At 34.4% G+C, this 263,905-nt stretch overlaps 27 protein-coding genes, 2 long non-coding RNA genes and 1 pseudogene across 40 annotated transcripts; 17 read left to right on the top strand and 13 right to left on the bottom strand.

Moving 5' to 3' along the window:
* Window positions 1-14,029: 14,029 nt before the first annotated feature.
* On the bottom strand, window positions 14,030-18,063 carry LOC18613267 (ATPase E1-E2 type family protein / haloacid dehalogenase-like hydrolase family protein). The gene is given in 2 exon segments (XM_007050405.3): window positions 14,030-14,844; window positions 14,846-18,063. Coding segments are annotated over 2 exon segments (3,195 nt in total). The 5' UTR covers window positions 17,963-18,063; the 3' UTR covers window positions 14,030-14,766.
* Window positions 18,064-26,611: 8,548 nt separating this feature from the next.
* LOC18613265 (uncharacterized) lies at window positions 26,612-28,725 on the bottom strand. Its single transcript, XM_018114036.2, has 2 exons — window positions 27,936-28,725; window positions 26,612-26,858 (listed from the first exon to the last, which is right to left on the bottom strand). The coding sequence occupies exon 1, from the start codon at window positions 28,627-28,629 to the stop codon at window positions 28,024-28,026; it is 606 nt and encodes a 201-aa protein (XP_017969525.2). The 5' UTR covers window positions 28,630-28,725; the 3' UTR covers window positions 26,612-26,858; window positions 27,936-28,023.
* A 7,734-nt stretch (window positions 28,726-36,459) lies between these two features.
* Window positions 36,460-38,297, bottom strand: LOC18613263 (calmodulin-like). 2 transcript variants are annotated; one of them, XM_018115229.2, is made up of 4 exons: window positions 37,958-38,297; window positions 37,708-37,886; window positions 37,522-37,599; window positions 36,460-36,842 (listed from the first exon to the last, which is right to left on the bottom strand). In XM_018115229.2, the coding sequence occupies exons 2-4, from the start codon at window positions 37,852-37,854 to the stop codon at window positions 36,708-36,710; spliced, it is 360 nt and encodes a 119-aa protein (XP_017970718.1). In that variant the 5' UTR covers window positions 37,855-37,886; window positions 37,958-38,297; the 3' UTR covers window positions 36,460-36,707. The 2 variants fall into 2 exon arrangements, with proteins under 2 accessions (XP_017970718.1, XP_017970717.1); XM_018115228.2 differs by having other exon boundaries at window positions 37,708-37,865; window positions 37,958-38,288.
* Window positions 38,298-79,597: 41,300 nt separating this feature from the next.
* Window positions 79,598-86,101, top strand: LOC18613262 (Cyclophilin-like peptidyl-prolyl cis-trans isomerase family protein). 2 transcript variants are annotated; one of them, XM_018113838.2, is made up of 14 exons: window positions 79,598-79,808; window positions 80,493-80,581; window positions 80,725-80,779; window positions 81,169-81,257; window positions 81,928-81,952; window positions 82,076-82,114; window positions 82,200-82,317; window positions 82,425-82,585; window positions 82,681-83,020; window positions 83,111-83,256; window positions 83,607-83,811; window positions 83,944-84,270; window positions 84,353-84,433; window positions 85,398-86,101. In XM_018113838.2, exons 2-14 carry the CDS (start codon window positions 80,504-80,506, stop codon window positions 85,759-85,761), a joined length of 2,028 nt encoding a protein of 675 aa, XP_017969327.2. In that variant the 5' UTR covers window positions 79,598-79,808; window positions 80,493-80,503; the 3' UTR covers window positions 85,762-86,101. The 2 variants fall into 2 exon arrangements, with proteins under 2 accessions (XP_017969327.2, XP_017969326.2); XM_018113837.2 differs by having other exon boundaries at window positions 79,600-79,808; window positions 83,941-84,270.
* A 508-nt stretch (window positions 86,102-86,609) lies between these two features.
* APG1 (S-adenosyl-L-methionine-dependent methyltransferases superfamily protein) lies at window positions 86,610-91,221 on the bottom strand. The gene is made up of 3 exons (XM_007050397.3): window positions 90,472-91,221; window positions 89,644-89,950; window positions 86,610-87,007 (listed from the first exon to the last, which is right to left on the bottom strand). The coding sequence occupies exons 1-3, from the start codon at window positions 91,032-91,034 to the stop codon at window positions 86,852-86,854; spliced, it is 1,026 nt and encodes a 341-aa protein (XP_007050459.1). The 5' UTR covers window positions 91,035-91,221; the 3' UTR covers window positions 86,610-86,851.
* Window positions 91,222-95,006: 3,785 nt separating this feature from the next.
* Window positions 95,007-97,203, top strand: LOC108660946 (ammonium transporter 2 member 4-like). The gene is made up of 3 exons (XM_018115712.2): window positions 95,007-95,693; window positions 95,806-96,091; window positions 96,334-97,203. Exons 1-3 carry the CDS (start codon window positions 95,007-95,009, stop codon window positions 96,873-96,875), a joined length of 1,515 nt encoding a protein of 504 aa, XP_017971201.2. The 3' UTR covers window positions 96,876-97,203.
* A 911-nt stretch (window positions 97,204-98,114) lies between these two features.
* Window positions 98,115-100,929, top strand: GG1 (Ggamma-subunit 1). Its single transcript, XM_018127613.2, has 4 exons — window positions 98,115-98,606; window positions 100,104-100,156; window positions 100,487-100,531; window positions 100,619-100,929. The coding sequence occupies exons 1-4, from the start codon at window positions 98,481-98,483 to the stop codon at window positions 100,701-100,703; spliced, it is 309 nt and encodes a 102-aa protein (XP_017983102.1). The 5' UTR covers window positions 98,115-98,480; the 3' UTR covers window positions 100,704-100,929.
* Window positions 100,930-101,315: 386 nt separating this feature from the next.
* Window positions 101,316-103,927, bottom strand: LOC18613259 (uncharacterized; annotated as a pseudogene). Its single transcript, XR_016028488.1, has 3 exons — window positions 103,923-103,927; window positions 103,409-103,787; window positions 101,316-102,329 (listed from the first exon to the last, which is right to left on the bottom strand). The product of XR_016028488.1 is annotated as an uncharacterized LOC18613259 (transcript).
* A 7,599-nt stretch (window positions 103,928-111,526) lies between these two features.
* On the top strand, window positions 111,527-115,713 carry TRM5 (zinc finger CCCH domain protein). The gene is made up of 4 exons (XM_007050391.3): window positions 111,527-111,961; window positions 112,072-113,523; window positions 113,638-113,827; window positions 114,816-115,713. Exons 1-4 carry the CDS (start codon window positions 111,824-111,826, stop codon window positions 115,394-115,396), a joined length of 2,361 nt encoding a protein of 786 aa, XP_007050453.3. The 5' UTR covers window positions 111,527-111,823; the 3' UTR covers window positions 115,397-115,713.
* Window positions 115,714-119,017: 3,304 nt separating this feature from the next.
* LOC18613255 (uncharacterized) lies at window positions 119,018-123,779 on the top strand. Its single transcript, XR_001927742.2, has 4 exons — window positions 119,018-119,077; window positions 122,666-122,814; window positions 122,906-122,979; window positions 123,185-123,779. It is a non-coding gene; the product is annotated as an uncharacterized LOC18613255 (long non-coding RNA).
* On the bottom strand, window positions 121,980-125,434 carry D27 (beta-carotene isomerase D27-like protein). The gene is made up of 7 exons (XM_018120515.2): window positions 125,123-125,434; window positions 124,869-125,008; window positions 124,239-124,331; window positions 123,517-123,578; window positions 123,167-123,273; window positions 122,393-122,485; window positions 121,980-122,160 (listed from the first exon to the last, which is right to left on the bottom strand). The coding sequence occupies exons 1-7, from the start codon at window positions 125,376-125,378 to the stop codon at window positions 122,120-122,122; spliced, it is 792 nt and encodes a 263-aa protein (XP_017976004.2). The 5' UTR covers window positions 125,379-125,434; the 3' UTR covers window positions 121,980-122,119.
* Window positions 125,435-126,205: 771 nt separating this feature from the next.
* On the bottom strand, window positions 126,206-128,609 carry LOC18613253 (histone H2A variant 1). Of its 2 annotated transcripts, none has more exons than XM_007050387.3 (3): window positions 128,453-128,609; window positions 128,167-128,296; window positions 126,206-126,750 (listed from the first exon to the last, which is right to left on the bottom strand). In XM_007050387.3, exons 2-3 carry the CDS (start codon window positions 128,284-128,286, stop codon window positions 126,454-126,456), a joined length of 417 nt encoding a protein of 138 aa, XP_007050449.1. In that variant the 5' UTR covers window positions 128,287-128,296; window positions 128,453-128,609; the 3' UTR covers window positions 126,206-126,453. The 2 variants fall into 2 exon arrangements, with proteins under 2 accessions (XP_007050449.1, XP_017984873.1); XM_018129384.2 differs by having other exon boundaries at window positions 128,167-128,328; window positions 128,453-128,568.
* Window positions 128,610-128,920: 311 nt separating this feature from the next.
* On the top strand, window positions 128,921-133,364 carry LOC18613252 (pyruvate kinase isozyme A, chloroplastic-like). 4 transcript variants are annotated; one of them, XM_088804979.1, is made up of 7 exons: window positions 128,921-129,699; window positions 129,823-129,916; window positions 130,399-130,592; window positions 130,833-130,954; window positions 131,255-131,733; window positions 132,318-132,644; window positions 133,196-133,364. In XM_088804979.1, exons 1-6 carry the CDS (start codon window positions 129,160-129,162, stop codon window positions 132,617-132,619), a joined length of 1,731 nt encoding a protein of 576 aa, XP_088661105.1. In that variant the 5' UTR covers window positions 128,921-129,159; the 3' UTR covers window positions 132,620-132,644; window positions 133,196-133,364. The 4 variants fall into 4 exon arrangements, with proteins under 4 accessions (XP_088661105.1, XP_088661104.1, XP_088661102.1 ...); XM_088804978.1 differs by having other exon boundaries at window positions 133,187-133,364; XM_088804976.1 differs by lacking the exon at window positions 133,196-133,364 and adding an exon at window positions 132,800-133,159.
* A 2,669-nt stretch (window positions 133,365-136,033) lies between these two features.
* LOC148764758 (uncharacterized) lies at window positions 136,034-136,489 on the top strand. Its single transcript, XR_016024196.1, has 2 exons — window positions 136,034-136,209; window positions 136,319-136,489. It is a non-coding gene; the product is annotated as an uncharacterized LOC148764758 (long non-coding RNA).
* Window positions 136,490-142,631: 6,142 nt separating this feature from the next.
* Window positions 142,632-143,986, top strand: LOC18613250 (Ubiquitin-conjugating enzyme/RWD-like protein). Its single transcript, XM_007050383.3, has one exon. It carries the CDS (start codon window positions 142,842-142,844, stop codon window positions 143,844-143,846), a length of 1,005 nt encoding a protein of 334 aa, XP_007050445.3. The 5' UTR covers window positions 142,632-142,841; the 3' UTR covers window positions 143,847-143,986.
* Window positions 143,987-158,615: 14,629 nt separating this feature from the next.
* On the top strand, window positions 158,616-166,363 carry LOC18613248 (Guanylate-binding family protein). The gene is made up of 17 exons (XM_018114139.2): window positions 158,616-159,028; window positions 160,502-160,604; window positions 161,155-161,224; window positions 161,351-161,389; window positions 161,461-161,578; window positions 161,661-161,718; window positions 162,249-162,313; window positions 162,463-162,469; window positions 162,564-162,624; window positions 163,126-163,185; window positions 163,293-163,312; window positions 163,401-163,466; window positions 163,823-163,990; window positions 164,148-164,405; window positions 164,902-165,114; window positions 165,556-165,827; window positions 165,946-166,363. Exons 1-17 carry the CDS (start codon window positions 158,940-158,942, stop codon window positions 166,085-166,087), a joined length of 1,809 nt encoding a protein of 602 aa, XP_017969628.2. The 5' UTR covers window positions 158,616-158,939; the 3' UTR covers window positions 166,088-166,363.
* Window positions 166,364-169,041: 2,678 nt separating this feature from the next.
* On the top strand, window positions 169,042-170,938 carry LOC18613247 (DJ-1 protein homolog E-like). The gene is made up of 4 exons (XM_007050377.3): window positions 169,042-169,375; window positions 169,492-169,953; window positions 170,174-170,536; window positions 170,682-170,938. Exons 1-4 carry the CDS (start codon window positions 169,187-169,189, stop codon window positions 170,862-170,864), a joined length of 1,197 nt encoding a protein of 398 aa, XP_007050439.3. The 5' UTR covers window positions 169,042-169,186; the 3' UTR covers window positions 170,865-170,938.
* Window positions 170,939-187,949: 17,011 nt separating this feature from the next.
* LOC18613246 (uncharacterized) lies at window positions 187,950-190,149 on the top strand. Its single transcript, XM_007050376.3, has 5 exons — window positions 187,950-187,986; window positions 188,897-189,051; window positions 189,157-189,270; window positions 189,445-189,551; window positions 189,957-190,149. The coding sequence occupies exons 1-5, from the start codon at window positions 187,950-187,952 to the stop codon at window positions 190,147-190,149; spliced, it is 606 nt and encodes a 201-aa protein (XP_007050438.3).
* Window positions 190,150-191,944: 1,795 nt separating this feature from the next.
* On the top strand, window positions 191,945-198,704 carry HAG1 (histone acetyltransferase of the GNAT family 1). The gene is made up of 13 exons (XM_007050375.3): window positions 191,945-192,700; window positions 192,823-192,887; window positions 193,096-193,176; window positions 193,480-193,551; window positions 193,946-194,114; window positions 194,571-194,614; window positions 194,773-194,872; window positions 195,495-195,563; window positions 196,111-196,165; window positions 196,562-196,680; window positions 197,119-197,212; window positions 197,977-198,118; window positions 198,301-198,704. Exons 1-13 carry the CDS (start codon window positions 192,086-192,088, stop codon window positions 198,362-198,364), a joined length of 1,689 nt encoding a protein of 562 aa, XP_007050437.3. The 5' UTR covers window positions 191,945-192,085; the 3' UTR covers window positions 198,365-198,704.
* A 416-nt stretch (window positions 198,705-199,120) lies between these two features.
* Window positions 199,121-203,476, bottom strand: LOC18613244 (light-inducible protein CPRF2). Of its 2 annotated transcripts, XM_088802725.1 has the most exons (7): window positions 203,033-203,476; window positions 202,852-202,927; window positions 201,390-201,594; window positions 200,713-200,788; window positions 200,498-200,623; window positions 199,433-199,844; window positions 199,121-199,396 (listed from the first exon to the last, which is right to left on the bottom strand). In XM_088802725.1, exons 1-7 carry the CDS (start codon window positions 203,420-203,422, stop codon window positions 199,353-199,355), a joined length of 1,329 nt encoding a protein of 442 aa, XP_088658851.1. In that variant the 5' UTR covers window positions 203,423-203,476; the 3' UTR covers window positions 199,121-199,352. The 2 variants fall into 2 exon arrangements, with proteins under 2 accessions (XP_088658851.1, XP_007050435.1); XM_007050373.3 differs by having other exon boundaries at window positions 199,121-199,844; window positions 203,033-203,475.
* A 3,985-nt stretch (window positions 203,477-207,461) lies between these two features.
* LOC18613243 (vacuolar ATPase subunit F family protein) lies at window positions 207,462-210,788 on the top strand. The gene is made up of 5 exons (XM_007050372.3): window positions 207,462-207,610; window positions 207,718-207,797; window positions 208,481-208,562; window positions 209,425-209,507; window positions 210,425-210,788. Exons 2-5 carry the CDS (start codon window positions 207,735-207,737, stop codon window positions 210,587-210,589), a joined length of 393 nt encoding a protein of 130 aa, XP_007050434.2. The 5' UTR covers window positions 207,462-207,610; window positions 207,718-207,734; the 3' UTR covers window positions 210,590-210,788.
* A 762-nt stretch (window positions 210,789-211,550) lies between these two features.
* On the top strand, window positions 211,551-213,110 carry U2AF35B (Zinc finger C-x8-C-x5-C-x3-H type family protein). The gene has a single exon (XM_018125408.2). It carries the CDS (start codon window positions 211,955-211,957, stop codon window positions 212,792-212,794), a length of 840 nt encoding a protein of 279 aa, XP_017980897.1. The 5' UTR covers window positions 211,551-211,954; the 3' UTR covers window positions 212,795-213,110.
* Window positions 213,111-214,960: 1,850 nt separating this feature from the next.
* Window positions 214,961-219,620, bottom strand: LOC18613241 (tryptophan synthase alpha chain-like). Of its 3 annotated transcripts, XR_001928914.2 has the most exons (10): window positions 219,199-219,620; window positions 218,350-218,496; window positions 218,210-218,275; window positions 217,548-217,656; window positions 216,639-216,715; window positions 216,014-216,091; window positions 215,761-215,838; window positions 215,522-215,569; window positions 215,325-215,384; window positions 215,063-215,230 (listed from the first exon to the last, which is right to left on the bottom strand). XR_001928914.2 is itself a non-coding variant. In XM_007050368.3 (9 exons), the coding sequence occupies exons 1-9, from the start codon at window positions 219,385-219,387 to the stop codon at window positions 215,096-215,098; spliced, it is 939 nt and encodes a 312-aa protein (XP_007050430.3). In that variant the 5' UTR covers window positions 219,388-219,611; the 3' UTR covers window positions 214,961-215,095. The 3 variants fall into 3 exon arrangements, 2 of the variants coding, with proteins under 2 accessions (XP_007050430.3, XP_088659252.1); XM_007050368.3 differs by lacking the exon at window positions 215,522-215,569 and having other exon boundaries at window positions 214,961-215,230; window positions 219,199-219,611; XM_088803126.1 differs by lacking the exons at window positions 215,063-215,230; window positions 215,325-215,384 and adding an exon at window positions 215,419-215,433.
* A 3,379-nt stretch (window positions 219,621-222,999) lies between these two features.
* On the top strand, window positions 223,000-228,086 carry UNE12 (basic helix-loop-helix (bHLH) DNA-binding superfamily protein). The gene is made up of 6 exons (XM_018128099.2): window positions 223,000-224,024; window positions 224,962-225,081; window positions 225,695-225,760; window positions 226,447-226,512; window positions 227,073-227,150; window positions 227,246-228,086. The coding sequence occupies exons 1-6, from the start codon at window positions 223,674-223,676 to the stop codon at window positions 227,474-227,476; spliced, it is 912 nt and encodes a 303-aa protein (XP_017983588.2). The 5' UTR covers window positions 223,000-223,673; the 3' UTR covers window positions 227,477-228,086.
* Window positions 228,087-228,392: 306 nt separating this feature from the next.
* Window positions 228,393-232,753, bottom strand: LOC18613239 (NADH-ubiquinone oxidoreductase 24 kDa subunit). Its single transcript, XM_007050366.3, has 10 exons — window positions 232,583-232,753; window positions 232,458-232,490; window positions 232,242-232,307; window positions 231,664-231,780; window positions 229,864-229,941; window positions 229,655-229,760; window positions 229,492-229,538; window positions 229,013-229,090; window positions 228,838-228,903; window positions 228,393-228,749 (listed from the first exon to the last, which is right to left on the bottom strand). The coding sequence occupies exons 1-10, from the start codon at window positions 232,646-232,648 to the stop codon at window positions 228,642-228,644; spliced, it is 765 nt and encodes a 254-aa protein (XP_007050428.3). The 5' UTR covers window positions 232,649-232,753; the 3' UTR covers window positions 228,393-228,641.
* Window positions 232,754-233,488: 735 nt separating this feature from the next.
* Window positions 233,489-235,483, top strand: LOC18613238 (protein OSB1, mitochondrial-like). Its single transcript, XM_007050363.3, has 5 exons — window positions 233,489-233,999; window positions 234,111-234,249; window positions 234,348-234,429; window positions 234,534-234,640; window positions 235,006-235,483. Exons 1-5 carry the CDS (start codon window positions 233,644-233,646, stop codon window positions 235,189-235,191), a joined length of 870 nt encoding a protein of 289 aa, XP_007050425.3. The 5' UTR covers window positions 233,489-233,643; the 3' UTR covers window positions 235,192-235,483.
* Window positions 235,484-237,471: 1,988 nt separating this feature from the next.
* LOC18613237 (auxin-induced protein 22D-like) lies at window positions 237,472-239,057 on the bottom strand. Its single transcript, XM_018118109.2, has 4 exons — window positions 238,634-239,057; window positions 238,280-238,482; window positions 238,082-238,181; window positions 237,472-237,984 (listed from the first exon to the last, which is right to left on the bottom strand). The coding sequence occupies exons 1-4, from the start codon at window positions 238,852-238,854 to the stop codon at window positions 237,912-237,914; spliced, it is 597 nt and encodes a 198-aa protein (XP_017973598.2). The 5' UTR covers window positions 238,855-239,057; the 3' UTR covers window positions 237,472-237,911.
* Window positions 239,058-246,210: 7,153 nt separating this feature from the next.
* On the top strand, window positions 246,211-248,906 carry LOC18613235 (auxin-induced protein AUX28-like). The gene is made up of 5 exons (XM_018114231.2): window positions 246,211-246,647; window positions 247,656-247,882; window positions 248,006-248,141; window positions 248,328-248,389; window positions 248,523-248,906. Exons 1-5 carry the CDS (start codon window positions 246,382-246,384, stop codon window positions 248,558-248,560), a joined length of 729 nt encoding a protein of 242 aa, XP_017969720.1. The 5' UTR covers window positions 246,211-246,381; the 3' UTR covers window positions 248,561-248,906.
* Window positions 248,907-250,739: 1,833 nt separating this feature from the next.
* On the bottom strand, window positions 250,740-255,956 carry LOC18613234 (P-loop containing nucleoside triphosphate hydrolases superfamily protein). 2 transcript variants are annotated; one of them, XM_018119253.2, is made up of 12 exons: window positions 255,718-255,946; window positions 255,431-255,564; window positions 255,285-255,328; window positions 253,738-253,815; window positions 253,064-253,256; window positions 252,944-252,974; window positions 252,763-252,821; window positions 252,491-252,564; window positions 251,914-252,000; window positions 251,255-251,316; window positions 251,140-251,168; window positions 250,740-251,042 (listed from the first exon to the last, which is right to left on the bottom strand). In XM_018119253.2, the coding sequence occupies exons 1-12, from the start codon at window positions 255,770-255,772 to the stop codon at window positions 250,956-250,958; spliced, it is 933 nt and encodes a 310-aa protein (XP_017974742.2). In that variant the 5' UTR covers window positions 255,773-255,946; the 3' UTR covers window positions 250,740-250,955. The 2 variants fall into 2 exon arrangements, with proteins under 2 accessions (XP_017974742.2, XP_017974775.2); XM_018119286.2 differs by lacking the exon at window positions 251,255-251,316 and having other exon boundaries at window positions 255,718-255,956.
* A 2,027-nt stretch (window positions 255,957-257,983) lies between these two features.
* FBL17 (RNI-like superfamily protein) lies at window positions 257,984-262,441 on the bottom strand. Its single transcript, XM_007050357.3, has 11 exons — window positions 261,650-262,441; window positions 261,052-261,153; window positions 260,291-260,435; window positions 260,016-260,200; window positions 259,708-259,812; window positions 259,491-259,588; window positions 259,171-259,391; window positions 259,016-259,082; window positions 258,842-258,927; window positions 258,602-258,700; window positions 257,984-258,270 (listed from the first exon to the last, which is right to left on the bottom strand). The coding sequence occupies exons 1-11, from the start codon at window positions 262,279-262,281 to the stop codon at window positions 258,202-258,204; spliced, it is 1,809 nt and encodes a 602-aa protein (XP_007050419.1). The 5' UTR covers window positions 262,282-262,441; the 3' UTR covers window positions 257,984-258,201.
* Between the last annotated feature and the right edge of the window lie 1,464 nt (window positions 262,442-263,905).

The following is a 263,905-nucleotide window of genomic DNA, read 5'->3' as shown; positions in this document are numbered from 1 at the left end:
ATCTTCAAGATTTATATACCAATAACTTTTTTGCACACTACAAGTGAAGGCGAATAAAACCTTAAAGACAGTGGCATTGATACACACCTTGAAGCCATTCCAGTATTTTCCAATTCAGTGTTCTAACATTTTTTGAGCTCTTTCTCTTGACAATTGGGCTATAGCTAGAGTAATTAACAATATTAATGAGGACTAAGTATCAACTACCTAACCAAAATGATTAATTTAAATTAATTTAGGATTATATCAAAATAGACCAATATTATTTTTCTTTTCACTATGTATCAAATGTAAATAAATCATTAATGTTATATGTTGTATTTTTCTAAAATTAATTATCATCTTACAAAAATTCAATAAATTTAGAGTTTTAACAACATTTCTTAAACCTATGTTGCTAAAAGAATTTGATCATGGCAGTAGTATGTTATTCCTTGAGCAATATTTTTATGCAGTAGGCTGCATATATAATAGTTCTTAGTGTGTAGATATGTAGTACATTACTACTTGAACAACATTTTCAGGACAAGTATTACACTATTAATGTAGATTAGGGTTTGCCCAAACATGCTGATACTGATTGATATACAAATGCTACTAATTAAATTTTGGAAAAATGGCATTTTTAATTTTTCTGAAATTATACTTATAATGGCATGACTAGTTGGTGGATTTAATAAAAAATTGCTTTTCAGAAAAAAAAAATGAAATTATAAATATATGATGTTAGTATATGTACTCTGAAAAAGAAAAATTATTAATATATGATGTTAGTATATGTTTGTAAACCTATGTTTACATTAGTGTAATTTACTATTTATTTATGAACAAACAATTCATGGGTTCTTATTAATTAATATATAAGGATAATGAAGAGTACATTAATAATGATTTGGTTTTAGGTTTCGCATTGGATGGAATCTATGAAGTGGTTGATTTGCCTTTCCTAGCAATAGTTGCGCTGGCCCGTTGGGACTATCAGGCCTGGCCGAACATGCAGGCCAACCAATTTTCTTATACAATAGGCCCATTGCCTTAGACTTTGGAGCAAAAATTAGGATAGTAAATTCGTAAAAGCCTAGTCCTACGAAGCATATGGTAAATTCTTTTGCAGCATACAATTACGTAATGCATATAAATTAACAAAAAAGTTCAAAATAAATAAAATTCAATAATTCTATAATTTTTTACCTCCAAATTGTAAAAAGTATCTTGCCAACAAATTCTAAGTTGTACCTATAGTGCATATAAATAATATTCTTTTATTAGTCTAAATTGATTTTTTGAAGAAAAGAACCAATAATCAAATTAGACAACTTTTTTTTTTAAAGCAAATTAGGCAACTTGTAATCAGCTTCTTTATCACTAGGTCGATTTTTGTACTGATAAATTATTATTATTATTATTATTTTCATTATTTTAAATTAAATATCCACTTTATAAATAACATAAAATTTAAAAAATGATATATTTTGTTTTTTACTTTATAATTTTGTCTTAAAATGGTATAAAAGTTAGCAATATTTCACTTACAATTAATATTTTCAATGAAAGTTATTTTGAAACTATTTTAAGAAAGTAGATATTGTTTTGAAGTGAAATATTAAGCAGACTAAAAAGATATTTATGGGAAGAACATTGTACTTAATGTACCCTTTTTTAACATATATATATTGTTACAAAATATAAACTGAAAAAATAATTACAAAAAAAAATAATAATAAAGAAAATATTTAGAAGGAATAATAAGATCTTCTTAAAATGTGTATATTTTACAAATGAAGTAAGAGACCTATTTATAGTTAGGGAAACAACCCTTAAATCATAATCCTAATATAATTTAATCTAAGAATTCAAATCAAATTACACTTTGTGTATCTAGTCTATTAGATTGTTTGACTTGGTTTGAACTTCTTAAGTCGTAACATAATGGATATTTATATATCTATTCATAACACTCCCCTTAAATATTCATCGTATTAAGAATATGCCTCGTTAAAACCTTACTGGGAAAAAACTTCATGAAAAAAATCTGAGTGAAGGAAAAGAGTACATAATTCTTTTCAAGAATACGTTTTTGAAATACTACCTCATTAAAAATCTTATAAAAAAAAACCTAATGGGAAAAACTTGATAAAGGAAAAGAATACAATGCATATTTTACTTTCCTTAATGAATGTATAATTTAAGATCTTTAAAATGATGCATTCCAATCTTTTGTACCAACTTTTCAAATGTTGTAGTAAGAAGGGCTTTGATGAATAAATCTGCTAGATTGTCACTTGATCGAATTTGTTGAACACTAATATCACATTTTCTTGGAGATCATGAGCAAAGAAGAATTTTGGCGAAATATATTTTGTTCAGTCACCTTTAATGTATTATTCCTTTAACTATGCTTTGCAAGTGATATTATCATCAAATAATGTTGTTGGAATTTCCTTCTTGGTTAACAGGCCACACATTTTTCGAATATGTTAAGTTCCAGATCTTAGCTAGATATATTCACAACTTACCTCATGATTTACTAAAATTTTTACATAGTTAAAAGAAGTAGCACCTATAGTTTGTTCTATAAAACGTCATGAAATAGTCGTACCTCCATATGTGAATAAATAACTTGTCTAAGATCAAGCTTTGTGTGGATCAAGTAAATATCTTTCATCGCATAATTGATTAAATTTGATTTTGATACATTTAAGTAATATAAGCCCATGTCTATTGTTTCTCAGAGATATCAAAGTATATGTTTAATTCCATTCGAATGCCTTCAAGTTGGAGAAGAACTATATCTTACTAATAAATTTACAACAAATGATACATCGAGTCGTGTATTATTAGCAAGATACATTAGCGTTTCAATTGCACTAAGATATGGTACTTTAGGACTAAGAAGTTCTTTAACATTTTTACAAGGTTGGAAAAAGCCTTTTTTCACATTTCTGAGGTTGGAAAGGGTCCTATTTCACATTTAATGACCTTACAATCATTGGTGAACTCAATAGATGTGCTTTGTTCATATAAAATCGTTTTAGCAATTTTATTATATAATTTGAATGATGGAAAAAAATTTCATTTATTAAGTGTTCACTTTTTTCAAGGGCTTTAATCTCAAATTCTTTCTTTAAGTAATCCACGACTTTTGATAGTCACAAGAAGACATGAAATCAGTTTAAAGTATTTCTTAAAGCCTTTTCACAATATTGCTGCCCGCAGGAGCACATTTGAGGCATGAGATGTAAAGAATGTTTTTTTTAACATATCGGTATCTGTCATATTTTCTCCACATAATTTTAGTTTAGAATTGATTTTTAATAATGTTGAGTTATACTCACTTATAATTTTAAAATCTTGCAATCGTAGATGCATCCAATTATAACGAGCTTTTGGTAAAATTACTGTTTTTTGGTAGTCATATTTTTCCTTTAGACTTTTTCAAAGATTGACTAGATCGTTTATTATGAGATACTTAATTTTGAATCCTTTATAGAGATGATGGCGAAGGAAAATCATGCTTTTGCCTTATCGTGATTGGATACTTTATTTGCTTATTTGATGATGTCTACCCATAGCATCTAAATGAATTTCAACATCTAGAATCCAAGATAGATAGTTTTTGCTAGTAATATCAAGGGCCACAAATTCAAGCTTTGTAAATTTTGACAGATGATAGCTTAGAAGAAAAATATAGTTGTTAGCATTACACAAAATATCATTATTGGCAAGCAAAAGCATAAATTGGCTAATGAAAAATAATTAATTTAGAAATTTTACTCATTATAGATTGGTAAAATATAGGTAAAACAATAAAGTAACAATAGATAATAATTGAATTAAAAGAAATTACCTGAAGAAAAATTGAACTTTGACTTTAGGATAATGATAAAAAGCTAAACGATACCAAAGCTTGAGAAATTAGAGAATCGTGCTAATAACGTGTTATAAAATATAAACTGAATGAACAACTATAAAAGAAAGAGAATAACAATAAAAAAAATATTTAGAGAGAGTAAAAATATCTTAATGAACTGTATATTTTATAAATGAAGTGAGGGGCCTATTTCTAGGCTAACAATCCCTTTAATTATAATCCTAATATAATTCAATCTAATAGTTCAAATCAGATTACATTTCTTGTATCTGGTCTGTTGGATTGTTTGACTTAGTCTAAACTTTCTGGGTCATAACATAACGGACATTCACATGCATATTCATAATATATATGTATTTATCTCATTTTTTGCTTGATGTCTACAAGATTGGTAAAGTTCCTCATGTTCCTTTAGTGTAGTGCATCAATTTGGCAACTTTTCTTCTTGTGTGTCTTGAGTTCTCCTCAAAAGGCTCCACATATACTTGATAAAGTTTAAGAGTTACCCTATCTCGACTTTTGATAAAGCTAATATTCACATTTTTGGGTGCTAGTATTACTTCTAGTATTTGTGTAACACATATGTAATAAAATAATTCAAAAAGTTGACTTGTGATTGCTAATATTCTTTGGCCAAGTCTTTCTCAAAAATATTTGAACTGATATTATATTGTATGGATGATGTTGTCAAAACTCAGATTGAAGTTAAGAGAGATTGTAGCAAAGATTTTTTTACTGAAGAATTGTGAAAAAGAAGTTTCAAGATGATTAGCTTTGTTGCAAAGCTTCAGTTAATTTACTCCTTTATTAGCTTTATAGACTTGCTGAGTAATGCTATTCGTGCAAATATTATACATTGTTCACACTTCATGTAGAATTTTATTCAACTTGATGTGAAGGAGATTAGTTCAACCCTTTAAATAAGTAAACATAAAAGTTGCCAACAATAAGAAATGAGTGATAAAGCTTTGACCAATAAGAAAATATCAAGTTATAGTCAAAGTTTAAATGATAAAATTACGTTAAATTATGAGTGATGAACTATGATAAAAAAAATGAATGATAAAGCTTGCAACCAATAGCAAGCCAATATTATAATATCATTGCAATAAAAAATATGAGCGATAAAACTTATAATTGAAATATGAATTTCTTTTTCTTTCAAATGTCAAATTTCAATACATGAAGTAATAAAAGTCAAAGCCACCCAAATATCATACATGACTGAGAAACGAGATATTTTAGATTTTGTTGTTCTCATGGGATTGAAAATAATGGAGGGCAATCAATCACTTCATTTTGTCTTCTTCTTAAGTTATCTCATCTAAAAAGCAAATTAAGTTAAGGGCCTTTATTTTCTCTACCTCCTTCTCTACCTCCTTCTTAAATTGCATTTATTGTAAGTATTCCTTTTATCAAACGACTAACTCTTCATATTATTATTGTTTTTTGGTGCAAGTTTAACCAAGATAACAAAGTTGGAATAGGTAAGTTCTTCAAGTGTAACCTATACTTGTCGAACATCTTTTGGATACAAACTTTCACCAATTCTTTCTCATCAAGATTATATTCGACACCCTTTCTTTGAAGTGTTGGATATATTACTTGAGATCTTTTTTATACTTTTGATGCTTTTCGCCTAAATCAACAAGCATAACCTTTTCTTGAGTAAAATAAAACTTCTTGCAAATTCAACTCCATAACTTAACAACAAGGGGTGAGATTGACATACCATGTATAAGCCTTATTTGTAAGAGACTTGGAAATCTCCTTCAACTTCAAGTCATCATTCAATCTTCTTACTCTTAGGGTTTTCATGAACTTCATAACATGATTTTATGCATCCCAATCTTACCATTAAATTGATTGAACTTGGGACTAGTGTAGTTCTTCGGATAAGGCTTAAAAGCTACATTAGCTGGGTGAGGCAACTTAAGATAAAATTTCTAAAAAGTTCATGCTCTTCTTTTGATCACGTACCCTTTGAAGCTTTTCTTTTGTCATAAATCCTTGCATAGTGATTAGTATGATCATTGCAGTAGAGGTAGTAATTGGTGTAACTGTTACAGGGGATTTGTCAATATTGGGATTTTCATTGACTACCACATCAACAATGTTTTCTTCATTCTTTTGTCCTCATTTGTGTTTACAACCAAGGTAGTGATTCTATGAAGTGTATTCTCATTACCATTAAAGTGCACAGGTTGAACCTAAGCAATGGCGACAATAGAGGATTAAAGTTGAAATATGGTCTCCACCATCCGTGTATTGTTGTCCTCCAATGTTTGCATCTTTATTGAGAAGCTTGGATCATTCTTATTAGTTGTAGATGAAAAGAGGTGTATTTCGGTTACTAATGAAATTGTCTATCTCTTCTAGTAACACAAGTTTTTTCTAGTGAAATTTTACTTAGTGTAAGCATTCTTCGCTAATGGAGTTACCAAAATATAGAAAAGATTCTTGTGATAAGAAAATGCAGTGTTGCAAATAAGTAAAATTGATGTGTTGGAGGCAAGATGAATAGCTATTATGTAGTTTGATTCATGAGAATGAAATAAAACAAGAATTACTATTATGAATTATTTCAATGTTTGGTTGGCAGGAAAGGTTTTAAGAATAGTTAATGCATAAGTGATAAATGGTAAAAATACCATTTATTATAATATTTAATTTTTAATTTAAAATATTTATTATTTAAATAATTTATTAAAATATTAATAAATTATTTTAAAATTTTAATATGATTATTTATTTTAATTTTTAGAATATTGATAATTCATATTTCATTTAAAGATTAATAATATATAATTAAAATATTAATATCATTATTTTATTTTATTCTTTATTCTTAAAATATTAAAATATTAATTGAAATATTAATTTAATTTTTAAATTTAAAGTATTAATTTTTTATAATTTATAATTAAAACTTAAAGTTTTTTTATTTTAAATTCATTTTAATTTTTTCCTTTTAATTTTTTTCTTTCTTCTAGTCAGTCCGGTATTGGAGATGTACTTGATGTAAGAGAACGCCAATCTGGTGCTCCCTATGGTCGATCATAAAGTGTCAAATTCAACCATGGAAAATCTAGCACGAAAGCGCTAGATCGGCATTTCCCACGGTGGGATTTGGCATTTTTGTGATCAAATTTAGTTGAGGAGTGTCAGATTTGATGCTTCTGCTGCCAAATGTGACTGTGGATGCACCAATTTCGCTCGTCACAACCGTCAACCATTGTCACTGTCGTCACCTGTTGTCTTCCCTGGTAGGGATGTCAATGGGTAGGGTACCCGTTAATTTCAAGGTACCCGAACCTTAACTCTATTAAAAATCAAATACCCTAACCCTATTAACTACGTAAATAATTTAAAAATTACTACCCTAAAGCTAACCCTAATACATTCTCACTACCTTATAATTACCCTAACCTGTTTAAATACCCGATTAAATAAGAAAAACAATGAGAGTTTTTAATCTTTGTGTGTAAGAGCAATGCCGAGGAATGGAATGCCAAGCAGTTGGAGGGAGAACTTGAAGGTTCTACTGCTTCTACTTACGAGCTTTAGAGGAAACTTGTTCAGTGTGCCATTGCCATTGACTACTCTAACGACGTTACCTCTTCTTTCTCTCTCATCACTCCTAACTCTGCTATTTTCCAAGTGATTATTGGAGGTGGCGGAGACGGAGGTTTCTTAGGAAAAAGAGTTGCAGCTCTTGCTGGAGGCACTACCCCAACGGTAGAAACACCAGCAGCTGAGGAGAAAAAAAAAGAAGAGAAAGTGGAGGAGAGTGACGATGAAGATATGGGATTCTCACTCTTCGATTAAGTGTCTTTCTGTCTATTACTTAGCAAGTTATTGTTTACATTTATATGTTTCTTGTCTTGGTTCATGCTACCCCAACTGGCATTGGGTTTTTTGAGTTAGGAATTTGACAATTTTATAAGTATGTGGTTTATCTTGAGCTTCTATTTTCAAATTCTTGTTTTGTTTCATATTTCTTTTTCCTCTTATGTCATTGATTTTATGGTCGATTAGCTATTGCTTTGGTATGAAAGAGAATTGAAAGAACAAATTAAGTTGAGAAAAAAACCTACTTCTACCAAAAAAATAAATAAATAAACAAAATATTTATAAATAATAATCGAGGTTCGGGTAACAGATACCCAAGGGATAGTACCCGAACTCGATTCGAGTAGTGAAATCCCTACCTGAACCCATTTATTGAGTGCCTTAATCTAGTATAACCGGGTAAGGTACCTGCGAGTACTTTATAATAGGGTACCCATTGACATCCTTATTCCCTGGTAGTGAAAATTTAGTGAAAGAATGAAAGTGGTAATTGGGTAGAGAGAGAAAGAAATTGTAAAAAATGAAGAAATTACATTTTATATAATATGGTAATTTTCAAAATTATTTCATCCATTGATAATTTTACTCTATTCTTTGCCTCCTATAATAGCCATTATAGAAGGGTGGTTGGCCATTCCTTCCAACCAAATAAGGTATTAAAGAAGGATTAGGAAACCCTAACCAAACATGTTGTACGTGTTGTGCCAAGTAGTAATAGACAAAGTGTAGAGAATAGGTAAGTGATAAAGTAAGATTGAAAATAGGGTAGAGAAAGGCTAAGTAGAAGAGATTTTAAAAAGGATATTTAGAACCTATTTGGCCTTTTTTTTTTTTAGCTTAAAAACTATTATAAAGTTCTTATAAAAAATAATAACTTTTATTATGAAAAATAATAACTTTTAAAATTAAGCTAAATCTGTTTGATAAATTTACCTTTATAAGCTTTTTTTTATAGATAAGTTGTTTGACAAAATAATTTATATAAGTCTTTTCAAAAAAAAATAATTTATATAAGTTTTAATTTTGGTTAAAATTACCATAAAGGGTATTTAATAAATAACTTTTTATTAGTCACAAATTCCTTTGTTCACAATGGAAAAAAGTTAACTTTATTTTTTTATTTATTTAAAATAAACTTTTAGAAATATAAAAAGTATTTTTATATAACATAAAATTTATAAGTAATAATAAATCATACAAAAATAGAAACAGATAATGTTGAAATTATTTTTAATAGATAAAGACATTTTTAAAACAAAAAGAAAAATTTTTCAAAAAAAGAGACATGTTTTTTTCTAAAAAAAAAAAAAGAAAGCTCTTCTCTGTAGCTTTGCTTAGAGCACTTTTTTTTAATTTTATTTTTTAAAAAAAAGTTACTTTTTTGAAGAGCTTCTCAAATTCTTATTTGGCCTAATTTCTGCTTTTAAGAATTAGATAAGTTGAAAAAAAACCAAGTCAAACAAGCACTTAGAGAGAGGGTTAAGGGTGAAAGTGTATTTACCTTTGCTTCTCGAAAGCTTATTCCTCCAAAATGAATTGCAAAGACCATACATAGAGTAAGGAGAAGGTATTAAAGAACAAATATTAATGCACATAATGAGTAATAATATTGAAAAGAAATTTATTGTACATAATGAGTAATAGTTACTTGAACCCATTATATGGTCATTGTACTAATTATTTTTGAGTAAAATACTTTGATCCCCGTAAGTTTTAACTATAATTTCACACAAGTTCATTAGTATTCTAAAAAAATAGTTTGTTCTAAATGTATTAACAGTGTTAACGGATGAATGTGAAATGTCTAAAATGCTCTTATTCTTTCTCTTCTTTTTTTTTTTCACTATTTTCCTTCCTCTTAAGTCAGTCAACAACACTCCCTTATGCTGGCCAGCTACCCCGTGATTGAATCTAGGGTAGAGAGAATTTTTTTTTTTTGAATAGGAGAGAAAAAAATTTTGAAAATGAAAAATTATAGTTTATATAATGCGATCTGGTATTCTTGCGGTAGGATCTGGCTAAAGAATGTCCAATTTGGTGTTCTTGCAGTCTGATCAGATTGGGGAACGACTAATCAAAGCTTGTCATGTCGACTGCTGCTGTCCGCCAGGGGTAGAGGTGGTATTGTTATGGGGGGAATATTTTTTGAAAATTTTTCATTATTATATATATTTTTAATAATCTTGGAGAATAGTATATTTATGGAGGCTGTGGCTCCCTCAAAAATTTTAAAATATTTTATTTATTATATATTTTTAATGCTTCTCAAAATAATTTTTTATTTAATAATTAATATAAATAATAAATAATAAAATAACTCTACAAGCCTTAATTAATGTTACTCTAATTTAAGTTTATTAACTCTTCTTTCTCCCTCTCTTTCTTTTTCTCTTCTTTTCTCTTTTTGTTCTTTTATTTTACTTTACTCTCTCTTATGTAATCAATTACTGAAACACATTTTATTCTTTAAAAGAAAGATTTATGATATTGAGAACTTGGATAAGGTAAAGTTTTTTTTTATCTTTTTTTTTCTATTTGTATTATTTAACTGTTGTGTGAAATTTTATATATCGTATTTAACTATTTATATTTTATGCATTAAATTTTATGAATATAGAAAACATTGTCGAGCACAATTTTTTTGTAAGTTTTTCTTTTTAATTCCTTTTGATTTATATGTTATATGTTATATAAAATTATTTTCTATTATGAATTTTTTACTTGTTGTTTAAATGCAATGTATTAATTTTAAAAAATTTTAACCTTTATTCCTTTTTGTCTTTGACACCCTTAACCAAAATTGACAAACTTCGCCCCTGCAGTCAGCTGTTACCGTCCACGATGGAGAAAATTTAGGTAACATTTGGTGTGAGGGTAGTGGGAACATTCTCTACAATATATCCAATTAAATTACATTGTAGTATTTGTTTTGCAATAGACTACTGCAATGTAAGATTGTAATGCAATCACATTACATCTCTTGGCTGTAATGTGATTGCAATCCAAAATCAATGTAATCAAATTACATTGCACTCTGCAATATTATTAAAAATATTTTTTACCTTTCAACTTTATTTCTTTAATAAAGACATTTTGTAATGTTAAAATTAAAATAAAAAATATTAAAATAATATATATAATATAAGAATTAGAAATTAAAATAAAATAAAATATAAGAAATGAAAATTTATATAATATAGGTAAAAGAAATTAAAATAAAATATTTAATATAAAAAATTATATTAAAGAAATGAAAATAAAATATATGACATTAAAAATATATTAAAGAGATGATATTATATAAAAATTAACAATAAAAAATACAAGTATATTAAACTTACATTTTAATAAATATGGATAATTTTAAAAATTAATATTACATTCTCAACAAAGTACTTGTAAACCAAATACTACAATGTTATCTTTCTTACATTTTAATCATTATTTTGTTTGAATAACAAATACTGTAATGTTATTTTTTCTATAATCATATTGCTTGCAATCACATTATTTATAATCACATTACATAATGAAGTTTCATGCGCCACTTTAGTGATAGAAGGAGAGAGGATGTTGGAGCAGAGAAAGAAAAGATTGTAAAAATGAAAGAAATTGTATTTTATGCAATAGTAATTTTTAAAATTAATGAAAGGTAAATTTGTTTTAAAAATATTACCACGTTATCAAATTAACAAAAACACAGTTAACAAATGGTAGTCTTGATGTATTTAGCGAAATATATTTTTTTAAGACCAACAGTTCATTTTAAATACTAATGGATCGATATGAAATTATGATCAAAATTTAGAGAGTCTGGATATTTTATTCAATAATTAAAAAGGAAAAAAAATTGTATTTCAAAAAAGGTTAATAGGTATTTTCATATTTGAGTTAATAACTAACAAGACAATTCTCTAAAATATTTTAAGATGAAACTAATCCGTAAATCTTATTACTTATTTTGTATTACTTTTATTATTATTAGTATGACTTTACTATTTTGCTCGTTTTAATTTTTTCATAACATTATGTCTAATATAAAACAAGGCTTAAACAAACTAATAAGATAATAATCAAAATTAGTAAGGAAAATTACAAATACGAGGAAGCTTCGCGGCTCCAACGGTAAATCCATTACTCCTACTTTCTATCGTTACCCCAGTGTTCTCCCCCTTCCTGTTGGCTCTTGCTCTTCTTTTTGTCTGTTTAGATATAACGACAATTGCTGCTTAAGCTTTCAATAGATGTCTCTGCGTCGAAAGTAGGCAATCCACGGTTACTGGTGGAAGTATAATTTCTCTCCTTCATTCATATTTACTTTGCTTGATAGTTACAATGCCAAGTTAAAGCTAGGTATGAAGCTTTCTTTATCTTTCTTTCTTTTTTTCCTTTTGTACTTTTAGTTTTCATTTCTTTCTTACAAGAACCATGAGCAATGGATTTGGTGCTTCGATTTAAAATGTTGCATGCTTGCTTACCATACTGTCAAATGCCAGCGTTTGATGTTGCTGATAAGGATTTGTATGTTTTATGGTTTTTTTTTGTATGTTTCCCTAATTAATAACCGTACGTTTGTTCAAAACAACAGCATGTAAAGATTGCTGAAAGCAGGGGAAATGTTCAATTCTCTCCTGTTAACATTGTTTTGTCAAATGGATGAGAGTTTATTTGATTGTCAATCCTCAGCAATCTTGAAGAAAGTAAATGGGAGTGTTTGTTTTGTCGAGTTGATTGAATTACGTTCCTTTTATTGGTTGGTTTTATTTTCTTTCTTGTTGCTGGGTTTTCTTTGAATATTAATCTTACATTCACTTGCTTCATTTCATTGTTACTTTTTCTATTTGCTTATTGATTTTCGAAGCTATAAGCAAAATGTGCATTTTGATACAACAATAATAAGCAATATATTTGAATTAAAATAATTTAATGGTTAGCAGTTAACAATTGCATGAATTTACTTCTACATGGAACAATTATGTTTTGTTTGATGTTATTTTAACTATTTGCTCTTTTTTCATAAAATACCTTGATTTTGCTTTTGGGTATTTACTCTTTCCTTTTGCTTTATATAGCAATTTTTTAGGAAGCAAATTAGAAAGAGTACGATGGCATTTTGTTTGCAACATTCTCACATTTATGAATTCAATAGTCGAGTTGTAATAGTTTTCTCTTCTCCAGTATAAATGAGGTTTGTCTCTCCAGGAACAGGTTGCAGGCTTTTGTATTCTTTCCAGAAATGAATAAACATTCACTTACTCAATAAAGCATTAAATTAAATTCTCAAATCTTGATCTGGATTTTACAATTATGTCATGTCAGGTTGTATAGATCTACTGCTTTTGCCTGGGGATCAATTTCAGGAGTTTGTGCTGTGATTGTATCTGAATTCAATCTACAACTTACTCACAATGAAAACAATGAAAGTGTGAGTCTGCACCTTCATGTCCAATTTTCCTGGTAAAACAATATTCTGTTGCTCATGACCCTCAACCGCCTAACATGTAAGTTTTTCACTTCCAATCCTGCTGAATATGCCAACTCTTAGAAGGATTTAATTGAAAAATAAGCTCAATTCAGGTCAGTCTTTTTGTTTATATGGATTTGTGCAATCTAACTGAACATCCTTTTAAATACATTCACCTTCTGCAAACAGGCAAAGCTCTATTTTGCCCAAGTCTGTAGTTGGGAAAGGCGTAGGTTTTTGTTGTTGTTTTGGTATAAGCACTCTTCCCCTCAAGCACCATGACCTTCTGCGCATGAACTTGTTGCTAGGGTGCTGGAATACCTTATTAGCCTTCTTCTTCCGCTGACCATAAACATTTGTATATGAAATTTCCAATGGAGATTGGAGAATGCTCTATAGGATGGTGATTTGCTCACATGCATTTATTTGGAGGAGTTTAAACTGTACCCATTGCTCTGCTTAATCCTTTTTTCTTTCTTTTTTTGCCTAATATTTGGAATGCTATGTGTTGGTGTTTGCAATTCCAATTTGATTTTTTCCCCATTGAAGTACAGAGTCTTGGAATAGGAAGAAGCTTTCCCTTAGTGCTAAGAGAAATTTAGTATAGATCTCAATATTCCGGAATAGAACTACCATCTCTTTTAAAAAACATAACAATCAAACAGGTGAGCACCAAATTTGTCCCTTAATAAGAAAAACTACTAAGTTTAAGAATGGTACTATTACAAACTTTTTCATCTTTATATGACGAAAATTGGGCAACGGTTTTTTTCCCATTTGGCTTTGTTACGAGAATACAAATTTCAAATGCTTGACAAGTTGAATGCTTGAAGACACTCTAGTTAGAGATATATAGGAAACCTTTTTTCCTTTTTATGAGAATACAAGTACAATAGATATCACAAGTCATCCTGTTTCAAAACTCTTACAAAGGAATAAACCAAACAAATCCTTACAAAAGAATAAACCAACAACTATCATGCAGCTAGAGAACTCAAAAGTAAAGTTAGAGCAAACCCACACAAGGTGAGACTGAATCGGGGACCTAATGGTTCCAGGGCCCTGCCTTATCATTCAGACAATGCATACATAAGAAGTTCGTAGGTCGCAAAGTGAGTGAACCCTCTTGTTTCAAGTGTTGAAACAGGAAGAGCCCATTCTTTCTTCCCTTCTTCCGGCGTTGTCTTGGCAACAGAGAGAGTGACAACACAGAACTAAATGGTAGACCATTCAAGTTATGTGGAGCTTTATTACAATGACGCAATCTTTTTGTTCCAAAGTTGCTCAGCCAATCGTGGAATGCTTGGTTCCAACACGGAGTGATCTTAAGCCATATAGGCATTCTGGAGCATAGAAGGGCCATCAAGAGAGTGCTCTTTTATTTTTCCATTTTTGATCCTTTCTTTCTCTTGATATTTTATTATTCACAAAATTGATGGTGCAGACAAGAAAATGGGTCAGGAAAAAGCAAAGATCAAAAACAGCTAAAATTTAGAGTTATGATCTCATTCTGTTGGCCTTCTTTGTTGGCACTTCAGTGGTGTGATTCTCACGGTTTATATCCGTACAGCGCCTTACATTATTCCGCATCCACTTCCAAGCCTGCAAGATGAAGGTTTCCTGTGGTAGATAGCTTGCTTAACACTTGTGAATATAATTCTTGACCTCTTGAGGTAACTGAAGAATGGTTTGTCTGAAACCGGTATGAGCTTCACAAACCAAGCAATTGGCCATGAAAAAGCAGCAAGTAGGATACAAACTCCCCACTGCCATAGTTTCAACTTCTCTGTATCTGCAAACTTCTTTAAAAATTCCACCATAACCACCTGAAGAATGATAGTTATCCCAACAATTCCCAGAAATAATCTGTTTGTAAGAATTCCTTTGAAAACATTTTGCTTCTCCAACTTCCTTGCATTGAACTCGTTAAAAACTTGGCAGAGAACGAATGTATTGAAAATCAGTGTGTCCTTGACCTCCTCAGTCACATTGAATAGAGATTCACCCTTAAATTGTAAGATCAAGAGAACAGCTATCTGGTATAGGGCTTGGGCTAAAAGATTCCTCCACATAACATTAGTAATCAGCGGCTCAGTTCGACCGACAGGTGGCTTCTGCATTAGCTCCTTAGTGGGGCGATCTGTTGCAAGGGCCAGTGCACCCAATGTGTCCATGATGAGGTTTACCCACAGCAATTGAACTGCGGTCAAGGGAACCTCACCGGCAGAAACTGCTGCAATGAAGTTAATTACAAGAGCGGCAACATTAACGGTAAGTTGAAATTGAATGAACTTTTGTATGTTGTTATAAACACTTCTTCCCCATCTTAAAACTGTGGCAACTGAGCTAAAATTATCATCCAAGATGACAATGTCTGAGCTCTCCTTGGCCACCTCAGTGCCTTGAATGCCCATTGAAAGTCCAATATCAGCTTCTTTTAGAGCAGGAGCATCGTTAGTGCCATCCCCGGTGACAGCAACCACATGACCTTTCTGTTTCAAGCACTGCACCATCAAAAGCTTGTCAAATGGAGAGGACCTTGCCATCACCCGGATCTTATCTACCTTCTCCATTCTCTCATCGGGTGTATAATTTCGAAATTCGTTACCTTCGACAACTTCTCCACTATCTTCCTGGTAATCTGGTCTTAGAATCCCACATTCCGTAGCTATAGCTTTTGCGGTGAAAACATTGTCTCCGGTAATCATTTTGATGCCGACCCCTGCGGATTGGCAAGCTTCCACTGCTTTCTTGACCCCTGGGCGACATGGATCCTTCAAACCAACTATCCCTAGCAAGGTTAAACCACCCTCTTTTATTCTTTGATGGGTCTTTCTTCTATCATCATCATACTCCATTTCTTCCGCTGAAACTTGCTTATGAGCAAAAGCAATACATCGTAGGCTACTAGCTGCCATGCCTTGGATTATCGTTTCTATTCTGCTCCTTCCGCCTTCATTCATGGGCCTTATGATCCCATTACTCTCATAATATTGTGAGCACATGGCTACAATCATCTCTGCAGCTCCTTTCCAGTGTACGTGAATAGTTTCGTCAGCCTTTTTCCTTACTGAAACCCCACTTCGCTTTTTCTCTGAGTTGAAGGTTTCAACGTGGAGAATGCTATATCTTTGCTTCAAGTTTTCCATATCCATACCCAAACCTAAGACAGCCCAAGAGAGAATCGCCTTTTCGGTTGGACTGCCAGAAAACTCAGGTAGGGATCCAGAGACAGGTTTGCAAACACTACCAGTTGTGTTCAAGCCAACTCCTTGGTAGAATAATTCAAGAACACTTGGGGCAATTATGTTGGCAAGATCTTCCTCAATGGCCTCTTCCCCGAGCCAAAACTGGGTCACTTTCATCTGATTCAATGTCAAGGTGCCAGTTTTGTCAGTACAAATAATTGTAGCTGAGCCCATTGTTTCACAAGCAGAAAGTTTTCTGACCATTGCCTGATCAGCCATCATTCTTTTCATTGAGTAGGCTAGTGTAAGAGTGACAGCCAATGGTAGACCTTCTGGGATTGCCACAACCACAATAGTTACTGCAGCAGCAACAATTCGAACAACCGCATTTAAGATATCGTCTACATCGGTCTTGCTACCGATATACTCCTTTTTCCCATTGTCATCTTCTGTATTCCCAGTAAAATAACGAATTAATAAGACTACAAGAACCAGAAAGGCAACGGCAAGACCTACCTTTCCAATAGAAGAGGTTAGTTTGTCCAGTCGAGTTTGTAGTGGTGTTCTTTCATTTTTATCACTGGTTATTGAGCTCATCATTTCACCCCATGCAGTGTCCATTCCCACGGATGCTACGAGCATTTGAGCATATCCATCTACCACCTTTGAACCAGAAAAAAGGAATGGGTTCCTGGTGGTATCTACTTCCACGTGGTCACTCTCGCCTGTCATGCTTGATTCATCCACTTGCAGCGAATATCCATCCAAAAACAGCCCATCTGCCGGAATTTGATCGCCTATCTTCAGGAAGACAACATCTCCAACAACCAGATCAAATATAGATATTTGCTGACGACGACCGCCTCTAACAACTTCAACTGTGATATTGTTACTTATTTTTGATAACTTGTCAAATTGAGTCTCCTGTCTGAAGTTGCTGAGTGCAGAGACCACAACCACCAGAAATACGGCAACAAAAATACTTCCGCCTTCATACCAACCCTCTTCAGCACCATGTTCTTTGATGCCAAAACCAAGAGAAAGAGCAGCACATACCAGGAGGATAAGAATTGTGGTGTCCTTGAAAGCATCCAGGACAAAGTATAATAACCCTTTTGGAGGTGGCTTGTGGTAGGTATTTGTACCAAACATCTCTTGCCTTTTCTTAACCTCTTGATCATCGTCTCCGATTCCATTTTCTGGATTTGTACCAAGAGCAGCAGCAACACCTTCAACTCCACCGACCTGGCTAAGGGAAACCAAGTCTTTTCCTTTTACCGTCTCTAATAGTCTTTTTTGATCAATTTTGGGAGCAGAGGAGGAAGACAAAAAATTTTCACCCCAAAGCTGAGAGCTTGATGGTTCAATATTGAGGGCAACGTCAGGATGTAAGTGCGAGAACACAGAGGAGTGTTGGCTGCGTCTTTTGGATATTATATCCTTAGCAAGAGATAGCATTACGCGGAAAGAATATATTGCCGCATAGGCAATACGCCAACGCCTCTGAGCTTTGGTGAGGCTGGAGGTGGTGACATTGAGGAGTAACGTGCTATAATCAGAGAGTCTAAACTCATCAAGACTAGACATGGTTTTTGGAGGGTTCTACTAGTTAGAAGAAGGCCTAAACCAGAGAGTAGGAAGAGAATTAGTATTGTTCTTTCTCTTGGATCAGAGAATGAACTTCTTTCAACTAAAACTAAGCAATGCCTAATATATAAATTTGGTGTTGGAATGCCTGGTCAATTTCTATGCTATTTTATCTGACGTAACCCACAGAAATTTCCCAGCCGTCCGGGCCGTTTGTTTTGCAGCAAAATATTTAAAAAAAAAAGATTTTAAAATTTATGTTTATTTGATAAATAAAAAATTAATTTTAAATATAAAATATTTTACGAGTTAACAAGGTTAATTAAAAAAAAATACCTTACGTTTTTTAAAGGCCTAAGATATTTTTTAAAAAAATAATAAAAATATTTTTATATTAAGTTTATGAGTATAAGTTTAATAAATATTAATATTTTATTTAAAATATTAATATTTAATTTTAAAATAATTAATTTAAAATATTAATATTTAAATTATGCAACTTTATTAAAATTATAAAAAATATTAGTTTAATGAAAGCATTCAATACAATTAAATTTTTTATTTATAAATGGAGCAAATCTTATTAATAATTATAATAAAAAATATTTCAATGATCATCGTTCGATGAATACATATTTTTAATAAGTTTAAATCTTACAAATAATTATAATAAAAAATATTTCAATGATCGTCATTAATGAGTGCATATTTATAAATATAGATTTTGAATATATTTACACAATTGATGAATATTTATATTTTTATAGTTATGATAAAAAAGTGATAAGATGAAATATTTTTTGAAAATTAGAGTTTATTTTCATTACAGATATGTGGTTAAATGGTTTAAGAAATATCATTATTAATTTTATCTATTTTAATTTTTATTCTTAATTTTGATCTCAAATTATTGAAAATCAAATATCAATATTGTTTTGCAATCAATTCTTATTTATTATTTTAACATATAAATAACTCTACTATGACAAAAAATATTTTTTATAAAATAATTCAAACAATAAAAAATATTTTTAATAATTTATTCAAATAATTAAAAATATTAAATTTTTTTATAAAATATTTTACCTAAAAAAAATTTCTTCACTAAGTCATTTTTCAATTATCAGATGAATCTTTAATATATTAATCTTTTTCTTTCAAGCCTCGTTGTCGCGGGCCACACACCATAGCTTAAGCTCAGATTGAAGAAAATACACTAGATTTTCCGCTAGTACTAGTAAAAATTTGTGGTTTGAATTTATCAAGGCAAAATAAAAACTCATCTGAAAAGTCTCTTTGCTGAATTAAAGCCGTACAATTTATATCCCTTTCTCAGCGAGATTTTTCTGGCTGTAGTTAGATGATTGACGACACCTTTTATTTGTCGGTCCGCAACCAAAAACAAAAGGAAAAAGGAAAGTGGTATGCACTTTCGTACCGCTATATATAATAACTTGTTCCAAGCTGATGGGAAACGCGGTATTAGGCTGACTCCTAAAATGCCTTACGTGGGGGAAACAACCGTCCTACCCCACCCACCGATTAAACTTGTATATATTAATGATAGCTGGACCTTGGCGTATGGTCCTAGGTTTATTTGCTTTACAAGCAGCTCGTTTCAAGCAATTCTCAGTTAATGCCTGGAATTTTGCTTTTTGCTATTATTTCCCAATGGCTTCACTATTTCCTCATGATTGTAAATTCCGTGCATTGAGTCATTTTACGGAGCCGCCATTGTTGAAAATCTGCCAAATGCCAATGTATTTAGAGTTTTTTTATAAATGAGTCTTATGCACGTTACGTTTTTGAAATAAATTTTTTATAATTTTAATTATTTTTAATAAAAAAATTAAAATTTAAATAAAATTATTTTTAATAAAATTAAGTTATTTATTTAACTTCGCATTTTAATTCAAAAATTATTAACGTATTAAGTATGTTTAAGTTCGCACTTCAAATTAATTTATATTTTTTGAGTTTTTCTCGTCTCATCATTTATTTTTGGAATATATCTTATTAGAAAAAAAATGTTTAAACATTTTAAGTATTTTGCAATAATTTTTGATATACGAAGAAAAACCTTTGAGTGTTTAGAGTATTTTTAAATATTTTAAAGTGATTTTTGATATATAAAGAAACACCTTTAAGCATTTTGAGCATTCTTTGTCAGATAGACATATTCGTTAATTTTGTTGTCAAATAGAATATGGTGTATCATTTGAAGTTATTAATCTTGTTAAATAGAATTTAGTAATTTTAGTGATTTTTAGGCATTGTGTAATTGATTTTTGAGTATTGTGTGACTAATTTTTAAACATTACTTTACTAATTTTTAAACATTACATGACTGACTTTAGACATTTTGTGACTAGTTTTTAAGCATTACGTGATTAATTTTTAAGTAATGCGTGACAAGTTGATATGGCATTACGTGAGGCACTGTGTGACTAGTTAGTAAAGCATTGTACGACTTAGGCATTGCTTAAAAATCAATCACATAATATTTAAAATCAATCACGTAATGCTTAAAAATCAGTCACGTAATGCCTAAAAATTAGTCTCGTAATACTTAAAAATCAGTGACACAATACCTAAAAATCAATAATGTAATATCTAATAACTAATTGATTTACCTTTTCGTAATTAGATTTAAGTTGTCAAAGTCATACAATGTTCTAATGTACAAATATGTCTAATCAATTTTAACTTATCAACTTTGGAGTTTTATGAATAAATCAATAAACCTAAGAACCTAAAACACATTTTTTTTTTGCTAAGTCATGAAATTGTGCATTTCATAAAAAAGAGGTTACAAAACTCCATAATCCTTCAAAGCAAAACAAAATATATCCCATTATCGAGAGGGCCTTGCTCATTCCCTTTACGCAAAAACAAATATACTCCATTTACAAAATATTTCCTAAATAATTCCAACTCAAAATCCCATAAAAAGAAATAAAATTTTCAGCAAATATGCTTAACAATCATCCCAATCCCAAACACAACAAAACGGTAAACCACCATAAAATCTATCAAACATGCCTTAGTTGTTCTTTCTCCTTGAGCCCATCATCTTAACCAATCTGATCTAACTCATCAATACAAGCATTTCCATCGTAGCATACATTTCAAAGCAAGTCATCACCATAAAGCATCCAGTTATCACATTCATCATGCTGATTGCAATCATCATAGAAAAACAAAACCGTTGTTTATTGTCCTTGAGAACCCCAAGATCTACCATCCAAAAAAATAAAACAAAATAAGAAACAGTTTGATGTTATCTCTACTTTTTGGGATGACGAGAAAGAATTGGATGGTGAGATAGATAGTATTTAGCCAGAGAAAGAAATAGAGATTTAATTTTAAAATTTTTGTTTTGATGGCAAAATAAAGAAAATTGAAATTATTTTAATTTGTTTAAAATTGATTAATGGGTATTATTGTTAAATTATATAAAAAATTGACTTAAAATAATTAAAATTATGATGAATGATATTTTTGAATTTAAGCATATGAGGAAGATTATCAATCATAATTTTCTCATGTACTTATATCTGTGACTTCGAGACTCCAAAATGACTACTCAGTAAATCGTGAATACTCTTCCACGTGCATGAACAGCAGTCGCAGCTTGCGGGACAAGGAGACTAAGAAACTTTTCTTTTTAATTTAGTAACATGGACTGGGTAACAAGCGCCGCTTAGGCGGTTTGCCTTCAGCTATGGGTTCTGAAAGTACAAGCCATCCACTGCTTGAAATTTCTTGTGAGAAAAATGTGATATGACTTGTTTGCATTTGGTGCATGGTTCACCTAGTCACCTCGCAGTTGGTTTCTACTTGAATTTGTAACCTCTGACTGGTAGGAACTTGTGGACTACTAAAATGACCATTCGTGGCATGTAAGACAACTTAAGTCACAAGCAAGAAAATCAACAGTTTTTCTCCCCCTTTTTTTTTTATTTTCTTTTAATAAATTGAAAGGCTCTATGACTTTTTGTTATTTCTTTATATGTACTATTAATTAATATGTTAAGACTCGAAACTGATCGGGGAGTTGTAAGTCAGGGACGTGTAAAAATCCCATCCCACCGGCCACACCAATACATGTCAACGCTCCAAGCTGACTGGCAAGGTAGACAGTAACTGCATTCCAAGGACTTATATGCTCAGACGTTTTGATCCACCTCCAACCTTCAGGACTTGCTGCCACGATCCCTATTCTTCAAAGGGTGAGGAACTGTTTTGAGTCATTCCACAGCTCATTTTTCCCCCAACCCCAAAAGAAAAGAAATGGGGAAGGAAAACTAGCATCTACCTACCACTAGGGGAGAGAAATTGGGATGTGATAATTAATGGAGGTAAACCAACTTTGGTTCATATTAGGACATATATCACAAGTGAAATTTGATGCGTGCATGAGAAACTAAAATCTAAGTTTGTTTCAACTTCATCGCCTAACCGTCTAATTTTTTTGCCTTTTGAAAAGTGCCCAACCCTTTAATTGACTATAGGGTCTTGGAGAGGTCAAGATTTAATATCAAATTGATATGCAATTGTATCCGGAAAGGAAATTTTATTCATCTTCCATCGCACCCCAATTTATTTTTCAGATTGTGAAAGAAATATTAATTATTACTTAATTAAAGTAAATATGATATTAATTTATCTCAGCAGTAAAATGTCATATCATCAAAATTAAAAATATTCTTAAATTATAAAAATTAAATTTAAGATTAATAAACTAGAAACTATCAAGGAAACAATTCAATATTTTCTGGTGTAAATTTTTCTTTTCGGCGACTCCTTTTTGCTGTGTTCCCATGGAGGGAGGCGCAGGCGCTGAAGTCCAAAAGCATAAAAGCAAGGGCTGACAAAGATCTTTCACATAAAGAAAGAAACTCTATTTGGTCGACTTTCCACCCAAGAATTAACGATGTTGGATTGCATGCCAAATTGCAGTCTTAACCACCCAGTATCCCATTTGTCTGAAATCTTGTTTTGCTGCAAAGTGCGAGCTGGCCTACCTCCAACCTCCCATGTTCCAGTTCCAATTAACAAGTACTAGCATCCAACTTTGTTTTTCCAAAAGGAGGAAATCCTTAGAATCGAAGGCGCCAGTCACGTCCAAATTCGATTCGGCGTTGTCGACTTTGCTTTGCCTTTAACGCGGTGGAAAGGAGAATAGTTTGACTCAGACGGCACAACTGTTTAGTGCAATGATGACGCTAAAGCAGTTGAAGTTGGAACTTAAAGCGAAGTTTCCTCGTAATTTCTTGTCTACAGAAGTCTCCGGTCATGACCACCCCAAGTTGATAATAATAATACCAAGTAATCGCCATCCTCCGCAACTTCCTTGCATTTTCCACTTCTATATTAGAACCACAACATTGATGTATCGGATCAGCCGACCAAACTCGTCGGATTGCGCCGTGCATCTGACGCGGTGTTTTCTTTCCTCACAACATTAAAAAACTGATTTTTTTTTTTAGTATTTCATCAAAGCTACTTTATAGTTTTTTATTAATTCAATTAAATTTAAAAAATAACTTTTTACTAAATTTTTATTTTTTTATTATATTTAAATAAAATTTTATATTTTTATGTTATATTAAATAAATTTTTATAATAAATAATTAATTAATTATTATTATCAACATACTATTTATTATTTATGTCATGTGACATATTAACAATATGATGATGATATAATATGATGATATAATTACTTAAACTGTGATAATTTCATCTTTTATTTTAATATCATGTAATAAAAAAATAAATAACATTTTAATTAATAACACTTAATCAAATATATTCACCTCAAAATAAAAAGTCATTTCTTGAAGAATTACTTGCATAAAAGAAACAAAAAATAAAAGGAACCTCCTTATGGATGTTGTCGGTACTAAACCAAAACAGAATGGAACGAGAAACACTTAAACCCTTCCAAATATTTGCAGCTTAGTCGACATCCGTCGATCAAGTTGCAAGAGTAGATCCATGAAAACGTTGGCACTGTCCTGATACCATACGTCAGGACAAATGGAAATTTCACTTTGGCTTTAGGTAAACATCTCGACAGCGATACATGCATCTCATATGCCTGTCAGATACTTTTCTGATTCATGCCTATATAATCTAGATTGTGTGAATCACGGGAGAAAGAAAACGCCCATACGAATGTTTTGGTTTAAAATGTTATAGATTCATGGAAGAAAAAACTAGCAAAGCTGGTACCCTGACTCTTTCACACATTGAAGTAATATTTCTTTTGATATTATTTATCATAAACTCATATTTTTAATTTTAAAAATATAATTATTAAATAAAAAAAATCTTTATTACTAACCTCAATATTTATCTTATCTCTTAATATGAAAACCGTAACATTATTATTCATTCAATTGTATAATATTCTCATTACATTAACTCTTTCACTTACAAAAAAAAAAAAATTCACCTTAATCCAAACTTCAATTTTAATATTTTTTGTAAAAAATCTCATGTTAATAAAAAGTTAGATAGTCTTTGATACTATTTATTGCTAACTCACATTTTTCTAAAAATTTTACAAATTCCACAAATTGAAGTATTCATTTTGTAGCGTTCAACCACTTCTGAGCTCATTCTGTCTTTTTTCTTGCAAAGTTTACTTTTTCTCCCCTTAATTAAATGAAATTTGTGGCAGATATACCTAAGCAAGCTATCACGTCAAACTGAAACGAACTATTCAATTGAATTCAGAGAAATTGTGCCATTCAGATTCACTCCTACAATTCCAAGAACTTGGTCAAAATTTGGGGGCAGTTGGCACAAGTTTCCAATGTTAAAACTGGATAATAACGTTAATTGATTAGATAATGTTTTGACCCTAAGAAGAAGTGAACTTGACGTGACAATCACAAGGCCCAATAAAATGTGCCAACGCCCGCCAAGTCTCCATCTAGAAATGTCAGAATCGCAGGCTTTCAATAACCATAGGCAACAGCAAAGCCCGCGACCACGGCGTTACAATATTTCGACTTTTCTTGGCGGCCAAAAACCGGGAACATATTTTCTAGTTACTGGCTTTGCTTTAGTCTGCCACCGCTTCATATAGAAATGAAAGCATAGCCGGCTCTAAGAGTATGCTATCCAGTAAGGACACTGTTCTGCCACAACTCTCCCTCTCCCAGACCTCCTAAAAGCAAGATCAATTGAAAATCCCAATTAATTAGACGACCAATTCAAATTCATGCCAAGGTTCACCTTTCATCAAAGAAATTAGATACCATTCACAACAAGGTTGCCCTGATAAACGTTCAACCCGTTCAAACTAAAGTGTGTCTTGGTATCTCAAAAAAATATTTGTTGGTTTAAAGCAAAGCCCACTTGATTTGCAATGCATACTGAATCAAGGAACCCGAAATACATCCCAGTAGGCTTAAACAATGCCCGAAGCAGACCCAAAAGAGATTACGTGCCCAAGTTTGTTCTTCCGTGGATGAGACTTGGGGGAGAGGAGAGAAACAAACTTAAGAAATCTAATTCTGAGTATAGTGGGGTGTCAATACGTTGGAATATCGATGTTTCTATCAAAGCCAAAAACTGATTTTTAATTTTTGATCATAATTACAAGTGGATTCATTAATATTTAAAATGAACAATCCACTCCAAACATGTAAAAACATTAATGTTTCAAATACTCTTCTTTTTTCTCCTCTCTTTTCCTTTCTCTCAGATAGACCTACGGCACTCCTTACACCGACCAACCACTTCACAGCCGAATTTACCCGTGAAATGCCAGATTTGGCCAAATCTTCCCAAGAGGGCACAAGATCTGGACACTCACCCCAGATCTCGCGCTCCCTTAGGGGCACTACATTGTGCTCCCTTGAGGAGGGGAAGGGAGCACCAGATCAGTGCTACCTTGGGAAGCGCAATATGTACTCACCCAATCTAGTCAGATCCCGACTAGATGCGACTGCGAGGTGGCCAGTCAGGAGAGAATTTTTTTTAATAAAAAAAAAAAAATTAAATGTAGAATTATAATTTATATAATGATAATTTTTAAAATTAATAAAAAATAAAATTCTCTTAAAAATATTACCACGTCATCAAATTAATAAAAATATTAACGATTAACTAACGACAGGACTAATGTGTCCAGCGAAAGATAATTTTTGAAACGGATTGTCGATTTTGAATATTAATAGATTCGTGTATAATTATGATCAAAAGTTAAGAGATTAGTGCCTTTTACCCTATAATAATTATTTCAAGGAGTTGAGCAAATCTGAACCTACCCTGATTCTGACATAATATGAGAATGTTCCATCTTATGAGATATGATGCCACAAAGAAAATAGAAAAAGGAAAAAATTTGTTGAAACTAACACAATTTCTCAAACTAGTTAGTATTTTCCAACTAAATTCCCAGGAGAGTCCTATAAAGGTACAGATGTGTCACTGCCAATACTTTTAATGATCATAATAATGCTCATATACGTAGGAGTAATACTAATCTAGTGACTCTTTGCCCGTGCATATACAGATGTTGCAAATTTTTTAAAAATAATCATTATTTGAAGAAAAAATAAAGAAGACGAAACTACAAAAAAGAAGATAAGGGGAGTATTGCAGAAAATTGGAAGAGAACACAGAAAATGGCAAAAACGGAATTACCTTCACTTTGAATCTAGATTACATAAGGGATTATAGCATTTAATACTTGGACACCACCAAGTCAAAGAATCAAGATGGTGTCATAAGTCATAACTTAATCAAACTACTGGCTTCATATTATGGTACCATAGTATAGGAGATAATGGAATTACCATAAAGTGCATTGTAGGATAGCCAACCTCGTTTCCTCCCGGCCCCCAAAAATTTCTTTATTCCACCCAATGATTACCTATGAAAGAAAGGGAACAGATGAGACTTGGGAGAAAAACAAGAGCTACCTGTATTGGAGCTTAACTCATTGACCATTTATAAACATATGACCAAGTGTCAAGTGATCCCACAGAAAAGGGAAAATTAAATCATATAAATGCAAGATGGTCATGCCATGATATTTGATGAAGGATTTTTTTTTTTTTAAAGATGATGTGATTAACTAAGTGCAAAATGAAATTATATAAATGTTGCAGCGATTGATAATATGAAATAGCAATGCAGCAATAACATTGAAAGTGGTTTGAAAGGTGGATGCAGTATTAACAGTGCTACTGTGCTGATAAGAAGAGCTGATACAGTGATGGTGGTAAAAAGGAAACAGTTATGAACTTAGTATCATTTGCTATGAAATACAAAACCCATAATGTCATGAATGTCAAGAATTCCTGATAACTGACCAAATATTCATATTCTCCTCAACTACCATTATGCATTACAGATTCAAACCATTTACAGAAATTATTAAGACAGTCTTGAGTTAGTCTCCACACCAATGTACATTCTTTTGCACTTCCTGTGCTTGTCGAGAAATTTTACTAGCATATGCTGCTGTAACCTTTTTCACTCCCTTTTCTACCCCCATGGACTGGTGGGAAAAGCTATGCTGTATATTTGTTGATGGTAATTGCATCAACAGAAATAAAAACCCGATCATACAAGTATAAAGAGTATATAAAAAGGATCGATCAGGTGAGGCCAGACGTAAGTGTGTATATATCCCACTGCCTGCAAGCTAGATCAAACTTATAATCACAAAAACCCCCACACAGACAACAACAAATTGAACCTTCAAAAATGTATAGAAGGAACATTAGTCTGCAAAAGCATTTCCAATGACAAACGCACATAAATTTAAGAAAATAACATTCTATAACGGTTTTTCATCAGAGTTTAAAGCATTTGAAAATTAAATGTATCTGTCAAAATCCCAAACCAACCGTCAAAAACAGATAAAACCTCATAGAATTGTCAGTTTAAAGTTCAAATTGAACATTTTGAACCAAAAAGAAAAAAGTTTAAACTTTGAACATACCTTAGCTTAGAGTTGCCTATTCGCAACAGCACCAATTGTCAGTTTAAGGTTGCAACTGCCTCAAAATTCGACAAAAAATCTACAACTTTCACGTCTGTAATCGGGCACTAGATCTCAGAAAGTGACTCGCTCTATAATTGGTCACCGTAAACTCACATTCTCCCAACTTAACCCACCCAATCAAATCGTGCCACGTACTTTCCTCCGGCATCGACGCCACAAGTACCATCCTCCCGACCACTATGTTCCTTACCTCCCTCTCCCCCACCGCGATTCTCGCGTCCAAAAACGGCATAGTACATTTCTCCTTAGCGAAGCCGACGCACTTTTCCTTTGCCGCGACCAAACACCCTTCCATTTCACGATCTTCGCAGCGCTCTCTCTCCTTTAAGTCCACTGATTTCCAGCCAACCAGAGATTGCCACCAGGGACGTTTACACTTGTTGGACGCGGTGACGGCGCACCCGATTCTGGCGCCTTCCTCACATTGAGATATGATTTTGGACTGGCAGGATTTGTATGCGGCGGCCCAGGAAGGAAGGTCTTTGAAGGCGAGGAGGTATGAACCGGATGAAGGGTCGTCGGAGGAGCCGGCTGGGATGGGGCCCCGGAGTAAAGGGATGGGGCGGTCGAATTTTATAATTGTTGAGGAAGCGGAGTAGTCCGTCAGGTTTTGGGGTAAGGAAGGGTCCATCCCTCACCGACCGATGGATGAAGAAGCTCAACTGAAATTTCAGGGTACCATTTCAGCAAATACAAAAAACTCTTTCAAGTTAAATATTTTTTTTTCATAAAAATTGGTATAATGTTTAAATAATTCTCCAAACTATTTAAATAAATTTTTATTTTTTTATTATACTCAATCAAGTCTTTGTAAATTAAATAAAATTTTATAATTAATAATTGAAATAAATTTTTTTAATTTAAAAACTATTATAAAGTGATTTGGTAAATTCATAAACTCTTTTTTATACATAAGATGTTTGGCAAAACAATTCATAAAAGTTTTAATTTTGACTAAAATTACCATAAAAGGTATTTGCTCGGTCTTTTTTTTTTATTATTTTAATACCCTTTGCATATAGAGGTAGAAGAGAAAGAAATTGCGATTTGTGTTGAAAAGTGGTGATTTGCAGAGGAAAGGAAAGGTCAGGGAGATCGATTGAGAGAGAAAAATTGAGGTATTTTTTAACAGGAGAATGTTAAGATTATCTCTTTTTTTAAAAACACGTCAGCTTTTCAAGAAATACTTCTCTCTCAATCAATTTCGCTCTCTTCTCATTCTTTTTGCAAATCACCATTCTTCAACACAAATCCAATTTTTCTTTCTTCTACCCTTGTCATTTTATATCTCTATGATCATGTTATCATATTAAATTAACATGTTACATCATTATCAATTACAATATATTAGCATACGACATCAACACCATACGGCATAAAATGACAAATTATATTTTGACTAAATCATTAGTCATGAGAGCTTATTTTACTCAAAATAAAAGTATAAGTGTTTATTTAGCTCAAAATAAAAGTAAAAGAACTCGATTAAACTTAATAAAAAAATTAAGACTTATTTGAATTTTTAAAAAAATTTAAGAGTTTTTTTAGATATTTTGTTTAAAAAAGTTGATACTTAATTAGACGAAAGACACTAAGAGTTTGTTTAAACGCACAAAAATATTTTTCAAAAAATATTTTTTATGTTATAAAATAAAACTTAAAATAACAATTATATGATAAATAAAAAAAAGTATTTAAAAAGAGTAAGAAGATCTTATTCAAGTGTTTATTTACAAAGGAAGTGAGGGGCCTGTTTATAGGCTAATAACCCCTTATATAGATAGAATTTACAAGATGAAGATAGTAATACTAAGATATTAGATGGATGGATTAAATTCTAATATTAATCCAATCTAATCTACACCCAAATCTAGGTATATATAATATGAATGGATATTAACAAAAATATTCATAACACTTCCCCTTAAATATCCATTGTATTAAGAATATGCCTCATTAAAACCTTACTAGAGAAAAATCTTATGGGAAAAAATCCAAGTGAAGGAAAGAAAGTACATAATTCTTTTCAAGAATATACTTTTGAAATACTACCTCATTAAAAACTTTATCAAAAAAAAATCCAGTAGGAAAAACCTTGATGAAAGAAAAAAATAAAATTCGTATTTTACTCCTCCTAATGACTACATTAATTAAGATCTTTAAAACGATTTTTAATCATTTGTACCAACTTTTCAAACGTTGCAATAGGAAGGGCTTTGGTGAATGCTAGATTGTCACTTAAACAGGGTTGTTGAACACTAATATCACTTTTTTCTTGAAAATCATGAGTGAAGATGAACTTTGGCAAAATATATTTTGTCCTATCATCTTTATTGTATCCTTCCTTTATCTAGGGTATGCAAGCAATATTATCCTCATATAATATTATTGGAATTTTCTTTTTGGTTGACAAGTCACACGATTCTCAAATATGTTAAGTTACAGATCTTGACTAAACACATTCACGCCTTATCTCATGAATTGCTAAAATTTCTGTATGGTTGAAAGAAGTAGCAACTATAGTTTGTTTTACAAAATGCCATGAAATAGCCATACCTCCATATGTAAATAAGTAATCTGTCTGGGATCAATCTTTATGTGGATCAGATAAATATTCTGCATTTGTATAACCAATTAAATATGATTTTAATGCATTTGAATAATATAAGCCTATAACTATTGTTCCTCATAGATACTGGAGTATATGTTTAATTTCATTCCAATATCTTCGAGTTGGAAAAAAACTATATTTTGTTAATATTTACAAAAAATAATATATCAGATTGTGTATTGCTAGCAAGATACATTGTGCTTCGATTACAATAAAAATATGGTACTTCAAGATCAAGAAGTTTTTCATCATCTTCACGAGGTCAGAAATGGTATTTTTCACTTTTAATGACCTTACAACCATTGGTAAACTCAATAAATGTGCTTTGTCCATATAAAATTGTTTTAGCACTTTTGCTATATAATTAGATTGATGGACAAAATTTTTATTTGTCAAATGCCCAATCAGAAGACTCAAACATAAATTTGTCTTTCCAAGGTTTTTCATCTCAAATTTTTTCTTTAGGTTATTCACGGTTTCTGATAACTCTTTAAGAGTTTCAATAATATTCAAGTTATCAACATATACAGACCTGAATCTTTTTATAAAACACATGGGTATATAGGATCATCTTTATAACCTTCTTTTAACAAATATTAACTAAAGCGATTACACCACATGTGTTCAGATTGCTTTAATCTATATATATTTATTTAATTTAATCGAATAAATTTTTTAAGAATTCAAATTTTGTGCTTTAGGCAACTTAAATTCTTCAAGGATATTCTTATAAATATCGATATTAAGTGAGCCATATAAATAGGTTGTAGCTACATTCATTAGACGCATTTCAGTCTTCTCACTTATTTCCAGACTAGTTAATATTGTAATTGCATCCATCATAGAGAATATATCATTTCATACTCAATACTAGGTCTTGGGATAAAACCTTGTGTGACAAGTCGTGTTTCATATCTTATAATCTCATTTTTCTCATTTTGTTTTTATACAAATACCTATTTATATTCCACTGGTTTTACACCATTTGGCGTACGGACTACAAGTAAAAAATTTCATGTTTTGCAAGTGAATTCCACATTGATTACATATTTACACATTGGTCAATCATTTTTATGTCTACATTCTTCAATATATTTAAGTTCATGATCTTTATTTTCTTTCATAATATTGAGCACTACATTAAATACAAAAATATCGTCGATGTTTATTTAACTCCAGTTTCATTTTTTCCCATCATGACTTAATTTATTGAGATTTTTTTATTTTTAGTGATTTCAAGTATGTTAATTTCTTCTGAAATTATGTCAGGGATCTCTTCTAGAGTTTATATTTTCTTTTTTTGACCTTTTTGAATATTTGTTCCTTTTTTTTGAGAATTTTATCTATAGAACCAATTGGTTTCCCATGCTATTGGCATGTCTTGTTCTATAAGGATATTAATTTATAGGAGCTTTTGCAAGTGGTATATGAAATTTAGTTATTCTCAGTAGGTCAGTAAATATATTTGGCAATTGATTTGCTATGTTTTGCAAATGAATTATAGTTTGAACTTCAAGTTTACAATGATTTGTGTGAGGATTAAAACTAAATAATAATAATAATATATTCCAAGATATTTCGTTTTCCAACTATTTATTTTCTCCTCTTAATGTTGGAAAAATTATTTCATTAAAATGACAATTGACAAACCTTGCCTTAAATAAATTCCCTGTCAATGGTTTTAGATATTTAATTATAGTGAAGATTCACATCCAACATATATTCTTAATCTCCTTTGAGAACTCATCTTTGTGCATTGTGATAGAGTAATTGAAACATATGCCACACGTCTAAAAATTATTAGATAAAAAATATTTGATTTATGACCGTAAACTAATTATATAAGGAAGAATTTATAATAACTCGTTGACCTGATATGTACAAGTGCTGCTGCATCCAAAATGGCATGCTCTCCAAATAAAAATTGAGAGTTTAGATTTCATAAGTACTAGCCTTACAATCAATTGAAAGTGTTTAATAAACAATTCTATTGGATCATTTTCTGTATGAGTATGAGCAACAAGTTATTCAACAATTATTTCACTAATATGCAATATTCATTAAAGACTTATGACGTAAATTCACCAATATTATAAAAATGAATAGTCTTGATTATATAATCAAGAAAATGTGCTTGCAAATGAATGATTGCAAATGCTAAATTGCAAGCTGATAATAAATACACATGTGACTATCTAGTCGATGCATCTATTAAAACCATAAGATATCTAAATGGTCTATATGATGAATGTATAAATCCATATATATCACCCTAAATATGTTTAAAAAATATAAAAGATTCAGTCCTATCTTTAGCTAGTAATGACTGTATAATTAAATTATCTTCAAAGTAAGCAACACATGAGAATTCATTAGATAAAAAAAAATTTTAGTTTTTCAATAGATGACTACATTTGTTGTCAATAATTTTTTGCATCATTATTGATCCAAGATGACCTAACAGGTCATGCTAAAAATTAAAATCATTAGTAAACTTCTGGTTTACTATAGCATGAGTTTCAATCATTTTAATATTTGTATAGTACAATCTAGAGAATAAAATGAGTAATTTTTTTTATTATTATACACTTATTACCCGAGAAAATAAATGTAATATAGATGTATTAATTGTCTCTTTCATTTATTGTCTCAATATAATATACATTCAGACGAATATCTTTAAAACTTAACAAATATCTTTGTGATGTTGAAAATAATATATCTTCTATTATGAATTTTGTTTCTCAAGGTAGTAAAATATTGACTCTTTTGGAGTCTTCAATTAATCTTATACTACTAGATATTGTATTGATAGCAGTTTCTTCCATTGTCAAGTGGAAAAAATGTTTCTTGTCTATAATGTGTGTTATAACAATGTCTGCTAGACATATATTTACATCATGAATCTTAGATCCAACAAGATGAATATTTATATTTTTTTAATAAAAAAGATATATACAATAAGAAACTTACAAGTTAATATAAAAGAACATTAAATATAGAATTAAATTACATAATAAAAACATATCATTTAAATATAATGAGAACATATAAAAGTATCTTCATAATAGAGTTGTGCTTCTAAAATATACTAACAAACTATTAAAAAATTTCATTTTTGGATATTTTCATTACCAATCAGATGATCAATTCCTCTTTTATGATGGATAAGAAAATCTACAACATCTTGATGTGTTATATCAACTTGGCCATAAGTAAAATCATCTTGAACAAAATTTGCTTTGATAAATTTTTTTCTTTTTGCATCTAGTTATACTTGATATAATTCATCATTTTTTTTCTTTTTAGCACTCAGTGATACTTGATAAAGTTTTTAGCATTCAGTGATGCTTAGTGATGCTTGATAAAGTTCAACAATATATTTCGCCGTATAACAGGAATGTGACTAATGGCCTTTCATGCCACATTAATGACAATATATTTTTTATATTTTTTTATTCTATACATTTTTATCTTTTTTTTTATATGTCTTTACTATTCACCCACTCCTAGTGGGTTAAAAGTATTCATTCACTCTTAATGGGTATAACTAAAGTTATACATCTACTATTGGTGGGTAAAGGTATTCACCCACTTCTGATGGGTAAAGTTATTCTTAGAATTATAATTAGAATAGTGATTGGTAAAGTTATTTCTAGAATTATAATTAGAATAGTGATTAATATAAATTATTATGACATCTTCTTTCATGTCCATGACTATAATAGTTAAATGATATCACATTCACTTCAAGAAATAAAAGGATTTATTATTTTTCGTTAGTAGCTATATGATAACAAATTCACTTTCCAATCAAGGTATAAAATATAATATATAATACATGATAGTAAAATTCATTTTAAGGTTGATTTTTAGAGAATAAAAATAATAAAGAGATATCAAGTCACTTACATGATTTTCTAAAATAAAAAATCAAAAACCAACTATTAAAAGCCTTTTGAGGCGAAAGGATGAAAATAAAATAATATCAATACTTACCTGATTTGCTAAAACCAGAAATCAAAACTCAATCATTGAAATCATTTTGAAGCTTGAAGATGATGAGAACAAAACAATACCAAAATTTGAGTGTTAGAGAATTGTATTGATAACGTATTATGAATTATAACTTGAAATAACAACTATAAGAGAAAGTATTTAGATAGAGAAAAAGTATTTAGAATGAGTAAAAAGATCTTATTCAAGTGTGTATTTACAAATAAAGTGAGAAGTCTATTTATAAGCTAATAACCTCTATCTAGATAGAATTTACAAGATAAAGACAATACTAGGTGATTAGATGGATCAATTAAATTTTAATTTTAATTCAATCTAATCTACAATCAAATTTAGATAAACATAATATGAAAGGATATTCATAAAAATATTCATAATATTTTAAAAAATATTTTCAATAATTTTGAGTGTTTGAAATGAAGGAAAAATTTTTACAAATAAAAAAATAAATTGTAAATTATTTTATATTTGATTTTCGATAAATTATTTTCAATTAGCAAAAAGAGCCTAAATAAAAAATCTTGATACCATCCGCGTAAAAGCAAATGACGTTATGGGATTTCCCGTAGTTAAGAATATATAAATTATTTTTTGTATTTTACTTAAAAAAATATTTTTAATAAATTGATTAGCATTTCGTAAAAGAAATATTTTAATAATCCACTTTTCAATGTTGTTAAAGTTTGCACCTGCAATCACGGCCTCTCATTGAGTCTTCTGCTATGACCAGTTGTGGAAAAGCAAGAATCAGATTGATCTGGTGTGTAGTCGTTACCGTGAAACAGGCCGTACAGAGGAGAAGCCTTATAGGCTCATAGAATTTCTTGCTGAGTTTAAATTCACAAAAGGCAAGAACAATCTTAAAAGAGGCCTCTTTCATCAGTGAACAGCGTTGTTCTTAGTGCACAATCAGAACAGAATAAGGATACTATCAACACCATGTCTCAACTATCACTCACTAAGAATCAGGTGCAGATTCTCGTGGCATTCATCAATGAACATGGAACAAGCTTTGATGATCATCCACCCGCTTCAAACATCCATAAGCAGAAAGCTTTACCGGTCAATTCAACAATAGCTGGTATGATTCCCATTCTACACGTTTAAATGCACAAAACACAATGTTTGACAAGCTTATGAAAACAATTGTATATGCTGTTAATCATCACTCCTGGACCATTGATGCTGGTGCCTCAGACCATATATGTTGTTCCTTGAAATTCTTCACATATGCAAAACCAGTTCACAACATGTTGGTGCAAAAGCCTACTGGTACTAAGGCCTTAGCCACACACGTAGGAAAGGTTAGGCTAACAGCTTCTTTAACCTTGCAAAATGTGCTTTGTGTTCCATCATTCAAGTTCAATTTGATTTCTGTTAGTAAGCTCACTGAAACCAAACAACATTGCATTGTAGTTACTGATTTACATTGCATAATTCCGGAAACAACTCATGGACTGTGATTGATCTTGCTAAGGTGAAAACTGGCCTATTCTTACAAAGAAAGCAGGCCTATACTAAAAGTTGACTTTAATTTGTATGTCCTGTTCTTTTACTTCCCTGGTGTTATATGGATGTGCTTCTTTAAACTTTGTCAATGTTCAAGTTGGGATTAGTAAGCTGCAAAAGTTGAAAACAATGGCTAATGGTAAATGGTAATGGAAGCTGTTATTTTCTTTTATTAATATAGTTACAATATTTCTGGTAGCTGAAATTTTGAATTGATCAGCATCAGCTTTTCCTAAACAAATTGTGCACAAACTGATTAAAAAACAGAACACGTTTTCAATTTAACACACTCTTTTTCATTTCCCATACTTTGCTTCATCTATGTAGACCTGAAAATTGTCTAATCATTCATCATTATATTGTACTAAGTACGCTTACAATTATTTGCGGTACAACAGTTCTATTAGGTATAGTAGTAGTAGTAGTAGTAGGAGTAATTAACAACAATAGCACAAGCTGCCCACCAAGGGACAGAAATATGTCCAACGAAGAAAAGAAAGAAAGAAAGAACGAAAGAAAGAAAAAAGGCGCAAATTTACAATTCCAAAGCCAGTTTCAGGTTTCCATCCATTTCAGAAGGCCATTATCATCCTGGCAAACTCCTCATAGCTGACAAGTCCATCGCCATCCAAGTCTGCTTCTTTGATCATTTGTTCTGCTTCTTCCACGGTCAGTCTTTCTCCCAAATTCATCATTACTTGTCTCAACTGCACACCAATTACATATGGGATTTGGTTAGTGGATGGATCGAGACTGATTTTCTCATATTTAAGTGAAGAATTTGTAGTCAGACATTCCTTGGTGGGAGGGAAAAGGAGCAAGAAAATAAACACAGCTCTGGCTAATTTAGAAAGTACCTACACATACTTTTAAATCAAGACTTAAAAGTAGGTATCTCATATGAGAAGGGTGGTAGGTCTATGCTGCAAATCATTGAGATCATCTGCTGAGACAATGGTGTGCCTGACATCACAAACCATTTGGAATGTGAAAAAGACACTGCCATATGTGGGAGAAAACCAGAGAAGCCTTATTAAATCGACGTGGAACAGAGCTAAAATCTGGTGTGCTGTCAAGTTCATGTGAATATTCAGTAGAATATTAGTATTAGACTTTTTAGACTCATTCAAACTTCAAGTATCCTGGGGAGTTAAAAGACTGAGGAACTATTTGGTAAAAGCAATAAAAGAGAAACTGTGTTGAGAATTGATCATGAGATGACAAATAACAGAACCCAAGCCTTGAATGCTTGATCTAATTGGCAGTCTATTACTTATATTAATAGCTGCCAACCAAATATTCACAGATACAGATTTAATGTTGTTAATTTTGAATTATGTTCAATCCAAATGTTGCAAGTAGAAAGGTTATAGCAGGCATGTTTACCTCATTTGCTGATATAAATCCATCTTGATCCCTGTCGAATACTTTGAAAGCTTCTTTCAGTTCATCGGCCACGTTTTCCTGTGAGATTCATGTTTGCATTATTATCAGTTTCCAGAAAACGATGAGAACAGCAAGCATCCAAAATAAACTGAAGGAAAATTTGACAAGTCTTTCTAAACGGATTACCTTCATTTTTGTTGCCATAATATTTAAGAAATCTTCAAAATCAATGGTCCTATTTCCTTCAACATCAACCTCACTAATCATGTCTTGAACTTCTTCTTTTGTAGGGTTTCCATCTAACGTTTGGATCACTGTTGCCAATTCTTCCATGGTAACGAAGCCTGCACATTAGAGGGCAACACCTATGTTCAAAAGAAGAGGGGGAAAATTAATGCTTAGGATCTATGTGGGAACTTAAAACAGTGATATATACCATCTGAATCTTTGTCAATCAGGCAAAAGGCTTCACGAAACTCGGCAATTTGATCTTCCGTTAATGTATCTGGCATGATGATTTCAGCTTTCTGGCTTTTACTCTCTAGCAAAACTAAAGAAACTCTTGTGTTGTTGAAGGATGAATGAAATGGAAACAAGGAAAGAAAGCTAGTGCATGTTGCTGCTGCCCTTCTCTACAAGATGGCATATAAAGAGGGGGTTGGTAAGAAATCAATGAGCCTGAGTGATAGGAGATAGTCAAACACGCTTGAGTCTAAATTCCATTCAAAGCCAGAAACTTTCTAGATAATTAAGGAGGCCTTGAATCAACGCCCAAAAATGGGGGTTTAGATTTTCAATGAAACTCTTTGGCCTGGACTGGGCATTCTTCTAATTCTGGAGTCAGCTAGACCATGACTTTATTTTAATTACTACGTATTATTTTGATTAAAGTCCTTAAGCATGACAAAAGGAACAGTGTTTGATCCAACTAATTATGGTCAAAGAGATTATAGTTTGAACATTTTTTTCTAGCATGTGATTGGGATGTCAGCAAATCCCCTTGCTCAAATAAACCTTACTAATTTCCTTTTTCTTTACCCATGATGATGGAAATAATGGCCATTTGACAAAAAAAGTGGCAGCCAACATTGAATAAATGTTCAAGTCGATTTCATATTAATTGAGCATCCAGCGGTAGTTTCCCATAGCAGATTTTGCAAAATGCCTTTAATTGGAACCCAAGTTATTATTATAAGACCATAAAATCCAGCAAAGAATATTCATGCAAATCAAATATAATAAAATCTTATTTCCAAGTGATTTGGCAGAATTGAATTTCATTGACCATCGTTAGGGTTGGTCAAAACTAAATCCATTAATTGTAAGCTTGTTCTATTTTTTATGGTTCAAGTTCAAGTTTTTGCCCTTGTTTTACTTCCTACGCGTTTCAAACAAGATTGCCCCTTCTAGACTTGGCTATACTTATACCTTTCTATTGTTGAATGATCCTCTTTGCCTATAGTGAGATTATTCATTTTTAAATTCAGACTATTTATTTCTATTTTGTCAAAAGTGAATGTCGAAAACTTTTGATTAAAAATAACAAAAAAAGCAACTAAAATGATAAACAAATTCAAATATAATTACTTCATATAAAATTATAATCAAAAGTTTTATTTATCACAAAATTTAAAAATTTAATTATTCAAAGGTTTTTTGTTTTATATCCTCAAATAAAAATAATAATAAAAGTAATATTACATACCTATGCAATTTCATGGAGCCATTAATTTTGTTAATTAAATATATAGATTATTGTTCTGAAAAAAGAGTTAAGAGGGTTTGAGCCTTATAGGTCTTTAGTCTTCCCACCGAAACAAATAGCGGTTCATGGAAGGGAAGGCCATCCAGGCCCACACCCAGGTCGACTATAAGTGGGCTTGGACCAATTTTAACTTTGAAAGTTGAAGTTGCAGTTAAGAGCAATTCAATTCGGTCCAAATGATTAGTACTCTTTATTTTGTACGTAAACAATATAAAGTTATAATTTATTAATCATATATATATAATTAAAATTAGTAAAAGAGTCTTAGACAAATTCAAGATTGATTTCCTAAAAGAAAAGAAATTCAAGATTCAAACTGTATTAAAACTATTTTTTACCATAAAGGTTTAAGACTAATTTATTTATACCCAAACTTGATTAGTGAATATTTGTTTTTATAAAATTATTATTTTTTAATAGTTATATGCTCATTTTAGGATCCCATATTTGTTAATTTTTCACTTGAAGATTAATTTAGTATTGATATAATATTTAAGAAAAATTTTGAACTATTCAAAAAATTTTAAATCAATTCTTTTTTTTTTATTGTATTTAATCAAATTTTGAACAAAAAAAGTACTTAGAATTAACAATTGATTAATTGTTCTTAATCAAAATATTACTTGTCATTATATGTTGTTGAAAAATAATGTATTTCATAAGATTTAAACATCCCACATAGCTAAAGTACAAAAGAGGTGAGTGCATTATATATGAAAACCCATTACGAACTTACTGCAAGTAAGGAAAAACGAGTGAGCTTGCATGCACACAAAATTGGGCTAAACCTTGAGGAAATGCAAATTTCTCCCTTGCACGTGGGCTAGGCCCAAGTGAACGTTTTGTACCTTGGCTTAATATTTTTATTCTCATACTTTTTCTCTGTTTTCCTTTCATTTCTTGTTAGGTTTTCTTTTTCCTGTAAAATCTTTCTGCTACTTTTGCTATCCTTTACTAGTTTATACAAAATATAAGGAAGGGTCTGTTGAATCTTGAAGAATAACCGTTATAGTCCTTTTGCACTGAGTCTTGTACTCCAAAAAGACAAAAATTATCCATAAGGATAATGATACCACGCCTCAAACTTTTTACTATTTTATTTGTTTTATTAAATTTTCAATTCTTTCTCAGTTTATTTTTAATATTCTTAAGGATAATGGATTCTCACATTGATACAAAATATAAGGAAGGGTCTGTTGAATCCTTGAAGATAACCGCTATAGTCTTTTTGCACCGAGTCTTATACTCTAAAATGGCAAAAATTATCCATAAAGATAGTGATACAATACCTCAAACTTTTTACTATTTTATTTGTTTTATTAAATTTTCAATTCTATCTCAATTTATTTTTAATATTCTTAAGGATAATGGATTCCCACATTGATAATATTGCTACCATTGTTCTTATCGCTGCCTCTGTCCCTACTGCCACCACTATTGTCAATGGTTCCACCATGGTTGCCACTCCATGGATTGTTCCTCCTATGCCTTTAGTGTCATATGCCAAACCATTTTCAAATATTTTCAAAATTGAGGTTTTTAATGGCAGAAACTTCAAAAGATGGCAAGAAAGGATTTTTTCAATCCCCGATGTTCATGGGGTGGCTTTTGCGCTAATTGATTCCAAGTTAGATGATGTCAAGATGTTGGAACCATGGATGTACACAAATAAAGTATGTAGGCAAACGATCATTAACACACTATTTAATGAGCTATTTGATGTATACAGTCCCTACAAAGAAGCAAAGCAAATATGAAAGTTAATGATTGCCAAATACACTACTAAAGATGTTGGGAAACAGAAGTTCGTGATTGGCAACTTCTATCGCTGAAAAATGATAGATGACAAGAACATCAAGAGTCAGATCAATGAATACCACAAGTTGATGGATGATTTGAAGGTTGAAAAAATCAACTTGTAAGAAGAGTTTATTACTGGGTTGCTAATTGAGAAACTGCTAGAATCCTAGAATGGATACAAGCAACAACTGTGTAGACACTTAAATTTTGACAAATAATAAATCAAAATTAAATATTAATTAAAAATTAATTAATTGAATAATTAGAATATAAAAAAAAGAGTACTGACAGAGCGCGAACGCCCCTGCCAATACCACCACTATAGTGCCAGACTCGAAAAACTCGCGTCTGGCAGAGTAGTGGAGCGTGCCCCCTCTAGAAGCCATAAACGAGTATAAAGGGAGAGAGCACTGTAGCAACCAGGAGGGAAGAGCCAAAAAATAAAAAAAACCAGTATTCAAAAACCCTATAAAAAATCCCTAGGCAGCCAAGAAACCACAATCGGTAAACCAGAAATCCTAAGCTTCCTAGCAACCACAACAATCCATAAAAATCAAAGAAATATACCAAAAAATTCAAAAATACACACAGTGAGAGAGAGAGAATTTTTTTTGGGTGAATTTTTGGTTCATTTTTTTATGAGGGGTTTTGTTGCTGTTGGCTAGAGAGAAAGACGTTGGGATGGTATCGCCGGTTAGAATGGAGAAGCTTCGGGGTAGGTCACCGGCGAGAGGAAGGAGTTGAGAGAGAGAGAGAGCTGCGGGTCGCCTATCGCCGGATAGAAGAGGGCAGTTTAGGGGAGATCTGAACGATCGCCGATTTTATAAAGAGAGAGAGAGAGAGAGAGAGAGCCAACCTGCGGTTAGGAGAAATTTGGAGCTTTGGGTGGTCGACGACAGAAAATAGAGGAGGAGAGAAAGGAGAAAAGATCGAGCGGCGTTAAGGGAGAAAGAGAGAAAGACGATCGGCGGTTTAGAGGGATCTGGAGCTTTGGGTGGTCAGCGGTAGGAAAGAGAGGGGTAGTGAGAAAGAGTTGACCGGCACCGGGAAAGGGAAAGCCTTTGGGTGACCGACGAAAGGAAAGAAGGGAGAGAAGAGAGAGGAGAGAAATTGGTGGGCTGGTGGGAGAGCAGAAAAATGAAATTTTTTTTAGAGAGAGAGTAAGATAGACGGCAGAAAAAAGGAAGAAAGAGGAAGAAGAAAAGGTAAAAAATATCAAGATCAACTTCTGGAGGGCCCCTAAACGGCATCGTTCTAAGGAATGAGAAGTTGTTTTTTTCTTGAAGCAGATCAGTGGGTTTTACTGGTCCAATCAGTCAAGGTAAATTCTTAGCTTTTCTTTTGATCTGATTTTGTGGTGGTGATTAGTCCAATGTTTAGGGAGGAGGACAAGTTAATTTTAATAAATGATTAAAAGATAAAGTATACATGAGAACAATTAGATGTTAAAAGAAAAAATAAGAAAAAATAAACAAAATGAAATAGGTGAAAGTAAAAATAGAGTGATTTATAATATATAGAAATGGAAGTAGATGAAAATATAGGAATAAATATATTTAAATATATGATAAGTAATAATAAAATTATGTAGAAATAATTATTTAGTTATATAAGTAGATCAAAACAAAATATATGGAGAAATGAAAAAAATACACTTAATTGTTAAAAATAAATATATGAAACATATACGTAATTAAAATGTAATGAATAAAATTAGTAAATGACAAGCTAATCGAGAGAGATGGTTTTATGTAAAATATAGAGATAATGAAAATGGGATAAGATAATTAATTATTTAATATAGATAAAATAATCGTTTAGTTTCATACCGATGATGGGATGATCGGTCGGGACGCGAGAAGTCACAATCTCGGGCCCATATTCTCTAGGTTTGGAATCTGAATCAAGGCTCCACCAGTACGATGGGAGGGCCTCGATTTCAAGATCCCGAAATTTTTAATAAATAAAGAATTTGACTATACAAAAATTACTCAATAAAAATAATAAATAAATAAATAATAATAGATAAAAAAATGATGATAAAAATAATAATAATAATTCGAATATATAGTAAATAATTAATTTTTGGAAATGCAATATACATGACATTAAATAAATAGAAAAATAAAAAAAAATAAAAATCTAAGACAACAACTAATTTAAAATTAAGCATTAAATGGAATCATAAACAATTTATCTAATTATAAAAGGAAAATATAAGAGTAACCTCGAATAAAAAATGTAAAATATAAAAAATAATAATTAGAAATAAAATAGAAAATATGATAATAAAAAATAAAATAAAATAAAAATAATAATTAAATAATAAAAAATGACAAAAAAATAAAAAATAAAATAAAATGAAAATAATAATTAAATAATAAAAAATGACAAAAAAAATAGATAATTGCATTAGCATAGCATATATATATGTTGCATCATGAATATCATTGCATATAAATATTTTTGTTTCTGAGTTTAAGCCCTGATGATGGGATCTTCCGAGGATCTTGCGAAGGCGGGTATTTCTCGAAATGTTTTTTAGGTAAAAAGGTATCCCCGGGTCCCACCAGTATGATGGGAGGGCTCGAGAAACATCTTTAATAAAAGGCTTTCGCTCGTATTAGGTTCATTATTCACGAAAACATTATTTTTTAAAGAAAAACGTACGATAACCCCGATGATGGGATTTATTCGTCGAATTTATGAAGGTGAATTTCTCGGATAATTCCTTAGGTGAGAGAACGCCTCGGATCCCACCAGTATGATGGGTGGATCCGAGAGAACGTCCTCGATAAAATGTTATTCGTCCGACATTTTTCATCTCATACCATGCATTTCATCTTGCCTCACATTTGCATTCAATTTGAGGTTGAATAGGAGATAAAATAAGAGAATAATAACTAAGAAAATACAGTGAATTTAAAAAATTAAAACCTAATAGAATAATCTAAAAATGGTACCATTCATGGAATAGGCAACCCGAGGGTGCTAATCCTTCCCCGAGCATAACCGTACTCCCGAACTTAGATCTAGAAAAATGTAGACCAGTTTAAGATTCTTTTCGGTGAGCTTAAAATTAATTTAAGGCTTCATCGATTAGAATCGAGTCAATAGGTGGCCAATCACCCCTAGTAAAAAAGATTGGTGGTGACTCCTAGTTTTTAGAGTTTTCATCACGTCAGGCGGTCGGGTTCCCGGACCTGCACGTTATAACAGCTGGCGACTCCACTGGGGATTGTCGAGAGTCGAACCATTAAATAATAATAGGTTATCCAAGGCTCTAAATAATTCGATGTTTCCTTAGTGTTAATGATTTGTTCTGCATATTCTGTTTGGTGCATTCATTTATTTTGCATTTATTACTTTATTGCTTTTAATAATTGTGGGGGATTTAGGATAGAGGGATGTGAGATTGTTACTCCGAACTCGATGTTTTTCTTCACACACACAGCACATTTTGCATTCATGCATAAACCCCCCACCCGAGTTATGTCATTTTTAAGAGGGAGTTTAGTAGCTACGCTCTCATGAGGTGATAACCTCTGCACGGGCTAATGAAGACTCACACTCAAATCGAACCTAGTTCGTTTGAAGCCTGTAATGGGTGAGGACTGGGGTGTCTTACTAGTCTGCGTGGACGATAGTGAGGAACGATTTGGGATCTTTAGCTTTATTTATAAACCCCGCTTAGCATATAGAATACCGAGAGCAGTTTAACCCTAGGTATGGCCATACCCGTGAGAGTATGCCCTATAAATAGGTACACATGAAGGAGTTTTTTTCACTCCCTCTATTTTAAATTTTGCCACGAGATAATAAAGTATCGTGGAGTAGACAGTAATACCCATGATATTGCTTATTATTCTCTCATTATTTTTAACACTCCATTCTTTCTTTTTACCATACTAACTTAAGTTTATTTTGCTTGTCATGTGCATTTTACATGTTCATTCACATACATAGTAATTGCATATAGGAGAAATATTGGCTACATAACATCCAACTTAAGAGATCCCGGTTACATCCATGGCATCGTCATTAGCAAGTCCACTCAACATATATAGAAATGACTATGAGATAGAGTTACGGATGAGGCAAATTCAACAAGAAAAAGGAGACTGTTTAACCCAAGGACATATCTCAACTTTACCCGAGAGAGTTCACTTGGACCTTCAGCATAATGACTTCACATAGATGATAGGAATTTGGGAACAATGGAGACGTGCTCACCGAGATAAATTTCAGAGCAAGTATGGACACATTGCATGGCTCCTATATGTACTTGTTGATGACCAGATGCTCCGATCCATCGTCCAATTTTGAGATCCTTCATACCGTTGCTTTGTCTTTAACAAGGTGGACATGACCCCTGCCATAAAAGAGTACTTCTCTCTACTCCGGATAGATCACATGCAGCCTGACAAGATCTATTAGAGGGCCCAGAAGACGGGACACCGGTGAAAGTTGGCCAAGTTGCTAGGAATGACTACGGTAGAAGTGGATCAGCACCTGAAGAAGAAAGGACACATAATGCCTTCTGTGGAGTTTCTTGAACGGATATATTAAAAAACACATGGAGGATGAACAAGGTCTCATAGCTTTCACGATGACAATCTATCGCTTAGTGGTTTTCTCAAAGGTTCTAGGTCATGTAGAGGTATCAGTCATAGACTTCTTCGATCAGGTGACAAAAAGCATAAACCCGGCCTCATCCATCTTAGCTGAAACCTTCAGATCCTTGAATTTCTATCTGCGTAAAGGTGAGGGACGATTCATCGGATGGGCCTAACTCTTAACCATATGGATCAAAAGCCATTTCGAATGCAAAGAGAGCAAATTTTAGAAGCCTTATCTGTCTGCGACTTGCCCTATCCTTGAGTTTTGTGAAAGTGAATGACCCGACTGTAAGAGGAAAAAAGAGTGGGTCGCGAGACTCTGGAGGTTAATGAGCGTTGAAGTGACTTGGAGAGCTCCATGGATGTCGCGAATGCAAGTAATGTATAAATGCGGGGACAAGCCATGGGTGTCGCTGATGGGACCATGGGGAGCCATTAATTATGCACCGATAATGGTACGGAGACAGTTCAGATCTGAGCAATTTGTGCCCATGACTCACCAGTTCAACCAGTTAGAGTTTACATATGGAGAGCCGAAAACGCTAAAGAAAATTGAGAAAATTGCACAAGATTGGAAGAAAACGTGCCGAGTGGATCAATGGAGGTTTATCGATGAAGTCACCACAAGATATGATACTTGGCACGACCAAAGGGTGAAAAATATCGTATGCCCCCTGGAAAATCCATCAAAACATCCCATAAACTCAAAACCTCAAGATGTCATACTAGAGAGTGAGTTGACAAGAAAGAGATTTGAAAAGGAAATGATGAATATGAAGCGGAGACATGAGGATGAGTTAGAAGAAGTGAAAAAAGAGATGGCAAGAAAGGTATGGATGGCTTTGGAAGAGCGGGATGAGTGGCGAAGCAAGTTTGAGGAAGTGAACGTGGCAAATTTTTCTCTGATAGCCAAAATGCAAGAACTCTAAAGTGTCAACGATGCTTTGTAACACGAGGTACGAAGACAAGAACAAACTATCCAAGAGTTGAAAAATGACTGTGGCTTGATGAAAACTACCATGGAGGGCTACAAGGCACAGTATGAAGTAGTAAGGCTAGAGTATTTCCAAATGAGGGAAAGAAATGATTCGTACACAAAAAGCCTTCAAAGGAAAGAAGCTAAAATGCGATGGATATTGAGATAGATGAGAGAAGTGGCATTTAGAGCGTGAGTAATGGCAGACAAGACCGAAGAACTCAAGCGAAAGATTCTTTCGAGGGATGAATTGAGTGAGCGGTTGATCGATCACCTTAGGATGGTTAGGGACCAATATGACAAAGTTGGTTTTTCCTTTTGGTAGTTATGTAATGGTTTTAGACAATGATGTAATCGGATATTTCAGTTCTATGGATATGGATTTTCTTATGGTCAATGTTGGATGGCCAATATTTTTCGTATTTTTCTTTTCTTTTCAAACACATTTCACTTGCATCATAGTTGCAAGATTCATATAAATAATAACAAATGACAATGCATTCATCAACATAAAATTCTAACTTATCCATTTGGCCCGTAAAGAACAAAATTCTAGAGAAACGAACCCTACACAGATACAACACAAGAGCTCGCTCTAAGATCATGGGGGACGAACACTCAGAGAGAATGGACAAGATCGAGAAGAAGCAAGAAGAGATTATGGGTCAGTTGTCAAAGATTTTGGAGTTGATGTCGATAGATAAAGGGAAGAGAGTGACGAGGAGTTCTGGTGCACCAGAAGATGTTCAATAGAGAAAAGCCAATACAGACCCTGTATATCCACCAGGATTTACACCACCACCAGCAAGGAATGCGTCTATCCCCATGCCATCGATAGGACAATATCCGTTCTTTGAGATGCTAGTGCCTACAAGACCACCACCGACTTATGCCCAACAAAGGCCAATTGGAGGGTAAGTCCTTCAGACCCCATCTCTGTACCTGATCTGGATGATCCAAAAGAACAAGAAAAGCTCAAGTGTGGATCCGTTGAATCGAAGGACATTCCCGATACCCACCAGAAATTTGACCTTTTGGAAGAGAGACTACGCATGATAGAAGGAATAGGAATGCATTGCTCAATGGATGCAATCGAACTCTGTCTCGTTCCAGAGGTGGTTATACCCCCAAAATTCAAAGTTTCTGACTTTGAAAAGTATGATGGAACCAAGTGCCCGGTCACACACATCACCATGTATTGCAGAAAGATGGCTGCATATGCCCATAATGACAAGCTCTTGATACATTGCTTCCAAGATAGCCTCATTAGTGCTGCAGCAAAGTGGTACGTCTAACTAGACCGCAATCGAATCCACACATGGAAGGACCGTGCTCGGGCATTTGTAGCTCAATATAAGCATGTTATAGATATGGCTCCAGATCGCATTTCTTTACAAAACATGGAGAAGAAACCCACTGAAAGCTTCAAAAAATATGCTCAAAGATGGAGGAATATGGCTTCTCAAGTTCAGCCACCATTGACTGAGAAAGAGACCAATGTGATGTTCGTTAACACCTTGTGAGCCCCTTACTATGAATGATTGGTCGGTAGTGCCACAAAGAACTTCGTTGATATGGTGATTTTAGGAGATATGATAGAGACTGCCATTAAGAAAGGGAATATAGAAGGAGGTGATGTGATACACACGAAAAAAGGGGAAACTTTTAAGAAAAAGGAAGGAGAAGCCCAAGCCATCACTTCGGGACAACCCTAATGAGGAAGCTACAACCCTTACCAGCCATATCCACCATACCCCTATTACCCAATTGTGAATAACGCTTCACAAAGCCCATACCTATATCCACCCATGCCAAATGTCTTTTCTAACTTGTACCCATATGTTCTTATCCAACGGACACCTTACCCCACAAATATCCACCCACCTACTTCCACACCCATTACAGCTTCAACCACACAACAAACAATACCTTCAAACAACCATACTGCTAGTGAATTAAGAGGATGGCGAAATAAGCAAGAGAAAGTGCAGTTTAACCTAATCCCAACCCCATATGCTGAACTCTTCACTCAGTTAGTTACAAATCATATAGTGGCACCTTTATATATAAAGCCATTAAAACCACCATTCTCGAGATGGTATGAACCTTCCGCCCACTGTGATTACCGTTATGGAATTGAAAGTCACTCGATCGAGAATTGTACATCATTCAAATACAAGGTGCAAGGGCTGATCAAGGCAGGAATCCTGAACTTTGAAAAAAAGCCGGAACAGAACGTTAACAACAACCCATTGCCAAATCATGCTAAGGTAGGGGTAAATGCGATTGAAGGGGAGGTGTATGTTACAATGAGCATTTGGGATGCGGAAACCCCCATGGAGAAAGTGTTTGAAGCCTTGGTATAGACTAACATGCTCGAGGTTTGGCCAGAATGTCCTGACATGAATGATTTGGGAAATCTCCAAGGACCATATTGCTTATACCACAAAGGATGTGCGGGACATTTAATTTAGGATTGTAGTCCCTTCCGGAAAGAAGTGCAAAGTATGATGGACGAATCAATGATTGAATTCTATGTGGAAGCTTCAGAATCAGTAGTAAATATGATAGCCAAAGATTCAGCCCAAAATTCAAACTCACCCAATAAAGATAAATAAATAAATAAATAAAAAGAAAAAAAGGGGGATTTTAATTTTGAGTAGATCTTCCACTTCTCACTTTAATGATTTTTAATAAAATGATTTTTATTGTACTCGCATTGCATGTACAACATTTAAATTTTCTTACATTGTGGGGGTACTCCATATTATATCACTTCATCCATTCATCAAAGCATCATTGCATTTCATGCATTCATTCACATGACATATTTGCATGCATATCCATATATTCATATTTTCTTTATTTCTAGCTATATTTATTCCCATAATAAAGAACCACATAATTTTATTAGGTTTGAAGAGAATAAAACAAATCCTCATTTATGGAAAACATCTAGAAAGGTTTTAGTCAAATTTCAAAATTCTTTTCTAATTTATTTGATTTAAGTTAGAGGGGTTGAAGGATATGGAACATTAATTGGAAGCAAGGATTAGCGCACTAGAGTGCAATCAAGAAGAGTTCGGACATTATCTTCGAGAAATGAAAGGACAGATTGTTAAATTGATGGAAATGGTTGAATGTCTCAACAGAACCAATGGGATTCACCCTCAAGAATTTTAATCGCTTCAAACTGAACCATGCCTCAAGCGACCATTGAAGGAAAGCCAATTTGTCTTTGATAGGACCAACATTTCACTTAGTGTCCCAAGTAAAGATCAGGGTTTAGATAAAGTTATGAAAGGGATAGACGAGTTGAATATGCAGATGATTGAGAATGCAATTAAGAAGGGTAAAATTGAAGAGAATAGTGTCAGTGACATGGAAAATTGTAATGCCTCAAAGAAAAGGAAAGGGGAGGCACGAGTTATCACATGTGAAGTGCAACCATGGGGCATCAATCCATACGATCTTCATCTTGTACACAAACCTTCCTACCCCACTCAAAATCATATTTCCCATAGCCTGTATCCCTATCAACCAATTTCGCAACCAATTTTTCATCTAAGAGCACCCACACCTCCACTTATGCCTCAATTATTGCCAAAACCCAACCTTCGCCTATTGCTTATGCCAATTTCAAAACTTTTGCCTATACTAATTGAGAATCAATACCTCAGTCTAGTGCCAATGAAGATAGTTCCAAACCCATCTGCAAGGAATTATGACCCTAATGCTAAATGTGACTATCACATGGGAGCAATTGGACACTCAACAGAGAAGTGTAGGCAATTGAAAGAGAAAATTGAAAATCTCATCAAGGATGGCAATTTGACTCTTGAGCTTATGAAACGTTGGAAATCGGTTATGCCGTAGAGTGGGCTCTTGTTCGAAAGTTGAAAGCCACATGTCTTAAGCAAATTACTTGTAGGAAAAATAGATGATTCAGAGTTTTTATTTTGTAGTTAGATGCATGGCATGAGTAGGATTTTGTTAAGAGTTGTAATTGAAGTGTCAATGTTTTTGTTGAATGAAAATTTTTAAAGTTTTATGATGTGATACAGTTGATTCAATAAAGGTTTTATAACATATTTTCAAGATCATAAAAACAAAAAAAAATTATTTCAAAAACAAAAAATAAAAAAAATAAAAAAAAGGAAGAAAGAAATAAAGAAGGGTCATAAAGGAAAAAAAGGTTTTTGGCAATAAAATGCGCACATGATCTCGAAAGAATTGATGGTTACTGTTTGGAACAAACTTATCCTTGTAAACATTTTCTAACCATTTCTTCAAACACTTTAGAGCCCAAGACCATTCAAATAAGGATATTCAAGAACTTGAGTCCAAAAAGAAGCAAAGTTTTGAGGTTTATTAACCTTATCATGTGGTACCAAAGACAATGATCTTTGTCTAGGCGATGACCAATGTTATAATTGATTGTTTTGCAAGATTTTTTTTTTTAAAAAAAAAATCAAGCAAATCAGGCACTCTTGTAAAGACTCTGAATGTGGTAGGTTAATAAATGTCAAGACTATGTTGAAGTCTCAAATATGCCAAAACCTCTCATATTCTTTCAACTGTATACCAAGTGTGAACCTTTCGAAACCATCCTTTACTTTTGTTGTAACGTTTGGGTCCGTGAACCCGACGGCCAAATGCGGACGAAAATTAAGTGGTTAGGAGTTGCCACCAATCTTTTTATCTAGGTGTGATTGGTCACCTATTAACCCGATTCTAATCGACGAAGTTTTAAATTAATTTTAAGTTCGTCGACAGAACGAGAACCGATCCATGTTTTTCAGAGATAGGTTCGGGAGTGCGGTTACGCACGGAGAAGGGTTAGCACCTTCGTGACGCCCGTTTCGCGAACGGTACCATTTAAACTTAAGTTATCTTATTGTAGCCTACTTTTGATTTAATCCCTGCTTATTAACTAATTTTTATTAAATTGGCTGATTGAGTTTTTTTTTATTTGGTTTTACGTATGCACATGATGTAAGCGTAAAATGATGTCATGACTTGTTTATTTTAAATAATGGGATCAGCAATCTTTTATTGAAAAATCATTCAAAGACCATCCCAACGTTTTGGTGAAGTCTCAAATTTTTCTCACCTAGAGATATCTCCAGAAGAACTCGTCTCCCGGTAATGGGGTTCTGGCACCAAAGAGTTGGTAGCCATAGCCCCCATTACTCATTGTGGTTGGGGGAAGGGATGGTTGGGCATACGCCCAGCCATTCCTCTATTCTTTTCTTTTTTTAATTTTTTAATTATTTTATTATTATTTTTTATTTTAGAGGTGTCTAAGTTGCCCCTCTTTGTACATTCTTGAGAATCAAGAATAGTGCAAAGACGTAGACACCACATTTAACTTATCTCGAAGCTAGTTGATTTAATCAATTCGATCTAGGCTCGACTTATCTCAAAATAAGTTTGATTTAAACAAAATTAAAATTTCTAGACTTGATCTAGGCTTGACCCATATTAGAACAAATTCGATTAAAATTTCTAGACTTTATCTAGGCTCGACCTATCTCACAACAGGTTCGATTTAAAATTGAAATTTCTAAACTTAATCTAGGCTCGACTTATCTCACAATAGGTTCAATTTAAACAAAATTAAAATTTTTAAACTTAATTTAGGCTCGACCTATTTCACAACAGGTTCAATTTAAAATTGAAATTCCTAAACTTAATCTAGGCTCGACCTATCTCACAACAGGTTCGATTTAAACAAAATTGAAATTTCTAAACTTAATCTAGGCTCGACCTATCTCACAACAGGTTCGATTTAAACAAAATTGAAATTCTTAAACTTAATTTAGGCTTGACTTATCTCAGAACAAAACAAGCTCGATTTTAAAAAAAATTAAAATTCCTAGACTTGACTTAGGCTCGACCCATCTCACAAACAGGTTCGATTTAAAAAATTAAAATTCTTAGACTTGATCTAGGCTCGACCTATCTCACAATAAGTTCGATTTAAAAAATAAAATTTCTAGACTTAATCTAGGTTCGACCTATCTCACAACGGGTTCGATTTAAACAAAATTGAAATTTCTAAACTTAATTTAGGTTAGACCTATCTCAAAACAGGTTCGATTTAATTCATAAATGCCAACTTAATTGGATTAACTTCATAATGAAAAACTCAAATCTTTTTATCAAAGTTCTACAACCTCAACATTTTAGGTCAGGTGGATTCTTACTTTCGAAGCTTGGGACATGAATTAATTTGGATTCTTGTTTTGAAAATGACCGTGTGTATGGCTAGGCATGTATGCATGATTGAAATGATGAAATGTTTTCATGTTTATGATTCATTAAGGTTCCAAGATCATTCTCTTGCTTCATCCGATTTTTCACTGCAACTTTTGATCATCTTTGCTTGTTTTCTTTCCTTCTGGAGACTTCAGGTAACTCCAGATTTTCCCTAAGTACCTTCTCTTTTGACATTTGACTTTGTCTTAGGTTCAAGGCTCTGCCACTCCTTTTCATCATCATTAAGTCTTTTGCTGAACAATGAGTATAATTTCTTGCTTAATTAGTTTATTTCTTTTACCAGTCATCATTCATTTCTATGACAATCACTATGTGAATCATGGAATGAAAGGGTTAAAATAAAGAGGCGAACGAAGGAGAATTTCATATATGAGAAATCAAATAATTCAAGGCAAAGAGAATTTACAGAGTAAACATTAGATCTTTAAGTGATGAACACTCAGACCATTAAGAGAAAACAATCTGATATTCGATTTCAAGAATTGTCCTTGATTGATGCTTTGAGCAAATTTGTAGATTGCAGACTCCCTAACTTTCCCTGTTTTACAAAATTATGGAGCTCCATTCATAGTGTATTTCTACCTCAATCTTGTGTTCCATTTGGGCTGACATCTTTAAATTTCATTCTAATTTCTTGCTTTTCGGCTTCAAGGCTCCCTTTTCAGATTTTCAGCATGAGCCTCCTCATTTAGATACGAGCCGCCCTTTTCGAGTTTTCAGCACGAACCCTTTCTCATTTTTTTTTAAGTATAGTACTTCTTCACCGCATCCGTATTTATCGGGTTAGGCAAACCCTCCCCATCCATGTCAGCCAAAATCAAAGCTCCTGAAAAAGCCTTCTTTACCACATATGGTCCTTCTCAATTTGGCATCCACTTTCTTCGAAAATCGATCTGATTAGGGAGGATTCTCTTGAGAACCAACTCTCCTTCTCGGAACTGCCTGAGATGAACTTTTTTCTCGTATGCTCGCATCATCCTTCGTTGGTACATCTGGCCATGACAAAGAGCCGCAAGCCTTTTCTCCTCAATCAGATTCAATTGCTCGTAGCGGGAGCAGACCCACTCAGCATCTTTCAATTTTGTTTCCATCAACACCCTCAATGATGGGATTTATACTTCAACAGGTAGAACTGCTTCTATACCATATACTAATGAGTATGGAGTTGCCCCGGTGGAGGTACGCACAGAAGTTTGATATGCATGCAAGGCAAAAGGAAGTTTTTCATGCCAGTCTTTATAAACTTCAGTCATCTTTTTAATAATCGTTTTGATATTTTTGTTGGCTGCCTCTACCGCTCCGTTCATTTTCGGACGGTAAGTTGTCGAGTTATGATGCTTGATCTTGAATTTAACGCAAACTTCCTTCACCATCGCACCATTCAAATTTCTTGCGTTATCAGTAATGATCCTTTCTAGAAGCCCATACCGACATATGATCTCCCTTTGGATGAACCTGCACACCACCTTTTGTGTCACATTGGCATAGGAAGCTGCTTTTACCCATTTCGTGAAATAATCAATGGCCACCAATATGAATCGATGTCCATTAGAGGCTTTTGGGGTAATAAGCCCAATCACATCCATTCCCCACATTGAAAATGGCTAAGGTGCTGTGAAAACGTGCAATGGGGCTGGTGGAGTATGGATTCTATCTGCATAAACTTGACACTTGTGGCATTTTCGAGCAAAGTTTATGCAGTCTGATTCCAATGTCAACTAATAATAACCAGCTCTCATAATTTATCTAGCCAACATATGTCCATTAGCATGAGCTCCACAAGTTCCTTCGTGGACTTCTTTCATTATTTTGTTAGCTTCCGTAACATTCACACATCTCAAAAGTACTTGATCTTGACTCCTTTTGTAGAGCACTTCTCCGCTAAGGAAGAAACCCATTGCTAATCTTCTAAGAGTTCACTTGTCATTGTCCGTGACATTCTCAAGATATGCCTAGTGTTTGATGTATTGCATGATATCATGATACCACGGCTTACCATCAACCTCTTCCTCAACATTCAAGCAGTGCGCAGAGACTTCATGAACTTATAAATCAAAAGGGCGTACATCAGCCTCTTTTTTTATTTTGAACATTGCTGCGATAGTGGCCAAAGCATCAGCAATCTGATTTTCTTCTCAAGGAAAATGGTTGAAGCTGATTTCCTTGAACTGTTTGCTTAATTCTGTAACCAGCTTTTTATATGGAACTAGTTTAAAATCTCTAGTTTCCCATTCGCCTCTCATTTGACATATCACCAAAGCCGAATCTCCGTAAACCTCTATCGCGCTGACTTTCATCTCGATTGCTGCTTGTAATCCCATTACCAACGCCTCATACTCCGCTATATTATTAGTACAATTGAAATTCAATCTCACCGTGGCTGGATAGTACTTTCCATTTGGAGAAATCAACACTGCCCCAATTTCATGCCCCAGAGCATTGGATGCTCCATCAAAATACATCTTCCATGGATTAAGTTCATTGGGACTATCTTTTTCTATGTGCAAGACGACCATCAAATCTTCATCTGGAAAATCGAAACTTACAGATTCAAAATCCTCATTAGCTCGATTTGCGAGGAAATTAGCGATGGCGCTCCCTTTGATTGATTTTTGGGACACATACACAATATCATACTTAGACAATAGCACTTTCCATCGAGCTATTCTTCCAAACAGGAAGGGGTTTTCAAAAATATACTTGATGTGATCTAATTTCACCACAAACCATGTTGTGTGATACAACATATATTGTCAGAACCTCTGGGCGGTCCATGCTAGTGCACAATACATCTTTTCGAGCGTAGAGTATTTGGACTCATACTCCGTGAATTTCTTGCTTAAGTAATATATGGCCTGTTCTTTCTTCCCAGTTCCATCATGTTGTCCCAGTACACATCCCATAGAATTCTTGTTCACAGTCAAATACAAAATAAGAGATTTTTCACTCGTCAGTGGCACCAACACCGGTGGATTTGTGAGATATTCTTTGATTTTATCAAAGGCTATTTGACATTCTTCATTCCACTCTCTTGGGTCTCGTTTTCAAAGCAGCTTGAAGATTGGATCACATTTGCAGGTGAGTTGGGATATAAATCGAGCAATGTAATTCAACCTCCCTAAAAATCCTTTCACTTCTTTTTATGTTTTGGGAGGTGGCAGCTCTTGAATAGCTCGTATCTTATCCAGGTCCACTTCAATTCCTTTTTCACTTACTATGAACCCCAACAATTTCCCAAAAGTCACACCAAAAGTGCATTTTGCATGATTCAACTTGAGTTGAAACTTTCGCAATCTCTCGAACAGCTTCTTGAGATTGATAGTATGATCTACCATTGCCCTTTGGTAGGTGGCACCTGCATTCTTCAATCCAAATGGCATTACTTTGTAACAAAACGTTCCCCACATGGTTACGAATGTTGTTTTTTCCATATTTATGGGTGCCATCTTGATCTGATTGTAACCAGAAAAACCATCAATAAATGAGAACAAAGCATGTTTTGCTGTGTTATCCACAAGAGTATCAATATGTGGCAAAGGGAAGCTATCCTTCGGACTCGCTCTATTTAAATCCCTGTAATCGACGCACATTCAAACTTTTCCATCCTTCTTAGGAATTGGAACTATATTAGCCACCCATTCAAGATACTTAGCCACCTCTAAGAATCCAGCATCAAATTGCTTCTTTACTTCTTCTTTAATCTTCAGCAACATTTATGGCTTAATCCTTCTCAATTTCTGTTTAATAGGCTTGCAATCCGATCTCAAAGGTAACTTGTGGACAACAATGTCAGTATTAAGACCTGGCATGTCCTGATATGATCAAGCAAACACATCCACATATTCGCGGAGTAGTTTTTCTAGCTTCTGCCATTCATTAGATGACAGTGATGTGCCAATCTTAACATCTTTCTTTTCTTCCCCATTTTCGAGGTTAATCATTTTTGTGAGTTCCTGATGAGATAAAATCTCCCTTTCCTCCTGTTCCAACATTTTCGACAAATCAGGGGGTAAGCCACAGTCATCCACCTCCTCTTCATTTTTCAATTCATCAACGTTCGAAATCATCTCAAAATCAATATTCAAATCGTTGTCTAGATTATCTTCGTGTTCATCATTTAAAGACCTGCAAACAGGTAAAATTGGACATTTGTATGGGCAAGTATTTATTGGCTAAAAGAATAGATGAAAGGAAATATACAAAAAGGTTGATGAATTATGAAACATATTATGCATTGTCATTTATTTAAATGATGAAGGTAACAAAAAGCCCTACTTAAACAAGAAATTACTCTTAACACCCTTGGTCATATGCATTTAGATAAAATTGTTCATTACATTTCCAAAGACTTAAAAATGATGGGCAATTCCATGGCTATCTAATTGGTTAACTCCTCTCCTGGTAGTATTTAATACACCACAAGGACCTTCTCGTTAGATTCTTCGTCTTTGATCATATGGACTGACAACTCATCAAACATTTTCAGAACTTGATTGACCTTTGTTGGTATTTTGGGATGAATGAAACCTGCAGAGCGAAAAGTCTCATATAAGTATGGAATTGTCTGTTTCCCAAATTCCTTTTCCTTTCCCTCAAGCTAAGCCATCCTTTTAATCTTCTTTTGAGCTGCTAATTTCCTTTTCTCTTCTTTGGTAGGCTTGTACCCTAAACCAAACCTTTCTTCATTCTTTATTGGAATCAAAGGACGGTTAATTCCTTATAAATTCTTTCCTAACCCCAAACCTGCACGGCATCATTTTTCCACTATCTGCTTTACCCCCATATCAGTTGCTACTGACAAACAAGGAGTTGGTATAATTTATCCTTCCCCCACATAGGTAGCATTAATAAATTCAAAAGATCTAAAAGAGCACTTTGGGATTTCTTCTGTTGCCTCTACATAGGGGGCAGATGAGGGTTGAATGGCCAGTATGTCTTCCTTTGCAGATACACTTATCAGTTGGCCCTCAACTATGAATTTAACCTTTTGATGAAGGGAAGAGGGTATGGCTCCGGCCATATGAATCCATGGACACCCTAGTAAGTAATTGTAGGACGGGGAGATGTCCATGACTTGAAATTGGATCTCAAAATACAAAGGCCAATTTTTATCGGTAGTTCGATGTCTTCTACCACCTCCTTTATGGTTCCGTCAAAAGCCCTTACAACCATGTGGCTGGTTCTCATATAGGACAAGTCTACAGGCAACTTGGTTAAGGTAGAGCGAGGCATGACATTTAAAGCTGAGCCATTGTCGATCAAGACCTTAGGTACGGCGTGGTCCTTGCATTGGATGGTAATGTGTAGAGCTTTATTACTTCCTCGGCCACCCGATGGAATTTCCTCATCATTAAAGGCAATGAAGTTCCCCACTGTAATGTTTCCCACGATATGATCCAACTTTTCCACCGATATATCATGAGCCACATAAGCTTGATTCAGGACCTTAAGTAGCGCATTCCTGTGTGCTTTCAAATTCAGAAGCAAAGATAACAGCGAGATACGAGCAGGCATTCTCGTTAATTGCTCCACCACACTATACTCATGTGTTTGATAAATTTGAGAAATTTATCTGCTTCTTTTTCTGTAACAAGCCTTTTAATCTCGTTGTTCGGAGCAACTGAAGGTTCGGTGGTTTAGTCTTTGAGAAAGGTACTTGCTTCTTTCAAATCTTCTCCTTGTTTGGATTTTCCTTTTTCAACCCTTTCTGCTATCTCAGGAGAATAACATCGTCCACTTTGCGTTATTCCTCCCACACCAGTCAGATCTGTAGAAGATACTTGTGAAGTAAGGGAGGCCATACCTAAGATATTACATTCGTAATTCCAGGGAATAGCCTTCTCACTCTTGTACTGGAACGGGCTAGGAATTTTAATAGTGATGCCACTTTCGATAACAATAGGGGTGTATCATTTGTCGGACTCCTGTTTTCTTCATAAAAGATGGTTAGAGATTTAGGTTTATTCACCTCAGATGAACTTGATGCTACTTCAACTAGGGTGTCTTCATTTATGGTTTCGACTAAATCCTATTCGCCTTCTTCAAAAAATTCAATTACAGACAAATCCATCAATTCTTGCAACTTACAACGAAAGCTATCACAATTCTGAATGGAATGCCCAATTACCCCCATATGAAATTTGCAAGAATGAGTGAAATCATGCCCCCATTCCTTTATGTCTATGGGTTCTGGAGTGATGGCATTTATTTTGAACAGTGTCTCAAACACTTTATCCATCAGCATTTGAATTTCATCGAAATTTCTTTTCACTCGTTGAATTTTCTTTTCATGTATGGCGTTCACTGTCGAACTTCCATGGTTAGGCAAGGGATTCCCATCAACATTTGAATTGTCTTTTTTAGCAAAATTCAAAAGTCTTGCCTTGATGAGCGCTTGGACTTTATGTTTTAATGCAGTACAATTCTCTGTGGAGTGTCCTTGAATTCCAAAATGGTAATCACAATGTGCATTCGAGTCATACCATTTCGAAAAAAGAGGTCGACGTGGTTCTAAAGGGGTTCGAGCAAGGAGTCGATTTTTTATGAGTTGTGGCAATAATCTAGTGTAAAGAATTAGGATAGGATCAAACTTAGGTTTTTCTGGGATAGTTTTATGTCCTCTTTGACCATTGCCAGAATTATTGGTTGAAGCTACCGGTCTTGGTGGTGGAGCTTGTGGGAGAATAGTGGTTTGAAACGTTGGTTGTGGGGCAGGTTGGTACACATATGGGTTTTGTGCGATGTTGCCTATATTTAGATAGAAGGGTTGGTATGGGGGGTACGGGTAATATGGGTTAAAGTTGTGGGTCTGTTGTCTGTCATGGGCCACTACTTATACATCTCATTCTTTTCTTTTGGGCATACTCACTTTCTTTGAGCTAGCAACCTCCTGCCCTTCAATTTTTTCACTTTTGATAACTCTTTCTATTATTTCTCCAACTAAGACCAAATCCGTAAAGTTTTTCGTGGTGTTGCCGATCAAGAGTTCGTAAAATAAAGCTCGATGTGTGTTTATGAACAACACAGTCATTTCCTTATCAGTGAGAGGTGGCTGAACTTACGCTGCTAAATCCCTTCACCTTTGGGCATATTCCTTGAAGCTCACTTTGCTTCTTTTTCATAGTCTGCAATGATAACCGATCAGGGGCTAATTCAGCCACATGCTTGTATTGGGCTATGAAAGCTCTTGCTAGATCTTTTCAAGACTTAATACGATTTCGATCTAGCTGTACGTACCACCGAGTAGCTGACCCAGTCAAGTTGTCTTAGAAAAAATGGATTAGTAGTTTGTCATCATGAGATTGTGCAGCCATCTTTCTACAATACATAGTAATATGTGCCATGGGACACTTTGTTCTGTCATATTTTTCAAATTCTGGAACTTTGAACTTGGTCGAGATCAGTACATCAGGCACTAAGCATAGTTCAGTTGCATCCATGGTACCGAACCTATCAATTCCTTCGATAGCACGAAGACGCTCTTCCAACAAATCGTACTTTTTTTTTATCTTTTTCAATTTTTTCTTGTTTGTGATGAGTCCTTTCTTAGTTTCTCTTGCTCTTTTGGATCGTCTAAATCTGGGACGTGTATTAGTTCAGCAGGATTTATCCCAGAATACGGCTCAAATTGCCCATGAGTCTATTGATGGCCCATCGGGGGTGGTGCATTGTAATAAACGGATGGCATCACTTGAGGGTGGACCCTTTGAGAGATTTGGGCATGTGGTGGAGTGAACCCTAGGGGATAAGGTGGATCATCCCTTTGGTTTCCTGTGTCTTAAGCTGGTGGGTTTTTTGACGGAGCTGACTCTTCCGCAACTCTTTTTTCTTTATTTAAGCTTGTCATCAATTCCATCATCTTTGCTAACTGTTCTCTCATTTCTTCTTGAGCTCTTTCCATTCTATCTATTCGCTCTCTTTGTTCTTCTTCCATGATCCTTGCTCGCTGACGCGTATTATGGACATGTTGGTCACTTGGCTTAGGTGGTTGAGTTATTTTTGGAACCTTATTGTAATCATAAACATGAATTAGATGCATATTCGATGCATGAATAAAACAAAGAACTGAACCCATTATCTTTATTTTTAGGTGAAACTACTTATTGTCATGAAATGATGATTTATGCATGTATGAATGATTATGTAATAAAAGTATTCGTCACATGACACCCAACAACAAAGTCATCCATTGCATAAGATAGTCTCTTTGATTACAACTCAAGGGTCATCTATAAATATTCACCAATTTTATTATAATGGCTATACACCTCATCTAAATACTTAATCAACTGTTGCTCTTGTTTTCCAACTGGAAATACCTGGCTCCTTAATATGTCTGTCTTCCAAGCCATGCTTCTCGCCTTGTAAGCCACCTCCCTCATTTGCCAAACCAAGTAATCCATCTGGTCGTGTTTCTCTGTATAAGCTTGTCTGTAGGATTCACCCCACTCTTGAATTCTGGTGCTCTGTTGCTTGAGGCGTTCATATTCTTGTTGATAAGTCGTCATGACCCCTTCGAGCTCTTCATACTCCTATCTTAGTAATTGGATGGACTTTTGTTGGTATCGCACTTGATTTCTTAGGCCATCATTGTACGCTTGAAGTTCATTGCCTCGATTTTCTCTCACTTGTATTTCCCTTTGAAGTTCACTGGTTGTGGCAGAAAACTTATTATTCAGACTCTTATACTTCCCTTCTCAATTACTATCTATTTTTCGAAACTTCTTTCTTTGTTTAATTACTTCTTTCTTCATCTTCTCACACTCTTTTTAGAGGTCTTCATACCGTTGCTTCCAATTGACATTTTTAGCTTCGGACTTCTTTCGAGCCAACTCACTTTCAAGCAAAGCATCTCGTGGTTCCGAATCAACTGGGCCACGCAGTGCATCTTCCTTCGGATATACCACATCCTTAACTCGTTGCTCGTGCCATATCTGATATTCGGTAGTTACTTTATCAGTGTATCTCCCTTAGTCGACTCGACTGATTTTCTTCCAAGCTCGCGCAATCTCTTTAATCTTTTTCAGAAAACCCGACTCTCCATAAGCAAACTCCAAAGTATTAAATCGGTGTGTCATCAACACAAACTGCTTTGACCCAAATTATCTTTTCACCATGATTGGGGCGTAGCTGATTGCTCCCCATGGCCCCATTAACGGCACCCAAGGTTCATTTTCTTATTTGTACAAGATCGAGTGATATGGCATCCACGGAGCTCTCCACGTTGCTTCCACACTCATGAGTTTCCGAAGTCTAGAGATCCATTACTCTTTAGTCCTATTTTCTGGCCATTCACTCTCACAAATTCTTTGATAGGGGCGGTTCGCAAATGGCTTCTTGAACTTCTCGACCTTGTATTCAAAATGACTTACTATCCATATGGAAAGAACATGTGTGCATCCCACAAATCGTCCTTCCCCCTTTCTCTAACAATAATTTAGTGATCTAAGAGTTTTTGCTAGAATAAAGGGTGAAGGATTGGCCTTGTTGATGACTTGCTCAAAGAAGTCTATAATTTCGACCTCTATATGTCCCAAGACTTTGGGAAAGATCACTAGCCCATAAATTCCCAAGGTCATCACAAGTTGTCCTTGCTCGGTGTCCCGATGCTTCATGATATAGCTAAGTAGAAAACTCCATGGGATACATTCATTGTCCTTTTTTTTCCTTAGGTTTTGATCAACTTCTGTCGGGATAATACCCATCATCTTGGCTAACTTTCGCCTGTGTCCGGTCTTTTGTCCTCTCCAATATATCTTGTTCGGATTATCAAGATCGATTTGTAAGAGAGCTGAGTACTCTTCAATTGTGGGGACCACATCCACTTCATTAAACACGAAGCACCTATACGACGGATCCCAAAATTGTATAATGGCCTTCAACAACTGTTCATCAATCTGGACCTTAAAGAGCCGGGCTATGTGGCCATATTTCTTATCGAAACTTGCTCGAGTGGTGGCCCTCCATCTATCCCATATGTCAAGTAAATCGGTGAAGTTATTCTGTTAAAAATCAATATGGACCCTATCAGGTAGTGATGAGAAGTGATCTTTTGACAAGCAATCTCCCTCATTTTGTTGGGCACTCGCCATGTGCTGAGTCACTTCGTATATTCCATCATAACTTGAGGATGGCCACGATGACTCCATGTATGCAATTGGATCTACTTTGTCAACGGTTGTCAGGTGACAAATACTTTTCCTATATGCAAAATTATGATGCAAATATGCATATGACAAAAAGTTTAAGTCAATACCGTAAACAAGAATTCCAAAAGATAAATAATTAATAACATGATACCTTTATTACTTCGCGGAGAAGAATTTAGAGCAAGGAGATTATGAAAATTCCTTCATGTGTACCTAGTCAAAAGGTATATTCTCACGGGTGAAGCTCTACCTAAGCAAAGGCGACTCTCGGTATTTTACATGCTGAGTTTGGGTTGAAAATAGAGCTAAAGGTTCCCAAATCGCTCCTCACTGTCGTCCACACGGACTAGTAAAGCACCCCAGTCCTCACCCATTACAGGCTTCAAACAGACTAGGTTCGATCTGAGTGGGAGTCTTCACTAGCCCATGCGAAGGTTATCACCTCATGAGAACGTAGCTACTTAACTCCCTCCTAATTAAGGACAAAGCCTGGGTGAAAGGCTTATGTATGAATGCAAGATGTGTAGTGTGTGAGAAGGAATATACTGACCTTGGACCAATAATTTCACACTCCCCTTATCCTAAATTTCCCACAATTATTAAAAATAATGAAATAATAATAATAGCAAAATAAATTAATGCATTAAACAAAAATATGCAAAATTGATGCTAAGGAAGACAACAAATTATTTAAGGCTTAAGATAACTTATGATTAATTAATGGCTTGACTCTCGATGTCCCCAGCGAAGTCGCCATCTATCGTAACGTGCGGGTCCGTGAACCCGACCGCCAGACGCCGACGAAAATTAAGTGGTTAGAAGTCTCCACCAATCTTTTTTATATAGGTGTGATTGGTCACCTATTAACCCGATTCTAATCGACGAAGTTCTAAATTAATTTTAAGTTTGTCGACAGAACGAGAACTGATCCACGTTTTTCAGAGATAGGTTCAGGAGTGCGGTTACGCACGGAGAAGGGTTAGCACCTCCGTGTCGTCCGTTCCGCGAACGATACCATTTAATCTTAAGTTATCTTATTGTAGCCTACTTTTGATTTAATCCCTGCTTATTAACTAATTTTTATTAAATTGGCTGATTGAGTTTTTTTATTTTATTTAGTTTTACGTATGCACATGATGCAAGCGTAAAATGATGTCATGACTTGTTTATTTTAAATAATGGAGTCGATAATTTTTAATTGGAAAATCATTCGAAGACCATCCCAACGCTTTGATGAAGTCTCAAAATTTTTCTCACCTAGAGATATCTCCGGAAGAACTCGTCTCTACAAGCTCCTCGGGAAAATCCCATCATCGGGATTCTCACCCCATTAACAAGAAGAATGTGGCATGTTATCACAGTATAAGATGATGATGCTTATATGATCGCGTTTATTGATTTAGTTAGTTAAAATTCATGTGATAATGTGTTTAATAGTTCAAGGTGATTTATTGCCTTGTTTACGTGTTTATTATTAAAAAATTTTCTTTAATGCATGTTATTTGCTATTTTATTATTTTTTTTATCTTTTTTTAATTTATTTATTATTTATTATTTTTATTTATTATTTCATTTTATATTTTTTAAATAATTATTTGAATTAATGAGTATTAGAGTATAGAGTTCGGATTTATCCCAATGCTTCGGTGAAAATCCGTTTTGATCTCCAAATTTAAGTGACCTACCTAAAAGTGGCAACTCTTTACCCTTTTTAAGTGAAATTACTCAAAAAATGTATATTTTATTATTTATTTATTATTTCTATTTCATGTTATTATTATGTTTTTTCTTTTTTATTTCTTTATTCTTCTTCATAGTTTATTTTTACTTTTTATAATTTTTATATTTGTACTATGATTTTTTAATATTATCATTTATTTATTTATTATTATTATTATTACTTTTATTTTTATCTTCTAACACTAAAATCAACATAAAAAAAATTTTAAAAATTTTTATAACTTTTCCTAAAATAATTAACATTAAATCAATAATACATTTTATTTACACAAGATGGACTAGATCTAAAACCTACTAAAATGGTCCACAAATAAAAGGAAAGAGTTTTACCTTACTAGGCTAGATTGGCCCAGTTTCCACAAACCCGCAGAGGACCCAAGCTTGCCACACCAGTCCTGTTTTGCAAGCCCACCGGACCCTTGACCTAAATCCTTTTCCTTCTTTTTTTCTTTTTTCTTTTCTTTCTTTCTTTTCCTTTTGCTTTCTTCTTCTCTCCTAGCCACTCCCCTTTTTTTTTCTCTCTTTCTTTCTTTCTCCTTCTCCTTCTTCCCCTCTTTCCCCTTCTTTCTTTCTCTTTTTCTTCTTTTCTCTTTCTTCTTTTCTTTCTCCTTCTCCCTCTCTCTCCCAGCCATAGCACTCCCCACCGTCGGCGCCTCTCTTTCCTTCCTCTCTCTTCTCCGTCGATCCTCTCTCTTTCTCCCTCACCCTTTTTGTTTCTTCTGTATTTATTTTTTGATTTTTTTGTTGTTTGATTGTGGCTTTTTGGTTGCTATTTTGTGGCTTTTTGGGTTAATTGTTATTGTTTTTTTCTCGTTTGAGTTTTTTTTTTTTTGTGGAGGGATTTTTTTTGCAGGAGATGAATCGGTTTTTTTAAAATTTTTCTTGACTTTTTTGGCTATGTTTTTTTTTTTTGCTTTCCTGAAAAATCCTCTCCCTTCTTCTTTAAAAATGGGGTTGTCCAAAAATTTGGACAACCTGGTAATGGGGTTCTGGCACCAAAGAGTTGGTAGCCAGAGCCCCAATTACTCATGGTGGTTAGGGGAAGGGATGGCTGGGCATACGCCCAGCCATACCTCTATTCTTTTCTTTTTTAAAAAATTTTATTATTATTTTATTTTATATTTTATTATTATTTTTTATTTTAGAGGTGTCTACAACCTTATTCTGGGGCATGATGATCAAAAGAACAAGGTTACCCAATACCTCCGAGATACCTTGTCTTCAAAAATAGCTCTTTTCCCCCTCTCATTTAGTAAAAGTATTTCTGGAAAGAGTTGATCATGAGAAGGTGTTTTGATATTAGATCTTTGAAGGCTTTTATGGAACCTTTATTGTCGAGAGTTGTCTCTTGAGCCTTCATTTGAGTGGTTGATTGAGAAAGAAAACATTCTTGATGAATCCTTTCAATTTGGAAAAGTTTATTCAATCTTCAGTAGTGAAAAAAAAAACAAAAAAGAAAAGAAAAAAAAAGGTGAGAGAATGGTGAGGAAAGTTGATAGTGACATTATGCACTTGAAATACCCAAATAGTGTCAAAAAAGAAAGACCTGAAGAAAAATCAACCTTTGATCTTAAAAATATTCTTTTCTAGGGATTTGCTCTTCAATATAAGTGAACATAGTTGAGAGGATAAATGGTCGTGTTTCATTTTCCCTTCACAAATAAGAAATTATCCACTTGCTACCCCTTTGAGCCTATTAAACTGTCTTTAAAGTGCACCTCAACCAAGGATCACTTCCCACATTGGGGGGCAATATTGAAGAAATTTTTTGTTAAAAGCATGGATGATAGAAGATTCATTTTGAGGGAAAAACGAACATCTGTTATATTATGGGGAACAGATGCGAAGTTGAGTTCTTGAAAGTTTCGAACTCAATCCATCAACAGGAAGATTGAAAAAATGAATGAAGAAGAAAAAATGAAAATGAAAATTGAAAAAAAAAAAAGAAAGGAAGAAAAAAGCATATAAGAGAAATGGTGGAAAAAACATGCTTTGAGAAAGGACAAATGTCTTAAAAAGAGTCCTTAGAGTAGTAATGAATGATCCTTGGTTTAATCACCTTTAAATACATATTTTGGGCCTGTGTATCCATTTCTTTCAAAACCTTTAACCATAGCCTACATTACGTGCTTGAAGAAGTCCATTTTGATCAAGTGTGGATACTTAAATTGAAGAGCTAACTTAGAGAAAGAGACCATCACATGAAAGATGAAACTTTGACTTCTTTTCTTTGCTAAAATTACATTCTTGAATCCTTTTAGTCATTTTGGACTAAGTTTGAGTTTTTCAAGTGCATGATGGAACAATCAATCAAAAAAAAAGAAAAAGGAAAAAGCAAGTGAGAAATATGAAGCTCTAGGGTGAAAACCCGAAAGGGCAGTCTATAGCGAAGATAAAGATGAAAAAAATAAAAAAAGTGAGTGAAAAAGATGAAGCTCTAGGGTGAAAACCTAAAAGGGCAGTCTAGAGCAAAGATGGGAATTCATGAAGCCACTCATGATTCCAACTAAGGTGATAACAAGAAGCACTAAAGACAGACCATTTCAAGGCAGTTTAATGCATTGGACACCTTCCTAAGGGTTTAAGACTCTCAAGCACCCTTAAAGATTCAAGATCATTTGAAAAAGATCCATACTGAATTTTGAGCCTATCTCTGTTAAAATAGCCTTCTACAATTTTAAGCCTGCAATAGCTGGTCTTGACATTTATCATCTTGCCACACATCATGAGGCTTAAATAGTGTCAAATTTGATTGTGATTTGAAAGGAATCTTTTTGTAAAAAAAAAAAAATCAATATACCTTTGTGAGCCCAGACAAAGAAACTTCAACTTTTCTTCTTTTCCTCATGAAATGGTGAAAATCTTTATTGTTTACCAAGACCTTGATGTGTTAAACCATCCAATCCATATGAAAGACCAGATTGTCATTTGACTCATCCAAAATCATTTCAAACAGTAATCGTCAATTTTCAAGAGATTCAAGTATCACATGTTGGAAAAATGTCAAAATGACTCAGTTTTGTTCCTAACTTGAAGTACCTTTAGTCATAAAAAAATTGGTTTTGTGGGGCAATTTTATCAAAGTGCAAGATGCTTTGAAAGTAATGGAGAGTTCTTCATTTTTGTAAAGTAACTTATGCTGTTGTAGTATGAAGATCAAAAGTTTTAAATGATGAGACAAGCATTTTTGTGAATCTTTTCTCAAGGATCAAGAGGTATGGAACCTTTGAAATCAAGTTTAAATTGATATATGATCTCATGGGGATATCCATCTTCGGGAAATAACTTCAAGAATAGAGAATGATGTGACAAGACTAGCAAGAAAGTTCTTTTATGATAAAGTGATTTGGCAATTGCACAAAAAGATTATAGAAAAGTGTGCAAAGATAGAAAGAATGGCTTTCAATAGAGGAAGACACTGAAATGAAATGATGAGATCAAGGTAATTTTTCCTCTTGTCATGTCATCATGCATGCATGCACATGACCATGCAACAGTGAGGTTGGAAATTTTCTATGTAATAGTCAACATTCACAAATATTTCTATGCATTGGGAAAGGTAAAAATCCATGCAACACAAAAACCATGCAAAGACATCAAGCCTTGGTTAATTTGAGAACCACTTTGCAAAATTTCAGATAATTAGTTTCAAGATTTTTAAAGTTATGTTGCCTCAGCTTTGAGGAGCCACATTTTTAAAGTCAAGTTGCCTCAGCTTTGAGGAGCCACATTTTTAAAGTCACGTTGCCTCAACTTTGAGAAGTACATTTTTAAAATCACATTGCCTCAGCTTTGAGAAGTTCATTTTTAAAGGTCTCGTTGCCTAAGCTTTGAGGAGTTCATTTTAGAAGTTTCGTTGTCTCAGCTTTGAAGAGTTCATTTTTAGAAGTCCCGTTGCCTCGGTTTTGAGGAGTTCATTTTTAAAAGTATCATTGCCTCAGCTTTGAAGAGTTCATCTTTAGAAGTTTCGTTGCCTCAGCTTTGAGGAGTTCATTTTAAAAGTTCGTTGCCTCAGCTTTGAGGAATTCATTTTTAGAAGTTTCGTTGCCTCGGCTTTGGAAAGTTTCGTAGTCTCAATTTTGAGGAGTTCATTTTTAAAGTTTTGTCGCCTCAGCTTTGAGGAGTCTCATTTAAAAAAAAAACAAACAAAAAAAAACAACAAAAAACAAAAAAATAAAAAAAAACAAAACAAACAAAAAACAAACAAAACAAAACAAAACAAAACAAAAAAAAAACAAAAAACAACAAAAAAAAAAGCTTTGGTAAGACAATTAAGAAATTTTAAGTCAAGTACAGTGTCTACGTCTTTGCATTATTTCAGATTATCGAAAAGAGCAAAGAGGGGCAGCTGTAGACACTTAAATTTTGACAAATAATAAATCAAAATTAAATATTAATTAAAAATTAATTGACTGAATAATTAGAATATATATATAAAAAAAAAGATTACTGGCAGAGCGCGGACGCCCCTGCCAGTACCACCACTACAGTGCCAGATACGAAAAACTCGCGTCTGGCAGAGTAGTGGAGTTTGCCCCCTCCAGAAGCCACAAACGAGTATAAAATGAGGGAGCACTGTAGCAACCAGGAGGGAGGAGCCAAAAAAAAAAAAACCAGTATTCAAAAACCCTAGAAAAAATCCTTAGGCAGCCAAGAAACCACAATCGGTAGACCAAAAATCCTAAGTTTCCTAGCAACCACAACAATCCACAAAAATCAAAGAAATATACCAAAAAATTCGAAAATACACATAGTGAGAGAGAGAATTTTTTTGGGTGAATTTTTGGTTCATTTTTTTAAGGGGGGTTTTGTTGCTGTTGGTTAGAGAGGAAGACGTTGGGATGGGATCGCCGGTTAGGATGGAGAAGCTTTGGGGTAGGTCACCGGTGGGAAGAAGGAGCTGAGAGAGAGAGTTGCGGGTCGCCTATCGCCGGATAGAATAGGGCAATTTAGGGGAGATCTAAACGGTAGTCGATTTTAGAAAGAGAGAAAGAGAGAGCCAATCGGCAGTTAGGAGAGATCTGGAGCTTTGGGTGGTCGACGGCAAGAAATAGAGAGGGAGAGAAAGGAGAAAGGACCGAGCGGCGTTAAAAGAGAAAGAGAGAGAGACGATCGGCGGTTTGGAGGGATCTGGAGCTTTGGGTGGTCGGCGGTAGGAAAAAGAGGGGTAGTGAGAAAGAGTTGACCGGCCTCTGGAAAGGGAAAGCCTTTGGGTGACCGATGAAAGGAAAGAAGGGAGAGAAAAGAGAGGAGAGAAATTGGTGGGCTAGTGGGAGAGCAAAAAAATGGAATTTTTTTTAGAGAGAGAGTAAGATAAATGGCAGAAAAAAGGAAGAAAGAGGAAGAAGAAAAAGTAAAAAATATCAAGATCAACTTCTAGAGGGCCCCTAAACGGCATCGTTCTAAGGAAGGAGAAGCTGTTTTTTTCTTGAAGCAGATCAGTGGGTCTTGCTGGTCCAATCAGTCAAGGTAAATTCTTAGCTTTTCTTTTGATCTGATTTTGTGGTGGTGATTAGTCCAATGTATAGGGAGGAGGACAAGTTAATTTTAATAAATGATTTAGAGATAAAGTATACATGAGAACAATTAGATGTTAAAAGAAAAAATAAGAAAAAATAAACAAAATGAAATAGGTGAAAGTAAAAATAGAGTGATTTATAATATATAGAAATGGAAGTAGATGAAAATATAGGAATAAATATATTTAAATATATGATAAGTAATAATAAAATTAGGTAGAAATAATTATTTAGTCATATAAGTAAATCAAAACAAAATATATGGAGAAATGAAAAAAATACACTTAATTGTTAAAAATAAATATATGAAACATATAAATAAATAAAATGTAATGAATAAAATTAGTAAATGACAAGCTAATCGAGAAAGATGGTTTTATGTAAAATATAAAGATAATGAAAATGGGATAAGATAATTAATTATTTAATATAGATAAAATAATCGTTTAGTTTGATACCGATGATGGGATGATTAGTCGGGACACGAGAAGTCGCAATCCCATGCCCATTTTCTCTAGGTTCGAAATCAGAATTAAGGCTCCACCAATACAATGGGAGGGCCTCGATTTTAAGATCCCAAAATTTTTAATAAATAAAGAATTTGACTATACAAAAATTACTCAATAAAAATAATAAATAAATAAATAATAATAGATAAAAAATTGATGATAAAAATAATAATAATAATTTGAATATATAGTAAATAATTAATTTGTGAAAATGTAATATACATGACATTAAATAAATAGAAAAATAAAAAATAATAATAAAATCTAAGACAACAACTAATTTAAAATTAAGCATTAAATGGAATCATAAACAATTTATCTAATTATAAAAGGAAAATATAAGAGTAACCTCGAACAAAAAGCGTAAAGTATAAAAAATAATAATTAGAAATAAAATAGAAAATATGATAATAAAAAATAAAATAAAATGGCAATAATAATTAAATAATAAAAAAATGATAAAAAAATAGATAATTGCATTAGCATAGCATATACATATGTTGCATAATGCATATCATTGCATATAAATATTTTTTTTTTCGAGTTTAAGCCCCGATGATGGGATCTTGCCAAGACGGGTATTCTTCGAAAAGTTTTCTAAGTTAAAAGGTGTCCTTGGGTCCCACCAATATGATGAGAGGGCTCAAGAAACATCTTTAATAAAAGGTTTTCGCTCGTATTAGCTCATTATTCACAAAAATATTATTTTTTAAAGAAAAACGTACGATAACCCCGATGATGGGATTTATTCGTCGAATTTACGAAGGTGAATTTCTCGGATAATTCCTTAGATGAGAGAACGCCCCGGATCCCACCAGTATGATGGGCGAATCCGAGAGAACGTCCTCGATAAAAGGTTATTCGTCCGATATTTTTCATCTCATACCATGCATTTCGTCTTGCCTCACATTTGCATTCTATTTTAGGTTGAATAGGAGATAAAATAAGGGAATCAAAACTAAGAAAATATAGTGAACTTAAAAAATTAAAGTCTAATAGAATAATCTAAAAATGGTACCGTTCATGGAACGGGCATCTTGGGGGTGCTAATCCTTTTTCGAGTGTAACCGTACTCCCGAACTTAGATCTAGAAAAACGTAGATCAGTTTAAGGTTCTTTTCGGTGGGCTTAAAATTAATTTAAGGCTTCATTGATTAGAATCGAGTCAATAGGTGGCCAATCGCACCTAGTAAAAAATATTGGTGACGACTCCTAGTTTTTAGAGTTTTCATCACGTCTGGCTGTCGGATTTCCAGACTCGCACGTTATGATAAACTGAAGTACAAGAAAAAGCAGTTGTCACTTATAGACTTGATTATGCACATCATCATTGAAGACATAACTAGAAGGGAGATTAAGGCCTCAAAAGCTAAGGAAGTTGTAACTAAAGCCAATCTGATACAAGGTAGAACCCAGCATCAACAAAGGTACCTTTAAAAACCTGATCATAAACCCAAAAGTCCTCATCCCACATTAAAAAAGAAGGGTAGTTGTTTTGTTTGTGGAAAGCTAAGGCATTATGCAGCACAATGTAGGAAAAAAGTAAAGAAAAATGACAAACTTGCTAATCTAAAAGTCAACTTGGTCCAAGCGAATGAATCCGATGATGTAATTGTTGCGGTCATTTCACAAGCAAATATGGTGGCTAGTGTGAAGGAATGGGTGGTAGACTCAGGTGCTACCAGACATATTTGTGCAAACAAAAATACCTTTACCTTTTATACTCTAATAGGGGAAGGAGAAGAGATAATATACCTTGGTGATTCTCAAACTGTTTAAGTTCTCGGCAAAGGGAAAGTCTTTGTCAAGCTCACATCTAGTAAGACCTTAGCTCTGAATGATGTTCTTCATGTTCCCAATATAAGGGTAAACTTGGTGTCTGTGGCCTTATTGGGTAAGGTTGGGGTGAAAGTGTCATTCGAATCTGGCAAGATCGTAATGACAAAAAATAATGTGTTTGTGGGTAAGGGTTAATACAATCAGGGACTCTTTGTACTTAACATTTCCAATGTTTTGAATGAAAATGCCAATTCTTCTGCTTATATGATTGACTCTATTGATTTATGGCATGGTAGACTAAGACATGTTAGCATTTCCTATATTAAGAAAATGCATTACTAGATTTAATTTCTAGTATGAAAAATGGATGCATTAATAAGTACGAGATATGTGATGAAACAAAATCAACTAAGAAAACTTGTATTTCAATAAATAGAGAATTTGAATTATTAAGTTTAATTCATACTAACTTAAGAGATCTAAAACAAACTATGACTAGAGATGGTAAACAATACTATATTACATTTATTGACGATTATTTTATATTTACTAAAGTTTATTTACTTAGTCATAAATATGAAGCTTTTGACATGTTTATTAAATATAAAGCTGAGGTAGAAAATCAACTGAATAAAAAGATAAAAAAAACTTAGATCAGATAGAGAGGATGAATATATACCGATTAATGATATTTGTGAAAAAGAAGGAATAATTCATGAAATTACTCCTCCATATTCTCTTGAATCAAATGGTGTAGCTGAAAGGAAAAATAAAACATTAAAAGAAACGATGAACTCTATGCTTGTTAGTTCTAATGCACATGAAAATTTGTGGGATGAAACTTTATTATCTACATGTCATATTCAAAATAGAATTTCTTATAAGAAAACTAGTAAGACACTTTATGAATTATGGAAAGGCTATTCTCCTAACTTAAAATATTTAAAAGTGTGGGGGTGTCTTGCTAAGGTAATGCTTCCTGACTTTAAAAGGAGAAAAATTGGTTCTAAGACATCTAATTGCATGTTTATTGGTTATGTTGAATATAGTGTTGCATATAGATTTCTTGTATTAAAAAGTGATGTTCTTAATCATAATACAATTGTTGAAACAAAAAATGCTGAATTTTTTGAGCATATTTTTCCATTGAGAACTGATACAATTTCTCATGCACCTTTTAATAAAAATGATTTTGAAATACAAAATGATTATTTAAAAAGGAGTAAAAGACCAAGGAAAAAAATTTCTTTTGGTAATGATTTTTATATTTATCTTGTAGATATGACCCTTTAACTTATGCTGATTCAATTTCTTCTAAAAAAAGTCTATTTTGGAAAGAAGCTATACAAAATGAGATTGATTTGATTCTACAAAATCAAACTTGAAAATTAGTTGATTTGCCACCTAGAGCCAAACCAATTGGTTGCAAATGAATTTTTAAAAGAAAATTTAATATTGATGGTTCTATTGATAAATACAAAACTAGATTAGTTGCAAAAGGTTTTACTCAAAAATAAAATATTGACTATTTTGATATTTTTGCTTTAGTAACAATAATTTCATCTATTCGTGCTTTATTTGCCTTAACTTTAATTTACAAACTTGTTGTTTATCAAATGGATGTTAAAACCGCTTAAATGGTGATTTAGAAGAAAAAATTTATATGACACAAATCGAGGAATATGTTTTTCCTGGTCAAGAAAACAAAGTTTGTAAATTGACTAAATTATTATATGGCTTGAAACAAGCACCAAAACAATGGCATGAGAAATTTGATCAAGTTCTTATTAGTAATGGATTTTTGACTATTATAGGTAATAAATATGTTTATACAAAAACTATTGGTAGTGAATGGATGATTATTAGCTTATATGTTGATGGTATGCTTATTTTTAGTACATGCATTGATGTGGTTAATAAAACAAAATGTTTCTTGGCTTCTAAGTTTGATATGAAAGTTTTAGAAAAAGCCAATGTTATTTTGGGTATTAAAATCATAAGATGTGATAGCGACTTAATGGTAACACAAGAGCATCATGTTGAGAGGCTACTTAAAAAGTTTGGACATTTGATGTCACACCTCTAAATACTCCTTATGATAGTAATATCCAATTAAAGAAAAATAGAATTGATAATGTAGCTCAGTCTCAATATGCACAGATTATTGGGAGTCTGATGCATTTGATGAATTATACTCAATTGGATATAACTTATGCAGTGTGTAGACTGAGCAGATATATGTAAAATCCCAATTGAGATCATTGAACTGCCTTGAGCAGAGTGATGAAATATTTGAAAGGTGCCATAAACTATGGTATTTTATATAATAGATTTTTCACTGTATTAAAATTATACAGTGATGCGAACTGGATCTCAAATTCAAATGAGACAAATTTAACAAGTGGTTATGTATTCACTTTTGGTGGGAGTGCTATAACTTAGAAATCAGCCAAACAAACAATAATTGCTAACTCTACAATAGAGTCAAAATTAGTAGCTTTAGAGTTGGCCAAAAATGAGGCTGAGTGGTTAAGAAACTTCTTAGCAGACATTCTGTTGGGAATGAAACCAACACCTTCTGTATTTTATGCATTGTGATTGCTAAGCGACAATAGTTATTGCAAAGAATAAAACTTTCAATGGTAAAAATAGATACATTCATTTGAGACATGATGTAGTAAAGCAACTGCTTAGAGATGAAATTATATCCATTAATTATGTGAAGTCAAAGTTGAATTTGGTTGATCCTCTAATTAAACCCTTAGGAAGAAAATTGATTAATGATACATCGAAATGAATGAGACTTAAGCTAATTGAAGAAATCAACAAATAATGGTAACCCAACCTATGCGATTCAAAATCCCATAAATTAGGTTCATATGGGTAATAACAAATTATTTGTTGATAAATTAATACACTATTAAAATTATTGTCTCTCATATGATGTATGAATAGTGCAAAACTACAATGTAAGAGAGGTTAAGTTAAACTCTTAATGAATTTCATGTCTCTTATGGGTAGTATATTAAACTGCAGTATACATTTGATGGAATCACCTATATAAGTGTAGAGTGGGGTCGCTCTTATGAAAATTATAACAAATTCTCTAGAGCACTTATGAATAACCAGGCACGGGACCCTATTCACTCAAAATCGCATTGAACAGTAGAAATTATAGGGGTGTAATGTGATTGATGAAAATTATATTTCACATAAAGAATTTTTGGCTCATATAAGTTATAAACTTCATCAATATTATGTGATTTATGTTTCATTCTCTTTAGGGTTGGTTCATAGTTTAAAAAGCACCAGTCACGATACATTAGACTCAAATGAAATTTGACCCAACAAAAACTTCCTGTAAAACCTTATGAAATATGTGAGGGATTGTTGGAAAATAGTATATTTCATAAAGTTCAAACAACCCATATAGTCAAGGTACAAAATAGGTGAGTGCTTTATATATGAAAGCCCATTATGGACTTATTGCAAGTAAGGAAAAAAGAGTGGGCTTGTGTGCACACGAGATTAGGCCAAGCTTTGAGAAAATGCAAATTTCCCTTTACATGTGGGCTAGGCCCAAGTGAACTTTTTGTACCTTGGTTTAATTTTTTTCTTCTCAGCCTATAGTAGTTGAAATAATCCTAATGACTGAGTCTTTTAAGCTTATCCGATTTAGTCTTATTCTTAAACGTTAGAATATTTAAGCTTATTAGAATATTTCCTTAGATATTTCTTAAACGTTATTTAATTAAGTCTGTTTTTAAACATTATTTGACTCAAAAATTTGTTAAATGTTATTTGACTCAGCAACTTAATTTTCTCTGATTTTACATTGACTTTATGTTGATTTTATATAATGTTTAACTTTCTGCTCTACTGATAAATAAAGCCTACCTACCTCAGTCACAAACACACCAATCCTCTCATCTCCTTTGAAGATTCCTCTAAGCTTATTTGAATACTCTTTCTCTGTTTTCCTTTCTTTTCCTACTAGGTTTTATTTTTCCTGTAAAATCTTTCTACTATTCCTGCCACCTTTACTAGTTTGTGCAAACTATAAGGAAGGGTTTATTGAATCTTGAAAGATAACTGCTACAGTCCTTTTACTCTAAGTCTTGTACTCTAAAAGGGTGAAAATTATCCTTAAGGACAGTGATATCATGCCTCAGACTTTTTACTATTTTACTTGCTTTATTAAATTTTCAATTCTTTCTCAGTTTAATATTGATATAATATTTAAGAAAATTTTTGAACTATTCAAGAAAATTTAAATAAATTCTTATGTTTTATTGTGTTTAATCAAAATTTGAACAAAAAAATTACTTATAATTAACAATTGATTAACTGTTCTTAATCAAAATACTACTTGTCATTATATGTCATGTGACGCTGATATGATATACCGACATGTTATAATTAATGATGATATGACATGTTGATGTGACATAATTATATGATCACTTGACATTTTCACTCTCCACATTAGTGTTTTATGAATGTAAAATGACAAATGATCTTTTGACTAATAATAAGTAACCAATAACTAAATTTAAAATAAAAGTACAAAGATTTAATTGAAACAAATAAAAGCATATGAATTTATTTGAATTTTCTTAAACAACTCAAGAGTTTTTTTAAAAATTGTGTTTTTATTATTTTAGTCAAAATAGGATGTAACTTAAATTTTTTAATTAAAACAATTGATAATAAAACTATAAATTATCATTAATAAAACTAATGAACTCAAATTAAAGATTATCTTTATGTAAAAATCATTACTCTTATTAATTGTATTTATTAATTTTAATCATTGATTTTTAAAATTAAATAAAATTCAAAAAAATGAATTTTATTTGAATAAAATAATAAACAAATTTTAAAATAAAAAAATTTAATGACTTTCACAACGTGTTTAGTTGGGGGAATAGAATAATCATTCCACTCTTTTTCTAAGCCTTTTCTAATAACTTGTTTGCTTCATATGAATGGTCATTCATCGAAATAGTTAGGAATGTCAATGGGTAAGTACCCGTTAATTTCGAAGGACCCAAACCCTAGCCTTATTAAATATCAAATACCTTAACCCTATTAACTACCTAAATAATTTTAAAAATTACTACTCTATCCCTAACCCTAATACATTTCCAATACCCTATAATTACCTTAACATGTTTAAATACCCGATTAGATAAAAAAATTATTAAAATCTTCTTCATGGGTACCCAATTATTCAATTAACTATTATAATATCATAACTTCCTTTTAGATTTATATGTTATAAGTTTATATAAATAAAGGTATATATATATTGTAATTAATAATTTTATGAGTTATAATTTTTGTAATGTTAACATAAAATAGAAATTAAATATCTTTATATTTAAAGCATATATATATATACACACACACATATATAAAAAATATTTTAATATATATAAAATAGTAATTATATTCTTTATAAATGAATCTAATATATATATATATATATAATATATAAAGTATATATATATATATTAAAAGACATTACAAGTTAATTAATAATAATAGTTTCATGAATTAATTTAATTAATTATAAGGATTTGTTCTTAATTCATGAAATTAAAAAAAAAAAAAACATTTAGGTTCCAAAACTATCATGATCTCAAAAGTTTTTTTTAAGTATATATATTATAAGATTATATAAACAATGGTGTATATATATTATAATTAATAATTTTATAAGTCATAATTTTTTAATGTTAACACAAAATAGAAAGTAAATATATTTATATTAAAAGTATATATATAATAGTAATTATATTCTTTTATAATATGATATAATATTTAGATTATTTAAACATAATTAACAATCTAATTTTTTTTAATTTAAATATATTAATGTCATCATATTAATAATTAGAGTAACCATACTTTTCATATATTTGTTGGTTTTTAACAAAAAAAATTACTTGTAAAGTTGGTAAAAATTGTAAATTTCTAATTTAATTATTAAAATAATAATAAAATATTTATAAATAGTAATCGAGATTCGAGTAATAGGTACCCAATAAGTGGTACCCGAACCCGATACGAATAGTAAAATGACTATTTGAATCCCTCTCAAACTCAGTTATAAGGTACCTTAATTATATAATTGGGTCAAGTATTCGTGAGTGCCCTATTAGTAGGTACCCATTATCATCCCTAGAAATAGTCCTTCCTAAAGAAACTTGAATAACTATTACCAAAAGAGACTTCGATAATAGCTATTTCAAAAGTAGGGGAATAGGTCAAAAACTTTATTAGGTAAAATTACTTTTAAATAAATTTAAAAATTACCATCATATATAACATAGACTTTTTTTTCATTTTTCATATTTTCTTTCTCTCTTTACCTATCTTTTACCTCTCTTATTCTCTCTTTAAAGTCCCTCAACGAAAGGCGACGAGTTCGACGATTACGGGAAGCATTGATTGACGTTTCCCCCTCATATTCAGCCACGAGGAGCACCAAATTGGAGCTCCATTACATCAGTCGCATTTTTAGTAGTCGATTAATTAAAAAAATATATAAAAATAAACATACTAAAATAAAAAAAGTGAAAAATTAATATTTTTACTTCAAAATTAAATTATTATAAAAATTCATATTTAAAATTTTAATTATATATTTTTAATATATTAAAAATAAAAATAATAATATATTTAATAAAAATATTTTTATAATTTATTTCTTATTTTTTTATTATTAAAACTATTCTAATCAATCAAACATTAAAATAAATTATAATAACAATTCTTATCTTATTCTATTTTTATAAATCAAATTATATAATAACTATTTATTTTATATTATATTTTTATAAAATAATTATTTTATTTCATAAAGCAAAACTTTTGGATGAACTTAGAACCGAACGGTAAAGAGACAAGACAAGACCAAACTCAAATCTAAGATGTTTACGAAACTGACGTCACCAAAAAAGGAAAATGAAAAACCAAATGAAGTGCTAGACTGCTAGCGCTAGCCGCTAGGTAAAATTTCTCAACAAAGAAGCTAAGCATAAGCAAGCAGCCAGCCAAGTCGAACGCTCTCTTCGTGAACCAGTAATTATCGCCACCTTTTTGAGTTTCGAGTTCACCCAGCTCGAGTTGCGGCTCTCCCCAGGTAATCTCAAGTCGCTGCCTTTGTTCAATGCTCTGTAACTTCTTCTTCTAGGGCTTGTTCAGTATCTACTATGATATCCATTTTTGTTTTCTCGATAGTAGAATATCTATGTTATATGTTACAAGCATTTCAGATAAATTAAGCGTCTTTTCTCCTAGAACAAAAATGAAAGATTTGGATGTGAAATTAGGGTTTAGGGTTTTTGAAGTTTCCGTACTTTTGTTGTGATGCGTTAAGTAAATTCTTAAGACATACATTATTTAGTGGTATTTTGGACAGTTTTTGTGATAATGGTAGAGAGTGTATATCGTTTTTTTTTTTTTGTAGATTTTTACGCAGGGCTTGCAGTATTGGTTTGTTTTCAGGAGATAGATCGTGTGTAGCTTGTGAGGGTGTTTGTTGAGTGAATCTGCGTTTCTTTGTTCGCAGAGTAATTAACTAATTGAAAATCATTTTTGTTGTTGGTATGAAAGGGGTGAATGGAGTTTCAAATGCTTTGAATTTTAAGGCTTGTTTAAAGTATATGGGCAACGGGAAGCATTGCCCTTGAAGCTTGTGAATGTTTGATATATGAGAATGAAGTAGGATTTGATGTGCCCTCCCGTCACAAAATGGAGCCTCTTTTCTGTTCTGCATTAGAGTATTTATGTACTAACTTTGAGGTGCTATTTTGGCATTTTGTAGTTTGAGGAGAGATGAGTAAGAAAAAGAACCCTTTGGTATTCTTAGATGTGTCAGTTGATGGAGATCCAGTGGAAAGAATTATTATTGAGGTAAGCCAAAAGCCAACTGATGGATTTTTACTTGTTTGTTGTTTTCTATTCTTTCTGGGAAGGAATTTGGAACTCACCCAAGACTAACACTTCACAGTAAGGATAAAGATAAAGGTTTTTTTTTTTTCCCTCCAAATGAACAGCTTTTTGCAGATGTTGTTCCTAAGACAGCTGAGAATTTCCGGGCACTCTGTACAGGTATCCCTGAAAATTTATAATGTTCATTATAATTACAGTTAACTGGTGAGCCTGCTATAGTTCAGTTGAATTTTGTGCTTACACTGATTGTCGTCTTTTTATTACAGTGCGTCAGTTTTGATGAACCAATTATCAATCGTTTGTTTGAGGTCTTTATAGGTTCCTTTAATGTCTCCAGTAGTGTAGTCCAATGATAAAAGATTTAATAATCTCATAAGTCTTTAATTTGACTAGGGCAAATCACATAAAGCCTTGCTTGAGAGTTTCCTATCTAATAAACTATTTGCCTTCATTTGCTACGAGAAGATTCAACTTCACATTTTTATTCTTTAATTTTTTGCAAACAAGTGTGTTATGCTTCGATTTTTCTGAACTGTGTCAAACTGTAGGTGAAAAGGGCGTTGGCAAATCTACTGGGAAGCCATTGCACTATAAAGGATCATTTCTTCATCGAATAATCAAAGGATTCATGGCCCAAGTATGTTACTTGTCCTTTCTATAAACCATTTTTTAAATCTGAGGAATGTTTGCTATGAGGATTGTTCTTTCATTTTTTTTGTAGTATATTTTAAAAGTTCCTACTTTTTGTAGCGATGTCATACCAGTGATGCAATATTCTACTTTTAAGGAGCTATAGGTTTAGTTGGCTTCCAATTTTACTATTTCTGTCCTAATTTCTTCATTCTGCCAATGGGATGCTGATTTCTCATCTCTGCAGTGTGCTAAACATGTATCTGCTTGGTCTAATGTTATATAAGCATTTTAAAACAACCTCTGTCCTGAAAGAGTAAGGTTAGGACTTAAATATCTTACCTGTCAATTAATCATTAGAAAATGTTTCAGAGATCTCTGAATTTGGTAATTTCTTTGCTGAATATCAATTGATAGATCTTAGTGCTATAACCTGATTATTTGAGCGTTGTGTTCAACACCTTGGTGCTTGATGTTGCTAGAGATTAAACTGGTTAGTTGTCATGGGTGTCCGCAGAGTGACTAATATTAGAGAAAAACTTGTTTTTTGTCTTCCTTTTTGCTTTGTAGGAGGTGAGGAGCAGAGCTAGTATCTACTAATTTTACCTGTATAAGTATTTACCTGGCAGCTCTAATGTTGTCCATTTTTTTTTTTCTGTTTTATGATGTTTCTACAGGGTGGTGACTTTTCAAAGGGAAATGGTATGCTTGCACATTCCAATGCATGGAAATTTTGTTTTATTTGTTTGAGTGAACACAGAGTCTTTGCTTGACATCTAAATGTATGCCCAGACTTGTAAGGAAAGACCTTTAATTGGTTTGCAGGCACTGGTGGAGAAAGTATATATGGAGGGAAGCTTGTAGGTAGGCCTTTGCATGTGAGTACTTTAGTGTCTTATGACAGATTCAGTTAAAAAATTTAATCATCAAAGTTTATGTTTCCTTACAGATGAGAATTTTAAACTGGCTCATGATGGACCTGGTGTTCTCTCTATGGCGAACAGTGGTCCAAACACAAATGGATCTCAATTCTTTATAACATTCAAGCGCCAACCACATCTTGATGGGTATTTGACTTTTGCTTATCACTTATGTACCTGTTACAGCCCCAAGAAAGATGAAACTTTTCTATATTGCCTAGCAATGGATTTCTCATTTGCTGACTGCTTGGCAGGAAGCACGTTGTTTTTGGAAAGGTAATCAAGGGAATGGATGTTTTGAAGAAAATTGAGCAAGTAGGAACAGGTGATGGGAAGCCTGCAAAACCTGTAAAAATATCAGACTGTGGTGAAACCTCCGAAAGTAAAATTCAGGATGCTGTTGGGAAAGCAAAAGGTACTGCTGTGTGGACTTAAGCACTAATGCAGTGATGTCTGGATCAGTTGCCAATTTTTCATTATGTTATTTTCACCATGGTTATTCTTTTTCAGGAAAAGGGAAGAAATCAGGAAAAGTTCCTTCTTCAGATAGTTCTGATGGGCAAGCTAGAGGAAGAGGCAAAAACTCTCTGAAGGATAGAAGGAAAAAAAGAAAGAGGAGATATTCTTCATCTGATTCATACAGCTCTGACTCTTATTCTGATTCCTATTCTTCAGATTCAGATACTGATGTCTCTGCATCTGAGTCAAGTTCCTCTAGTGATGGAAGAAGGCACAGGAGAAGGAGGTCAGCAAAAAGAAATAAGCAGCAACGTGGGAATAAGAGGAAGGATGGGCGAAGAGAGAGGAAAAGAGGTCGGCAAGAAAAACGATCAAAGCGCAAATCCAAATGGTCTGGTTAAAACCTGCTTTCAATGACAATCCTCCAAAATCCCTCCTGCTTCTTACTTTGTTATGTTTATTGATGATGGTTTTATTTCAGGAGTTCAGGTAGTTCAAGTGACACTGAGAGTGAGAGTACAAGCACTAGCAGTGGCAGTGATGATGAAAAGGCTGGCAGTTTTCGTGTTTCTACTCATGCTAATCGTATTCCCAAAGATGCTGAAAATGAATCACCACAGAACCTTGGTATTCCATCCTTTTTTGTTTTAGCCTCTACTGTTTTATTACATCATTCTTTACTCTAGCTTTCTGCAAACTCTCATGCATGAGTCTAATGGCACTTGAGTTGGGCATTTTAAAGCTTTTAAGCAACATCAACCTTCTTTAAATGCAATGTTGCACTTTTACTCAAATCGTTACTCTTTTCCACCACCCATGTAAGGGTACATTTAGCAACTCATCTACTGGCATTATTTGTTAGTATAGGTGACATGTAACACAAAATATGCTTATTGAGAATGGGATTGTGAATAAAGTATGCAGGCATCTTAATATTAAACTGTGGGTTCAACTAACGACAGATTGTGATGTTACAGATGTGGAGAAGAATCAGCCAAGCCGACTTTTTGGGAAAGATGCTAATGCAGGACAAGGAAGGAAAAATGAGTCGAAGGTGATTGAGGACGACACATCCCATGAAGAAGGTGAATTGTCACCGAAAGGTGTGGATGTTCCGAACAATGGTCATGGCAATAAGGCTGCTAATCAACGTAACTATCTAGATGGCTCAGACAGATCAAGGTTTCTGTTTTTATCTAACTCCACTTGTGTATTTTTTTGGGTTGTTTTCGTCATTTTGACTTTCATGTCTTTACTGAAATCTACTTTGTAATTTTTTTGACAATGTTTCTTTTACCATATGCCTCAAAGAAGTGTAAGTCCAACCCTTAAGCGGAGGCCAAACAACCATAGAAGCAGCCAAAGCATGAGTCCTCCCAGGAAATCTGTTCTGCAGAACCGGGAAAGGACTTCACGTAGTCCACTGGGTAGTCCTGCAAGGAAAGCCTCTGCATCTAAGCAAGGACATATTTCCTCAAGAAGTCCATCTCCAGGTGGCGCGTCAAAGCGCATAAGAAAAGGTCGTGGCTTTACTGACCGCTATTCCTTTGCACGTCGATACCGTACACCTTCTCCCGAGAGTTCGCCTCGAAGATCCTACCGTTATGGTGGAAGAAATTTTCAAAAAAGAAACCATGATAGGTAATCCCAACGTATAATTTGACTAGAAGGATGCTGCTGTTCCCCTTTTTTAAATCTTAATCTTGTTTTCTTTTTGGTGAAGATATTCAAGCTATAGAAATCATTCTGATCGCTCCCCCAGCAGACGTTATAGAAGCCCACCAAGAGGCCGTAGTCCCCACAGGTTTTCTCTCTCTCTCCCAGTCGTGTGTATTTATGAATACCTTGTCAAAATTGTCTCGCATAGCCATAAAATTTTTCTACTTTCATTACATTACATGTAGATTCATTCTGGATGATATTCACCATCCGCAAGCAGCCACTGCTCTAGTCATTGTGTACTTGTTTTCTTAATTGTTCATCATGAGGGCTCAAATCTGTTTTGCATCAATTGATCATTGCTTCCCTTGCGTACCTGACTACCTGTTTCAGCAAATAATATTCATAAAATTTTGAATGTAAGCTTTAGTTACAGAAAAATACTTTCAAATCTAAAATATCTAATTTTGACAAATTAGTTTAATGTATGATTTTGCCATCAAAACTTTCCCACTATATGTTTGAGCCATTCTAACTTCTATATTTATCTAAAGAAGGAAAAAATCATTACAGAATAACCTTTATCTCATTAATTTCCATGCCAATTGGCTAGTCGGTGTGATGTGGGAACAAATGCTACAGTTAAGAGCAGACTTTTATAATACACAATGTAAAAGATAAAGGATGAATATTATTTTATAAACTCAAAAAAGAAAAAAAGAAAAACAAATAGAAGAATTCCAAAAATAAAATAAAATAAAATAAATTGTTAGTCATTTTTATCTTTAATATTTATCCCTAAAAAAACTGAAAATTGCTTATAAAGCTATAATTGAAAAGAATAATATGGAAACAAGAAAAAGAAAAGGAAAAACACTCAAATGCATTCCCATACCATTTCATGAAATATGAGCTGATTCAATGCCATTGGTTGAAGCGAGTTGAAAAGTTGGACCATCCATTTGCTTCTTATCATTAATCTAAGTTTGCAATTGATATTGTTGTTTTTCCTCTATAGATTGTTTAATTTTCTAGTGAGTGGATCTGTTGTATTTGATCGGGAAACAATTTCTGTTGTTTAATTTATATACTTTTCTGTTCATTTACAGATATGAACGCAGAAGTAGAAGTAGGAGTGTTTCTCGCAGCCCAGTTGGTTATCGGGGGCAATATAGAGATCATAGTCATAGCCATAGCCAGAGTCCTATTCGAAGTCCTACTCCTAGAGATAAACGACCTGCCATAAGTGAGGGGTTAAAATCTCGTCTTGGTCCTCGAATGGATGATCAACACTCCCCATACAAAGACAAATCAAATTCCAGGTCCTCTAGGTCAAGGAGTCGTGGTTCCTCTCGTTCTAGATCTCCAACTATCTCAACACCAAGACGTCGGAACAGAAAATCATCTTCTCCTAGCATGTCAAAATCTAGCTCACCTTCTGGACAGAGAGGATTGGTGTCTTACGGAGACTAAGTCTAATTGATCAGGCTAAGAAGCCTAGTTGTCTTAATTGCATTCGGTTTGCAACACCAGTTGAAGAGTGTGGGAGGGCATGCCATTTTATATGCAGTTATCAGTTTTCAGATATAATCAGATTGTCGTCGATTTAGAGTTGCAAAATAGTTTTATTTATCTTTGAACATGGAAATAGACTTCAAGAGCTTTTGCCTGAAACAGCAAGAGATGCATACTTGGCGATGCATATGCTAAGTAGGTTTGAAACTTTAATGTTGCATTTCAGAACTGCAATTGTTTTCTATCGTGATTTCCAGTGGCAGTGGCCATCAAATAATTAAACTTTGTTTCTGTGGTATTTTCTTATTTTACATCTATTTAATTTCAATGAGTAGTAAGGAAAGATGTCTAAATCTCAAGTTGATAAATAAGGATGTATCTGACACTTGAAGCATCAGCTATAAATACTTAGAACCGTAGTACCTCCTCTGTTATGAATTGATGTTTTTGTTTTCCTGGGTGACTGATCTTCTAAAAATAGTAGAGACGTTCACTAATTTTACCAACCACCAGCCTTAAAAATTGTACATTTTTCTTCTAGAGAATATACAATTCCAAGTTATTAAGCAGATCAATCTAGTATTCCAAGCATTTCTTTTACCATAAGTATGATCCTATTTCAACTCTTAAGACTGTTGTTAGTGACAGTCGAATCTGTCATATGTTTCTGTCCTTTCTCCTTTTTTGACACTTTTCCATGCTCATACGCCTTTTAACAAGATCAAAAGAACCTCCACTGCAAACAAATTAGAGGAAGTATTCCAGGCAAGGGAAAGTACAATAAATTCTAATCTCCATGCACAATATTAAAACCCCAGATTGGGAGTCACAAGCATTTGCCAATTACCCTTTAGTTTGTTACAGAAAGCCGATGTGCTACATGACAACAAGCTTGGAGAGCAGAGTAAGAAGAGGGTAAACTAGTTGATAAAGGTAGGTTTATTTGAGTTAACGCAAAACGCCCATGTAGCTAGCACTTGTCTAACATATTTACATATAACCAAAGAAAATATACGCAACTTAGAAATACAGCAGCTCCAATCTCTCTTTAGATTGGTTGACCTTCTGGTACAATTTGATCTTTGACCCACATGTAGATAGGAACCAGTACGTAATACGTTGCTGCCATAGCACCCAAGATGAAGCGCAGGAGAAATACAAATGGATTTACCGGTTTGGATACATCCTCTGCCTTAGGGCCAAGCTGCGCAAGAAAAACACCAGCCATTAGAAAAGAATGATAAATCAAAATGCAAACAAGTTAGGATTATACAACACAATAGAGCTCATGTCCACATGAAATGCAAATTAATTAAATACAAGAAAGATTTACATGAAGACTGTTTTGTGTCAGTTGCATGGGAATTCATTTTCACCAGTTGGTGCCAAATGCAAATAAATACAACATAAATAGGGAGTGAAAAGATTTATTTTAAATAAAATGCAAGCTTTATTTTTTAATTTGCTCGAGCCATGACTCAGTGTTGACATCATTATAAATATATGACAGTGGTTACATTGAAGGCAGTCACGAAGTTTTTTCTGAATGGCAGCAGTCATGAAGTTAACAGCAATTGGAAAATGGAGCGGACCTGAAATGAAACCAAGATTGTGTATGTATCTACACTAGAATTGACAGACTCTATAATCCAATATCATGTAAAAACGGATACTTCTCTTTATTGTTGCATTCAAAACAATATGCACATAAAGTGAAACCAAGGACGGCTCAATAAATTCAAAAGCCTAAAACGAAATATTCTATAAGATCTTCTTTTATTGAAATTAAAAAAATTATTAAAATTTTATTTTTCTAATATTTTGAGATGCAAAATTTTTATATATTTTAAATGACTAATACAAAATCAACAATCAAAATTTTTAATTTAAATAAATCAACTATCACATAAAATAAAAACAATATAACAATATAATATAAATTCTAAATTAAAGTAAAAAAATCTGTAAATATTAGAACAATAGTACCTAATTGTTGAATGCTTATTGCAAACCGTAAATGAGACTCACAACTTTATGAAGATAATAACATAACAAATTTCTTGTGTATTCTTTAGAAGAAAATTAAAGTTAAAAGGAAGAAGGAAGAAAGAGCAAATAAGAAAAAAAAAATTCAAAAGCATATATTATACATTGAAAAAAAAATTAGTTTTATATATAAGAAAAAAAAGTTGTTAAAAATCATTAAATATGTTGATTGAAAATAAAAAAAATAAGTAAAAAAAAATAATTGTTGAAGATAATTAAATACATATAACCATTAGTTGATTAGAAATAATATAACATTCTAAAAATTAGAAAGTGATAAAAATTTGAAATTTATTATGCACATAATTAAGAAAATAAGAAAATAGATGATTTTATTAATTATTTTTTATTTTTATATATTTTTAATATAATTAATTATATTATAAAATTATAAAACCTCCCCAAATTGGAGGCCTAAAGCCCTTGCTTGGGTGGCTTCACCCAAGGGCAGGCCCTGAGTGGAACTGTTAATAAGTATTAAAATTTCTATAATTCTTGTAACTCAGGAGGTACGGTTTTATGCCCCTTCTGTTATGTACGTCGACTCTCATTATTAATAAAACTTTAACAAAGTAGCTGGGTCCTGCGAGAACTTCTAGCATAAAACAAAAAAATCTGTACAGTTGGTTATGGACCACCGAGATCAGTTCCATGCTTATAGCTCTGAAGAATAACAATGCATTCTTTCCATTCCTGAATCAAGCATCAGTTAAAAATGTATCCTCCCACCTAAAAGACTAAAAGATCAGGTAATCTTATGGACCAATGAAATCAGTTCCATATTCTACAGCTCATAAGAATAACATTGCATTCTTTCTATTCCCAAATAAAGCATCAGTTAAAAATGTATCCTCCCACCTAAAAGACTAAAAGATCAGGTAATCTTATGGACCAATGAAATCAGTTCCATATTCTACAGCTCTGAAGAATAACATTGCATTCTTTCTTTTCCCTGAATCAAGCAACAGTTAAAATTTCTTTGAGTACCATAAAGATACATGGATTTATTTTGAAAGTTAGATATCTAAGAACTGCATTAATAAGTCTTCCTCATGCTATTATCATTATTCAGGAACATGAATCCCAAAATGGCAGCAAGTATAATTTTTGTCAACAAATACTATTTCTACATATAATGTCAGAATCACTTTTCAGCAATTGCTAAAATGATTACTATCATTGTTTTTCTTCTCAAGTGAACTTGTAAGTTTAATATTTATTGTAGAAAAAAGAATAAGCAACCTGCAATATTAAAGGTTATATTTAACAAAACATCAAAAGAACAACTACATGCTTTTCACTAACATGGATGCTAGCGTGCATGCACACAGACACACAAATAGAGACAAAGAATATCATAAAAGAGAGAAGGAGGGGGGAGGGGGGAGGGGGAGTGAGTGATGGTTATAAGTTACCATTAGAAAAAGTATATTCATTATGTGACAGAGTAAAATTTTATTTATTTATTTACTGGCGGGTAACTAAGAGTTTATTCTAAGCAAAGGCAGATTAGAATTTCAACATCTGGGAGAAAAGAAAATTGAGGCTTTACATTCTCTGATAAGTAATTGTAGCTTATGAGTCCTTAAACTGAAGGCTAACATAGTTGTTTAACCAAATTTTAGGGGAACTGTGTACAGTAGCACAACTACAGATTTCGAGTCTTTGGCTCATAGTTTTGGATGTATACAATAAATGCAGACATGTGCTCATGGCGCACAAACAGAGCTTATAACTCCATTTCTATATGAAAAGCACCTCAATAGGGAACAAATTAACTAAATGATTGAATACCTCCAAAGGAGAGTCCCCAGATGCAGGTTTAACACCGGTCACGGAGCACCCCATGATCAACCCATGTCGGCGAACTCCACGATACCATTTAGGGCCAATCCTTTTGAGTTGGACATCCTTAAATCCAGCCTTTTGAAACCACTCGATGTACTCTTCCTCCTTTGGGAAAAGCATCCAAACATCTGCAAAGAATTGAGACAACCAAAATGTAGGGTACACAGGACCAATCAAGCAGGCTTTTCCTCCTAGTTTCAACACCCTGTATGCTTCCTTGATGCCTCGTTGTGGATCTGGCCAGTACTCTATGCTGAAAGAGAAAAAAGCATAATCCTGGTAAGAAACTTTATCAAGTTACTATCTCCTCCATTCTCCCCTCTCTCCAGTTCAAGACGAATTATTCATGCAAACCAACTAGCAAATCAAACGTACTTTTATTTGTATAGACTGTATCTGAGATGCCCCATTTGACAATAATATCTTTTACACCATTTAGTAGGAAATTTGTAGAATTATATGACTACTCACAAGGGAGGACAAAACGGACAAGCACCAATAAAGAAAAAAAAGAAAAAAGCACTTATGCACTTACACGTACATATTTGCTTTGATACCAGTAGCATGTCAATTACCAACAATCAATATATCAAAGAGGAAAGGAAAATAAGAGTAATCTATAATTGCAAGACCAATTAAGCTATCATGCATAAAAAAGAGCACCAATCAACCACAAACCAACCACAATTTTACATCTTATTAAGAAAATATGTAGTCATCGCATTTCAAGTAAATAAATAATCCCACAACACCAAAAGGATTGCAAAAATGTACCTCCCAGCGGACACATATCTATCCGCGTAATCAGTAGGAAAGGGGAGATCTTCTGCATCACCTTCAATTATCTTGCACTCCTTCAGCGGCTCCTTCTGCTTAGCCTTGGCAAGCTGATGTGGAGATTGGTCAAGAATTGTAACATTCTTAGCATCCACATGCTTAACAATACCCAAAGTAGTGAAACCAGTTCCACCACCAACATCTACAACTATCATGTTCCTGTCATTTAGATCAGCTGGCTCAAGTGCATCATCTCTCATGTCTTCAGTCCAATGACCAGGGTTTATCACATGGTCATAAACAATTGAGAGGAATCTGTAAAACCAAAAAGCTTCCTTTTTGTGTTGTATAAATCTTGGCTGTGAAGCTGGCCTTGATGCTGATATGCTGCCCTTTGGGGTCATTGCTGTTCCTAGCCTGGATATTCTTCCACTAGACACTAAACCCACACTGGAAAAGTGTTTCCCATGAAAATATGACCCCCAAAAACCATTCTTGTTAGGGGTTACCCCTCTGATGAGAGTGAAGTTTCCAGCTCCATTGAGCATGGAAGAAGCCATGGATTAGGCAAAGAAGAAGTACCCACAAATTAAAAAGTTGCAAGATTTGAACAAATACCTACTATCAAGAACCACCAAGCAAATCTGGCGGTTGCCTCGGTTATGGGCGGGGGTTAGCTTATCAGTCAGGTGAAGACAGAAGAGAAGAAAAAGCTAGAATAAGGGTGGGTAAACAACTAACAGGGCCTGGTTTGACCTTTTTTTCAAGTTAAAAGTTGTTATAAAGTTGTTATAAAAAATAATAATTTTTAAAATTAAATTAAAATTATTTGATAAATTTTTTTTATAAATTTTTTTATATGTTATAATTTTAATTAAAATTATCATAAAAAATATTTTTTAAGAGAATAATATTATAATTATTTTTAATAAATAAAAATGAAAATTATTTTATATTTAAAAAAAAGAAAAAGTTTTTTATAAAAACTTTTTTTAAATTTTATTTTTTAAAAAAATTATTTTTTTATAAATTTTTTTAAAAATTTATGTTTAGTATAATTTTTATTTTTAAAAAATAAATAAATTAAAAAAAAGACAGATGAAACAAGCACTAATAGCACGTTTGGTTCGCAAAATAGATAGAAATAGAATAGAATAATTATTACGTGGGAATAGAATGAGGTGAGAATAGAATAGAATAAGTATTATGTAATTTGGTATGATGAATGGAATAGAGTAAGAATAATTATTATGACTTATTACAGTATTTAGTTGGTAACAATAGATTTAGAATAGGAAAGGAATAGAAAATAAAAAGATAAAAATATCTTTTATTATATTTAATTATTTTTTATTTTATTTTTAAATATTAATAATTTATAATTAATTAAAATATTAATAATTAATAATTTAAATATCAATATTTTAATATAATTTAATTACTAATATTTTAATTAATTAATATTTTATATATAATTTAATATTATTATGATTAAAATATTAATAATTTTTATTTTTTATATTCATTAAAAATTTAATATATTAATAATTTAATAAATAAAACATTATAGTTTAAAATATTAATATTTAATATTTTAATTATATTAATATTAATAATATTTTTAATTATATTAATATTAATAATATTTAAATTATATATAAAATATTAATATTTTAAATTTTATAAATAATTTATTTTTTTTATTTTTTTTTTTAAGATCGATCGTCTGAAAAACGATTATGTAACAAAACGACTGAATCTTATCACAACGGCTTCAGATCAATGCTTTTTCATAACTGAATCTGATTGTAAAGAATCAAATCTAACAGTGAGATTTAATCGAGAAACATCAAATTCGGTGCTTTTCGTTACCGAATGAGTGCCATACCAAACGAAAGTAAGCTATTTCCTTGAAAATAAACAGGGAATACCAAATTTGCAGTAAATGGTAAATTAAAGAGATTGGACCTTTACATAATAATATCTGGCCTAGGCGCCTAGCCACTAGCTATGCAGCTAGCCAGCTTTTACTAGTTTCTGCAACTTCGGCTTAGACTTGAGAATTGAGACGTGAGAGAGTGGGTTAACGGCCACCACAGGATTTGGACTGGACCCTGGCGGATTCAGTCCAAAGAATTGAAACTTTTGTTTTGTTTTCTTCTTTTTTTTTTCCCTGACTATGACAAAACAAGAAGTTGGGCAATGAAAACCAAATGTTAAGGAAAAAAAAAAAAAAAGGCCAAGCAACTGATAGCGATATGTCTTTTGTCAATCGTGGACTCTTTCTCTCCTCTCTTAGCCACGCATTAAATTTTGTTAACATCCTATCAGTATTAACTAGTATTACACGTTTCCTTTTCATGTTTCCAATATCTTTATCTTCTTTTTTTTTTTTTATCAAAACATTTTCCTTCCCTATGATAAGAAGAAAATATAACAGAATTTTATGAATTTTCAATTTTCAAGCGAGGAGCTGGAATAAAGAGGAGAAAAAACACTGAAAAGAAAATAGAAGGTCAGCTGAAGAAAAAAAATTGAAAATGAATTTGCCAACGTAAGAAAATGGAGAGCAATTAAATGCCACTTTTTAATAATAACATGATAATGGGTCTCTTTAATAATTCATATTAAAAAGTTCTTTAAAAAAAACTTTTTAACCAAGTAGTTAATAACTTAATATTTCTGACAAACTATTTTAGCTTTTGGAAATTAATTTTTTTAAAAAAAAAGAGTTCTGGAAATTAAATTAATTTAAAGCATATTATCCGAAAAAGCTCGTCAATTATGAAAAAAAAATTAAATAAGTTTTATTTTTTTAATCACTTTTAATTAAGTTATTATACTTTTATTTTTTTATAAAAAAAGTTTTTATGATTAATAGTCAACTAATTATCATTAATTAAAATATCACTTGTCATTTAATAACTTGTAAAGTTAATATAATGATAATGTGAAAAATGAAAAAAGTTATATGATTATATTATTATATCACATGATTCACATTAATATACCAGATGACATAAACTGATAAGAGCTTTTAAAATGTTAGCATGTAACATATCATTTAGTTTTTAAAATGATAAGTGACATTTTAACTTAGTCAACTATTAATTATAAAATTTATTTGGTTTAAAATTAAAATATAAAAGCTTATTTGAAGTTTTTTAAATAGTTTAAGAATTTATTTAGATATTTCATCTTAATTTAATTATGAAAATTTTTGTTTATTCCTCAAGTGAAAAATTGTATTTGTTTCATTATTGATAAAAAGTTATAGTTATTTACCAAAAAATTATATAAAGAATTTTAACATGATATATTAGAATGATAAGTGATATTTTTATTAATTTTTTTATAATTAATAATTAATTAATTATATTAATTAAAATACTACGTAGTACTTACATAGAGAATCAAAGGCAACAGGTGTGCATTGTTTTTGTGTGCACGCAAGAATCAAAAGCAGCCAGTCTAGGCACTTCACCTTTGGAGAATCTGGCGAAGTTCGTGAAGGTAGAGAATAATAGTAAATAATATTTTTTAACCCCCTCCCCACCTAAATACAGAGTACAATTCTTTTTTGTGGCCAACAATTAAGACATACTCTAAATTCCTAATTTAGGGCAGAATGTACAAGTATTTAAGTCACAACCAAGGTCATAAAATTTATCTAATGGTGACAATTATGCAATGGGAAATATGTGTTTTAACTATGCTTTGCTTTTTTGGGTGTGTAAGGTGAAGGTGACAAATTTTCAAAGAAAAAATATGCTCTAACTCTCTTCTTTGTTGGAGTTACATTCTACTACATTTAAGACAACGTACAAAAAGAGTTATAGCACAATCAAGCATGCTTCCAAATCCAAGGCCTAATTTCATTGTCAGCTTTCTCCTATGGATTATCGAAACCCTAAGAATGGGCAAAATCAATGGCTTTTGCAGCTGAACACTGTTCATTACAATTTGCCGAAGTCTTCAGTCTTTTCTCTTCCATTTTATTGTCATCTACAGTGTCTCAACTTCCTGAGCAGTTTATTGCAGGGAAAAAAGGAGGGGGGAAGGCGTGGGATTTCGATCAAAGATTTGTCAGTGTGTCTAGATAATCCAAACTTCATTGAGAGCGGCAAATATAATATTATAAACACAAACAATGTCCAAGCAATTGTTTCTCATATTAGTAAACTCCTTTGAAAGTATCATACAAGGCCAAATAAGCTCCAACCAATATTTTTCGGGAATTCCATTGCCCAGACTTACAGTTATTGAATTCCCCGTCGAATCATGAAAAACTAGAAAAAAAAATTAACTTCTTTTGTTACGACTTTTATGAATCTCATTCTCTACGTCACTCTTCCAAATGACACATTTAGCCCTTGCAACAACAAAATGCACTTACCCTATGACTAAAATACCAGGGTTGTATAATGTATTTTCACTACCACGCCGGCTTTTAGACAACAAATTTACAAAGAAAAGGACATTATCCAGGCATGTTACAACAAGTTTAGAAGCCTCTCTCTCTGCCTACAACCATGCTCTATATATATGCACTTTCTAGCTGCTCCTCTTACCTTCAAGCCTGGTTGTGCTTTGCATCTGGATATTCACTGTCAAATCGGACTCCGATCCAAATGTCTCTACCAGAGAACCTCCAGCCTGATCCGGCAAGCCCATACTGGTTGAACAAAGGTGACAATGCTTGGCAGCTGACCGCAGCTACCCTGGTGGGCCTCCAAAGCGTTCCAGGACTAGTAATCCTCTATGGGAGCATAGTGAAAAAGAAATGGGCTGTCAACTCGGCCTTCATGGCCCTTTATGCCTTTGCAGCCGTCCTTGTTTGTTGGGTCGGATGGGGCTACCGCATGGCTTTCGGTGACAAGTTCATTCATTTCCTAGGAATGCCCAACGTTTCCTTGGACGCTCATTATCTCCTAGAGCGGGCCTTTCTTGGCTACTTACCAAATGCAACCATGATCTATTTCCAATCCGTGTTTGCAGCAATCACGTTGATTCTGGTAGCTGGCGCATTGCTTGGAAGGATGAATTTTCTTGCATGGATGTTGTTTGTGCCACTCTGGTTGACATTTTCCTACACTATTACTGCCTACAGCATATGGTGCCCTGATGGGTGGCTGGCTAAGCATGGTATTATTGATTATTCAGGAGGGTTTGTTATTCATTTATCTTCTGGTGTAGCTGGTTTCACTGCAGCCTACTGGGTAATTACCACAATATAATTACTCGATAATTAAAAAAAAAAAAAGTAGTAGCTAGCAGCATTTGATTACTTGGGTGAAAAATTGATTTTAGTTAATTGTTCTATTGGTGAAGGTTGGACCAAGGGCCACCAGGGACAGGGAGAGGTTCCCACCTAACAACATCCTTCTGATGCTGGCAGGGGCTGGACTACTTTGGATGGGATGGACTGGATTCAACGGTGGTGATCCGTACACTGTCAGCACCGATGCATCTTTAGCCGTCCTTAACACCCACGTCTGCACTGCTACAAGCTTATTGACATGGCTCATGCTTGACATTATTTTCTTTGGAAAACCCTCCGTAATTGGAGCCACGCAGGGCATGATCACTGGTTTAGTTTGTATCACCCCTGCAGCAGGTACAACCATAAACTATATAAATATATTCACGATACTTTCAATAATAGATGCATCAATATATTGAAAATATATCTATGTACTAAATATATATATCCTTTGTCTGCTGCAACAAAGTGCCACTCAGTAATTACCCAGGAAAAGTTGTTTGATCAAGCAAATTAAAACTTTATAATAATGTAAAATGGCAAATGAGAATCTGCTTAGTGCTTACAGTCCTACGCAACTCCTTTCTCTTGATTAGGAGTGGTGCAAGGTTGGGCAGCAATATTGATGGGAATGATGTCCGGTAGCATCCCATGGTACACAATGATGGTCCTGCACAAGAAGATATGGCTCCTCAAGCAAGTTGATGACACCATGGCGGTGTTCCATACTCACGCTGTAGCAGGCAGCCTTGGAGGCATCCTTACCGGCCTGTTTGCGGTGCCTAAGCTAAACCGCCTTTTCTACTTAGTAGAAGATTGGCAGCACTACATTGGTCTCTTCTACGGTATCCATAACAGCCACACCACAGCGGGGTTCAAGCAGTTGGGTATTCAATTGCTAGGAATCTTATTTGTAGTGTGCTTCAACATATTCATCACTAGCGCGATATGTTTGTTGATCAGGCTGGTGGTTCCACTGAGATTAGCTGAGGATGAATTGCAAACTGGGGATGATGCAATCCACGGAGAGGAAGCCTATGCACTGTGGGGAGATGGGGAGAAATATGAATCCAAGCTGAATTCTGTTTATGAAGAGTTCCCACCAGCCACAAAAAGTGGTGAGGTTCAAATGGCTTGATTTAATGGTGCTTATTAATGACATTGTGGGGAATTGGCTATGTGGTAGACGGTCTAACATGGCGCCCAAAAGCTTTGTCTGAATGTTTGTTTCCACTTTCTTACTGTTTTGTTCTTTATTGTTTTTCTTTTCAATGATTAGACTAGCACAATTTGGGAGGAGCCAGAAAAAGGACCCTTCCTTCCCATAAACAAGAAGGGAGGAATTATATCTTGAGACTGATTTGAAGATGAATTTGATGTAATCATCTATTGAAATAAGAACCTGATTACCAATCTTCACTCTTGTGCTTCTTATTGAATACAATCATTTTGGTCATATATTTCAACTTTGAATTGTTTCTCGGCTTTCGCCTTTGATTTTGCTTGTCACTTCGCTTTCCTATTAAACACTGTTTCCTCAGCTTTTTTTTCTTTTTTTCCAGCTATAGTCTAAAAACGTCTATATCTTGACATTGTGTTTGACGCCAAATTGGTTCATTCTTCTATCGACGAACAAAGAAGAAAGAAAAGAGGAGCCTATACGGAACTCCAACCTTTAGCCCCCGGAAAGGGTATGTGCTTTCTATCCCTTTCTATATTTATTGTTTTGAACTCCCACCGAAACCTGGTTCAAAACCAGGAGACTTAGCCAAATAGGCATGTTAATAAGATGAATTCGCTAAACATGTTACAGCTTTAGTAACAAAAAAACTTTACAACGATGCTACAGGAATAATAAGATGTTGGGGAAAGAGAGAGAGAGAGAGAAAAAAAAGAGACCCAAAAGGAATGACAAAGTGTCTAAATGCAGGTGATGTATATGAGTGGGATTATAGAAAAAGACATCAGTGAAAGGCACTTTGCCAAAGTGGGATGCACCAATCAACTACAACAACCAAAGCAAAGGAAAACCCCCCCATTTTCATGTCTTGCTTTCGCTGTATGTTTGAAAATACAGCATCTTTATGCTGGCGGCCTACCCCAATCTTCTTAACGTTTCCTTTTCATACCAATAATTCTATGTAGTATTAATTAATATACGCATTTTGGTATATGCTAACAATGACTTGCGTTTAACCAAACCAAGTAAGAAAAGGAGGAGAGGAGGCAAAATGAGTGAAATTGACGTAAAAAACCCCATTAAGAAATTGAAACGTGACATGAAATGAGGTTACCATGGTCTTTCCAAGTTCGTTACTATTACTAAGAAAAAGGCAAAATTCTCCCTTTTACTAATATTTTTATTATTTAATTATTATATTTTTTGTTTACTTCGGGGCAGAGGAATCCAAATCAGAAAAAGAAGGACAGCTTTCGAAGAAAACAGTAAACAAGAAAAGCCGTTTACTCGTTTCCGTTTTCAGACTGTTTAGAGAGGAAGGGGGAAAAAAAAGGAAAATAAAAACAAAAAACAAAAAAATCAAAGCATTGTACGGACAGCTTTCAGATCTGCAGGTTTAAAAGAGTTGTTTTTTGCTTTAATGAAGTGAAACATTGAAATCCCAAAGCAAGAAAAAATAAATAGTAAACGGGAGGAAAAATGATCCGCGTCGTTTTGGGATGAGCAAGTGGCATTGAATTTTGACCCTTTCCAGAAGGCAGGCAGGCAGGCAGACGAGTAGCAATGGAGTCAGAAACGGCGTCGTCGGCAGATGAACAGCAAGGGGCTGGTTCAGCATCTGATACCAGAGGCAAGCATCGGATTCTTGCTGAACTCAAGCGTGTCGAGCAAGAATCCAAGTTCCTCGAGGTTAGCTTTTCTTCATGTTTCTTGGTTTTCTTTTGCTCTTCTGTCTAGATTGTGGTCTGCTTGTTTTCAATTATGTCTTGCTCTGCAGTTCGTTTGGAAATGCAGTTAAAAGATTTTGACTTTGGTTGTCTTTTGATAAATTTAAGAATTGAAAAAAGAAAAAAAGAAAAACAGAGCTTGAATCTACCTTAAAAGAAGTCTTAGAATATACCAGGATAAGAAAGGCCAGACTTTTGCTTTCTTTTTATAAACTTTTCATAAGATTTTGTTTTAATTCTTTTTGTTTTTAATTCCCGTGTCCAAAATGGAAGTAGAATTTCGGGTTCTTGTAAAGCTTTAGCTTTTATGTCAAGTGAGATTATTTGGATAATCCATATAGTGGTGAGTTGGCTTAGAGGCAATGGAAGAGGAAGCTAAGATCTTTGTGCTTCAGGATTTAATGGGGGAAAAACGATTCAAGGCAGATCTTAAAATTGCGTGGTTAATAGCTTTCTTACCGCTTACATGGCATCCCGACTATGTAGGCTTTTGATCATTTTAATGAGAATTGTAATTTGTCTAATAAGCTAAGTGAAATTTTTGGATGTTATTCTGGAATACTGTAATTCTTTTGCCAATTGTAATACTTGGACTTGCAAAATCCGCCAGGGATGTTGCAGATATGCTCCGTTCATCAGGTTATACTAATGTTTAGGAAGTCTATATTCGAGGCAGGAAGATGTACCAGATCACTCATGTTCTGGCCGCTCTAATATGGGATGTGCTAAACTTCTTTCTTTGTTTGTTTTTCTCTATCTTTTTTTGTTTTCTTAATTTTCACTGATGAAATCGTCAGAGTTAGTTTTTTGGCACCATAAGCAATCTTGATTGCTTGCCATATGTCACTGTGAAGAAGTAAGGCAATATTCAGTGCTTAAAGTGCTGATGTAATCTATATGTGATGGGAAAGAGGTTTGCGGATAAACAGTTTGACTTGCTGATCTTGATAAGCTTAAGTATCTTTGGTCATGCTTACACACAAGTTAAATAAAGAAGCTTTTAGCAATGATGTGCACTTGCGCTACACAGAAATAGAGGTGAATATATAATCTATGAGTATCACTTTATGCATTTACTTTGGACAAAATTTTATTGTGCTTCTTTGTTTCTAAGTTTTTTGGTGTTTAACATGATATGTTTTACAACTAGGCAGACCTAGAACTTCCTAAGCATTAACTAGCCAGCATGTCTGCAGATTTGGAAATTCGTGACCACCCAATTGGTATGGAGTTGTAGGTCATAGTCTCATAGACTTAGGTACTGTCCCCACCTATTTTTGCCTTGCTTTACTGCTTCACAGGCAGATGATGATTTCTGTATTTATGTTTATATCAATGATATTTGTTTTTCTTTGAGCAATGCCATTCTTAGTGATGGAAAAAGTTTCTGTTCTGCAGAAAGGTACCATATTACAGTCTAGTATGTCTTATTCTTTCTCTCTTCATGTAATTTTTCCAGGATGAGATGGAAGAGCTTGAGGGAACAGATAATGTATCAACATTGTGTGAGGAGTAAGTATAAGAAATTAGTTTTTCTTTCCCATAAAGTTGGGGAGGGGAGAGGAGGGGTGGGCTTGGTTTGGAATCTAGAGGATTATCATTTACCAATATATTTGCAAAATCCATGGAGAGGAAATCTGAAAATTTTTCTTCTGCCAGCAATCTTTTGAGATAGTGGTGTTGACCAAGATTACTTGATCTAATGACTAGCTCATTCAATCAGTATGCTTCTCACAGTGTTGTCTCTCACATATTAGTTTGTTGGGCATGATGCTTATCGCACCTAAGTTGTATGGTAAACAGTTTGATTGGGATTAATATCCGCCTTTTCCTTTCCCTCAGGTTGCTGCTTAGCATGGAGACCAGACCTGATCCCCTACTCCCACTGTAATTACAAACTTGTATTATTCTCATACCCTTTGTTTTAGATCAAGTTGCTTTTACCTCTAATGCTTGGGTTTATTCTGATTACAGAACAAATGGTCCTATAAACCCATCATGGGATAGATGGTTTGAAGGGCCCCAAGACTCACAAGGTTGCAGATGCCAGATTCTCTGATTTGAGGCGATATAACATTGGTTGCCAAGATATGTTACATAACAGACATGTTAACATGTTACAGCTCAATTGTTATCTTAACAAATATTCAATTGACTCTTTCCACAGTGTGCAATACCAAATTTTTTTGGATGGCTCGAATTGAATGTACAATTTACTTTTTATGTTGGGATTAAATTTTTATATCAAATACATCTACTGCAGATATGAACTTCCAAACAGATCATGCTTGTGTTTGTTTTCCTCCTCCTGTTTCCTTTTTCATGTAGTCCCTCCTGTATTTAACCAAATTATAGTTTCAATTAACTTGTTTCAGGACAGCAACACATCTATTTCATTTCTTTACGGGGTGGTGTTTTTACAGCATCATGCAGGAGTGAAGAGGATGTAAATGAATGCATTATTCTTCTGTCATTCTGAAATCTATTCGTTAAATGAAATTCCGTCGTATTTACTTCCAAATATCAACTCAGTTATTTCCATTGGAGCTGCTCTCAGTTTTCAAAGAAGTTATGAAAACGAAAGGGCGAAAGCATTCTAACTCTATTCTGTAATGGGTAAGACATGCCAAGATTACTTCTATTTGCATCAGGAAAATGGGCATCAGTGAGCTGCGAGTGAATTCACAAATAGTCAGAATGAGGGGAAGTCATTTCTACATAGGTTCGATATTACAAAGACAATGAAATTCAGAAACATCGATTCCTGTTACTGGCTCTAAGCTTCAACAACTAAAACTCAATCCCTCAAAAGTATTTACACGTTACATACACTCCGAAGGTTAAGGTGCCGCCTGCAATAGCTCACATATCTCAACAGTGTCATTGGGTGAGCCTGAACCAATTACATACAGACGCTTGGCAAGATGCAGAGATATAAACCAGATCAGGGAACTTGAGGAGACAAAAGATGTCTTAGGTGGAGTAGATATTCCTCGTCTGAAATGTTAAGGGAGAGGCGGAGATTTGTCAACAGGGACTCTTGCTCCCAAGTTAGAGGCCCTGAAGCATACAATGCCTCCACTGTTGACTTGTAAGCACGGAGCTCTAGTTCATGGACATCAACTGCTTCGTCTAGGGGGGACAAGGGTAAGTTTTTTTTGCCACACAGAGAAGGGAATGATGATTCAGCATCAGAATTATCAGGTGTGTTTTCCGATGATTTATGGGAAACTTGGCCAGCATAGTCAGCAACACCATTAAAACTACAGCTAGCAACTGAGCATCGGTCACTATCTTCAGTAGACCAAAGAGGCCTAGAAGAATCATGTAAAGGGTGAGGAGCTGTATTTTCCATTCTGTAATTCCTGTTAGTAGACTGCTTAATGAATTTTTCATCAACCCCTACATGTTGGCAAGAAATATCATCTACCTGGTTAAAGAACGGAAGTTTTCTCTTAAGAGATTCATCACACCCTCTAGGACACAGAGGTGATTTCCTTTTCTTGTGGATTCCTCCAAAAAGCGGCTCCATATTCTTCAAGATTGATGGGCATAGCCTTTATACATGGCTCTCATGGACAGACACATGGTGACATTATCAGCCACACCCTTATGTTGCAAGCCACAACCACGGTATGGACTTTTTTGGCGTAAATTTGTAGGCAAAGTCTTTACCCTGAGCAACCTGCAATCACATGTAGTCTGGTTTAGATATACTGGTTGGTGCAGCACATCAGCCATGACTTATCATATGAAGTTTGTTCTTAGGCTCTCTCATAATATCAAACCGTAAACACCACTATGATAATGAATAAAAATAGCAGTGACAATAAACTTTTTACTGGCCAGTTTGTGAAATAAGTCAACTATGTGGCCATCATTGACAAGAGTTGGATATTTATGGCACAGCTCATTGAGCAAGAAATGATGTATTCAGAAGAGCATGTCACAGACATATTATCCTAACAATAATGCCAGGAAATTCCATGAATGAAATTTATGAATGACTTCTACAATCAGGTATGCAGAAATTAACCATTGACTTCTAAGACATTCAGATGAAATTATCAACACATTCACTTCCCTTGCTGTTGAAAGTACAGAGCCGCCAAATGGAGAACTTATTTGTCTCTTGACATCATCACTTGTTTATGTATTTGCAACTCCATCATCAACCAGAAAATTCCTTAGACTTCCCAAGCATCCAATCACTAGCAACCCATAAATGATGACAAGGAAATGCCTCCCACAAATTTAGAAAAAAAAAAAACAATTGCAACATTATTCTGAGTTTTCTCACAAGTGAAGTAGTACTAAACTTTTCCCATTTTAATAGCTATTTTTTTAATTTTGTTAGACTTTTGTAATATAACCATTAGTAAAAGTATCATTTTGACTTCAAAACTAGTGAAAGCAGCTCTTCAATGCAAAAACTACATACCAAGCATTGCATATGCATGCAAGCAAGAATGAAGGTCATATTATGAATAGGGAAAGGAAATCACATTAGATACATAGTTGAAAGGAATATTTTCGATCGATAGACAGACTTTTAATGTGAACAACAGAAAAAGAACAATATTGAAGGCAACAAGAAGAGATTTTCTCGAATCTTTTCAAAAGGATTTATCATGAGTTATGCCTGCTAGAAAGTGAACTCTACTAAATTTAAAGAAAAATAGGACCCTTTGATACAAAACTCCAAAGATAAACATTTAGAGAAGAGAATTGAGGGGCAAAAGCATGATGAATATAAGCCATTACCTTTCCAATCACCGCCCACTTGTTGTCGTGCCAAACCTGCCTAATCCTTAAACTTGATGCACGTAATTACTTAAGCTAGATGGTCCCAAAGAATTAATGACAAATCGATTATTGTTCTTTAACACCTTTGCGACCTTTCCTACGATCCAATAGTGGATATCAAACACCTCAGCTATATCGCCAACTGTCCAACTATTCCCATTTAGACTTGTAGAGGCAGGTGTCTAAGCAGTTTGTACCTAACAATATAGTTGTCACCGCTGAAAGTATATTACCAGTCAACCAGGAGCCACATGGATCGTATTCTCTTCTTAACACCTCTACCAAATTCCCTTTTCTGAACTTTCTTTTTTTTTTAAGAACTCTACTATGCTTAATCCTGGATAAGAAGAGCCAAAAAGAATACAAAATTAATACTAACTTCCAAAAAAAAAAGATTTGGAAACTATGATATCTGAAGGTGTTAAAACAAGGATGAAGATAGATGCTTGAAAATCTATGGTAGTCTTCCTACCCCATCATTTAAATGGCATGGCAGATCCAGGTGCGACTCATTTAAGGTGCTAAAAAGATGTAAATTTTGAAACTTCTCGACTCAGTTCTGCTCTAAGAAACGGAATCTTCATTTTTAAAAGATGAAATCATTTTTTATGTTCAAGAACTCCTTGTATCAGGGACACGAAACTGAAACTAGCCAACAGAAACATAAACAGAGATGTAATCAAATATATGTAAATCCATTAGAATCAAATATCCGACCCTTGAATTTATATTTCATTCTGGGCACTTAAAAAAGAAGCTTGATGTATCCAAAACTATTGACAAACAGGGACATTCTTCATCAAACTCAGATGGACTCATGAAAACCAGTGTTGGTCAATCAGCAAACCGCTCCGAAACTACTCAAAACATCAATCCACCCATGTTCTAGCACTTCTGAGAAACACCCAGAAACCAAATTCACTTTCGTTTCGTTTATCTTTTCAAAATAAGACAGTTACCCAGAATTAAATATGTTACAATTTCATATTCTAAAACAAACTTAAAGTGACCCATACAGAATTTACAACTAACACAGAATTCAATTCAATTCAATTCAATTCAAAACTTTTAATTATTTGAATGAGACTAACCTGAGAGTGAGAGAAGAGATGAAAACGAACAGGACGCAGCTTGGTTGCGGTCATGACCACATCTTTACGCAAAAATGGCTTATTTGAGCTCTCTCTTGGCTATTGGTTGAAGTAATACAAAAATAAAAAATTAATTAGGATTACCACGGTTTTTGATACTAACTTAAATCCGTTTCCCAAAAACTCGGTATTTATCACGTAGCCGGTCACCTTTGGGGTCTTGCCTAATTGCAATTATGGGGACCATTAATAATTTTTCGTATCTACCATAACCGTATTCCATTTACGAATCTTCCTCCTCCAATCTTCCATCCCACGGCGAAAGGTCCCTTTGCAATGTGTCCTCACATCGGTTTGGACAAAATCTTTGCCATGTCCGACCTTAGACTTCGTCACAACCTCACAATGCATGTGACTTTACGTTAAAAATGTCTTTCCAAGTCCTAACCTTGTATATAATAAACAATCAAGAATACTAACATTTGTTTTGTCAAATTTCTTTCTTTTTTGTTTCTTATTAATTCCTGCCTTCTAACAAAAGGGAAGGGCCACTTCTTCTCTGTAGGGTTGATTGCTTTGCTTGAGCTTAATTAAGTTGGTTGAAAATTGAAGGCATGGAAAAGAGCCAAAGGCCCTTCCTTGCCCATGACTAGTTTCATCAGAGGCGCACTTAGTCCCAAATAAAGGGCTTTTGGGACTTTCCAGCTTCAGAAATAAGCTGTAAGCTAAAACAGCAAGGTTAAAGTTAGATTCGAATCTGAGTGAAATTCGGTGATGACTTCTCCTGTTCTCTTGCTATCGTAATAATATATACACGCAACAATGTCTTTAGACTAAAAGCTACTGACATAATGGACGAAAGGAAAGGAAATAATCAATGCGATTGTTTATGTATATATTAATGCGATGGATTTACGAAAGTGGAAGGATGATTATTGGCGGGGGGGGGAAGCAATGAGAATGACGGTTTGTCTTTGTGTTTGTGAGTTGTGATCCTAACCTTATCTTAACACTATCTGCAAGTTTTATGGCTTTGCTATGGCAACATGTCATTTGTCACCGTCTCGACCTTTTTTCCTTGGCCTTGGACTCGTTCCACTTATGCCTCCGTCACTAATTTCATGGATAAGAGAAGGCAAACAAATACTGTTCATTGCAAAATTTCAGCTTCTATGTTCATCTGTTAGCAGAAAATGCACTAAGATTTATTTTTCCCCCAAAAAGTCAAAGATTATGTTTATGGAAGTAGGAAAATTAAAAAAGGGATAAAGTGTCACGATCAATGAAATCATTTTGCCAATAAATAACATGTTATATTAAGCAAAAACAAAAAAGAAAATCCAAACTGGAGAGGAATGAGACTTATTCCAGTTATCCAAAGAGGCCATTGAGTATTGACTGAGCAGGCAGATGAGAAAGTTAGTCTGAGTCTTGGGACATGAGAAAAGCCCCTCTCGGCTTTCAGTCCATCTAAAAGGGGTCAGACTCACTGGCTCAGTGGGCTATTCCCATTATATTATATATGTTTATCTGATTAAAAGAAATGCCTATCTCCAGGCTGAGGTTGGGCTGTCTTCAAGCAACCAGCCTTACCAAAGAAAGCATTTGACCCAACAAGAGAACATATATCCTGATTCCTAACCTCTTAACATACCCAGCCTTTGATCCAAAACTAAATAAACAAGGAAAAAGAGGCGGGAAAAGCATTGCATTACTAGGAAAAGAAAACAGGGGAGGGAAGGGACAGTATATTTATTTTAATTTAGGGCGTTAGACTGCACATGGATGACCAATTTAGAAGAAATGCTGATGGAGGGGGATTGGGTTGGTCCCAAATTTATCCCATCCGTACTTAATAACAAAAAATAATACTTAAACACAGATATAATTAATGACTGAGGAAGTTGAATATAGGCTGGCAAAAACCCGTTCAATATATGCTCAGCCTATGGCTATAAATTCGCCTATTTATTCCACCGGAGACAAGCGGATTATGAGATCTAAACCCTACCCAATTTTTAATAATCCTATCAGCAAGATGTCCCCACCTTAATTGACATAAATTCAATTCCCCAAAACTAAACCATTGCGTCATCCCTGTGAATTTGCAGCAGAAGTATAATAAAAATGGGGGGAGAGTTGCATATAATTTTCCTAGGAAGTCTAAATATTGCTAAATGCTAATTAAATAATCCATAGTACATGATTACATCAGGGATTATGTTCAGCAAAGTATAGGTATTAGGTGTTATTCTTATGTTGTTTGCTTCCTTCAATGAAGCCACTTCCGCCAGCAGTTTTGAGAGCCATGTGAAAGTGGCCGCATCCATCGAATGAAACCCTGTTTTGGCAGCTGGGCTACGCTTCCCGAGCAAAGTGGCCAAGGAAAACTAATAATTAACCTTATTTTCACAAGACCTGAAAAAAAAAAAAAAGTTAACCTAAAAGACCGTTAAGCATCTCTTATTACCCATCACTTTCGCTTTGTCTTGACATGAGTTTAATAAATTAACAATCGGAGTCTACCGTCTAAGGAGAATGAACCCATCGTTAATTATGGAGAAGGCCAGTTGCTTATACTATTTCTTTTCTTTTCGTTTTTTGTGGCTGCAACAGAAGAAAGAACTTCATTATAGGTGACTGACACTTGCTCTTTTGTGGTGACCTTAAAATCAATGCCACGCATGCAAAACTATTATCATGCTAAAATGTGTAGTCCTCAGGACACACTTTGCTGATACATTCATTAGCTGTCCAAAGAGTCCAGTGCATTTAACACGTTTTAATTCTTGTTTGGTGGAAACAGAAAACTAGCATATAAATGGACCTGAATTTGTTTAGATTTAGCCCCTTTGGATAATTAGGTGTGCATAATGATTGCTCTAATTGGTTGCAATTTACTTAATTTTTTATGTTCATTTACGATATGCATGAGAAATTTAGGCAAGATCTAGCACAAAAACATGCTAATGCGATGTAGATGTTAAGGTCATGTGCAATGCTTTGGAAACTTAATCTCCCTTCCATTTCAGTACCCACTTTGCTTTTCTTTTCTTTTTTGTTTTAAAGATAAAGATGTCATGTGCATGTTAGGAGAAATGTGCTATCAGATTTAGATAATTGTGAAATTTTGACTAATGTTGGGGATGACTCTTATTCAACATACTTGAACTGGCATAAAAAAGTTGGGGAATGATGTTAGAATGCAATTACACAAGGTGGAGGACGGATTAACCTCCCCTGCTAAATGACAGAGCTGCCAACTCTTCATATGCTCTGTTACTTATCAGTTTCTCTTAAAATTCAAGACTACATTTCAAAAGTTCCAATTGTCATGATAAGAGTTTTGAACCCAAGAATTCTATTCTACAGAGGGAGAAAGATTATTTGAAGTAGGAGGCGAAAGAGTTTGAATATAAAGGAGTATACCACAACCAAACCTTATCTATTGTATGTTCAAAGGACCAAAAGTTTTTCACTTCGAAGAAACAGAAGAGAACCTTTTCTATCTTATTATTTGTGTTGAACCTTATTAGGAAAATGTTCCAGTAGTACATTACAGAAAGTGATTACACAGAGTTTTGACGCATGGAGCTGACTCACACTGAAATCTCAACATGTAGGACACCAAGGAAAATACAGGGGGTGAAAAATGAAGCGGCAAACTTTAGTTGTATAGAAAAATAATGGAGCTATTATAAAATTAATGTCCATGTGGGATGGGCACAGCATTTTGCAGTCTTCAAAGTTAAAAAGTGGTCCAACTACTAAACCCCAGAGAGGAATCAGAATCCCCATCTCTTCATGATTGATTCAGCATTCCCCAAATCCATTTAGCCCAATCAACAAATTTTTTGCATAAAAAAAACATAGCTACGCCTTCTCTGAGCATATGGGAGGCATTTCTCAGAAAAAAAAATAAAATTATAGGGGCACATTTTCCCCTGACAAGTTTTGAATATTCCTCCAATCTATTTTATATTTTTATACTGGGGGCGCCCCAAATACCTTGATGTAATTTTTTTTGCCTCAGAGAATTCATGTTTGCCATAGTGTACTTCATTTACCAAGTGAGATTTGTAGAGATAAAAATATTCAGAGGATATGAAGAAGATGCCCTCTTAGCAAATACAGCTTAATATAGAGTGTAACCTGGATGCTAATATTTCCTGCATTCCATGAGAATAAGCAGTGATGTAGAGGAAGGGCAGAACTCCACTCAGGATAAAATACAGGCCAGTACGAACCACTGACCCTATGGAATTTTATAGCGTAAGAAACAATAGGGGAATGTGAAATGTAGTTTTAACACAATAGAAAATCAAGGAATGTGTGCAGAAGAGGAGGGGTCGGTGAGAGAACATGGGAGTTTTCAGATTGGAAACTGTGCTATTTCACCACATACATCTAACGAGGACATGGCCATGAGGGGCCTGAAGAAAACAGGGGCCCACAAAACCCCAAATCCCAGTAAGTTTCACTTATTAATCAACTTTACTGGTCCTTTTTAATCTTTCTTCTTTTTTTCTTGCCTTTTGCAGTTTAGTGGTCAGATCAGAATGGGTGAGATTGTAATTATGAAAAGCTAAAGATTAAAGGGTTCTGCAGATCTGAAATGCATGTGGGTTAAATGAAAAGAAGGTTAGATGAAAGGGTAAAGAGAGAGAGTTTCTGCACGCTGTATCTGTGTATGATATATACATAATTATTAGTATCAGATTCAGATCAAAGACAAGACACATGAAAGAGATGTTAGGTGCATAATATATGCGAATAGTAGATACGGCTTAGAGGCATGTACAATGAGATATAGGCTCACATGGTGTAACACAGAAGGTTTCGCCATTTCACTTCAGAGACATTTCACATGGGATATGGCAGATTCACTCGTTAGAAGTTTAGAACCCCACTTATCACAAGGCCAGATGCTGCTTTCAGAAAATGAAACTACAAGTATGTCCCGCCCTATCCCGCCCTATCACGGGCAATAAGGCCATGCCAATTGCCATACGATACGAGAAAATGTGCTGTGATAAAAATGGTTCTGTTTGGCTGGTAGGAAACTTAGGTTTCAGTCAAGAATGTGTTTTTCCCTATTATAGTCAGATAATGGATTCATTCACAACCGTTTCATTATAGCAAGGGGCAAAAACACTCCTAACACAATTAAGTTTGACCACATGCTGCTTTAAATAAAAGGAACCTCCCCCAGAAATATGTTACAGCCAGAACCTGGATTTGATCAGTCGGACATAGGATCCTCAAAATGGGAAGCTTAGCATTTCGAACTTAGGGATATATCTACATACCACATGGCTGGAGTTCAATTTACTCTTCAGGTTGGATTCGCTCAATGTTCAACACTAGCAAGTTACAGTTTGCAGCTTTTCACGCCAACAATGAGGCTATATAAAAAGGTAAGGATTAGAAATAAACAAGGTTTCTTACCAAATTCAGATATTGATTTCATCGAGATTACTGTCAATACCAAGACACACAAAAATCATTGACTAATACACTAGCATGCATGTAGTATTTTATTTTATGTATACAGATAAGCTTGCTAAAACTTAAAACCACAAGCAAAGGGAAACGTTGAGAGTCGATTCATTTCAGCTCCTTTCTTAGAGAAGTAAGTTTCTGTTAATGGGAATAATTTATTCAAATTGAAAAGCTAGGGAACCCATTTAACAGATATGTTGTCTAAGGACAGAGCTTTGCCCTAAATTAATGTGACGTATACTTACTATATATGTATTACGTAAAAGGCAAAGTATTGAATTGTACGAGCCTTGTGTTAGCAACAAATTTTATTAAGGCTATGATGAGGTAAGTGAAAATGAGAACATCTCTATTGGCTTTAGTTTATTTTCTCAAAATAATATATATATATATATATATATATTTCCAGTGCGTTTAGGTGGGCATAAAATAAACGGTGCGAGGCAACAGCAGCGTACCGAGCTAACTGATACCTTAACGCCCTTCATTCTTACTTGGCAGATGTGAGCTGGCCCCCTTTGGTCCCCTTTCCAAACTGTAGTTGCTGTACCCATGCCACCTGTATGCACATAGTTAAACCACCTGTGAAGCTACAAAAGTTGATGGCATAAGGACCAGGCTCTTCGACGTCCAGTAGTGCAGCCCCTTATAATGGAAGTTGGAACTTCTCAGGCACCCGTTTTGGGAAGCCGGTGGCTGGACCGGGTGTTTTTTTGTTTTTGTCCACTCAAGGCTGTCTGAGTCTTTCAACTTTTGAGGACTGGAAAACGATGGGTTTATTTATTCTTTTTTTCCCATTACTCACGGGCTGCACCTTACTATATACATATATTTATATCCTCTTTCGTTTGCATTGGTAAAGCCATTTTTCTTTTACTCGCTCCGACTGCTATATCTTCAGCTCTGTCCTCGTGATGCACGTTAATGTGCACCGTTCTCTTATCCATCTCTCCATTTTGACGGCTTTTGATTGATTCATATGTTGCCCTCCAGCCTACCCATCATCAATGATTAATGAGCCAAAGAGATGAATTAGTAATTAATACCAAACCAACAAGTACTTGGGAGCTTAAAATGGCAAAAAAAACATGAGACCACATTTCTAGAGGAATTAAGACGGGTATAACCACCAACTCTTGAGGGCATAGGTCTACTCCAAATCTTAATAGATGCAGATTAGTGGAGGATAGTAAAAATGAAAGGTACAAGGGTGGGTCGGTCGTCGTTCAAAGGCACGAAAATTAAGGGAGCAGATGAAAGCATTGCCCACCGAAGCTTACCTGCTGCCTGCAGGTCTGCGCCACTTCAAATGCAACAAAGTCCTCAAACGTGAGAAAATTACAATCCAGGAGTGAAATAAAAAAAACATGGCTTTTCCTCAATGTCCCAATTGCCATTTCCTTTTAGGTCCCTAAACTACTTTTATTTAGTTATGTAGTATTTTACTACTTTGTCATTTCATTCAAAGGTAAGGGCAATTTGCGTCCATTTCCACCTGCCCCACTCCGCTGCTCTTTTCCTTAACTTCGCCCACCCTTTTAAAGACCAGAAAAGCGGGAGTTACAGGTAGAGGCTGCAGTCACAACCCCACTCAGCCAGGCAGGGAAAGAAGAACCCAAAAAAAAAAAAAAAAAACCGAGAGAAAGGGAGAGAAAACCAGTAAAACACGGAGAGAAATGTGAATATGGAAGCATAAGAAAAGTTAAGGTGAGAGAAAGAAGAGGATTATTGAGTTAAAACTGGAAGTGAGAAGTTTTCCTTTGCCGAGAGAAAAACAAAAATGACGACGGGATTAGTGCAAGACCAAAATCTAGAGAAGCAAATGGGTTGCATGGCTGGTTTCCTTCAGATCTTTGATCGTCACCAGCTTCTTACTGGCAAACGCCTTTACTCCACCAAGCGCCTCCCTCCCACACCGGTTGGTTTCTTTCTTCTCTGCTGCTTTCTTTTTTTTTTTTAAATGTGGATGTGGACTTCTACTGAACTGTATTTCTATGTTGGTTTTATATTATTGGATTTTTTGTTCAGGCCAGTGAAACGACACCGGAGGACGAGAAGACAGTTGAGTCACCAGCAATATCGAGAGAATTAGAGAAGCAGCCACAAGGTCGATCAGCTCCATCACCGGACCGTTCAAAGCAATCTCCGGTTATATCGGAGCTCCGATCTCCTGCGCCGGAACCTTCCACTCCGACGGGAAACCAGAACAAGACACCTCTTCCTTTTCCCATGTTCGAATTCAAAGAAGGTAGCGCGAGGTCACCGTGGAAGTTCTCCAAAGAAGCTCCAAGGCTCTCTCTTGATAGTAGAGCCGTCGTTGATGCTAAAGGAAGCCTTAAGCCCCGAGAGATCCGTACCAATGCCACCATTTTATCTGCGAACCAATGCGAAAACATCGGCGAAGAAGACGGAATGGATGATAACGACAAGCAACGACGGTCACCTAGCGTAATCGCGAGGCTCATGGGACTCGAACCGTTGCAGGATTCTGATCCCGAACCAAATAGAAAAGCAGAGCTCCGAAGATCCGCGTCGGAAGCAAGAGGCAGAGATCTATTTCAATACCGTTTTATAGACGGAGTTAATTTCCATTTAAAACAGAGTCAGCAACCAAATTTCCAAAATGGAGGTGCTTCGAGCAATGTGGTAAGAGAAAAAGGAGCCAAACAAGATCAAGTGATAAGTAACAGATCAGAAGGTTTAAGAAATGCGAGAGCTGAACCGGTTAAAGCTCCGGTTCGCGGAATGGGCCAAAGGAAATGTTTCTACGATTCGGCCGATTTCTTTCCCGAACCAAAACAGACCGTTTCTATCTACGGTGAGATTGAGAAACGGCTTAAGCTCAGAGGAATCGACGAGCCATCCAAAGATCTCGAGACTCTTAAGCAAATTCTCGAAGCTTTGCAACTCAAAGGCCTTTTACACACTAGGAAACCTCCAAACCAAACGAATAACAGGAACTTTGTCTATGAACGTGAAGAATCTCCAATTGTCGTTATTAAACCGGGCAGATCACCGTCTTCCCCGGTCAGAAGGATTGGCAACGATTCGCCTCCTTCGAGCTATAGATCAAGACCTGGAGCTCGCCGGAACATGAATCTCGAGTCGCCGCCGACGATGAGTCCGAGACGTGATAGACCAGAGGGTGAACGGAATGTACGGAACCAAAGCAGAGGTAGGGGTGCCATTTCTCCGACGAGGAGTGAGTGTGGCGTCAAGAGTCCTAACAGAAGGCAGTTGAGTGTTGAAAATCAGAGAAGGAATGGGAATGTGGAGCAGAGAAGAGTGTCTCCGGTTCAGTCTCCTAGGGTTAATGTGAGAAGAACCGGATTAGATCAGACGACGAGTAGATCGCCGAGAAATAGGAAATCAACGGCTGAGATTTATCAAAAAGAAGAGAAGGTATTTTTTCCAGCGGAGGATGAAGCATCCACTGTTTCGGAGAGTAGCATTGGCACATGTTCTCAAACTGATACGGAGGTAAATTTACTAAATTACTGAATTACACTGAATGTTTGATTAATTAATTTTGCTTAATTACCGTAATTCATTTAAGTAATGTAATTTTTTGTTATGGCATATTGCCTTTTACAGAGATCGAAGGTGGAGGAATACAAGGAAGGGAAAAGCCTTTTGGAAAGGTGTGATAAGCTGCTTCACAGCATAGCAGAGATGACCGCTACGAATGAGTTGCAGCCGAGTCCGGTCTCGGTCCTTGACTCGTCGTTTTACAAGGAGGAGTCTTCTCCTTCCCCTGTTATGAAACGGAGCATCGATTTCAAAGGTAAGATAGAAAATTCTACTAGTATTTTTTTTTTGATGAGAAAGTCTACGAACTGATTTTTGATTTGCTAGATTTTGCATTTGACTAAGGTGACGCATGCACTATTTGGTAGACCTGATTATAGTTGACCCGTAGGCCTGTCATGACTGACGAGTCAAATAATCTCATTGAAAACTCAAAGCTTTTTGCATGATGTCTATTCTTGGAATTGTATTTGTTTATTAATCCATGATTAGTCAAAACGGTTTTAGGATGATTTCCGTGGCTTTCCACCTTGGGGGATATAGGAGAGAATTCTTTTGGTTTTTTCTTGGGGAGGGGCTCATGAGTCATGCCGGACAAAGTTTTCTAGGAGGAGGTGAAGAGAATCTAAATTGGGTTGGCGTTACGATCACGTGGGATTGTTCAGTTTCATCTTAGATTGTGATCGTAGGGAAATGGATATCGCTTAAGGACGACGCCGTTTTATTGGTCAAAACTGAAACAATAAAGTGAAGAATTGCGACTTTAATCAAAGAACGGACATATATAGAGAAGTCACTGAAACCTCTGCCCTTTACTGCAAAACAAAAATTACCTGATGTGAGATAAAAAAAAAGTGTAAAATCCCGTACTCTCCCTAAGCCAAAGAGAAAAGAATATCCTCCCGCTGGACTTGCCTGACAGGTGGCCATTGGAGGCCGTAACATTTTAGAGCATCCCACGCTCCCATCCTGTATTTGGTATGTGTAGGCAATGGCCCCACCCCTCTTAATTGTTAAACCAATGGCATATGGGAAAGAGAGTGAAAGCGACGATGAATTTGGTTTTTTCTCGATGCATCATCTCCTCCTGTCAGTACTGATATTGACTGTGTATCTCCTTAAATTAATGTTGGATGGATGCGTTAAAAACTATTTTGTGATTGGGTAAATTTTCAATCCGCCTCAACATGAGATTTTAACCCTTTGTTTTTTTCTCTTCTTCTCATCTTTGGTGAAACTATCAGATCAACTTGTTGAATCAGAAGATGATATGTGGAGTCCCGCAATCTCGTCCGCTGAATCAAAGTTTGAAGATAAAACAGATGATTGTGATTTTATCTACATTTCTGATATCCTCAGAGCGTCCAATTACTTTCCTGAAGATTCTGATGTCTTTTTGTTGCTGGAGAAGCAGCAGTATCTCAAGGGGAAGGACACCTCGAAAGTGTCCAGACTCCAAAGGAAGCTTATATTTGACACCATCAATGAAATTCTCAATCGAAAGAGACAATTACCACCATGGAAGCTTATCTCGTGTACAAATTCGTGGGCCGGACAGACATCATTGCAACAAATTTGGTCCGAATTCCAAAAGATTCGGGAGAGGGACTCATCGGATGACTTGTTTGAGGTCATTTGCGGTGTTCTAAGAAAGGACCTTGCAGGGGACGGTTGGGGAGATTGCCCCATTGAGATGTCCGAAGCAGTCCTCGATCTTGAACGGCTAATATTTAAAGACCTGATCGGCGAAACCATCCGAGATCTCGCTGCTATTTTTGGGAAAAGCAATAAAATCCCGGCACCTCGTAGGAAGTTGGTGTTCTGAAAGTGAGAGATGAGAAAGAGATAGGCCTTTAAATCATTCTTCGGGCGCTTTCTTTTACCTCCTTGCTTTTTCTAATTTTATATATTTTGACCCCCTTTTTTCTTTTTTTTGGTGTTCAAGAAATATGGGTGTTTAATCTTCATTTACCTGAAATCCAGGCATATCTAACGATCGCTTTTGCAAGCTGTAAAAAAAGGGTGGGATAATGTTTGTGACAACAATTAAAAAGGCATTGTGAAGCGCATGTGCGAGCTATCGTGCATAATCACGTTGGCCATTTAATATAATCATAGAAAAGTGAAAGTGACTCTGAAAAATGGACCTTTGCTTTCAGCATTGAAGCAAAGCGAGTTTTGCCCGTCTGACGGATCAATCATGCCACGACTCTTCTGCTTTCCATAATCTTGGCTTACCGGTGGTTGCTGCTTTCCATCAAGGCCTCCGAAAGGTCAATTTAGTCGGGCTGTCTTGTTGACCCCATGCATTGATTTCAAAGCCATCTAGGATTGAAACATGAGATGAGAAATTGCGTTCCTTTTTAATCGCAACTCTTGATCTAAGAATGTTCTTTAACTGTGTAGTTTTAGATTCGATCCGAAGATGAAATCTTTCTCTGTTACAAGAAATTATATACTAATATCGAAACTCTTTTGGATAACATTTACAGAAGTTGTAAGTATATTTCACTCACCAAGAGTGTTCTAAGTGAGTACTGGTTCTCTAGAGGTTGTGTCACTTGTCAATATGGTACGTACCTTCTCATTATAACAAATGGAGCCCAAGGCTCATAATGTCCCGGTGATCTTAGTTTCAATAATAGTCACAAACTGTCCACACTGTTCTTTTTGTTTCTTGGCATTCAATTTGTTGTAGTTGTACTTTTTTTCCCCTTTCTTAAATGCCTTGGTAGCAAAAATGCAGGCCGGCAGTTGTGCCAGACCTCTAGTAGAAACCGCCCTTTATAAAGGCGTGTAGTACTGTTTATTATGGGCAAGGCGGTGGCCGTTGGGGTGAGGAGCGATGACCTTTGACTGTAGCTTTCTGCCTTCATGGATCCTCTCTGGTGGTGTCAGGGTGAACACCATGGGCTCTCTGGGCTGACGAAAATGGCGAGTACACTGTCCTCGGGTTTGAATTCGATGGCACAGCTTTGAAAGTTTTTTCTTCTTTTCATATCTTTTGCTTAGATATTCGGCTTCCGTTCAGTTCCTGTCTTTTAAACTGATGCTTTATATGATTGTTTCGCTTCGTTTCAGACATTAAAAACCATAGCGATATTACAAATTTGTAATGCACTGAAAAGGATGCAAGCTACCAGGATCATCGTCCTTCCTTTGTTGATATTGTTTTTGGTTTTGTTTTATCCGGTTTAAAGGATTTTGTCAGCAAAACACAGTGGTGGTTTTTTACTAGTCAAAACAAAAAGCCTTCTACCATCGAGTATGCCAAAGAAAAATCCTTCAATAATGTAACCCGGTTTCTTGCCTACTAAACCCCCAACACTCTTTTAAAACCCTAGCGCATCGAGTCGGTTGCCTGACGCAATCTTTCTTCACATGAATTGACAATTTCTTTGTGAGGCCCAGAAAGGACAGCGTTTTACTTGGCAGTGCCTCGAAAATTATTTAATGAAATAGTGTTAAACAGAAGCAGGGCCCCTCTCAATTAAGTTCCTGAAAGAGTTGGGGAGAGACTTGATGTTAACGTTACTATTTGAGGGGCCATCGCCTAACGCTTTTTCCTGCACGGGGACTACAGCCAACTGTAAAAAACCATCGAGTAAATTACCAACTCTGGTGGCCCCTTGAGTGATGGAAGGAGGAAGAAGAAGAAGAAGAAGATCCAAGTGAAAATTTCAGTGGTGTTTTTTCCCCTTACCTCCAAGTCCAAGGTGCTTTGAGTAATGACAATTATAGCAGGCGTGCCATGTTTGAAATCTATTGTCCTGACTCCAGCCAAAAAACGAAAAAGGCCTTGACTTATGTTCTGCAGAGGGCGCACTAGTCATTGGGCCGCAGGGTTAGGCCCTAATAGATTTATACGTATTACTACTGTAGTCATTTTTTATTTGACTCAATAATTTTATAGATGCCGAAATTTATAACGGAGTGTACAATTTGATAAGGATAAAGTGAAACTCTTAGGTCTGCTGAGGAATATCCAAACTCTGCTACCAAAACCAGTGCCTCATTATTTCTCCCATAACTATAGTGACAAAGCTGCTTGTTTGTTTTTTGCTATTAAAAAGAGTCTGGACCAGTAACAATATTGGTCAAGCACTTTTACCTATTTGGTTTAATCCTCATCTAACCAAACTCGACTTCAATGCATGTTTGTTGTAACCAGTGTCCTGAAAAATGAACACAAAAAGGAAAATTGAATCTCCACATGAGTTTCCATTTTCTTCCTCAATCATGAGGAAATGGTACCAGTCAGTTTGGGCTTACATCAATCTATGCACTACCATTTTTGTCACTGTTTTGTTTTGTCGTGCAATGTATGTATAATCATAATTCAGTGGGGTTTATATGTAACAGATAAGAGCCAAACCAATCTTTTTCCTAGGTCTAGTTCCCCTTCCAATCTTTCATTCCACATTTTCGAATCACAGGCCTTATGGCTCATCTTCTCACATGGCTGGGCACTATTTATCACTAGGCCTAGCCATTTTCCCCCTCACTCTTGCAACTGTCGATGTGTATAGACCCAGAGAAATAATACTGGGGGGGTTGCCTAAAAAGTAATTCAATGCTCCCTTCCCAAGTATAAATCTTTTTAAAAACAAAAGAAGCTCAATCAAGAATATTTTTCAAAAAAAGGAATGATGGGGTCACAACATAAGCTTATCTATTTCTATTTCGTGCATTTAAGAGTAGAGGCAGAGGAGCGGGAGTGGCGGGTAGTGATGGCCACCACTCTTTAATTTTTAATTTTTTTTATTATTATAAATATAAAACTTAATATATATAATATGATTAATCTTATAATTACTTTTTAATCACTCTTTATTCAAAATTCTGAATTCGCTATTGATTAGGAGATTTGGATGGTTCAATCTTGGCATAGGCGGGCACATGCCACTGCTGCATATAACTTTTCTCACATTTGAGTGGTTCAGTTTTTCAAGAATATGTCAACTTCTTGCCTCCTTGGCCAAACCCTTTTTTTCTTTTCCCTTCTCTTCCTCTACTCCAATTGTTTGTTTTTAAAATAATGAACAAAAAAAAGAATGAAAGAAGCCTTTGATCCTGTCCAGTCCTTGTTGTGGTAAGTTGACATTGTCATCCTCTTCGGTGGCTGAATCTATCTCCTTCAATTGGTATTTAGCTGGATGATTGAACTAGGCAATGAAAATGCATCCATCATTGACCATAGCTTGGAGGTTTAGAAAGTTAGAGAAAGGACATGCAGAAAACCTTGCTCCCAACGCATTATGTATCCAAAACTGTATTTTGGAAGAAATTTGGACCTTGGGCCTTTTACTTAAAAGCCTACGGTTTGGGTTACTTGCTGGCACCTGGATCGGACAAAATTGGACCCAAATTGGGCCGATCTGTTGAGTTCTCGTTTTTGTATGGAGGCGAATATATATATATATATATATATATATCACCTAGTTTTTCAGAGTCGTGAATTGTTAGAAATGGTGGAACGTGAAACGCGCCCTCTTTCCTTTCTCAGGTACTTCTCAACTTTCTTCTTCAAATATTGTATTAAACTTATGAAACTTATGATGATCGTGAGAGTTTGGCCAAAAGGCTGATTTCTTTGACCGTTGCTTGTTCTTTCTTTTCCTCTTTCCCTTCTGTCCAGACATAGTGGAAGGGAAAATCATAGTATTTCTGTTTTATTTTTTAATCCGAAATCATAGTAGTTTTGTTTGTAATTTAAAATATGAAGTTTTGAAGACATGTGATTATATTATATAACAATAAGCTTTGGTCATGGTGACATAATCTTTGCTTTCTAAATTCATATGATTGTAAGTTCTGCATTCAGTCAAACTGATGTCATTTTGAACCAAAAATGACCTCATTTTTTAGTGTATTTAAAGCAAATAAGGAACTCTTAATCACTGCTTAGCATTTGGAAATCAAAACAAACATGTGATATTGTTTCCATTAGGCATGCTGTTTGGTGCAATTACTGGCTTTTACTAACTCTGGGGCATCCTTAATTGGTGGATGTGGGATTTTGAATTTTTCATTAGGCTTTAGTAAACAACAGGTTTGAACTTGTGTGTGAGAATAAGGATGTCAGAGCATTGAAATTGGGATGCTTGATAATGTTTAGGTTAGGAAGCCATCCTTTTTGTAGTAAATTTCTTGGCAAAAGAGACGATTTTAACTGCCCTTTGCTACATGCTCCTTGTAAGGTCATCCTACTTCTTTCTTTTTTGGTCCGTCTAAGAATCAAATCCCCTGGATGGTTGATCTTACTGTTTCCATGCAAGAAAATCACTTTCCAACAAGGGAACAACTCCGCAATCTAACCCCCGTCCCCCTCTACCCCCTTTAAAAAGAAAAGCCCACCCTGATTTTTGTTGGTGTCACATAAAGTAATCATCATCTCAGAATCAGAGCTGGTGTTATTTATGCTGTAAAACTATTGGTATGTCGGTACTTGTATTAACTATCTGGTTTCTGTTTCATGAAGCTTCTCTTTTCCAAAGTGAAAACACACATCTGATAGGTCACATATTGGGTAATGTGGAGGCGTCAATAATGTTAAAGCCTTAATCGTGAATTTAAGAAGGAAAATCAAAATATAGGCCATCAAGTAGAGTTCATTAAGTTTTAAAATATTTTAGCAGCCCTTGGTATTGGGTATTAGAGATGATACAAAAGGGCAAAGCAGATGACCTTCAGCAAAATCCTAGCAATCTCTTAGTATATTCTTCAACAACGAAGCTTTAAATGTGTGTTTTAATTATTTTTAAATATTTAGATCTACTTGGCATGTTGATGATACCCTTATTAGTTCTTGTTCACATTCTGTGCTATTGTAATCAAAACATTGTCATCTTAGAATGATACAAATTTCTTTGTAGTCTCCAATATGTCTTGTCCACCCACTTATTCATGCTGTCTCATATTTGAACGCCAAATTGCTTCACAACATTATTATGAAAGGAATCAACTTTCGGCTGAATTTCAAGGTGAAGGTGGGTCTAATCACTCACTCTCTCACTTGAACAGAAAAGACAGCAGAAGAATCTTAGCTTTGCTCACTTGGCAGCACCAAAGGTGGGAGACACCACTGGTCCACCGTTGCTGACCTTAAAGCCTACAATGAATTTTCAGTCAAAACACTTCTCCTGATAGGAAAGATAGTTGGCTTTGCCATTAGCATTAATTAAAAAGTAGAAGTGTATCATCATGGTCAAACACTCATCAAAAGATCTAAAGAAACCTCTAGAGTATCCTTTTCTCTGCTTATAGAATTCGCTAAGTAATTTCCAGTTTTAAGAAGAAAAAATTTACTCATTTTTAAGATCTGCTTAATCTTAACTATGATCATGCTTACCCATTTTTTTGTGGGTTGGGCGGTGGGGGGTTCGTGGTTAATCTGTGTAGCATGGTGAGTGTATTCTCTGAACAAGCAAAAAACTGTGTATATATTGGAAATGCTTAGTTTGTTGTTTTTTACACCTTGAGGGTTGATATGGTTGTTGATGGTAGAAGCATAGCAATACTAGTCATGACATAATATATAAGCAATTCATTGATAATTTCTATTGTCCACAGAACAATTGAGTTCCTTCCCTTTCAGACTTGAGATTTAACTGAGGCCTAAGATAGGCATTGTTGTTTGAGTATGTGAAAGAAATTCTTCCTGCAAAATTCCTAATGCTTCTGAATCCTTACTAAACACTGAGTATGAATTTTGTAAGAGGAAGTTGTCTTAAATAAGAACTTAAAGAGCTTCCTGATTTGTGAAATACCAATAGCACCATATCGTTTATGGTAGCCACCTTGATTTATCTGTATTAATTATGGTGTACAAGCTCCCCTTTTTTGCTTGTTTAGCCATTATCTTGGCATGTATACTAGTCCTTAGTTTTGGAATGCTAAAAAGACTTGTATATGCTTTTTTTTTCCTTTCAAAAATAATAGTATTATCTATGACGTAAGTTTCAAACTCTCTAGGAGGCTTAATGTACTGAGGTTGGATAACACACCTTAAATCACAGATCAGATGTATGAACATCTCAATTTAAGTTCTCTGCACATTTTTAACACTCTTTTGGTGCCTTTATTATTGTTTATTGTACTGCCTGAAAAGCAGCATGCTAATATTTTTACTACTCTTTTTCGATGGTAATTTATGTTTTATTTGCCTGCACAATGCTCTTATTGGATTTTGTATTTGTTGCATTCTCATGTCTGAATAATGACAAATGACATTAATTTTGTATCATACTATCACGCTGATCAAAATGTGCAAAGAGCTTACCAAAATTCTCAGCATGTTGAGCATGCCATTCCCTTACTCTCATTGGTTATGATTATAGGGACTGTGACTGCATAAAATTTCTTGACAAGAAAAGGCTTTAAGCTGGTTGCATTGAAGTAATTTATAATTCTAGAATGGAATGTTACTGACTTTCCAAAGGAAGAGTTTACAAGGCTTTGCATTGAACAGTATGGAAAAGATTTTCAGATCATCTGTTGTCAGTGTTGAAAGACCTTATTAAAAATTAGCCTCCTTTATCCTTCTGCATCAACTGGAGCACTTCACAGCGTGCTTTTGGTTTGCCCTACCTGCATGAAATATTTAGAAAAGGATAATTTCAGTCAGAAATACAATATGTTTTCTACTGTCATATTGGCACTCGTGGAAGCTCATTCGTGCCAGGAGCAGCCTTGAGTTGGCCAAGTTGGAGGACCTAATTTCAGGTTGTGCTATGCACCACAATGATATAGTGAGAATCTTGCGTAAATAAGTATAAAAGATGGAGGTATAGGTGAAGGGGCAGTTTAATTAAATTATTACATAATTTGTAGCATGGCTGCTTGAGTGCTGGATCATCATTTGATGCTGGAGGATCCTGACCAAAAATCATCTCGCAGCTCATATCATCAAAATCTGCAGTTTAAAATGCATCGCAGTTTTTATTAACTGTTCTGATATGTGCTTTGTTCTGCTTCATCATGGTAACTCTTAAACCAATATGGAGTGTGAATAGTAGTGGTCTTGTGCTTCTCAAAAGTGATTGGCACGTGGAAGTGTGACTAATATTCAACTTTGATGGTTTTAATGATACAGTTTATAATCACATTGTGATTTTATATGGGTTGGTTGTGGAATAATGATTGGCTTCATGGGAACTAGAAGAGTTCAGTCTCTTTCATTACGAGTTGATACATGGAATTAATCATAAGATCGTTATACCCAATTTACGGCCTAGAATGCAGGTATTAACATCACAATTTCATTTATTCATTTCATTGTATGTTATTTTACATGCTAGTATTCTCAGTTGAGGTTGGATGGGTCCACTGGCAGTTTTGCACCCTAAGTGGTTATGCATGCGGGCCCTTCATTGACATAATGACCATGAGCTCCACATTCTAGTGCAGGTGCTGTTATTCTTAGAATTATTATTCTTTTTCCTTTTTACTGTTCTATACTTCATTTTTTTTCATTACTTTAATAGCAAATAAGATTTTTATTTTTTCTAATGGCAACTTTCCCTGTATAATTAAAAAATTATTGAAGTCGGCCTTGTATTTGAATGATATAGGTTCTAAATGACAATATACTTACTAGGCACCATGTTGACAGGCATTCCCAGGGAATCCTTAATAAAGGCTTGAGATGGCATCTTGCATAGATTGATGCACATCCCCACGCAGTTGCTCTGCTCTAGAAACCTACAAAAAAGTTTTTTGCAATATTAGAGAATTACCTGGATGATCTAAGGGTGATGAAATCTTTAATGATGATTTTGATATTGACGATGATTATGATGATGATGACCATCATGATAGCAATGGAGAAGAAGAGTCCAACACACAATCATTGGAGCAGGTTATTCACGGCATGAAAGTGTCTTAAGTTGGTGGGGTGGGTTAAACTGTAGAGCTAATTAGATTCGAGGGAGATGTTAAAGTTACCTGCATTTCCTTACATGGACTACGTTCTTTTCTCTTCTTCCATTGAGCTCCGATGCCCTGACCTTGTGGTGTTAAACAAAGAATGTTAGATTTTATTCACAAAGTTGATAAGAAAAATCATATGCCTGCTTTCATGTTTATGCAAATCATGACACAAGTTGTATGGCTTGCTGTTGCATTCTTAAGGTTGTGCTACCCCCCATCCTATCATTGGCTTTCTGTACATTTATTGAAGGATTTGAATGAAACTTCATTGTGAGTAACCAGGAGCCGCACGTGCTTTGTGCACCTGATGTTTACTAAAGGGGGACTACGGCTTAAAACATTAGAGCACGGATCTTTCTTCTTTATTTTTATTGTGGGGGAGCATAGCTTTTAGGCAAGGCATGGCCGGATTTATGCCAAGACATTAGCCACACTTGCTTGGCTACTTCTCTCTCTTCTCTTTTTTTTTTTTTTTTATATTTTTATATTTTTTTGTGTTTTAAAGACGAAAATTAAAAGCCCACCAGGCACCACCAGCCTTGACAGGAACAAATCCTAGGTTGAGAGAGTAATAGATTAAAGTAATAACGTAATTGTGGTCACACTTTATCCACAACATAAATAAGAAAAAAGAATCAAGGTTAACTTAAAGGAAGGGCAGAGCCGTTTTGAGATGAGCAAATGGTCAAAAGGATATATTTAATAATTAAAAACAGGAGTGTATCCTTTGGCCTTACCTCAGAGGGTCCGATGAGCCAAGCGAAAAACACCGTGGTGAAGGCGGCGAAGTATTCCCTTGTGAATTGGGATTGAGGCAACAATGTTTTTATCTGTCATTGATCACAACGACATCAAATGATATTAATATTAATTTAATAAACCATTTACCTGACAATTCAATAAATAAATAAAGAAAGAAAGAAAAGACTGGGAAAGATGAGGTTGTGTATGTTTCTGAATTAAAATATGGAGCATTCCCTGAAGATGAGTGTGACGTGCAGACATGCCATTTCTAGGTTTGTCTCCAACTTCTCATGGTTTTGGTTTGGGGCAAATGCAGCAAAAGCCTTTGATGGATTAAAATATGGTGGTTTTGCTTTTCATTTTCCATACACACACACGAGAAAAAACAAAAAAAGGGAAAAAGTTTGCAGCCGTGTATCGTTTGGATTGGACCCAAAGCATAATACGTTTTTTGAGCAAGGTTGAACTAGGATATTCGTTTTGTCATTGCCATCATTATTTGGTATAGGAGCTCTGGTGAGTTCCATCCATGCATTGGTCTCCAGGGATGCCATTTTCCCGACCCCTTCCTTCCTGGCAAGTTAAAAGAAATCAATATGCAACCAACACTGCAATATACTTGCCATGTTTAGAATTATCCTGGGGATGGCACTGTTAAGAGCTTGAATGACTAGCTCCTGCTGCCTGCTAGGATTGAATTTCTTTGACATCATTGCTGCTGCCTCCACCAGGCTCTCGTAGCCACTCTTCCTGATCTTCAGCCCTGCATACATTTGCATATTTTTTTGAACATTTTGATTCCTGTTTTTCTTCCACCTAAAGCAACTAAAATCTGGATTATGATAAAAGAATGGATCATCGAGGCAAGGGAATGAACCTGTTGCGGCTTGGAGACTCTGGGATAGATGGCTAATGGCCATTAGTTCAAACCAGTTATCACAGCGGACACTGGTTTTCTGTACTACCTCACTTTTGCTCTCTGCCGGTTTTAATATCAACTTCTCTGTTATTCCAGCTATGTTTTCCGCTGGACTGGCCAGCACTGCAAGAATAGGAGAGCACCCCTGTTTATGTTTTCGCCTTAAAGCCGTAGCTATGGGGCTCCTGCTTTGTGGAAGTAGCTTAGCTTCCATATTCTCACCTTTTTGCTGCTGCAGTATGAGAAAAGAGAAAGGGAGATCACCTTTGAAGTAAGGTATAATGGCAACTTAATTGTAGAGAAAGGGAAAGTATATAACAACAAAATGTGCATGTCGAGCACATTGAAGAAGGCTAAACTCGGGATATGTTGACGTTTGGAATCTTTGGCTAGCTGCTGTTGAAAGATGCTTTTTGGTGGTATTGGAAATGCTGAGCTCTTGCATACTACAAGTGGACATTTATAATACTCTAGTCATTTCAGCCGTCTCCTTGGGAGTGGAAATTGAAATTTTCAATGCTTCACAATATCAAATCAATAGGCATTTCCAAACCCACTGCAAAGCATTTTACCAAGCTATTCAGCCCATGCTTTGTTGCTGAAGAATTCTGAAGCTCTGTTGCTCCAACTCCATTCATTAAAAGCTCAAACTATATCACAAATGAAACCTACAATTGTTGAGTGAAATCTGCCCCAAATTCCATGCTGCTCGGAAAGCGCGAATGAATACTAACATGCTATAAATATGGACTCCCATGGAAAGCAATTTGCTACATGCTCGTGCCACTAAGGACTGGTTACCAAATTGGATAAAAGTATTGAGGCCCAACTACGAATGATTGGACAACAATTCATTATTAGATGACTTCAATTGTTTCCAAAGCTTACTAGACCCCGACATGTAGTTTGGCACCAGACAAAGTCCTGATCTCAAGAAATAGTTGCAACGTCGATAGTTGAAAACAGCTCAAGCAACTAAGCATAAGAGCAAAGGTTGCATCATTACAAGTAAACAGAAAACAATTTCACAATCATGTCAAATGCAGACACTAAACTTCACAGCCAGAATCGGATAAAATATCTAGGGAAACCACAGTTAAAACTATCCAACAAACATCATTCCTACTCTAAACAAGGATCCCAAGTTCAAAGGAACAAGCCTAGAGAGTTACAGCATATATACTGACCAGATCTACTAGACAGATTAAACAAAGCCTACAATAAAACCAAGTCACATAACAGATCATAAAAGTACTCAAAGGTCAACATCTATTTGAAATCAGACATAACTAATCCTTGGTAGTTTTGTTGATTAGGGACTTGTGAATGTGAGGGATGACACCACCTCCAGCAATGGTACCCTTGATAAGGGTGTCAAGCTCCTCATCCCCTCTAATAGCCAGCTGCAGATGCCTTGGAGTGATTCTCTTCACTTTCAGATCCTTGCTCGCATTTCCAGCCAACTCAAGAACCTCAGCAGTCAGGTATTCAAGGATAGAAGCCAAGTAAACAGCAGCAGTGGCCCCAACTCTCCCATTTGCAGAAGTCCTAGACTTGAGATGACGGTGGATACGACCCACTGGAAACTAATATCAAGAAGAAAAATGAAACTTGTAAGAGCATGAAGGTTGAATCCTAAAAACGGTAAGTACACAGTTACAACCAAGAAATGTAGTATTCTAAATGCAAGAAAAAGGGAGAAAAAAAAACCCTATAGTTTGCCTTACATTGTCCACCAGGGAAACAAGCGTATACTTTCGCCCCGTCACAATGAGTATGATTATATAATAATAGAAATAGAACAAAGCACAATTTAACTAAGATAAATTCAATCCACAAAACACGAACGAAGTATGCATGTTAATTAAAGATAAAAGGTATTGTTGATTAAAATGCTTTAAGTTTAGTATCAATCCATGCAATAAAACCTTTTGAAAAAAGAGAAATTAAACAACAAAAAGAAATGAAACAAGAAAAATAATAATAAATTTGATCCACGAAACACAAAGTATGTGATTTATTCAAAGATAAAAGCTGCACAACAAGTACAGATACGTTATTGATTAAAATGGTTCAAGTTAAAGTTTAACACCAGTCCATGCAGTAACAACTTTTGAGAAAAAGAGAAATGAAACATAACACATAAAAGAAAAAGATTGAATGCTCAAAAGCAACTAGCTTTTTACATTTTCCTGAAACTAGACTGGGTTCCATAACAGTAAAACGAATACTACCTATCTTTAAAGACCCACATCTCAAAGAACAGTGCACTCTTCATTCTTTTTAGTAGCAAACCTTAACTGAATGGTAATGGTAGCATTTAGAACACGCCAACAAAAAGACACGTGTAACAAGAATCTTACCATTACATACAAAGGCAAAAGCGTAAAAAAAAAAAAAACAAACCTACTAAGAAAAAATTGGTTATACCAATAATATTCTGGCCTGTATAATAGTGGAAAAAACATGCCAAATAACTTTGGCTGAAACGAAACGAAATTCAACACTACTCCAACCTCAGTAAGTACAATTCCAGCATCTTCTAAGAAATGATTTACAACTAAAATTTGACCCTTTAACAACAATTCTAAAGTAACACCGCTTTTTCACATAAAAAAGATGAACAAATTGCCAATGTCTCAATCTTCAATCAAAATATGGTTTTTATCTTTGGACAACTAAATATGGCTTCTTTAGCTTATTTTTGCTACTCAAAGAGGGACAAGCAGAATAAAGAAAGAAAAGACAATTTGTTTCAGATTATTATCAGGGAAAATATAAAGATCTACCATCTATTTGTTAAAATTATTCTTTTATTCTTCTATTTTGAAATTTTATTTCCTAATTTTCATGAGGAAAATAATATTCTCACATTTACTTCTTCTTTTGTTTCCTTTATATTTGGATGAACCATAATATCTTCAGAAAACAAAAAAAAGGTACTTTTTTTTTTTGTAAACAGAAGTAAAAATAGAAGTAAATGGTCGTAATTTGAGAAGTACCTGAATACCAGCACGAGATGAACGAGAAACCGGACGCTTCTTGTCCTTATCCTTGTCCTTGTCCTTGTTAGCGGCTGTTGTTTTCGCTGCCAAAAGCCCCTTTCCACCTTTTCCTGCCATCTTCGTTCACCTTCAGGGAAAAAGAAACCCAAATTTGGTTTTCTATAGTACAAAAAACCAAAAGAAAATAAAAGATAATACTAACAGAAATCAGTAAAAATCGAGATCTGCTAAAGAGTAATCAGATCTGCTCAAAGAAAAGAAAGATTGGTGGTAAGAGAGAGACCTGAGAGGGATGGGAAACCTGAAAGGGAAGAAACAGTTGAAACAAGTCAAGAGAGGGTAGAATTCTGGGTCAAGGGGGAGCGGGGCTGTTTTTATTTATCCTGATTTGGCTGTCATTTTAAATGCGGGAAAACGAATGGCGGTTAATTTTGGGTGGGAAAATCTTCAATTTCGCCAATTTCAAAATTTTTTGTGCGATATTACCCAAATATCCTTTTCTTCTCCCATAATTACATACCTTGGACCAGGCCATAAATTCCCTGGGCCCAGTTAACTGAATGGGCTGCTGCTTCAGCCAATATGAAAGCGTGTGGCAGTAAAGTCTCGTGATTCGATATCCCAAATCGGACCCAATCCGCCACGTGATGAACGACACCAACACAGGGCTTCATGGAAAGCCCACTAGAATAGTTAGTAGCAATATCTTAAGTTGCAGCATTGTCAGTCAACACTCAAACGACAACCTGCGCATGTTTCCTCTCTTCGGCGAATCTACCAATAAAGATTTCCCGCGCCGCACTTCAGGGGGACATAACCGTCCAAAGGCATTACAAAACCTGGACATTTTTGTCAAACACTGATAAACTCTTTTCTCTTCTCTAGCAAACCCTTTCCAACGAGCCGACACGAGCTCCGAAATTTCAGCAGCAGCTTCACCTCGTAACCTCCGAATAGACCCCGACCAGATCCTTTGCTTTGCCGACGAACATGTCTGAGTCCTTCCGCTTCTCGACTTCCGTATCTCCGTTACAGTCTCCTGAATTCCCTAGAATGCCCTGTCTTAAACCCCGCATTCACGTGCCGAACCACGTGCCAGTTTTAAAGCCAATGACGGCAGCGCATTCGAGGTTTCTTTTACCCGAAAAACTGAAAGTCACGGCTTCTGAGATGCCGATAACGGCGGCGGCTCCGGTTTCGATGATGGAATCGGAGGGATTAGAAGTGGACAGGGTGACGGAGGCGGAGCTGAAAGAGAACGGGTTCAGGAGCACACGTCGGACCAAGATCATATGCACCATCGGGCCTCGCACGTGCGAGTTTGAACAGATTGAGGGTCTGGCTGTGGGAGGAATGAACGTGGCGCGTGTCAATATGTGCCACGGCAGGCGCGAGTGGCACCGAGACGTGATCCGGCGGGTGAGGCATTTAAATGAAGAGAAAGGGTTCGCCGTGGCAGTTATGATGGACACGGAAGGGAGCGAGATTCACATGGATGATCTAAACGGCGCCCAATCGGCCAAAGCCGAGGTAATTAGTAAAGCGAACTATATTTCAAAAAAAGAAAAAAAATAGTAAAGCGAACTTAAGAGTTAAGTTAGCTTAGTAATTAACGGAATTGTTCCTGCTTATTAAACGTGTCGTATTTTGTAGGATGGTGAAATATGGACTTTTACTGTGCGAGCATTTGATCCGACATCGTGCCCCAAACGTACCATTACTGTTAACTATGATGGCTTTGCTGAAGGTAGAAATTTTGTAAGCTGTACAATACAAGTGAATAAACAAATAATCATCTTTCAAGATGTACTAGCTTTGGTTTAATTATCCAAAAAAAAAACGGTATAATTTTTAGTTTTTGAACAATTGAGCAGTAGTGAGATTGGCCCATTTTGTGTTTTCAGATGATTTGGTAGAGGATTATGTGGTACCTAAATATGGTTTAAGTTAGGTTTATTTTGATTTTGTGTACTTAATTTTGTACAAAAATCATATCAATCAGTAAACCCATCAATGCTAGCTGCCAGTTTGACAACATTTTAAATTCATTTAGAGCCGTAACCTTCTTGACTCACCGATCTGACAATTTTGTGATGTGACCAATGACCATGAGTTGTTTTTGCCACATGGCTATTACTTTCATTGCTTCTGCTGCTCAAATCCACCAAAGGTGTGTTTAACTTGTGAAGAAATAAACAATAATGCGCTGACTTTTATCTTACATGACAGATGTGAAGGTTGGTGATGAGCTGCTTGTTGATGGAGGAATGGTGAGGTTTGTGGTGACTCAGAAGATTGGTCCAGATGTAATCTGCCACTGTACAGATCCAGGGCTGTTATTACCTCGTGCTAATCTTACTTTTTGGAGAAATGGGAGTCTGGTTCAAGAGCGTAATGCCATGCTTCCTACAATATCTTCAAAGGTCTGGTACCTTTCAAAAATTCAATTGTTGAGTTGGGGTCTATACGATCCATTTTGCTGTAAAAGTATAGTTGAATGGGTTTTATTGTATAACAAAGGCGCCTATTATTGTGTGTGACTTTCTGGAGCTGGTGCCTTCATGTTTATGCAAGGCTTTTTTAATAATGGCTGCTTATATTAACTCTTCCTTTCCACTGGAGAGTGTTCTTATATAATGTTGAAATGTTCGTGTTTCATGCAGGATTGGCTGGATATTGATTTTGGAATTGCTGAGGGTGTTGATTTTATTGCAGTATCCTTTGTGAAGTCTGCTGAAGTCATTAAGACTCTAAAGAGTTATATCACTGCACGATCACCTGAAAGGTAAGCATGTATATCATTTTTTTGCTTCAAATTTCTCTATAGACACAAGGTCTGCAACCTGTAAAACTTCTTTCAAAGCTTTCAACTATATATATACATCAATATCCACAAATAAATTTTATTACTATTAAGTTTCAATGCAATCACATGTTTCTTTCAATTGTAACTGAACAATTCTACAATCAAGTTTATTTATATAATTTCCCATGTCGATATTACGGCTAAGGATTGTACTTCTTGAATAAAAGCCCTCGAAATTTCTATGTAGCCATAACATGTTCTGATGTTTCAATTTTGCAGCCAAATTGCTGTCATTGCTAAGATTGAGAGTATTGACTCTTTAGAAAATTTGGAAGAGATTATTCAGGCGTCAGATGGAGCTATGGTGGCCAGAGGAGATCTAGGTGCACAGATACCATTGGAACAGGTCCCATCAGTTCAACAGAAAGTTGTGCAGCTGTGCAGGCAATTAAGTAAGCCTGTCATTGTTGCCTCCCAGCTGCTTGAATCCATGATCGAATATCCTATACCAACCAGAGCGGAAGTTGCTGATGTTTCTGAAGCAGTAGGGCAGCAGGCAGATGCTCTAATGCTTTCCAGTGAATCAGCCATGGGTCAATACCCTGAGAAAGCATTAGCTGTGCTGAGAAGTGTCAGTTTGAGAATTGAGAGGTGGCGGAGGGAGGAGAAGCAGTGTGATACCACCGACCTTCCAATTGTGTCAGCTTCCATGCCTGCTAGCATTTCTGAGGAGATATGCAATACAGCTTCCAGTATGGGTGAGTGGTGTTCTGTATTTTTCCTTTTGTTAAACTCGACTACTGAATTGAATATGATTTCAAATTGTTTCGTAATTCTCTATTGACAAGTCAAGCATATGCTTAAGGCAAACACGTAGAACATAGAAATGCATCAAATTGTGTGATCAAGGAGCTTGAATTTTTTAGACAGAACTCATATTTTTATGCCAAGAGATAGTACTAATTAAAGTATGTGGGGTCATGCACTTCACCCTTGTCATGGGTGATGGCCATTTAAATATATCTTATTTCAGATTCAACTTAGGGATGATTATCTCACATGTAAATTTGTTCAGGTTTCCTTTGCCTTCTCGTATCCCACCCCAACACCCCCCCCCCCCCCCCCCCATAAAAAAAAAAAAAAACCCAACTTTTGTTTTGGTGGTGCCTTGTGATGTTGAGTATGTGACAATGGGACTCAATAGCATCTGTATCAGTGGTAATATATTTCTTCCTACCTGGAATGCTGATAGTGATAAATTTATTTGCAATGATCTTCTTGATGGTTCCTTGACACTTTTTCCCATGGGTAACCAGTTTTTTTTTTTTTTTCAAATTTTCAGCTAACAAACTGAAAGCAGATGCCATTTTTGTTTACACAAAAACTGGGCAGACAGCATCTTTTCTTTCCCGCAATCGGCCTGACTGTCCAATCTTTGCATTTACACCCACAACATCCATCCGAAGGTGCTTGAACCTGCAGTGGGGCTTGATTCCTTTCCGCCTTAATTTCTCAGATGATATGGAGAGCAATCTAAACAGAACCTTCTCCTTGCTCAAAGCAAGAGGCATGATCAACTCAGGTGACCTTATCATTGTTGTCTCTGATGTTCTGCAATCCATCCAAGCAATCAAGGTTCCCTAAAGTGGAATATGCCTTAGTTTAATTGGTATGTGTGCACTTTTCATGATTTTATAAAATTAATAAATAGGAACACGTATTAATTCATGGTAGGTTAGGAATATATTGATGTCTATTCTACAATTGATTGGGGGATATAAGTGGTCTTAGGCAACATGGTGAAAAATCCACTTTCTTTCAGAGCCAGAAGGAACCCTCTACATGTTCCTTCTTTTTGGCACATTTTTTCCAACTTCAAGCTGCAAACCAGAAGTGATCCCTTCAAGCGGCGGAGATGTAATTTTATCTCTTTCCTATGATTTTTTTTTTCCCTTTCGACAACATTGTAATGGGCAATAGATTATTTCAGTGATTGAATTAGCTTGTCGTGATTGTAGAGAAAGGATAACAGGAGAGAACATTGTGTGTTTTTGTCATTTTTGACATGGGAAATTGTTGTATTTCATTGTTTCTTGATTCATCTCTGTATTTGATCATATAGACTGTTGTACTTTTTCCTCCGAGAATTCTTAATTGCAATATTATGAAGATCCAAGTTATGAAGTAGAGCTATTGATACATCATCTTCAGATTTTGAAGGTTTCAAAGGTTCAAGAAAGGGCTAAGCATTCAAAGATGGTAGAGTAGGAAGCATATACGAACATCATCTTCGGATTTTAAAAGAAGGGAACACAGTCTCCCTTGTCAAACATTGGATCGTTGCAGAGCTAGAATAGAAATGCTATCTAACGATTATTAAGTTAGAAAATGGAAACGTTTCATAGCTCAAAGGTAAAATGCTTGTCCAAAGCAATCAGCCAATGATGCAGTAATAAGCAAAAGCAACAATGGCGGCAACTCGTAACCATGCCAGCCAGCTGCCAGCCCCACCCAAGTGAGGCATTGAGCCCAATTTGCTATTCACATATTCGCATGACTGAGTACCGACATTCGTTATTTCCATCACAAGATTTGGGCTTCAACAGGGCCCAAAAGATTGCACTTTTCACAAGTGATGAAAAGCAATACCAACCCTTGCACGTACACTACCTTTGTGCCCACTCGGCCATGCACAAGCTTTCGATTTGTTTTTGAAATGAAACAAACGCATCCTCTTTTGATCCTCTTTGGAAAATTAGCTAAGAACCAAGCACCAAAATACAAAAGAGATGGACCTAGCCTAAGCTAGGAGAGTGACATCTTTCACTGGCTTTTTCTCTTTCTTTGCACTCATAGCATGTAACTTCAATCAAAAAGAATAAAATCATAAAGAAAAGTGAACCCATAAAACTTTGACGATAGCATCTGTCTGGTGACTAACCAAGGGTACAACCGCGGGACTCCCAACTTACAATTGCCATCGATGCCTACAAACGGGTCAAGCTCCCTTGTGTTGTGTGTGCCCACCGTAAAAGTGCACACTACCTAAAATTTTTAAAAACGAGTGCCAAAGAGGCATACACCCCTAGATTTGTTCAAGAAAAAGTAGACAGGAACTCGATAAGAAAAAGGAGGGCAAGGCATGATGGAGAGGGGATGATGGTCATGTGGGGTCACTCTACATATATCTCAATGTTGATTAAGAAAGAGAGAGAGACATGCGAGACTAGCTAAGGAGGGACTAATGAATAAGCCTCAAAGGAAATCACCCCTCGGAACTCCAAAGTAAGTAACTTTGTCACGAGTCAAAAGCACAAACGCATTTTACTAGGTTGGCATGCTGCATCTTTGCTCCTTTCTTTGATATATTCAGACAATACCATCACTTGTCACTTGGGAATTTTATCACCTTTTAGATTTATTTTTGAATCAAATAAATTTTTATATTTTTATTTTTAAATCAAATAAATTTTTATAATTAATAATTGACTATATTAAAGCATCAAAATAAAAGAATAAAAACTTATTTAAATTTTTTTAAATAATTTAAAGACTTTTTTAAGTATTATGTTATGTTATTTATTATACACATTTAAAATATAGATTTGACATTATTAATTAATTTATTTTTGTTTTATCCAAATTAAACTAAGTTAATTTTTATCTAATTTTCTCACCTATTAGAAAGTTGCAGAAAATGAAAAGAAGACTATATTATGCTGAGTTGCAGTAATGAATCTGATGATTATGTAATGTCCGTTGCTTAAAACATAGGTAAAAAATCAAATACGTTTTTTAATATTCTAAATTTTTGATACGATAGATCTTAAGAATGTGTAATTAATTATACATAAAATGTACATCCCTTAATATATTTAATACAAAACTATTTTTTTTGCAAATCTTAAAAAATGTTTTTAAATACGCTGTAGTAAAACTTTAAAACCATGAATCTTCAAATAAAAAGTTTGCATTAATATCCTTGATACCAGATCTTATAATCCATTTATCTAAAATATTGAACCAACCAATCAACCAACCAAAGGGACAGTCGGGGGATCGAAAGTGGTGGAATTGATATCCCATTATCTACAAAATCAAGCCAAAGGGATACAAAGTTTTCAAATCTAATATCCTACATCCTGGATCACATGCATGGAAGCCAAAATGAAAATCCTTTTTTTTCATTTGTTACAGCGGCATACGTTCTACACTTGTGTTTGATGTGGCCAATAGGATGCCACTTTTTTCCTGTAGGGTCAAAGTAAAACAAGGTAGGTCTGTAGGGCTGAGTCTAGTGGATTACCGTTTGGTTTTTTTATTTCTCTTCTTTTTTAGACTAGGGTTGATTTGATTTGGGACCACTATGTCACCATAGTACAACCCAAAAGGTTGCGGAGGGCATAATAATAATAATAATAATAATTGACACAGATATATACCGGTAACACTTTCTGTGGCGTCCTGAAGGTGAGATTTTTGACACCTTATCTTTTCTCACCACAAAATTTTTCATCACAAATCTTTCCTGGGTGTTTATCAACTGTGGACTGTCGTATGGTTTGATGGGGGGCGGTTAAAGAAAGAATAAATGTTCCGGGCTCTAGTTCATAAAATGAAGCCCATAAATTAGGGGGCTGGGAGACAACATATCTGAGTCAAGGCCCACCAGTAGAGAGATGTGATTGGGGACGCATGGTTCATGGTTGTCCTTTCTCTCAGTGGGGCCCACGTGAAATTTGGGGTCTAAGTGGCCCCACCATTGCATCAGATTTCAGATCAAGTTCAATCAAATTTGACATTACATCCCACGTTAAAACATTTGTACGGCTATCGTGAGAAAGAATCCTCCCTACTACCTATTGATTTCCTCTTTGACTTTTGATTTTTATTTTTTCACTCTTTGCTTATCCCCTTTTAGGTTATTCAAGAATCAAATATTATGGTACATGATTAACTGTTTAAATCCCCTTTTGTTTTTTATGTAAGGTTGACCTAAATTACTAATATGAATAAAATTATTATAAAAATAGTTAAAAAGAGAAGTTTGAAGTTTGGTTCTTAAGCTGGTGCCTCTTATTCTTTCTTCTTTAAATCTGCAAGGAAGCCTCGAAATTGATTCCAATTGTCGTTCTCTTTTTCTCATTGCATTTTTTTATTGTTGGTTTTTTTAACTTTATCTTCTGCGGCGAGGTCTCTTTGAATTTATGGAACCAAAGCATAGAGGAGAAAAGGTAATTCCCCATCTCTTGTGTTTTGCTCTTTTCTACTCTTTTTTTTTTTCATTTTTTTATTTTGTAAATTTATCAGTTTCTAATATTTAGTACTATTGTTTTATTTAAGGAGTAAAACTGAATTTTATGATGATGGAAGTAGGCTCGTGCAATCTCGAGCTCAGTGAGGTTAGGCTTAAGCTATTTTTCAATTGCTTCAACTGATCCTTTGCTATATTTTATAGAGTATTTTATTGATGACATTAAATAATTTTCCAATCTGGATGGGTTGGATTGATTGTTCCTGGTTTCGGGCTGGCCGAATTGCCTCTTGCATTATTGGTTTTCTGATTAAAACTCGTGATTTTGGTTGATGGATTCCATTTCCTAATGACATTTGCTTAGTGAGAAAGATGGTCAATTATGGCCACGTCAATAGTTAGATTTGATAAGTGTTTGAAAGTTGGGAACTACTCTAGCTGGCAATTAAAGCATAAATGGAAGAGATATAATGTTGATAGAAATATTCATTTTAGAACAAAAGATATTCAAATTGCAAAATTTAGTATTCCTCACAATCCAAAATCCTGTGTTTGGTTAATATTGGCTTATGAATGATGTTTGTGTGTGTAGTAGTTGGCATTTCTATATACTCTGATTCTGATATATTGTTAGATGAGCATGGCGTAATGTCGATTTCTTTCTCTCTTTTTCATCTATTGCCTAAAATGAAGAAAATGGAAGTTACTTGGATGTGAAAACTGAAAACAACATCTTCTTTTGAAATATTATTATCCATGATTAGGTCGAATCTGTGCCCTTATGGCTTGATGGTTTGTTTAAAATAAGAGAAAAATTTATGAAAATGTTTATAGTACAATCTTGGCTATTTTTCAAGTTTTTGGAAGTATTCTCGAACTTAAGGGCCTAATTTTGCAGTGGGGATGTGCGTGAGCTTTCCCTTCTTGATTGAAAATTGTCTTTTACTTATAATACGAGCAAAAATTAAAAAACTCGGTTGGATTACAGCGACCTGCACAAAACATATCAACGGACTTAAGTTTCAATTCCATGTCGATTAAAAACAGCTTCGAAAAGTCCTTTTTAGTATTAGGTTAAGCAATCAAGCTTAGAATCTTTATTTATGAATTTAGATTTAACAATTCCCTTTTAAGTGGAAGTCCTTATTCACCTACTTGTCTCCGTTGAAATTATAGCAACAGAAACTCCCAGACGTGCAAATCAAATCCACTAAAAGCAAATTTTAGTTTCTTTTTTTCCTATTTCCCTCTAGGTTGACAAATTGGTGTAGGTTGATTCTTATCCTGCGCACTCGTTGGTTGTCATTGTGCACTTGATGCTAAAATGCACCTAAACTTGTCCTTTATGTGCCTTGTACTGACGCAAAGGGTCCATATAGTATCTTGGAAATTGCAGTTTGGACAATCTTTGAATAATTCATAAAAAGCTGTTTTGATTTTTATCTCTATTATAAAACTCCAGGACAATCATTGCTCTTGTGAAATTTAGTGCTATTGTTTGCATCAGATTAAACCTCATAACTTCTATCATCTAGTTCTCTGTATGGAAAAAAAAATCAGCGGGGTCAATATGGAGTATAATCAACAAGAAGGTGTTATGTTGAAAGCTTAACATTAATGAATTTCAATAGCTTAACATAAAACTTTTCCTAAAGTAGTCTTCTTTTTAATTAATGGGCTGCTTCTAGGCCAATTTTTTATTTTTCATTTTCAGGAAAAAAAGTCACTGTGGCATTTTCAAAAGTCAATAATTTTGTCCCACTTTGATTCTTTTCTTTCACCCTTAGTTACAGTGGTAAAGTTTGAAAATAATCCTCCAAAAAGCCTCACGTTAGGTCTAAAATGGTGTTCTTACTTTGGAAGAATTTAAATGTTTTTGATTTGCTTGTGTGAAACTTCATAGCTTAATTTTAATGCTTACCCTGTTTATATTCATCAAAAATTCAAAAAATCAGTGAGGGACTAGACTTTGAAACTTTGTAACAGAGGGACTAGACCAAGCAGCTGCAACGGCCAACGTTCGTTATTTGGTGCTAAAAGGTTAGAGAATGAAGAAAGGCGAAAGAAAAAATGGGATTCTTCTTCCTTGTGAAAGAGTTTGATAGTTTCAAAGCTATTCTTTTTCCTCCTATAACAATGAAACAAAAATTGTGGGTCTGTCGGTGGAAAGGACATGAGAGTTTCATTCCTTGTCTGATGGTCTAAACACATGGCTCCCTCCTGTCATCAATTCCCCTTGCCTGTCCTAATTTCTGGACCACACGTTCCTATTAAGATTTTTACGGTGTCGCATGAACGGTAGATAGATGTACTTTGAAAATTAGGGATAAAGAAAGGAAATTAAAACTTGTCTATTCATGGTTTTATCAAGTGTTGCTTTCGAGTTCTTACAGAATTTTATTGCTTGACGTTGCCCTGCAATTGTGTGATTTAAAACCCAACAACATTTTCTTAAAGATGATGCTACTCTTCATGTGGAGGTTGCCTGAATTTCTAGAAGATTTCTTTCACCCGTTTTTCTTGTTTTTGTTTTCGTAGTAGGCAATAATTTATAATACACATAAAAAAGTTTCTCATCCATCCACATCTACGTCACGTAGTTAACTCATAGCAAATTACTAATTAAGTAGCTAATAATATTCCTAGAGTTCGTGATGTATTGAAAAAGAGGGTGCTTGTACAAGTGATAATGAGATCAAGTTTTATGCATGTAATCGCATTTCTTCGGTTTAATATGGAACTGAAAGTTCAGCAAGATCCCACAATTGTAAATTAAAAAGCTGTAAATCTTGTTATCAATCATTTTCCATTCCAAAAACTAAATTAATGGTAATATTCCAGTTTTCAGCTTCTAGCGTTACCTAAATTATAGATAGAGTTGGTCCATCTTAAATCATTATATTGGCGAAGCAAAGAGTATATATATATATCTTTTGGATCCTTAATTTTGCCATGTGTTGACACATTTAACCAAGAATAGAAAGGATTACTTAAAAAGGTGTGGTCACCTATAACAACAAAGAATGTGCCTTGAAAAGGGGATGGAGAAACCCTGTTTAACACACCAAGGTCCAAAGAGAGATAGGAAGAGCTCCCTCAACGAAACAAGGAAAACGAAAGAGTAACCATAAGAAACCTTGGATGAATGAAAGGGAAGGGAAAAATAAAAAAAATACAAGTTGCTTTGCTTTGCTAGGAAAAAAAAAGTATATATGAAAAGTTGGTTAACAATGGTTTAAGAAGAACCAAACCTTGACCTCACATTACACCTGCACAAGTAACCAACTAACTTCCAACCATCTTTACCACCCTTTTCCTTTTCTTTTTGCTCTTTTTTCTCTTTTTTTTGGTAAGCTTCGAGAATCAATCCTAGCAAGATGTTCAAATTTGAATAATAAAGGCAAATATATAAAGCAGTCGGGTGTGAATGGCAAATGGGAACATCATGCATTCTCTTAGTAGTTAGTACACATAACGATTACACTATGCTATAAATTTTTAAAACTAATTAATTTCGGCCTTGGAACGTAATTTCGAATAAATTGTCTTGTTTGGAGACTGCTACATCTAAGCCCATGGGCATGGACACTAGGACTCAAGGCTTAAGCCCAATTGAATTCTCTAATTTTCATTTTCTACCCCTTTGGAATGCAAGGTAAACAAAAGTAATTGCTATTTTCGATTTTGTTCAAAGTGCTTGTTTGCGTTGATTTTTTTTAATTATCTATCTTTTAAAAGTAAGAAGCAAGTCAAATAGAACTTTTGAGAAGTTCTTAAAAAAAAAATAATTATTTTAAAAAATAAAATTTCAAAAAAAGCTTAAAGAAAAGCTTTATTTTTTCTCTTCTTTCAAAAATGTGTAAATTTTTCAAAAAATAGTCACTTTTCTTAATCAATCTCACTCTCCTCTCTTTTTTTTTGCAAATCACCTTTTCCAACGTAAATCACGATCTCTCTCTCCTCTACCCCTCTCTACAAAAATTATTAGGGAAAAAAAACAAAAACCCAAACAACAGAATAGCAAAATTTATGATTTTTTTGTTCTTATAAAGATTAAGAGCAAATAAGATTCCAAAGTCAAAACTGCATTCAAAATCTATGATCCAATTACTTGCTAGATTAACAAAAATCTAACATTAGTACTACTATAGAAGTTTGAGAGTTGTTCCGTTTCTTTATAGATTTTTTTAATTTTAACATTTGAAATTGTATATAAATTCAAAGTAGACTTATTCTGTTTTGATTTATTAGGTAATTAAAGATGACATGAATACCCTTTATGATAATTTTAATAAAAAAATGTACCAAACAAGTTCCAATTTCTTATTGTATTTGGAGCCTTCCAATATTTTAACCTCTCTTTCAACCTTAACATACCAAGAGTTCTTTTCTTTGTTAATCTCTTCCTACTTGGTATTTACTTGGATGGATTCGGTTTACATCTTGTCAAGGAAAAGATCCCGCTAATTTATTAATGGAACAGTCATTCTCAAAAAGTGAATTGCCTATGATTTCACACAAGCTTAAAGAAATAGTTGATGATGAGCAAGATTAAAAAGGTGACTATTGTTTATTTATTAAATTTTTAAATATATCTTATTAAAACACTTGTCAACCCTCTAACCTTATTGGTAGGGTCATCATTAATGTATAATATGTATAATTTTGAGTAAAATACACTAATATCTCTAATTTTTAACTACAATTACACGTAGTTTTATTAATTTTTGAAATAGACATTTCGTCTTAAAAAAATATTTTTGCTGGATATATAAGTCTTGTCATTAGTTAACCATCGATGTTTTCTGTTAGTTTGATGCTGTAGTAATTTTTTTAAGATAATTTTACTTTTTATTAATTTTAAAAATTATCACTATATGAATTATAATTTTTAATTTTTTTTAAAAAAATCTTTCTTTCCACTTGAAATCGACGACACTCCTTAAGGGAGCTTGATTGGGGCTCCCAAAGAAGCACCAATTTGGTGCTCCCCAAGGGTGCCTAGGAAGATGGGTGATCAGCCGGTGTAAGGGAACGTTGCCGGTCAGCCTAAAAGAAAGAAAAAAGATATTGTAGACATTTTTGTTTAGGTATTAACACTATTTACAGGTTTTGGATGAAATGCTCATTTTAAAAATTAGTGAACCACGTATAATTATAATTAAAAGTTGAAGGTATTTGTATATTTTACTTTACAATTTTTGATATAGCACATAAAAAAAAATATGGGTCCACTTTCATGGGCTATGAGATGGTCCAGTGTAAGTCCTAGGGCTTTATGGGCTACCCACAAAGGCTCATCACAGGCTAGCATTCATGATGACAGACAAACACCCCATGCAAAAGCAAATGTTGTTCTGAAATTAAAGGGTCCAGATCCATTCAGTTATCTAAGCTGCGATATGTGGTTCTCTTACATCTTTTTCCTGAAGTTCTCCTGCAAGGTTCACTTCCACCGGCGGTCCCTAGCCCTGCCGCCCGCTGTTTATTAATTTCTGTCGTGCAGTAGAAAACTATTATTTGTCATGAAGACTTTAAGGGAGTACGTCAGAAGCTTTGTAAGGCTGGCAATAAGTCTAGATTCGTAGATCCTTAGCCAGGGGGACCAGGCAGTTTGAAGAATATACTGTATATAAATGTCTTCTTACTTAATTTATTGCATGCAGTTGATATTTTTTTTTAGCATTAAGCTTAGCTTAGTTTATACAACTCCTCACAAAAAACTTCAAGCTTGCCCTCCAAGAATGCTATAGTTTATTCCTGCAAATTTTGCAAGTGGGAATTGCTCTCCTACTCCTTAGAAAGACAAAGTTATGGTTTAGACACATAATCAAAGCCTGTACTTAAAGCATATGTGAATGTCATGTACTTCAATTTATTTTTATTGTATTCCAGTTGAGAATTTTTTAATCAAGCAACCGCATTTCAAGCAATATATCACCAACAACCGGCTTTCACTTTTTAGCAGTCCCTAAAGTTCTTGAAATCATTAACAGAAGAAACCATCGAGCTCTTCCCGTGTGGATATGAACATATACATTTCATCTTTTATCAGCCCAAAAGACAACCCAGCGAATGTGATAAAGATACCCATTCCCTGGAATTGACGCTGAATTTCTAGGCACACAGTTAGGCCTCTACGGGCATCTCTTCATCTTGGTCTTTTCTCTTCCATAATATTGACAACCTTCACAGTATGATTTTTTAATTCAGGAGAAGTCAAAGCATATATATTTATATAATTCATGGACGTGCCTGGAACTGTGAAGGAAATTTTGTGGAAATGCCTGAGCAAACCTCCCCGCAGTCCATACTCTAACAGAAAAGTCACCTATATATATTTTATGTTATTAGAAAGAAAAGGTAAAAGAAACATTGTTGGAGAGTCATTATAGTTGACCAGTATTCCAAGTTGAAAAGCCGTAGGAACTAGGAAACTTGCTAAAGGTCATAAGAAAATTTCCTACCAATTTGATGACAGTTGCAAACAATTTTCTGTATTGACTTGCAATATTTCAGGTCTTCTTAGACTGATTTGTTCTGGTTTATATCTAAGATTACAGAATTCCCGTTTGCCGATAAGCAATCCATCTGATCTCAAGCTCTCTCCATATGGCACCGCCATCCCCGAAAGAATTCATAGAAACAGCTCTTTTTGCTACCAACCCTTATGCTCTATCCTACTCGGACTCTGAACAGAAATGGCTTATACTACGACACCTCCTTTCGTTGCTTCAAGAATACCCTTCTTTCAGGCCCTCAACTGGTAGATTCCTGCACAATGATGGAAACGAAGTGAACCTTCTATGTGCCAGTGGCTATGTCCATGTCTCCAACTCCACACCTTCCATTCCTCTCACCATTTGGCTCCACGAAAACTACCCTCACAAGGCACCTTTAGTCTTCGTTTCACTTGACCCCATGACCCGGATTCATCGCCATCATCCTTTCGTTGACACTTCTGGCGCCACAACCCCACCTTATATCCTAACCTGGAAATATCCTCCATGCAACCTTTCTGACCTCCTGCACAATCTTGTCCAGCTCTTTAGCCATGATCATCCTTTCTCATATTCCCCGCCGACGAGTAGTTTCACTCACCCTTCTCTTGTTTCTAGAAAGGAAGCTCTTGATAGACTTGTAGGTATGCTTTATTATGACATGGTTGCCTTGCAGGCCAGCACAGTTGAAGAAATAGAGGAGCTATCCTTGTTGCAAGACAATCTGAAGAAGCGTGACCGTTTCACCACAAGCATGATTTTGGAGATGGAGCAGGAATGGAAGAAACTGAAAGAGAGATCGAACAATTGGGCAGAAGAAGCTGATAGGTTGGTGAACTGGTTGAAAGTTAATGATCGAAGACCACTAATGGCCCTGGCTGCTGGAGATGTTGAAATTGAGGATGCATTTGAAATTGATGAGAAGTCAAGAGTGAAACTTGATTGCTCGGCTGCAGATTCTGCCATAGAGGATGTGCTGTATAAATTGGACAAGGCACTTGAACTCGAGGCTGTGAGTTTCGATTCATATATTAAGCAAGTGAGGAGCTTGGCCAGAGAGCAGTTCTTTCTTAGAGCTTCAGAAATGAAATTAAATGGCCTGGACATACCCCATTAGCCAAATCGACTTGAATATATTTTTCTCAATGTACAATTATCAATAGTTCAACCTTTCTTTTTGGTTGGCTTTTTCCTATGTATCATCTCTCATACAATATCACCAGTAATATCATCATTCACCTGGATAAATTCAGTGCACCCGAATCCAGCAAGTTTTATCAAGATACACCGAGATGAAATTAGAATGACGTATATAGCTGTATAACATTTTTAATGGAAGTGACCAGTCTAATCCAAGTAGACAAAAGGATGAGATAGGAATATATATATATATATATATATATATATATATATATATATATTTATATAGATAAATATTTCATATAAATGTGTCCCGTTCGATAACTTCAAAAGTTTAAAGTTAAATATTCAAATCAGATTTTTTTATTGAAATTAAAAAAAAATTATTAAAATTTTATTTTTCTAACTTTTTGAAATGTAAAATTTTTAATTAAACTAATTTTATAATCAAGTTCTTCTAATATTTCTTTTTTAATTGATAATATAGCCAATATAGTTAATCTTTCTTAAGATATTGTTGATCTTAAATAAAATTTTATTAATTTTGGTTTCGAAAAACTTTTTTTTGTCGAAACAACACTTACTGAAATTATTAATATTTTTCTAAAACCAATATATGCATTTGGAAAAGAATGACTCTTCTTATATGATTAAGTATTCTGATTGGATTGGTATCTTCCATTTGTATCTAATTGTTAAATGTTTATCACAAACAACAAGTAAGGCTTACGGCTTTATGAAGATACTTACATATATAATAGACTTCCTTTCTTTGGAAGAAATTGAAATTAAAGAAGAAAAAGTAAATAAGGAAAGAAAAATTCAAAAGTAGATATTATAAATTGAAAAAAAATAGTTTTATATATATAAAAGAAACTGTTAGAGATCATTAAATACATATTATCATTAGTTTTTAAAAATAGGAGAAATTGTTGAGAATTAATAGTATTGTAAGAATTGGAATGTTATAAAAAATTGAGATTTATTAGGCACAATAACTTGAAAAGTGAGAGAATATGTCATTTTATTAATTATGTTAACTTTTACCTATTTGTAATTGGAAATGAGATAAATAGTTGAAAATTAATAAGATGTGGAAAGTGAGAGAAATAGATATTTATTAGTCATTTAATTTAAGAAGTGAGAAAATATGTAGATATTTTTATTAATTATCTTAATTTTTGTATATTTTTAATATAATTAATTATATTATTATAAAATTATGGACTTATGAAAAATTAAAGTCTAACAAAGACTTTGGTGACTTTAAGATATAGCTGGCCTTGAAATGTGTGCTTCCATGTTTTCATAGCATTGTCAATGAAAGTTTATTGATTTGCATAACTAATGATCAGTTCCGATTATATTGCTTATAATCAAATTGGGATAAGATCATTGTAGAGGGTTCTTTTAGTAAAGAAAGAGAACGTATCGCAATAAGTGAAGCGAAATACACTAGAGGCGGTAAAGAGGAATACTAGAGCAGTCCTTAAAGCTTAAGTGCTTTGGTGGCAAGTGGTGAGGAATACGAAAAAGTGGAGAAAGTGACGGATTACTACGGATGGGATGGGCTGAGTAGAAAGAATGTTTGGAAAAGTGTTGAGAGAGTTTTGAAGATAATCTCTACTAGGTTTTAATAATTTCTGATGGTCTTCCAACTTTCAAGGCTCTCATATTTATACTAAATATGAGTGTTTTTTAGGAATAGTTGGGAGAACATGTTCAATCATGGAGAACGTGCTTGTCATAGAAGAGCACGTTAAACAACGGCTTATTGGATATGAAATTCAATCATGGGAGAACGTGCTTGTCATGGAAAAAAACGTTGAAGAATGGCTTACGGGAATATAAGAGAATGATCATGTAGTTAGGTAATGGGCGTTAGTTTTGAATAATGGAATAGTGATAGTTGATAGTGCACCACGTGTATGAAGAAAGAAAGAAAAGGGTAAAACACATGTAATTCAAGGGTAAATAGTTATAAATTCATGCCTCAAAGGCCATGGCTTAGAGTTTAGAGGACAATGTGCAATAACCAGGTTTATGCTGTATATTGTTAAGAAAATTTAAAGTAAGGGATTATGCTCACTTTTCAAAAGTTGGAACAAACCAAGAAAAAGAGAGCCATTTTCTAGCTAATGGAATGCAAAAACAATTGGTTTTTGACACCTTGGTTATTATAAAGGTGCATCACATGGCTCTTGGATTTTATTAGCCATCCAATTTCATACCAGAAAGGAATTTTCAAAAGTTGGTAAACTTCAAAAAAGTTGAGCATCAAGTTCATTGTTATCTCTTTTGTAGCCTTCACCAATTCACCCCATAATAAATTGATTACTCAAGAATGTCAAGGGAAAAGCTAAGCTTGCTTTACAAATATTGATATCCTAATAAACATCGATTGTATATATTTCAATAACATTTGTGAGAAATATCTCTTATAATTATAGTATTAGCTTTCATATATATATAAACTTCAAGCTAGAGCTAGGTAGCTCTTTCCACCTATTGTAAAATTTAAAGGATTGCAAGTTTTTACCGCTTCTATCATTTACTTTCTAATGTAGAATGGAAATTTGGATTTTCTTTTTCAATTGAAAGTTTTTGTTTAACTAGGCGTTAAAGTAAGGAACTTTAAATTCAAGTTTGATATACATTGATAAGATAGGTGGCGTTTGGTAACCTAATTTATTTTTTTTTTTGAGTAAAAAGGGAAACACTGTGTCCTTTTTTTTTTCTTTAAAAAACAGAAATAAAACATGTTTGGTAATATTCTTGTTACAAAAAACTTTTAAAAATAAAGACATGCAAACATTCAAGAAATTTCTAGTTTCATCTTTGTCTTGAATACTTAGACTTAACAGGGAAACATGAACATAGTTATCATAACTCACAGAGAAAATGATATGAAAAAAGAAGAAGCATTATTCTATCCAAGTGTCCAAAGTCTCCAAAAACAATATATCAAATTTAAAAGATAAAATAAAGTGAAAAAGAAAAAGAGAGGAAAAGAAAAGAAAAAAGAAACTCGCCTGAGGTGGATCAAATCTGAAGAAACTCACGTGAGGTGGAAAAGCAAATGAATTAGATAAAAAAATAAAAAAGGATTTAGGGTGTGGTAGTTGGAAGAGAGAGAGAGAGAGAAACAAAGAAAATAAGAAGAAGAGAGATGTGGTTTGGTGTTGGTCTAATTGGAGATAAGGTGGTTCAGTGTGTTTTTTTTTTTTGAAAAAAAAAAAAGAATGTAAAACACTTTTTTTGTGTTTGTGTTTTTTTCACCAATTTCAAAAATGTTTTTAGAAAAAGAGAAAAGAAAAACAGGGCTACCAAACACATTTTTTGTTAATGTTTCATAATTCTTCAAATAAAAACAAAAAAACAGCAAATACTAATTTTACCAAACGGGGTCATAATTATTGTTAAAAAAAGATTTGTTAAGAAATTTGAAGGTGTTAGATTTCTACTAGAAAAACAATTCCCAAAATCTACAAATAAGAGAGAATAGTTTTGCAGAAACTCACAACCAACCTCTAAGGCTTTTCCCTAAAATTTCTTTAACAAGTAAGTTCTATTTACAACAATTTTATTTATTTTGTTCTTTTTGTTTCTATTCTCTTTTGCTCTAACGCAACTTTCATAGTGGTAGGGAAAGAAAAGAAAAAAAATAATTTATTACCACTTTTACTCCCTATGTCACAGTGCAACATTCTCCTACAAAAGAATACTAACTTGTTACTTTTTTTAAATGTAGAATGATAATTTTTTTATTTATTGTTGCTTGCAAATTATTACATTATTCAACTACAATTACTAATATTCCAAAGGCTTACTGCAACATATCATACAATGACTTTACTACTTACCCTCACATTAATATTATTATTCTTTGTATTATAAGTATGCACCACTTTTTGCTAAGATAACTTTATCAAATATATGATTGGAGTTTTTTTTATTATATGTTTAATGATTTATACATGTGTGTGTTTGTGTATTCTTATTTGTTTTGTTTGGCATAAAGATAGAAATAAACAACAAACATAGGGTAAAGATAAGAACAAATAAATAAACTTGAAATATTACTGATAAAGCGTAAACACTTATTTGGTCCACCTATAGGGACTTTGCTTTTCACTGTATGGCCAATACTCGTTTTACATCAAAACTTCGTTATGGTGAGCCTGACAGGGTTGCTTTGGGAAAGCGAAGAAAAAATATTGTTGTAACTTCTCTTTCTAAGAAAATGCTAGTAGGGTGAATTGGTGACCTATCTTCTGTGCTTGAAAATTAGGATGATAGTGTCATCAAGGAAAGATGAGTGGATTGCTTATGGGAAGTAATGCATGCAAAGCAGGTAGATAGGCATCCATGTGCATCTGATGGCTATCATTAGGACCGTATTTGTAATGAAGCCACTCCAATTAAAAGGTGTTCCACCTTAAGAGCATCAGTATTGAAGTTCAAAGTTGAACGTGGTGAATTCCCACTTTCTGTCACTAAATTTGGATCTAACTCATTATAGGTCCAAGGTTAGGATGAATGGGTAGAAAAAGTTTTGTAGAATTCCCCTTACGTGACTACTCTCAATAATACTGAAGCCCTTGATGCTATAAGAGCCATCACTAAACTCTATGTTCATAGGGAGACCAGAATTAAAATATCTCACATTATTCTTGCAAGGTGGAGTATCTTTTCACATATTATGATTATTGTTTGGGGAGAGTTTACTTTTACTCTTGAAGACATGCTCATTTTTTTGAAACTTCCTTATGCTAGTAGAGACGACTTTCTTTCCACTATACTTTCTAAAGAAGATGAGAATGTCAAGGAATTCTTTATAGACTTTTTTAAGAGTCAAATTAAAGTTTTCAAAGTGACACGCTTTTTTAACTGGGTAAGGCTCTTCTATAAGAAGTTCAATATTAAAGGCTAAAGCAATCCTTCTATATATCCAAATCACGCACATGTTAGTGACTTTGTTAAGCATGTGGTTGGCTTGATATGTCCTCTCAGTTTGTCTAAATGATGGGATCTCTTCTATAGTTATTCTTTATGCGATCAAGTTTGCTAAAGGTATAAGCTTTTCTCTTGCTCCACTATACTCAGGATTTTTGTATAAAAGGTTAGACTTATATCACTCTAAAATTGCTAAATCAGTTGGTTGCTATAGAGTCTTGACATATGTGGATGTATCATTCATTCAAATGTGTTTGTAGGAAAGATTCCGTAGTTGTGCGCCCACTTCTAACATGTATTAGCCTTTTGTGTCTTCTTTTACAAATAAAGTTTTAAGAAACAATTATAGAGCTTAGGCGTGGCATGACCAAACTTCCAAAACCAACATTCTTAAGGTGTTGGATAAGGCATATCAATTTATTGCAAGGCCTTATGTGAGATCAAACAATGGTTTTGGAGATCCAACTATTTATTACCATAGATAACCATTCGAGACTGAAAAATTGAGCTCATGCAGATTGAACTTCTTAGTGTGGATTAATTATTCTCAATTACCTTCCATGATTGAAACAACTAGTTAAGTGCTAATAGGAATTCATTGTCTGTCAAAGTATGCTCTTCTTAGAAAGTGGCACGTCAATTTGGATATGATCAGCCAGCTCCACCTAGACCCCATTTTCTTGAAAACTTTTATTCTTGTCCTTCCTTATTTCTGATTAGTGTGCTCAAGCATAATGTGGATAAGTTCAAAAATTATGTTGTCTTAACCTTTGACAGAATAGGTGTATACACTACTGGTTGGTATGTTTATTGGGCAGACTGTCTTCAGGAATAGATCTCATTTGTTGTGCCTGCTCTTAAGGTGTAATTGCATTCTCCTTCCATTAGTAGTAGTGATGTGTCGCTTCACTTGATTCACTCTAAGAGAAACAAAACCTCTTGTCAGGTAAGCTTGTTTTTCACTCTCTCCATCTTCCTTTTCATTATATTCTTATCTTGATATTGAACTCTTCCTTATTTTTTTAAATGAGAGTCAAATCTAAGTGCAAAGATGGAGGAACAAGATATCTCAAAGTCTGAAAGTGAAAAAGAATCATGTGACCACACGAATGATTATAAGTCCAGTGATGAGTCAGTTGAGGAGAGGCTTCCCAAACATGAATATTTGAGTTTGGGAGAAAAAATGGATGGTAATGCTATACAAGAAGGTTTGATAGATATAACTAATTTTCTATCTTCTACTATGTAAAATGTTGGTGGTGATGAGGTGAATGCCACTATTGGAGTTGATAAGAGTGTTCTTGGGATCGTTTCAAGTAACATGAATTCTAATTTCGAGACACCTTAGCATAACAATGCCAATCTATTTTTAGGGGAACTTTTGGAGTTACTCAAAGCATTCAAAATAACTTTGGAATTAGTGCTACTCTTGGTGTCACTTGTAATGTTTCCTCTTCTGAAGGTGTTCTGAATGCTACTCATAATGCTTTTTCTCTTGAAGGTGTTCTGAATGCTATTCACAATGCTTCTTCTCCTAGAAGTGTTCCGAGTACTACTTGCAATGCTTCTTTTTTGAAGGTGTTTCGAATTCTACTTGTAATTCTTTTTCTTCTAGGGGTGTTTTGAATATTACTCACAATTCTCACTCTCATTCTGGGGGTGTTCTAAATAGTATCCACAATGTTTTTTTTTTCTTTTAAAGGTATTTCAAATAACTCACATATTATTTATTCAAATATTGTTATGCCTCTTTTTACTACTCACCATGTGTCATCCTTTTTTTTTAATGATCGAACATACTAATGATGCTTTTGATACTCATTTAGAAGATTTTCATGGCATTTTAGTCTTGTCTCAACATTTGCAGTTTTTAAAGCATATCTATAAAGTAGAAGGTGAGTTTTGGCATTTTAAAGGCAAATTCATGAACAAAGCTATTATGGATACATTAGGCAGTGCCTTAAAGATTACTTCCTCCCATGGGCAGACATTTCTTTTGAAGAATTACATAAGATGGTGGCTCTCATGGAAGATGTCCTCAACTCTGGTTGTTAAATTAAATGTCTTGACATTTGTGTAACCAAAGCCAAAAAATACATTATGATGATGATTGACAAACCTAACATAGAGGCTGAGATAAAAGAGCTTGACATAAGGAAGATTAGATAGCCTTTCCAATTTTGAGAATGACAGACACTTCTCCTTTCTGAACTTCATACTTAACTAGCTTGTTCTTGTTTTTGTTTTTCTGAGTTTATAGACTTATTTTCCATACTAAATATTTACTTTGCTTTCTTCGTGGTTTTATTTCTTCACTTGTAAATTGAGATACACTTTTCTATATTTCATTGTTTGTAAAGATATGAATGCTTCACAAACATCACTGTGCACTCCCAAAAGGGATTCTCTAGTTCACATTAAAGCGAATAATCCTTAACCTAGTATGAAGGAGAATAACACATCTTTTATATGAGCATTTAAAGCTTTGACCTATTTGTAAAAAGTAGGTTATGGCCAGGAAGTGAGCAATAAAGCTAACGACCAATAACACAATATCATTATAGCTAGATTATGAGCTATAAAACTTGCGATTGAAAATGTGAATTATATGGTGAAAAATTTAAGCTATAAAGCTTGTGACCAAATACAACAATAATATTACAGCCAAAGTAAGAGCGATAAAGCTTACGATTGAAAATAAATTTACTTTAAAATATCACAAGACAGCCAAAATGGAAGCAATAAAGCTGCAGTTGAAAATGCATTTACTTTAAGATAAACAAGACAATTAAACAAAAATTGACTCTAAGAAATCATTCACAAAAAGAAACAGATAATGGATGGCATTCTCATACATGATACTTCTTAAAGTATTGAAAATTGACTAGCGTTGTAATAGCATTAGACTTTAGATTCATTAACTTGTAATATCCACTTTTGTTCACTTCATGAACAATGCATGGTCTTTCCCACTTTGGACTAAACTTAGTTGCTGATGTTCCTCTTCTAATATGTTCTATTGCACGGAGTACTAAGTCACCTACTTCAAAGCTTCTTTTTTTTTACCAACTTGTCATATGTTCTACTCAACCTTCTTTGATATGTGGAGAAGTTCTTCTTAGCTTTATCCCTTCTTTCTTCCAATGTTTCCAATTCCATCATTCATAAAGCATCATTGTCTATTTCAGCATTTAGGCAAATCTTGGTTATGGAACTAAGATTTTCGCTGGCAAAATAGCTTTTATCTCGTATATTAAAGAAAAATGAGTAGCGTTGTTAAGTATTCGCTTGGAAGTTCTATATGCCTATAGTGCCACAAGAATAACATCATGCCACATCTTAGGATCGTCATGTACCATTTTACTCAGCATCTTGAGCAGAGTTTTGTTGGTAACTTTAGCTTGACCATTTTCTTTAATGTAAAAAGGGGTTGACTTTACATGGTCGACAGCATAAAGAGCTAAAATTTTTCTAACACTAGAGTTAACAAATGGAGTATCATTGTCTGACAAGATACGCTTGGGTATTCCAAATCTACATATGATGTTCTCTTTGATGAAGTTGGCCACGATCGATCCAGTTGCCTTTTTCAAGGGAACAGCCTCAACCTGTTTGGTGAAACATTCCATTGCTGCAAGTATCCATGTATGTCCTCTAGAAGGGAGATTGATAGGCCCAACCAAGTTAAACGCCTAAGTATGGAAAGGCAAAGGTGTGATGATGCTATGGGGTACTATAGTTGGCATTTCCATGAACTTGACATTCGTGGCATTTCCTTGCATAATTCACAGTATCCACTTCCATGGTAGGCCAATAATATCAAAGATCCAATAGCTTCTAATAAAGTTTTCTCCCCTTTTCATGTTCTCTGCTACTTCCGATGTGAACTTTTTCCAATAAGAAATTTATATCAACTGGAGAAACACATTTCAATGGATGTCCCACAAATGATAGTCAGAATGATTCATTCCCTTTCAAGAAAAAGTGTTGAGCTCTTCTCTTTAATTGTCTTGTGTCTTGGAAATTTGTTAAAAGAATTCCATTTTGAAGGAAATCGATGTAGGGTTTACGTCAATCACCCGTACTTATTGCAATATAGGATTCGAGCACATCTGGAGGTTCTAAACACTTGGGACAATACTGTTAAAATTGAAACAAATTTTTGGACATAGTTGGCCAAAAATAACCTTGTCTCTAGAGTAATCGATGCAATGGTGGGCCTTCCTCTCCACACCATTGTCCATCCATTGCTTTTAATTTTTCTTTTGTTTCATGATTGGAAATGCATCTAACTAATACTTCATTGCTTCCTTCGTGGTACAACACACCATGGATGACAGTGGAGTGCTTTAATCGTGAGATAAAGCTAGAGCTTGGATTGAGCAACTCTCTTATTATAAGTTCACCTTAGTCATTTTCTTCATAGATTAGAGGTTGTAAAAGGTCACTCAATAGACACGAGAGCCTTCTCTTCAATATTGAAATAATACTTTGATCTTCTTTTTGCATCTATATCTTAAAGGCTAGAGTAGTAAATGTGTCTGCATGTATATTCGTTGATCTTGAACTATGTTTGCATCTCACCTTTTGGAATTTTTGTAAAAGTGATTGGACAATAGTTATGTATGATGGGCTTTTTAAGAGAAAACTCACCATTTGTCTTTTTTATAATGAGATTAAAGTTTCCATGGATGCATAAGTTATTGATTCCGAGAACAGTAATCGTATACAACCCCGGAAACAAGGCTTTATATTCTACTTGATTATTGGTGTAAGGGAAATCTAGCTTGATGGCCAAGGAGATAAGATTTTCTTTACTGGGTACGTTCACCTTTTCCATCTTTTTTGAATAAGCTTGACTATTGTGAGAATTAAAGGATCACTCATCTTCCGAGTGAACTTCTCTTAGGAGAATTAAAACTATTCAAGCACTTTCACCAAATATATTGGAAGAACCATCAAAATATAAATCCCATTCTCCTTCTTTTATGTTGACAAAGCATATTTTATAGAGCTCTTCTAGAATAAAATCAAGAATTACCTTTTCAAATTAAAAAGGGAAATGTGTTAATAAATTTAAGAGAGCTTAAGACTTAATCATATTGGGTTGCATTACTAAAGTATCAAACTCTCCCAATAAGAGAAGCCACTTTGCCATTCTCCTAGAAAAGGCTAGTTGAGAGAGCAAGAATTTGATGGGATCTGACTAGGTTACCACTTTAAGTTTATGAGCTAAGAAATAGTGATGAAGCTTTTAAGTTGCGTACACTAACGCAAAATAGTACTTCTCTATCGGTGGGTGGTTCAATTCATTAACATCTACTAAAGTAATACACTGGTCGTTCTTCCTCCTCCACTTTTTGAACAAGTAAAGCACCAATTGAGTGTGGAGTTGAAATGAGGTATAACATGATTGGTTCCCCTTAGATTGGCATGGTCATTGTCATGAAAGAAGTAAGAATACCCTTGATTTTCTCGTAAGTTTGCTGTTGTTGCTCACCTTATGAAAATGGGACCCCTTTCTTAAAAATAACCTGAAAAGACATAATAATCTTCGTTAAGGCTAGAATGAACCTCCGAACATAAGAAACCTTCCCCAACAAGCTTTTGAGTTGCTTTTGATTTGATGAAGGTGGCATAGATTGAATAGCCTTTATCTTCGTAAGATCCACTATGCCTTTTCTATGAACCACAAATCCCAAAAACTTACCAATTATTACTCCAAAGACACACTTCAAGGGATTCATGCGTAGCTTGTATTCTCGACATCATTCGAATACTCTTCTCAAGTCTCCAAGATGACTTGGGGCTTTTTTGGACTTCATCACTATGTCATCCACGTAGTCTTCCAATTAATCATGCATCATGTCATGGAACATTATGCATGTTTTTGCATTCAGCAATTGGATGAGCCATCACGCAATGGTAATTGCAATATCGCATATTGGACTTTTTTTCTGCCGTTGGTGGTCTTGATACGTAAAGCAAATTTATTTGTCTGTCTTTAATAAATTCTTGAATGAGTGCCCTTACTCAATCTTGTCTTTAATAAATTTATTTATCGCACTTTGGCCTAAGGTTTTCTCGAGAACTTATTCTTTCCTTACCTCTTTCTTGGATTGCATTCATAGTCGAGATGTTCTTTTTATTAAAACGATTAGCTTCCTTATACCTAAGAATTGTATTATTGGTCCACTGCACAACTTCGACTAAAGTGGCAAAAGTGGGAAGATGTAAGTTTTCCAAATGCACTCTATATTCATCTAACATACCTTGGATACAAACTTTGACTAGCTCTTTTTCGTCACGAGAATCTTGTATATTCAGTATTTGTTTTCTAAACAGCTAAATGTACTCCATAAAATCCTCTATTGACTTCTAATATTTTCTTCCTAAATCGATGAGGGTCAACTTCTCTTAGGTAGAGAAAAACTTTTCCCTAAACATCTTACACATTTGGTTCGAAAAGTCAACTAAATTGAGAGTGAGATTAACATACCAGGTGTAAGCTTTCTCAATAAGGGACTTAGAGAACTCTTTCAACTTTAAATCGTCATCCAAGCTTACGACACCCAAGGTTTCCACAAACTTCATGATATGTTCCCAAGCATCACCAGTCTTGCCATTGAATTGTTTGAATTTCGAGATAGTGTAATCCTTGGGGTACAACTTAGAGGTTACCTTGGCAAGATAAGGTAGTTTAGGTCAAACTTTCAGAAGTTGAGATTGTTGTTCATCTGATCGAGTAGCTTCTCTAGCTCTTCCTTTGCGACAAAACTTTGTGTGCTAGTGAAAAGAGTTATTGTGACAAGATTGCTTACAATAGAAAGATTGGCGGTATTAAGGAATGGGTTAGTCTTACTCTCTTTATTTCCTCCATTTCCATTCATGTTGTTGACCATGTTAATGGCATTTTCTCCATTATGAGTTGGCATTGGTTAAAATTGAGAAATTTTTTGCAATTGAGGATACAAACTAAGTGATGGTCTCTATTATTTATTTGTTGTTTTCTTTTAACACTTGCATCTTTTCTTGGGAAGCTTGGAACATTTTCATAAGCTCTTAGACATAAGTAGGGGCGGATGTTTCTTGGTTATTGGGAGAACTCTCCATATCTTCTGGTAGGAAATTTTCTGACAACTTTTTCACTTACTGCAATCATTCTTCCCCAGTGTAGTCGCTAAAATATAAAGGGTTTTTCTAGTAGAGAGATAGAGAAAGGACGTGTTGCAATAAGTGAAGTGGAATGCACTGAAGGTGGTAGAAAGGAAAATTAGAACAGTCCTTTAAGCGTAAATGCTTTGGTGGCTGGTGGTGAGGAATAAGAAAATGTAGAGAAAGTAATGAATTTTGGTGGATGGGAAAGGTTGAGTAAAAAGAATGTTTGGAATAGTTTTGAGAGAGCTTTGAGGATAATCTCGGCTGGGTTTTTAATAAATTTTGATTGCATTCCAACCTCTCAGGCTTTCATACTTGAATTGAAAATGAGCATTTTCTTAGGAGTAGTTAGGAGAACATGTTCAATCATGGAAAACGTGCTTGTCATAAAAGAGCATGTTAAAAAAACGATTTATTGGATATGAAGCTCGATCATAGGAGAACGTGTTTGTCATGAAAGAACATGTTGAAGAATGACTTATGAGATATTAAGAGAATGACCATGTAGTTGGATAGTGGGCTTTAGTTTTGGGTAGTGGAGTAGTTACACTTAATAGTGCACCATGTATACTCTTAAGGAAAAAAGAAAGAAAAGGGTAAAGTACTTATATTTCAAGGAAAGGTTAAGAAGAAGTTCTTTTAACTATTTCCATATTTGAGCCACTAAGCCAAGCTCTAAAACATTCTAAACATGAAGATAACTCATAAACCTCGTCACTCATTCTAAGCTTAACATATGAAATAGCTATTCCACGTTTGTTCATATTCTATAGTACAATACTTTAAAAAATAATAATTAATCAAAATTAGACATCTATAATCATATTTAGGAAGAGTTACTTGTTTAAGAAGTGTAGAAAGTAATCTTACCGATCCTTTGGGATTAATTAGTTCAAGTGATAAAAGTAAGGTGAAATTTTTAAGTAAAAAATTAAAAAAAAAAGTCCTCTAGAGAAATAGCAATTATTATGTCTCAAGCAATGACATCACATAACTTAATTAATGGTTAAGAGCACACAGCTTATGTATTATAGAAAAGATTGTGAGAAGTGTTGAAGAGAACAGTTCTTTTGACTACTTTATATAATAGAGGAAATCGATTTTGCTTGTTTACTGGGGAAGGATAGTGATTTATGATGGTTAAGTTCCACGATCTTGCCGTGGAAGTGGTCTAACACTCATTGGAAAATTATATAGTATTAATACTAAATTAAGCATCACATGATTACCTAAAACATGGGAGAAAACAGCAAATGAGGAATTCATCCTTTTCTTTTCTTTTTTTTTTAATACAAAATGAATGCAGAGTTGCACACGTACATGGAGAACCTAATAAGATTTATTAATTTGTTTAGTGTAGTTGACTTGAATGAAAAAGAGTACTCATTTGGGGTTCATATTTAAGATCAAGATAAGGATAACATGAGGACCATGCAGTGCCAAGTGCCATCAAAGATAACCGTTGGGCTAGACAGGGTGGAAGGCTGGTCTGGACCCAGACGTTGGATTAAAGTTTTGAGCTGGCCCAACTTGCACCCTTCCTTTCTTTTCCCCTACATGTGACCTTTTCTTTTTCCTTGTACTATAATTTGATCCAATTTTGAAATTTCAATGTGGGTACAAATAGCATAGGTTATGTTTTCCCTGCTTATCTGTACCATTGGACCACATAATATTGAAACGTGAAATTATCACCACCATTCTAATGTAATGCATCTTTCCCAAATTATTTATTCGATAGCAACTCATACATGATTTTATATTGTAGCCATGATATATGTTAAATGAAATATACACACATTTGTGGCTAGTACTTGTCATGTATGAAATATAACTTGACATATGTTTTTATATCAAATGTCACCGAAATTTGATAGTGAAATTTTTCTCAATTCATTATGCAAATTTATTCTCATTACTAATTTTATCGTGTCATATCAACACTTGCACATGTATAATACACGATAATAAAAGAGTTACTTATTTTTATACCAAATAATATAAGTTTACAAATTTTAAGCTTATATTCCAATCAAATTTACGTCTTAAGATTATTACACTAGATTTGATAATTTTGTATACGATACAATAATATGATACGAATTTAAAAAGATTTAAATTTAAAATATTAACATGATTAATTAATTATATTATATTTATATTTATTTTTATAATTTTTAATATTTTATATTTACATAATACGAAAATATGAATTATCAAGTCTAATTAACACAAAAACAATGGCTACTGGTTGCTTCAAGAAGTAGATGCCAAATTCAAGCAAAGAATATGATAGAAAAATAAAAAATTTGTTAAAAGAAAAGAAAAAAAAGATAGAGGGAGAGATGCATAAGGTCGGAGGGTAACTTAGAGCTTATACTTCGGACTCGGAGATCTGTCTGGATCGCTTGTGGCTAACTGCCAAACTGGCTTCGGACATAAAACATTCAACCATGCTCAAAAACGTATGAGATGTACTTTTGTCAACCAACCAATAAAAAAGAGCCACGTATACAATGACCTTCGAGTCTTCTCAACTTATATCACCATAATTTCAATTCTACCCTTCCTCCTTTCACCGCATTTTCACTCTACCATCGTCCCTGAACGGTAAAATCACTCTCAACAAGTTCCCAACTTAGCCAAGAGGCGAGGAAAAAAAAAAAGAACTCCCCTCCACGGTGGCACGGATCCCATACGTTATATTCCAAAATTCTTTCGCTGCACTTTTTTTTTCCCCTCTTTCTTCTTCTTCCTTATAGATGCAGCAGAAATCTCCTCCCACGCGCGTCCACGATTCTTAGCGTACACCCATCTGCAGGGTCTCCTTAGATCCCATTCTTGCCGTTATCCTTTTTGTTTTTGGTTCTTTTTGCAAATCCCAACCTCTTTCATGTTTGCCTTATTTGTACAGTTTCTTGTATCTGCATTTGGAAAATAGCGATCTTTGCTAACAATGAAGATTTCTTTTTGGGCCTTTGTTGTTTCGATTCTTCTCCTCTTTTTGGCATCTGGGTCTTTCTCAATTGACAATTTTCACCAACCGTAAGTTTCTTTTCTTTTTTGTTATTAGTTTATGTTTAAGCTTTGATGCTTTATAGCTTTTGGAGTAGTTAGAGTTGGTTACTATATGATTTGTTAGCTTTAAAATAAGACACCTATTTGCATGGCTTTAAGATCTCGGTGGCACATTATTGGTTTATTGGTAGTTATTGCCGCCAAATTTTTTTTTCAACATAAATTTTAAGTTTTTCTTGTTTTCTTTGATTTGATCTGATGCAATTAAGCTTTAACACGAGCTATCAATGATTTTACTAATTTAATGTCTGTCTCAAATATAAATAGAATAATGTTCTAAGAGGCAGTTTTGAGCCAAGGTTGTTGATTTCTGTGTTTCTGCTAAGTTCATTGACTAAGAATGATGATCATTAGAATTACTCATAATGTAGGTCAGTAGTTTCCTCATATATGTGATGTTAGGTATTGGCAATTTTAACTTAGACGACCAAAAGAAAATCTTGGAAAGAAGAAGATCACAGCATGATTCAAATTTCATGCATAACTGCATAATTAGGATGGATCGTGGCAGTTATCTTCTGCTAAAGTGACTCTTTTAGCATTGAGATTTCAGAAGTCTGGTTGCAGTTAAAAGTGTTTATGTTTAGCAGTGATGTTTTCGAGAGGGCCAATTATTAGGATCAAACTCACGTATAATCAGCTTGTTTCTCTAGAGGTTTGGCAGCGTATTAGTTTTCTTTAGAGTGAGCACTCATTGCTGGTAGGTAATGATTTATGATTAGTTTTGATTGTGATTTTCATCTCTCTTAGTTTAGTTGGAACATTCTGTTCAGAGTCTTGGCTTATGTGAACATCCTGAAACTTCTTTTCAAGTTTCTCTGCTCTATACTGGAAGCATTGGATATATATATGAAGACAAAAATTTCAGTTTATATAGTGGAGCAGCATTTATAGATTATAGGTTTTGTGCCATAGTGGTGTGACTAAAGCGGCAAAGCTATATCGCTCAAAAAAATAGAAAAAAAAAAGGCATCAAAGCTATAGGATGGAACCATTATAAGCATTCTTGGATTGCTTCATAACTAGATTATTTGCTTTGTCACTTCCATATAGGGGACTGTTTGTAATCCATTCTGCAGAATGACAAATATAGTCGCTAGATGTCTGGTCTCCAGCTCTTTCAGTAAGCATAATGCTTAAGCAAAGAAGTTTCCTTTTTCCTGTGTTCTTGCGGGAAATTTTTTGGGCATATTATGCAGAATATGAGCTATTAAACATATGCTTTCTATAGGAAAATTCTTTTTTCAGTTTTACAAAGTACAGGTGAATGCCATTTCAGTGTTATATTCAAATGCCTCCTTGGAACCTGATTTGGCTTGATATTTGTGTATGCCTTTGCAGAAACTTAACATATTCTCAAAAGGTCACAGTTATCTTTTACATTATCTGATGCTGATCTCATTTCCCTTTTTTTCTCATTACTTAAATTTATACATGTAGGTTTCCTATTGTGGAGCCTGATCCTGGTCATACAAAGCTACGTCTTTCGAGGGAAGGCTTGGAAGCCATCAGCAGAATAACTACCCCAATTGCAGCTGTTGCTGTAAGTTTCAGATACCCTTCCCTGACATCTAGTATGTAGTTGTAGTTCATTGCTTTTATTTTTGTGACTTGACTTCAAATATCAATAAGACATAACAATATAAATTGCAATTGCTAGGTACCCCCCCTCTTCCAACCCAGCCCAATCAAGGAAAAAAAAGAAAGGAAGAAAGTATGAAGAAAAGAAAAAATTTGCTCATGTTTTTATGGAAACATTAGGTTTCTTTTTTAGGTTATAAAATTCAACCTCAAAATGAGTGTTGGAATGTCTTTGGGAGGTGAATTTGGGAAAATTCATGAACTAAACCATCAGTTTTGATAATTTATGGCTCTCACTGTTAAATATTTGTTAGGTATAAGATAAAATATTTTACCAATTTCTTCAAAGATTTCAAACACAAAATTCTGGGTGAAATACTGGTTGACAATATTATTTTGTTCCTGTAATGTCTCTAATTTTAGATTGCACCTGATTTACCTTTTGAGAATAGGTCCTTAGGCCTTTTTGTTCTCCCACTTTTACTCAAATCTTGTTGGTTTTGTATATCCAGGTAATTGGTCCCTACCGCTCTGGCAAATCTTTTCTGCTAAATCAACTTCTTTCGCTGTCTTGTTATGAAGGTGCATTCTTCACTGTTATATGCTCCTTTGTTGTGTTGTAGTACTTGTCACTTTCAACATTTTTTACAGTTAAATGAGATCAATTTGATGACATTTTGGTTATGCTTTTTCCTGTTTATCCATCAGGATTTGGTGTTGGACACATGCGTGACACAAAAACAAAGGGTAATACAGAAATGATGTTACAATTATGCACATCTGTTACATAGATGATGTTTACACTTTGTCTCTAACAGGGATTTGGGTTTGGGGAACCCCACTAGAATTGGATATTGATGGAGTAAGAACTTCAGTTTTCTACCTTGATACTGAGGGTTTTGAAAGTGTTGGGAAGTCAAATGTATATGACGACAGGTAATTCCTGAATATGTATTTTAACTTGCTTGATATAGTATATATTTTAGTTCTATTGCCTTTCTGATGTCTGTCTATGCAGGATTTTTGCATTGGCAACTGTTATGAGTTCTGTACTAATTTATAACCTGCCTGAAACGGTTAGTCAATTTTCTGTAATTTTTCTTTGTTTTTGGATGTTCTTTATTTGAAACTTTGACATATTGGGAGGCTGAAAAGGCTTTAACCTTTATAGTTCAACCTAAATTTCATGAAGCAAATGTTGCTTTAGATATAAAACTAGGAAACTATATTATGTTTTAAATTATTTCTTTGATAAAAATTGAGTAAAAAATTTGCTTAAATTTAGGGCATTATAAGTATGAAGGTTAGTTTTGTTACATATTAAAAATTCTTTTGGCGTAAAATTCTTGTGGTTAAGTTGAGCTTTTAAGTTTTCTTCAAGGATTAACATTTGGATATGCAAAAACTGAAGCGCTATCGAGGTGTTTTATAAGGGCTTCTCTTATACATTAGAAAAGCAGTGCTGTGAATTTTAGCATTTAAGGTCTTCATGTAGCATTGCAGTCTATTTATCAGGTTGTGGACTTGTGTGTTCAAAGTCTTGAAGCCCACAATTTGCAGCTGCCTTTAATGGTTGATACTCTTGTTTGTGCTGTTCTGTCATTAGATCCGTGAAGCTGACATATCTAGGCTGTCATTTGCTGTTGAGCTTGCTGAAGAATTTTATGGAAGGTTTGCCCTTCTACATTACTCTGAATTGAAAGTATTATCAATTTATTACATATATTGAGTAAGCTTGGTGCTATTTTATTTTTAATGCCTGTTAAGGATGATACTAACTTATCTTGTTGTTTTCTTGACAAATATTTCATGGAGAACAGAGTGAAGGTAATTTATGAGCCACTAAAATGTTTGTCATATTTATGCTTGTGCAATGAAGTTAATTTGCCATGGAAATCATGGGTATCTGAATTTCTTGTAGGGGCAAGATGTTGCTTTTGAACCTGCAAAACTTTTGTGGCTCATCCAGCGTGATTTTCTGCGTAAGTTTATAACTGCCCTCCAGCATTTGATTTATGAAGTGTCAGAAGGCCCTTCTACTTTAAATGTCAATGTACCAGTGACATGCTAGCTTATATGGCACTGCACTGAAATATAATATCTGCCAAAATTTTATCCCTTTCTAGTATCTACTCCATGTCAAATTCTTTTTTATTTTATGTGCATGAACATGTCTGGTAAACGTTTCTTTGTACCTTTCACCATACTCTTAAGTTTCCTTTAAAATGCTGTGGAATAGATGGTGCGAAGTTTCTGATTTGGGAGACATTTTTTTTCTGGGTGCATCTCTTAATGTGGCATCCCTTTTTTTTTCTTCCATTTTTCTGCAATTTAAATGGATACTTTTGGTATTTAAGTTAGAGGAGAGAAGATTTGAACTCAATATCTTCTTTTTGGAGTTAAATCTGTTGCTGCCATTAGTTTATTTCTTCTGCCCCACAATTTAAGGGGAATTAACTGACATTGTTCTTGGTTTTACCCAGAAGGGAAGTCTGTGCAAGAAATGGTGAATGAGGCACTTAGGCATGTCCCTAACACTGATGGTTAGTTTATCTGGTCCTGCTTAATTGTTGGACAGATGTTTATTTATGTTAATCTTGTTTTATTTTTGGGATGAAGTTCTGATGGTGTGTGTCTGTTGCATTTTCAGGGGACAAAAATATTGATCAGGTATTCCTTCTGTGACCCTATTTGTAGGCTACTACTAGATTAATGTTATTCTTGGATCAGAAATTCACTGTTCTTGGAACTTCATCAGGTTAACCAGATCCGGGACTCCTTAGCTGTAATGGGTGATAACAGCACAGCATTTAGCCTTCCACAAGTATGTTTCCAAATGTGTTTGTTTTATTACTCATATAATACCTTGGTCTTTCCCATTTCTCCTATTTCCTGTTGCTATTGTCTTTCTGAGCAGAAACATAAATATAAGCTTGTTGGGTGATGTAATCTCTTTTGAACATGTATTGGGGATAAGACTTATGATACCGTTTATTGATGGTAGAGAAGGCAAGCAAATACTTGGGCGTGCTTACAGTGAGATTTCGGTTGATGGAATGCATATATTCTTTTGTTCATGTGTGGATTGCTGTCCATCTATGTTATTTGTTGACAAATAGTGGAAGTTAATGTTAAAATCTAAACCTTGAGTATCTAATTGCTTTGAATTTGAACTTACAGCCTCATCTCATGAGAACAAAGCTTTGTGACCTGAAGGATGGTGACCTTGATCCCATGTATGTTAAGAAAAGAGAGGAATTGAAAGAACTTGTTGCCAGTGTTATACATCCAAAGATTGTGCAGGGCAAGCCTTTAAATGGGAAGGAGTTTGTATCATTCCTGGAACAGGTTAGTTTATGTTCTCATTCTCAGACCTTGTGGTCTTGGATAAGTTGGGAGTTTACAAATTGTGAAAATTCTTAAATTAGTCATTGTTCGTGATGGTGATTGATTGACGTCCACAACTTCGCATTGTTAATATGCATTTTTATTTTTAATCTTACAGATACTTGAAGCTTTGAATAAAGGGGAGATCCCATCCACAGGCTCTCTTGTGGAGGTTTTCAATAAAGGTATTCTTGAGCGATGTTTGAAGCTATACAGTGAAAGGATGGGAAGATTAGTTTTACCTATGCCAGATCAATCCTTACAACAAATACATGAAAGGTCGCGAGAGGAAGCAATGAAGGCTTTTGATGAACAACATTTTGGCCGTCACCATGCAAAGAGATCTGCCGAGCAACTGGATGAAGAAATAAAGGAGGTATTGACTGGCATTTGAAGGGACATAATTCTTTTCCTTTATCAACAATGATAATATATCACCTCAGACATATAAACATTCAAATTTTTGTTTCTTCTTTTGGCCAATATTTTCAAATTTTTGTTTGGTGGTGGGAAAAGGAAATTTATAAGGTAGTTAATCAGTGGGAAACTTGAAACTTATGAAAAGTTTAGTAGATATCATATATCTTTCATGAAGTCTCTTGAGTTTCTCGAAGTTTACATTGTGAAAATCCAGATAGGGATTACTCAGATTTCAGCAATTTGATCACTTACTGCAAACAAGAGAATAATGAAGATGTTTTTGTGGTTATTATTTATCATGCTACGCTTGCTCTTATATCTAATATAAATATCTGGGCTCCTGAAGATCTAGTAATAAATTCTAATCTTAAGTATGTTTTGTATGTAGTCTGATCTAGTAGACTACAAGCTATTTTAAATCTCACGTCCTTTATGTGGAAAATTTTGTCTAGGTATATAAGAATGTCATTATGGCGAATGAATATCACTCCTCAAGGCTCTGTGAGGCACTGTATACCAAATGTGAGGACAAAATGGACCAGCTTCAAGTTCTCAGACTTCCTTCCATGGCAAAATTTAATGCAGGTTTCCTGCAATGCAACCAAAGTTTTGAGCAGGAGTGCATTGGGCCTTCAAAAACAAGCTACGAGCAACGCATGATGAAGGTGATCAAGGGTCTTTGCAGTTTTATTTTCAGTTTCCTTTTTCTTAGGAAATGTTATTTTCTTTTGTTGCAATATTTAGTGGAAAGCTGGAGAGTTCCATTCAGTTTTTGGATTTAGAGTCTTAGAGCACATTCCGAAATGTGTCCGAGTCAATTTAATGCTTGAATTAATGAAGTTCTTTTTCCCTGTCGAATACGTATTTCCCAGTCTCCCAAAGTGGAGCTGAAGATAAGATAACTTCAACCAAACTAAAGTCATGAGTTTGAAGTAAGTGTGGGTGAAAAGGGGGGCAGCAAATTATAAAAATTTCACTTGCATGTTAAATGGAAAAGATATATTTGGGGTACTTTGTCACTGAAATTGTAAAAAGTTTCTGTCGTCTGCAGTGCTGAAATATGTCTTTGCTGAATAATGTTTTTGAATGTACCATATTATTTGCAGATGATGGGAAAGTCACGTTCTCTGTTTATCAAGGAATACAATCAGAGGCTCTTCAATTGGTTGGTGGCCTTCTCCCTTGTCATGGTGGTGGTTGGCCGGTTTATCATAAAGTTCATATTGATTGAAATGGCAGCATGGATACTCTTTATCTTCTTAGAGACATATACGAGGATGTTTTGGTCAGCGGAGTCGCTTTACTACAACCCGGTGTGGCATTTTATCGTAGCCACTTGGGAAACTCTTGTCTACGGTCCGATCCTTGATTTGGACAGGTAACACAGCACTTTCAATTGCACCTGAGAACAAAGTTGCGTGTTATGTAAACTTTTTGGCCGTGCATTCCAAGTAGAAGTATTGTTTTCCTCATATGGTTTTGATTTGTTTTGGCAGATGGGCTATTCCCATTGGTTGTATAGCGGCGATATGGATACTTTATTGGCGGTGTTATGGGAGAAGGAAACATGGGTCGCGTTGGCTTTTACCTCTGTATACTAGTCATAAAGGTGGCTCAAACAGACCAAGATCAGATTAATGGAGAGATGGGTGTGGCATTGGGTATGCAGCTTTTGATCAATCATCTTGGGCGAGCTTTTCCTTTTTTTTTTTTAACATATGAAAGCCCGCCGATCAATTTTTTGTTCAGGATAGGTCCTCCAATCTGAGATTTGTCCAAGAAGGGAAGAATCAGAAGATGATCAACCACCCACACTTATAGTATCACTATCCTTATACTGTACCATTGTTACACAAAATCATTTGTATTAATATAATCTGATTTGTTTCTAATGCCAATTATTTAACACCTTCAGCTTTCCTCTTCTCTTTCTGTTGTTGGTAGCCCATAAAGCATCACCATCATTTATGTGTAAAAGCCTGAATTGCGTAACTGGTAAGGTATAACCTCCTACTTCATGTATGAAGCTCCGGCGTCCCATCTTTAACATGAATACGTGATAGATACTACGCGCCCAAATATTCAGTCTCACCCATGATCTTCCTTAATAAATCTTGCACTTGGAAATGTTAACTTTTAATTGCATCAAAGTATTTGACTTAATAATTAATTAATGTATAATTCTTATGTAAAAAAAAAAAAAATGATTTCTCCAAATCCATTGAATCATTGGCATGGTGGGTCGTAAAATGCAAAGACTCGTACTCTTATACTTTGGTCTTTTTATTAGTCAAAAGTTATTTACAAATATGAAAAATTATAATTATTTTTAAATAATTGAAAAATAAAAAAAGTCAAAATCTAATTTAATTAATAATATTGAAAATATTTTTTATTGAACATTTATCAACTTAAAAAATAAAAAAGAGACACATGAAAAAAGGAAAAAACTAAAAGAAAAATAAATTATTCATGATTATTTTATTAACAATTAAAAAAACTCATAATTTTGTAGTGAAAAAAATCTAACAAAATTTAAGTAATAATATTTTAATTAAACTAAGTATAATTTTTTAATTGTTTTCCTTTTTTTTTCCCTATTTTCTCATTTCCCTTCTTTTCGTTATTTTCTCACTGGTATTGAAAAGAATAATGGTTCCTTCTTTTTCTTCCCATTCTTTGTCTATCTCCCCCTCCTTCGATCTCCATGCACCGCTATAACTGCAACTAGGGGTGAGCAAAATTAAATCAGATTAATTATCCATCCGAATCAAATGCGATTTGAATAAAACGATTTGGTCTAATTGGTTCATTGAATCAATTGGTCCAAAATGTTTGATCTAATTGATTTTTTGTTCAGTTCTCGGTTTTAAAATTTTTAGACCAATCCACCCAAAAAATAAAACTAATTATATATATTTTATATATATATTAAGAATAATTGATAGTAAACTTAATTAATAATATACTTAAAATATATTAATTTATTATATGTACATATACAAATCATAATCATAATAATTTAATTTTAGTTATATGTATTTTTTTATTTATAAATCTATATTAATATGAAATTATAAATTATATATTTTAAATGATATAACTTATTTGTTAATATTATAATATATGATAATAAACATCCTACATATTAATATGTTATAATTATTACATCTTAGTAATGTTTCATAATATAAAATGTTATGAATATATATATATATATAATATTATATAAACATTATATATATATATATTTAATTTATACATAACCATTACTATAATTTATAATAAATTTTATTTATATGATTACACTTAATAACCTTATTAATTATCACCTTTGTTTTTATAACATACTGTTTATAATTAATTATTATTTATACAAATTTTGATATAAAGTTGTGTCATTAGTTTCATATATACATAATAAAGTAATATATTATATATACATACGTATGTTTAATTTATACATAAACATTACTATAACTTATAATAGATTTTATATGATTACACTTAATAATTTTATTAGTCATCACTTTAATTTTTATAACATATTATTTATAATTAGTTATTATTTATACAAACTTTGATATAAAAATTAAAATATTATAATATATAAGTTGTATTATTAATTTCATATATATAATAAAGTATATATATATATATATATTTAATTTATACAAAATTTGTAAATTTTATAATTATGGATGAAGTTTATAAGTTTTAATATTATAATTTGTAAAAAAAAGTGATAAAATTTTGATCAATTGATCCAAAACCAAACTAACTAAACCAATTCTATATTTAGTTAATTTGATCTTTCTTTATATTTAGTCGATTTGACCTTCTTTTATGTGTGGTCAGTTTTTTTAAAATGTTTGATCCATTCGATCTTTTAAGTATGGTGAACTAAATCACACAATCCACTCAATTGCTCACCCTTAACTGCAACCCAAAATCATTATCATCAAGACATCAACAAAATATATTGAATTATTCAACAACTAAAAAATTTTAATAAATTCAAAAGAGCATGGTTGGTTAAATTTAAAATTGATCTCATAAGAGCTTGATTAAAAAGTACAAAAACCTTCTTAAATACACAAAATTTATACCTAGTTTAATTAGAATATTATTACTTAAATTTTTTAGATTTTTTTCATTTCATAATTATGAATTTTTTAAAATTGTTTATAAAATAATCTTAAATTATTTCTTTCTTCCTTTTAACTTTTTTTTTCATCTTAGGAGTTTTTATTTAAATTGATAAAAAATAAATAAAAAATATTTTCATATTATTTAATTAAATTAGATTATGATATTCTCTATATTTTTTTATTTTTTACGTATTTGAGGGAAATTATAACTTTTTATATTTATATTGATTAACGGTAACAAAAGGTCAAGGCACTTAGTAATGAATTTTGAAATAAAAAGGATATAAAGTGTAGTTTAGAAATGTATAAGGGGTTTTTTTGTAGTTAACCCATATGTTTGTTGTGGTCCTTTTGGCGTTGCTTTTCCTTCTATTCACTTTCTGACATCAATAAATTCTTGCTTATCGCGGTGTTCAGTCTGTTCACCCTTATGTCATAAAAAGACACAGCTTTCATTTAATATCGTCTTCCTTCAGTTACATCCCCATCTAATTCACAGATCACAAAGATTCTTAGTTCTGTTCGAGCAGACCCACTTTCAGTACATAATACACAGGTTCTATGTAAGTTTTATTTCTGTCAGGGAATGAATATGATGGGGTCTGTTGCCAAGAAATCTGCTCTGATAATCTGCGGTGACTACATGGAAGATTTTGAAGTGATGGTTCCTTTTCATGTGCTGCAAGCCTTTGGAGTTCGCGTTGATTGCGTCTCTCCCACCAAGCTACCTGGTGACAAATGCATCACTGCTATCCATGATTTCTTAGGATTTGAGGTAAAACATGCTTCGCTGTTTAGTCCTATGATACCAGTTACGTACAAAAGAAACAAGGAAGCCATTTGTTTCTACGACGTTGAATGAATGAATAATTCTTTTACTTTCTTCTCCAGCTTTACACAGAACTGCCAGGCCATTCCTTTACACTGAATTCAAACTTCGATGAGGTGGAAGCCGGATCCTATGACGCCCTGATTATTCCTGGTGGCCGGTTCATAGAGCGACTCAGTGTTGACGATGAGGTCTTGAGTATTGTTAGAAGGTTTGCTGAAGCAGGCAAGCCTATTGCGACAAGTTGTCATAGCCAACTTCTTTTGGTCGCTGCAGGACTTTTGAAAGGCAAGAAATGCACTGCATTTGCAAGCATGAAATCTGTAATTGAGCTGGCGGGCGGCGTTTGGTGGGAGCAGCCAGGAATTACTTCAGTTTTTGACATTACTGCTTGTCTCAAAGACGGCCATATCTTAAGTTCAATAGGGTGGCCAGCGCATGCTGAATATCTCAAAGTTCTGTTTAAATCCATAGGAGCCAAAATTCATACAGCTTGGTCTAATTCAGTGCTTTTCATTTGTGGGGTAAGACAGCCTTAGATTAATGCCCAAAATAAGCTCATCAAGGGCAAAACATAGAGTTCTCCAAGCAAAATTCGTAAAATTCTTGATTAAATTATATAAAAACTACAAATATGGTGAAGTCCTCTTTCCAAGTTACTTAGAATACCAGACCCAACTTGTTTCTTTTTACTAGGAAGATACATATAAAACTCACAAACTTGTTTCATTTGGTGTTTCCAAGGACTATGTAGAAGACTATGAAATCAACGTCCCATTCCGTGCACTGCAAGCATTAGGCTGCAAGGTTGATGCGGTTACCCCAAGCAAGAAAAGGGGAGAAACCTGTGTCACAGCTATCCACGATGACGAGGGAGCCCAAGTCTTCAGCGAGAAGCGTGGTCATAACTTCTTTATTACGGCCAATTGGGATGATATCAGTGTTCATCGTTATAACTGCATCGTCGTGCCCGGTGGGAGGTCTCCGGAGTTGCTGGTAATGAACGAGAAAGTAGTCAATCTGGTGAAGGAGTTCGCTGAAAAAGACAAGGTCATTGCTGGAATTGGGCAAGGGCAATGGCTTCTAGCTGCTGCTGGTATTGTAAAGGTGATTGTTACTATTTGTTCATGCTATTGCTATATAAATATCATTATATATCTATGAACTCTGAATATCTTGAAATTGCCGCAAATCGGAAGTTGTTGAAACCAATGAAAGTAATTAATTATATGCGATATAATCAATTTTCCAGGGGAAAAGATGTGCGACCAACTATGGAATGAAGGTTATGGTGAAGATGGCTGGAGGGGATTTGGAAGAATCTAAAGGGTGTGTGTCGGACGGGAAGCTGGTGACTGCAGCCGGATGGCCTGACCTTCCTGCCTTCATATCTGAACTCTCGAAACTTCTTGGTTTGTCTTTGAGTTTTGAGTGAGACAATTAGGTGGCTATTTTGTCTAAAAGAACTCAGCATAAAAATATATGAACTGTGCATGAAATTAATGAGAGTCTAGGGAATAAAGTTGGATTATCATCCTCCTGTTTGAATCTTCTTTTGTGTGTTTTTGCATACAAGACTAGGTTAAGTAATTTTAAAGACAAAACTTAACTTTTTTTTAAGAAGCGTATGAAATATTTTCCTTAAATAAAAGATTTACAAATAAATTATCTTGAAAATCGATAGATTGCATCAGAAGAGATACAAACCACCCTTTTGTGCATGATTTACAGTCCGATTACCGTGAGTTGAGACAACATCTCAAGGCTCATTCAAGCAATGTTCCCCAATACAAACAGATAAAAACACAAGAAACATGACAGAATCATCCCGCCATTACCAGAATAGCATCATTCCTATACACAATATAATCACCAAAGGAAAAAACCAATTCCATCATTCATAGCAGACCATTTCCAACATCAAGGCCCCCATCACCCATGCCAAGGCCACTCCATTTCAGCACCAAGCAGAACAAAATAGAAATCTCCGAATCCCACGCAGCCTCAACAGCACCGTCCCCTGGCTCAAGATGAACCAATAACAAACCATGCTCCATAACATAGATAGGGCTTTTGAAGGGTCTAGCTAAAGAAAACAATCAAAGTCAATAAAACTTAATTAACTAATAAGGTTCCTTTTATGTCAAATTCCTTAAATTTTTTCTATAAAAATGTTTACATAAAACTTCAAATTAAAAATTTAAATCGATAACTTAATATATCTCTTTTTTAAAGATTAATAGTTCTTATTAAATTATTGATAAATTTTTATGAATTGATTATATTATTATTGATTAATTGTTTACATATTTTGATTTAATCATTAAACTTTATCAATTAATCAATTTGATTTTTTATTTTAATTTTTAATATAATGTTATTAGGAAAGTACATGATGAATTGGACCAAAGAACCCTACTTAACTAAATGATATAATACCTAAAAAAACCTCTTAAATTATTTAAAAAAATTTAAATAAACTTTTGTTTTTTTATTGTGTTGAATCAAATCCTTATATTTTTATTTTAAGTCCAATAACCTCTTATAATAAATGGTTCATTAATTGTTATTAAGCAAAATATTACTTATCATTCAATACCCGGTGATGTTGATGTAACATACTGACATGTCATTATAAATTATAATAATTTAAAAATTTAAGTGGAATCATTGCAAAAGAAATTTGTACAAACACCCCAGAAATCAGCACACCACTTACAGAACAAATCAGAGTGGTTGTAACAAAAGGAAGAGATCTCAGTTGCCTAAAAGATGATGAAAGCAAATACAACCAAGGAGACCTTATGAAGACAAAAGTAGAACACCCCTTGGTGTGGACACATCATCACTAAACAACTGAGTCATGAACCAAATTAGATCTATACAAAACAAGTAGCCATTTGTTGCCATTGAGTCAAAATAATGGCCACAGAAGACATAACAACATGCCTACAATGAAATTATCCCAAAAGCTGTAGTGCAACAAAAATCAAGTCTACAGCTTTTACATTACCCTTGGTTCTCCACAAAAGGTTTGATAACCTCTTAAACTGTTAGTGTAAGCCCTGCAAGCAAATCGATTTTGTGTTTGTAAAACATTGCATTAATTCGTCATATCTCATATTAAATACATTATGGATATTTTATATAATGTATGAGGTATTTCTTTTTCCATGAGTTTATTTATAAAGAGTTATAAGATACTTATGTAGATAAAGTCCTTGGAACATAATGGCCTTACAAAGAAATGAAAAAGTTTATAATGATGAGATTCTTATACATCAAAACCTTGTTCCTAAATATGTTCGCGGTCATTGTACTGTCAAGAATAAAGACATTGATAATGCTCAAAGGCTAGTACATGCTAAGTGTCACGAACTACGCTCCTTTACTTAACTATGCGATAGTCCGTGCGAAGCTTAAATGGACGTTTCCACGCAAGCCAGCTAATAACTCGTTTATATTGAATTAAACATCAACAATAGCAACAAATTAGATTAAGGCAAAGCACATTGAAATCGTAAGGCATACTAGATGCCATACACGCAACCACTGAGCCACAAAAAAAAATATTTTATTAATTTGAAAATAAGTACAAAGGGATCAAGACATGCCATCGTCGGGCTATAAGGGCAGCCCTAGATTATTCACTATAAACATACCTTTACCAGTGAGGTAGCTCAACAATTTGCCAACTGCTCACCCCCTACAAAGAGTTTACGAGATTTTACAAGTATTCTACTAAATCTCAACTTTCAATCTAGTGTCTCGTTCCCCTTTAAAAGTCCTCCGAAAGGTTTTTTTTATAGAACTTTGAAGTTAGGCCAAGTTGGGTGAAGAAAGAAGTCAATTTCAGCTGAGATTTTCTAATCAGACTATGTGGGCCACAACCTTGCCTAATTAATTAACAGAAATCATAATTGCTTTAGGACTACTACAATATGTCAACTTCAATAAGAATTTTGACCACCTTTCAGGCTAAACTAGGTGAAGTGGTAAACATAAAAGTTGTAGCTTTTTCTCTTAGCTTTCCAATGTTCTAAGAATCAATTCATTTGGAGATCTGTAGAGGGAGTTATGGCTGAAATACCAAAACATATGTAGTGAAAGTCTACACCTCAAAATTGCTCTGCTTCTTCCACTAAAATTTTTCTTTCATCAAACACCTACAAAATCAGAAATAAATCAATAATAACCTATCTTAATCACATTAACACCAAAATAAGTATAAAATTAACAAAGATTAGATTGACTCACCTAAATTAATTAATTTAAAATAATTAAATAAAATCAACTAATTTCTATGTATTACTAAAAGAACAAAGCTAAATTACTATCAAAATTAAGCTCAAATAACTCTATTTCATAGAGTTATCATCTACCAATAGCCATTACAATGCTTGAAATGGGGATATTCATTTTCTAAAGGGTCTTTCCCCTTAAAAACTTAATAAGTATTTCTAGAGATGTCACCACGAGCCATTACAATGTTTGAAAGGGAGACATTTCCTGTACAAGTACAAAATACTCAATCTCTTAGACAACTCTATGTTGTTATAGTTCGATACAAAGTTGGCTCATGACATCTCTTCCACTCAATCTGTCAACATCCTCGTTGATTGGTAGGCTTGAAATTCTTCAATCTTTTGCTAAAAGGCGCAGAGATCTGCTTCATTCTCCCAAGTGATCTCATTTGGCACCAAACCCAAAACCTTTCCATCTCACCAAGTACTCATGTGTCGGTCATCGGTTGATTATCGTCGTCCTCCCTACCAAAAGCTCCTTCACTCAGCACTGCGATGGTGGCTTGGTGCTGATGGCTACTTTTGTGGCTCAACTCCTGCTTGTATTTGTTGGATCTACATGAAACAACTTCAGGTTGCTGACAAGAAACACGAGGTGTACCTTTATCCCCTTAGGTAAATCAATCTTGTAAGAAGTCTTCCCCACCTTGGTTATAACCGATAGTGAACCTTTATACTTCCATACTAGTCTTTAATCTCTCTTCTTTAAGAATCGAAGTTGTTTGGGTACCAACTTCACCAGCACCAGGTCTCCCACCTTAACGTGTTGTTCCTTTCGACCTCTATCTGTCCACCTTTTCATGCGACTGAAGGCTTTTTTTAAATAGGCTCTGGTGATTTCAATGTTTTGTCTCTACTCCGTAACAAAGTTAAACACTTGGGGACTCTTCCCACTATACGATTCCATTGAGGTATGGGCAAGTCTAGGTTGTTGTCCGATGATGACCTTGAAAAGGGTTCTATTATTAATTGAGATCTTTTGTGAATTGAAACATAGTTGAGCCACATCTAGTAGGTTGGGCCAATTCTTCTGGTTCGCCTTTACAAAGTGTCATAGATATACTTCCAATAACTCATTGAAGCGTTCTATTTGACCATCTGTTTGTAGGTGATAACTAGAAGATATGGCCCCAATAATTTGAAAAACTCTTTTCAGAAAAAGCTTGTAAACCTTAAATCTTTGTCGCTAATAATGCTCTTAAAAACAACCCAATATTTTACCCCATGTTTAAAAACCATACGAGGCATGTCTTCAGCAGAGCCAAACTTCTGCACCAAAATGAACGTCGCGTATTTGGAAAAACAGTCCACCACTACCAAGATCGCTATCATATCTCCCACTTTAGGAAGTCCTACAATAAAGTCCAGAGAAATACTTTCCCACGATTTGGTTGACACTAGTAGAGGTTCAAGCATTCCAGCCGGTCTCTGTTTGTTTACTTTGCTCTGCTGGTAAATTAGGCATGTCTTCGTATAATCCATCAAGTCTTGTGGCATATGAGGTCAATAGTAACCTTATTTCAATAAGGCAATGGTTCGCTACCAACTTGGATGTCTTGCCCAATGAGTGTCGTGACATTCCCGTATTAATTTTTGCCTAAACTCCCCTGCTCTTGGAACAAATATGCATGGTCCTTTCGTTAGTAGCAGTTCATTTTCCACTCAAAAGTATTTTGACTTTCCACTATTCACCAACTTCATAATGGCCATTACTTGGAGATCTCGATACAAGTTTTCTTTAATAAGATTACGGATATCTGTGGTCACTTTACTGGCTGTCATTGATGTGATTACCCTTAGGGTTTAGGAATTTGACCTTCCTACTGAAGGCGTTTGCCACAAGGTTTGCCTTTCTAACTTTATACTCAACGGAGAAATCAAACTCGACTAGGAACTCTTACCATTTCGTTTGTTTAGCTGTAAGTTTTTGCTATGTGAGAAAATAATTTACGATTGTGTTATCGGTCTTAATCACGAATTGCGATCTTAACAAGTAGTGTTGCCAGGCCTGTAAATAGTGAATCATTACTAGTAGTTATTTCTCCTATGCCTTGTATCTCCTCTCAGCATCATTCAATTTTTGACCTTCGAACGCAATCGAGTGTTCTTCTTGTAATAACACTACTCCGAGGATAAAGTTTGATGCATCCGTCTGTACCTCAAAGGGCTTTGCAATATTAGGGAGTGATAAATGGGATCTATCATCATCGCATATTTCAAGTCTTTAAAGGCTTCTTAGTATTGCAGTGTCTAACTCCACTTCTGTCTTTTTTTTTCAACATTTCTGTCAGTGTTACTATCCTTCTTGAATATTCTTCCATAAATCTCCAGTAATAATTTGCTAGCCCTAAAACGAATGAAACTTAATTGTATTCTTAGGAGTGGTCCACTCTTTGATAGCCTTCACCTTCTGTATATCCATCTTGATGTGCCCTTGTTCAATTATATGGCCAAGGAATTGAATTCGAGTTTACGCGAATTCATATTTCTCCCTTTTCACATACAATTAATTATTACGCAGCCTTTAGAAGACCTGCCGCAAGTATCGTTGATGCTCCTCCAAGGTTGAACTGTACACTACGATACTATCCAAGTATATTACCATGAACTTGTCCAGATAATCATGAAACACCTGATTCATTAATTGATTAGTCCAAAACGCATAATAAGAAATTCAAATGTGCCATACCACGTTACGCAGGTGGTTTTCAATTCATCTCCTTTAGTCATTCTTACTTGATGGTATCCCGATCTCAAATCTAATTTGGAGAAGTACTTTGCACAACTCAACTCGTCAAATAGATATGCTATAAGAGGGATAGGATATTTATTCTTAACTGTGCCTTTTTTCAGAGCTTGGTAATCCATGCATAATCATAAACTCCCTTCATGTTTCTTTTGAAAGAGTATTGGGGCCTCAAAATGTGCCTTTGATGGTTAGATAAATCCGGTTTGAATCAACTCGTCTAATTGTTTCCTTGGGTTCGGTAACTTTGAAGGAGCCATCTTGTATGGCTCTTTTGCAAACGGCTTGATTTTTTGGAGTAATTCTATCTTGTGATCGATAACTCGTCGAGGTGGTAGGATCGTGGGTAGTTGTTTTGACATCAAATCCTGAAATTCTTCCAAAACCAGTTTCATTTCTTCGGGTATTGAATTTGTGTTATCTTCACTTTTGTAGATGAACATGGCCACGTATGAGGGCTCACCTTTCTTGATCCCTTTCTTAAACTGTATAGCTGATATAATCCTCTTTTCACTCTTGGGTAGGATTGTAGCCGGTACCACACATAGTCATTCTCTAAAGAACATTAGACAACTCGCAGTAAGGAAAGGGATGCGTTGTGCTTTCATCATAAAATCCAAACCTAAGACAAAATCAAAGTCATCTATAGTGACTACAGTCATGTTCACCTTCCCTTCTTAGGAGCCAATCTTAACATTTACGTTTTTAGAGTTCCCCATAATAGCTAAAGCTAGCGAGTTAACTGCTTTCATCTGCCCAAAATCTTTCTCAACTTTAAAATCGCATCTTTTTGCATCTTTCAGGGTGATAAAGGTGTTTGAGGCCCCTATGTCAAGCATGGTGTAGACACTTTATTTTGTTTGGACAATTTTTTTATTATAGTTTATATAATTTTATCTTTCATTGACATTATGCTATTGGATTAACTTAGTTGTAAGTTTAATTAAAATTAAGCCATTTTAAGCTTCTTAAGCCCAAAACTAATATGGGTTTGATTTTAAATTAGACATTTTTTACTTTTAAAGCCCCAAAGACTCATAAACTAACAAATCAAAATTTAAAAAAAAATCAATTAAATCAAAAAAAAAAAAAAGAAAGGTTGTGGCAGCTACCTGACTAACTACCATGGCAGCCTATCAAGAGGCTATCACCTCCTTACTACATAAAGCCACCCTCGACTCTCTCTCCAACCCACTTTTAGCCTAGAACACATGATTACCCCCTTTCTCTATTGTCCAAAAATATGAACAACTGGGTTTTATAAAAACCCTCAAATTATAAAAGAAAATGGAGAGGAAAAAAAGGATTTTTTTTTAAGAAAAAGTCTTGAAAAAAAGAAAAAAGAGATAGAGATGTTATCCCTACAAAAAAAAAAAAGCAAATATAAAAAGTAAAAACCCTAACTTCTAGCAACCTCATAACTATAAACACAAACCAAAAAATAACATGTTTTTTAAGTCTCGTTTCTCTTAAATCTAGGAGAAAATAGAGGTTTTTTGAAAAAAAAAATAATCTGATTAAAGGGTAAAAGACATTGAAAGGAATCTTTAGTGAAATTTTAAGGATTTTTGGACACCGGTGATGACAATGATCGCCGACGGTAGTCACCGGTCAGTATTTGGGGTGGCCAGATTTCTTTTAAAAAAAGGAGAGAATGATGGTTAGAGAGAGAAAAAGGATTAAGGAAATGAGGGTGGAGAGAGAAAAATAAGTTTAAATAGTTAGGGTTGGGTAAGAAAAGGTACCAAAATTGTGCCGTTTTAGGAAAGTGAGAGTGAAAAAAAAAAGGGAATGGGAAAGAGAGAGAAAGAAGTGGGAAAGAAAACAAAGAAAAGAAAGAAGAAAAAACAAAAGAAAAAATAGAAAAGAAAAAGTGGGGGCAACTAAGGCACCAAAAAAAGAGAAAGGAAAGAAAACAAGAGAAAGTGGGTTATCTAAAGGATGACGCCTAAATAGAAAAAAAATCCAAAAAAAAGAGAAATAGATGAAAAGAATGGGATGTCTCATAGAAAAGGCCCAATGAAAGAAAAAAGAAAAGAAGAAAATAAAAAGGGCTCAACAAAAATGGAAAAAAAAAGTGGAGAAGGTCCAAATTCGTGAAGGCCTAACAATAGTGTAAAATAATGGACTCTTGCCTAGTCCATTAAAGGTGAATTTCTTGAAGCTCTTATTTTATTTTATTTGAAGTTTATTCTATTTCATTAGTACGTTTAGCATGAAAATAGCTTCAATGTACTTAGATAGATGCAAAAAAATAAAAAGATGAAATATTTAGCTATATAAAATATACATAGGCAAATATAACAAGGTAATAATAAAATATTTAACTATATAATATATATATATATATATATATATATATATATATATATATATATAGAACACCACAAGAAAACAATTTTTTTCCGATAGAAAAAATTTCGTTGGAAATTTTAACTTTTTCCAACGAAAAATTCCTTCAGAAAAAGCTTGTTTTTTGGTAGTGGAAGAAATATGATAAAAAAATCTTTTGGTTATTTTGAATTAACTTAATGATGGAGTTTCACTCGGGGATGCGAAGAGTCACGTTTCGAAATGATTTTCTAGGTGTGAAATTTGATTAGGATTTTCACCGAAGTGTCGGCATAAATTCTAATTTTATATTCCAAAACTCCATTAATTCAAAATAACCATTTTAAAATCTAATAAGAATAAAAAGCATTTAATCAAAATAAAATATCAATTATATAATCACAAAGTATAAAATTAAATATTATATTTATAAATTTATTCATTTTGCATCGTTTATTATTTTGCATTGCACAAGATTTGGTTTTTTACCAAAGGGTATGAAAACTCAAATGATGGGATTTTCTCGAAAAACTTATAAAGATGAGCTCTTTCGGGGACATCCTTAGATGAGGAAAACTTTGAGACTTCACCAAAGTGTTGGGATGGTTTATGAATGATTTTTCGATACAAGGTTTTCACTTCCCATTGTTTAAAATTGATAAATTATGACATCATTTTATAATTGCATTATGTGTACTTGTAAAACTGAATAAAATGCTTTAATTTGCTAATAAAATAAAGAATATAGTAAATAAACAAAGATTAGGGTAACATAAGAATAAAATTAAGAGTTAAGGTTAATATAGGATAACATGTGATTAAATGGTATTGTTCATGGAACGGGCATCAAGAGGGCGCTAATCCTTCCCTATGTGTAACTGTACTCCTAAACTCACTCTAAAATTCGCAAGCCAATTTATTGTTCTTTCGAATGATCTAAAATCAATTTAGTGACTTGTCGACTAGAACAAAATCAATTGGTGGTCAATCTCACCTAAACAAAAAAGATTGGTGGTGACTCCCAACATTTCCTACGTTTAGCGGTCAGGTTATTGGACTTGCATGTTACAACACATGTCTTTGGTTCTTTTCTCATTTAACAACACCTCTACATACATTAAACCTCGTTGGGGCCCCTTCTAATTGTGCTTGTGAAGTGTTAAAGAAACAAATGGAACCCATTCATATTGGCTTTTCCTCGAATTTTTTAACTATGGTGTAGGGTAGTGGTATCTCAGCATTGGCAATGCATATTGCACTGAGAGTTGCTCGATGAGGATAATCAACTACTCAATGTGATTCTCTGCATAAAAAACAAGATATCAAAGGTCGTGGCTTGAAGTTCCATGCTTATTGATTCTCGGTTGGGGTTAGTCTTTATCAATTGGTTTCCTATCGTCTCCCCTACTTGAGGGTTTACTAATTCTCTAAAATTTTACTCTACTATTTGAGCTAGAGCTACTAGTCCTAGATGGAGGGTCTTTCCTTTGTTAGAGTTTTCACTATAATCAGTAAGGCACTTGACAGCCGTCATTGTCGAAGTCACATCTTATACCTTCTGTCCCTGTAACTTCGTCCTTGCCCATGGTTTCAAACTCTCGAGAAAATAGAACAGTCTATATTTTTCAGTCATATCCTTGATATCTAGCATTAAAGTAGAGAAATTCTTCACGAACTCCCACACCGATCCCATTTGTGACAACTCCCATAACTTTCGCCTCGCCATATACTCAACATTCTCAGGGAAAAATTAATTGTTCAATTCTTGCTTGAGTTCTGCCCAAGTGTTGATGCGGCACTCACCATCAATGAATTTGAAACTTCACCATAACTTCGCATCCCTAACAGGATACATTGAAGCCATCATCACTTTGTCCTCTTTCGATTATGTGCGTACAACTCAAAAATATTGCTCCATATCACAAAGGAAGTTCTCTAACTCCTTAGCATCTCTGCCCCCTTCGTATCACTTGGGCTCTAGCACTTTAACCCTTTTACCTCGATCTGCTAAGTTTGCACTAGCATTGCCTGCAGCAATAACTAAAAGATTTACCTGAGCTTTTAATTCTCCAATTTCACCTTGAATAGTGCTCAATGCATCCCTAGTCTCATCATTCAAAGTATTAATCATCTCATATAGTTACCGCTAGACTGTCTCAATTTCATCTATTCATTCGTGTGGGACTATCTGAGCTTTTACTGCAGCCACCGCGGCCTCTAGCTCATCAATCTTTTGATGGTCCTCTAGTGAGCTCTGCATAGTCATCATGTTTTCTCTTTAGCTCAGCACGTCTTGCCTGTGCTCTGATACCAACTATTATGAACTTGAGTTCATCAACCCTAAACTATTTGCTTAAATATACGATTGTCCGTGCGGCACTTGAGTGGACGTTTGCACGCAAGCTAGCATATAACTCATTTATATTTGATCAAACATCAACAACAGCAACAAATTACATTAAGGCAAAGCACATCAAAATCATAAGGCATACCGAATACCATATATGCAACCACTGAGCCACAAAAAAGAAAATATTTTATTAATTTGAAAATGAGTACAAAGGCACCAAGACATGCCATCGTCGGGCCATAAAGGCAACCTTAGCTAATTTGCTACAAACATACCTTTACTACTGAGACAATCCAATAATCTGCCGACTGCTTACCCCTTATAAAGAGTTTACAAATTTTTACAAGTATTTTACCAATAACCATTACAATGCTTGAAATGAGGATATATCCTTTTTAAAAGGTCTTTCCCCTTAAAAACTTAACAAGTTTTTCTAGAGATGTCACCACGAGACATTATAATGTTTGAAAGGGAGACATTTCCCTTACAAATACAAAAACTCAATCTCCTAAACAATTCTACCCTATCATAGTCCGATACAAGGTTGATTCATGACACTGAGCCTCCTTACTTTGAAAGTAAGCAACTGATCTCATAGGTTGAAGTACGCGAGATACTTGGGGATAGTATATGGGTGCTTGTCAAAAAATAAGTTCACTAAACATGACCCGATATGAAAGTTTCATTTTGTATTTCACTCATGTGTCTATAGAAATACCCTCATATGTCAGTAGTGTAAGTAACCTTAGACTTGTGATACTAGGTCATCTTGTATGTGAATTGTCATGCTTTGATTTCACCTGTATGAGTTTGAAGGCAACCAGATGCCTAAACATGGTGCTTTTGGGTATGGCATGAAGCATGCAAAGATGAATGAGTAATCCAAAAAAGATTCATCACACCAAGTGATTTGAAGGGGACATATCTCATTTGCTCTTGGCTTATATTGATTAAAAGTCCTTAGCCAAGGCAATCTTGATAGGTAAATATGAAAGCTGCAAGACTAATATGGATAAGTTAGAAAGTAGACACTGAGTCAGGCTTTCTATTTATCCAAGATATATGATGAAAGGATTGAATTACACTAAGATACTGTACTTTGAAAGGTTAAACAAACCATATTGACTCTTTTGACATTTGGGTGGTCATAATGTATTGTTAGATGTCGCTCATGATTTATAAATATAAAGATAAATTCTTAGTTGTTTTAATTTATATTTATTATCAACATGTTAGGTACTTAATGGGTCACACACATAAGGTGAATTGTCAAAATTAATTTGAGTTCAATTGGATGTGATCAATTGATTTTATAAAGGCTTAATCTAATTAGGTATTGGGCTAAATCAAATATGATTTGATGAAATATTAAAAAAAGCCCAATTAGCCCAAGACATTTTCTGATCATTGTTGGATATGAAGTAGGTCAATTTACTCTGTAAAAGAATCCTTTAGCTTTATTTTGAACGTACAGATGAGTCTTGTTTTAGTTTCTCATCTGTTGAGATATGATCACATCCAAAAAGAGAGAAACACAATGGAGCTCAAAGTTGAGAGTTTGCTAGCACAATTTTTTCCTTAGGAATTCATGCACTCTTAGTGAAGAGATTTCGGCAAGTCATTGTGTGGATCACCATTAGAGGTGGGACAATTGTGCTGTTATGGTTTGATAAGTCTTTGTTGGTGTACAAAAGTAAAAAACCAAAAGCCAAGAAAGACTCCACTAAAGAAAGCAGACATCAAACTTTCAGGTATATCGAAATGTTTCTTTTGTGATTTTTCTAGATTAGTTTCAATTTAAGTAATCCATGGCTTAAGGGATTAAAATTTTAATAATTTTTTGTTACATATAATCACCTTAACATGATTTGAATCCTTTTCATAAATAGTGACCGAGAGTAACCTTTCCAAGAAAACCCTACACAACAAACTTGTATAGCCCCTAGAATAAGCAAAGAGGCAAAAAAAACAAAAAAAAATCATATAGTCTGTCACACAAAGTCTCCCGAAGTTCAATTTAAGTTCCTCAGCCCTTTGAACTCTTGTTTTAGAAAGATTATTAGCTACTTTGTTGGTTGTCCTTGGGATTTCCTGATTTCCTATTTTTTAACTTTGGCTTTATATCATTCTATCTGCATAATGGTGGCTCGAAGTTTCTATGGTTCTTCCTCGAAATCGTTAACCCATTTCACAACATTTGTTGAGTTGCTTTCCAACACTAGTTCATGTGTTAAAGCCCATTTGTACACTACAAAATCTGAATAGTCTTCCATATTGCTAACTGCTCAATTGTGTTAGCATCTTTCACACCTACAAATAATAGAAAATAAAAAGTATCCCACCGTTTCAAGGTCTTTTTTACATAAAAATAGCAAGCTACCTCTATATTGAGCAAAACCCTTCTTATCAATATTTCTTTTACAGCCACTTCTTAACAAGTTGCCAACAAAACACCTCCCCTTTATACTGAGTAAGGCCCTTCCATATTTGTTTCCAATAATCAGCCATAGTGTTCGAAGCTAACAAGACACTTCTATAAAATGATTTGGAGCTATAAATCCTGCTACGAGTTCCTTTCCATATGACCTTGTCTTCAAAATCTTTCCTTAGGGCTTGCTCACCAATTGTTTTCAAGAATTCACTCCATTGTCCAAGTTTCCAACCGAACATGGGTCTCTTCAGGTTCACCCTCCAATGCTATTCGTCATCATTCCGTTAACCAAACTCTTTAATGCCTCATCTTTTTTAGTAGATGAGGCAAACACTCTCGAAAGTTTGTATCATAGCACAACCTGTTCAATCCAATGATTGTTCCAAAATTAATATGCTTCTAGTTCCCTAACAACACTCCCAACCCTTCTTTATAAGTGCTAGCTTAACCATTTGAAGTGATGAATGGTTTAATGATATTTTTCCACACCCCGGAAGTCATCCTAGTGCTTGCTACCACTGAAATCAAACTCGTTTTGCCATTACCTGACTTTTTTACTAGTATGTTCCTCCACAAGCGATCATTCTTGTCAGCGAATCTTCAAATACATTTATTTATTATAACTCTATTTTTGAGATTAAGATCAACCAACCCCAAGCAGCCAAGATCTCTATAAGGGCAAATGGATGACCAATCTACATATTAAGTTCTTGTTTCGATGGTACTTCCCGTAAAAATCACCATTGTATTTTATTGAGAGTCTCTTTCACCCCTTATGGCATTTGGAAAATCAACATGTAATAGGTGGATTGATATACAAAAATGGACCTCAAAATTATAACTTTTCCTCCCACGGAAAGAGTCTTAGATTTTACTATAGCAAGCAAAGCTTCAGATTTCTCTATAATTAAGTCCCATATGTTGTTTGAGTTGGTCGCATCCCTTAACAGAAGCCTAAGGTAAATTGTTGGGAAGGTACCCGTTCTACATAAAATTCTCCTAGTCCATTCTTGTATTCAGCCTTCTTTCATGTCAATGTCGTAAAGGCAACTTTTATGGAGATTACATGATCATGTAAAATTTTTCAAACCTCAAGTTAGCATCATATGAATATAAATGACAAGTAACATTTTAATTAATAACAATTAGTTAATTGTTATTTGATTTAAAGTAAAAATATACAGTTTTGATTGAATACAAAAAAAAAATGAAAAACTTATTTGAATTTTCTTAAATAGTTTAAGAACGTTTTTAAATACTATGTTTCACTAAATTATGCTCATTTTTAAAACAACAACAATAAAAATGTGCATAGTAATAGTAGAAAGGCATAATATATAAAAAAGCTCCTAAACTATTTAAAAAAATTCAAATCAACTGTTATACTTTAATTGCGTTCAATTAAGTCTTTATACTTTTATTTTGAGCTAAATAAGTCTTTTTACTTTTATTTCGAATCAAATAAATCCTTATAAATAATTATTAACTTAATAAAAATATCATTTGTCATTTTATGATGCTTGACGTTGACATGACATATTAACTTATTATAAATGATGATAATGTGGCAAATTGATATATAATAATTAATAATGACGTAACATGCTAATTTAGCATGACAACATAGTTATGTGATATTTTTTACTTTTCATATTAACGCTATGTCAATGTCATGTAGATATAAAATAACAAGTGGCATTTCGACTAATAACAATTAGTTAATCATTAATTATAAGAGCTTATTTGACCCAAAATAAAAACACAAAAACTGGATTAAACCCAATAAAAGAAAAAGAACTTATTTGAATTTTCTTACATAATTTAAAAGCTTATTTGAGCATTATGTCTAATAATATCAATAACAACAATAATAAACAGTAAGGGTACGTTTGGTTTGCAGAATGAAATAGAAGGAGAATAGAATCTTTATTCTGTAGAAATAGAATAAGGGAGATATAGCTATTATATAGTTTGGTTCATAGGAATGGAATAGGATAAGAATTATTATAATGATTTATTTCGATGATTAGTTGACAGAAATAGTTTTAGGAATAATTAAGAAATAAGTGGTAAATCAAAAAATACCCTTAATTAAAATTAAAGAATTTATTTTGTTAAAAGATAAAAATATTCTAAGTAATTAAATAAAAATACCTTTTACTATAATTAAATAATATTTAGACTAAAATACAAACATATTTTTATTATAATTTAATAATATTTTGTATTAGAAAAAAGTTAAACTTTTTAGTATAATTAAATAATATTTAATATTAAAAGATAAAATATATTTTTCATTAAATTTAAAAATACTAAATAATATTTTTTATTACGTTTATTATTTCAAATAATAATATTAAATAATATTTTTATAATATTTATTATAATTAAATAATATCTAAATCTTTTCTTTTCTTTTTTTTCAATAAAGTAAAAAATTTTGCTGTTTTCTGTGCTTTTCACCACCACCACCACCCAATTTGGGCCTATGGAGTAACACTTTGGGAGCATTGCCTTGACCTTGTGTCTTTTGTGTTCTAGTTATCAATTCCGCTTTCTATGCCTTTTTCTCGTCATTATCTTTCTTGATCTTCTCCTTGATTTCACGAAATGCAACTTCTCGGGTAGCATCTCGCACTTGATTGGAAATGGATGGCGGAGCAACACATAAGAGAGAGTGGATAGTAGTGGAGCGCAGCAGTAGCACCGAAAGCTAAAAAAGGGCAGTTGCTTTAGAGAGAGGAGTAAGGAAAAGCGAAAAAAAAAAAAGGTTTAGTATTATTTTATAAAGTAATTTTTTAAATTATAAAAATATATTTTTATTTAATTTTTTTTTTTCGTATTCTCAATAATTCGAAATAGTTATTATCAAATGAATATTGATAATGACTATTTAAATTCCTAACTATTTCATTGAACCAAATACAATTTTTATCTCAAAAATAAAAATAAGAGAGTAATGATTATTCCATTCCTTCAACCAAGCACGCCCGAAAAGGAATGAAAATCAATTCACATTAATGCCCATATGGGGAGAATTAAATGCTGGAGTTATATTTTTGTTTTGAACCCTCCTGAGCTAAAACCAATTCATATCACTGCCCAAGCCAATTAATCTCAACTTGTCAGACATACAGTCAGAAAATTTAATTAAGAATCAGACAAGCAATAGTCGGCAAAAAATCCTCTAAAATAGAACAATTGGAAATAAATTTCATGTTCCTTGTAAAGTTTCAGCAAGAATCCAATTCTTGTGACTAACAACGTACGCTCTTTTTGGAAACACAGAGGTCCTTATCCGACAACATTAAACTCAATTGAAAAATTTTATCAGGAGGGAATTTTCCTTAAAGAAATTTCAACTAATTTGAAATGTATTGAAGTGTACATCGAGATGTCATCATCTCTTTTTTTTTTGGCCCCCTCAAATACCCTAATTATGTACTCTGATAACTAAACACACACACACACGCATATAAATATATATATATATATATATATATGAAGAGAAAATTACCCTTAATATTAATTTAGAATACAATTACTCTCATAAACCCTAGTGATGAAGCATTATATCCCAACATATGGTTTACTTTGGAAGGACATAGCCAGCAAAAGATTAATTAATTTATACAGATAACCATACAAAAGGAGAGATAATGTGGAAATGTTTTAGTAAAAGAAGGTAGAAATGACAAAAATTGATGAAGCTGTCCAGGGGCGACGTTCAAATTCGATACTCAATAGGCTGCAATGCGAGCACATTGAGCGGGAGGGAGGATGGTAAGGTGGCGTTTTGAAACGTCACCAATACCAATTCATGTTCCTTGACCTTTTATCCTGCGTTTGCATTTCTGGGAATTGATTGCATTTCTTTCTTTGGAGCAAAACCTTAACAAAAATGAGTCATGACTCATGACCACACATTTTACCATTAGTTCATTGATGACATACTCGCTCTGCATATATGACAACTCATCCTGACTCGGTGGGGCTCCCATTTCCTAAATATTGCCCTCAAAATCCACCTATCATTTTTGGAAGTATAGTTGTAAATTGGATACGTTTGCCCACTCTTGTAACGAATCTCAAGTGCAGGTGTCGCTTGAAGCCAAACGCTCTCAATGCTGCCAATTATTATATATATGGTGTCATTTTGTCACCCTAAAAACTACTCTCACAAGTATCAGCATTCTGGCAAGTTACTTTCATCTTTTACCAAAACTTCTTTTAGTTACACTCCCTCTTTTCCTTCATTCTTTGCCATGCATATATATATGTATTATATAACAACTTCCTAATCGTTTGATCTTTCTGTTGCAGGGATTTGTTAAGGATTCGGTGATTTTTATCTGAAGATGAGGACTGTTGTGTTTGTCAATAGCATCGATGAAGGTGAAATCTTGATGCCACAATTGCTTTTGCACGATTTAGTGCACTGTTTGATTGGTTTTTGATTGTAAATGTTTACGTTCCTTTTTCATTTTTATGTACCATACTTTCGTCTGGTTGATTTACTTCTTCGTCGTTATAAATTCATATGAGACTGTTGATTCGTATACTAGCAATCTTGATCATATGCTTTTATATAAATATATATATATGTAAATCAATCAGTTTTTTTCTTTTGGTTTTTGTTTTTTAACCAATATCAATCCAAGTCATTCTATATCTTTTCGTCAGTCTTGTCTCAAAATTTGTGAAAGATGGTTACTGATCGCTAATCTGCTTCCTGATTGCTCTTCAAAAATGTATATACATCAAGATTATATTTTGATTTTCCCCTAAACTATGTTTTTTGACAAATCTCTATGTCAAATTTTATTGTCTTGATCTATCACATATGCATCTTAATAGTTTATTGATCAATAGTTATTTACGCGCCAATTAACGATCATTTAAATTTTTATTTGATTAACAGTTAAGTGGCCGTTTATTTGATTAACAGTTATTTACGCGCCAATTAACAGTCAATTAAATTTTTATTTAATTAAAAGTTAAGTGGCGCGTGAATATCACAATAATAATAAATCTATTGTACCTGCAAGACAGCAATAATAAGATATCATTGATAAGGATTGAATTATTTAAATAAGGTAAGATCTATGATTTTTTTGCTTGTATAGCTATCATCTTGATCAATAAATTACAATCAATTATTCCTTTTGAATTCTGAAATCGTACTATGTATAAATATTTATCAAATATAATTAGCAGTTGACTACATATGCCCTAGTTTAATTATTAACCTTCAATGAATTTGTAGTGAAATTTAAAATCAATTTGCATTCATTTTTCTTAATAGATGAAGCTGCATATTCACCGGAGCCGACCATTTTACCAAATCAAGTTCAGACCACCATCTCCAAGGATACTGCAAAGCCTGAATCAGGAGGTGCCGTGCAACCCACCCCACTGAACGGAGATAACAAAGATGAAAAACAGCAGCCTGACCCCGGTGTATGGTTTACTAATTTTACTGTACTTATCACTGCTTAACATGATGCTTTGTTAAAATGAAGCCCATGATATCCACTACTTACCTATTTAATTATAAATGAACAGATGGTCATGAGAGCTAGGAAATGGATTGGAGTCCTGGTTTACAAAGAATCTGATGATGGCTCCAAACATACGGGCGAGGTTGTGGATTACTCTGAGGAAACTGAATTGTACAAGGTCATGAGTTCTTCATTATTACAATAGTTTTAACTTTCCAAATCAATGCCTTCTAGGATTTTGTCAGAAATGGGATCTCTTTATGTATCCTTCATTTCTCGTAAAACATGACGTTTTTTCTTGGTTCCTTATTACACCCATTGTTATTGCAACTCAACATCTTTGTTTTTGCAGATTGAATATGAGAATGATGTCTCTGAGGACCTGGATTATGAAGCATTACTGCCGATTGTAGCCCCTCCACCGGTAGTTTGCCAATATCTGGAAAGCATTGGTCCTAGGTAAATCACTAAATTAAGATGGCTAAGCAGCATCACTACATTAAAATCTTTGTGATTAATGCGGACATGGTATTTTTAACTATATTTTAATGCTTGATGACATGTTGTTTCCATTTGGTGTTTCTTGTGTCTCATGTAACTCGCACATTATACTATATATTTGATTGACTGATATATTAATTAACAATGTCAAATTAAACCTTGAACTCTAAACTATAAAGACTTCATGTACTATTTGTATGGTTACGTACTAAAGGTGTTGATCAAAACTTATATGCTTGCATATTTGCCTTCTCAAAATGTCCATACATATTGGTTACTAGCTAGGATCGAAACTTTTGACGTGTGCATGATCTCTGCAATATTCAAGCATTGAACTGATTAGAATTTGAAATGTTGGCTCAGTGAAAATGAAAAGCGAAAGAAGAAACGGCATCTGTCAGACACAACAGTGCCAATTCATCCGAGAAGGCCTGCCGCCCCAGTCGAGCCCGAACCCAAAAAGAGGAAGGCCAAAAAACCTGCGGGTTCTGCCAGCACCTATGTGCCCCTGGCATATAGAGAGACCAAGAAGGATGCCTATTACTACTATTATTAGTAGCTGCAGTGTGGTTAATTTCACAATCCTTGCTTGGAGTCATTGCTGAGGATGATCGATCTTGGCTACGGGTTTAATGCTTATTCTTTCTGTGTGTAGGTTGGATCAAGGAGCTCTTGGGATGCTGCTCAAGGGATTCTAATTCAATCGCAACTTTGCAATCAAGTGCTGGTTATATTCGCCTATGTGTGTTTTCGCTCCAGTTTGTAACATCGTCTAGTATTAAAACTCTAGATTTATTCCCGTTTCTCTTCGGATTGCTTTGCTGTTTCAAGTTGTTTTAATTTCATGTCTTTGTTGTTAGCATTGAGATTGCAAGGAGATGACCTTGTGCTTGGATTAATGTCTGAGATATTATTATGGATTTAAGTTTGAGATATTATGATTATGGATTTGATTCCTCAAGGCTGTGTCTTTTAGTAGCTAGTTGGTACTTAACTTTTTAATAATAACAATGTCATTACTAAAAAAGAGAATATTTACCACAAAGATATTCTTTATATAATATATATATATATATAATCAAACAATCATTTATTAAATTATCTCTCACTCGATTACACTCCCAATTCTTCATTATTTTCATTGTTAAAAAAGTTCTTTGAACATTTGCAGTCACAACAAGATCAAGACTAACTTTACTAGGAAAAAAAAAACTAGTGGATAAACAAGCAGTTTCTTCTTTGTCCGCACTAGTTTTTTGACAAGATAACCAACCTCGCATGTCAAGGATACAAGATCACTACTAACCATTGCAGTAAACTCAAGAGGATAAACCTAGGTGCAAATTTTAGACTTTTGTAACTTTACATTATCTGTTGACACAAGCCTGGCAATGCATGTAAAAAACGTTAAGGTAAGTTCAAATTCAAATTTATGTTTTAGGGTTTAGACTAAGAGAATTCTAGACTTTTCCTAATTGGGTTTAGTACATTGACTTATGATTTTGTCACAGCCGAACGAACTCCATAAACACTGAAGAACATGACATTGCCATGAACACAATTGGTTTTAAGTAGCCTTAATTGATATGAAGAGTCAAAGGATATGGGTTAATGGACAAATTTCATGTGTACAAAAGCAACATGGGGATCTACGGAGAAAGAGTTGGTATTGGACCAGGAGGCACTGCTTAGGCTTTAAGGTTGTTGTGCTGTGAGTAAGAGCGTAATCAAATTGAGTTGAGTCGAAACAGTGCATGATCTGGAGCTTGAGCTCCACTCCAAACTCGTAGCTCAAGCTTCATCGAGTATTATTTTTCTGGCTCGTGCTCGACTCGAGGAGGATCCCGATCTACTTGAGCTCGCTCGCCTAGGCTCATCAACTTAGCAAAAAACAAGCTCGATTAAGTCGGGTTTGGTAATAAAAAATAATTATTTTTATATAAAAAAATTTATTGGAAAATTTAATATATTTTATTTTTTTGGATAAACCGTTGACAATATTTTTTTCGAAAGAAATTTTCCATTTTCAATCTCATGTGCCTTCATTGAGCTATTTAAAAGAATAAAACTAGGGATGACGAAACTTTGATTTAAATGATTCAACTTTGTCTACTATATCTCTGGGCATTTCTGTCAGATTTCACACAACGTGAGCAACAAGAATGCCTGCTGCCGGCTTCATTCAAAAGTGTAGGCGCGAGGAATGTTCAGGCCCATTAAAACTTATTTTGGGCTCGTAATAGAAGGATGGGTCCAAAGTTAGATTTGACTGTTCTTCCTGGGCTCACTGCGATAGCACCGTCATTACTAGTTAATTAGACACAGGACCCGAAGCGACGCTGCTTTCAACACCGAAACCGGGAAATTTGGAACTGGAATAACGATCCAACCAATTTCCCTGTTTTCTCTTTACTCTGCAAAGCCCTAATCCCAGCCCAATACCAGAAAGCATACAAACACACACAAAAAGGAAAAATCCCTAATTCTCAGAAATGGACTCACACTTAACCGCACCGAACCGCTCCCGCAGCTCCCAGACCCCATCCCCATCTCACTCCGCCTCCGCCTCCGCCACCTCCTCCCTCCACAAGCGAAAAATCGCGACCGCGGCCTCTGAGGACCACGCCCCCCCTTCCTCGTTCCCTCCGTCTTCCTTCTCCGCCGACACACGCGACGGCGCGTTGACCTCCAATGACGACCTCGAGAGCATCTCCGCCCGCGGCGCCGACTCCGATTCTGATGCTGACGACTCGGAGGACGCCGTCGTCGACGACGAGGAGGACGACTTTGACCACGACAATGATTCCTCTATCCGCACGTTCACCGCCGCTCGCCTTGAATCCGGCTCCGGAGGCGGAGGTGGCGGCTCCGGCTCGGCTCGGAACACGAAACTAAAGACTGAGAGTTCCATGGTTAAGATTGAGAATGCTGATGGAGGAAAAGACGGTGGAGCCCCCGGGTCTGGGTCAGCGGGAGCCACGGGTGCTGCCGGGGCAGGTGGTAGCTCAGTGGCGGCAATTTCAGTGAAGGAAGATGTTAAGATATTTACTGAGAATATACAGACTAGTGGAGCTTATAGTGCTAGAGAAGAGAGCTTGAAAAGAGAGGTAAAGTTTTCAACTTTCACAAAAACTAATGCACATTGCCTCTTACTTTGTTTTAATGGATTGCTTTTCTTGTGAATTATGGTATATACTTCTTACTTTTATTATTATTTTTCAATTTGCAGGAGGAAGCGGGAAGACTCAAGTTTGTTTGCTATTCGAACGATGGTGTTGATGAGCATATGGTTTGGTATCTAATTCACTTTTTCTTACGCATTCTTTTTGCATTATTTTCCCTGGAAATTGTTTTGAAATCTTCAATTGTGCATGTTCGCTCTAGTTATTACTAGCCTTTAATGGACTATGTGTTGGGGTTTTGGTTTTGGCTTTCTTGCAACACTCCATAAACCTGCGAACTGATAATTAAAAAAATTATGCTTTTGCTTTTGGTTTTTCAGGTTGATTGGATTAAAGAATATATTTGGAAGACAATTACCCAATATGCCAAAAGAGTACATTGTCCGGCTTGTGATGGACAGGTAGGAGAGGAATTTTTGAAGTCACATACTGCTCTTAAGTTTTAAATGGGAAACCTCACTTTATTACGGATTTCTTAGTTGGGTCAAACATTCGTGCATCTTAATATATGAGTATTGAGTTGCTGGTGGATATTTTTGTACACATGACATAAGCTCATGTGGAATATCTTTGTTAATTCTCCTACTGCTTCTAGTGAGTTATTCTGCCTCTTTAAATTACATAATCTTCAAGTTTGCTTCGCAATGCATTCATCAGTTGTGCATTTTGAGATCTCACTGTGCTTCTTACTTTGGATTTTGTAGAAGTCATAAGTCTGTGATGGTTATCAGACGCAATCAGGTTGTTGGTGGCATAACGTATCGCCCGTACGTCAGGTAAGATTTAATACCCGTGTATCATTTTCATTGCTACTCATGTTGTTATGAGTCCAATCAAATTCTGCTCCTTATATGGTATATTCTCCTCTTTGAGATTTTTCTTCTTATTTGCTAAATTTTTGTTTTAGTATGTCTTCACTAAATATTGAGTTGTACTTCAGTTTTACAATAAACAATCTGAGATTCTTATGGTAATGACTCAATCACAGCATGGCTGTCTGTTCATTTCATTCAACAGTTTCAGAACAACTCTAATATCTTCTATATATTTTTTTATTCTGCAGATCTACTCTTGTAGTGGATGTGAATATCTGAGAATTATTTTTCTTTCATGATGTTAATGCTTTAATTATTCTTTTAACTAATACTTCTTTCCCTGGTAAAAAATCAGCCAAAAGTTCGGGGAAATAGCTTTTTGTGCAATCACAGCAGATGAACAAGTTAAAGGTTATGGTACCAGACTGATGAATCATTTAAAACAACATGCGCGTGATGTTGATGGACTAACACATTTTCTGACTTATGCTGACAATAATGCTGTTGGCTATTTTATCAAACAGGTCTGATAATGTTTTTCCCTTGTGATTGTCCTGGTGTTTTGTTTTTTATGCTTGGTGTAGCATAAACTTACAGCACTAAAACATTTTCATATCAATTATATACAGTATACAATCGCCTATGGTGAACTTCTTTTTGGTGGAAAATTAGGTTTAAAGTTACAAAAAGGCAAAGGTTAAGGAAGCTGTCAAGAGGATAGATCAATCCAACTGAAATGGGATTGTAAAATATTTTGTCAACTGATTAAATAGGAATTTGCTGAATGTGTTTAGGTTGTGTCACCCCTTCTGCATGGGAGAAAAATCTTCTGTGCAAATAACCTCCAAAATATAGCTAAGAATTACTGATTTTTTATAGTTGCTTCTTTTGTATAATTAATGAGCTGGGTTTGGCGTGCTATTATTATCTGAATTGAATAAATGCAGTCTTAAGTGACTTTTTAATTTATCTACTTGCAGGGTTTTACCAAAGAGATTCACTTGGAGAAGGATCGCTGGCAAGGGTATGGTTAATGTGCAACCACACCCTTTGTCTTTCTTTTTTCCCCGTCCCTTACAGCTCAAAGGCCATTTAGTTTATGCTATTGTTAATAAATCAAGGAGTTGAAGATGTCCTTGATATCTTTCTAGGCTATGTGTAATAATGTCTTTACATTTCTAGGTATATCAAAGACTATGATGGAGGGATCCTTATGGAATGTAAAATTGATCCAAAGCTGCCGTATACTGATTTATCAACCATGATTCATCGCCAGAGGCAGGTAAAGTTATTATTTGCTCAGCAATGAAATTTTTTTTTTTCTATCAATTATCATAACCCTCTATTATAGCCCAATTCAACTTGTGAGGTATTGTTTGCTTGTTCCCATTAGATCTCATGATTTTATTCTCACTAGACACCTGACAAGCTGGGTTCAAGGTCCTTCATAGATAACACTGGATCTTCCTAGTGCACATCTGATGTGGGATCCATATGGGTTACAAATCTCTTCCTGTCCAACCCTGTTGTCTTCACTAGGAAGCCACATTATCCCCACTTCTTGGGTCAAATCTGGGGAGGCCTGCAACACTGTTATCGTCAAATCTTGATTGACCTATGATAATAACTTAGATGCAAATAGGTCCCAGCCTGGCTCATTGTGGGATGTCGAGAATGGATAACTGAACAAGTGATGGTTATCATAACTGATTTATAGTTTCAGTGGTGTGTGAAGAAATTGATAACCAATCTCAATCCGCAATCAATTAGTAACTTTTAACCAAAGTTTGTTCTTTTCATTACTTCTATTTTTCCCTTCTCACTATTCACATGCATATTCTGACTTTATTATTTTAAACTTTTACTAAAAATGTGCTTTATTCTTTGTCATTTGGGATTGATAGGCAATTGATGAAAAGATAAGGGACCTCTCAAACTGTCAAATTGTTTACCCAGGAATTGATTTTCAGAAGGTACATGGATCTCATGCTGTATATGTGCTGTTAGTTTGATTGAATTCAAATCCAATATTTGTTAATAAATTACAGTTTGTGTTGAAGTCACTTGTTAGGCCTTAAATCATGTTCGATTTTACACATACAATATCAATGTTTGTTTTGCATTTTAAATTTTACTCAATGCCATCATTGTACATTTTTGTTGAGGAGGTACTTGTTTTCTCAGCATTCTAGTTTTGCCTTTTACTTTGTCTGTGTACATTGCTTGCATGTGTATATTTGTTCTTAAACCGCATTCCAGTTCACCGAGCTCTGTTTTCTTGTCAGTTTATTCATTTATTTTTCTTAGTGTTCTAATCAGTGAGTGAAAAAGATCATTTTAAATTAGATCTAGTGAAGTGCACAAATCTTGTCCCACTTCAGTTGTTGGTCCCCCTAAATTTTTTATAAAATTATTTTTGTTCTTACCATACTTTGCTTTGTAAGGTTCGGTGGTTGAGTTTTTGCAAATGATGTATTAATATTTCAAACATAATTGTAATGAAAAATTCATTTGATTCAGAAAGAAGCTGGTATTCCTAAAAAAGTCATCAAAATTGAGGATATCCCTGGTTTGAGTAAGTACTTTTGTCTCTTATTGCATCAGTTAATTTGTGTTGTTGTGTTTGCTTATACATTCTTGGCTTTTGGTAGACATCAATGTATTAGGTAATTTCCCTGTTACTACTTTCTTGTGTTTCATATAAATATTATATTATATCTGATATGCTATTGCAATTGCATGCATTTTTGTAGCCTGACAAATTTGGTTGAACATATGTCCCTCCCTGCAGATAAACTTTTTCAGTTTCCAATTAGGAGGACATATTAAGTTTATGTTCCATCCAGCAACTTGCAATTTTTTTTCCCTTTCTTTGGTTATTTTTGTTGGGTAATTTATATACACAAAGACTGTTTGCTTGCAGTAAGTTTTAACTAACTGAATCCTTAATTTTTGTTTAATTTGGTAACAGAGGAAGCTGGATGGACTCCTGATCAATGGGGCCATACACGATTTAGAGCCTTAATTGTTTCCACAGACAATGCCACAAATCAGAAACATTTAACTGGTTTCATGCGCTCACTTGTAAAGGCAGGTTTCTAAACTTTTAATTGGTTCTCATCTGCATATGATTTTCATTATTGCACTTCTCGATAGACACTTGATTTCCTTTTAAAGTTGTAGTCGGATATAATTTGGAATAATTGTGCTTTGTGATATTGCAAATGAATCTGGTCTGGAAGTTTGTTAAAGGAATATGCATGTGCCCTTCTTCTAGCAATCAAACACTTAATTTCCAATGGATCAACGTCTAAGATGCAGAGGAAGCTATTTTCCACCTTTACCCTTTAAAGGAAACTTTCAGTACTCTTGCAATGGTCTAATTACAGCATATATGTTAACAGATTGTTGCCCTTTGCTTTTTCTCATTTAACTAGGTTTTTATTTGGTTGACATGAGATTTCTATTTGAGCATCTTCTGCCATGGATTTTCATTGGATTCTAAGCAAATTGGTTATGTTCAAGCAGTCAATGCATGACCACGTTGATTCTTGGCCATTCAAGGAGCCAGTTGATGCCCGTGATGTCCCTGATTATTATGATATCATCAAAGATCCCGTGGGTAAGGTTTTATCAGATTTATGTCTCATCCTCCGTATTTCCCCACCCCCCCCCCCCCCCCCCCACCCCCTAAAAAAAGAAAAAAAAAAACTCATATTTCTACAAACTGTTGTTTCCTTTCTGAAAAATTCTGAGATGTGCTTTCACCATTTTTTGTGGTCATATCTTTGCCAATTGTATATAGCCCATTAAGTACTGAAGAGGCAAGCGATTCCATTATAAAACTAGCCTAAGTGAACCCTTGTGTTGAGAGTACAGGAATAGTCATTTATGGGTCATGTAAACAGCCTTGATAGGATAGTTTTCCTGTTAAGTAGGTTAGGTTTAAGTGAAAGGTTTTTATTTTGTAATTTTTCTTTTCGAAACTACAACTGATAGAACCCAAATGCCCAATCTTACCTGGTAGTGGAAAACTAAAAGCAGTGCATTATATTTAGTTTGACTTGATGACTTTGGAATTTTCATGGTTTCTTTGTAACTCTGAATCCTGAATTAGTAGCCATGACCTTTTGTCTAGTAGCTTGACTAAAGTTTCAAGTTTCTATTCTGAACATTTACAGCTTAGCAGGTCATTAAAATTGGTTGTTTGCATAAATAACTCCGAATTATACCACCAGCCAAGCTTATTGCAGGTTCAGGTGGTTTATTAATACCATAATCAAGTTATACCTCCTGTGATAACTTTTGCTCCAGGTTATAAAGATGCTTGAAAGTGGAACATACAGCAAATATTCTTATGCTTGATTGTATATCCTTGTAATGCAGATCTGAAGACTTTGTCAAAAAGAGTTGAATCGGAGCAATATTATGTAACACTAGACATGTTTTTGGCTGATGCCAAGAGAATGTTTGCCAACGCGCGCACATATAATGCTCCCGATACAATATACTATAAATGTACAAACAGGCATGATAATCACTTCCTTGTGCTTATCTGTTGTAATTTTTAGTTGTTTTTTGTTCATCAGGATTATAAATATGCAACCAGGCGTGATATGATTGGTATCATGTCCTTGCGCTCATCAGTGCTCTATATTTTTCCTTTTTGATCTTTCATCATGATTTTGACTTTAAAAAAGTTTATTGCAGGCTGGAAACGTATTTCCAGAGCAAAGTTCATTCAGGTCTCCAATCTAACACCAAAATTCAGTAGTGTGAACTCGACTCAGGTCGTACTCTCTGATGAGATCGGGTTTCAGTGATTCAGGCGTTTGCCCCGATTCAAGAATATGCAAACATTAGTCTTCATAGTCTCGTCTATATTCTGCCGATCTTACTCTGGGGAAATGCAGAAATGTATGATGAATAATTTAATAGATTACTAATAGGGTTAAGCACAGACAAAAAATACCTCGTGATAATTAAATTATTTTGCATCAGTTAAAAGTGTTATGGTGATTGCTAGCTGGTATGAATCAGGTAAGTATATCATCATATTGTAATTGATATAATTTGAATTCCGTGATTAATTATGTATGTTCCTGATTATAAAAGCGCATGGTTCTGAAAATGGCTCCCAACCGGCCAGATTGAGCTCGTAATGACATGGCTCAATCATGGTTATTCTGATGGAAGAAAATAACTGTTTATCAACCTCTTAAAAGGATGTCAATACGCAATGGATGGAATTATTTGGTAAATGGCAGCACCCATGGATGTTGTGTAAGTAATTTATTCAATAATTGAATTGAAACATTCATTTCCCGTTGGGTTCGCTGCATTTGTGATCTCAAATGAGACGGATGCTGAACAATATTCTTTCATGATCGGGGTTATAGGTTATGTAACATTATACCTTGAAAATCTATTCATTGTCGATTGCATGCAATTATCTCAATGCGCAAGACAACTCGTCAGAAAACAAGTATTCACTCTCCATGATCCACCTTGAAAGGCTAATAACGGCAGATTTAACTCCTAAAAGGAATTTCATACAGATTTATTTACCAAATAAGTTTACCCAAGGAACTGACAAGTACGGCCATGTTATGATCACAGATATGATGGTCAACGTTGATGAAGATCTTAAACACAAGAATGCAGTGAGAATCAATACCCATGAATAGATTTAACCAATAGTAGTCCCACCAGCTAAGCTTCTCCAAAACCAACTCCGGAAACAAGAGGAGAGGCTCTAAAATTCAACTTTGCTTCTTGTTCTTGGCAGCCGCATGGGCTAGTCCAGGCTCCCAGTTCTTGGCAGCCGCATGGGCTAGTCCAGGCTCCCAGCCAGGCATGCTTCCGCATGGACTGACACCAGGGCCAATCTGCTTTTGCATGCCACTGTGCGCTATCTGATCTTGCACGCGCTCCAAGCTGGGTGTATGCTGCAAAGCAGATGTTTCATTGACATTATTCACTCCTACCTCAGTTTGTGGATTCACAATAGGAGGAACCGGGGTGTTGCCCCGGAAACTGTTGTCCACTCCCTGATGATGCATGGGAGCCGCAATGCTTGGAACTGGTTGTTGAAAAAACTGGTTAGTGTTTGGCTGCAATGGAACAGGAGCAGCTGTAGATGCTTCCAATGGGCTGCTAACAAAAGGCATTCCTACACTAGGTACATTGGGCCTAGATAGAAGGACAGGGTTGATCCCTGTCACCCGCTTAACTGTTTCTTCAGCCATTTTCACCTGAAATTTTCATATAGAAAAATCAACCTTACAACCCAGAATTAAAGTTGCAGCAGCAATAGCATAATCAATAGTGACTTATAGCAACAATGAAAAGAGTTAAATAACAGTTTCAGGCATAAAGATGCATGATTGTGTTTCACAGCTGGCAACAATGCAAACACTGACGTTGGTGTCTGATGTCCAACAAGGTAACTTCAATGAAATATACTGGACACTGGAAATTTAGAAATTTAGAAAGACATTGGAAAGCATGACATATTACAAGTATATGAACAGTTGAACACACCATAGAAGTGACAGTGTGTCAGTAGTGGACATGTCCAGCAGATTCCTGAAAGGAGCACATATAAATCGCCAATAACCAAATTAATCTCCCTTCCCCTGAGAGAATTGCAGCTAATATATTCTGCAAGCATGTTTAGGATTAAATCCTTTAGTCCTAGATGGAGAAGGAAAATGAATTTCCCATAGCGTTTCAAAATTTGAAACAGACTAATCTTCACAAACTTCGAGGTGTCACAATAACATATTCTCCTGTCATTTATTTGGAAGTAAGTTTTCAACTTTCAGGAGGACCGATATATCAACTGACTGCAGAATAACTGGACCATGACAAGAAAATGCAAAATTAGACAACTTTGATGGTTTACCTTTGCTCTTAATGTCTCGATATCAGCCTTAAGAATTCTATTGTCAACAGCAGCTTCATCATACTTGTGATTCATGTCAGTTAGTCGCTTAAGTAATGTGGAATGTTCAACTCTTAGTTGACCAACCTAGAAAACATCACTTACAGGATCAAAAAAGACAATAAAACAGAATGCATAAAAACATCAAGGGGAAGAGGGAAATGATGCGGCAAAACCTGCGCTTCAAGATCATTCATATGTGCTTGCTTTCTTCTTCTAGAGCGTCTTGCTGATTCTCGATTTGACCGCATTCTGAGCCATCACCAATGTACCAATTAGTAGAGGCAATTTTGTGATTGCATCAGCAAATTAAAACTTGAACTATGTAAGAATTTATTAATTCACACATGGTAGCGCGACAGGTGATTATTGCTTAGGACAAACAAATAAATTGATATTCTTTAAAACACACAAACACACACACAAAAGGAAACGAAATCCATATTCCTTGAAGAACATGGATCCCAGAGGCAAGAACTGGGATTAATTTTTGACAAAGGTAATAGTATTTTGTTTGATTAAGTGTATAGAGTCATTAGCTCAAGTTCTCTTCACAAAACAAATATTTGGTTCTTTTCAAGGCAACAAATTAGTAGTTCTTATAGCTATTACGTACAAAGAGAAGACTCTTTTTATATTAGGACAAAGTTGTTACATTAGGACAAATTAGTAGTTCTCATAGCTATTACTTATAAAGAGAAGACTCTTTTTATTTAGGACAAAGAAAAAGAGAGAAAAAAAAAAAGGGAAAGCAAACATGTTAAGCGAAAGAGAATAAAGAAAAGAACAAATAGCATTTCAAACCTCTAAAACCAATCAAGAGTACCAGACAAAACTAGAAATCACTGATTACCTCCTTGCACGTTTTGCATCAGCCGGATCCATGTTCTCCGTGGTTTCAGTATCTCCTTCAAGTTCATCATCATCTGAATCTTCTCTTGATGACCCACTTGTGGTTTGCCTCGCTTGTACCCCTGATTTTCTCTGTGTAGTTAACACAGCCTGTGTTCCACAAGGTGCATCATCAGGTTCACCCTGTCCCTGAGCCTTTGAGGAACCTAAAATGGTAGAATTTTTATTAAAACGAAAAATCAGCAAGATATTATATGTAAAATACTTATACGAAGAGGAAACCAAATAATGCATTAAGAGTTCTAAAGTTCTTTAGCAATAGTATTAACAGTTTAGACCTTAGAATTCGAGGAAAAGGAAGCCGGAAGGATAATGGAGAAGTGAAGAAATTACTTGTCTTGTTTGATGCCTACATAAAGTTTATAGAAAAGTAACAAAAATTATCAAAGCTAGTAAAGCAAATTAATTCTGTTTTTCTGCATCCTTCCATCTTTTTTCTCATTTTCCTTTTCTTCACTCTTTCAGCACAAGCATAAATAGGAGATGGAATGACATTGCACTCTGTGAAAACCTGGACTATTACTATCATTAGGCATAATCATGCATGATATATGCAGGATGACTCCAGCAAAACTAAATTACAAACAATGTTCTCCTACAGTTCATCAAGCAGCCAAACAATCACTGTTGAAGTTAACTTAGAAGGACCCAAACTACAGAAATATTCATGTCATTCATTCTGACACAATCAGACTTGATGAACTACATTTGGCTCAACACATATAGACTTTTTCAGTAAATAAAGGGAACCAACTGACATATAGAAAGTTAAACTCAAGCTAAGGTCAAAGTTTAATGGTTGCAGCAACCTATTACAATGACACAAGCTTATAAACAACACTATGCTAAATGCTAATCAACCAATATATAACCATAGTGGCCATCCCCATCTGCAGTCTAACCCTAAAAAAATTAGTCAGCCGCCTTCATCAGTTCCAAAATACAATTTTGTCAGCACCACTAACAAGATAACGGACACTTTTTTGCACAAACCATAACAATCTTACATCAGAAACACTAATTACTACCAAGAATTAACTTGCTGCCAATCTAACTCCTAATCAGGAGTAAAAGTACCCCTCTGAGCTGACTCAAAAGCAGCTCCATACAATTTGGCAAAGTAAAAGAAACAGAGTATCAGCAATGAAAATTAAAACAGATGAAAAATCCCTAAAATTCATTTGCACAGTTGCAAAAATCGTATGCATATCTTACTTATAGAGAAAAAGCTCCTAAGGAATTGCATTTAAATGTGGTCAAACAGAGTCAACAAATAAGAATCAAAAAAGTAGAGGTTCCTTCCTCCGTTAAAAAAGTTACATCCATTGCATTAGAGATAAAAAAATCTAAAGACTCGGATTCATGAAAAACTCAAATAGAAGGCATGCTAAGCAAAAGCTTACCTTGAACTTGGGATCCCGATTGAAGAGCCCGATCCTCAGCTTGGGCAGACGAATCTTCTGCCTTCACAGCCGACGCCTGAATTATTGTTTGCAGATAAAATTCAGCATTTTTTGAAGAAAAAAGTATTATTACTGATATTATAGTAATGATAAGATATCCAATTTAGAGAGAGAGGAATACACGAGAGAGAGCAACAGCAGCGCAGGCTTGATCGAGCTTGTTCTTGAGGATCTCGCGGTACTCATCCGAATCAATCGGGACCGTCGGTGTTGGATCCGACGGTGGGGGATGATGATTCTGATTGTTAGACCTTTTGATCTCCACCACGTCACTATCACCATCACCTTCTTCAGCTTTCGAAACGGACGGCTGAGGCGCCGCCAAGCACGGACCAATCACATTCTCGCCCGCACGCGACCCTGGAGTCGCCCCGCCTGCGCCAGAAAATTCTTCAAGAAACTTCTGCAAAGCCCACTCAGATTGGCTTCGGCTCATCCCTGCCGCAGCCTCCAACGCCGGAGTCGCCCAGAAGGGGTCGGAGAAATCGTCAACTGAGAACACAGTATTCATCGTTTTCAGTGTAATCTTTTTCTTTCTCTGTCCGCAATTTGCAATTGGCCTCTTTCTCCGTCTCTTCCTGTTTTATGCGGGAACAAACAGAAAATATCTACTACTTTGTTGTCTAGAAAACAATCCAATAACAGAGCGCCGCGTGGATAACTTCCGGGTCTTATATACACGTGTTAGTATATTAGTGGGTAGTGAGGGCGACAGCTGCTGGATTTTGGAGCACGTGATTTGTGAAGGTAGGTGTGGCCCGATCTGCGGGCTTAGGCCAAAAAAAGAGAGGGAGGGGGCGGGACCAATGAACAATTGTACGTATTGGGGTCAAGTGAGAAAGGCTGTATGACTCAGATTGTGACGCAAAAGTGTGATCAATTGGATTCTCGAGCTGTCACTGGAAAAACAACAGACTGGGTCCCATGCTAAGGATTTTGCTGTAAGGCTGACACGTCACCTCTTATTTCCCAACATCTGAAGGTAAGTATATTTTTTATATTTTATATTATATACCTAATTTACAGATTTTTTTACCCTCTTGTAAATTAACATTAACGTGTTGCACGTGGATGCATTCGAGATAGTAATAATTTTTTGAATAAAATATTTTTATTTTTTAAAATTTTGATTGAAATTATATAAAAATTAATTAATTTTTAAAATAAATATTTTATTTTAAAAAAATATTTTTTGTTAAACACGTAAATTTAACTATTAGCCAATCGTTAATATTTTTATCAATTTGATGACATGATAAGAATAAAAAAATAATTTTATTTTAAATTAATTTTTAAAATTATTATTATATAATTTTATTAATTTTTTATTAGTTTAAAAAAAAAAACTCCCCAAAAAGAGCACCGATATTCCCTGTTTTTGAAGAGCTGGGGTGCTCTCTATTTTTTTATTTTTTTAAATATAATAATAATTTTTTAAATTAATTAAGAAAAAAAAATATTTTAAATTTTTTTATAATTTTTATTAACAGTATTTGCACTCTTGCAACGGAATGTTTATTTCGAAAATTAATAGATTTGTTTGAAATTTCAATTATAATTTAAGAAGTGGGAGTATTTTATGTTATTTTTTTATGCAATTGAGTTGAAAATAGTTTGTAAAATAGATATGCAATAATAACTATATTATCATATTTTACCATTAATGTCTGTATTGTCTTGTAAGTTATTGCTAGAACCTGTTGAAAGAAAATCCATAACATTGGATTTTCTTTTTCTAGAAACAATAAAGTGTACCAACAGGTTCGACCATAATTGTTTGCAATTCACCTTCAACACTAACAGTAGAAAAAACTGTTACGTGCCCCCAATTTTACGAAGACACTTACGGTTGAAAGTTCGTGTTTGATTGTGACCAATTGTCTTGCAGGGTGTTGCTCCATTGTTCCTCACCCAAATTGTCATTTTTCAAAAAACAACAAAAATATTTTTATATTAAGTTTATGAGTATAAGTTTAATAAATATTAATATTTAACTTAAAATATTAAAATATTATTAATATTTAAATTTAAAAAATTAATTTAAAATATTAATATTTAAATTATACAACACAATTAAAATTAAAAATATATTTTTTCAATGAAACCATTCAATACAATTAAATTTTTTATTTATTAAATGGAATAAATCTTATTAATAATTATAATAAAAAATATTTCAATGATCATCATTTGATGAATACACATTTATAATAGGTTTAAATCTTACTAATAATTACAATAAAAAATATTTCAATAATTGTCATTTAATTAATACATATTTATAAGTATAAGTTTTGTATATCTTACACAATTGATGAATATTTATATTTTTATAGTTATGATAAAAAAGTGATAAGATGAAATTTTTTTAAAAAATTAGAGTTTATTTTCATTACAAATATGTGGTTAAATGCTTTGGGAGATATCATTATTGATTTTGTCCATTTTCACTTTCATTCTTGATCCCAAATTAGTGAAAATCAAATATCAGTATTGTTTTATAATCAAGTCTTATTTTGTTCTTTTAATACCTAAATAACTCCACCATGATGGAAAATATTTTTCATAAAATGATCTAAATAATATAAAATATTTTCGACAGCTTATCCAAATAACAGAAAATATTAAATTTTCCTGTAAAACATTTCATACAGAAAAAATTTTCCTTTAACAAATCATTTTTAGATTACCAAACAGACCTTTAGACAATTATATTTCGATAATGTTTTATATACTAAATGTTTAATTGTTTTAAATGTGTAAATTTACTATTGATTAGTAAACTTAAAATTGATAAATTAATTTGATGATCAAACTTTAGATAATTCATTCTTTATATATGTACTTTTTTTCTTTTCCAACTCTAATAACTTATGCATTAAAGCAGTGGCGAGGTGACGACTACCACCTCTCAGTTTTTAACTTTTTTGTTTTGTTTTTATGTGTGTAGAATAGCAAATGTATAGCTTTGTCATCCCTAAACAAATAAAATATATTGATTTGGAATAATAGTAAGTATTTTTAGCTAAATTTTAAAGGACTTGGGTTTAATCCCTTCTCTCTCTCTCTCTCTCTCTCTCTCTATATATATATATCTATATATATACATATGTATGTATGTTTGGAAGGGGAAGGAGTGTTGAACATTATCAAATAAATTTTCAAGTAAGCACTACATTATTTTTTTAATAATAATTTAGAGAAGAATTTAAATTTTCACACAAACATTATTAACATAATATACTCACTAAATTTTCCTAAAAATAGATTAACAAAAACTAATTAGGATATAATGAAGAACGATATATTTCTTGATTCGGTATCTATATAAATTATTCAGTGATGCAAAACATATTCTAATTTGTAGAAAAGAAAGGAAAAGATAAAAAATAAATGTGTATTAAGATTACAACTCTTATTTCTAAACACTAAAGTACAATGATAAGATCAACACAAACTTTCTATTCACCATAAAAGTAATATTTATTCTTGTATTTTAGACATGAGCATTTAACAAATGTTTTTAACTAAATTAATTGACAGTTTTCAAATCCTCTTTCTTCAATTAAAAAAAATTAATTGGCAATTTAAAGTTTAATTTCTATCTACTCGATTGTAAATTCTCTGAGAACCAACTCTATGATCTTAGTTGAGCTAAATCAAACACTTTATTAATTATCAAAAACAAGTATCATTTCATTATTTAGCACCCATTGATTTGATTTACAAGACTTGATCAATTTTGTTGTGTTATTAACTTACGAGTAAAACTACTGTTTGATGAGCCATTAACCGACAAGGAATAGATATCCTACTGGCCATTAATTGGCCGGGTCAAACATATATTTTAAGATAAAATACTCTATCATTTTTAACTTTTAATCATAATTATATACGAATTTATTAATTTATAAAATGTATATTTCACCTTAAACAGTTATATAACGTTAATATTTAAATTAAAATATTCAAAATATCCTTCTTCTTTTTTTACCTTTTTAGATTAACCGAGATGTTTTCTATCCAACAGGCTACACCGTCACCAGATCTAGCTTAGATCTAACCGGATTTCTCAAGGAGCACTAAATCCACCAAGATCGGTGCTCCACAGCTCCCTATGGAGCACTCTCTGTGCTCTTTGGGGAGTACATAAACGATGCTCCCTAAGGGAGCACCCATCTGTGCTCCCTGGAGAACACGCGAATGATGCTCTCAAGGAGGACTTGGGGAAGTTTTTATTAATAAGAAATAATAAAAAATAAAAAATTATAATTTAAATAATATAATAATTTTTAAAATTGATGAAAGGTAAAATTATTTTTTTAATATTGATATATTATTAAACAAACGAAAATATTAACGATGGAATAATGGTTAAACTTATGTGTTTAATAAAAAATATTTTTTTAAAATAAAGTTTTTATTTTAAAAATTATTAAATTTATATAAAATTATGATTAAAAGTAAAAAATAAGACTAAGCGGTAATTGGCACACAAAGATTGGGAAGATTTCGAGTTGAGAAGAAACGTCGCCGTTTTGATTGTAATGTAAATGTATTTCTGCTAAAAATCGGAGCGTTTCGATTCAACGTGTCAGTATCATCTGCTAGTTTCTGGTCCACGATCAACCTCTGCAAATGCCCGTAGATAGTTCAAATCGAACGCCGAAAGTGGGAGCAGGCAATCCATCACAGAAAGGTAGATTTATTTGTCTCATATTGATTCAAAATCTAAAACAGGAGCGTAAATTGTAAGCCATCATTACGCGCCCTTAAGCGATGCTTTCGGTTATTGTGATGTTGTAGTTTAAAAAAATTTACCGATGGCGAGCAGAGCTCAGATACCCACCAGCAACTCAGCTCTTATTGCAATGATTGCCGACGAGGTGAGTATAACTATGGAGCCGCGTAAATCAGTATACAGATCTCCGCTCTTTTTGGCCTTTTTATTTAATTTTAGTGCATTTTTCCCTATAGATTTCCCGGTCGTTCTTCTTGAATTAGCTCTACATCGCCTGAATTTTATGTCAATCAGACGTAAGAAGTTTATATAATTTAGGTGTAATTTTCCTTTTTGAAAGGAATGAATTAGCTAAATATAACTAACTAAAGCATCTATAGAGTGAACTGGTAGAAAGTACTGTTATAAGTTTGATGCGTGTTGCTTGGACTTCCTAATGCCGTGTTAGCCGATGGAAAACTCAGTTTTATGTTGCTTTTGATGAGCCTGAAAGGTGGATATCATTCAGATTTAGCTGTATGATGAATGATCATTAAACGGTACACTTGCATCGAGTTTTGTGTTTTTCTGAATGATTGTGGTATGTGTTGCAGGAAAAGTTTATTCATCGCCAGACAGCTTTCTGAGTTCCCCCAAAACCTATTTATTTAGTCATTACCATGTTTTCTCATTTTGTTAATAGACCATTGCAAGAATAAGAGGGTGTTTAAGGCATGATTTGATGGGTAGAAAATGCTGCACATGTTGTTAATATGGCAATTAATGTCGTTACTTGCAATTTGCAATGCATTTGATTTGACCTGTCTGATTTAAAATTTGTTGGGCTAGGCCACGGTGGTTGGATTTCTGCTTGCTGGAGTGGGTAATGTTGACTTGCGGAGAAAGACAAATTATCTTATTGTGGACTCAAGTATGCTCTTGAACTTTCTGTGTTTTATTACTGCTATTTGATAAGCTTGCTTTTCAAGTATGGTCTATATCAAACTCTTGTCAACATTTTACAGTTGCTTTTCGATCCAGTATCCGCTCATTGAATGCTGAGGCTCACCAGTTATTTATCGTTAAATCACCTTAGGTTATCTGAATTAGCAACTTATGTTCAGCTTGACGATGGTTTATGTGCTGCCAAATGAAAGAGTGGAAGAACACAATCAAGTTACTCAATATGGGAAACATGCTGTTTAGGAATGTTTAAACTAAAAGTATGCCTTTTGCTACTTATTTTGGATCAATGTAACTAAATGTTTTGTTACATGTTTGTTATTTCATATGATAATAGTTAAATAATGTTCTTACAACTTCTGATTTCAAGTCATTTTGCCATCTGGACTTTTAGGGTTTTGGTTTTAAATTTTCTTATTGGAGTGAGAAACACATGTCTTCGCTCCTTTTCCTGTTGAAATAATTATTAATCAGCATGATAAAATTGATAATTCATAGGGAAGTACAACAATGGACTGTCTCTCGAAAGGAAGATTTCCCTGTTTTACATATTACATCATTTTTATCGTTTCTGTGTCAACTAGGGAAATGAAGTACCCATTTGTCAAGAGAAAGGGGAGGGAAAGTAGAAAAGAAAAGATAAAGCATAATCCTCTAACTATTTGAGATTGGAATAAATATCACATTATAAATTTACTCCAGTTTAGCCCTCTTTTTTTATTTTTCTTTTCCTAATAAATCACATCATATAGTTATTTTCACTATCAAAGTGAATATCATTAGCATCTTAATCCTTCACTCATAGAATGCCTTTTGTTTTTGCCTTTTAGAAACCACTGTTAAACAAATTGAAGATGCATTTAAAGAGTTCACAGCAAGGGAGGATATTGCTGTTGTGCTGATTAGCCAATATGTAAGTTGTTTGCTACATACTCTGTCATACTATATCAGTTTTTTTGCAAATATCTATCTGTTTGTTAAGCTAAGCTGTGTTATGCACAGAAAAGTTAAAAATGTGTGGCTGAGGAGAGCTATGAAATTCTAACAAGTACAGATCATGTAACATCTCTTGCTGCCATCATCATCAAGTCACACTCATACTGCTCTTTAGAAGTCACTGTTGGCCACTTATCTTTGAAGTGTGAACATAAATTGCCTTCAGCTCTAAGACACGCGTACTAGATTCTTTAATAAAGTGCTTTATTTGAGTCATTATATGTGCTAACCTTTCATGGCTTTGCTTTAAATGACATGATCAATAACAACCAAATACCAGTAATACTGATGATGAGATTTGATCAAATACAAAATCTGCCATTTGATAAAATACCTCTGTGAAATTTGGTGAGCACCTAAACTTCTTGGTGACAACAATGAGTCTACTCCATACTTGCCCTATTATGTTGTTCTATGTGGAAATGTTGTTTTTTGATCATTTGTTACTCAATCAGAAACCAATCAAATTGATACAGTTTAGGAATGAACAGAAAATCACTACTAAAGTTTTCTGTAAACCTATTATTTATTTCAGTGCATTGAGAGTATCTTGAACTCCAGTGTCAAAAATGGCAGTATGGGTTGTCTCATCTTGCATGATGGTAACGCAATTTTGATGAATTTCCCTTTTGCTTTGATGGCTCTGTCCTATTTTGGCGTTGGCTATTAGGTACTTGAGTAACCAAGATCTTGTTTTCTGAATCTCTAACTTTCGTATTTTTATCTATAATGATACCAATCCAGACACAAGTATAGAATTTCTGTTTGAACTGCATTCTCAACTCAAGTTTAGTATGCTAAATTAAGCTGTGGCCCTCCATCCTTTTAATTTAGGTCGCAAATATGATAAGGTTTTTGGTGGATAGCTACAACAAGCCTGTTCCTGCAATTTTGGAGATTCCATCCAAGGATCATCCTTACGACCCTGCACATGATTCTGTTCTTTCACGAGTTAAATACCTCTTCTCTGCAGAATCGGTGGCATCTGGGAGGCGTTAAATGCAGATACACACTTGAGACGTCACTATCTTATCATTTATTTTATTTCCTCCATTAATTGTACATCATGACTTCCATTATTCTTTTCAGAGAGTTGCTAATGGTTCTCTTCCTAGTTTCTATAAGTTACAATGTGCAACTTTTATTTGGAGATATGCTTTGATGGCTTTTTGAATTGAATAAACGATGTTTGAAGAAACTTTTGGAGTTGGGAGGCGTCCATCATGCAACAGTTGTTGGGAGCCTACTTGTTAACGTAATGATATAGTTTGGTTGAAATGTCTTTCTCTTTGTTTTTGTAAATAAATAGGGCACGGGAGATTGGAGAGTGGCCGGGTGGGGGTTGGAGGTTGGAAGATTGGTCGAAAGAAAAGTTTTATTCATGTGGAATGGAGAAGCCAAGCTAAGTGGATGTAGTTGCCTATTAAGTAGTTGTAACTCGTTGTTTTAGTTTAAGCACGGGAACTTGTAGTGCTGTTACAGGCCTGTAGCAGGCTATCGTACCTGCTTTGGATGAATGAAAATTTTCAATTATTTAAAAGGAAAAAAAATTATATGTTGGGATGGCGAGACTATCTGATAAGCCTAGCCAACCTGAAAATTTGTTGTTTGATTTTCAAAGCGTGAAATTAGGAGTCATCTTCTTCTAGTGGAAGATGTAGACGAAGGAAGGAAGGGATTGAGTGGGGGTTTTGCAAACATTTCCAGATTTAGTACATGAATTAGCAGGACAATGGCACTCCTTTCAGTCAAAGCCCAAAAGCCCATTGTGGACTCATTTGGGGATAGGGATCCCTAGGCGTCGGACGCTGCCTGCAAGTGATGGATAACCCAACCTTGACCCAACAACTGGATTTTGATTTGTTAAACTCGTACAACATGACAGCAAAAGGTGAAGGAGCTGACCAAGGCTGCTAAGCAGGCTGAGGGCATAGGTACTACTACTACTACTACTACTACTGCTTGGTAAATATATAGCATCTCCCCACAACTCTCAGTCTTCCCCAAGGTTTCGTGGCACCTGCCGAAAATAAAAAAAATAAAAAAAAAAATTTGAAAATCAGCGAGAAGTCCAGAACCCTCCCCTATCCCCAAGGCCCAAAGGCAAACGAAAAACCCAATCCCCTGTCCTCAGTCCCTAATCCCTTCCTTCCATTTCCTCTATTCCAAGTCCAAATTTAGGGTTTCGAGAACCCCAACCCTACAATAGCCCTTCCAAATCAGACCTCTTTTTCGTTGCTTTCTCCTTCATTTAGATTAGGGAATTTAATTAAAATACTCCTTTGTATTTTACAAATCCACTGCACTCGTAGTTGTTCCTAATTTCACCGGAACAGTAAGCAAATAAAGAGGTAAACAGCGACAATGGCGGAGCACTTGGCCTCAATCTTCGGGACCGAGAAGGACCGCGTGAATTGTCCCTTCTATTTCAAGATTGGAGCGTGCCGGCACGGGGACAGGTGCTCACGGCTTCACAACCGGCCGACGATCTCACCAACTCTCCTGCTGTCGAACATGTACCAGCGCCCGGACATGATCACCCCCGGAGTGGACGCCCAGGGCCAGCCTATCGACCCCCACAAGATCCAGGAGCACTTCGAGGACTTCTACGAGGACATCTTCGAGGAGCTCAGCAAGTTCGGTGAGATCGAGAGCCTCAACGTCTGTGACAACCTTGCTGACCACATGATTGGAAACGTGTATGTTCAGTTCAGGGAGGAGGACCAGGCTGCAGCCGCCCTCCAGGCACTTCAAGGAAGGTTCTACTCCGGTCGGCCTATCATCGCGGATTTCTCCCCAGTCACTGATTTTCGAGAGGCCACTTGTCGGCAATTTGAGGAGAATAACTGTAACCGCGGGGGTTACTGTAATTTTATGCATGTCAAGGTAATTGGGAGGGAGCTAAGAAGGAAGCTGTTTGGGAGGTACCGCAAGTTCAGAGGGAGTCGGAGCAGGAGCAGGAGCGCCAGTCCACGCCACAGGCGTGATAAGGAGTTTAGGGACCGGGACCGGGACCGGGACCGTGGTGATTATCGCGATAGAAATGGGCGAAGACCTGATAGGCACGATAGGGACAGCGGTAGTAGGAGAAAGCTTGGGAGTCCTAGGCGAAGCAGAAGTCCCGCACCTCCTGCTAGAGAAGGGAGCGAGGAGCGGAGAGCCAGGATTGAACAGTGGAATCGAGAGAGGGAAGAGAAGGTGTAAGAAGAGCTTTTTATCTACATTTTCATTTTGCTTTTTGGCAATCATTACTGTTTGCTCGATTCAGATCATGTTTTTATTATGCTTCTACAACTTGGATTGAACTTTAGTCTTGATTTGAGCGACTAGAATGGTCTTTTTCTTGTAGTGTTAGTTTTAAAAGGTAGTACGTGTATCTCTTTTGAATACATAGTTTTCTTTTCTTTTAGTTGTTGGTTAAAGTTTCATAGCTTTGGATTAGTGAGGTTTTCATTCCTCCTCCTTTGTTATTTTCTAATAATTTCGTTATATTAATCCTCTTTTTTAGTTGGATTCTTAAGCTTTCTTTTATGTTCTACTTGTAAATCTGCCTGAGGTTGATCAGTGCTTTTGGCGGGGAAGAGCAAAGCTCTGCTTGCTTAGTGAGGTTTTCATTCCTCCTCCTCTATTATTTTCTAATAATTTCGTTATATTAATCCTCTTTTTTAGTTGGATTCTTAAGCTTTCTTTTATGTTCTACTTGTAAATCTGCCTGAGGCTGATCAGTGCTTTTGGCGGGGAAGATCAAAGCTCTGCTTGCTTAGTGAGGTTTTCATTCCTCCTCCTCTATTATTTTCTAATAATTTCGTTATATTAATCCTCTTTTTTAGTTGGATTCTTAAGCTTTCTTTTATGTTCTACTTGTAAATCTGCCTGAGGCTGATCAGTGCTTTTGGCGGGGAAGAGCAAAGCTCTGCTTGCTTAGTGAGGTTTTCATTCCTCCTCCTCTATTATTTTCTAATAATTTCGTTATATTAATCCTCTTTTTTAGTTGGATTCTTAAGCTTTCTTTTATGTTCTACTTGTAAATCTGCCTGAGGCTGATCAGTGCTTTTGGCGGGGAAGAGCAAAGCTCTGCTTGCTTAGTGAGGTTTTCATTCCTCCTCCTCTATTATTTTCTAATAATTTCGTTATATTAATCCTCTTTTTTAGTTGGATTCTTAAGCTTTCTTTTATGTTCTACTTGTAAATCTGCCTGAGGCTGATTAGTGCTTTGGCAGGGAAGAGCAAAGCTCTGCTTGCTCACTCTCGCTGCTACTGCCTTTCAAAGAAGCAATTCTTTCAAAGAGTTTTTGTCCTTTGCCAATTATAACTTTTATTACTTAACAATTATAGATACACGCTTTGCTTTACGCATTTTAACTTGCGAATCTGCCTCAGCCGTGATTGTTTTACTGTTCAAATATGTTAGGCTGCCTTCGGTGGGGAAGGGCTGCCAGTGTGTTTGCTCCCGCTCACTGCTACTGCTGTTCATTTATTTCATTTTATGAATGTGTGTTGCTGTGAATTTAGTTATTGCAATGGGAGTATCCAGGGAAGAGACCTTCTTAGGCAAAATTCTAAACCATTGTTATTTGTCAAAATTTTCCTAGAAGATAATGAATTATACCACCGGTTGCCTGCACCACTCCTGTATAAATTATTTTATGGGGAAACTCCTTTTTTTTCACCATTTACAAGGAGACTCTCTGTAGAAATTGCAGTTTTTTTTCTGTTGTTTCCTCTCATGTAGTCTCTCCCTCAGATTGCCTTTCACCTTCTCAAGATTCAATGGGATGGCTTTTCAATTTACTGCTTCAGACTATGATTCATATCCATATTTGAAGCTAACACTGATTGAATTATTATGCTTTTTTATCAGTACATGTCTGTCATGCAAAAAATTCTTACCAAAGCATTATGCTGCAAATCGTTGCTACCGTGTAAAAACTCTTCTTCGTAACCGGTAAATAATTTAGAATGTAGCTTTTTGACAGTTGAAAGATAAGCGTTGCATCTAACTCTCAATGGTTTATGATAGAAGTGTTTATTATTTTTTTTGCATTGGGTTTGTAAGTCAGCTCCAGCTCCTTGATTTTTGCCAGCAAAGCCTGGCTATTGTATTTTGTATCCATTTGCCTTCAAGGTAGAGAAATGTAGTTTAGCAGAGAGGAATGGTTGAACCTTGTATAACCCTATGTTAATAAGAAACCCGGCGTGAAGTCTGGTTCATCTGAAGGTGGTAAGTGTTTTTTTTTTTAATTAGAGCAAGGGAGATTCATATACCAATCAAATGAGTTAAATATTCAAATGCACCAGTAGTCGACAGGTGATAATCGTATGGAAGATGAGTACTAAACTTGTCCAAAAGTGAAGTAGCTTCCTTTGGGATTGACCTAATTCATCAATTATAATTTATATAAATTAAATATCTATACTTTCAAAACAAAGATTTAACATTATTTCCACTGAAAACCATAATTGAGAACAAAATGTCGGGAGTCTGACTTAATCCCATTCAAAGAGTCAAGCAAGTGCAGATTTCAAAGATTTGGTAAAAATTTCCAGCGCCTTCAATCCGTCCTCGGGAGATTCTGCTTCACCCAGCAGCTTGACCATGGCACTGCCAACAATCACACCATCCGCTCCCCATCCTGCTACCTGTTACGGTACATTAATGCAAGAAATAAATATCTAGATGGAGGCAGAAGCATGGTGATATACAAGTATCAAGTTGCATGTTCTAAAGACCAACCTGCTTCACATGCTCAGGTTTTGATATGCCAAACCCTACTGCAACAGGCTTGGTTGTTGCCTGTCATAGCAAAGTTAAAGCATCAGGTGCAAGTACTCCCATCATCGATCTGTAATTACCTTGACTTAAAGGTTCACACATGTTTTACAATTATGTCCAAGCATTTTAGTAAATGAAACACAATGATCAACAAATACCTCATGTCTTCAGAATTTATGTGAGATGAACTGACTTGTAATTGCAATCTTGAGAAATTCAATGGAAATAAATCATCATGTAAAAATATGAAAGAACCAGATCTCCTTAAAAGTTTCTTAAAAGAAACAGCTCAATTCAATTATATATCAAAGATTAGTCCAGAATGATTAAAAACATATACACCACTTGGACTGGCAAGCTACTTGGTGATAATGAAAATTTGGTTCGCACGACAAACCTCTTTAATTTCTCCAATAAGAGTCTGAACCCGATCACTTACAGATGCACGGGCACCAGTAACTCCAATTGAGCTCACCTGAAATTTCCAGCAGATAAGGAGAAATCAGAATTGTTGTTTATACCTTATCAGAATTTAATCTCAGTTTGTCATAAAATTTAACATAAAACACCTGATAAAACATTAGAGTTAAACATAGTAGTAAAAGAAAATAACATGATAAAAGAGTCATCAACTTTGAAGAGGATCGTACAAGATACACGAATCCTTCTGATGCTTCGACAATAGCTTTCATTCGGTCTATTGGTGTAGTCGGTGTTGTAAGCAGTACCTTTACCACAGAAGCAGAGAAGCCTTAATATATTGACTATATGCACTTATGCAGAAAAGAAATGCATTGCTTGTGACATCTAAATGTTAGAAAACAACACGTTAAGGTTGGAAAAATAAATGAGTTCAAATCTGATAGCTAATTGGTTCCTAACGTTGCCTTCAGATATCCAATTCTGCAATATTCACCATGATTGGTAGTAACGCCGGCTTTAAAGTTACGTATATGAACCATAGAAAGCAAAAACAGTTTCATCTTTCCCCTGATTTTGTTAATTTTCACCAGGCTTCTTACATTTCCAGACTAGAAGTGTTTATTCTGAAAATGTGAGGAAAGTTTATTTTGGAGATTGATGAGGGGTTTGTAAGTTACTATGCAAATGATTTCATGAAATATCTCATATAAGTAACTAAAAAATAAAAGATTTTACAGAACCCACACTATTGCATTAATTTAAAGTATTTGACCAAGCATAACATGGTGGTGAAACCTAATTGAGATTGCAAAGAAGTTAAAGGGGGAAAAACATTCTTATAGAGGAACACACCAATTCGATCTTGTTTTTGAGAGCTTCTCTTCTCAAAATTTCAGTCTCCTCCAAAGGAACATCTGGAACCACAAGCCCTGAAAATATTTTTGGAATTTTTGAGGTAACAACATTATTTAGATGTTGGGATTCTTGAAGGAAGTAAGACTCAAAAACATTCAATCTATGGATTTCCAAAAAAAAAAAAACTTTAAGTGATAGATATAAGGCCCATATATTGGATTATATAAGAGAATTGTGAAATTAAAACAAAGCCAGCACAAGCAACACCATATTTCGATTTTCTTTATCTTATTGAGGCCTAACAATTTAAAAAAGAAACATGGGTATTTGCAGGTTTATTTTCGCTCACATTAGACATATCAACTATAGCTAGCAAGGATATATATGTATGCAGATTGAGCGAGGGAACTTGTCAACAACCTAATTAACGTACAACGCGCTGTTTCATTCATCATAGCATGTAGAAAACAAGAAAAACTTTTGACTCTTTACAGGATGCTGACTATCAATGAGGTGACCAAGAAACATAAAACTAAGGGGTCAAGGATAATCCCAGCAATATTACTAAATATTCTACTAATTGTAGTACAACTGGCCTTCAAATATTCTAAAGGCACTGCCAGGTATATAACAAGTACCTGTATAGTTGATCAGTGGCAATATGACACTTATATCCAGGAATAAGAAGTAAAAGACCTCCAAGTGGAGTTTGAAATATAAATAGGATTAGAAAGACAGAAACAGAAGAGAAAGAGAGACAGGGAGAGTCTTTGCACCTAAAGGCACATAGAATAAAGCATAATTAAAAAAAACCTGTACTTTACATATGTAGATTGACTCAAGCAATGGACAATAGTAGAATGGTAGAGACATTCAAGATTAAGTAAAGCATGACAAGTCGATTACCATGTATGCCTACATCCTTTACAGTGGACAAAAACTTCTCAACCCCACGCTTGAGAATTGGGTTGTAATACGTAAATAAAGCAATTGGACAAGATAACTCTGGAACCACCTGTACAAATTACGAGTACATAATTAGAATATGACCCCTGATTTAGGAAGTAAACAGTGAATGAAGTCACAAATAGTTATATTGCAAAATTTTTGTTTCTGTAGTTACTTACACCTAGATGCATGTATGTAACAAATTCCCTCATTCAAAAGAAAATAAAAAAATCAAGGATCTTAATGATGATCAAAGGTCTTAAATAGGTTCTTGTCATTGAAGGGCAGCAAGCTCAAAGTTCTAAATCATTAGCATACGTGAAATGAGCAAAGCACCAATAACCAACATTACTCATGAATCAAAATGTTTTTTGGTTCCAGTCAGGGATGAAGACATAAATAAGCAATCTTTTGTGCAAGAAAACAGTTACAATACTCACTTACCCTGAGAAAAACAATGGTTGCATTGACATCAACAATTCCATGCTTTAACAACTAACAAATATAACTGTTGGTTTTCCTAACAAGGTAGATGTGAGTGACAAATGCATTTAAAAGAGGTCCTTCTATTTTTTCATTTGGTGATAGACAGATGCCATGGCACTTGGCACTAGTCTTACCTCCTTCAACATTGAAAGAATAGCATTGAAGTTGGTTCCTCTTGCCAAAGAACGCGTAGCCGCAGCCTAAACATAAAGAAAACATCACTGAGAGATTTGAAAATAAACAATAAATAGACAGACCACACTGTTTAACAGACCTGGATTACAGGACCATCAGCTAGAGGATCAGAATATGGTACACCTAGTTCAATTATGTCTGCGCCACATGAGTCAAGCACCTTAAGTGCCTCAGTTGTTGTTGAAAGATCAGGATCACCAGCTGTGATGTATGGGATTAATGCAACCTTCAGAAAGAGGCACGCTTGTTAGACAGCACTAGAAAGATAACCTTAGGCCCCAAACCTCTTGGTGAAGCCTAGGTTGTTGACATTATCATAAGATTTTAAATAAATTTTACAAGAATAGTAGTTCCATTCCAGAGAACTTCCTAAAAGGCATCCGATGTGAATAAAGATCCGTTCTCAACATGATAGTAGTTTATAATTGGTAATAACTAAGGTGTTTTATCCTTTCAAGTACAAAATTTACATCATCAAGCAGCCACCTCTTCCATCCAGAATCTCAAACCAGTCTAGTAAGACAAAGGAAGTTCATAAATAATCCTAATTGACGAAAACTGTTTGAGCTCTGCAAGCACACTATCCAAAAGTTGACAGGAGTCAAAGTGGAAAACGTAGCTTAACATGGTTAAGTCAACCAAAAATCACTGAATGATTCTATTCTCTGGCTACCTTACTTATACAAGCCATAAAAATATTACAGTGCAACAAAAATCAGAACAATTGCATCAACGAGGCGTGTTATCTTAACAAGCCTACGATTCCACTAATGTAACCGCATATATCACATACAAAAACACCCATTTGAATATAAAGTTTGAAAATTTCTCTCATAATAAAACTACAATCTCTTTCTTCTACCCAATTTAGAGTATCAAAAAAAAAAAAAACACACATAAAGGAGAAAAAGGGTAAAAGAATGCTTACTTTGCCTTGTGTTTTCAATTTGGAGAAAGTGTCAGCAAGGCCAAGAGTTGTAGCAGTGGTTACAGTAGCCATTGGAGTGAATCTCTTGGTTGAAACAAAGGCCTTGCCGGAGGAAAGGCGAGATAGTGAAGCGAGATTGTGCTTCTTTAAGTGGAGAAAGTCGGCCGTTGATTTCAGAGCAATAGCCATTACAGTGGGGTGAGAGAGGTTTTTCTTTTCTTTCTTTTTGTTTTTTCTCTTTGGGTACTGTAATGGGCTTACGACAATTCCGGTTTATAACGTGCCAACCAGCCCTATTCCATTTTAAGCAAATTTGGGTGGCTAAATTTTTTACCATTCAATGTATCAGACTTCCCTAATTCTGGATTGGCGTTGATGGCAAGGTTCATCACGTTTGTGTTTTTCCATAAGGAAAGTTGTTAAGTCCTCGTTTATCCTAAAAAACATGTTGTACCAGTACTACTACATAACCACACCAAGAGCTTTTACCCTCTAAGAGTCCGAAGTTTCTTGCTAAAACCCAAAAAAAAAATGAAAGAGCAGTTGAGTCGATGTTGTGCACATATTAAGCTCAACGGAGTATTTATTAGATGAGATGAAAGAGTAGTAGGTTAGTTAATTGCACCTTAGGGGCACTTGATGGCAAAGGCAATTGATGCATTGCTTCATCCTGTAATCCCAGATATAGAAAAGAGTGGATGGCCGCCAAAATATCACAAATTCGCCCGTATCTACTCATTTCTCCATATATATATATATATATATAATGATTTAAAATGTGAATAAAAAATATATAAAATTAAGGGTACTATGTGTAAATACTATAAATTTTAAAATAAAAATTTTATAAATACTTAAAAGACCTCCTAATCTAGGTATAATATTTTAATTTTTTTTTTCTATTTTCTCCTTTTCCTTCCTCTCGTCACCTTTTTGTTGTATTGAAAAGTACGATAGTTTTTTCTTTTTCTTCCCCTTCTTTCTGTACCCCTCCCTCCTCCGATTTCCACGTACCACCATGACTAGAACTCAAAATCATAACGAGCAAGACGACACCTACACCATAGAGTGAATTTTCCAACAACAATTACAAAAATTTAATAAATTTACAAAATTTTACCAAAAATAATAACTCTCAAAAGTTGTGTATTTTTTAAATTAAAAATTATGATTTTTCATATGAGAAGTTGTGTCTGTTGAATTGTAAGTGATGTTTAATCTGAAAAGTTATATCTTTTGATAAAGTGATATTTGTAAAAACATTTTCAAAGTTAAAAATTGTGAAACAGTTGAAAAACATCACTGTCTAAAAGTTATGATATGAAAAATAATTTTTTCATTTTGTAACTCAAATGTTATATCTTATAGTATAAATAGTTGTCTTTATAAAAGTAATTATTGAAATAACACATTTATTTAAAGATTATAACATGTAAAAGTAAAGATGTATTCAAGATATAGAGGTATCTTAATGAAAAGGTACTGTGTCTTTAATGAAAAAATTCTTGCAAATCTATATACAGAACTTGCCGGTTTAACACACAAAAAACAAACAAGTTAAGAGCAAAAAAACAAAAGTAAGAGAAATATTATGTATTGAATGAAAATTCAAAAAAAACAAACATTTTTAGTTCCACCGTTTATAAAAAAATTTCAAATTCTTTATAATTTACTTATTGCAGAAAATAGATTTTAAGATTAAACAACTTTGTAATTTTTGAGTGTATCTAATAGTCTACTTTTATAAATGTAAAAATAAAGTTAAATGTTGGTTTCATTGTATCTCTAAAACTATTCACATAATTCCTATTTTACATATTAAGTGGTGAGAACAGAATAAATCTTAAAATAACATCTACAAAGACATGCTTAAAGTCAATTTTGTCGGTTCATTTAAATTCCGAAAACCCCATTTATACCAACATCAAATCTTATAATATTTCACCTTAGAATGCTTTAAATTTTAAAATTGTTCTCTCAAGAACTTGGTTAAATTTAAAATTGATCAGGTAGGTTAAAAATACAAAAACCTCCCTATATACAAAAAAATTATACCTAGTTTACTTAGAATATTATTACTTAATTTTTTTAATTTTTTTCACTTCAAAATTATAATATTTTTTGAATTGTTAATAAAATAATCTTATATAATTTATTTATTTCTTTTAATTTTTCTTTTTTCATTGTCTCTTTTTTATTTTTTAAGTTGATAAATGTTGAATAAAAAATATTTTCATTATTATTTAATTAAATTAGAGTGATATATTCTTTGTATTTTTTATTTTCAATTATTTAAGAGTAATTATGATTTTTCATATTTGTTAATAACTAGTGACCATAGTAATGCAAAATGAAAGGCCTAACCATGCATTGTGAAACAAAAGGGACTAAAGTGTACTTTAGAATTGTATTAAGTTTTTTTTTTATATATATTTACTTGTTATTTAATATCACATGGTGTTGATATAATATATTGACATTTAATAATAAATGATGACGTGGTGTGTCGATAGGATCATATGACATTTTTTATTTCATATGTCAATATCATGTTAGCACCATGTGAACATAAGATGTTAAATAGTATTTTGATTAATAACAATTAATCAATAGTTAATTGTAAGGAAGTTGGCTAAAAAAAAAAAGTATATGGACTAAACTATACGTAAAAAAAAAAGAATTTATTCAAAAATTTTTAAATATTTCATGAACTTTTGAAAACATTATACTTATATTTTATCTACATTATTCAGTATATTATATGTATAAAGTTTTTACGTTATTGCTTCAAATGCAAATTAGGAATTAGAGCCGGTGAGGGTGGGTAGAAGGGCTTCAAAATTTCAGGTTTGAGCTGTGTGCACCAAGTGTCTAGTGTCCACACCATCCATCAAATGTCTTATGCCCAATTCCGGACAACCCCATGTTCTCTATGGGCTCGAGCTGGCCCATCTTTTATTGGGAAGGTCTTTGTTTCATATTAAGATTAACAAAATTAAAAATAGTACGTACATAATAAGTATAATGTTCAAATGTATTTTTAAATTATTTAAAAATATTTAAATAAATTTTTATTTTTTATTACATTTAATCAAATTTTATATTTTTATTTTGAATCAAATAAATCTTTATGACTAATAATTGATTAATTACCATTAGTAAAAATGTTATTTATCGTTTTACATTCATATGACATTATATAACAGTAATGTGTAGGGTAAAATATACTATATGATCATGTTATTATATCAAATTAATATATCATGTCATCATCAATTATAATACGTCAACATACCATATCATAATTAATGATAATATTTTAACACTACATCAACATCACGTGACATAGAATACAAATGATATTTTGATTAAATCAAGTATTAGTTATAAGAATTTATTTGATTCAAAATAAAAAGTATAAGAGTTTATTTCACTCAAAATAAAAATATAAAAAATTGATTGAATGTAATAAAAATATAATTTTTTTTAAAAATTTTTTAAATAATTTTGTGGCCTTTTTATATATTATGCCTATATAATATAACCAACATAGGTTTCGCTTTTCCCCCCTCCAACCAAATGACAAAAAGAAAGAAATCATGTACTGGTAACAGCTGCATTTAAGAGAGATGACGGTAAGAGAGATCAGAACAAATATATTTGAATTGATTGCCTTTCTTCGTGGAAGACAAAATGTAGATGGAGAAAGGAAATCTATCTTCATTCATAATAATAGACTGCAAGACACAATAGTGTGATTAAAGAAGATGCACGTAAAATCTAAGTAGGATTGTGTTGTGTAGTCTCTCAGTTCCAGTTCCAGGTGCTGTCCGGTTGAAAGATTGCCGCGGATTTGTTTGCTTCGAAATGGAGGCGTTACCGCTAACACGTGGAGGATAAGGAAGCAAGTATGAAAGCACAAGGACAAACAAGCCACATGGTAGTTGCCCGGAGGAGGCGTTTTGCACAATAAAAATCGACGCCGTTTTCAGACCACTAGCTAGAAAGGACAGACCCAAGCAAACAGCAAAAAATGGGCTTCCCACGTAATTTTGAACAAACTCAACCCCTTTTACAAAAAGGCGCAACATTTTTAACCACGATAAAAGCCACTCCCTTTTTCATCCCCGCTGTGTGTGTGTCTCTCTCTCTCTCTCTCTCTCCCTCTCTCCTTCTCTTTTCTCCTTCCGTCTCTCTCTCTTAGCGCTGAAGAAGAAAAAGGAACAAAAGACGAGCAGAACCGAAACTCTGAACTTTCCCTTCTCACTGGGAGATAGTAGGAAGATAGTAGTAAAACCAAGAAAGAAAAAACCTTGTTTGTCTTAAAGGGAAAAAAAATATTCTTTGTGTGTTATTTTGTTTGGTTCACTTTCTTTCGCCATTTCCTTTTTGCATGTAGATGCTCTTTGGTACCCCTAACTCGCCACTGCGACTCATTTCAACTCAATTTGCACTAGTATATCTTTGACTTTCTCATGGCCAATAACCCCAACGAGGCCCCCGCCGATGATTTCCTCGAGCAAATCCTCGGACTCCCCAACTTCGCGCCAACTGAGGCGGGCTTGCCGGGACCCGACGGTGGCTTGGCTGGAACCGCTGCAGCGGCTGGAGCGCCGATGTTGTTGCAGCTTAGCTCTGGTGATGGCGCCGGACATCTCGCTGCAATCGGCGGCGGGGGAGGCGGCGCGTTTCACGGACAGGTTTTTCCGTTGGGGTTGAGCTTGGAGCAAGGAAAAGGCGGGTTTTTGAAGCCCCAGGAAGCTTCCGGTAGCGGCAAGCGCTTTCGTGACGATGTCGTCGATGGCAGAGCTTCTTCTGTAAAAAACGTAAGAAAATAATTTGATCATTTCTTTTTATTTTTCATTTATTTAAGGTTCGCTTGTGTTTGCTTGGTTCACGAGGAACGGAGGAAAAGGATAAAAACAATATAAAACCTTTACTAGTGGAGAGATTTCTTTTGGGAACTTAAGTAAGGAGCTTGTTTCTATGGTGCTAACTAGTGATGGACTTCTTTTCAATTATTGGTCACTTAATTTTTTTTCAACACTAATTGGAGGCATGCCTATTTGTCCTTGTTGGATTATTTTAAGTTTTGCATTGTCAAATGTGGTGTGACAGCGAATTTGTCTGTTTGATTTTATCATGTTGCTATGTCATGTGTGTTTCTGTCTAATAGCAGAGAAGACAAGGGAAAACATGACAATTTTTGGAGCAGGGGGCGGGTTGGGAGTTACTGTTGTGAGATGCCAAGTTTTGGTATTTGACAAAGGAAAGAATACATCAAGGTCCTTCTAGGATTTTTCAAGTGGCGTAAGTTAATTCACAGGGTAGAATTATTCGATTAAAGAAGAGTCTGCTTCAACTGCTAATTAGCCACAAACCTGCATCAGCAAATGAAAAAGAGTTTTACTCCAAAAATGAAGATTTTACTTGTTAAGGATTACAGAACAACTGGTTGAAACTTGATACCTAGGGCCATAGCAGTGAGAACAAAAATATTCCCTAAATCTCCTTTATGTTACACTTTAACGGCCATTAAAATGACTGATAGTTGATTCCTTAATTTGTACTAAAGTCATGCTTTTTCTCATTTGCATTTGGGGATTGGCTTTTGGTTTAATGGTCCATCTGCCAGGAGAAACTGGTCCTGAGTAGGTTTCATGCCCCTAGCTGCCAAATTTGTCAACTTCAGATTAGAGTTCTGTTAGTACTATCTTTTTCTGTAATTCTATCATTTGTGATATGACCTATAAAATTTTCCAGGTTTTCCATGGCCAACCAATGCAAGCAACTGTTGCTGCAGCACCACATCCACCATCAATGCGTCCAAGGGTGCGGGCCAGACGAGGACAGGCCACGGATCCTCACAGCATTGCTGAACGGGTAAGCTTAATTTATTATAAATAATCATTACAAACATGGGAAGGACAGAATATATTGAAGGGCAGTAATTCAGGTGTTTCTGGCTTAGAATCTTAGGCATGATTAAGTTAGTTCCTTGCCAAGGAAAAAGTTAAAAACCTAGAATTGTAACATTAAGTGGATGTCTTTTAAAGAGTGACTAATTTGATCTGATAGATAATTTTAATGAAATTGTTTTAAGTACTATTTCTGTTGTTTGGTTAATATGCAATGTTGAAGGTCATCTCATCCAGAAGAAATTATGATTTAAAGTATTTCTTTTGGCATGTGTATTTCAGCAATTGAAAGAAACAGACATAAGATGTAGCTAAGACATCATGAAGTCATAAACTATAAAAGATTAGTACTGTTCTGTCCTTTTACAAATCTTACAAAAAAAAAAAGTCATATATAAAAATATAGAGATATATAAAACCCCACAGGTTTAACATTTTTAGGAGGGAATCTAGTGGCAGGCAAAATTGCACCTGATTGCCACTTCTTATGATGTGAAATGGCATAGTGAACCTGCTCAACAAATAGTTGCAACAGTAACTAACCATAGTGAACCCTTCCACTTTCTCCCTTGGTACAGTTGCGCAGAGAGAGAATTGCTGAAAGAATCAGAGCATTGCAGGAACTTGTTCCTAGTGTTAATAAGGTGAGTTCTTTTTTTATTAAGTGATAAATTTACTTGTAAAATGATTTGCATATTTCAAATATATTTTTGGGCAACATTGTGAATAAGTGCTATTTTCTTATATTGGAACTCTATCGTCAAATGAAGGTAATGCTGTTGTTATGTTGGAAGGAAAAATAAAATGATGAATCAGGAAAAAAGATCTTATGATTAGTCTTTTTCTTTCCAAAATAATATTAAGGAGCATGCTTTTATTGAGAGCAGGGAACCATAATCTATAAATGCTGTCTGTCATTGATCTTATCAGCCCCTAACTGCTGATCTGCCCCATCTTGTCGTATAACCTTGCAATAGTTTTATGACTAACCTTGTCATATAAAAGCTTTATAACTGTTTAACTTTATTATTGTTTGAGGGTTGTCCACTTTGTTAGGCTCATTTTCCAACTAACTTTATTGTCCGTTAGTCAAATTGTGTACAGATATTGAATAGATTGATGTCCTAATTCCAAAGCTAGTAACTTAATAACTTTACAGTTGACTATTGTTGTTTAACCTAGCTAAGTTGATTATTGTTATAGGGATCTCTTTGAGACATGGGTGACATTATGGTAGATTTGTGTGTCTTGGGAGGTAAACCATGAGAAAGTTTAGCTATGTATAATGCATCTTACTCCGTTTAGTAGTGACATACGTTTCTTTGTGCAGACTGACAGAGCAGCCATGCTTGACGAAATTGTAGATTATGTGAAGTTCCTGAGGCTCCAAGTTAAGGTATCATTAACTCTACTTACCTGTTTAATTTCCATATTTCTTATTCAGATTTTACTTTACTGCATATTGTATTGCTGCTCATGTTTATGAATCAGTCTATGATATTGTATTAGATGAATGTGGTTTGTAATTTAGAAGTTACCCCCAATCAACATACTTGGGTCAGTGTTTGGTTGATATGCATCTGCATGTTCCTTTTTGCCTAAATACTGCTAAAGCATCACTGAATTTGTCCTGTCGAGCTTTTGCTTGTTCTTCAAGGAATACAAGTTAGAAGAAGAAGTTTTAGTGAATGTTTTTAAGGGTTTGGAATTTGTTTTCCCTAATTGCTACAGTAGAAAAATTGATTCATGCTATTATAGTATATATTTTACTTCTTCAAAGGGTGACAATGACATTGCCACGTTTTTGGTAATCGGATTCTCCCACTGTATGCGTATGTTCCATTTAATGGTTTGCTTAGGATCATGTAATCCATCTAAGGAAATGAAGAGAAAAGAACCATCATTCTGATTTGAAATATTTTGTTCCCTCGTACTGATATGTGATTTATTCAACAGGTCTTGAGCATGAGTAGGTTGGGCGGAGCTGGTGCGGTGGCACCACTTGTAACGGACATCCCACTATCATCAGTTGAGGTAATAAACAAGTAATCATGCACATGTTGGACATTTTATATATATTCGGCTATTCAGTCAGCAATTGAGCTTCCCAATATTATACACTACAACAGGATGAAAGCGGTGAGGGTGGCAGAAACCAACCGGCATGGGAGAAGTGGTCAAATGATGGAACAGAGCGACAGGTAGCTAAGCTCATGGAAGAAAATGTTGGAGCTGCCATGCAATTCCTTCAATCAAAGGCGCTTTGCATCATGCCTATTTCACTGGCCACGGCAATTTACCACACACAACCACCAGATACCTCCCCTATTGTTAAGCCGGAAGCAAATCCTCCTGCATAGGCCTGAGAAAAAAGGGTACGCATCCCACAGGCCATCCTGGGTCCCGCACTTTATTTGTCCTATTCTAACCCCCCACGAAATAAGTTGTTTGCTGGCTTCAAATTGCAATCAAAGTCAGATGCCATGGCTCTTGCTTTTTGCCTTTCTTTCCAGCTTTCCTTTTTTTTTTTTTCTTTCTTTCTTTCTTTTGTTCAAAACAGGGTTTGATGTCAATGCCTAAAAAATTAGAGGCAGGCCCTTGATGTCTTGACAAGTTCAAGTAAAGGAGAAGGATTGTCAAAGCTCACTTGATATGCTCTTCCTTTTTGCATCAAAGGTGGGGGTGGTGGACAATGATGGAAGCACTTTTGTAGTGGGGCTCTGATTTTTGGTTTAGTGGGTTGTGGGACCTGCAAAAAGAGATAGATGGGTATATATAAATTATTATATATATATATATTATTGTAACAGTGTATTTTCAGAGGAAAGGAATGCAGAAGTAGAATGGATAATGGTTGGCTATTCCAAAATGCTTGTTGTTATAGTCCAACTGATACTTGATAGTGCTTACTTTGTTGAAGGGGGAGCGTGGGTTATGTTTCCAAAAGTAATTTGACTTCCTTTTCCCAAATTCTACTGAATCATTATTGGGCGGAGAGAAAAAGGAGAGAACAGCCGGGGCGCAAGGGCTGGCTTCACCCTTGAGGCGTCCTCATTCTTTATGTGTATTATTAGTATCTCATTTTTAGCGTTCAACAGTTAGCCACCAACTAAAGTTGTAAATTTGGGCAGAATCCCATGCTAAAACCAAGGACGTTTTCAGCAGAATCTAATAGCCCTTGATTCTGATGACACTGGTGATGTTTTCAGGTTTATCCCAGCGCTTGCTGCAGCACCCTATTCCAGTGTTGTTCAACATCTAGAAACATTCAAGGCATTCCAATGCCACAATTATGGCCTGCTTCCATCCTCCAAGATTTTTATCCAAAACACTGACATCAATCATCTCATAATTTATAACAAGTTGAAATTGCATGGAAAATTCAACTGATGTCATATTGGTAGAGAAAATACAAAAAATGGCAGGTTGAGCTTGACAAATTAATTCAACAAGAACATACACCCCAGAGAAGCCTGGCAACATCCAAGCTTTTGCATTATTGGAGGCAGCATTGGCACGTTAATTTTAGCAGGCATCAAGATCTCGGCATGGGGGAGGTTTTGGATCACTTAGCAAAGTGGTATTTCCTCCTTCTGGTCCACTCTTTATACGCTTAGGATTTTGAGTGCCAGGCTGATATATAGTAGAGAAATTAAAACATACATTAGTGATATCACTGTGCACATAAAAATGATCCAACTCAAACAACCCACATGCTTACCGGTGGCTTCTCTCCCCTTCTTAACATCTCAACTATCTCAACAACTCGTTGTGGAGTAACATCTTCCTGCATTAAACATGAAATGCCCAAATTAAATTCCAGTAGGTTTCTATCAGTCGAGGACGCCAAACATATGGTAAATAGGGCAAATTGAGTGGAATTTTCAGGAACCCACATAGTAATTATAAGTATATCCTTCAGATCCATTAGAGTAATCAGCAACCGTGATCATGGGAGCATTTACACAACATCCCTGCAGAAAAGCAATTAGTAAAATGTCAAACTTGTCAGTAGAATAAAGAAAAAAGGTTACATACCATAGACGTCTATCTCCAGATTGCATTTATCTTACAACTACCATTACTTGAGGACAAGTAGCAATACATGGATGATTAGGTAAGCCATGCCTAAAATACCCTATAGGTTATTGAGTAGACGTTTTCATCCATTGCAAACTGAACTAGGAAATTTCCAGTATCCTAGCTAGAAACCCTTTTCATGCATCTGTTCTCCAGATATCCTCTGGGACCACTAGCCATAAATTGATAAATGTATTATTGCCATGCCAACTTCTTACATACCAACAAAATCTACGCAAAAGTTAATTAAAAGATACAGATCCAGATAGGTAAACATGTAAAGGAAAAGACTTACCATACATTCCATTTCTCCAACTGAGAATAAACCATCCTTTGTTACCTCTGCACAACCGAACCAATAGAAACTTAATCTTCAATACTATTTAAATTTTCAAAATGTGACATGAGCATTGGGTGACGTAAAATAAAAGTACAAATAATATGTTTACCAAACTTACCATTGCGCTTAACCCCCAAGTGTTTCAATAAGGCTTCTTCAATTTCTCGTGAACCACGTATCATACAAGGTGTTGTGCCACAAACCAATAGATGGTACTTGCCAACCTGAAAAACAAATGAATAAACTCATATAGGTACTGCAACTTTGTTAATTAAGAAAAGTACATAAAAGAGGTCTCAAGGTGCAAAACAAAAATATAAATCTGACCTTTGACCGGTTGAACATTGAATAAAATGTTGCAACCTCATACACACGAATAGGAGCAACTTCTATAACCTTTGCCACCTGTGCAATTTGGTACATGTTTGATTAGAAATATAATTCATTTAGCTTTTGCTCTAAAAAGGGGCTACACCACTCTAATTATCGGCATGAAAATTCAGTGGATGTTAGTTATGGCAACAAACATTTAATTTGCTTAGCTACAAAAGAAAATCTACAGACCTACATGTATTACATTTCAGGCAGATATTTAACAACTGGGTGATGCATAACGAAGTAACACCTTTTTAATATTGTGACTCACCTAAGTACTAAGCAATTGTTATTTCAATAACAAAATGGTCTAGCCAATAACCACTCGCACTCTTTATGTAATTTCAATAAAGGAACACTAGTTATCAGCAAGAAAAATATTAAAATCATACAATTAATTATTTCAGTCTTTTAATCAAATTGAACCTCAGCCAAAGTAGTGCTTGAGAAAATTATCTTGCTATGGAATCCTATACTTGCATCAACTTTTCTTTTTTATAGGTCCTATGCTAACACCAACCTTTTAACAACTAAGTGATGCATAATGAACTAACACCTTTTTAATATTGTGACTCACCTATATGCTCAGCGATTGTTCTTTCAGTAATAAAAAGGTCTAGCTAATAACCACTCTTTATGTGATTTCAGATATAGGAACACTAGCTATCAGCAAGACAAATGTTAAAATCATACAATTAAATATTTCAGTCTTTTAATCAAATTGAAGCTCAGCCCAAATAGTTGTAGAGAAAATTATCTTGCTTTGGACTCCTACACTTCAATCAACTTTTCTTTTTTATAGGTCCTATACTAACATCAACTTGAATCTTCAATAACATCAAATTATATATTAACAGGAGATCAGGAACTAATATTACAGTAACAACATGCTTCACTTTTCCCTTTCGTATGCACATGCCAATAAGAGTAAAAGTACAGGTCATTTGCATGATTCAGCATTAACTGCAGTCTGATATCCATCACAGAATTCTAGCATGAACTTTGCCTACAACAATGATACGAGTAGCTACGTACATGGCAATATTGCGGTGACAAAATATAAGCAACTTGCTGGCACAGTCAACAGTCTAGTTATCCCTTTCTTAGAATTAGTAGCAGCTAGATGTATCTAATCTGCCACATACTGGCTCAACTTCACCAGCAATATAGAGTATGCATAGAAGCCATTCCCTATGGCCAAAATTTACTCATAACAAATACTTAAAAAGACATCAATCTGATGATAGAGAAGGAAAATTGTTACCAAAAAGTGACTTGGAAAATATTTTTTAAGTATTTAAAGCTTAGATTAAACAAAAAAAAAAAATCTAAAAGCAACTCTTTTCTATTAGGTTTAGCATTATACCATACAAAATAAACCATACAGCATGAAATGATATGTCTGTTCGATAGAACAATAAAAGTTTTACCCCAATCTAACAAATCTAATCCCTAGAAAAGTTTGTGATGCATTTTGGCTTAAAAAAGGCACATTCATTACACACCAAAACCTTCAGCTGGCTCGGAACTAGCACTGCCCACAACCTAGCAACGGAACTAGTGGAATGACAGGATCAAAACTAGCATAAAGGCAAAAAATACTATAATTTGCCTCCAAAAGTGGTTAGTTTCATGTCTAATTCTTCATATTAACTATATATCACTAGATTTCTGACATTTGAAAATACCAGTTCAAGAATATTTAACGTATGCCCCAAATGAATATAAATTAAGAGAATTTATGCAACATACTGCATTCATGGCAGAAACAGGAAGCCACCCTCCATGCTGCTGCTGAGCAAGATCTAACAAAGGAATAACTGCAGATTGCTTGTAGTTGGATGGATAATGAGACAATATCTCCTTGACCTATGCATAAATTGAGATTAGAATGGTAACTACCTTTGGATTTTAAAAAATGGAACAAATTGCTAAGCAAATAACAATCCCTCTGATAAAAGTAAATCAATCCAAATTTCACACAATTTAAACTAGAATGATGTTACAAGGAGAGAAAAAAAAACACTATTCTACGTTTCTGATAGAATTCTAAGAACACACCAGCCTTCTACAACCAAACATAAAATGCAAATCGTTAAGTTCATATACGTTGTCAAAGTAAAATTAATGGCATTTGATTTCAATATATTAAATTTATTGGAGTTTATGGAAAAAACCTCAAATTTATCTCTTGTTACCATCCAGTCATAAATTTATCAACTTTACTTAGTCCCAAATCCCAATTTACTGACGTCAAAGTCAAAAGCTTTTCAATCTACAATGATGATAAATGGTAACCTATAACTCAAACTGTAAGCATCTGAACTAACCGTTTCTTTATTTGCCTCGGAAAATTCCCATGGAAGGCCGGGACTGTTATCTGGGCTATCAATGTGCTGCAGCCAAAAAAAAAAAAAAATTACACCAAATTCAACCCATCAACTTCTTTTCCACTGTAATATTTTTAGGTGGAAAAGGGGTAAAATTTAGCAGTGTCATATAAAATCAAAAAACATATATTTATTGCAGGGACGATTGGGACGTACATAGTTCAAGGCAGTGGAGAAGGATCGACACGCCTGCGGAACAGAAAAAAGGGGAAATTGAGATCGAGAGGTGGTTGGATGAGCAGAAAGCGAGGGAAAATGAAGGGGAGAAATAGGGGGAAAACCTGAGCAGATTGACGGAAAGCTTGACGGATCTCGAGAAGGCGCTGGGACGCGAGTCGAGCAAGCATTTTGGGGGAGACCCTCCTTCGTTAAACTCAACCAAATACTGAAGAGTAAAAAGGAGAGGAGTTGGGGAGAAGGAGAACAAGAACAAGAGAGCGCATAAAACTAACAAATTACAAGTGCTCAATTCCTAACATTCACGCTTTGGGAGCCTGGTTCCTTTTGGGCCTCGCATAAAATGGTTTGCTCCTCCGACTTGGCCTTTTTGAAACTGGCCTGATTAGGATATCTAATAATCAAATTTAAATAGTAAAATTATTATCCGCTATAATAATTTTGAGATATTTAGTATTTGAATTTAATTATAAAAAATGATTTTTAATATTACATTCTAATTATATATTTTTTTTGTTTATAAAGTCTTTATAATTAATATAATACTTACTAAAATTCATTAATTGTTTTAAATATGATTTTAAATTTTAATATTTTTATGAACTAACTTTAATTTATTAAATTAATTTTTATTAATAATATACATAAAAAATTAGTTTTTAATTTATGTTAATCAAGTATTTATTGAGTAAGGTCTAAAATACTAGGCTAAAAGTTCGAGTAGCAATTTAAAATTTTAATTGAATATTATAGAGTTTGATTATCTTATGAAACAATAGGATTTGATGAATACCCTGCCTATTGACATTTTTTTTAAATACTTTTTTTGTCATATTCCATTCCTTTAAAAAGGTCTGATTATTGCAAAACAGAAGAAGCTAAACTCAAGCTGCTCACAAGGCCCAAGATTGGTCCAGTATTCCGAGTCCATTTATTACAGAACAGGTCAGAACCCGGCCCAACACATCCTGCCCAGCAGACAGCAAAAATCTTTGTCCTTGAGCATTTGGGACAACTCATCATTAAACTTAAATCCTTTCCCAGAATCCAAGATACCGAGGCCGGCAAAGATACGAAAGCGTTTCTCTTGCTGCAGTTTTACTTTCAGCATCTACTTCGCAGCTTGGCGCCAACCCTTCACGAAAGCTAAAGAGAAAGAGCCGCGATGGCGTTTGGGCAAACGCTAATGTCAAGCAGAAACCTCTTATTCACCGTCCCAAGAAACCCTCACACAAACATCATCTCCCTATCTCCGACTCCCCAATACTCGTCTTTTTCCCTCACTAAACGACCGCGGTCCTTTCGAACGCTGAAATGCTCTGTCGATTACAGAGACCAAAACTACAACCTTCAAGTAACGTACCCAAAACCCCCAGAAATCCCGTGGAGCAAGGACCTTTGTAATACGGTGCACCTCATCGGCAATGTCGGCGCCGCCGTCGACATGAAGCACTTACCATCCGGCAAAGTCCTGGCGTGGACTCGACTAGCCGTCAAGAAATCCTCTACCGACACCACATGGTAATTTTTTCATTTGCTCTTAGGGAAAATGAAAATTCAGCCCCAAAATGTGCCTTATTACACAAATTTCTCATTTTGCTTATCTTTGGTTTTTTAAAAAAAAATTGTTAGGATTAATTTGACATTTTGGGATGAGTTGGCGAATACTGCGTATCAGCATGTAGAGAAAGGGCAACAAATATATGTTTGTGGTCGGTTGGTTTCGGATACGGTTGAAAGTGACGATGGCAAACAACAGACTTATTACAAGGTCCCCAGAATTACTATAATCCTTTCATTTTTCGTTGGCTTATTGAAGATTTGAAGAATATTCTTATTGTTTTTCTTATTTTTGGTATCACACTATAGATAGTTGTCCAACAATTAAATTTTGTGGAAAGGAACTCCTCCTCTGTGGCATCATATGATCGTGGCTCTAGTGTGGTGCCTAGTAAGTCATATTGCCCGTTTGGCTGAAAAACATTCTGAACAAATAACGATGCGAGTTTTTGTCTTCTTATTGTTTTCTTTTTACATTGGGTTTAATCATGGCAGATAGGAAATTTGGCGGTAATGTTGTGAATAATATGGGCTCTGTTGAGGAACTATGGCAAGCGTTCTTCGCCAATCCTACAGAATGGTGGGATAATAGGAAGAACAAGGTAGTTGTTCAGCAGTCTCATTTGAATTCAGAAGATCATTGCATCATGTCTGATGTGGTTGTGCTTTGATATGTACATATCTACCTTTAAGATTTAATGCAATTACAAGAATTAGGCTACAGTCAGTGCTTTGCCAACAATGCTTTACATGCATCAAGGTCATATTACAATTTTGTAAAAACTAACCTAAGAAATGTTTGAGTCAAAACAAGAATTGGCTTTCCGGACTGTGGAATTAGATGGATGAGTTTCATCTTTCATGGTCTGATTATATTGCACCAATAGAATTGAATGCTTTGCCATTGAAATATTTTGCTAGCACTTTCTATTAACTGTTAACTCAGTGTTGTTTCCTCGATGTACAGAGGAGCCCAAAATATCCAGATTTTAAGCACAAGGATACTGGAGAAGCTCTATGGATTGAAGGTAGGAATAATCCACACTGGGTGAAGTCCCAATTGGAGATACTAGACTCCAGAATGAGTTATTTCGAAGATGAGGATGAAAGGATGCATGCTTCAATCACTGGTGATAATCTCACGCCTTTCTAATGGCTTATTCTACTGTGTTTGTGACGTTGCTATAAGTTGAGTACCCTTGGCATGGTGCTCGCATATTGCATGAGGAAATTTTGTAAGCCCTGATACCCTTCAGATGTATGGTCTGTTCCGTAAATTTTGCATCGTCTACAAGTTCTAGTTTCATATGCTTTTGTTTGACCTTTTGAATTTCTGGAATATGATTAATTATGTTTGTCAGTGTAATAGATTTGTCTTTTGGTGGCCTTCCTCTGTAATTACCATGAAGAAATTGATGATTCACTAATTAATTCAATTGCTTAAACCTGGTTCTTTACTCTGATAATGTAGCACACATCTTATGCATGAGCACCGGATTGGATCTAAATTCTTTAATTTATATTGAAGAGTAGAAATAAGAACTTATTAAGTTTCTGGTTTTTTGCCCTCTTTCCTCCTCTCCCAATATTGGGTGATAGATGTTGGAACTCTACCACATTCTACTACCTTATTCTGCCCATTGGATCCCAATGCTGATACAAGATCTCAATCTATATTTTTTCATTCAATTTATACTTTAATATGGCTTTGAAGTTAATTGAATTGCATCTCCCTTATATTTTCAACCTCCAGTTTAAACTCAATTCTTGCTGTATATTGTCTAACTTAAATGCTCTCAACTTTTTAGTTTTCTTATTATTTTTCATCCTATTTATTTAGTATATGTATTGTGCCATCAAATTTTAGGAAATCAAATGCAGACAGGTTTAGTTCAAAGCTTGGCTTCACACCAGTCATTCCTTTTCTGGACTGGACATACTGAATTTTGATTATTCGACATTGTTAATTTCTGTCATTTCTCCTTCAATAAGCAGCAGTTCAAGATGAAATCTGTCCCCTGCCTGGTTGTCAAGTGTGCTAGAATCCTGTTTTAGACATGCATTAGTATAAATCTGACACAGATAATGTGGCTTCTCTTCTAAACAGCAGCATGTTGTTGAAATGATAGTCCATTGAGCCAATAACCAGTCTCAATTAGTCTTTATATATAGGACGCTGACCAAATGAACCCTTTTAACCCTTCTCCCAAACTGGCTTTTATTCTGTTGCTTCTTTGTTATAAGATTGCTCTTGGTCTTCATCCCTCTCGCACATTTGCATTACCTGATGATTTTGGGGACTAGGGGGGTGATTGCTTTGTACTGCAGGTTCCTTTTTTTTTTTGTTTATCCTGCAGGTTTTTCTATTGTCATTAGCAGTGAGTTTTTCTGCTCTCATTGTTACTTAATGAAATGCCAATGAAATCTTCTGCTTTTCAAAAAAAGAAAAAAAAATTGCTTGATGATTTTTTTATCATTTTGTTAAATTTCAATAAAATTGAATTCTGCTTGACACAAGTCATTGAGAGTTATCATTAGATAGGGTAGTGACGAATTTCTGGATTATTCTTTAGCTGCTCTACCCTACCCACCTGCCCATGTTAGTTACTTTTGTTTTCACTTTGTGAGGTTCTCATTGCAAATGGGGAAAAAAAGGAGGCCTTTTATCTTTCCATTCCGCTTGAGCAGTAGCAATTTGTAGTCCTTGATATTTCTCGCATAAAAATTCTAATCCCGTATCCTCGAGCTAGGATTTGTTCACTCTAGTGGCTGCCATCTTGTATTGTGATGCAAATCGCACAACTCCTTCCGATCTGTGTCAGCAACATTCGGTATTGGGCCACGCCATTCTAAACTCTAAGCAATCTTGTTTCAACAATATTTTCTTCTTCTTCTTCTTCTTTTGACTAATCAAGGGATTAATTGCTTTTACTTGTTTTATAAGCCAATACGTGGTTATCTCAAAGATTTCTATTGGCTAAGCAGTTCTCTCACATTGCCAAATTTCTGTTACCAGAAGAAACTCTTGCACATGCACATGGCAAATTAAGTACATCCCAAAGTTTTAACTAATGTTTCAAATGAAACGGAGGCGTTGAGAAATAAGCCAATTAATCTTGAAAATTATCCAACATGTAATTTATAATTACAGCTTACAATTTGAAAAACCGAGTCTGTCATTACCTGAGATGCATGTATGCTTTCTGTCACAGACATAGGATATAGCTGAATGAATCATTACTTCTCAAGATTATCGTATTAGATGAATGCCGCCACCATGTATATATCTCAAGATTGTGGAAACTGGAAACCGATTGAGTTGGGAACAAAGGTAGCTTTGTTATCGTTTTTATTCAACCGTATTTGGAAGTGTTAGCTAAATTAGCTATCAATTAATTATAAAAGGATAGATAGTATAGTGGAAGTGGAAGAATTTTGAGAGAATTTATTCTTGCCATTTGTTCATTCTGATCAAAATAATACAATACGAAACTGTACACATAAATATGTATAAGTTTTTGCCTTTCATGTAAACTTCTCGTTACATATGCTTATCCTGGAAAAATGGTAAAGTAATATTTCCTTTTTACAGTTGGATATCAAGCATTCTATATTCGTTTCCTGCTTTTGATATTGTGCTATATTCTTTATAAAGAACTATAGATCTTTGAATTAGCGGAGGCCCAAAGCCGTCCATGATTCAAGAAGACGAAAAGAAGGGGAAAATAGACGATCTTGTTAATCTCTGAAATTTTCCTCTAGCAAGTAGCCTCTCAGGGAGAGCAGATTGATCTTCCTTGTGGATTATCCGAGCCAAAGCAAATTTCTTGTAAACTTGTCTCTTCTTGTTAAACAATTTGTTCGTTGTGGAACTCATACACAGCCCAAGCCTCTGGCTTCTGATCCTTTCATGATTCTCAGCCTCTTGCAGGAGGAGATGAACATTCTGTAAACAAAAGGCAACAAAAATATGAGTTTGTTGATAAAATGAAGGAAATCAACATTTAACGTTCAAGAAAAGTAGCTTTGGATAGAGAACTTACTCCCAGGGAACATCTCCAACAAGCATCCAATCACCGTCTTTGTCTTCATAAGTAGGAGCATAATCAGATCCATTGTAGCCTTCCCTCTCTGAGTACGCACCTATTAATTGCAGATCAAAAACCATCAGCACTTCTACTACAAAATTATTAATAATCACCATAGTTTTATCATTGGTTTGTCAAGGTTATGATTTTTACCAACGGTGAGCTTGAACATGTTTTCCAAAGCCTTGAGCAGCCCCGCGTAGCTTCTGTAAACCTTGAGATCAATCTTCCTGAGATAAGGAGCTCCATCAACGCTTACTTTCACGTACATCCCTGCCCCTTCAACCTCATTGTTCTTGGTCTGTAAACAATTTTTCCTGTAAGATCGGATTGGTGGCCATCCTACAACTTGTGCCCTGCATTAATTCATAAAATAATTTTTCATAAGATTCTATCTAAAAATAACTCAGTAACTCATTATACCCATACCCTATAGTCTAACCTTTTGTTAACCAAACGTTTGTAAGACAAGAGGTTTCATATGCATATATATATATATACACTTACTTGACAGGAGGGGCAGTGTCCTGGTGATCATCATTTCCAGCCTCTGTCACGCAATAACTGCTCTTAGACCTTGACTCCTCAGAAATCTCTGATGAAGATCTCTTATTGTTTCTGATACAAGGAGTCGATTGTTTCTCAGGCTCATCACTCCCAGGCAACCCCAATCTGAGCTCCGTTGCCTTGAGATTGAGATCGTTCTGGTAATTCACTCTCCTTTCCATTGCTACCAATATATAAATATTTCCCAACCTGAATAATAGTACTCTTCCAATATGTTTCCTATTGCTCCAAATATTGTTCGAAGGAAGAACTTGAGGATTTTGCTTTTGCAGATCTCTTTTAAAACTCTTATTTGTGTTTGCCCAAGAAAGAAGCTTTGTAAAAGATTTGCGGACAGTGTGTTGATGAGAAAAGATGTGAAGCAGGACATGTTTTATAGGGGAGAAACTGTTTCAAGGGACAAAATCCAGGTGACTTGTTCACTCGTGCATGCATTTCATCGATGAGAAATGATAATCCCACGCACGCGGTATCATACGCGCTTCTGGAATGACCAATCATCTGGGTTCCCTCGTGGGACCCCATGGGGACACGTGGAGCGATGCGCGTGGGCAGGATAGTCGATGTTCCGGGACATGGACAGATATGGCTGCCTGTCACATGTGGGGCAGCGCTGAATTTGGATGCCCCAAGTGAAGGGGACAAAGGAGGGACAAGCACAGCCGATGGAAGTGAAGACTGTGGACCAGAATGGACGGCTGAGATGGGGGGGTTTGAGAGGATTCGGAGAGTGAGTCAAGGATCGTTGGATCCCGAGGGGGTTGGGGGAGTTAGGGGCGGGGAATGGGAAAGAGCCCCATGTGAACCTGGGTCCCACGTGGATGTCGTTGATTGGTAAGGCCATTGCATGTGGGATGAGAACAGTGGGACCCTTCTTTAATTGATGGGCCATTTTAGGTTGTACATGACATGTGGAATGTCATGTGGCCGAATGGTACTTGTTCTTCTACTATTACCCCACGGGGTTTTTCCTTTCCCCTCCAGTCTTCTCCTTGTTAGAGGGAGGGTTTAGAAATTGATTATTCGCCAGGATCTTATCTTTGGATTTGACTCTCATTACACAAAGTTTAAAGTATATTTTGTCAAAGAGATTATGAGTTTTTCGTTGTAAATTCAAGAGGGAAGAAACGTGAAATTTCCTTTTCCTTTTTAATCTCCTAAGCCCAATATAAGATGGGAAAGATAGATAGTAACGAAAAATGTATCCAAAGTCCATTTGTTTGCAGCTAGAATTTCAAACTATCCCCAACCAACCAAGAGGCATGCTAGCACCACTCAATACTAACATGCACAAAACCAACTGTCTTTAAGGTTAGTTAAGTCTTGTGGGGTGCATATATATAACTGATATAAAATGCCCGCTAAGCGCTGTTCACAAAATTTGAGGTGGAACAATTAATTAATGCCAATAGATAGCTTCTCACTTGTCAATTTCAGATGGGGATGTATAACAAAATTCCAGTGAATTAATTAAAAGCAACATGATGGCTACATGTTGAGTTTTTCGTCCACGAAATCTAGGTTTTTGTGGCCTCGATCGGCATTAACTGATCAAAGATTTGATAATAAGGCAGGTTTGCATGGCACTGAGCTAGCAGCTGTCAATGCTCCTGCTGCATCCGCGATTGTGAGTAGATTCTTAATCTTAAATTTAATCAACGTGCGATTACGTTTCAACCTTTGCCTCTACAAATTAATATAGAAAAGGAGTTTACATTGCTTAGTAACGCGAGTTTCTTTTTCTCTCTTCTGGCATGAAATTGATGTAAAAATCAGTTTGCAAATACTACGTCATTTGGAATAGGATTTGTCGATCTAACCAGGGACAAGATTTTGCCTTACAGCCGATTGCCGCTCTATTATAATTTTTAGAAAGCTGGCTCACACGGATACTGGAAATTAGAAAATAACAAAGTCCGGCGATTGGCATGACAAAGAGAAGACAATCATCGAGTACCAAGATGATCCCAAATAAGTTGTGCTTCATTTATGTAGAGACCTTAATCTGCTTTTCCTGTCTGTGAAGTTTGCTCCAACTCAACCTCCCCCACCTAATTGCATAATAATTCCAGGTATCAATCACGACTCACTATAAAATTTTGGGTATTATATTTAAAATTTGAATGTTAAAAAAAGAGGAAATTATAAGATAACGAAAAAATATTTATTGACTTATAACCCAAATCTAATTTACTGTAAAAATTAAAAAAAAAAAAGTCTAACTTTAATTTTTATGGGTGGGAAATGGAGCTTACTAATGTACCAGGCTGCTGCAGCTTTGTGTTTTTTGAAGCAAAATTTGAAGAGATGCAAACTCTTTTTCCAGCACCTGTTGAAGTGTTCCCCAATATAGATGGTTGAGGAAGTGGGCAGCCCAAGTTTTGAAATCTTCTCAACAGCCTTGTTGGGTATGGGGCAGCTTTGTTTGCTGGTGCCAATGTACTGAGACCCAGTTCCTTTAGGCTACCAAAACATATCCGCAAAGCTGCACCATATCAAAAATACAACTCACATAGATAGGAGATGGCATGAGAAAAAAAAGGCAACGGACAAACTGATAGGTGTCACATTTGAATTTCGAGCTACCGTTGTGATCTAATTTTGCCTTGTTATCGCAGTCACAACTCAGTTATCTTTGGAATTGCATTCTAAGGACCACAGACAGAGAAAGGGTCCACACCCTTTCTCACCCCCCAAACACGCTTGGATTAGTTTTTTAAGTTTCTGTCTATGCCAATGCTGACTTCATCCCATCAGCTTATACCCCACAACATCACATTGTGTAGTGTACCCCCTTTGTTGATTGTATTGTTGCCCCCATAATTTTTCAATATTAATTAAACGCAAAATCCTTAGGACTGAGAAAAAAAAAATTCAACATCGTAAAAACCTAATCACCACCTTTCGTTAACTAGGTACAGTTCATCAAATACTTCATCTCTCTTCTTTTTAACGAAGAATAGTCAAAGTGCGGACTCTTGACCACCGCCAACCTCCAACCTTTTCAGATGATACCAAGCTCCGGTTGATAGATAATATAATATAATTCCCTCCTTCGCTTTTTCCATCCAAATCAAACTTCAAATGTAGTGTAGGATAAGCATACCAAGCTGCAATAAATGCAGTGAGAGTGCGAAGCTATCATATCATTGAACCACACGTGTGGTGTCTTAATTGCTGATGGCGATAGTAAGGCCTACGCCCACTCGTGGTGGCGGAAAGCTTGAAATTTTGGACTCTTAGTTGGAGAAGAAGCCCAAAAGCCATTAAAGAGAGCAGCCCCCACGCAGCTACTGTTGCTGTGCCCGTGATTATTGGGTTTGGCCTTTGCTTCCCATGCGCATCAACCATCTTATGCCATCATCACCGTTTTGCATGCAGGCACGCATGCATCAACCCCATCTTTCATGGGTAAACTTTCAGCTGTTTATATTATCTTAGAAAACCAGATATGCCTAAATGGAGAAAAATACAAATTTATGGCTAATCATACCAAATTAATTACCTTCTTAAAAAGCTTGGCTGTTAGTAGCGGTGGTTGAACTTGAAATACAGGAGAAGTCATCTTGACTTGCACACGTGAATGTGGGTACTAATTATGGATGTCCAGATGTGGGACCCACATGTTTCAGAGTACTAATAATAGCAGGGACTGGGCCATTATTCTTGCTCAGAGTGGGCCCAAACTTGCACTTTCAGAGCTCCACCATGGGGTGCTGTGGTTTCGGCCCCTTGGTTGACGAGTTTAGTCTGGCTGCCCATTTTTGCCACCTAAAGGTGAGACAGGATATCCGGCAGTACCAAAATCCATATCCAATCTGATTACTACTTCTTGGTGTGATTCTCTTGAAAAATGAGATCACCCCATTGCTTTTTAATTCGATTTTATCTACAAAAATTTTTCAACGGTCATTCAAGGGTGGCTATTTTCTCATCTTCTCTTGGCATGGTTGGCCACAAGCATAGCCACGAATTTCAGCATTCTATCTTTTATGAATCCTTAATTCTGCCGCTTCCCATAACTTGGACGTCTAATAAACAAGAATGAAAAGGATGGACCCTTCATGAAGACTCCAGGTTCAAAGAAATTAAGACCTAGTCAATCTAACTTTGTTGATTAATTTATAACATAACCCTAGGGTCATGTCCCCATGGACGGACCTCATTAAATATATAGGACAATACGAAAACAACAACAATTGCATGGGTTGACATTTATATATATGGTTGCTTACTTACGACTCGAAAATTATTAGTTTTCATGCAACGTATTTATACATGAAACATGCACATAATAAGCCATACTGCTTTCAGGAAAGAAAGGGAAAAAAAAATCCAAAGCATGCAATATCTTTATTTGCAGAAAAAGAAAATATGATGATTTATTAATTTGGGCCTTGGTTTTTCTAATAGATAGAGGGAAAAATGAAAGTTTTTTCCATATAATCCAACAACAAATCAAAGTGTTCAAGGTTTGTTGGCTGTTGATTGATGCAAACAAAACTCTCATTAATTTGTTGCTGTTGGAAGGAGCTTTAGCATGCATACCTAGAAAAGTGAATGCGACACTTGAATTTGTCAGTCTTTGGAGGAATACATTGCATTGGAACCAATTTCATTCCTTTTCCCATACCTTCCATATATATCAGTAATCATTTCTAGCCATATATCTATATACATGTATGTAGCTATTGAACAGTTTTAATATCTTTCCTTTTTCAAAGCTTCATCTCCATCGAATATATAGATTAGTTACAGTACATGTCAAATTAATGATCCAACTTGCAATTAAGTTGATAAAAAGAGGATAGTTTAATCACTCAAATCTTCACTAAAAGTAGCATCTAAGATGTGAACATGCGATCTTTCATTGTCATAAGTGCAAGCAAAACCGCACTTTTTGTAGAAAAGATTCACATATCATTATTAATTAGGATCTGTTCTTAAAGCATTGAAGTGAGATTATATTAATCGCAATTGAAAGAATCAATAACAATAAAACAAAAGCGTAGCATTTCCGGCATGGAAGGTACAGAGCAAAAAGATTCTTGCATGCACTAGTTTTTCACCATTTTCAGCTCTTTGGGTTCTTTCTAACCCTGCCCTCAATACCATTTGTCTCCATTTTTTTTATTTTTAATTGACATCAGTGAACATAACCACCGCCCAGTAGGGAATAAAATAACAGTATCTCTGGTCAATAATGATTGAATTATTATTTTATCCAGCACAAAAGAAATATAAAAAAGGAAATGATCATTTGGTTATATTGATGATCTATGCAAAGGGGATGGCTGACTACTTTCGGATGGGCACAATGCCGGAACCTACCTCTGATTCTTTGTAGGGATCGAAACCAAGTGTCAAAATTTTAGTACTCAAAAACTGTAGATACTCTTTGTAGAATTGAAGACCTCTCTACCTAACTGACAGAGATATTCCATAACTAAGAGGTTTTGGAAGGAGTTTAGGGTACTTAGAAATTAGAATTCTATTCAACAAAATTCGGATACTACTAATAAAAGATTAAATTTAGGTAATTAGATTATTTTTGTTATAATCGTTTACGTAGGAATTTCCTAGAAGAAATCTGATCTAATTAAGTTTCGTCTGTTAATAACATAATAATGTATATATTGGTTATTTTTTACTACTAATTAATACATAATTAAGGCTGTGGTTAATGGTACAGTTTAATTATACTAAAAAAAAGATTAAAATAAAAAGAAGGGGAAGGGCAGTGGGATGCCCTGCAGCGGCGCACATGGGATAGGGTTTGATACATAGGCGACACACAACCATATAAGCAAACAAGTTCACATGGCCACTTTGTGGGTCCCTTAAATTTCCCCCCTCCAGTGAATCTCATCACATGCATTTTCTTACACTTGGGTCCCACTTTCTCAGCCAACCGTCGAGATTAAAAAAAAAAAAGGCAAACCCTATTCTATTTGGATTTTCTTTATTTATTTATTGTTTAAAGTTTAAACCATGAAATCATGCCCAAGGCAAGGGAGGATCGTATTCAAACTAGTGTGTATATATTATTACCATATCGTTTTAAAAGGAGCGCAGGGAAAACTAACTTGAATTGATTAATGATAATAAGGATTCTCTACTTAGAAAGGTTAAAGAGGTGATTATGATAAGAAAAAGGTGCTGTCGATGATTAAAAAGCTGCAACTTTACTTATTATCTAGAAAAGATATGAATGATTACATTGATTAATGTAACTTGTCCCACTTTTCTTGGGCTAATCAAGATTTTTCTTTAGTTCAAGCCATACTTAGCATCATCTTACGGTTTTAGATTGAGTAAACGTTAAAAAGTAACAATGTAACAGTTGGATGTTAAAATATATAGAGGGTATAGTAGTAGATTTTTCTCAAGTATTCTCGGGATCTATATGATTATGAAAGGTTTAAAGAATTAAGGAATATGATTATTTTAATTACTAGTTTAATTATTAAAATAAGATTAAGATTAATGACTTGCATATCTTTCTCGGTGCTTTGACTGTAATCAAGAAACTAATTTTGCGGTTAAATTACTGAATGATGGTACCTAAAATATCTTGGACGAAAAAAAAATCCATAATTTCCTCAATATGCTAGTTCCGATATAGTGGGTGGAATTTATGAGAAGTGATCGTGGCCTCCATGTGTACATGCAATTTGAGACCGCAACATCCATCATAATAGAGATGATGGAAACTCAGACTGGTTTTGTGCATGCCATAGTCACGTCCAGTTGAGTGTGCCCTGTCAAATTATTGCTCCTTGTTTCTCCTTTTGCACCCACATTTCCTTTCCAAAGCACACACTAGTTAAAGCCACACCCCAACATACACTTTTTCTCTGTCATCTTAATTTCTAAGCACTTGGACCATACATACGGTGTTGTATAAGGAATAATGTAAAATACATGCGTGAAAATGCAATTGAGCCTGGGGAACACAGGCTATATATATACTCCTATACATCTAAATAAAATCAAAATATATCCACATTTGTGTGTATGTACTATAAGTTATTTGGTCATTTTACCGATAAAATGCATAAAGAATTACAAAAATGTTTGTGTTGCCTCTCTATAAAAGATTATAGTCTAAGTTTCACTCTTTCGCTTCCTCTTAAAATACTTTGTTATATCTAAAATTAAAATATAATTAATGAAGGACACGTTTTGATAAAAAAAAAAAAGAAGATTATATAAAAAATTAAAAAATTACTACCATCCCCAATTCTCAATTATGGTAAATTTTAGAAAAAAAAAAAAAACCAAAGGTGGGCCAAACCCAAGTTAAAATGGGGAGAGCAGCCAACGAGGGTTGTCCACTCTCTCTCTACACACAATCATAGGATGCTAACGTCACCTTGCCGTCAGCTATCCCAGCAAGTTGGGATAATCCAGCTCACAGGTCATGCCACGTGTCCACATCCCAGTTTATCAGAAGGAGAAACCGACAATGCACCCCTCCGTATATTAATACCCTCTCAATGCCCAACACTCCTCTCTTCTTTGCCGACGTCGCTATTGCTCTTACTATATCCCAAACCCCTTTGTTATTACGACCTTTTTCTCTCTATTTTTTCACTTTCATTTCAAAGCACCAAACCAACTCGAAAACCACAAAGCCAAAGCCTAGATACACAAGACTACAAAAAAAGATTAAAGAGAGAAAAGCCATGGGAGTTGGGCTGAAGTTGGGGAAAGGAGGAGGAGATGTTGGTGGCGAGAAGGCGAAAATGGGATTTGAAGAGACTGAGCTGAGGCTAGGGTTGCCTGGGAATATTAGAGCAGGAGAAGGAGAGGTTGCAAGGAAGAGAGGCTTCTCTGAGACAGTTGATTTGAAGCTTAACCTTTCCTCAAAAGAAAGCTCTGGGGTGGATCCAAATGAGAAGGAGAAGAATCTTCTCCCTTGTGCCACTGATCCTGCGAAGCCTCCTGCCAAGTAAGTTGCATGCTTTTTTTTGTTGTTTTGGGTTCTTCTTCATCTTATTATGTTCTTTTTTTAAAAAAAAAAAAAAAAAATCTTGTTTGCTTTAGTTTGTCTGGAAATATGTTGGTGCATATAATTATAGGATGATTAGGCTTATTAGGTGCTAAAGTTAAGCATATTTTAACATAAAAAAAGAGGAGTTTGGGCAATTAGAGCTTTGATGTTATGTTTGTCATGAAGATGTTGGATCTTGAAGCAATTCAATCATCCAGAAAAGAAAATAGAGAATAAGGTGGAAAGCCATAAATTATCATTTCAATTTGTGGAGCTTCTACTACCTGAAAATACACCAGTCCACTGTGAAGCTTAGATTTTTACACGAATTTTTTAATTTCAAAATGAGATGTGGTTGGTTATTATATGGAAGGACAAAAAGAATGAGAGATGCGTTTCAAATTATTCGCCTCTATTCAATTCCCTTGAAATACTATTTAAGAACCTAATTATTCTCCTCTATTCAATTAATGGCATCTTCCATCCAATTAGTTTCTACTATAGGCTCCTAATTGCTAACAACCATTTCACGCAAAATTTGCTATTTTCTTAGGACTTTTTATATTTTCCGTTCAAAGCAAGCATATTTGTTCAGACTTGTAAATTTTTTAGTAAATGATATAATTAAATAACAATTAGAATGGAGATATATATATATATATATAAAATAAATTCAAAACCAAAATTTGTTTTCCTAAAAAAAAATCCGAAGATTTACTTACTTAATATCCAAATATAAACAAAGAGAAATTAAGATATTATACATAAAGTTTCATAGATCCGTGTAGAGTTATCATTCTTACTCATCAAAGAATATATATCATACAATTAAATTTTCCCTCGATATTGTAATTATTTTAACCTTGATACTCTAGTTTCCAAAATGAAAATTCCTGTCAGTGATGAGACTGTAAATCGAAGGCGAAAGTTATTTATTTAATAAAAGTTCATAATATATGACTTTAGGGCGCAGGTTGTGGGTTGGCCGCCAGTCCGGTCATTCCGGAAGAACATGTTCGCCACCCAAAAGAGCAGCAGCGAGGAGAGTGAGAAGGGCGGTGCAGGCAACGCCGCCTTTGTGAAGGTCAGCATGGACGGTGCACCTTACCTCCGCAAAGTGGACTTGAGGATGTACAAAACTTACCTGGAACTTTCTGATGCCCTAGCCAAAATGTTCAGTTCTTTCACTATTGGTACGTACTACGTAACCTGCTTTACATCAAGAGCAAGTTTTCCTTTTCTTTTCTTTTGTTTTATTCTTTTTTTGTTTAAGGTTATGATTTTTATTGATATAATGAAATGTGTGTTGAGTGAAGGAAATTGTGGATCCCAAGGAGTGAAGGATTTCATGAATGAGAGCAAGCTTATGGATCTCCTTAATGGCTCGGATTATGTTCCTACCTATGAGGACAAGGATGGTGACTGGATGCTTGTTGGTGATGTCCCATGGGAGTAAGTTACCTTCCATCATTAATTCACAGCTCTTCACTGTTTTCCACTTTGGAGCTTTTCAGTCACATAAATAATTCCTATATATATATATATATATATAATTGGAGAGCAACAATGTATTAACAACTTTTACAAAATTTACATAAATGAAACAAAACTAATCTTCTTTTTAATTTTGAATATCAGTATGTTTGTTGAATCATGCAAGAGGTTGCGCATAATGAAAGGAACAGAGGCAATTGGGCTTGGTTAGTATTACTATTTCCTATTCACTTAGAATTAATTAAACAAAACCCCTTTTTTACCTAATTTTATTTAATTAGTATTTTGGTGAATTAATTTTAACAAAAAAAAAAGTAAAAAAATGTTGATGAATTTCAGCACCAAGAGCCATGGAGAAATGCAAGAACAGAAGCTGAAGTTGGTAGCTGTTATTAGCACAACCTGCTCCTTTGATCTTGTGGTCGCTGCAGCTGTCGAAACAATGATAAGAAGCAAAAAGCGAGCAGATGGATTGAGCAGGTTGACTACTTTATTATTATTACTATTATGATTAGGGTGCTTTTGTGCTTAGAGTTGATATATAAAATTAATGTGAGATACCACTACTTAAGTATTTGTTATGGACAAAAACAATAATAATGAATATGATCTTACTGTACGTCGCAAGACATGGCCTGTCTTTGCTTGTGTTTAGTAGTGTTAAAACACTCACTGTAATAATGTATCTCTTTGTAGTTATTATTACTTGTTGTGTTCCTTAAATTTTGTTTTTAACTGAAAGGGAAATTTATTTAATGGGGGGGGGGAAACAGTGGTGTGTGTCCGAGAGCGAGATGAAGCGGAGATGGGCATGGAGACTGGAGAATGGTTTTCATAAAGCATTTGACCTGTGACAGTGAGTCAAAAATGGCGATTGTCATGGCGGTTGCTGCCCATGTATATTAATTATATTTTGCAATATGAGCAACATGGGCTTTGTACAAATTGATCAGTTGGATCAAGTACTGGTCTTTCTCTGTCTCTCATATCTTGGATCTGACACCTCTGCTGAAATCCATGGATGGAAAATTGTCAATATTTTAACAGCTTGTTGGGGAAGGGCATGGGGAAGAATTCTTGGGAACTATTGCCATCAACATCAAAGTTTCTTCAACTTTTCTAAATAATTAATTAGTTCATAATAAATTCATAATTTTGTCTCGTTTTACCCCACTGTATATACGACACTTATATTGATCCAGCAATCTTGTTGCAACTCTTGGCAACATTTTACTTTGTTTCTTTTTAATTTCCACTCAACTCCTTTATCTTGTATTCCTTTGTTGGGTTTATAGCCTATAGGTGCCATTCAAACTTGACAGCAAGGGTTTCCATTAGAGGATAAAACATATATGAAAGTAGTAACATTTAGGTTCTGGCAAAGAAAACAAAATTCTTCGTTTCCTTTGGATGGCAAAGAAAATATCAAGGGAAATTGCCCCACTTAATTTGCTTATATTAATATCTATCATGGACCCTTCTTTCAAATAATCTCAAGAGTCGGAGGCTACAAAGGAACCGGAAGCAACAGCAGCAGCAACGGGGGAAGAACCCAAGCTGAAGCTGGAGACAAGGCGTTGATGGAGATACAAGGGATCTTGTTGCCAAAGTCAGCCAGCCCCATTTTTTCTTTTCTTTTTTTTAAAGTGAAAGTGAGAGAAAATAGTTGGATTATAAATTTTATTCCATATTTTCCTTAACAATTTCTTTTATGAAAAAGTTTTAATATGAATATATCTAAAAATGTATAAACAATTAATTTGATTAAATTTTTTAAAAATTTAATTGAATCAATAAAAATAAAAGTTTGATAAATGCACTTGAGTAATTAACTAATTGATTGATGCATGATTCTTTCTAAAAAATAAAATTTGAATTTCTTTTCTCTCAATTAAAAAAATCTAATTAAATAAATTAATTCAAATAATAATCAAATTGATCAAATTTTTTTATAATATTATTATAACTTATGTAGTAAATAATTAATGATTTATATGCAAATTGATTAATTGAATTAACCAAAAAAAACTGTCCAAATCAAAATTGATAATCGTATTTATTTTTCGAATTAATGAAATAAACAAGTTAATATATATAACCATATTTATAGCATTTTTATTAATTCAATTTTAATAAAAATTTGCTCTATCGTAAAGAAAAACCTTGATATTTGACTTACGAGTACTCATTTAATGTTTGGAGAGATATAATCTTTTGTTTATCTTTTTCGTCACTTCACTCTCCTTCGTTTCTTTTTAATTGTTTTTATTTCTCTATCATTTTTTCATTTAAACATTTGACTCATTGATTAGTACATGATCTTTTTATTTAAAAAGTAAAATTCAAATCTCTTTCCCCTAATTTCAAAAAAAATAAAAAACTTCAACATGCGGAATAAGCAACACTTATGCTTGCTATGTATCCACGGCCGGACTCAAAGGAACAAAGCAAGACAAGTTGTTTCTCTTTATTTTTTCATGGCCGAAAAGAGATGAAAACGTTCATTGCATACATAATTTTATCAAACCTTAATGTGGTGTATCTGCAAAAGAGAAATTACAGTAAAATGGTTTTGTTCTATATGTATTGTCATTCAAACCAATGAGCAATGAACAATTGAGTGTTTTCCATTAATGACATCGACTTCTACAATCCGCAGAAATTGTATTATTGAAGTCATCTTTCCTACTGGATTCAACATTTACATTGCAATTCATCCATTACGTAGTGAAAATTTTCATCTGGTTTGAAAGTTACTTTAACCATTTACCTTCAGAAGTCAACAGACCTGATTACCAGGTCTGCATTTTTCTTTGACGTCATTATAATTTTGGCATTTGGTCGATCATTATAGTCAATCTGCATGATAGAGAAAGGATTTAAAAAACAAAAAAAAAAAAAAACCAATTTATCTAGAGGCTTATAGAACTTTTCAGCTCACAGTAAGTAAGCTTACCCGCCATTGTGCAACATCAGGGGGCTTTCCTGTTACAGAACAGGAAAACAAAATCAAAATGCAACATCTTTTATATGTAAAGGTGCCTGTTTAAAAATTAAAATGGATCCATTACCTGTTGAAATATGCCTTTTTAAAACTCGTTGTATTGCCGTGTCAAGGTCAACATCAATGAACCTTCAACATAAAAGCAAAATGTAGAATAAAGGCCATTGCAGCATCACAGAAATCAAACCAGACTTTTCATATGATTGTCTCAAAGGCAGAAGTTTCACACATAATAAGTCTAAAGCAGGCATGCAGCTGTCAAAATATGCCTTTTTAAAACTAGCTGCATAGCCGTGTCAAGGTCAACATAAATGAAACTCGAACATAAAGCAACATGTAGAACAAAGGCCATTGCAGCATTGCAGAAATCAAAATAGACTTTTCATATGATCATCTCAAAGGCAGAAATTTCATATCTAATAAAGCCTAATGCAGGCATGCAGCTTTTGAGACGCTGGTTAGAATTGAAGCATAATATCATGATGCAATCAAGGACATGAGAACAATTTTAAGCATGAACTACTTTCAAGTTTTCATAGAAAAAAACAGAAAAATAGGAAACAAAAGAGTGTCAAACTAGCTCTCATGGTTCACCTTTGAGACAGGTGAACCATATTTGAAGTATAAACACGAGGAAAACTCACAATGTGTATTTTAAAATCAAATTGCAGGGAATTAACAGTAAAAGGAAAAATCAAGCTATTACAGGTAGAGCATGATGCTTACCACTTCTCGTCAAACATAGACGATATCTCCTTCCAAACCCCCTCTTCCAACAACAGATAATTACCTTCTACTATGACCACCTTATGCCTGCAAAGAGGACAACAAATATGTTTTATTTATTGATCAATCATAAACTAAATCTCAACCTATCGACTGCTGCAAGCCTGCAACTACATTTGTAAATTAAGTCATACCAACCTCCAACTACATTTGTAAATTAAGTCATACAAACAAGAAATAACCAAAGAAAGTGAGCAAAGAACCAAATACACATTACACAAGATCAACATGAATTAAATCTTGGGATAACTTCACATTCTCAACTCAGCCTGCTAAATTCATTTTATTTTCCATTATATTTCCAACTTCAAAATTTCCAATCTCCAATTAATACTTTTATCTGAAAATGGTCAGCAGTCAAATTAGATGCTTAAATCTTATATTCCATCCACTTTTAGCATTCCAAATTCTCAACAAAAAGAAGACAACAAACAAAGAAAAGATCACTTACTCACTTAGTCTATCCAACATTGAGAAGTTTCTGGTCTGAATACAAGAAAAGGTGTGAATCACTTACTGAAGGCTCACAAAGATATCATCTTCAATAGGATCTCCAACACCATGATCAAATGAAGGTGCATAAACAGACCCCTGAGAAATTTTTTTTTTCTGATTAGAATACAAATTGCAGTTGTTGCAGACTTAAATGAAAAAAACTCCATCTATATATCTCTAAATTATTCCTCTATCCAACCATTCATCCATATGGATACACAGAAAAACACAAAAATAAATATACATTGCCCCAAATCAAATGTTTGTTGAGTTAAAGCACCAATAGCTACCAACCTGATCCCTTAGATTATTCAGGCAATTAAGCAGTAGCATGGGGTCAAAAGTCCATGGAGCTGATTCATCAATGGAATGATCATCAATTTAATTTCTAACAAAGTGAAATACGAATGAAAGGATCATCAATTTAATTTCCAACAAAATGAGATACTAATGAATGTTAAACACAGAAGCTCACCTCCCCTTCTTGCATGTGCTTCTTCTGGATTCTAAAATGAAGTTACACCAGTTAGAATCACAAACATCCAAGAAAGTTTCAACTATGACACTGAAAAGTCATGGATGGTGGAAGCTTAACCTCCATTGCGTCTAGCTGGGAACGATATAGATGGAACCCATCCATTGGAATAACTATAGCCACATCTGGAGGCTTAACTTGAGAATCAAAAGATCGAGCCTTCTGGGGCCATAACTTGTTTATACGCTGCATAACTTCAACAGCTAGAGTACTTTTCCCAGCACCAGGAGGGCCAGCTAAACCTACAATATGCCTGCATGATCTCCAAACATTAGATTTAACTAGAGGAGTCAGAGCAAAAGTTGCAAAGAACTAGGATAAGCCTAAAAAGAAACGACAGGAGTGCCATATGGAGGCAGTAGGGAAGCATGAGACAATGGAGGGCCTCCAAAAGAGCATGAACAGTACCAAAAAGAAACTATATAAGCAAAGAATGTGCTACTCTATTGTAACTGAACTTCTTTTGAGACAATACTATTATGCATACATTTTTTTTCTAAATGGTACATATGACACAAGTCTTCCCACAAAGAGAATAGAATAAGAGCTCATACTATAACTGGCACTGTTGTTGCTTCATTTGGAGTAGAAGTATTTAATATTTTAGAACAGATATTTACATATGGGTGCAAGATCCTTCAACTTGAATACAGGCCACATCAACAAACAGCAATGACCACTCATTTAGGATACCAAAGCACAAATTATTCCTAGATTCAAAAACTAGAACTTACTTTGCATTGGGATTTGATGCTACTGCTGATGTAGGAAGCAAACGTTCAGCCAAAGTATCAAAGATCTCATCCATAGAACTTCAAATAAAAAATAAGTAAAATCATCAAAAATAAGGAGAACTGTAGAGGATAAAAAGAATAAATAAGAAAACAAGTAAAATTGCTTAAAGACCAAATAGCATACATGACCATATTTTACCCTATAACCAATGAGTAGCAGAGATGTAAAATTAGTAAAGAAATTAAAAAAGAACTTTTCTCAACTCATCAACAATTGAAAGCAATAAAAACAACTAACCAATAACTATTGATGCAAAAGGGATTTAGATGGAATTCAAATAATCAGCAAAATTGACTTCAAGGTGAGCCTTTCAATAAATACTATCTTTAAAACTTATTTCGCCTCCACCACTTGGTATACAAAAGGGGAATTATTCAAATAGCTTTAGGAATACAATGAAACCAACATCTAACGTCATCTTTGCACTTTACGAGATAAGCTGCTAGATACATCCGAAAGTTTACAAAGTTGTTTGACTTTCAAGTGTTTATATTTATTTTCAGAACATAATACTTCTATCTCTCTTGATTTTTTTGCTCTTGTCTTATTTGTTTTTGATATGTCAAAATGGTTGACAGCATGTCATTTATATAAGCTTGCAAGTGACTCTTCTCAAGGACACAACCCTTTCATTAAGTCATCTCTTTGTCTAAAAGATACCTTTGCATTTTGTAAGATACAATTCTTGGATAAAGATATTGTTTCAATAATGCCTTATGAAAAGACAACTATTCATTCCATAAGACATAATATTCAAACTACAATATGAAAAGATAACTTTCCATATCTAAACTTTTGAACTATGGTGTTTTTCCAATTGTCTTGTAACCTTTGGATTTGGAAATGTTTTTCCAATATGTCACTTTATAAAGAGACATAACCATTCACCACATTATGTATTTTATGTGACATAACCTTTAAGCTAAGATAGCTTTCCATTATGTGAGACAATCTTTTATTTTGAAAATACACCAACAATAACTACATTTCATATCCAAACTCCAAATAAGAAAAGCATAAATATATCTGATTAACTGCATTTCATATCCAACTCCAAATAAGAAAAGCATAAATATATCAGATATACCATGTCTAGTGAGTTAAGCTCACATCAATGAAGTCAGTTTTTATAAGAAAAAGTTTCCCATCTGATTCTGTATCAATATGATAGACTAGAGACATGTGGCTTGAGTAGAAACAGAAATTGATTTTGCAGCTGAATATGCTCCTATCAACATGTGACAAAAGCACCAAAGAGAGAGCAATCAACCATGGGAGTGTGGTAAAGCTAGAGCAATTTGGGATAAACAATATTTTAATAGCCCGACATTTTAAACCCAAACATGAAGAGATATTAATAAAGCATCAACAACATAAATAACTGCATCCTATTGCAACGATACGGACGTAAACAAATGGAGTGAAACTATTACTCAATGATTCCCACATGTTCGGATCATCTTTCCAATGTATAAAGATCCAATACCTGGCCTCCAAAACCGGAAGTTCTTTCCTTTGACAGCATATAACCTACAAAAGGGAAGACATTAAGTATCAAAGCAAAGTAAATTACATAGGAAGAGGGGGAGAAGGAATTATAAAGAATTGAAAGATAGCAATAAGAAATTTAACCTTCAATGGGTTCTCCTTCTGAACTAGAGAACTGTACCGGCCTAATAAAGGCGGTGCAGTTCTTGAATTCAACGAAATGGACACCAGATGTTGATTCCATGAAGAAAGCTTAACTCTTTTGAACAACAAAGACTCTGCACAATAATAAATATACTCATTGAAGATGCAGGATCTTTTAGTAAAACAAGCCAAAAAAAAAAAAGGCAAATTGGTAAAAGCAATTCTATAAGATAAAAGGATCGTAGTACAAGCACAAACATGATTTAAAGAGAAAAGGAAATTGGAACCTTTCGAAGAAGAGAAAAAGGGTCTTGGATTCCTGGAAATCGAAGGAATCTCCATTGCCGAACCGTCAGACAGAGAGGGAGAGCCTAGAGAGGTTGGAAGGAATGATTCCAGAACCTGAAATGGCTTGCCTTCTTTTTTTCCGGATAAATCAGTAAACTGAGTAAGAACCCAATGGGCAATGGATCTCTCAAACAGTTAACGAGAGCAAGACACGTGCTCATTTGGAGTAATTTGATCAAGTTGCTGTCTTCGCAATGGCGCCGTGCCTTCTCTAGTTTGTCTCGCGTTCAAGTAACGCCGTTAAGGAACAGCGTACACCCTTTCATTTTCCAATATATCTGTGAAAATTATTACAATTAGATAGTGTGCGTAAAACATATTTGGATTTTTATTTAACACCGATAACTTTACAAGCCGGCTTAAAAAGTGTATATATATTCATTTAGATATATTTAAAAAATAATATTATATTATTAATTATTAAATAATATATATTTTAAAATAAAATATTCAAATATCTTTAAATTTTGATCAAAGTTTCATAAAGTCTATGGATTTGAAAAATAAGTACTCTATTTCATAAAAATATTTTTTTTATATTCATAAGTTTAACCGTTAGTCAATTATTAAGATTTTTATTTATTTGTTGACGTAATAATATTTTTTGAATAATTTTATCTTTGAATATGTCAAAAATTATAATATTATATAAAATTTTATTTTTTATTTAAATTTTTTTTAAAAAAAAGAACTTACCTTCCAAGCCAACTAAATCCGCACTCCACTGGGTAATGCCATTTTCGCGCTCCCCTGGATCTGCCCGAATCTAGCTTCTTGAAAGGTAATAATTTTAAGAAAAAAGTTTTAAAAAATGAAAAATAAAAAATATTTAATTTTTTTTATTTTTTTAACGGTTTTAAGATTTTTATGAAGTGTATGTTTCTTAAATTAATTGATTTTCATATAATTTTGATTAAAATTTTAAATTGTCTACATATTTTAACTTAAATTTTATTATGTAAAATATAACATTAGAACTATAGTGACTGTTCGAATTGTTTCATCTATCACGTCTCACTTGGACAGTAAAATCTTTTGCCTTGTGAATAACTTTTTTACGAAAATCAATTTAATTAAATAGATAATAAAAAATATACCTATTTACTTTTACTAATAACTATATTTTTTTTTTCATAAATCTTACATATCAATTTACACAATAATGTATAATTATAGTAATTTAAAATAAAATAAAATTGTTTAATACGAATTTTGGTATTACGAATTCTATATAATTTTTAAAAGTATATAAAATAAACTATAAGTTTGAACTTTCAAAATCCAACATAAATATTCGAATTTAATTATTTTTAAATATATAAATTCATATGTATAAAAAATATAAAATAATAATAATAATAATTTAAGCAAGATGAGAGGGGCCATTAGTATAGTATAACTGCCTCGCCTTACTTATCAAATAGAAAATGACAAATTCCACCCATATCATTGTAATTTTAATTTTTTTTTTCATATGATAATTTGTAAGTTTTTTCTCAATTAATAATTTGTGAATTTTTTTTACTAATTAGTAAATTCTACGAATAATTTATATTTTCACAAAAATTATATTATTAATTTTACTCAACAAAATTATAAAAATGTCTTCAATTCAAATTTAGATTGCTTATTTATTACTTTTGTAATTATACTATGCAAATTAATAATTTAATCTCTTGAGGAAATAAAAATTATCCACAATATGCTAATAGAGAAAAAATCCATAAAATGTTAATTGAAAAAAAAATACAAGAATAAAACAATGTAAATAAGACAAAAAAAGGTTTCAAAGGATATACAAAAATAATAATATTTTAATGGAATTGTTTAATAAGAAGTTAACCTATAAAACAATTCGCTCTTGTTTTTTTTTCTTTTAAAAAAAGATAAACCAACACATTCGAGCAGATCAATGTGAAATTCACAAGAGAAATCAAGTTTTATCATCTTTAATTACAGAAATTTATTTATAAAATTAAAAAAATACCCTCACAAATGTATATAAAATATAATTTTTTAAAAAATTAATAGTACGTTATTATTTTAAAATAACACCTTAATAAAAGTAATGTATAGACCACATAGAAGTTGCTAGCTAAAAAGTGAAGTTTTGTTCCTTTTTGTTGAAGATTCAAACTTCATCATACCACCGCTGTTTTTAATTATTTTTGGTGTCAAAACTTAAAAGGAAAAAGACAAAAAACCTTTGATAAAATAATAAAACTTTTATTGGATAAAAACTGCAGCAACAGCCTTGGAATGTTTGTGTAACAACACAGTTACATGGAAAAGGCAAATTGAGTGCCTCTTACGAAGGGGTTTGAATTATTATGAGAACTGCTCTAGTGTTTAGGACAACAGACAACAATGCGTTCGTACAATAGAATTGCTATGCAAAGTAGAGGTATCAAAAAATGGGATTTTCAGTCCACAAGCACGTTACAACATTGTCGTCCCACTATCCTCCTTCGTTTCTTATCATCTTCACTTGACTGCAATTGCAAACAACAAAACTTCACATTAGCTTTTCTTTCCCCAAACCCTTTACTATTTTCTCCAAACTTTGAATTATCAATCCAAGTGTGGCGTTCGCTGTCACTAAAACAAAACCAATTTTGGTTTGGGTCCAGCAATGCAGCAAGGATTTCTTTTACATCGAATAACTAGAATAATTTCATTGCTTAGTATCTCTTAACTTAATGACATAGCAGGTCAGAACAAAACTAACGTCATATGTACAGCAATGTTCAGAATGGTGTCATAATAATAGTCCATTCCCATCTCAATTTTTCCTCCAAAACCAAATTCTGCTTTAAACTATACCTGTTGACTGAGAAAATTTGGTGCACGAACCCTCTTAGAGCCATCAGCTAGACGCTTACATGGAAAATGATTTTCCACAGAAGCCAAGTTATCACTGACCTGTCAATGTTTTCAAAGATTAAACCAGAGCAAAACCTATTGATAAGGGCAACTGATTTCAAACCCCCAAAAGTTGGATAAAGCATACCACATGAGTGCCTTAACAAGTGTAAAATGGAGCACAAAGATATTGGTATTTACCTGGCCTTCAATGGCCCCAATTAACAACTCCTGACATCCCGATGCATGAACGTTTTGCAAACTTGGGCATTGAAGTAGCAATCTCTCTGAGGAAAACACACAATTTTATTAAATAAATCACAAGGAAAGATGAGCATAGGTAAATGACAATGTTCAAACTAGCAAATACCATACCTGGATGCAAGTTTTTACAAGAGTTTAAATTAAGGTCATTGAGTTCTGGACAGTTTAAACATAAAGCCTGCATTGAAATTCACAAATAAGAACCACAAGAGAATATTAAGAAAAAACTAGCAATACAATCAAGATTATGGACTAAAAGATCTCACATCTAAGCCAGAACAACCCCACAAACTGAGTTTTTTTAATCGGCTGTGTTTGATAATAAGCTTCTGGTACATGAGGTGCAATTTGCTATTAAATGAATTTGGAAGTTCATTGTTGCCACTTTCATCACTGGGTGAATTCTGGGAATTGGGATCACATATGGTCATCCCGCAATCCATAAGTTCAAGAAGAGGTAGTTGAGCTGTGGCAAACTGAATTCCACCTGAGAAATGCAGAGAAAAATATTAATGAATAGATTTACATAAACTAGGACAATTATAGGTAAATATATATAGGTGAGAGTCTTAGACATGAAGATTACTTGAAGTGATGTTAGGACAAAGAGCAAGGAGGAGTCTTGACAACGTGTTCGGGAACACATTGCAGATCATTCCAATGCCACTGTCACTGATGCTAGACCTGAAACCAAGCAGCAAGCATTAGGAAAATTGGTTCTGAGGATTAATTGATAAAAAAGCAATCATTTAGAACGAGCCCAGATAAATAGATTAATTTAGCCAAGCTGGAGCAAAACATACCCACTCAGATCAAGTAATTCTAATCTTGAATAGCTTGAAGCAATAGCAGCAACAGATGCATCAGTGATTTCTGAGCCAAGAACAAGTGAAAGCATTCGCAGGCCCCTGAATAATGGACGATTGTTATTAAACTAGTGATTCATCAATCCTCCCAATGCTCAAAACACAACAATGATAGAAAACTGAACAGAGCAAGGCCAATTAATCACTACTACTCTTAAGAAAGCAAACAAGCATTACATCCAATGGTCTTAGATTCGTATACGATACTTGATAAAATGAACTCGTAGACCAAAAGATCAACAAACCTCAAGTTTGCAGCCGTAAGAGAAAGCACAACAGCATGAGAAAGACGAACTGATGCAATGTGAATATTTTGCAACCTTGGACAACATCTTCCCATACCATCAATCATGGTACAAAGATCAGTAGTATCATTTTCTAGGCGAGAAAATTCTAAGGATATCTCTTTCAAATTGGGACAGTTAAAAACCTACAAAAGGTGGCACATGTAAACACAAATTCACTTTAAATGCCCCAGATGGCTAACGTAGAAGAAATGAGGACCTGATGAAAATGTTACCGTCTTAGAGAGTGAATAAAGATCAGAAAGCCAGAGTGTCGACAGACTTGATGAAGAAAGGACAAAGCCCCCTAAATTAGAACATCCTTCCATCTTAAGGCTCATTAGACAGCGTTTATCGGCAACAAAACGACCCAATTCATCTCTATACATTAAAATTGAAGGAAAGTTAATATGGCACATTTTAATTTGTGCCCAGTTACCATGCAATTACAAATGAAGCAGGGTGTGAGAAAAGAAAACAATCAAATTAACCTTGCAAGTTACAACAGTACCAAATAGTTTGAACTCCAAAACAGGGGCAAAAATATTGAATGGGTTCCATCATAAACAGGAATTTTAGCACATGAGAACCTAAAATAATGAAGAGAAAGCTCTGGATAATATAATCGACACGAGTCGGACCAAGAAATCTATAACAGGGTGCACATAATTTCATAACTTTTTCATGTTATCACATCTAAAATTAGAAGTACAAAAATAAAAAAAAGAGTGATCAAAGACCGCTCAACTAGAAACATCTACTTATTTCACCCTAATTTTAGCCTCTTATAGATTTATTGAAGACTCAAGAGATTGATAAGATTCAATCAATTAGCTTAGATCTGAAGCAATTCATCCGTCAACAAAATCAAGGGTGGACAATCAAAAAAAAAAAAATCAACAGTAACAAAGTTTATTAACTGAGCAACTAGGCATACCATTTACAAGATCTATCTGTAGATTACAAATACAAAAGGGCGAGATAATAAATTATATACCCTGTGATCCGATTGACAGCTGTTTCCGATGTGGAAATCTCCATAGACTCCAAATTAGGGCAAGAAAACGCAATGCAGGCCAGCATCGTTGCATCCACATCACTGCCAAACCCAAACAAGAAAATTAGTAAAAGAAAACAAAAAGTCTAAAAGCAGCATTGACCCCCTAGCCCCGAATTCCCCAAAAAGGATGGAGAAACAAAACCATTTGCAAGTTCTTGCAATTAAATAAACTGTTAGGACGTATCTCTTCAAGTGAATATAGATCTTAAAATTCTCCGGTCTAAAATTTTTGTTGGAAAGCCAATCCAACCCCCTTGTCAATTATTGCATTGATTTTACCTTTTAATTATAGGAAAAACTTTATTGGAATGTTGCCCAGAGAACACTATTACAACAGTACTTAGATCGAACACTGTTGCAGTTCTCGTGGCGCTCTGATTGTAGATCAATTTCCATTTCACTTTACTGATTATTTTCCTTTAAATTATAACCAGTTTAAATTCACATTTTATAGTTTTATCTTGATCTCCTTTGGCACCAACCGATCCAGGCCATAAAACCCTAGATCTGTCTAAAGATTAGCTTAGACCCGAACCTTTCCATTTTAAGAGAAAGCCTAACAAGGCTCGGGCATTTCTGCAAAACCGATCCAATGAAGCCGAGCTGAGCCCCCGGTGGGACCCTAAGTCTCAGCTCCTCCGCAGCCCTCCACAGTCTCTTCGTCGTTTCCCTCCACCCTTTACACACCCTCGCCGCCGCCATCAGCCCCGCCGGCGGCAATCTCCTCAGGACCTCCCACAAACATCCCGCAGGTAACCCTCCGGAGACTATCTCATTATCCGGATCCAGATCCGTTCCCAGAAAGGGAGAATCGTAGCCATCTAAATCAAGTTCCGGCGAGTCGCAGCGGATGTCGATGTCGTCAAAGGAAAGAGCACGTCGGAGGTGGGAGTAGGGCTGACGTGGAGGATGATGCGGAGGACGGGCTGCCGAGGAGGAAGCATCGGTGATAGTTGTGGTGGCTGGAGTTGAGGTTGGGGTGGAAGTTAAAGTGGGGGTGCTATCAGTGTTGATAACTTGGCAAACATGGCCTTTCTTGGGAAGTCCACATCTGCCACAGTTGTAACTGCCCCGACGTTTGGCGGGTTTGAGGTCAAACGCTGCAGCGGCTGCAGCAGCAGCACTTGCGGCGGCGGATGAAGAAATGTGGGGCTGTGGGTGGTGCATGTTCGTTTGGCAACGGAGACAGAGAAAAATGAAGATATGAGAAATGATTGAAATGAGAAGAGAGAGGGAAGGGAAGGAGGGAGGGGATTTGGGTGAGAGGGAGAGAGGTGGAAAATAAAGGGAGGGAGAGTTTGGTCGGGAAGGGGCGGGAGAATGGCAAGTTTTCGCGCCTCATTTCGAAACCTGGAAAAAAAAAAAAAAAGAAAGGGGAGAGAGAGGAGCGTGGGTTTATGATGTTTATTTACTGTTTTACCCTTTTCCTTGGTGGGTCAGTAGTACTGTCCGACTGGCAGTGGAAAACGTTAAACAATAAAATAAAGAGCTTTTTCTTTTGTGTTTTTTCATATCCGAAAATATTTCCCGTTATGGCTATATGCTGGAAAATTGGACAAATTTAAGTAGTAATGGCGATTTTAGAATTTATTATTGGGGCTGTGGAGAAATTTTTTCATTTTCACACGATAAACCAGGAGAACAAAATCATGGTGGGATTATTGTAATTAATAAATATTTTAACTTTAGCTAAATAAATTGAAATATGGCGTTTTAATACTGACGATGCAAAAGGCGCCAATGCGTCCGCTATCAGCCTTTTTCCTTTTAAAATAAATTTTTGGAGGTAAATTGCTCCAATCTTCAAGCCAGGACAACAAGCACGCAAATATGCAAATTTGCCACTCACCGTAAAGAAGGGAGTTTTTGACGACGATATAAACCTACTATTTTGAATCCAAAAACTCTTACCACTAAAAGAAACTAATTTATATCTGCACCAGTGATCATTTTATTTACAATGATATTTTGAATTTACATGAAAAATAACAGCGTGAAATTAAAATATTTATATGAATGGTAAATTCATATTCTTATATCATTTGAAATTCACGAGTATATACAATTTTAAGTAATTTCCACATAATATGTGCATTTTATTAGCAAAAATCATATAAGAATTAAGTTTAAATTCTAAGATTTATGTTCCCCGTCATAGATTAAACCAATTACGTAAGGACTCTGGCTTATGTGGAAGGTCTGAACGCAAACTGCAGATTTGACTTGAATAATTGCCGCTAATAACTGTGTAAGCGTATGAGTTGGGTGGGAGAGACATAAGAGTAAAATACTGCCGCCCAATTCAACTTTTTCATGCATTGGTCTATTCTCAACTAGTCGTACCAATTTGTTTGCATGCCGATGCAAATTGTGGAATATTAGATGTCTTGCAAGTTGTAAATTAATGAAAATTATGTAACTTAAATTTAAGCAACTTCCACTTGTTACTTGCTGAAAGTAGATGAGTATCCAAACATCCTTCTAATGATACTACTCCATACATTTCGATAAAAGGATTATCCTATACTATGTATTTAAGTAATATAATATACAGACATAATATTAGGAAAAATTTATAAATTTTTTAAAAAAATTTAAATAAGTCTTTATTTTATGTTCAAACAAATCTCTTTACTTTTATTTTAAATTAAATATATTTTTATACAATAAAATCCTAAGATTTTACATAAGGGGTGACTGAAAGGTAATTATACAAAGTTATAAATCAAGTTAATGATTCAATTTAGATGAAAAATAAATTACTTTTACAATAAAATTAAATTATAATATA

This window comes from Theobroma cacao, chromosome 1 (genome assembly GCF_053813885.1).
Source record: "Theobroma cacao isolate CCN51 chromosome 1, ASM5381388v1, whole genome shotgun sequence".
NCBI classification, from domain to species: Eukaryota; Viridiplantae; Streptophyta; class Magnoliopsida; order Malvales; family Malvaceae; genus Theobroma; species Theobroma cacao.
This window is presented reverse-complemented; position numbering and strand designations above follow the sequence as displayed.

Bases quoted from the DNA above. Each gene is read 5' to 3' on its own strand.
- LOC18613265 (XM_018114036.2), bottom strand. From the start codon at position 28,629: ATGGACCCTTCCTTACCCCAAAACCTGACGGACTACTCCGCTTCCTCA.
- LOC18613263 (XM_018115228.2), bottom strand. From the start codon at position 38,033: ATGCCAGATACATTAACGGAAGATCAAATTGCCGAGTTTCGTGAAGCC. The intron at 37,866-37,957 runs GTATATATCACT...TCTAATGTGCAG, and splicing joins GATTGACAAAGATTCAGATG to GCTTCGTTACCATGGAAGAA. The intron at 37,600-37,707 runs GTAATCCGTTTA...TGAATCTCACAG, and splicing joins TTATGGCAACAAAAATGAAG to GAAAACGTGGCCGATGAACT.
- LOC18613262 (XM_018113837.2), top strand. From the start codon at position 80,504: ATGAGTAAGAAAAAGAACCCTTTGGTATTCTTAGATGTGTCAGTTGAT. The intron at 80,780-81,168 runs GTATCCCTGAAA...GTCAAACTGTAG, and splicing joins TTTCCGGGCACTCTGTACAG to GTGAAAAGGGCGTTGGCAAA. The intron at 81,258-81,927 runs GTATGTTACTTG...ATGTTTCTACAG, and splicing joins TCAAAGGATTCATGGCCCAA to GGTGGTGACTTTTCAAAGGG.
- APG1 (XM_007050397.3), bottom strand. From the start codon at position 91,034: ATGGCTTCTTCCATGCTCAATGGAGCTGGAAACTTCACTCTCATCAGA. The intron at 89,951-90,471 runs GTACATTTTTGC...TTTCTCTTTCAG, and splicing joins AGATATGTGTCCGCTGGGAG to CATAGAGTACTGGCCAGATC. The intron at 87,008-89,643 runs GTATTCAATCAT...TTTCTTGCGCAG, and splicing joins CTGGGGACTCTCCTTTGGAG to CTTGGCCCTAAGGCAGAGGA.
- LOC108660946 (XM_018115712.2), top strand. From the start codon at position 95,007: ATGCTCTATATATATGCACTTTCTAGCTGCTCCTCTTACCTTCAAGCC. The intron at 95,694-95,805 runs GTAATTACCACA...CTATTGGTGAAG, and splicing joins GTTTCACTGCAGCCTACTGG to GTTGGACCAAGGGCCACCAG. The intron at 96,092-96,333 runs GTACAACCATAA...TCTCTTGATTAG, and splicing joins TTGTATCACCCCTGCAGCAG to GAGTGGTGCAAGGTTGGGCA.
- GG1 (XM_018127613.2), top strand. From the start codon at position 98,481: ATGGAGTCAGAAACGGCGTCGTCGGCAGATGAACAGCAAGGGGCTGGT. The intron at 98,607-100,103 runs GTTAGCTTTTCT...TAATTTTTCCAG, and splicing joins AAGAATCCAAGTTCCTCGAG to GATGAGATGGAAGAGCTTGA. The intron at 100,532-100,618 runs GTAATTACAAAC...TTCTGATTACAG, and splicing joins CCTGATCCCCTACTCCCACT to AACAAATGGTCCTATAAACC.
- TRM5 (XM_007050391.3), top strand. From the start codon at position 111,824: ATGACGACGGGATTAGTGCAAGACCAAAATCTAGAGAAGCAAATGGGT. The intron at 111,962-112,071 runs GTTGGTTTCTTT...TTTTTTGTTCAG, and splicing joins AGCGCCTCCCTCCCACACCG to GCCAGTGAAACGACACCGGA. The intron at 113,524-113,637 runs GTAAATTTACTA...TGCCTTTTACAG, and splicing joins GTTCTCAAACTGATACGGAG to AGATCGAAGGTGGAGGAATA.
- D27 (XM_018120515.2), bottom strand. From the start codon at position 125,378: ATGGAAGCTAAGCTACTTCCACAAAGCAGGAGCCCCATAGCTACGGCT. The intron at 123,274-123,516 runs GTAACTTTAACA...ACTTTTTTGTAG, and splicing joins GTCCATGTAAGGAAATGCAG to GTTTCTAGAGCAGAGCAACT. The intron at 122,486-123,166 runs GTAAGTATATTG...TTTAAACTGCAG, and splicing joins GCCTGTCAACATGGTGCCTA to ATTTTGATGATATGAGCTGC.
- LOC18613253 (XM_007050387.3), bottom strand. From the start codon at position 128,286: ATGGCAGGAAAAGGTGGAAAGGGGCTTTTGGCAGCGAAAACAACAGCC. The intron at 126,751-128,166 runs GTACTTCTCAAA...TCTTGATATTAG, and splicing joins CATCTCGTGCTGGTATTCAG to TTTCCAGTGGGTCGTATCCA.
- LOC18613252 (XM_088804979.1), top strand. From the start codon at position 129,160: ATGTCTGAGTCCTTCCGCTTCTCGACTTCCGTATCTCCGTTACAGTCT. The intron at 129,700-129,822 runs GTAATTAGTAAA...CGTATTTTGTAG, and splicing joins CCCAATCGGCCAAAGCCGAG to GATGGTGAAATATGGACTTT. The intron at 131,734-132,317 runs GTGAGTGGTGTT...TCAAATTTTCAG, and splicing joins CAATACAGCTTCCAGTATGG to CTAACAAACTGAAAGCAGAT.
- LOC18613250 (XM_007050383.3), top strand. From the start codon at position 142,842: ATGGCACCGCCATCCCCGAAAGAATTCATAGAAACAGCTCTTTTTGCT.
- LOC18613248 (XM_018114139.2), top strand. From the start codon at position 158,940: ATGAAGATTTCTTTTTGGGCCTTTGTTGTTTCGATTCTTCTCCTCTTT. The intron at 161,579-161,660 runs GTAATTCCTGAA...CTGTCTATGCAG, and splicing joins TCAAATGTATATGACGACAG to GATTTTTGCATTGGCAACTG. The intron at 165,115-165,555 runs GTGATCAAGGGT...TATTATTTGCAG, and splicing joins ACGAGCAACGCATGATGAAG to ATGATGGGAAAGTCACGTTC.
- LOC18613247 (XM_007050377.3), top strand. From the start codon at position 169,187: ATGAATATGATGGGGTCTGTTGCCAAGAAATCTGCTCTGATAATCTGC. The intron at 169,376-169,491 runs GTAAAACATGCT...TTTCTTCTCCAG, and splicing joins ATGATTTCTTAGGATTTGAG to CTTTACACAGAACTGCCAGG. The intron at 169,954-170,173 runs GTAAGACAGCCT...GGTGTTTCCAAG, and splicing joins CAGTGCTTTTCATTTGTGGG to GACTATGTAGAAGACTATGA.
- LOC18613246 (XM_007050376.3), top strand. From the start codon at position 187,950: ATGAGGACTGTTGTGTTTGTCAATAGCATCGATGAAG. The intron at 187,987-188,896 runs GTGAAATCTTGA...TTTTCTTAATAG, and splicing joins TGTCAATAGCATCGATGAAG to ATGAAGCTGCATATTCACCG. The intron at 189,552-189,956 runs GTAAATCACTAA...ATGTTGGCTCAG, and splicing joins CTGGAAAGCATTGGTCCTAG to TGAAAATGAAAAGCGAAAGA.
- HAG1 (XM_007050375.3), top strand. From the start codon at position 192,086: ATGGACTCACACTTAACCGCACCGAACCGCTCCCGCAGCTCCCAGACC. The intron at 195,564-196,110 runs GTACATGGATCT...CATTTGATTCAG, and splicing joins CAGGAATTGATTTTCAGAAG to AAAGAAGCTGGTATTCCTAA. The intron at 196,681-197,118 runs GCAGGTTTCTAA...ATGTTCAAGCAG, and splicing joins TCATGCGCTCACTTGTAAAG to TCAATGCATGACCACGTTGA.
- LOC18613244 (XM_007050373.3), bottom strand. From the start codon at position 203,422: ATGAATACTGTGTTCTCAGTTGACGATTTCTCCGACCCCTTCTGGGCG. The intron at 201,595-202,851 runs GTAAGCTTTTGC...CTACCATTTTAG, and splicing joins ATCGGGATCCCAAGTTCAAG to GTTCCTCAAAGGCTCAGGGA. The intron at 200,624-200,712 runs GTTTTGCCGCAT...GATGTTTTCTAG, and splicing joins TGAATGATCTTGAAGCGCAG to GTTGGTCAACTAAGAGTTGA.
- LOC18613243 (XM_007050372.3), top strand. From the start codon at position 207,735: ATGGCGAGCAGAGCTCAGATACCCACCAGCAACTCAGCTCTTATTGCA. The intron at 207,798-208,480 runs GTGAGTATAACT...TTGTTGGGCTAG, and splicing joins TTGCAATGATTGCCGACGAG to GCCACGGTGGTTGGATTTCT. The intron at 209,508-210,424 runs GTAAGTTGTTTG...CTTTTAATTTAG, and splicing joins TTGTGCTGATTAGCCAATAT to GTCGCAAATATGATAAGGTT.
- U2AF35B (XM_018125408.2), top strand. From the start codon at position 211,955: ATGGCGGAGCACTTGGCCTCAATCTTCGGGACCGAGAAGGACCGCGTG.
- LOC18613241 (XM_007050368.3), bottom strand. From the start codon at position 219,387: ATGGCTATTGCTCTGAAATCAACGGCCGACTTTCTCCACTTAAAGAAG. The intron at 218,497-219,198 runs GTAAGCATTCTT...CTCTTTCTGAAG, and splicing joins AATTGAAAACACAAGGCAAA to GTTGCATTAATCCCATACAT. The intron at 215,839-216,013 runs GTACGATCCTCT...TGGAAATTTCAG, and splicing joins CAGAAGGATTCGTGTATCTT to GTGAGCTCAATTGGAGTTAC.
- UNE12 (XM_018128099.2), top strand. From the start codon at position 223,674: ATGGCCAATAACCCCAACGAGGCCCCCGCCGATGATTTCCTCGAGCAA. The intron at 225,761-226,446 runs GTGAGTTCTTTT...TTCTTTGTGCAG, and splicing joins TTGTTCCTAGTGTTAATAAG to ACTGACAGAGCAGCCATGCT. The intron at 226,513-227,072 runs GTATCATTAACT...TTTATTCAACAG, and splicing joins TCCTGAGGCTCCAAGTTAAG to GTCTTGAGCATGAGTAGGTT.
- LOC18613239 (XM_007050366.3), bottom strand. From the start codon at position 232,648: ATGCTTGCTCGACTCGCGTCCCAGCGCCTTCTCGAGATCCGTCAAGCT. The intron at 229,942-231,663 runs GTATGTTGCATA...CAAATTGCACAG, and splicing joins CTGTTTCTGCCATGAATGCA to GTGGCAAAGGTTATAGAAGT. The intron at 228,904-229,012 runs GTGGGTTCCTGA...TGTTTAATGCAG, and splicing joins GATATACTTATAATTACTAT to GAAGATGTTACTCCACAACG.
- LOC18613238 (XM_007050363.3), top strand. From the start codon at position 233,644: ATGGCGTTTGGGCAAACGCTAATGTCAAGCAGAAACCTCTTATTCACC. The intron at 234,000-234,110 runs GTAATTTTTTCA...AAAAATTGTTAG, and splicing joins TCCTCTACCGACACCACATG to GATTAATTTGACATTTTGGG. The intron at 234,250-234,347 runs GTCCCCAGAATT...ATCACACTATAG, and splicing joins AACAACAGACTTATTACAAG to ATAGTTGTCCAACAATTAAA.
- LOC18613237 (XM_018118109.2), bottom strand. From the start codon at position 238,854: ATGGAAAGGAGAGTGAATTACCAGAACGATCTCAATCTCAAGGCAACG. The intron at 238,182-238,279 runs GTAAAAATCATA...TGCAATTAATAG, and splicing joins CATGTTCAAGCTCACCGTTG to GTGCGTACTCAGAGAGGGAA. The intron at 237,985-238,081 runs GTAAGTTCTCTA...TTTTGTTTACAG, and splicing joins GTTGGAGATGTTCCCTGGGA to AATGTTCATCTCCTCCTGCA.
- LOC18613235 (XM_018114231.2), top strand. From the start codon at position 246,382: ATGGGAGTTGGGCTGAAGTTGGGGAAAGGAGGAGGAGATGTTGGTGGC. The intron at 246,648-247,655 runs GTAAGTTGCATG...ATATGACTTTAG, and splicing joins CCTGCGAAGCCTCCTGCCAA to GGCGCAGGTTGTGGGTTGGC. The intron at 248,390-248,522 runs GTTAGTATTACT...GATGAATTTCAG, and splicing joins AACAGAGGCAATTGGGCTTG to CACCAAGAGCCATGGAGAAA.
- LOC18613234 (XM_018119253.2), bottom strand. From the start codon at position 255,772: ATGGAGATTCCTTCGATTTCCAGGAATCCAAGACCCTTTTTCTCTTCT. The intron at 255,565-255,717 runs GTTCCAATTTCC...ATTATTGTGCAG, and splicing joins CTTTTTCTCTTCTTCGAAAG to AGTCTTTGTTGTTCAAAAGA. The intron at 253,816-255,284 runs GTATTGGATCTT...TTTTATTTGAAG, and splicing joins CTTCCGGTTTTGGAGGCCAG to TTCTATGGATGAGATCTTTG.
- FBL17 (XM_007050357.3), bottom strand. From the start codon at position 262,281: ATGCACCACCCACAGCCCCACATTTCTTCATCCGCCGCCGCAAGTGCT. The intron at 259,392-259,490 runs GTAATCTTCATG...TGCATTTCTCAG, and splicing joins TTGTCCTAACATCACTTCAA to GTGGAATTCAGTTTGCCACA. The intron at 258,928-259,015 runs GTATGGTATTTG...TGTTTTCCTCAG, and splicing joins TTGTAAAAACTTGCATCCAG to AGAGATTGCTACTTCAATGC.